This window comes from Ochotona curzoniae, unplaced genomic scaffold (assembly GCF_017591425.1).
Source record: "Ochotona curzoniae isolate NIBS_2020 unplaced genomic scaffold, NIBS_Ocur_1.0 scaffold_274, whole genome shotgun sequence".
In the NCBI taxonomy this organism is placed as follows: domain Eukaryota; kingdom Metazoa; phylum Chordata; class Mammalia; order Lagomorpha; family Ochotonidae; genus Ochotona; species Ochotona curzoniae.
The window spans coordinates 10,634,641-10,876,555 of record NW_024467101.1 but is presented as its reverse complement, the minus strand read 5'-3'; the positions used below and the strand labels follow the sequence as shown (position 1 = coordinate 10,876,555).

General features: G+C 48.5%; 1 protein-coding gene across 1 annotated transcript; it reads left to right on the top strand.

The window, feature by feature from the left end:
* Positions 1-14,123: 14,123 nt before the first annotated feature.
* MYO18B (myosin XVIIIB) lies at positions 14,124-203,621 on the top strand. The gene is made up of 43 exons (XM_041003594.1): positions 14,124-14,162; positions 15,590-15,748; positions 19,362-19,844; positions 21,025-21,091; positions 22,044-22,156; positions 22,856-23,032; positions 25,347-25,551; positions 26,163-26,305; positions 26,442-26,542; positions 28,766-28,829; positions 37,075-37,219; positions 48,735-48,908; positions 51,698-51,788; positions 53,205-53,397; positions 56,353-56,433; positions 58,352-58,499; positions 61,844-62,003; positions 62,912-63,095; positions 64,230-64,452; positions 68,038-68,147; positions 80,790-80,855; positions 86,434-86,562; positions 87,995-88,138; positions 89,555-89,644; positions 104,271-104,390; positions 105,034-105,142; positions 108,333-108,454; positions 112,014-112,168; positions 116,038-116,161; positions 117,056-117,256; positions 122,690-122,800; positions 124,434-124,538; positions 129,904-130,056; positions 148,444-148,557; positions 149,849-149,965; positions 152,136-152,219; positions 153,552-153,689; positions 155,719-155,904; positions 177,870-178,000; positions 186,238-186,282; positions 187,289-187,426; positions 200,083-201,350; positions 203,381-203,621. Exons 1-42 carry the CDS (start codon positions 14,124-14,126, stop codon positions 201,335-201,337), a joined length of 6,897 nt encoding a protein of 2,298 aa, XP_040859528.1. The 3' UTR covers positions 201,338-201,350; positions 203,381-203,621.
* The last annotated feature ends 38,294 nt before the right edge of the window (positions 203,622-241,915 follow it).

Below are 241,915 nucleotides of genomic sequence, written 5' to 3'. Positions count from 1 at the left end.
CATGTTTCAAAACTATGACACGTCGAGGAGAAAAGAAACCTCTCAAAGATTCATCTCTTTGACAAGGTGTAATTCTGCAGTAAAACGTTAGAGTCACTGGTGTAAGATAAAACTTGCTTGGTATGATTTTATCCTCCATTTCTTCCCCCTCAGTTGGATTCTGGAAACTGTTTCTGTGTCATTCAAAGGTGCCTGATGAATTCAGTCCTGCCCATCCTGGCTTGAAGGATTAACCAGCCTGTGTAAGGGGTGAGGTGGGCAGAATGGGTGTGGCAAAGAAGAGCAGTTAGGGATGGGGCAAAGGAACAAAGGAATTAATTTGCTGGTAAAATATTTCCTTTAGGGCCCATAGCACCCAAGGAGGGAGATGGGTTGAAGTTCATGGATTTTTCCCTTGCTATCAGAGGTGGCTTTCCCTCTGCATGGGTTAAACATCCATGATCTTCAAAACCTAAAATGCTCTTAAAGTAGAAACTCAGAGAGCTAGCACCCACACAGTGATGCCACAAGTGCAAGAGTTCACCCCTGAGCTGTGCAAAGCCATGGAGAAAACCCGGACACAGTAACACTGCTGACTTAATGCACCATCCATGCGTGTAACACACGTAGGAAACCTCCGTGAATTCATCCTGTATCCTGAAAAGTGAAACGTTTCTGGACCTGTGTGTTTGTTGGGGTCAGGCAGCCAGCCACCTCAGGGTTGATGACCTACTTGTTGCACTATCTAGCTACCGAGCTCAGGCATACCCCATGGTGTTCACGCCATGGGTGTGTTCTCAACACACTGCAGGGAAAGCAAGGCAGAGGCTGTTGTCTAGGCACCTCCTTGCCCTGGTGTGTGTGCCCTGCAGACCTAGGAGGTGGGAGAGCAGCATGGGGGTCCTTAAAGGCATTTCCCCTTTGCTCAGCAGTAGACACAGTTGCGATTCCGTTGTAGCTGAAGGAAAGCTGCCAGCATTACAGGCTCCACATCATGACTAGGGCCCTTGCTGCTGCTTCCGTGGGCTCTAGGGGTTTCCGACGCTCCCAAAATTTGCTTCCCTAAAGATCTAGTAGGAATTTTCCTTCCCACGGAAGGTTTGCTTAGTCCACATTAATCACTCCACATTATGAATATTTGTACCCATGTCACAGGAAAAAAAAAAACTTGTTAGAATGACAGTGATGCAAACCTGAACACTAATATTACACCTGACGGTCTCCTTGAGTCATTGTAAATGTCAAGGTTTTCTGGGTCCTCAGAGACTGAGAGGGCCATTCAAGACCTTCCCAAGTGGCATGTTCTTGACCTGGCCGTGTTGATGTAGGCTGACAGCTGCCGAATCCCATCTTTTAAATAAAATTTACTTGCAAAAAAAATATATATATATATATATCTAGAAAGTGGGTTAGGCATGTATGCATTTTATCAAAATTCCTATAGGAAGTTTTAGAGTTAAATCACTCAAATTCATAGTGCTGGCACCCTTCAGTATCTAAGATTCTCAAAGTCTTTTCTGAAAGCACTTACAAGCTGTGTCCTAAATATCACATGTGTTGGATGTAAGGGTAGAGAATGGGGGAGTTTCTTACTGTATGTTCCTGTTACAAAGGACTTAAAATCCAATTTGTTCCTTAGTCAATTGATTATATTGCTTGATGTGTGAATCGTGCGGTTTATAAGCTAAACACTGGCCTTTTAAAAATTTCCTTTGTTAAATTGTACTTTTCTTCTATGTTTTATGAATGATAACAGATTTAGCTTTTTCTGGATAACTTAAGGATGGCTGAACTACTTCTAAATGTGAAACGAGAGTTCTCTATTTTAGCACAAAAAGCTTTTCTATTATTTATTGGTTTCCTGTTTGGTCTCATGAATACCTCTCCCATGGTTCCTGCTCCTGTTTCATTTGTACAGTGTGTTATTTAAGTCTCTTCTGTTGTTCATCCAATAAAATGGAGATAATGCGGGCAGCCACGTGGGGCAGACCTCTGCTCCCTGCCACGCACCATTCTCCGGCCACAATGTTGTAACTTTGGTCTGCACTGTGTATTTTCCTGTCCCACCTCACAGCAGACTTGCTGCAAAAATCTTGTTCCATCTTACCCGTTCAGAAGGTCGCTTGCCTGTCGAGCAGTACCCCCAAATGCCGTATCCTCTTCCGGCTGTATCCCTGGAGGGTCACCGTGAAGTAGTTAGGTGTAATTCTCTCCGTTTGTTTTTGAAGAGGAGTATTCCTTAGGGATCTTTGGATGGGGGGGGGGGTGGTTCTGTCCATGGAGTCATCCTTTTGGACTGGATGTGTGACCTCTCGACCTTCGTTCCTTACGTACACTGACCGTGCCACTTGCTCACCCACAATCAGTCTTGCCGTTGCCTCGGAGGTTTGATTGACAAGCTTCTCTTCTGCACCTGCACACACTGAGAAGTGTCCTTCACTCTTAGATGCTCTGAAGGTGAATGCCCTTCCCTTTGTATGGCTTAAAAAACATGGTGTGGGAAACAGGCTCACCAAAGCCCAGCCCTCACATCTGATACACACATTTGGAGGTGAGGAGGGGAGTCTTATTTTGCGACAGACCCTGGATGAAGTTCTTCCCGGTATTTATTAAATATCTCACTTATTTTAAAGAGGGAGAAGGGGAAAATTGTCTTTCATTTGCTGGTTAGCTACTCAAGTGCCTGCAATAGCTGATGCTGGGCCAGGCTGGAGCCAGGAGCCAGAAGCCAGGAACTTCATCTGACGTGGAATAGGACAAAGAACAGACACACCTTCCTCACTTGGGGCTATCTTTCTCCCCAACCCCTTTGGCTGAAATTATTCCAGCCTCAATATAGTAAGATTTCATTATATTCTCAGTAAAGGCATCCCTTCAAGAAATCAGTTTGTTTTCTTTCGTGTATTGCTGGTCACAGCAGTCAGCTAGATGTTGTAAATCTAGATACTGTACCCGGAAAAATGGTCACTTCTTTTCTCTCTGTGTATTTATTGTGCCAGTGAGGGCTTACAATCTCCTCTCATTACCAGCTTCCTAGTGCACGTTTTGAAATAGCATCCCACCGGGGAGCCATGGCTCCGTGTCCTCAGTCACTCGTCCCGAATAAGGGGCACGCCACCTTTCATCACTGTCACCATCTTTTTCGGTTATTTTTGAAACAGCTCTGCTGATTTTCAGTGTTGGTAAATTGTTTCTATAGATCTCAATAAAAAAAAAAAAAGACCTTCACAAAGATGCCGACTTCTATGGGCTGTTTTTTTTTTTTTCCTCTCCCCGGAAAGGGGAGTTCTCTGTATCCAGCTGCTGGGCTACCAGCCGGTGACTGCTTTGCCTTTGCGGGAGAAGTTTACACAGAGGCTGAGTTTTAGAAAGAGGAAGGGGATGGCAAGCAAGCGAGTGTTATCTGTAGAACTGGGAGACTGCCCCAACCAAACACAGCCCTTTTCATGTAAGGGTTTGACATCTGCTTCTGCTTTGCCTACAGCTCAGTGGCGTGTGCAAAGTCCAGCAGAGGGCACAGTGTGATGGCTCAATTGCTAATCCTTCCTCCTGCAAGTGCTGGAATCCTATACAAGTCCTGGTTCATGTCCTGGCTGCTCTGCTCCACTTCTGATCCAGCTCCCTGCTTATAGCCTGGAAAAGCAGTGGCGGATCATCCAAAACCTTGGGATCCTGCACCTGCGTGGGAACCTGGAAGAAGCTCCTGGCTCCTGACCTTGGATCATCTCAGCTCTGGCCGTTGCGGCTATTTGAGGAGTGAACCAGTGGATGAGAGATCTTTGTCTTCTCTCTGTAAATCTACCTTCCCAATTAAAAATTATATTTTTATATAAATATGTATACACACACACACACACATATATATATACAGAAAAATGCACAGCATTACTAGCGAATAGGAAGCTGCAAATGACTGATGCTCACTCCAGGAAAACCTCAAGTGATTAACTGTTTTTTCTTTGTTGTTTGTTTTGTTTCTTTTCTTAAAACTTGTGCATGTTCAGCCCCGTAGCCTGGGGATTCCATCTCTGGCTGTGTGGACTCACATGCCAGGAGATCCTTCCATGAACATTTGCTGTAGTGCCGGGAGCACCAGACAGTAGACGAAGCCACCTTTACAAGTCCCCAGGTCAGCATGGCAATTGCCATTTGCCTGCTGGAGTCATCGCTGCCTGGGTTCGATTCTGGCTTTCTACTGTCTTGGGCAAGTGTGTGTCATTCTTCACATTGCTTAGCCACAAAATGGGGATATGGGAACCACACCCTCGCTGATATCCTGGTTGGGACCACGCATGTGTTCAGTGTGTGCCACCGCCGCCATCCGTAGCCTGTTGGCATGGATTTTTTGAAGGAGCCTCAGCATTCATAGATACACACACACACACACACACACACACTGGGACTTCCCTCCTAGAGGCCTGAAGTAAGAAGCAGCAGCCTCCTGTCTTCCCCAGCCAATCCCTGCGACCTCAGATTAGAGGCAAAGGTGTACAGCCTGCGCCCTGGGGACAGAGATGACGGCCGGGAATGTGCTTGCGTCCGGAGCTGTCCCCTCCCTTGCTCCCTGCCACCAAATATGTCCATGCTCCCTGCCTGCCCGGTCAATGGCCACCCCAGGGCTGCCGTCTCCTGGCCAGACCTGGAGCTCACAGGCTAATTTTAGCCATGACTTGTCGACTCAGCTGCTGCTGTCACGTTGGCCGGGCGGAGCAGGCAGGGACGGGGATGTGTGTGTGAGTGTGCTGGGTGGGTGCTGTTGACACTTCTCCCACTGCCCCTGCCTCTCCCAGGCTTGCTGACGAGGGCTGCTCACTGCTACCTGGGGTGACCTGTTGGGCAGCACCAGGGATCTCTGGGACCCGTGGCCGAAAAAGGTATAGTCAGGGCTCGGTGTTCACAAGTGGGGATTTTCTGGAATGTGCTTCTGGGGGCTGTGGGGCAGGCCTCTGCCCTTCCTATCTATTTTGGGCTTTACTGGTGTTGAAAGCAGCCTGGGCCTCTTTCCCCTCCGCTGGCTGCCTGGGGGAACAGGAGCGTATTCCGCAAAAGTGTTTTAGAAAGAAACGTCAGGGCAAGCGTGGATTTTTGCCCTCCACCCTCATCTGGGCCCAGCCACCTGCTGATTCTTTAAATATATACATGTCTAGAGACACGAGCCACAAAACCCTTCGCTGTGGACGTGTCACCAGCAGGTAGTTCGGCTCAACATCCCAGCAGGTTCTGCTTCACTGGGTTCCGGTTGGTGAGTAGGAGCTGAGTGTATTCATGGTTTTAGCCCTATTGAAGATCCTCTTAAGGTTTTTCCGTGACTCCAAATAGAATATTCGTGAGCTGTGGGGTGGGTGGATGAGCTGTGGGGTGGGTGGGTGAGCTGTGGGGTGGGTGGGTGAGCTGTGGGGCGGGTGGGTGAGGACTTGGGGATCCTCGCCCTGGGGTTTCAGTATCATGCCAAAAGCTAATTTGAACTCCGAGAGGATTTATATGTTGGATCTGACACAGCCAGTACTAGTCGCTTCTTTGAATCGCAGGCCTCAGTGGCTGGGGCCGTGGGACAAGGGAAGGGGGCTTACCTGTTCCTGGGGCTGTCTCCTGGGAGTCAGAAGGCATCGCTTTCTGTTGGGAGAGTAAAGAGTAGTGGGCTCCAAGCTACCCAGTGTGGCCTGGATCTGCCTGGGCAGGCACCTGGGTTCCATGTCTCCCAAGGCATGGGGATTCTGGCTTGGGAATTTCTCTGTGTCCGAGAAGATGCTGGTCCCCATTCTGGCTTTTTTTTTGCTACTCATCTCAGCCGTGATCTGCCATGTTTGGGTGTTTGTGTGTGTGTGTGTGGGGGGGTGGTACACGCATGGGTGTGCGGGCACTGGGGGAGGAGGGAAGAGATTGGTTCCAGGTGTGGGATGAGTTAAAGTGAAAAAAAAAAAAAAACAAAGCCTTGGGTCAGGGAAGGAACGGAGAAGGGAGAAGGGAGTGGAAAGAGGAGAAAGAGGAAGAGAGGAGAGCGAATGCAGGTCTCTGGGCTTTGGGGGTGTCGCAGGCCAGCAGTGGGGACGTATTTGGTGTTACCTGGTCACTGTCAATTGCCTGCTTTGAACTCCCGTGACTTTGGACAAGGCCTGGCTACAGTAACAGTTCAGTTTGGAACACCTGAGGGCAGCCCTGAGAAGGTTTCCTCCTGGATTGGGGTACCAGGCAGCAGTGGTTCCCATCTCCTGCCCCCTCACCCCCGGAGCTGGAGTTGCGGGGAGGTGGAGTGCTTCTAAAATGCAGATTCCTGGACTTGGGGACCGAGGGGAAGAGGCCCAGGGACACACAGGTTGAAAACTTAATAGGTGGATCTGCCAAGTGCCCCACCTCCCTGCACCTCGCCCCAAGAAGACAGGGCGGTCTTTCCTCTGCTAAGTGCAGAGGCCAGCAGCTCAGCACCACCCTTTCTGCCCCTGTCAACAGTCACAGCCTCATCTCACACGCGTGGCTAACAAACACAGTGCTTTACTGAGGTCTGACCAAGTGCACAGCTTAGGGTGGGCCAGAGCGAAGAGCTGCGGGTTTACCCGGGCCTCTGGAGCAAAAACCCTCCAGCTGAGTGAGCTGTTGGTCATGCACGTACCACACTGTGAGTTGCTGTGGCACAAGGCTTCGTTTTCACATTCAGACCAGGCTGAGATTGCAAGAGGCAGGGGGAGAGACGAATCCAAGGGCCCCTCCAGGGGTACTGAATCCTGTCTCCTGGGTTTTCAGAGTGGGTAGCTGAGGCCCAGAGACGGGGAGACACTTGCTCAAGGACACACAGTTCTGCAGAAACAGGGTTGGCAGCAGCCTTGAGGGGTGTGGAGGGTCTCCCCTGGGACAAATAGTAGCCGGGTCCTCCCTGTGCAGTCCACGCTCAAGGCTTCTTCCATCCACCTCCTGTGAGCCTGAAAAAGTCTATTAAATTCCAGCTTTAGTTTGTATGGAGGTAATGAAAATGAATTTTACTATAATAACAAGGTGCCTAGACATCAAATCAGCTCCACTTTATTGTCATTTCCCTTTTCAGAACCGTCATTTTGGGCTACAGACAGAAATTCTCTTTCAGCAACAGGGGGCAAATAGAGTTTCCTAAACCCGCACTAGGAAGCTCCCAGCTGGTCAGGGCAGCAGGAATGTCAAACTCCAGGGCCACATGGACCTTCTTGTCCGGCCACAGGGAGACCAAGGTATTTTCAGCTGTTCCATGGGGGACCAACTGGGGTTGGAGTTTCAACCTTACGGAGGAGGGCAACTGGATTAGCCACCCGGCTGCAGGGAGACATGCGGTACTGTAGGATTCCTATGTCTTCTCTACTCTGCCTATCCCCATGTGTGCACCTGGGAGCGTGAGTGCTTCGGCCCATTTTATAGACCAGAAGTGAGATAGCAGGACTTTGGGCAGCTGAGGCCATGCAGGGTAGAGTGAAACCAGGCCTCATTGCTTTGGCAGGCACTGTGCGGTGAAAGCTTGAATGGATGGTCCGAGCAAATTAGCATGCTTTGCCCCCTCGCATCTGTTCAATGTCAAGGGCAAGACTGCCCCAGGGACCTGTGAGAGGAAACGTGGAGGGTCACTCACTCCCAGTTTCTCTTGGTCTTAAGTCCACAGTCTCACTTCTATAGGACACCCACTTGTGGTTCAAGGCAGACATTTTTAAGAGGATTTATTTTGTTTTTATTTGCAAGGCAGAATTACAGAGCATGAGAGAGAAACAGATAGATACACAGAGAGCTTCCATCTGTTGGTTACTCCCCCAGTGGCTACAATGGCTGGAGCTGAGCAGATCCAAAGCAGGGAGCCAGGAGATTCTGCTGGGTCTCTCATGTGGATGCAGGGACCCACACCCTGGACGACCCTCCGCTGCTTTCTCAGGCACATCAACAGGGAGCTGCATCAGAAATGGAGCAGCTGGAGCTCCAGCTGGTATTCTGATGTGGACGCTGGTGTCGCAAGCAGAGGCTTAACTTGCTGCATCTCTGTGCTGGCTCCATCTTACCCTCTTTCTCTTGTAATGTGTTTCCTCACTTGGGATGACTCTTTCAGACCAGCGTCAGCTTCAGCTTGGCTGAGACTTGGAGCTGCATGTTTATTGGCTGGGGATGGCTGTGTGCTTTGTAGGAGGCTGAGCACTGGCCCTGGCCTTGAACTCCTGGAGACCGGTAGCACTTCCTTCCCAGCAGTAGCCAAAACTCTCTCTCCTGGCACGGCCACATGTCCTGTAAAGGCGCCATTTCTGGCTGGTCTAGTGCCATTCCGTTCCATGGAATGTTCTTCAGTGAAATACACCATTGTGCTGCGTGATATGATAACCAGCAGCCGCATGTGGTCACTGAGCCCATGGGATGCAGCTCCTGCTAGCCGGAAGTTGGATTTTATTTTTTAAAGATTTATTTACTTTTATTGGAAAGGCAGTTTTTTTTTTTTTTTAACAGGAAGAAGGAAAGCCAGAAAGAAAGGAGAGGATAGGAGAAGATGAAGGAGAGCCGGAGGGAGGAGGGGAGAGGAAAGTCATGGAGACAGTGAGAAGATGGCAGGAGGACGTGTGTGGACGACCCTGGGTATCAACAGTGCAAGGAGCCTCTGAGGCCCAACCCCTTCCCAGGAATCTTGGGTTCCCGCTTGATCCTGCCTGTGGAAAGACATCTCACTCCTAAGTGAAACACCAGGGCAGGGGAGCTGTTTCTATTGGCTTTACCCATTGGCATCAGAGGATCACAAAACGTATCCCTTCCTATCCTGGCACCCCTGGCCCACGGAGAGGGAAGGACCCCCCCAACTCCCCGTCACTGCCCCACAGCTCCCGAGGATGGCAGAGCCCAAGGTCTGACCTCTCCCCTGCCTTGCTGGGATGGCCACCTGTTGGCCCTAGGCATGCCCTACAGAACAGTACTCTACAGAATTCCTTTGAGAGGAATCTGCCCCCAACTTTCTCACCTGCAGCCTTTGGCTGTTGCCCAAGTGACATGGTGGCTTCCAGCTCCTTCAGAACAGTCACTCTTCCCTCCTCGTCCCTAGCCACAACCTGGAGTTCCCCCACCCTGTCCTGCCCAGCAGAAGGCCACAGCACAGGGTACTGTCAGAGCTCAGGTGGATTATAAATACCTGCATGCCGCTGTGCATGTTGCTGGCCAACAAGCCAGCAAGGACCTCTTACCCCCCTTTTCCACCCCTCTACTTCCATTTCTACTTCCACAACAAAGTGTTGCACTGAGAAAGATTCCAAGCTAAGCTTGGATTGAATGCAAGCTGTGATCGACTAGCTGTGCCTGCCATGGACACAGGCGGACGCAGGCGTGGTCAGGGGTGGCGTCTGTATCAAGTGTCTGCCATTTGCAGTCTGTCTAGTGCTTCTCCTTGCACCTGGAAGCAAAGAGCTCCCCTGACTATTCTGGGGGCACAAGTGCCCCTCCTAGGCACTTTCTGCTCCCTACTCAATTGTTGCCAAGAGCTGTGTCACCTTTAATACAGCAGTCATCCAAGTTTGTGGGGCTAATGAGATCAAAATTAAAATCTAGCTTCTGGGGCCTGGCATGATGGCTTAATGACTAAATCGTTGTCTTGCACGTGCTGGGATCCCATAGAGGCGCTGGTTTGTACCCCAGCTGCTCCATTTCCCATCCAGCTTCCTCCTTGTGGCCTGGGAATGCAGTGGAGGAGAACTCAAAAGTCTTTGGACCCTGCACACCTATGTGGCCACCCCTGGAGGCAGCATGGCCCCCAGGTGCTAGGGTACCACCTCTTTTCCCTGCTCCTCTCCAAGGCAGCTCTCTGCTTCTCCTGGGGGCAGCACCCAGGTTTAGCAGCTCCCAGAGTCTTCTCTTCCGGGCCTGAAATGATAGCAGAGGGAGCCATGGTCAGAACAGTGGAGGGGAGAGTGGGAACGCTGCCAGAGGGCACGCTGGGGAGAGGGGCTGGCTGACCAGCCTGTGGCTGCCCAAGCTGAGATACACGGAAAGCCTTCAGTCAATTCAGTAATGCAGGGAATGTGCATTAAAAAGCTATGTGTGGATTCCCAATGCGGGCTTGCCCATTAGTAAGCCCCTCTCGGGCTGAGTATTCTGAGTATTCTGAAACATGCTCCTGAAGGCCCTCTGATGTCTCACCACAGCACGGGCAAGGACCAGAGGCTGAAGATGTCTGAGAGGACTTGAAAAAGAGTCTATGGAAAAGTGAAATAAGCAAGAATAAGTTTATTTGAGGGCAAATATTTTATGAAATTCATGTGTAGATTTTTCATGATCTGCATTTTTCATGAATTTTTGAAGACCCTTGTAGACATGAATTTTTAAAAATTCTTGATACTAAAATAAATTTGGCTTTATTTATTTATTTGTTTTGAAAGGTAGAGAGAGAGAGAGAGAGAAAAAAAAAGAGAGAGAGAGAAAGAGAAAGAGAGATCTCTACTCAGCCCAGACGCATTTAATAGCCACGGTTTGGCTAGGGTGAAGCTAGGATTTTGGAACTCCTTCATGGGGTAAAGGGGATTGGACCACTCAAGCCATCTCCTGCTGCTTCCCAGGGTTCACAATAGCAGGAAGCTGCCATGGATAACAGAGCCGGGACTTGGACCCAGGCACTCCAGGAAGAAACGACTTCACCATGGCATCCAATGCTCACCAGGGGGGCAGGCGCTTGTGGCACAATGGGTAAAGCAGCTGCCCGATCCCGTATGGGTACTGACTGATGTCCCAGCTGCTCCACTTCTGATTCAACTCTCTGTAATGGCCTAGGAAAAGCAAGGGCGCATGGTCCTTGCTACCCACATGGGAAACCGGATAAAGTTTCTGGTTCTTAGCTTCACTGTGGCCATCTGGGGAGGAAAACACCATATAAGAGATCTCTCTTTCTCTGTGTCTTGCTCTCCCTCTGTAACTCTGGCCTTCAAATAAATATTTTTTTAAAAAATGCTCACCCAAGAAACTTCTTTTAATTCAATGTTTGCATGAACTGTCTAAAATTCCCTTATGTCTGAAGAGGCAAATGGACAGCTCTAGTTTGGGGCTCTCAGGTGGTGTCCCCCCTGCTCCCCTACCATCCTCTGCTTCTATGTTCCTGGCCTCCCATGAGATAGCTCTCTTGGCTCCATGACCAAGTTCACTGTCTTTTTTTTTTTTTAATTTTTATTGGAAAGGTGGATATACAGAGAGGAGAGACAGAGAGGAAGATCTTCTGTCCAATGATTCACTCCCCCAGTGAGCGCAACGGCTGATGCTATGCCGATCCAAAGCCAGGAGCCTCTTCAGGTTCCTCATGCGGGTGCAGGGGTGCAGGGTCCCAAAGCCTTGGGCTGTCCTCAACTGCTTTTCTGGGCCACAGGCAGGGAGCTGGATGGGAAGCGGGGCTGCTGGGATCAGAACCGGCGCCCATATGGGATCCCAGGCGTGCAAGGCGAGGACCTTAACCACTGCGCCACCGCGCCGGGTCCCCAAGTTCACTGTAAACAACCCTTTCTGTCTGCCTCCAGGGACCTTATGGGCTCACTGGGGAACCAGCTCTGACACGCACAGGCCAAATCCCAGTGAAGACCAAAGTGACCAGAGCTCAAACAGTGACTGGAGCTGTGCATCCTGAGGGCAAAGGGCAGGCAGATTGGGGGCAGGGTGGTGTTTGGGTATTGGAGCTGGAGGCTATCAGGAAATCCTGGAGGGTGGTGCAGACCGACACCCTCAAACAGTGAGTGGTGGACGTAAGAGCTTAGCACAGGCAAGGAATTCAGCTTCTACCATGGGCATGGTTGAGATGTGGACATCAATGTTAATATCAGAGATTCCAGACCCTTTAGGAATTTCAGGGCGCTGAGGCCTTGGAGATGTAAAGCTCTGTCTCAACACTTAGCACGGAATCATTCTCTTTAAATGTTGGTGAATTAGCATGTGCTGTGTCCTGGGGTCTCCAGGCCAGCCTTAACCACAGAGTCAAGTGCTAATGAAAATATACTTTGGAGCAGTTACCAGTGACCAAGCACCTGTTCTTCCATTCTACAGTGAGGAAAACTGAGGCCCAGAGAGCTTTCTGGGATCTTACGGAACATGACAAATGTTCTAACCCAGGCTGTGTGGATGACAGCTCAGGTGACAAGAGAGCCGTGCAGGGTAACAGCTGTGCTAAGGCCCCGTGGTGGGAGTGTGCTCAGACCGGTGCCCCCAGGGAGCCCAGTGAACCAGACACGGAGGGTCAGAGGGGACATTTCATAGGGCAGGGGCCTGTGAAGTGTCATGCTGTGAAGAATTGGGTGTTTCTTTTCTGAGACAGGTGGCTGACTGCCGTGTTGGGGCTGGACGTGGAGGAGTGTGGAGTGATGCCCCCATGGGGTCACTCAGATCTTGCTTAAGTCAATGGAAAACTGTTCCCAGCCATGTCTGGCTTTTGGCCTTGGCCTGATTTTTGCCCGCCTGCCTGAGCCCTCAGTGGGAGGAGACTTGAAGCTCTGTGCCAAGCACTGGGAGCGTTGAAGGCTTTCTTGAGGCAGGTGCATGTTTCAGGCCTGTAAGGGAACATGCTGATAAGAAGGCTTGATTAACCTCCTCGGGCGGGTTGACTTCTGGCACCCGGGGTCAGTGGGGCGGGCCTGGAGCCTTAGACAGTGAGAAACTGCCATAGAGGGAGGCCTGTGGTGGGCTCGGACCCTCTGGGACAGGCCAGACCACCCCAACAGAGTGCCAGGATTCCCTCTGGAGGCTCAGAACTGAAGGCGAGCCCTGGCACATAGCCGTGGCTCTGGCCAGGTGGCAGGTCACGTCAGGCCTATTCATAACTACTCAGGGGCGTAGCCTGTGACTCATGCCAAGGCCTGGCCGAGAGGACGGGTAGGGAGGTGTCTCTTGTCCACTTCTTGTCCTCAGCCCCTCCCTCTGGGTCATTGTCCAGCATGTTTGATAATGACAGCAACCTGGTCTTCTTTAAGATTGAAGACTTGACTCTTTGCACTTGGACATGTATCGGGGGTCTCTCCTAGGGCACATGATGCCCCTCAGTCAGGCAGTGCCCATTCTTGGAATTTCCGATGTTAGATTTTTTTTTTCTTTGTAACCCTTCACCTGCTGGGTGTTTGTTTAAGATTTATTAATTTTTATTGGAAAGACAGATTTACAGAGAGAAGGAGAGACAGAAAGAAAGATCTTCCATCCATTGGTTCACTCCCCAAGTGGCAACAATAGTCAGTGTCAAGCCAACCCAAAGCCAGCAGCCAGGAGCTTCTTCCAGGTCCCCCATGCAAGTATAGGATCCCAAGACCTTGGACTGTCCTCTACTGCTTTCTCAAGCCACAAGCAGGGAGCTGAATGGAAAGTGGAGCAGCTGGGACATGGACCAGTGCCCATAAAGGATGCCAGTGCTTGGAGATGGATAAGCCAACACACTGGCCACATGCTCAAGAGCATTGTCCATTTTGATAGGCAGCTGGGTGAATTTCACTCATGATGCGCTTGCATGATTATCTCTGAGAGCATAATACAGGACCATTCCAATGCTCCATTCTCCTAAGCACCTACCCAGGGTTTGGGGTGGGAATTTGGTGCAGTGGCTCTGCTTCTGGTTGGGATGCAGGCATCCCGTGTTGGAGCACCTGGGTTCTGTGCCCACCCCTGCATCTGACTCCAACTTTCTGGAATGTGGAGTCCGGGAGGCAGCAAGGAGTTGGGCTCCTGTCACCCAGTGGGAGACTTGGCTGGAGTTTCCAGCTCCTGGCTTTGGGATTTGGCTTGTCTGTTCCTGACCTTCTGATCAATCAAGGCATCACTAATGATTTGAGAAGTATGCAAATTAGATTGGCGTGGTCCTTTCATGAGAACTGCTGAGCGAGGTGGATGTTTTTCTGATTGTGGCTGTGGTGTTGTGAGAAGTCAGCATGCAGGGCCGGGAGAAGGCGTCGGGACGCACTGTCCACCCTGGGTCAGCAGCCCCCTTGCTGGCCTTATCCTTGCAGGAACAGAGGGCCAAGCTCACTCCTGGCTGTTGGGGTGGGAGCTGCAGGATGCTTGTGGAATAACCCCTCTCTTCTCCTGCGCTGCTTTTGGGTGTCAATCTCGTATCTGTGCACCTTGGGTGCCACATGGGTCCCCACAGCCACACCCTGTGCTGTCTTGCAGAGAGCTGAACCTCGTCTCACCATCTGCGCCCGTGGCACTGCCTCGACATGGCCATCTCATCGCGCCTCGCCCTGTGGGAGCAGAAGGCAAGTGCTGCTCACTCGGGGCTGGGGCGGGGGCTGCAGCCACAGGAATGGATTCCCTCCCGGCGGCTTGGGTGGCCTTTCCCATGGGTGAGGGCAGGGGAGGCTTGGACACCCAACTCTCCCTTCCATTGTCCCTTGGCCATGGCCTTCTCCATGAAGCAGGACACAAGTGATCATGGCCATCATTCCTCCCCTGGATGCTGGGGCCTCCTCCTGTGGGGTCCTAGCTGATGGCAGGGGAGTGATGGGTAGACCAGTTCTCCCATCTCAATGTTCCCGGTGGCTTGAGGTTATTGAGGCAGGAGCCATATGTGGCCAGCACAGGGGTAGGGAGCAGAGACAGAGATATTAATTGCTGAGTATGTACTATGGACGGGGGTCTCCATGGTCCCTGCCCTCGGCCACCATGGTGAACTGTAAACGGGATGATGATTTCATGATAAGCAGGCCACCTCTTGGCCGCACCCCATCCCTCCCAGACCAACCTGGGGGGGATGGTGAGGGAAGAGGCAGCGACTGGCACTGTGTGCCTTTAAACTTCATTCTTGCCCAAGAAGTGGGTTTTCATCCCACACCAGGAGAGGGGAGAGAAGTGAGGGGCTGTAGGGAGGCCACCTGCCCTGGCCTGGCCCTACCCTTTAAGTTCCTGGGTTGTTGCCTACATGGGCCAGCCTCACCCTGTGGCTGTAGCAGCTGGTCCCCTGGCCTTGCTTATCTCTCTTGGATTCCGTCTCTATCAGCTAGGCCACAGGGAGCAAGCCTTGGCTGGCCACGCTCAGAGAAGCTAGATAAAGAGGTTATTTTCAACCGCATGCAGCTCGTCCGTATCAAGCCGTGCTGCTTTGCTTCTTTCTCTCACCAGCAGTCACTGATTTGCAGGTGAAGGATACATGCCAGGTGGTCCCAGTCAACCCCACCCCACTTCAGCTTCCAGGGCTAGCAACTGCCTCGGTCTAGCCAGTTCTGACCTGACCACGTTCCCAGGGCAGGGTGGGGGTGTCCATCATGTGTTGGGGAGCCCCTGGTGAACATGACCTTGATTCATGACCATGGAGTGGCCACAGCCATGGGCTATGGGCTGGTGATAGGGGTGCAACTTTCTCTAAACCCTGGCTGCAAGCCTTGCCCTACTTTTCCATGTTCCTGGGACCCAGGAAGAGATTAAATAATTGACATATTACATTGCCTACCAACTGCGAGGGGACTTGTGACCACCTTCTTCTGGAACCTGGGAAAGACCTGGTCCCTCCAGAGGTCCAACTTCACCTCATAAGGACACTGACCTGGCTGCAGTCCTGCGGGCTGGTGCGGCCCTTTCTTTCACATTCTGTTTTCCATCTGCCATCCTGGGACCTCCCAGCAGCTTTTCCTCCCACTTTCGGAACTCTCTCCCCCTCTGCAACCCCTTTGTGCTTCTGTAAAAACAGATCCGAGAAGAGGATAAGAGTCCCCCGCCCTCGTCGCCCCCGCCCCTCTTCTCCGTCATCCCAGGGGGCTTCATCAGGCAACTGGTCCGGGAGACGGAAAAGGAATCCAAAGAGGCTAGACGGAGGAAGCAGGCGGCGCTCGCTTCTCCAGAACGAGAGGTAAGGGGCCAGGGGCCTCCCACCATCCACCCTGGAGCCTCAGGTCACCCACCCTGCCTTGGTTCCCGCCATCGTGGCTTTGAAGTGTGGAATGCTTCTCCCCGACCTGTAGTGCTCTCCTATGCTTCCTTCAAAACCCAGCTCCTCTAGCAAACCAGCACCGTCCTTCCTCTGAGGGGCGGTGAGCCCACCCTGCATGTCCTAAGTGCTGTTGACTTGGTAGTTATGGGACCACTCCTCGTTCTCGTCCTCCTGCTCACGATGTGACCAGGGATTCCCCAAGAACAACCGCGTCTTTCATTCAAGTCTGTATCCTGAGTTGTTCTCACAGTGCTTGGCTTAGAGTCAGAACAAAACAAATGTCTGATGAATGATGGCAGTGTGTGGCCGGTGAGGGGGGTCAGCTTCCTCCGCATTTTACAGACAGGAAAACCTACCTATTGCTTGAGAGGTGTTATTGGGCCACCGCTGTGTAAATAAAAAAGCTATTCAGTTGGTACTTGTCTGTTTCAGTTTGAAAGACCCTTCCTGTCCCTGCTGTGTCTTCAAAGGTCCCAAGTACCCGGCGTCTTCCACGGCCACCCAGTCCCCTCTCCCGAGTGCCTTGGAAAGGTCACCCAATCCAGTAACTGAAGGACTTGGTTCATACCCGATGTCCTTTCAGGAGTGCGTGTTGTCTGCCAGAAACTGAACTGTTCTAAGTAGCATTGCTGGGTTGAAGCGATGCTTGAATGCAATGCAGCCCAAACTCATCCCTGCTGGAGGCCAGGGCTATCCACCCCGCCCTCGTTTCTCCTCCAGCTCCTTGGCTGAGGAATCTGGGCCGGGCCATGAGGTTGGAGTTCGCCAGAGACAGGCTTGGAGCCCAGTGCAGTTGTTAAGGCAGAACTGGCATTTCTGACTGTCTCTGCAGCGCCCCCTTGAGGCTACAGCGCTGGGGCTACGAAACCTGGTGCTCTCAGGACTTGGAGCTGGCCTGAGTCCGGGGACCTCCGGGCTCCTCCTCCCGGCCCCTTCTTCAATTTGGGTTTTGCTCAGCTGGTCCCAGCTGTGCCTGCACCTGTCCAATGGCAGGGACTGTTGCATCAGATAAGTCCTCCAGCAGCTGTTGGGAGGTTCTCTTTCTTCCCCCTCAATAGCTCTCACCCCCACTGCGGCAGGCCCTTGGTGTGGGAGGGTGCCAGAGGGGGCAGGCTCTGTCACTGTCCCTGCCCCTGCCAGACTGAAAGTGGAAGTCGGGGCCAAGACCCCAGCAGGACACAGCGAGATCAGGGGGATGTTGTTTGCTGTATATTGTTCAGTACCAGACAGCGCTCTCATAGCTGTTCAAGGGCCCACTTGGCTCCGAGGCCTCAAGGCAGGTGGGTGAGTGGGACTGTCCCCAGTTATGAGAGATAACTGGAGACTGAGGCCCAGGCAAGACAACTGACTTTGCCAAAGCTACAAGTCCCAGCCGAGACAGAGAAACCAAAGTGAGAGGGAGAGAGGTGGGTGTAGGGAGTGAGGTGGTGGGGCTACCCTGAGGCTGCAAGCTCTGTTGGCATCTCTGATGACAAGTGGCAGATCCAGGGAAGAGGACAAGAGTGAGCTGTGATGGCCAGACCTGGAGGGACACTCAGAGCCAAGATGCAGGGTGGAATGACCTCAGATGTAACAGGTGGCAGGACCATGGTGCCAAGACAATCCTGGGTCTGGGAGCTGGCTGGAGCCAGGGGGGCAGGCAGAGGGAGGAGATATCTTGGGGCACAAGCAGCCCTGGTCAGTCCCTGCTGATCTCATGCCATCTCCCAGTCTCAGCTCAAACATGTCCTCTGATCCTTACAATAATTCTTGCATGTAGCTAGTAGAAGTCATCCACATTTCACAGGGAGGTAAACTGAGGCACAGGGAAGTGACTTCCTTTTCCTAAAAGTCTCTGGGGGGAAGCTGTGAAGAACCCCAGGGTGGGTGTTTGGGGCAGCAGTAGGCCCATCTATTGAATGCCAAGAAGAGCTGGGTTCTAGCTCTGGCCCTTCTCTTGGCCTGCTTTTATGCATCTATGGAATGGAAGGGCCTTGAGTTTCTTCTTGGCCCAGGAGATCCTCCACCGGCTAGGAAGGGAGCAGAAGAGACTAAGGGCTTTGTTGATCAAAGAGCCTAAAGAGGAGAATTCCTGAGGGTGTGTGTGTGTGTGCGTGTATGTGTGCGTGTATGTGTGTGTGTGTGTGTGTGTGCTGGGCAGGGGCGGGAAGCTGGGCATGGTTCTCTTGCTTGTCTCTACCCTGGGTTACTTGTTAAAAATAAGACACTGACTCACTTTTCCGAACGGTGTAGATGGAGCACTGAGACAGAGATGGGTGGAGCATTGCAGGTTCCCGTTCTCAGGCTCTGTCCAGCCCGGCCCTAGAAGGTCAGACTGACACCACGGGAGCACCAGCGGTGCCTAGTCCCGGAGTCCTCGGCTCTCACCCAGAGCCCAGCCCAGGGTAGCTGCAGCCGAGGTTTTGGGAGGGCAAGATCGTCAAGGTGGTTATGCCTTCCCCTACACCCCAGGAGATTGCAGCAAGGCCCAAAGACAGGGATGAGTAACTTCCGCATGGCTGCAAGGGCACTAGCCTTCCAGTCCCTGGACTTGGCACCCTGGCTTTGTCTTTGAGGTCACCCGAGACCCAGGCCTTCCTGGTGGTGGTTGGGTGGCAGATGGTGTGACCATGAGGGCTGGGGCTGATGGTGACGCTGGCTGGCCTTTGGGATGGACAGCCCTTAGGTCTCTGTCTGCAGGTGCGGTGGCCGAGCAGAGCCTGGGAGGTGTTGAGGTCATGGGGGCAGGCAAGCTTCAGGAAGGAGGATTGAGCAGGGCTGAATCTGGGGGTGTGGAAAGGGGTCAGGGGACATGTCCAGGTCAGGTGGGAAATGGAGGAAGAACCCAGGGCCAGAGTCTGGACCCTGCTGATGGAGTGGGCAGTGGGCTGGGGCCGGGACAGGGCAGCAGCAACAGCATTGCAGTATAGTCTGACAACCCACACCTTTTCTTAGATAACACTTGGCCAGTCAGGTGATCCCGCCCTGTCCGAAGGGAAGACCAAAGCTGAGAGAGGACAGGTGACGTGGAAGGTGTTGGGGGACATGACAGGAATAGATGCTGGCCCTGAGTTCAGGGGGAACCGAGGCAGAAGGCATTCACAATACCAACCACCAGTCAGCACCAACCATACTTAATCATTGTCACATCTGCTGAGGGCTCCCTGTCTGCTTGGCTCAGTGTCTGGGCTCACCAGTCCCCAGTCCTCACAGCCACCCTGCCCCAACAGACCCTTACGGAATCAGATGAAAGCTATGAAAGCACGCAACTACACGAGTACAGCGAGTTGCATGTTCCTGACCAGGAAGCAGGTTCAGAGAAGGAATATGCCTGCCCCGAGGCCACACAACTGCAGAGTGGCACCGTCGGGCCCTGCACTTGCTTGTACTTGGCCTCCAAGTGCCCCACTCCTGCTGCGTCCTTTGGCCTTGAGCTTGGTGGTTTGGCCCGGCCTGGCGCTTTAAAAAGGACTTTAGGCTGGACGAGGGGGTGGGAGGTGAGGTAAGAGCAAGTCAGTAAGCAGTCATGCCTGACTGTCCCTTCTTCTCCCAGACCCCGGAAGTCCCTGCCAGCCAACCGAAGAGCAAGTCCAGCAGTGACAGCAAACCTGGAGGCCCCCAGCTCACCCAGGATGGGCAGCCAAAGTCTCCCCAGAGCACAGACATTCCGGCCACAGAGAGCCAGGGTGCCGGCAGCTCGGACCCCGCCCTGAGGACCAGCATGAATGGCGAGAAGCCACAGGAGTCTGGTCCTGGGGGGACCCCCACCAAAAGGACGCTGCCGGTCAGGAGGGGCGTGAGGAGGGGCGACGTGCTGCTGATGGTGGCCAAGCTGGACCCGGATGCAGCCAAGCAGGTGCAGCCACAGGATGCCCCACCTGCAGCCACAGACCCTGGAGGGGGAGCCAAGGGGGAAACCCCACGGACTAGCCCTGTGGCTTCGGCCCCGAAGACTGACAAGACCCAAGCTGGGGTTTCTGGGGACTCGGGTCAAGGGTCAAAAGGCGAGAGGGGTCCAGGACTCGGGGGCAAAGGGGTTGGAGCTCCCCAGGCTAAAGGGGGTGAACCCCATGGCACAGAGGGGCCGGGAGCCAAACCCCAAGCCCAAGAGTCAGGAGAGAGGGCACGATTAGTGACAGCACAGAAGGAAGGAGGAGGGGACCCTACCAGCAAGACTGCCAAGGGGACCCTTTCCAAAGGTGCAGGTGGCAAAGAGAAGCTCACGGGGCCCCCAGTCCAGGCAAGAAAGTGGGGAGGGTCCCTAGGCAGAAGGACCAGGGGGGACAGTGTGCAGGGTAAGAAGGACAGAGCAGGTGAGGCTCCAGAGAAGGTGGGCCAGGCGCAGGGGCAGGCTGGTGAAGTGCCCAGAGTGATGGAGAAGGAGGGGCAGGCAGGTGGGCCCCGGGAGGAGCTGGGAAAGGGGCCATGCGCCCCGAGCCAGGCAGGAGAAGCAGGGGCAGCCCAGAGTGACGCAGTGGCAGAAGGCCAGAAAGTCTCCAAGGACGGGGTGTCCAGGGGGGAGTCCCCAGGGGCAGCCAGGAGGGAGGGCCAGCCCCAGTGTCAAGGACAGGCTACAGAGGAGGCCTGCCCAGGAGTGGAGGAAGCGGCTGAGACCCAGCCAGCAGAGCAGCAGCCAGCAGCTCGGGAGGAGGCCACCCCAGGGCCTCTGGTGCAGATGCAGAGCCAGCAGGGGCCAGCCTTGCAGGGGGCGGACACAGGAGGCCAGAGTGGAGGAACTTCAGACCAGGTGAGCCGGCTATAGGTGCGGGAGGGCATGGCCGACTCTGCCCCTGGGGTGGGCCGCCCAGAGGTAGGGATAAGCAGGAGTGGGGCGGGGGGTGGTCTGCACCTGTCCACAGGGTGAGGGGAGGGTCCCCGAATGAGCTCTCCCCTCGCGGTGACACCACAGCACAAAATGGAAATGCTGATTTGTAGCCCCCCCCACCCCACTGCCATAGAGGAGGTTCCCTTCTAGAAGCCCTGCCGTCCAGTCCATCCCCCACCCCAGGAGAGGGCCTGTGAATCTGCATGTCACATCAACACACAGCTGTCCTCTCAGGAGCTGCTCCTGTGTGCTGGCCCCAGGCCACTAAGCAACTCCCAGTACCGGGGTGGGTGGTCGGCAGGCAGGCAGGCAGGCGGTCAGCCTGCAGCTGGGGTGGGGAGGTTGGGCGAGGGGGGCTGTACTCACTGACCTCCCTGGCTGCCTCCTCCAGATCCCGGAGGACAAGTGGTACGAGGCGGAGAAGGTGTGGCTGGTTCAGAAGGACGGGTTCACTCTCGGTAATGGAGGCAGGGCGTGGGCTCTGGAGTGGGGTGGGGGGCTAATCTCCTCGTCCTGTACCTGCTGTGGCTGCTGCTGCTGCTGCTGGGGCCCTGGCACTGGCTGGGAGGGGAGTGTGTGCTTGAAGGGCAGCTGAGGCCACCAGCCTGAGAAAGCTGATGGAAATCGGGCCTGTTAGTAAAGTGACTTTTGCAACTCCCGAGCGGCCAGGAGCTGGGGCTTGCGCAGCTAGGGGGTGCTAGGGGTACCTCGCAGCAGCCCATGCTAGTCGATGGGCGGCGGCCGTGATGACCGAGAGGTAAGTCTGAAAGATCTCACTCAGTGTCCATCCAGGGAATGTCGGTGGATTAGTGAGGTCTGTCACGGGCGCAGAAAGCGGAAGCATCAGCTCCCAGGTCCTTCCCTGGCGCTGCGGGTCTGGGTTAAGATGGCTCTGAGTGCCTGCACCCTCCAGGGGCCCGCTCTGGGCCTGGCACCGGGCATTTCTCTGGGGGCACGGGTCAGAACCTCCCGTGTGGGCAGTGGGTGAGTGTGTGGGGGCGTCACTGCTCCCGGACCTGCTTCCAGCCCGGCTGAGAGCCTCTCTGCTCAGCTCCTCTCCCTTCCTTCTTCTTCCCTGTCCCCTCTTCTCTCTCCCTCCCCCTCCCTTCCCTTCCTCCCTCTCTCTGCTCCCTCCCCCTCCCCTCTCTCTCCCCTCCCCTCTCCCTCCCCTCTCCCTCCCCTCTCCCTCCCCTCTCCCCCCCCTCCCCTCTCCCTCCCCTCTCCCTCCCCTCTCCTCCCCCTCCCCTCTCCCTCCCCCTCCCCCCTCCCTCCCCTCTCCCTCCCCTCTCCCTCCCCTCTCCCTCCCTCTCCCCTCTCCCTCCCCCCTGGTTTTCCTCCTCCCCTCTCTTCTCCAAACTCCTTCTGCCCTACCTTCTCTCCCTCATTTCTTTCTCTGGCCTGTCTGTCCAGCCACGGTGCTAAAGCCGGATGAGGGAACGGCAGATCCACCTGCTGGCAGAGTGAGACTTCGCATCGATGGGGACCACACCACCGTGGAGGTGGCCGAGGAGCAGGTGCACCCGGTGAGTGCCCGGCCAGCAGCCGTGCCCTGCAGGGGAGGTTTCGGGAAGGACTCCCTTGGAACCTGTTATCCCGCAGGGAAATTTGTTGCAGAATGTATTTTCCTTTTCACTCTGGCTGCCAGGGATCTTAACCCTGGGTTCCACTGTCCTGTTGTTTGGTGTTTTTAAGCCAGCATTTTGCCCTGCATTATATTTCCTGCCCTGCTCCTCCCCTGCTCCCCAGGTTACTAACTGAGACATCTCCTTTCTGGCTCATCTGCCTCACCAACCATCCTCTCTGCCCACCCCCCGCCCGCCCATCTTAGAGGTGCCGGCACTTTGTAGAAGCCCAGGGCCCTGGCAAGGAAGTCTGACTCTTAAGATGGCTTAAGCTGGCCCCAGACCCCAGGGCGACAGGCCCAGAACATTCCAGGGAGCTGGGCAGAATGATAGGATGCCTCTTAGCACAGGTGTCCCTGGCAGAGCGTGTGTGTGTGTCCCTGTGTATGTGTGTCTACAGATCTGTGTGTGTCTGTGTGTGTGAGCATGTGTGTGTGCAAATGGGCGAGATGCTATGCATATGTGTGTACATGTCTGTGCATGAATGGGAGAGCGTGCAGGAGACAGTGTGTCTGTGCATGTGTGCGGGGCTGTGTGTGAGGTGGTGGAGTGCCCCGGGGGAGGGCGCAGAGGCCCATGGAGTCCTGTGGTGGTTTGCAGGCCAACCCTCCTGAGCTGGACCAGGTGGAGGATCTGGCCTCTCTGGTCAGCATCAACGAGTCCAGCGTGCTGCACACACTCCTGCAGCGCCACCGTGCGCGCCTGCCGCACACCTGCTCGGGGCCCGACCTCATCGTTCTGCAGCCCCGGGGGCCCGCGTCACCCTCTGCAGGGAAGGTGAGGTGGGGCACTGGGGACGGGAGGGGATGGGTGGGGGTGGCGGGGAAGGGACTCTGCAGGTGGAGGGGAGTGGGAGCCACCCATAGTAGCGGGGGAGGGAACACTGAACACCGCCAGCCTTTCATCAGACTCTGTTTCAAGCACCTTTGTGTATGAACTCCATGCATTCTGCGTTCCACATCCACCTGAAAATGCAGGGGCTGTGGTGTCAGGTGGGTGTGATACTTAAGGCCCCGCGTTGATCTTTCCTGGGAAGTGCAGAAATACTTTAGGCTTTCTGCGCTCCCTGGTGGAAAGACTTGGAGCTGCATTTGAATCCCTGGAACCCTGCCCTTCATCCATCCATCCATCCATCCATTCATTCATTCTTTCTTTCTTTTGGATCTGGGATCTCCTTCAGGTCAGGTACAGGAAAGAAACAGTCGCAGGCCAACCCACAAGCCTTCACATACAGCCTCCGTTCCAAGGGTGTGAGGGGAAGCAGGTTGTAGACCACACAGACAGCACAGGTTACCATGGGTGCCTGGGATGGGGTTACACCAGGCTTTCCCACGCGGTGGAGGAGACGTGGAAAGGGGGCAGAATGGAGTCCAGGAGACCATCAGTGAGCAGATTCCCAGTTGTGCGTGGCTGTGAGAAAACCCAGAGAAATTGTGGTGCATTCCTGGCCTCCGTCACATCTAGACTCACCCACTCCTGGTCCCTAAGTTGTCCTAAATCCACCGAAGCGGAGACAGTGGTCCTGCACCCCCAAGACTGTTCTACCCCAGGCCAACCCAGCTTGTCCCTCCTGGCTGTCCCTGCTGAGGTCCTGGGAGGACCCCAGGAGCCCTGGTGGCTGGGATGTGACTGTGTCTTCTGGCCCTGCTGTAAGGGCCCCTCTGACTCCTTGGAGAACAGGTTTTTGCAGCCCCTGACCATGAGTGGGAGTCCTTACTGGCCATCCTGGATGGAATACAGGTGCAGGGTTTGAGGTAACCCCTGAAATCCCTGAATGCTCCCCTCAACCCCTGTGTTTCTCCATTCTCCCGATTCTTCTGCTGAGCCAACCTCCAATTCCTCTAAATGGCCACCAGGTGGCAGCACAGCCCTACACCCGAGGCCGGGACTGGCCCCACTTTGAAGATGGGTCCAGTGGCTTCAGGGCAGGGCCCAGGTGTGTGCCTGAGAGCCTGAAGGTGTTTGTGGGTATGGGCCTGGGTGGGCACACGTGTTCCTGAGAGCATCCATGCGTTCATGTGTGCAGTAACACATGCACACCTGTGGGTGTGGCCCTCAGGTACAGCCTCCATTCCAGGGGTGTAGGGGGAAGCAGGTTGTAGACCACGTGGACTTACGCCTCTCCTGCTGGGGTCCGGTGGCCGGACTGTACTGCGTGTCATCTTCTACACCACAGAGCCTTTAAGGCTGGCTGGCATCGCGGTGGCCAGCTGCTGTTTATTCCTTGATGGACACGCAGAGTCACTGAGCAGCTCTCAGGGTGACCAGTTGTCTCGGTTTTGTAGGGGGTGGGGGTGGCAGGGTGACCAGTTGTCTCGGTTTGCATGAGCTCAGTCTCACGTGGTTGTCCACTGGCTGAGAGATGTGAATTGGGTCATTTCTGGTGTCTGGTGATTTTGTGTGTATTTAGTATAACCGACGACACAGGGGTGGTTATTCTTATTTTTTAACGATCACGCACTTGCGGGGCTGCAGGGCCGTGCTGCGAGTGTGCGTCCCACACCTGCTTCAGGGACACACCCAGCCTTCCCACGAGTGTGGTCCGGGACTTGCAGAGGCTGCGTGGCTGACTGTGCCGACAAGAGGTCTCAGTCCATCCAGTGATGTCTCCATGGGGTCGGCAAGGGTTTCTTTCATGTCCTTTGGGGGAAGGTGGTACCTCCTGTCGGGGGAGTCCGCTCCATGCCACACATCCCTTGGATCTTCCTTCTGTGTGAGGAAGGATGAATGCAAGGGCTTCGGGTGTCACCTACGTCTGTCCTGGGACGTTCACAGCACACACGCCACTCACTCCTGGGCCCTGCCATTCCCTCTTTCCGTGACAGACATCACTAATCGATCCTGCCTGCCATCTCTCCCAGCTGTGGCTGCCCAGTGATTCAACAGGGCAGAGGTGGGACTCAGACGAGGCATGGGATGCCTGTGGGGCTAACAGGGACCTCTGGGCATGCCCTCCTCCCACCCCCGGCAGGCTGGACTCCTCCCAGCAGCCTGCTGAGATTTCTTTGATGAGCTAGCAATCAGATGGCAGCTGGGTCAGGGTGGGGTAGGGGAGGGTTGAAGGCTGAAGCTCCCCCCCTTCTTCCTGCAGGTGCCCATGTCCAGGGGCCGCTGGGGTCCCTCGCAGGCCCACGTGGCCTCCCTGGCCCAGCGGGCATACTGGGCGCTGCTGAGTCAACGGCGGGACCAGAGCATCGTGGCCTTGGGCAGGAGTGGCGCTGGGAAGACCACCTGCTGTGAGCAGGTGCTGCAGCACCTGCTGGAGCTGGCCGGCAGTGTGGACGGCAGGGTGTCAGGTGCGGTGGGAGAGAGGCAGAAAGCGGAGAATGGGGGGCTGCCCTTCCCGCGTCTGCTCAGTTGAGTCGTTGCTGAGCACCGGAGGTGTACAGACCCCTCTCTTGTGGCCAGTCAGGGCACCACGCCTCGTTGGGATCGGAGAAAGATGTTGTTTCCTCCAACCCTGGAGATCTGTCTGCGGAGTCATCGCCAGGGCAGACACATTGGGAGGTTGTCTGAGTCGAAGAGGGCGGATCTAAGACTGGGAGGAGATGGACCATGTGCCCCTGGGGCAAAGCGTGCTTGTGCAGTGTGCAACCTGCTGAACTGAACTGAACAGGGGCCGGAAGGGCAGGGCCAGCCCTCGTGGGGAGCTAGGGAGGGGGAGCCGAGCTGTGTGCACTAGGGGCCCTTTCAGACATTCCCTGGAAGATGGCAATCACGCAGAAAGCATACGTGAATTTCAGGTTGGTTTTGCACCTAAATCCGTGCCTCTAGTCAGTTTCCCACGAACTTTCCGAAACTCCCCTGGATATGTCACATGTGAGCATCCCGCACATGGTTAGGGCACGTCATGGGAGGGGCCAGGCTGGGGGTGACGTCTTGCCCTGTACCCCTCGCCCCTCCCCAGTGGAGAAGATCCAAGCCACCTTCACCGTCCTGCGGGCCTTCGGCTGTGTGGCCACGGGCCAGAGTCGCGCTGCCACCCGCTTCGCCATGGTGATGTCCCTGGACTTCAATGCCACTGGCCGAGTCACGGCTGCTCAGTTGCAGGTGAGACCCCGAGGGCATGGTGGTGGTCCTGGGGGCTGCCACACCCCAGGCGGGACCCACTGAGGACTCTGATAATTGAGATGGAAGAAAGGACTGCTAGGTTTTGAGCAGGGGACCCCATCTTCTCCCCCTGCAGACAATGCTCCTGGAAAAGAGCCGGGTGGTGAGGCAGCCGGAAGGGGAGGGGAACTTCGAAGTTTTCTCACAGATGCTGGCTGGGCTGGACCTGGACCTCAGGTGAGTGTGGGGTGGGAGTACGGGGGGTGGGGAGAGGCCGTGACGGTGGAGGGCTGGGAGAGACATGACACCTGTTTTCTGGGGGGGTTTGGGTCTGGCTTCTGCCACTCCCTGCTCCCACCATTACCCCAAGGTGAGGGGACGTAGAGCCCAGTGGTTAGGGACCTGGCCCGTTCCTGAGGATGCCTGGGAACACAGGGCTGTGGGCTGGGAGCCCTTGGCCACGTGCCGTCCGCTCTGAGCTTCAGGTTCAGGCTGTGTGAAGTGGGCATGAAAGTGTGAACAGACCACGCACACCTGGCCGTTTGTAAGCGCTGTGGTGCTTGGGTCTTGGTGGCCATGGTGGTGACACAGGGTCTGACCGACAGAGACAGTCGCCCCCACGTCTTTCAGAAATTTCTGAACTTTGTGGGAGCAGCAGGGGAGCAGTGAGCAGGGCGGTCAGGCGAGCCTCATCTCAAAGGGCTTCCCTGGGGGTGTGGCTTGGGGCGTCCATGCGGCATCCATGGGCAGGTGTGGCTTCCTGTCTTCCAGCCTCAGTTGCCATGTGGTCACTTGGGGTGCTCCTCTTTGTCCCCCCCATTGTAGCATTTGCATTCACTCCTTCCCCCCATCCCATACTGAGGCTGTGAGGCCCTCATGGCACGTGAGAGCAGACACTCCTGGTTTCCTCAGTGGGATCAACTCAGCTGTTCCTCTAAAAGAGTCTTCAGAACCTCGATGGAAGAACTTGACCTGGAGTTGTGCAGTGGCTGCAGCCACAGGCTCTGAGCCAGGCTGCCCTGCCTGGCTGGCTGTGTGGCTTCCGGCTGATGACACCGGTCAGCAAGCCTCACCATTGTCACCTGGGAAATAGTGGGACGTGGCATGACATGGGTACAGCACAGCTATGATATATATGTCATGGTTGTAACGGGTGCTACAGGGTTGTGACCTGGACATGACATGGAGTGACATATGTGTGTGCCACTGATGGTGACATGGATGAGACATGGTGTGACACAGGTATAACATGGGTGTGACACGATTGTGACCTGCTATGACATGGGAGAATGCCAATTTTACAGATGGGACAAAGTAAGTCTCAGGAGAAGGGAAACATGTTATCTGCTAGGAGGCAGGGCTGGAGATGGACCAGAAACCTCCCTGGTAAAGGTCATTCCAGGACAGGAGGCAGAGGCGAGGGGGGATGTGAGCTTTTTTTTTTTTAAGATTTATTTTATTTATTTTTATTGGAAAGTTAGTTATACAGAGAGGAGGAGAGACAGAGAGGAAGATTCTCTGTCCAATGATTTACTCCTCAAGTGACCACAATGGCCAGAGCTGAGCAGATCCAAAGCCAGGAGACAGAAGCCTCCTTTGGGTCTCCCACGTGGGTGCAGGGTCCCAAGGCTTTGGGCCGTCCTCGACTGCTTTCCCAGGCCACAAGCAGGGAACTGGATAGGAAGCAGGGCTGCTGGGATTAGAACCCGTGCCCGTATGAGATCCGGCATGTGCAAGGCAAGGACTTTAACTGCTAGGCTGTAGCGCTGGGCCCAGCTGTGAGCTTTAGAGAGAACCTAGGGAGCTGGGATACTGAGGGGTGGGTGGGAAGTAGTGCATAAGCCCTGCCTCCCAGGACCCTGGGTTTGCCTACAGTGTGGCTGTGGGTGGGCTCCAGGGTGCTGTAGTGAGGAACGTGTGCTGGGGGTGGGAGCAGGGGGCGGTCCTGCCTGCCTGCATCTCCTTGGAGTGGATGGGGAACCTGCAGACCCCACCCTTCGGGAACCTGCAGGGGAACACTTGGCAGGGCTACAGGTTGAGGCCAGAGAGGGTGTGAGTGACAGGGCAACAGCGAATGGACTGTGGGGAGGGGCGGGGCATAAGGATTGTTAGTTGGGAAGGCTTGGGCAAGGCCTTGGTACTTGGCGTCCTGCAGGTTGCTGTCAGGAGCACTCCTGGAAAAGAACGCACAGTGGAGGCTCAGGGCTCCTTCTAAGTCCCTCCCCCGGCAAGGTCCACCTGCCAATCCGGACAAGCCAGAGCCTGTTCCCTCCATCTGGTCTGGGGTGTCCCGTCTCTGCCCAGGGTCAGGAAGGGCTGGCAGTATTTATGGGAAGGTCAGGGCAGGTAGAGCAGGTGCAATGCCTGAGTATCAGCGGGTGGGGGGTCCTGCAGTGTGAAAACCATGTCGGGGGGATGTCTCTCCGTCTCTGACCTCTGACCCCTTCTCTGCTCTCCCAGGACGGAGCTGAACCTGCACCAGCTGGCAGCCAGCAGCTCTTTTGGCATGGGCGTGTGGGCCAAGGTAAGGAGAAGGGGGCAAGGCTGGCCGGGTAGGGGAGGCATGGGGGTGGTGGGATCTGGGCTTGCGGGAGATACGACACTCGGGCGCCCACACACAGACCCGAGGCCCTGGGCCCTGGGGTCGAGCCTCGGCCGGGACACTCATTAGATGCATGATCTCCGGTTGCTCGCGGAGAGCGTCTGTATCCTCTTCCACTCTGCTCGCTCACGCCGGGGCAGCTGGGAGGGCTCGCTGATCACTGTGCACGGCGCGCTGAGCCCTGGGCCTGGCGTGGATCCAGCCTCGGGACTTTTGCGGAAGTCCCACTGGGTGTGCGTGTGGAGCGACGCGGCTAGTGACAGCTCCCTGAGTGGGGCCCAGGCGAGGCCTTGAGAGATGGCTCTGAACTCACTACAGAAAGCACCATCGGCCCTCCTGTTGGCTGTCTAGTTCACCAGTGTCTATTTCAGCCATTGGCTTCTGAGCCCATTTTCCAGTTGCCTCCCCCTGGTGCTGGGCCTGTAGTCCTGACCCTTGGCACTCAGATGTGGCGATGAATGTGATCATGTGATGGACATGGCACCAGAGGCTGTATGGGATGCTCAGGCACCAGAAGGAGCAGAAAGAGCCATTAGACTTTAGCTGCAGAGGGTTTCTTAGCCAAGGGGCTATTTGGCCTGGGTTTTGAAGGATGAATAAGAGTTCACCAGGTGGGAGAAGAAGTGGATAGTTTCCGTTCCAAGGGCTCTTTCCTAATAGACACATCCAGGGAACAAATAGCGCTGAGCTAATTGGATACCTCCATGCAAACAAGCAATGAATTTCAGCTTGCATTTCGTCTCATTTGCAAAAAATGAACAGCAGCATAAAGGTTTAAAAACCACAACATTGCTCAGAACAGATAGTAGAAAAACAATCCCCGGGTTGGGCAGTGATGCCCCAGTGACAAGGCCAACATCACAGTGCACACACAGGATGTGTGCTGAGAGAGACGAGCCACTGGAGGCCAGGAGAGAAGTCACGGCAAACGCACATCTGCGGAGGAATCTGCAGGCAGCATGTCCAAACGACTGTCCAAACTCCTGCTTAAAACATGCTAACAGAAAAGGCGGGGTCGAAGGCGCACTTCGTCAAAGACGCCATGCGGCCAGCTGGGACGCTCCAGCACATGCACAGTAGCACCGGTAGCCGTGAGCCACGAGGGTGGCGGGTTCCACAGCTCAGCCCCGGCCACATGGGGTACAACGGCCCACGCAGGACTCCCCGCGGTCTGTGGCGCCTGTCCTCTGCGGGGTGAAGGGGGGTGGTGGTGTCTCGGCAGGGATCCTACCAGGGACAGAGGAGAGGCTGTGTCGCATGTTGGAACATGCTGGCGTGGACGCGGGGAAGCCGAGTGGTTTATCCTTGGCCAGTGAGGCTTAGGGTGGTTACATGTGTGTGAGTGTACACACACACGCACAGGGACACATTGCTGTGTGCTGTCCCCTCCCCTGCATCACACTTGAGGCCGCTACACACACGCACCCTGCTGTTGCTATCCCTTGGATCACGGTGGAAGCTGCTACACACACACACACACACACACACACCCTGCTGTGTGCTAATGGAGCCTGAAGCAGCAGGTGCGGGGAGGGACCGGAGAACCCGTGTGTTTCGCACATTACCGGGTGTGTTGCTGTGATGGTGAGGGGAGTATTTTCCGGGGCTGGTGGAAGGTAGTAAGTTCTGGGGCTGCTATTGTCTGGGGTCACCTTCCTGCTTCTCCCCATTTTCCTGGATGAGTTAGTGGGTGGTGGACCTGGCCAGGGTCTTCTTCCCCGACTCATTGAAGGAGTGGGGCCCACGTGCATGGATGTGTGTGTTCCAGCCAGCCTGAGGCAGGCGGTTTGCTTCCCAGGCTGTGAGGAGGGGGCAGGGTCCCAGGCTGGCACCTGTGGGCCTTCCCCGGCTGCCCTGTTGGCTGGCTGGTGTCGTGTCGGCATTGTTCACAGCGTGACTCCGTGTTGAGGAGGCATTTGAAGTGGTTTGCTTGCTTTGCTTCTCCATGGTGGTTTTTTTTTTTTTTCCAGACCAATCGATTTGCGGCCCTTGTAGGGTTTGCTTTTGTTCTTCCTCTGCTACCTGGTTGGATCGGAACATGCTTTCTTTCCCAGAAAGAAACACAAAGTCAGGACATCCGGTCATATCCGTTAGAAGCTGGGGCGGTTTCCCAGGGATGGGCTGCCTGGCTGCCAGCTCATGAAGACCATGTGGCCAGCAGAGGAGGCCCCCAAGATCCAGAGTGGTTAAGAACATGTCCCCAAGGTTGTGGGGTTACATTTGAATTTCAGATGTAGGAGGGTTTTTTTTTTTAAGTATAAATATGTCCTAGGCGTATCCAAGAAGGCTGCCTGGAGAGGGTGACCCTGGGTGGATGGGGAATCGTGGAATGAGAGTGGATTTTAACAGGTGCAGCAGAGGCAACAGTTCCTTGCTTTACCAAGCAGTGCATGGAGACAGGATTCTATGCTAAGAGAACATCCTTGTTCATCTGCAGCGTGGCTGTGTGGCCTCTGCTTTATCTGGGAGCTGGACAGCCCAGCTTCCTTGCTGGCTGAGCCCTGGTCTGCTCCTCCCAGCCACTCCCCTGCCTCTTACCGGCTCCGCTTCCAGTCCTTCCACGGCCGTGTCGGCTCTGTTGTCCACCGCAGTCACAGCCGTGAGGCGTGACCTCGGCATTCCCGCCTGGCGAGGTGACTTCATCTCTCTGGGTCTCAGTATTCTCATTTACGATGCTGAGCTCGTAATAAAAACAGAGAGCGCACAGGGACCTGCACAGGGCCTGCCCCTTGCCCAGCACAAGCTTCTGTTATTATTGGTATTGCTACAATCATGCACAGTAGTGCTAAATCGATGTGTGAAGTTGTGGCATCCCTCCCCATTCCACACCTAGGGAAAGTCCGAAGCCAGGAGCCAGGAGCCTCTTCTTGGTCTCCTGTGTGTGGGTGCAAGGATCTGAGCACTTGGGCCATCCTCCACTGCTTCCCCAGGTATAGCAGTGGAGTGCTGGATTGGAAGCGGAGCAGTTGGCTCTCCAACCGGCTGACATCAGAGGCTTTCCATGCTGTGCCACAACACCAGTCTCCTGCACTGATTGGCTCATTTCCCAAATACCCACAACCACCTGGGGGCATCCAGCGGGGGGTATAGCTTGCAGTTGGGTACTTGATCCAGCTCTGCCATGAGTTTGCCAGGGACTTGATTGACATGAGTGGTGACCCGCTGCCTCCCAGGGTGCTCCCCTGGCAGGAGACTGGGTTGGGATGGTACCTGGGCACTCAGCTCTGGGAAGTGGGCGTCTTGGCTGCCTTGCCAAGCTCCTGCCTCCAGGCATGGCTCCCTGAGCCATTCCCCTGACGTTTTCCAATCGCACAGTCCTGCTCATTGCTCACAGTAATGAGGTGATGACTACCCTGGTGCACCTGTCCCGAGGCCTCTGTGACGGTTGCTGCCTCCCGCTACTGTCTTTCCTACTGTCTCCTTGGTAACAGCATCTCCCGAGCATCACCTTGCTTGCTTACTACTGCTCTGTCTCCCGCCAGCTCTGCATTCCCTGATGGGATGAGTAGGTGGTGGGGAGGTTTCCATGTGCCTTGTTTATTGTAAAATCCTCAAAGCTTTCCTGCCAGCTGATCTCGTGACAAAGGGTCTGAGCAGGAAGACACGAGTGGGCGAGCCCCAGCTTGGGCCGATGTTTTCTCCTCCTCGCATCTCCGTTCCCTCCTTGGTCAGTAAGTGAGGGTCCTGGCCTGCTTCCTGGGGTAGCAGCAGCAGCAGCCACTCCAGCCCAGTAGCTGCTCTGTGAAGGCTTGCTCTCTACCCTCTGTTCCACATTAGGAATATCCCACACCAGGGGAACATGATGGATGGCTGAGAGATCCAGACAGGGCAGGACCTTGCAGGTCCCAGCTCCGGACCCGTGCCTGTGCTGCCCTTCCCATAGGCTCTGTGAAGTTCATGTGGTCCTGCTGTCTCTTTCAGTTGCTCCAGGTCAGCCCTCCAGGTTCAGGCAGTAGAGGGGCGGGAATCCCTCTGGGTTGAGGTTGTACAGACATGGCGAGACAGGCTCTGGGGGAGTGTGGGTTAGTGTATTCCCATGAACTAGAGTTGGACTGCCTGCCCGCGTTGTGCTTCTAACCAGAGGGGAGCCACACACACTCCATCAGGGCGCAGCTCCCAGCTGCAAACCGGGCACAGCTCCCCATTGCTCCCAGTCCTGTCCTCAGAGCCCAGACGCTCCATGCTCCCTAAACCCTCTCCCCTCTTCCTTCTTTGTGTTTCTGCATACCATTTTGCACGTGGTGACTTCTTTTATACACCACTTCTTCCAGCAAGACTACCACCCTTCCAGTCTGTGCCTTTGTCCTTGCTCAGTCACCCATCCCCCAGTCCTCGCTCTGTGCATCGCTGGCTGTTTGCACTGTGTCCCTGACAGTCAGTGGGCTAGGAGTCCTTTGTGGGTGGGGCAGGGCAGGCTGGTGAGGGCTTGAACAGGAGTGGAGAGAGGAACGGGGAGAGGAGAGGAAGGGAGAGAGAGAGAGAGAGAAGGGGGAGAGAAAGAGGAGGGAGAAGAGAGGAAAGGAGAGATCTTTCACCTGTCGGATCCCTCCTTAAATTCCCACAACAACTAAAGCTGACCTCTAAGGCTGAAAACAGAAAAGCCTGGAACTTGATTTTGATTTCCTGCTCTCCGCCAAGTACCTGGGCTGTCATTTGCTCTCTGACTTCCGGTGTGGGCATAAGCAGAGAGTTAGAACCGAGAGGCAGAGCTGAGACTCCCACAGGGTCTCATGTTTTCTTCCACGTTGAAGAAGCAGACGTGAACCCACACACACCATGCCATGTCACGCTGTGGGGAATTCAGGGTTGAAAGTGTGTCCAGCTCGGTCTGGCCCCAGACCTGACTCCCTCGTCCGCCTTGCAGGAGTCTCCTGGGTGCTGTCCACACGGCTGCTTGCTTTAACCTGGAAAGAACACTGTGGATGCTGTTTTTGTCATTCAATGACTTGCAGTCTCTGCTTGACCTTGTGGCTGTCACGGCATCCGACATAAGCCTGGGGCATCTTGTGCTTTTGGTGTTTTCTCCTTGAAATGATTTCTTCTCTCCAGAATTGGAGTAAAACGCGCAGTGAAGTATATGGAGCCTGCTACTCCATTCTGGCAACCGCCGCCCCCCCCCCCCCAAGATTCAGTTACAGAACATTCCTTTCCTCCACCTGGAAAGCTCTTGGAAGATCCCTCCCCCAATCAGAGGTGTCCCCCTGTCCCCAAGGCCATCAGCTAGTCATTGGCTGTTCGTCCATTTGTCCCCCATGTCTTTGACCTTCACATGCATGGAGCCACAGTGTACGGTCCTTGAGTTTTGAGTGTGACACCCCCAAAACTCATGTGCTAGAAACTTCACTCCTGAATTTGTAGGGTAGAGAGGTTTGGAGGTGGTGGGGGGTCAGATGGGATCATGAAGGCAGGGCCCCTGTGACGACGGCCTCTGTGACTTCCTAAGAAGGGGAAGAGAGACTCAAGATGCTGACAACAAACTCTTACATTTTCTGGCCATCCCAACCATGAGCTACACACACTTCTGTTCCCTGCAAGTCCCTGGGGCTTGAGTACTCTGTTATACCCACAGAAAAAGGCAGAGATTTTGTCTCTCACTTCTGTGATGTCATGTTGGCTCTGTGAGATTCCTATATGCGGCAGGCTGGGTCACTGGTGGGCATGTTTTCTTAGCTGTGTGGTACTCCATGACCGTGCCCTGGGCCTCTCCCTCCCTCCCTTGGTTTGTCTGTTCTCCTCTTGGTAGATGCTTGATTGTGAGTGGATGTGTTCCTTTTGTTTGCTCTTTATTTATTTTTAAAAGATTTTATTTATTTTTGTTGGAAAGTGATATATAGAGAGGAGGAGAGACAGAGAGGAAGGTCCTCCATCTACTGATTCACTCCCCAAGAGACCGCAATGGAAAGAGCTGAGCCAATCCGAAGCCAGGAGTCACCCCCGGGCCTCTCATGTGGGTGCAGGCTCCCAGGACCTTGGGCTGCCCTCAAGTGCCCTTCCAGGCCACAAGCAGGGAGCTGGATGAGAACCGAGGCTGCTGGGATTAGAACCAGTGCCATATGGGATCCTGGCATGCATAAAGTGAGGACTCTAACTGCTAGGCCACCATGCCGGGCTCTGTTTGCTCAATTCTCTGATAAGATTTTTGATCCCAGGAGTGGCGTTGGTCAGGGTATCCTAGATTTTGAAGATCTGCTTCAGTAGAAATTGAGAATGTACCATGACCTTGGTCATTTTGGATTGAGTGTTTGGACCCTGGTGTTTGGTTCCAAGAGACATGGGGGTGTGGTGGAGTAAGAGAGAGAAAGAGCGAGCAGATATACTTCTGCAGAAGTTTTCTCCTTCTCTCCACATGTGCCAAGTGGCGGAGGACAGATTCTGCCTGTAATTTTAAGTCAAATGCTCCGAGCTGGTAGCAGGAGCCATAATAAATGCGTTGCCACTGTCCTTTCAGCGTCCTTCCTCTGCTACTTTGAAATCTCATAAATAACCGAGAGCGTGTGGGTAAGACGCCGTCCTTCCCTCGGTGGGCTCCAGCGGAGCGGCTGTGGCTGTTGCCAGGCTGAGCTTCTGGTTGCTAGGGATTTGGCCGCCCTGCGGTGGCCCGGAAATACGATACAGCGGTAGAACACGCTTCTGCTATTAATTGAAATGTTTCCACGGCTAATCTCTCAATGCCACTGCATGCCTTCACGTCGCCCCCACCGCTCCACCAGACTTGCACATTGCCCGGTCCAAAGAAGTGGCTTCAAGGCAGTAGACAAGGAATGTGGGGTGGGAGGCAGGAGCACCTGTTCTCAAATTTGCTGTGCAACGTCCGTCCGTGTCATGTCACCCCCACCCCTCTCCCTCTCTCTGGGCACCGGCCTTTACAAAATCCCACAACCTTTTAGCTGGAACGCCTGGCAGTTCATCACCCAAGTTCTCCAAGCCAGGCCAAGCACTGAATCACCACCATCCTTTTCAGCTGGTCAACGATTGACAAAAGCATGTCCATGCCCAGCTCCCTTCCTCCCTGCTCATCAGGCTTCTGGGCTGAGTCCCCTGGCCAGATGGTGTGTGCCTAAGAATCTCAGGCTCATTTTAATATTCAATCCAAAATAATTGGGCTTATAAATCTGGAAAAGGAAAAAAAAATTAACCAACTGAAACCCCTATGACCCATATACAACTGAGTGTGTATAGTATTCTCTTTGGCTCCTGCTTAGAAACTTTCAGCAGTTTCCTATCATAGCAATATGTATAGCAAAAAAAAAAAAAAAGCCTCAATTCAGTGGATGATGACAGATGAGTTGGTGGTGGAAGCTGCAAGAGGTGACTGCTCGACTGGCCGCGAGACTGTGATCCATTAGCGATGTCTCGACTGGCCGCGAGACTGTGATCCATTAACGATGTCTGCTGTGGATCCAGGAAGGCAAGAGGCAGATACAGAGCAGTATCTGCCAATCACGGCTGAAGTTGGAAGCCCACACCCATTTTACAATTATATTCTCAACGTTCAAGTTCACCTTCTGCCAGCTCCTCGTGATTTATCTTCTCCCACCTGCAGAAGAAATTACTTCTGTGTCCATAGTCAATTGACCACCTGTTGGTCTCCCCCCCATCTCTCCTCTCTGTCCCCTGTGCTTGGTGAGACTTTCACAGCGCTGAAGGGGTCAACTTTTTGTCTCTTTATATCTCTGTCTTTAATCACAGCTCTGTCTCACCCCATTTGGGTTTTCTTGGCTGGGATCTGTCAGCCATTCCTTCTTCCACAACCCATAGTCCTCTGTTTAGACTGAAGTTGGCCATGTAACTTGTCTCACACGTCACTGTTTTTATGTCTCTTTGCATTTGTGCCCGGAGAGTGCTTCAAAGTCAAGATCTAGGTTTTGCTCCTCCTTGCACTCCCAGACCAGAGCCGAACATGGAGTGCAGCCTTAGTAAATCTGTCTTGGATGCAGACAAGAATAAAAATCACACTGCATCCTGGAGCCAGACAGAAATGAGGTTTTATAACTTTCCCAGCAGCCTGCATTGGTATATCAATACACCTTGGCTTAATTGTGGATACTTTACTGTGGTTGTCGGCTGACCACACGTTCTTCCGAGTCCGCCCTTGGCTTTGAGCCTTCACTGTGAAAATATTCTGCCCCGTGACTGTCTCTCTTCCTCTCCCCTCTGACCCCCACAGCCAGAAGAAAAGCAGAAGGCGGCGGCTGCCTTTACCCAGCTCCAGGGCGCCATGGAGATGCTGGGCATCTTGGCAAGCGAGCAGCAGGCCATTTGGCGGGTGCTGGCAGCCATCTATCACCTGGGTGCTGCAGGAGCTTGCAAAGGTATGTCCCTCCTCCGAACTCACCTCATCTGGGCGGCCAGCTATCTCCTTCAGCAGGTGCCCTACAAGGCCCTTCTCTCCATGAGGAGGGGATAAGGCCAGTCTGTGTGATCTTCTTTTCTTTTCTTTTCTTTTCTTTTCTTTTCTTTTCTTTTCTTTTCTTTTCTTTTCTTTTCTTTTCTTTTCTTTTCTTTTCTTTTCTCTTCTCTTCTCTTCTCTTCTCTTCTCTTCTCTTCTTTTCTTTTCTCTTCTCTTCTCTTCCCTTCTCTCCTTTTCTTTTCTTTTCTTTTCTTTTCTTTGCTTTGCTTTGCTTTGCTTTGCTTTGCTTTGCTTTGCTTTGCTTTGCTTTGCTTTGCTTTCTTTGCTTTCACGAAGCTACTACACTGGCATTGTTGGAAAGAACACCATCTATGCAGTCCAGTAGAGCAGCCACCCATTACATGTGCCTGTGGAACACTTTGATATTTTGTCTCCTTTCTATGGATTCGAATGGGATGTAGGTAACTCGTGATGACCCTGGAATGAATGTGGGAAAAGGGTGGGTTTAAGTGATGCAGGGGGTGTGCCTTCTGGCTTCAAGGCTGGAGTAGTTCCCCACCACGGGAGCTGAACTGGATCCTGCCAGCCTCCTCCTCAAGCATTTGAGAGTTGATCATCCCTATTTCCACTTGCTCTCCCAAGTGCTTCCCATCATCCTCTTTGCTCTGGTTATCTCTCTATTCAGCCACTAAGTTTATACTTGATGACATCAATCCTACCTTGGTTTCTCTCTCTTAGCTGTTATTTTATTGATTGATCAATGGATTGATTGGGCCCCCTTGCAGCTTTATTCAGTCTTTTCTGCTCTTTCTTTTGTTCCTGCGCAGAGTAGGGATCACAGCTGTGAGTCCTGGCACACAGGGCTTATGCTGCCTTGTCTTGTAATCGTGCCCTTGTCTGTCTCTTCCCAATAGGGAGTGAATTAGTAGAAGTAGTCACTCATTTATTTCATGAACTGATGTCCATATACGGATTTTGGCTGATGCTGTAAGCTACTCTCTTGTGGACAGCAGATACCTCAAGAAGCTTCCAATCCAGGCACTTCTCATGGGGAAGGAGAGTGGTCACATCATAGCAATCAGATCAGAAGTTCTTAACAGAGGGTCTGTGTATTGCCACCTATCACCCACCAAACCAAGACAAATCACATTTCTTACTACCCATGGTCCTGTCCCCACTGGGGACTTTGGACAATCCTATCCCCATTAAACCTCACAACAGGGGCCTGCTTCCTCTCCGAGATGAGCTAGCATTGGTGTTAGGCCCAGCCCTGGGCTGATCAGAGAGAGAGAGAGCAGGAAAGACCCACTATGGATCAGCCTTGGGGCACTGGCACCCATGGGGGCAGGAATCGAACCTGTTTCCTAGAAGGGAGAGCAGAAGTGCCAGTAGACAAAGAATGTGAACCCTTGAAGGGGGATGATTTGAATTTAAAGCACAAGTTGGCAGAACTTCAGCATCTTCCTCCTCCCATAGGCAAAGAGGAGGGTTGGTGTCAGGATGCATGGATGGCAGTGAAGTTTAGGCTGGGTGTCCCCAGGAGCAGGTCTTGAGATGAGGGTTCGGCAGGCTGTAGCTTATTTGGGTGAGGACCCCAAAAAGCATCTGTGAGGGTCATGTGGAGGTGAGACAGGCAATTGGGGGTGCTCTAAGGACTCTAAGATCAGCTTTGAGGTGTAGCTCTCTGAGAAGTCGGGGAGAATCTTCTAGTTTTTTAAGACTTATTTTTAGTGGAAAGTCAGAATTATATAGAGAGAAGGAAGGAGGGAGGGGGAGAGAGAGAGAGAGAGAGAGAGAGAGAGAGAGAGAGAGAAAGCTCTTCCATTTACTGGTTCACACCCCAAATGGCCACAATGGCCAGAGCTGAGCTGATCCACAGCCAGCAGCCAGGAGCTTCTTCCAGGTTTCCTACATGGGTACATGGTCTCAAGGCTTTGGGCCAGCCTCTGTGCTGCTTTCCCAGGCCACAAGCAGGAAGCTGGATAGAAGTGGAGCAGCCGGGACACGAACTGGCACCCATATGAGATGCTGCAGGTGGAGGATTAGTGTGCTATGCCATGGCTCTGGCCTGAGTCTTCTAGTTTTACTACCCAGGAGTGGAGGCAGCCTGGATTGATCCAACCCTCCTGTTGCTGCCTGGCTGTAGGTTCTCCTGGGAGGCATTCACTTCCTGTCCTCAGAGGCTACCCTCGGTATGGGCCGAGCAGGTTCCTGTGAGCAGAGAGAGCAGAGCAGAGCCACTGCTCCATAGAGAGAGCCCAGGGACACTCAGGGAGTGGGGGTTGGTGGTGGGAGCATCGGTCAGGGGCTCAATCATCCTTCAGTCACTCCTAACACAGGCCACACCTTCTGTAGGAAACAGCTCTGTAGGGTGGCACTGTTGACTTTGTATGAGGGGACTTCTTAAGGTGACACAACACTTTGCCTTGAGACTGCACCCAACTTGAAAGGGACAGCGCCTACCAGGGCTAGGGATTGGGAGTATTCAGCAGATGGCAACAGCCTCCCTGCCAGTGTTCACGGGCCCCCTTGCCTCCCATGCGACAGAGCACTGCCTAGGTGCGTGCCCTGGCCAACTGACCTGTCCCCAGGCAGGTGAGGGGACCCAGTATGACTCCTCGTCTCCAACTTCCCGTAGGGCAGGTTGGTACCTCCTGTGACGTGGGCTCAGGGATCCGACCTGTATATGTAGGTGTCCATGAGGCTCAGAGAGAAAGTCACATTTATAAATATTTTATTAATACATGATTACGGCAATAATTTCTGCCAGCCCTCAGTCCCTCGACTCCACCTTATAAATTATTTTAAGAAAAGCTACTGTCAGTCGGCCTGGGAGCACTGCCTGATGATTTACTCACTATATATTCTGCTTTGGAAGATTTCATAATAAGTTGCTCTAAAATCAGCTATTAAGAATTTCACAGCCATATATAAATGTCTTTGCTTTATGTCATAACAGATCATTTTGAAATATATTAAGAATCATTTTCATTAATCAGGAGTTTTTTTCCCCCCCTCATTCAAATCATACTCTGTTCCCTGAGTCTGATTTGTTTTTTTTTTCTCACTTATTTTGAGAGTTCCAATCCAATGTCAGTTCCCCAGGGAGAGATCTGAGGTCTTGTGACCCAGACTCAGGGAGTCTGGTCTCTTAAGAAGAACAACCGCCATCTCTAATAACACTCGAGTGTTGGATGGTTTGAGAAACGCTTAGGTCTCCGTTATGTTTTTGGTCTGATTCGACTCATGCAGCCCATGCGGTGAAGAAGAAAGTCATGCGACAGACTGCACTGGGAGTCAGCCAGCGAGTCTCACGATGCTTCGCTGGCTCTTGGCTTCTTCCTCCATAAATTGGGGCCACTGCTAGTCCCCCCATTTTGTGAACTTGTTGACAAGGATTAATGAGTTGAAACCAAGAGAGGAGAAGACTTGGCCCTTCTCATGGGTTTGGGCTGGGGGCTTTATAAGGGTTCATGTTTAACCTTCTGCATTTTTTTATTTATTGGAGAGGTAGAGTTACAAATAGAGGGAGAGAAAGAGAGAGAGAGGAGAGAGAGAGGAGAAAGGAGAGAGAGAGGGGGAGAGATTCTACTCTCTAAATGGCCATAATGATCAGGGCTGAGCTGGGCCAAATCAGGAGCCAAGAGCTTCAACTAGATGTCCCATGCAGGTGCAAGAACCCAAGGATTTGGGCCCAATTACTGCTGCCTTTCCAGGTGCATGAGCAGGGAACTGGCTTGGAAGTAGAGCACTTGGGACTTGAACTGGCACCCCTATGGGAGGCTGGTGTGGCAAGCAGCAGCTTAGCCTTATGTGCCACAACACTGCTTCAGCCATCTCCAGTTTATAAATAAACCTTTAAAGCTCCTGTTACATTGACTTTGAATGTAGAAGCTCTGCCTGGCTCTCATGAAGATGGTAATCTGAGTTGCTGTCCCGTAGCTCTGCAGACACCAGAGATGATGCTGGCTCTCCCCCGAGAGTTAGGCTCTGATATGTTGCTCTGCGCATGGTTCCTCCATCATGGCATACATAGGCAGCAACGATGAGTGAAGCTTGTGTTGATGGCTGCTTTGCTTGGTCTGCTTTTCCTCTGCAGGCTGACGTGGTGTGTAGTATATTTAACTTTCACTGTATTTGTCAGCTTGCTTGCTGTTGACCCATCGCTTAATGTAGAGCACGTGAGGCCCATGAAATCCTAGGTGGAGCAGGGTCAGGAAAATGGAACTTGTGCTGGTAAAAGGAGGTAGACAGGTCACTGCTCAGTGTGATAAAGATGTGTATCCCCCTATGAGTAGCCCTATAATTCTGTAACGCAGGGGGTCCCAGAGATGCCCACTGCAAGGAGAGACAATAACCCTGATGTTGACAGCACCTCCTTACTCTGGGATGCTTCAGGATCTTCAGCAAGGGCAGTTCACCAAAGGGATAGGGAGGAAGGGAGGGAGAGAGAGAAAATATATATTGATCTACCAACTGCTGACTTACTTCCCAAGTGCCCACAACAGGCCAGGGCCAGGCTAGACCAAAGCCAAGAGCCTGGAACTCAGTCTGCATCTCCCACATGGGTGATAGAGACGCAAGCAGTTAAGCCATCGCTTGCTACACCCCTGGTGCCCGCAACCTCCCCTGGCCAGGAACATTAATAGGGAGCTGGATCCAAAGCAGAGAAGCCAGGATGTGAATCAGTGTTTCAGTATGGGATGTTGATGTCTTATGGGGCAACTAAGCCCACTGCTCCACAGCCCACTAAATTATTTTCGCTGAAGTCTGTAGCTTAGCTGGATATTCTACTTCGTGTATGTCTATGTTCTGACAAGTGTATCCTTGGCTGTGGTATCACAAGGGACCACTTAGCCAGCTGAGAGCTGCTTTGTTATTTTCTTAAACTTTTGATTACAGATAACTCTAGACTCCCAGGAAGTTGCAACATTTTTAGTCTTATGCTGCCCTCCTCCATCCTGCCCAACCAGTGCCACCAAATTTCCACCCCCCTCCAACTGTGGCATCCTTTGTGGATGCAGTACACAGCCAAAACACCAGGGTGCATTCCTGTAACCGGAACAACAGTCTTTATCTTTGGGTCTTAGAAAATTCTGCTTTTGGAAAAAATGAAATGAAAGGAAGGAAGAAAGGGGGGGTTGCTGGGGTGGAGATGTAGGGAGGGGCGTAAGATTATCTTTTTAGATTTTATGGGGTTTGTTCTCTGGATGTTAATAAAAGTTAAAGAAGAAGCACCTGTCATATCTTGCCACATCTGCTCACCTGACAAGTGGAGAGGTGGCGGTTCTTCACGTTGCCGGTACACATCAGCTCCGTTTCTCTGCCCTTTGAGTTTTGTGGGCTGTGTCGTTGCCACTCTCCGCTTTCTTTCCGTGCCTGCTTACGGGGATGCCAGTGATTGTCTGCTGACTGCGTGGACCTCAGTTTCCCTAAGCGTGCTCCTCTTGAGCATTTGGGTCATTCCCTTCTTTCCCGGAGTCAGGAGTGTCACTGCACAGACTGTCCTGGCAGTGTCACCAGCTCAGAGAGCAGCATCCCCCTCTGGATTTTTTTTTTTTTCCCAAGAGGGTTAATATCAGGGCCCTACTGCCGTCTGGGGTCAGTCAGCTCATTCCTCCAAGCTCCAAAACCAGGGACATCAAGAGTTGCAGAATTGGGAGGTGCAAGGCAGCTGTGGGCCAGGCTGTGATGAGTTTTCCAGCTTTGGTTTGCCCTGGCAGCCCTGGCAGCCCTGGCAGCCCCAGAGGTCTACCTGCTTATTTGGAAAAGGTTCCATTGCTCCTGGGGGTGCACGAGCATTTCTGATTGGGTGAGGGACCCGAGAGCTGGAGAGGGGCTCACCCTTGGGCAAGCCCAAGTCCTTCCTCATGCAGGCAAGGGAGCGAGGCCTGAGAGGGGAAACTAATGGTTCAGGGACGCACAGCAGGACGATGCGGCAGGGGTCCTGCCCCCTGAGTTGGTGGTTCATCCTGACAGCTTCATCCCTTCCTTCTCATCCGTCCATCTTCCTTTCTCTGTCCTTCCCATTCTCTTTGTCTCCTCCCCTTCCCCTTTCTTCCCCTCTCTCTTTTTCTGTCCTTCTTTTCCCCTCTGTATCTATTGATGAGAAGTTGTGTTTTGAATACCCCTCTCACCTTCCAAGACACCATATCTGATGAGAGACCCAGCCAAGTGCACTGAGGCTGCAAGCATCATTCTAAGGAGGTGCTATCCAAGATTGAGAGAGAGCAGCTGCATTCCGGGGGTCCTAGAGGCAGACACCTCTGAGCTGGACTTTGAAAACAGTAGACAAAGGGGAGGGTGAGGCAGGCAGGGATGCCCAGGTGAGCAGAGGCAAGGTGAACTGAGCCAGCTTAGAAATCCCAAGGCATTTCTTGCTGTGGGTCCCAAGGTCCCTGTGCTCCCATGTGTAAGGCTTTCCCCTGGGGATTCCACTGATGTGTCCTTGGACCCGCTTCCTCCATGGCCTGTACCCTCTGGGGCCCTGCTCCTCCCACATGCTTTCCCACATAGCCACGGGCTGCGCATTCTCCGCCAAGCCCAGCTGCTGGCCTGGCACCCTGCCCGACAGCTGGTACAGCACAGCCTATTTTGGGCCACAGGCGAGGATTTATTCTGCAGTTTCTGAGCAGATTGAATTCATTCATTAAGTTGCAATGGCTGCTCTGGGATGTAAACAATTACATTTAAAAAATGCATGCTCTAAAGTGGCCAATGCTGGAAGTCAGGGTTTGCCGGCGGCCCTGTGCCTTAGGAAGGTGAGGAGCGGCAGCTGGAATGCCCAGGGCTTCTGGGTTTCTTCTCTTTTAAGATTTATTTTGTTAATCTGAAAGGCAGAGTGACAGAGAGGAGACAGACACAGACCTTCCATCCCCTGGTTCACTCCCCAAATGGGCACATTTGGTCTAGTGATAAAGATACCTATTGGGACACCTGTGTCCCCTATGAGAGAGCCTTGTTGGAGTCCAGCTCTGGCTCCACTCCCGGTTCCAGCTTCTTGCTAAAGTGCATGCAGGAGGCAGCGAGTATCAGCTAAAGAAGCCTGAGTTGTTCCCACCAGGGTGGGAGACTCAAACTGAGTTCCTGGATTCTGGTTTGGGCCTGGCCCAGCTCTGGGCCCTTGTGGGTTCATCTGGGGGAGTGACCCAGCAGATGGGAGTTCTCTGTCTATGAAATAGAATTAAAAAAATTAAGAAATTGAAATCCAGGTCTATAAAAGGTGTCCACCAAGCACATGGGAGATACATGTTATATATAAAAAAAAATCTACATGAATTTCAAAAACTTTTGCACCAGAAGAAATTTATCCTTTCATTCTATTTCCTCATGAACGTTTTGAAGCACTTTCATGCGACCTCACTGATTTCCATGGAATTGCGAGAGGGAGATTCCATTCATCATTCCCATTTTACCAAAGAGGAGACGGGGGTTCTGAGAGCTCAGGGGACTCCCTCTGCTTCCTCCCACCCTCCCACAGCATGAAGTGGCAGAGGTGGCATTTGAACTCTGGCCTGTCTCCAGAATGATGGCTTTGCTTCCAGTCACTCTAGCTTTTGGGGTTATTGCCTCCCTGCCGGTGGCCTCCTTCTTCCCAGGCCTCCAGACTACCACGTCTGTGGGAGGAACAGATGCACACAGCCTTATAAGTGAGTCATGTGATGTTGAGAAATTCAGCAGCAGCACAGCTTTTGTTGGAAGGAGAAACAACTTGGTTATTAATATGTGCAGGAGGCCACAGTAAGTGTTAGCAATTGAATTCGTGGTGCATAGGGGAAAGTATGTTATTTTCTCTCTCTTTCACAGTATCAAGTACAAAGAGGAAAACCTGCGTTGGCAGGTGAATTTGAACATTGCAACTCTATTCCATTAATTTCTCTTGCTCCTTCCTTCCTTCCTTCTTTTTTAAAATGTTCTTTTTAAAAGATTCATTCATTTATTTGAAAGAGTGTCAGAAAGGGAGAGATCTTTTATCAGTTGGTTCTCTCCCTAAATGGCTGTAACAACCAGGGCTGGGCCAGGTGGAAGCCGGAAGTCAGGGACTGCATCCAGGTCTCCCCTGGGGGGTGGGGGCTGTGGCCCAAGAACTTGCTGCCTTCTTAGGTGCATTAGCAAGGAGTTGGATTGGAAGCAGAGCAGCCGGGACTGAAGCCAGCACTCCAGTATGGGATGCCGACTTTGAAAGCGGTGGTCTAACGCCCCTGTGCCATAATGCTGGGATCCATTTCTGTTTTCTAACCCCAGCTGGCTTCTTTCTAAAAGTGACAGCTGACTAGAAGTACTAGAAGTGACAGGTGAGTGACTGAGTTTCTTAGGGTCACCTGGGTAGGAGAGGGTTCTAAAGACTAATCCAGTGTTTCCTAAACTAGTGTCTTCTGGGAACTTAGTCCTGCAAGTTCCCAAGTGGGGCAGCAACCTTGGCCCAAACTTCTTCCCTCTCAAAGACTTACAAGATACACCCTTTGGGTTCTCAGAAGTCCAAATAGTTAAGAAACTCACCAGACCCAATTTCACGATGCATGATTCACTTTGCTCCTAGTGGCAATGATGGGCATTAAGTCATCACTTGGAGCCGCTCTGCTTCCCATCTATGAGACCTTGCTCTGCACCCTGCTTGCCCGCCACTCAGCAGCCCAGCTTTTGGTAGGAGATTGCCGGGAGCCAGGCCTCGTCTCAGCCATGAGGATGGGGTCTGAGGAACAGACCAGGAGCAGCCCACCCTGACTTCGGCTCTTTTCGGGGACCCTCCCCGCTAGAGAATCTGCTTCTGCAGCTGAGCTAGGACCAAAAGCAAACTTACTGAGTTTGGCCACGACCCAGATGTGAGCAAAGACAGCGAAATTACAAGGTTGGATTTTGTGTGTGTGAAGGGCAAGTTTCAGGGCCTTCTGGGAGTAAAAATGTCATTTTTCTGGTCCAGTTCCTCAAGGGCATCCTGGGATTCTCCAGTTGAGGTGTGTCTCAGCTGCACCCAGAACTTCCCCACTCAGCCAGGCAGGGTGTACAAAATGCATGGAGCCAAGCACCGACCCTCTTGGTGGAGATAGCAATTACTGGATCCTTCCATGACTGCTCCCAGCTCCCCAAGGCTGGCAAAGTCCTTGGGTTTGCATTGTGAGGGCCTCTTTCACAAAGCAGCGGCTGGAGAGGGGGTTGAAGTAGGGGATGTACAGGGCATATCTACCAAGGAAGTTTCCCGTACTGAGTTCACCTTCAGTTGCCAGAAGGGAAGAGAAAGTTGGCTTCTGTGTAAATAGTCTTTAACACCTCATTCTGTTTTGGCTCATCTCTTTAACACACACACACACACACACACACACACGCAGGGAGATAAAGCAAAAGCATTGGGCCCACAGGTAATGGCATCCAATTAGGACCTAATGGCATCTGGTGCTCATATTGTATTTATTTCTACTTTCTATTGTGACAGGTGATAATGGATTCTCACTGGAGATAATGGAATCCTGTGTCCTTTAAGTAAAGAAAGATAAGTGAGTTCATTTAAAAGGGAACCTGGCCAGGGTCATAAGGATAGGATAGATTTCCCAGAGAAGGCATTTAAAGGACTGATTTTGTTGGAAGACTGGTTCTTCCCCTTAGCGGTGGCGTGTTTGCCGATGTCTTCTCGGAATCCGTTGTTTTATCTGCGACATGGGGGTGATAGTGTACATTTTTAATGACTCTTGTGCAGATCTAATAACAGTAGCAATGATAAACAGTCATAACCAGCATACGGTCCACTTTCCCATTTGCTGTACCTGGTGCTCTCACACAGGCTAACTTCAAAAGCCATGAGCTGAATAAAGAAGGCATTGAATAAAAAGTGGTGGATAAAGTGTGATTGTTGTCGCCACAATGGTCACAGTAGCCATCATCATCACTACCATGGTCATCGCCATCCCCACCTTACGGTCACCAATACAATTATCATCGTAAGCATCTGTGTCTTATCATCATTACTGCCACCGTCACCATTCCTATCCTCACCTTACCATCACCCTCATCATCCTCGTCATAATCTTTGAGTAGAGGACATTATTATCTGTTTTGTCTGTCTCCATTTTCTCACCTGTACAGCAGGAATGATCTGAATACGCTTAGGATGATCCCTGGGGAAAAAAGATTCCCGCTTCCCCGCTGCCAAAGCGGTCACTCTTTGTGATAACCTCAGGGACTGGGACCAGGGCTTTTCCTCCTTGGCTGGCACTGAAACCCCAGAGCAAATCCTTGTTCAAATTTCTCATTTTGTCACCAGGCAGAGACTGATTCTTCAAGTGTCTGCTTGAAGGCCTGGGCCCTTACAGTCTCCTGGGGCTGCAGAATCTCTATTGGCAACCGTGATTCTCAGTTCAAAAAAGGAAAACACATTTATGGGATGATAAAAAGATGGGTGAAAATGTCCTGAGCATGGCACAGTTACTTGTTTTGAACAAATCATTTAGTTCTGTTCAATTCCAAAGTGAGCACATAACCATGGCAGAAGATTTGGGGAAAATTAAACTTCCCTGCGCAGCTGGGATTGTTAATAGTTGGCTGAATTTCCTTTTTTTTTTTTATTGTTTTAATGTCACTGTAGAATGATTGACGTTGTGTGCTATGGTACAGTTTTCTGGTCTCTTGGTTTTCATTGAGCATTCAATTGTAAGCATTTTTTCAGGTTGCATAGAGACTTTCCTGCCATTTCTAAGTGGTTTTACAGCTGCCCATGGAGTGACTCCCTGTTGAGTCTTGGGCATCTTCTGGTCACCCCCTTCCCATACCAGCGTTCCTGGCATCTAACACATGGTGCTTCAGGGTGTATACAGCACTCCCTTCCCTCCACCCCTGCTACCTATAAAACTCTTCCCTGGTTCTTTATGTCTGCATGTAGCCAGCTCCTTCTCACCTTCCTATCACCTGAAATGATCTTATTGATCTCTGTATTGACTTGCTGATTGCTTCACTCCTTCTTCAGTGGACCGTAAAAGCCAGGAGGACGGGCACCTTGTCGGTCCTGCCCATCCTTGGTTTCCTAGTGGTTGGCCCCCATGTCTCCCGTTTATGGAGTGGCACTCAATAAATAGATATTGAGCAGATGGGTGACTGGGAAGATGGTTGCCTGTGTGGGCGGCCTGGTGAGCAGCTGCATGGGTGAGTGGGTGGGCGGCGGGGAGAGTGGCTGGGTAGAGAGATGGACCCAAAGAAGAATGAATCACACTTTTGCAAAGAGTCTTCCAATTCCCCACTTTGAAAAAAGTGCACAATAGCCAGAGGAAGCAGGAATGTGTCTCTTGTAAAACGTAGTTCCTACTGCATAGGCCATCCCCAAAGGCTCTGCTGGCCTGGGCAGCTCTTCCAGCTCTCTACCTAGATGTGAGTGGCCTGGAACTGGCGAGGGGTGAGGGGTGGGGAAGGGAGCCCAGACTCATTTGGGCTCTCCGTCTGTCCCTTGCCCAGGGCTCTCACAGCCACACACCTCTGCTTTGTCCTTGGCACAGTGGGCCGGAAGCAGTTCATGAGGTTTGAGTGGGCCAATCATGCAGCCGAGGCCCTGGGCTGTGAGTATGAGGAGCTCAACACAGCTACCTTCAAGCACCACCTGCGGCAGATCATCGAACAGGTGACATCTGGGCCGAGCCGGCGAGGCCTTCAGGAAGAGGAGACCAGCTCAGGTAACCCACTACTGCCTCTGTCAGTTGGCCAGGTTCTCTTCTCGGCTGGATGGCAGTAGTCCAACAATGCTCTTTCGTTAAGTCGTTAGGACCTTCTTGGGGGAAGAGTCTGTGTAGTATCCCTGTGTACGTGCAGGGGGAGCTACCACGGGAAGAAATGCTACAGTCGTATAAGCATGATGCTTATTGTCACATCATCAGCTTTGTCCAGCGGTCATGGAGGCTGCCGGCATCTGTATTGGGGAGAAGACACATGGTGGGCAGTACTGAAGGACTGATATGTTCCCATAGGGTTTCATGTTAGTGCAGCCCCTGCTGTGTGTGGGGGACACTTCCCTTTCTGTTGGAATGATTTGAGTGGGGTGTGGGGATGGCTGGTGTGATTTGAGTGAGCCGTGGGGGTGGCTGGAGACGAGTTTGGAGTGCAAGGTGGGGCTCAGCTCATGGAAGTGTGTGAATGAGAGGTTTGCCTTCTTAGGCTCATAGGAAGCTGGAGAGTGGCTTAAGCAGGGGAAGGAAGTGATGTGAGTTATTCTTGGTGCAACTCAGCCTAGATGGAGGTTGGGGATGTGTGGGAGATGAGAGGCCCCATTGGGAACCTGTCAATGTCCCCAGGTGAGTCGGGGGACTGAGAGGACTGGATCAGGGAAGTGATGGTAGACATGGGGGTGGAAGCAGGGGCTCTCCAGAGAAGAGAGGGTCCAGGGTTGGCCTCTAGGGCTGAGCTAGCAGGAGAAGCAAGAGGGCACCCAACACAGTGAACAAGCAGGGGGATTTCACCCTGCACCTGCTGGGGTGGGAGTTAGGCATCCCAGGTCTACAGCCTCTGTGGACCAAATGCCTGGCCTGTAGGAGTGAGGGTGAAGGCATATTGTCACCTCTGAGAGCTCGCTGAATAGCCCTCTTTGTGACTGCAGAGTTTGGGGTGATTGACTGCAGAGTTTGGGGTGGTTGCTCTGAGCTGTGGCTTTTGAGGCTCCTCTCCACATTTCCCTGCCCTTGCCCCCACCCTACTCTTTGAGCTCCCTTGGATTCTGACAGTTGTGACTCCCTTCCTGGGGCGGTAGCTTGACAGCTGATGTCACTTAGAGGCCTCTGCCCTGTATGTTTCTTTACGGGTCTGCAGTGTGCTGTGAGCTATGATTTGTTCAAAAGTTACATCCCTGACACACGCACACACACGCAGGCACAGACACATTCACAGAGGACAAGCAGCACACTTGTGCATTAACACATGTACATAGCATTCATGTACACAGATATACAGAACACACGTGCACCTGCCCACATCCCGCAAACCATTGAATCCTGTGTGCGTGCACATAGCTCCCATATACAGATGCATATCATGAACGTGTGTGCACCCCCCACACACAACCACACATACATGCACGCATCCACACCACGCAATCAAGCCCATGTGCAGATGGTGCATGTAGGCACAGATGCATAACTTACACAGGTTAATGCAAGCCAGGACACATCCACACAGCGCACACACACACACACCTGGCATGTGGACAGACCTGTGTACAGATGCATGAACATAGAGCACGCACACACACGCACATACTGTGTGAGTCTGTATCAGCCTTTCAGGCCAAGACCTCAAGGGTCGGCATTCAGCAGGCAGAGTACCAGCAGCCGACTTAGGAGAGATTCTGAGAGGCTGTGGGTTGCCTAGCAACTGGCTAGGCTGTGGGTGGAGTTAAAGGAGGGCTGGGAAATGCTGTGGTGATTGCGGGGAGAAGGTTGCCTAGAATTTAGGAGCTGAAACTTAGTTTCTGCAGACACTAAGGGGTACAGATTTGGAAACAAACTGTGTTTCTAATTCTGTGGTTGGATTTCAAACTTCAGGGTCAGGACCTGTGATCTGAATCCTGCTTGCTGCTCCCTGTGCTGGGTTCAACAGTGTGTGTGTGTGTGTGTGTGTGTGTGTGTGTGTGTGTGTGTGTGTGTACTCACATGTACATCTGTGTCTTTCAACAAAATTGAGACCACGACTGCCATTATGGCTTGATAAGCCTTGTCATTTGCATTCACATCACAGGTAGGCAGAAAATGTTCCTCTGCACCCAACTTCAAGCATCTTTTGTGAGAATCGCCTGCAAATTATCCAACCCATTTGCTGGGGTCGGACATTCAGGCTGTCTCCAAAAAAAAAAAAAGAATTTCTTTTTGCCAGTGAAATCAACGACGGGAAGAAGCGGGCACCCAGATCTCTTTGTTTCTTTTGGTTATTTCTTGAGACATTTAAAACTCCAGGAGTGAGATTATTCAGTCCCAGGATCTGAACATTTTTGTGACTTTGGCTGTCAAAATTGGCAGGTCCTTCTTCAGATAAAGGGAGACCAACCCTTTATTGGAATTGTCACTTTAAGTCACTTCCCATCACTGACACACCCCGAAGCCTCATTGGGGAGGCCCAAGCTAATGAAATCATCACCCAGTAAGGCCATGCCACTGTGATGGGTGCTATAAAAACAGGCTAGGGGTACAAATGGGACTCATGGTGGTGGGGCGATAGTCAAGGAAGGCTTCCTGGGGGAGGTGACCTCTCTGGGCTGAGCCCTGAGGGATGAGCAGTCTGAAGGGAAAGGGAGGTTAGGTTCTGTAGAAAGCGTCCTAAGAAGATGGGTGTAGTGGCCGCTGCAGAGGGCAATGGAGGGAGCAGGGCGGGTTCCCAGGGGCCCCTGCGGCTGTATTGTCCATCCAAGGCTGCCTAGCAAGGATGGGGTCCTGAACGCAGGAGGCCAGCTCAGCACCTTTTCCTCTTTCTGGACCCCCAGGGCTCAAGATGACAGGCACAGAGTGTGTGGAGGGCATGGCCTTGGGCCTGTATCAAGAGCTCTTCGCTGCCGTGGTCTCACTCATCAACAGGTAATGGTGGCCACTGTCCACCTCTGATGGAGACAAGGAGGAGTGCGAGCACAGGGTGCTGTAGCAGCATGGTGTGTTTTGAGTGGAGGAGAGGGGTTCCTAGTAGGCATAGCTGAGTTTCAGTCCCACCGTGACCACCCCTCTCCCCCGACTGTGCGACTAAGGCGAGTCTGTTCACTTGTCTGACTTCCCTTGCTGCATTGGTAAAAACTCCACCCCACCCAGGGTCGACAGCAAGGATAAAAGGAAATAAGGAATTTACACAACTCTTCCTAAGGGTGCTGATAAAGATACTGTTAATAGTCACCAATGCCTTTTCAACAAGGATTTGGGGCCAGGGGTTGTACCATGTGTTCAACTTTCTTGGGATCCTTTAACTCTAAGAGATTTTCCATCTGCTGGTTCACTCTCCAAGTAGCTGCCACAGCCAGGTCCGGGCCAGCCAAAGTCAGGAATCAGGAGCTTCGTCTGGGTCTCCTCTACAAGTGTAGGTGTCCAAGCACTTGAGCTATCTCCTGCTGCTTTCCCAGGCACCTCAGCAGGGAGCTATACTGGAAGTGAAGCAGCCAGTTCTTGAACCAGTTCCTGTGCGGTTGATGGTGTTATAGGCTTTATGTGCTATACCAGAATTCTGCCACCCCCGCCCCCGCCGTTTGTGAGCCTGCAACAGGCTGTAGGTCTGGGTCGAGGAAAATTTCAGCAAGAACAAACAGCTAACAGATGTCCATGTCACCCTTGGAAGCTGGTCATGCCAATGGCAACAACAACCAAGAACACTTGCTGAGTATACTTCCTGGTGATGGATACCTGCCACGTCCCACCCTTCCCAGCACTCTCCAACCAGGCTTAACCATTAAGCTTTTCCCAGCCAAGGTCTCTGGTGCTCCAGGAGTCACAGCCTCTCCTCTACAGAGTGAGGGAACAGGCCCAGCTGCATCCAGCTCCAAAGCATCTTGGCTGATGCATTTTGATGAGAATAATCCTTGCCCTGTCCACTCGGGCAGGTGCTGCTGGAAGATCCCAGGCAATGATGACTCGAAGGAATGGCATAAACTGGCACAGCGCTGTGCAAAATGGCATTTCTCGCTCAGTGTGTCCCTGGGAGTAGGAACCGAGGCTCGGGCTGTAACTTCACCTCCTTTGATCCTTCTTGCAGTTTTGAGCTCCCTCCGTGACCCCCATTGTTGTTCAGGAAACCCAGGCAGGTTGACCAGCTCACCCAAGCTCATACAGTCAGTCCATGAGGGAGCTTGGTTCTGAGACAGGATTTGCAGGATCCTTGAACACACTGGCATGCTGCCTTAGTTTCTTCATCCCTGTGGGTGTGGGGTAGGCAGCAAAGGAAGAGGAGGAGACTTGGACCAGTGGGTTCTCAGGACCTCGGTCATCCCAGGCTCTGCCTTTCCTCCTGCCCAGGTCCTTCTCATCCCAACACCTCTCCATGGCCTCCATTATGGTGGTGGACTATCCGGGCTTCCAAAGTCCGCGGCATCAGGGCAAGGAGCGGGCTGCCACCTTTGAGGAACTATGCCACAATTACGCTCATGAGCGCCTGCAGCTGCTCTTCCACCAGCGGACCTTTGTCTCCACGTTGGAGCGACACCGGGAGGTACATCTGGCTTGGGGCTGGGAGCTGGGTGGAGCAGGTGGGTTTGCATGGAATGGGTGGGCTCTCTGGTCTCCAGTCCCAGTCTTCACTCTGTGGTCCTCTCTGGGACAAAGCCCCTTCTCCCCAGGTTGCTTCTGCTCCTTGCCTGCCTCAACAGCCCACTACATACTGCCTCCTATACACCCTGGCCCTCAAAGGCCGGGACCTACATGCTTCTTTGGAGCCTGGCTTGTGCATCTGTCCCTACTCCTTCTCCACTTCCTTTTTACCCAAGCTAAAGCCATTCCCAAGGGTCACTCCCCCTCCCCCCCAAAGACATTTTATGGTTTAATGCAGATTTACTTTATGTATCTGAAAGGCAGAGTGATCAGGAGGCAGTGGGTAAGAGAAACAGAAAGCTATTACATCTTCTGGGTCACTCCCTAAATGGCAATAAGAGCCAGAGAGAGAGAGAGAGAGAGAGAGTACTGGTTCACTTCCCAAATGGCTACAACAGCCAGGGCTGGGTCAGGTTGAAGCCAGGCACCTGGAACTCCAACTAGGATTCCTACCTAGGGTAGCAGGTGCCCAAGTACTTTATCCATCTTCTGCTTTTCCAATCACCTTTCCAGGAGGCTGGAAGGGAAGCAGAGTAGCCATTTCTCAGCCTGACACTCTCACATGAGAGAATAACTATAAGTGGTGTTCGTCCCATCACGCCACAATGCCAGTCCCCACCACTAAATTCCAGTGCTTGAATTTTGGAGGGGACACTCTCGAACCACAACAAGAGAGAAAAGTCCACCTACCACAGGGACACAGCTCAATGACTATGCAAGGAAACACACATGCCCATCTGTCAGCCAGGTGGCACTGGGAACACGGCCTGTCCCGTATCTACTCCCTTCTCCTTTGAAGATGGCCACGTTGACTCCAGCAAGTGAAAATAACAAATACTAGGCGTGGCCACATTGTTTATCAACAGGATGACAGGTGTTGAAATTATAGTGACTTCCTTGCAGTGGAATGAAAACATCCACACAGATCAGTTTCCATCAGCCTCATTGGAAAGTCACTCGCCTCCTCTGACCCTTCCTTGGTTTTTGTCACATGGGTGATGGGGACAGTAATGCTCGTGTATCAGTTAGGATCTGCCACAATGGTGTTACATAGGGTGGCATCAAAGTAAGAGCCTCGGTGGATGCTGGGAGCCCCTTGGGTCTGGGCAGGACCACTATGAGCCTATGGTCAGGTTAGGTAGGTGGGCACCTCTGATGATCTTGGCTGGACTCTCTTGGGTCATTCCAGGCATATCACACCGACAGACACTTCCCCAGGGAAGAGATACAGATGTTCACTAAGCATGTGGAAAGGTGTGTGCGTGTGTATGTGTGTGTGTGTGTAGGGGAGTTGTTGGTGTTGAGCTGTTGCAGGCCGGCTGTGGCTAGAATCAGCTTGTTTCTGCTCGACCTCAATGAACATCTTTGTGCAAAGCACTGTCTGGAAACTTGTAGTTCTTTTTAGTAGCACCTGTGATTATCTCTAGTTTTTACTGATTCCTCCCCAGCAGTGAGCACTTAGCTCAACACTCACTACGTTCTCAGAAAATGTTTTTAAAGTTTGCCCTGAATTACTGGAATGATGGACAACAGCAAGTTGTTATCAGAACCTAGCCATGTAATCTTTCTTTCCATCCGAGATCGAAGAGGTAGTGAATGCAGGGCAATTCAATTAAAATCTGAGCCAATGAAGAGATTCCCCCCCCCCACCCAAGGATATATAAATGGCCAGGAGGCGCATGAATAGATGCTCCACCTCAGAAATTCTGGGAGTCAGGTGACAGTGGGAGATCATCGCACACCCACTAACATGGCTACCTTGAAAACAGAATGTTACAAAGCCACATCCAGGCCAGAAAACAGCAAGCATTGGGGGTGGAGGGGCACATGGAAACCTGTTCACTGTGGGGAGGAGAATAGGGCGGCCATCAAGGTGCACAGACGTAGCCATTCCTCAGAAAGGTAAAAGCAGAATTCCTGCACGATTCAGCAGTTTCACCTCTGAGGATTGATCTCAAAGAATGAATGCAGGGTCTTGACAAGACATGTGCACACGTACGCCTGTCGCAGCACCATTCTTCACGGTGGCTGGAAGGTGAGAGCAGTCCAAATGCTGTCTCAGCAGACAGGTCCACAAACAGTGGTGGATACGCGATCTTCGGAAGGAAGGAAACGTGGACACCTGCACCAGTGATAAACAAGTACCCTAAGAGGGCATTATGCTAAGTGAAAAAAAGCCAGACTTGCTAACATGAGGTACTTTGAGTGGTCAGAGCCACAGACATGGGCGGCAAAACAGCAGGTAATAGAGCCACGGGAGGATGGGAAGCTCTTTGGTGGTCTTTGTAGGATTAAGTCGTGCTGGAGGTGGCTAGCCAGGTATGGTTGCCCAACAGGGTCAATGTACCCTTAACACTCACTGGTCCATGTGCTTGAAACCGATAAAGGAGATGAGGCTTACATTATGTGGGGTCTATCACAGCAAATGATTATTTTTAAGGCCTAATGGGGTAAGCATTGGGCCTGGGTGCTAAGAAGCTGCTTGGGATATTATCCTATTCTAGATACGAGGGTTCGAGTCCTGGTTCAGCCTCAGATTGCAGCTTTCTGGAATAGCTCAAACGGTTGGCTTCCTGCCTCCCAGTTGGGGGACCTGGGTTGAGTTCCTGGCTCCCAGCTTTGACTCGGCCCTGCCCTGGATGTTGTGAGCATTGGAGGAGGGGAGCATCTGATGCCAAGTGTCTCTCTCACTCTCAAAATCAGTCTAACAGGCAATCGATAAACATTCTGAAACAAAGGAGCTGAGTGGTGATGAGAGAACCCACTCCTCTTTCTTCCTGTTGTTCTACACCCCTCCCTTGCCGCTTGCTCATCAGCTCACTGCAGGTGCTAACTATTCAATCCTGTGACTTTCCAGGAAGGTGTTCCCATGCAGTTCGATCTCCCGGAATCCTCCCCAGCGACCTCAGTGGCTGTTGTGGACCAGAGTCCCTCCCAGGTAACCTGGAGCTCAGGGAAGCCAGGCTCCCATGTGCCATGTGGCTGTTTCATGGCAGTGCCAGCTGATGGAAAGCGTTAAGCCAGCAGGCACCTATACCTCCTGCATCTGGAATCATGCGGGGGTTGTCAGAAGCACTGTACCCCCAGATTCTGTAGTAAGTGGACTGGGGTGTGGCCTAAACTAGGGGAAACCCAATTGCTCTTAGCTTGGGCAGCATGACTGGGCTTGGGGTCTCAGTGGCTCTTACAAAGGCTCCAGGGGAGCCTGGAGTCAGAGCCACAGAAACTTAGGGTCCTTGTCCAATGGTCCTATAGCCACCCTTGCCTGGGAACCATCAGGGTTGAGACGCAGGTGTTGTATGCAGACTGAGGAACCTCAGGGAATGTGTAGCATCATGTTGGGCCCAGGCCCCTGAATAGCCTTGTGGCGGGGGAGAGGGGACATGGAAGCTCTCAACTGGGGGTATCAGAATCTTGCACTCTTTCCCTCACCCCTGGGGCCCACTTTCCTGACCCTACCTGCATCCTGTTCCCCCTTACTCTGAAACTGCCCTGGGTCCTTGGACTCATCTCCTCCCCACTCTCACATGTTGGTGAGGATGTGCTTGGGCTGTGTGATCTGCCAGGCTTGAATCCAATCCTGAAGACCTTGAGCGTGCTCATTCACCTCTCTGAGCCTCAGTTGTCTCATCTGCAGAAAGGGGACGATGCTCTCCCCTGGGTATAGGTGGGCTCACAGTCAATGAGATGTTGCTCACCAAGCAACACAAAGCAACACAAAGGAGTCCCACAACAGTCCTTCCTTTTGCTGTTTGGTGCTGCAGGCTGCCCTCCGCCTCGCTCCTTATCTCCCATGGCCACTATGTGATGGCTCCTGAGCGCTCTCAGGACTCATAGTGGGCCGTGCCTGTCACTGCAAACTCTCCCTGTTGCAAGTCCTGCTGGCTGCCCCACAGGTGTCTGTTTCTGGTGGACCTCTCTCAGCTAGCTTTGTTCTTCTTTCCCTCAGGACTCCTTTGCAAGGGCTGGGTGGCCTCTGCTAGGTAGGGTGCTGTAGTTCCCAGGGCCACAGCCTTTTCTGCAAATGACTGCTTATTGAGGGTGGACAGGCTGCTGGCTTTAACCCCAAGAGAGAAGGCCTGGGGTACCAGGGATCCAATTCTACCTCTGCCCCTATGACCTTCTGTGTCACCCTGGCCATATTCCTTCCTTTCTATCTCTGGGCCTCTGAGGGGTGCGCATTCACATTTCCCAGTTAGGTTGACCAGTTGGCTTGTGCAGGGCTCTCACTTTTCCTCCCTAGCATTGACACCCATGGGTCCACATTCTGGTGCAATGTGCTATCTTCTTGCAGGCCTTCGGAGAAGCTCCGTAAACTCCTGCAGGTCCTTCTCAGATTCTCACATGCAAAATGACAGGGTTGCCTTGGCAGCCTGGGGAGCTCATGGTCGGATTTAAAAATTCACGTCTGCTATCAAATCATGCTCAGCTTTTCCTCTGAGATGTCCTTTGAGTACACATTTCTCATTCTCCCTTTTCAAGATTTCGGTTAAAAAAAAAAAAGGCAGAGCCCTCTAAGAGGAAGTGGTGTAGCTGCAGCCAGGACTTTCATGTCTGGCTGTGCACAGGCCTGGGACTGGCCACTTAAGTGTCTCTTGATGTGTGTAGTTTGTAGAGGGCTTCCCCAAGGATGAGAACACAGGCAGAACTCAGATCCCGCAAAACCATAAGGTTAGCACAGCTTTGTGGCATCAATATTAAGAGCTTTGGGGGCCAATAAGAACTTGGTTTGCTGAGTGTTTGGGGGTCCTGATGACTGTGGCTCAGAGCACCCCCTGCCCTTTTGAAGAGAAGCCCAGGACTGACCTCTGGTGAGGGTGGTCAGACCTTCAGTGTGTGCTGGATCTTTCCTGCAGGTTCACTTGGCAGCTGGAGGAGGCACTGAGAATGCCAAGGGTCTCTTTTGGGTGTTGGATGAGGAGGTTCGGGTGCAGGGCTCCAGCGACAGCGTGGTGCTCGAGCGGCTGTGTGCAGCCTTTGAGAAGAAAGAAGCTGAGACTGAAGGTAAGTGGGTGGTATCCAGCCCTGATGTTGGTGGCTTCTGTCCTTGTCCGTAGCAGGCAAGGCGCTGACAAGGTCTGCACAGAGGTTCCCAGAAGAGAAATATGTGGGCTTGTTCCCATGTGTGTGTCTGTTCCTTGATGCTTTAATTCATCCCCGTGCTACTGTATGCTGGTGCTCTTTCATACAGTGGGGCACCAGCCTGCTTGAGTCATGTCCTCTCAATGGGGGACAGAGAGCAAGGTGCTCAGCCCACACATGGGACCTTGGCTGGTCATGCACTCTCTTTCTTTGGTCTTAACCCTAGAGCCATGAGATTACTAAATGGCGCTAGGCAGTGGGATGCATGGTCAGAGTCGTGAAAGGAAGGTGTCGAAATGTTCAATCCATGGAGTAGTGCTGAGAAGGTAGCCCGATCTGGCACCCCACTTTCCAATCCAGGAAAGCAGCCCGACCTGGCCCCCCAGTGAGGTGGGAAGCATTAGAAAGTATTTTACATAGAAAAATCCACAGCACGGGGGAGGGGGGTGTATTGGGATGCCAGGAGAGGAGGCAAAAAGGGAAATGGAAAAGATGAACTTGGATTGATGATTTCACGGAATTGGTTCAGCCCCAAGTTCAAGTCCAACCACTCTGACTTCCACCTGGGAGACACCAAGGAAGCTTCTTGACATGCATGGTTTTCATGGATGTGCTTGCAACATGGGGAAGGGAGGTAGCCCTGGACCTTCATGCTCTAGAGGTTCTATTGTGGAGCTCGGCTGAGATGGCTAACGGAGTTCTGAGCCTTGCTGTGGGCCGTGAGGTGTTACACAGGTCAGTTGATGAGGATGCTGAGAGTGAAGAATTCCTTCATCCCTGAGGGAGTGTGCCTGCAGGGTAGTGTCCTCCATGCTCGGAGGACTCAGTCAGACATTTGGAAGGAGATATATTCAGAGGGGGTAGGGATGCTTGTCCAAGGTCACCCAGAAGAGGAGTGCCAAAAAACAGAATCCAAACAAGGTTTGTCTGCTTTGGAGTCGCTGGGGACTCCTACACCACCAGGGCGCTTAGGGAGGCAAATACGCTGTGAGTTGAGCTCAGGAGGCCAGGATGTGGGCTTCCTCACTCACTGGTTCAGCAAATATTTACAGAACTCCCAGTCTGCGACAGCTGCCATCTCAAGAAGGGCAGCAGTGAACAAAACAAACATTTTCAGCCCCTGCGGGCCTCATGTTCCAGCACAGGAGATAGAGATCCCAGCACGCGCACCTGCAGGAGGTGGAGGACCATGGTGCTGGTTGAGGTCATTCAGGGAGTGGAGGCTGCCAGAGAAGAGCACAGGTCTGGGTCATTCCAGAGGTTGAGGGATTCAGGGACAGGGTGACCAACAGGTGTGGCAATGGCAGTAGCTGGGAAGCCAGTTAATGTGGTGCTTGGGAGGTTCGGATGTAGGGGCTCAGTCAAAAGTGGTGCTGCAGAGAGGTCGAGTGAGGAAGGGATTGTGGAGTGAACGTTAGGTCATAATCAGAGAGCTGGATTGGAAGTGGAGTAGCTGGGACATGAACTGGCACCTACATGGGATGCCTGCACTGCAGGCAGTAGCTTAACCTATTACTCAGGTAGTCCACTATTGTGCCATCATCATGGGGTACAGCTACACAAACCAAGAATGCTAGGATGTCACCAGGCAATAGACTCTTATGGGACCATTGTTGTGTATGTGGCTTGTCGCTGGCTAAATGCCATTGTTTTGCATGCAACCATATTTACATAAATATGGTCATAAAGTTTAAAATACAGAGGAAGAAATTCATGAAAACAAAAGGCTCCAGGTACCAGGCAAGCCACAATTCAGTCCTAGATTGTTCTCACATTGGAGGTCCTGACGTTGCGCTTGACCTTGGAAGTGATGAATTCTTTTCCACCAAGGCTCTGGGGTCTATTGTGTGTCACCGCTATGCAGGCAAGGGAGCATGGGTAGATGGAGGAAACTGCCAGTTGAGGAGCCCTTCTTCTGAGCCAGACACTGTGGGCCTCACTGCCTCTGTGTGCCCCGTGCGCTCAGGGAGTAAGGCCTCATAGGGTTCAACAGGCTACTGGTAAATCCAGGTGGCCTTGCTCTAAAAGCTAGGCAACAAGCCCTCTCCAAGCTGCAGAAATGACCTCTGTGTGCATGCTTGGTGGGCTTGGGGAGAGTGATGGGGCGGAGGGGGGAAGCAGGTGTTGCAGGAGAAGCCCCTGTCAGATCCAGAAGAAGCCAGGAGGCAGAACTTCCGGCAGGGACAGGCGGGAAGACCTGGACCGAATCCCTGCCCCACTGCTGAATGGGAATAGGTGGGGAATTCTGCTCCTGGGCAGCCCAGAGGCTGCTTGGAATAGCCTCTTCCAACTTCCAGGTGCCTGGCCTCAAATCCCAGCTCTGCTCCCCGTTCCAGCTGGGTATGTATGGAACAGAGTGTCTAAGATTTTTCCCAACCCCATCACAAGTCCATGAATGTCCCCAGCTTTGTTCCAAAAACCCAGAGTGTGCCTGCATCTCCCCAGACTGGACTTTGCAGTTATTTGATGAATGACATTGGAAATAATTTTAAGTGGCACTCAAATACATAGTTTATAAAATAATTGTGTATTTATCATCATACAATTCATAAAGTGAACATAATTCACATATCAAATCTGCAGTACTCCTTTTAAAATAAATGTCTTTGTAAAACCACAAATCAGTATCTTTACGCATGGATTTAAAGGGACCGAGTGCTGTAGGCAGGTATTTGACCTGGTGGCTAAGGCATCAGTTAATATGCCTGGGTCCCACTCAGAGTTCCTGGATCAGAATCCTGGCTTTGGCTTCTGATTCCTGCTTCTTACTCATGTGGATCCTTGGGGACAGTGGTGATGGTTGGCAGTTGGGTGTCAGCCACCCATCGGAGAGACCTGGACATGGATAGAGCTTGGACTCTTGGCTGTTGTGGACATTTGGAAAGTGGAAAAAGCAGATGGGAGCTATCTTCTTTCCACATATTTCTCTTTCTGTCTCTGCCTCTCAAATTACAAAATAATTGAGCTCCCAAAACACAATTTTTTACTTGTTGAAGTGCTCACACATATATTGACGTTCTTGAAGATACCATACGTGCACTGATGCCTGGGAAACGGATAGGCATTTGGCTTGAGTAAAGCAAGGGAGAATAAAATCCCCTTGGGAAAGTAATGCTCAACAATGCCGTAACACATGATAAATGCAGGTGCCTGTTGCTGGTAGCTCTAATCACCCGGAAACACAGTCACGCGGAGACACTGTGCCCTTGGCGATGCCCACTCCTTGCTGAGTGCCCCAGTGCTCAGACCACCATGTGTGATTTCAGGGACCTCTGCCCTGCGCCCCTGCGAGCAGCCCCTCCACTGTGAGATCTTCCACCAGCTGGGACAGGACCCTGTGCGCTACGACCTCACTGGCTGGCTGCACAGGGCCAAGCCCAACCTCGCAGCCCTGGATGCCCCCCAGCTCCTGCAACAGTCGAAAAGGTGAGTGGGGCAATGGTCAGGGATGGGTGTCGGGAGAGGGCTGTTTTTGTCCCCCACCTCCCAGGACCCCACAATCTCAAGCACACCCTGAGCGAAGGCTGGGCCAGGACCCATCTCCCCACATAAGAAGACAGAGAGCTTCCTCGTACTGGAGCTATGTGAGATCACCCCTAGGGCCAGGGTGACTCCAGCCGAGCCAAAGGAGCTGGCTACCTGGGGAAGTAGTGCAAAAGTTATGAAGCTGTCATTAAGTGTCTAGAAAGAGGTTGTGACTGCAACAACTTTTATGGACATGCTAGTACTCTGTGGGGTTGTAAAACCAAAATGATAGGTTTTGTAGCATTGAGAAAAGTTCATGCTGTTCCCTGGTGCTCAGCCTAGGAGTGCTGGCATGGAGCTGGGAAAGATGTCCCTTGCAATTCTGAGAGTTATTGGAAAATGCTTGTTTTTTGTGTGTGTGTGTGCACGCGTGCACACGCCTCCCAAAGGCAGTGCTAGAATCCTACAGGTGCAGAGCTTGGAGGCACTTCAAAAAGCTAATGGAAAATAGAATTATGAGATGCTTATTTTTTATGCAAGCAGCAAGCATTGCCCCCATGGACTTTTAGAACTTTCCTGTGGAAGCGGCAAGAGTATTGGCAAGGAGTAGGGATGATGGTCAGAGGAGGGAGAGAGGGCATTAGTAGGTAGGAAAGAGGCATCAGAGAGGTGATGGCATTTGCTGTGGAGGGAAGGCTCTGCTGGCAGTGGTGCCTGGGAAGGAAGGATGGCATCTGGGGCATGGGAACCAAAGGGAGGGCTCAGGAAGCAGACTCGCAAGGAGCAAGGCGGGCTCCTTCCCATTCCAGGCTAACCTTCCCCCAGAGTTCCCAACAGCCTGCTCCTGACTTTCCCCTGCTGCCCTCCAGGGAGGAGCTGAGGAGCCTGTTCCAGGCCCGGGCCAAGCTGCCCCCCGTGTGCCAGGCTGTGACTGGCCTGGAGGGCACCTCCCAGCAGGCCCTGCGGAGAAGCCGCGTGCTACGCAGGACGTTTGCCAGCAGTTTTGCTTCGGTGAAGAGGAAAGCACCGTGCTTCCAGATCAAGCTGCAGATGGTGAGTGGGGCACCCCAGTCCCATGGAGTCTTCATCTTCCCAGCTCTGTACCCTTCCTCTTCCCTCTTCCACCCCATTCCTTGCCCAGGATGGGGCATGGTCTCCAACATCCTCAGCAAGCACTATAGGACGGCAGGTGTCAATCCCATGCTCAAAAAGGCTGGATGTGGTAAGTCTGAGCAGCAGAGAAATGGGCCCTGGTCACACTGCTGGGAAGTGACTGGTCCAAGGCCAAGGTCAAAACCTTAGCTGGTTGTGATTGGGAGTCAGGCCCTCTGCACGTAGGTGATGGATACCAGACCAGCCCCATCTGCCTTTTTCACACAAGATACCCCCTTGTTGGGAGAGGGCAGCAGAATCCAGCACACCACAGGTGGCAGATACGTAACCCTATGCATAGGTGACATGAATCCATGAGCTAATGATAGACTTTGATTAAGTCCTGGGTGGTGTAAGACCAGACGAGAAGGGGCTGGAACACAGGGAGGAGGCATTTCAGAAAAATCCTCCATTTAGTGCCTGGGTTTCAGGCTCAGCTCTTCTGTTTGTGTTACCTAAAGCCACTCGCTTGCACTCTCTAAGCCTGTTTTCCCTCCGTGTTTCAATGGGGAATCATTATGAAATGCTCTTTGTTTTTCAATCAAGATGCATTTATTTTGAAAGTCAGAGTTATACTGAGAGAGGAAGGGAAGGCAGGAAGGAGGAAGAGAGAGTTCTTCTATTTGCTGGTTCATTTCCCAGATGACCACAATGACCGGCCCTGGCACCAGGCTAAAGCCAGGACCTTCTTCTGGGTCTCCAATGTAGGTGGCAGGGGACCAAGCGCCTGTTGGATCTATCTTCCACTGCTTTTCCCAGGCACATGAGCAGACAGCTGGATTGGAGTTAGAGCAGCCTGGTCTCAAACTGGCACCCACATGGGATACAGGGAGCACAGGCAGTGGTTTTTCCTGCTGTGCAATAAGGTTGATCCTATAGAGAGTATGTGAGATAAGTGGGATATAACCCCTCCCACCTCATCCCCAAAAGATGCCCAGGCCAAGTTGAATGTGTGTTTGGGGAGAGTTCAAGTACCTGTTTGCTTCCTCTTGACACTTCTGTTCTTGACACTTCTTCCTGACCTTGCTATTCTAGGATGCCCTGATCAGTGTGATCAGACCCTCTCACCTGCACTTCATCCACTGCCTGGTGCCGACCCCGCTGCTGGAGAGCAGGGGTGGGCAGGGGTTGCCAACGCCTTCCCAGTCGAGTGGAGATAAGCCTGGTGTAGGCGGACCTGTGACCCTGGACATCCCGGCACTGCGGGTCCAGCTTGCGGGGTCCCACATCCTGGAGGCACTGCGCTTGCATAGGGCAGGTGAGCGATTGATAGCAAGGGGAGAATGCCTTATATCCACCCCTAGAATGCACCAGGGGCAGTACAGGGACATCAACTTCCCAGTAACTTTGCAGATGTGTCCTGTTTGCTGTATGAGGGGGAGACGATAGTTCCCCCCATTTTACAGAGGAGACGTGAAAGTACTTGCTACCTGCTGGGATGTGGCTGAGTCCAGACTCGACCTCTGGTCTCCCAGCCTAAAGCCTGAAAATAAAATAAATACTTCCTGGCAGCTAGCAACAGCTACATTTTCCTCACCTTCCATCAACAACTTGTCTGTCCTGAGGGAGGGAGCGGCATGTCCATGAGGAAGCCTCATTGATTCATTGAGGTCACAGGGGATGATGAGCCCAGGGCTTTCACTGCCCAGGGCTGCAAGCGGTACCTGGAACTACAGCAAGGAGTCTCCCACTCTCCTCCCTGGTGGTGTGAAGTCCTGATGGTTTAGCCCAGGGGGTTGGGGGAGGGCAAGCAAGAGGGGACCTTGGGGAGAAGAATCAGCAGAGAGGCACAGAAGAGCCTGGGTTTCTTGTGAGAGAGAGAGAGAAAGAAAGAGAAAGAGAGAAAGAGCGAGTTCCTATTGACCATTTCACTCCCCAATATCTGCAACATTCAGGGTTGGGTCAGACCAAGTCCAGTAGCCAGGAGCTCCACTCAGGTATCCCATGTATGTGACAGGGACCCGACTGTATGAACCATTACCTGCTGCCTCTCAGGCTGCCCAGTAGCAGGCAACTGGACCTCGAAGGGGTGACCAGACTGGGCCTCAGGCACTCTGCCAGGAGATACAGGCATCCAATAACTACCCTAGATGTGCATTTTAGTGAGCAAGCTATTTCCTTCATTGAATCACCTTACAAGTCGGATTTAATCTCACTCCTTCCTTTTCTTCAATGTATCCCCATTGATTTCCACCCACCCTCAACTCTGGCCAGTTAGAAATGCATCAGAATAGCCCTTCTTCTTACAGAGGATGGGGTGACTGGGACTGGCTGGCTGGGGACTCCACAGCTGGGCACCCTATCTGGTCACTGATACCCCAGCTTGTGGTCACCACATTCCCCTCTCACCACATGGTTAGTTCTGAAGCCCCAGGCAGTGTTTCTGACAGCAAACCAGGAGGTACTGGGAACAAAGATGAGGCCCTCAGTCTCCTGAGGGCATCCCTGAATACCCTCCCTTCTCTGTCAGCCCGCCCTGCCAAGGGCAGATGTCATGGGAGATGAGCGAGACAGTCACAGCTGGTGGCCTGACCCCCACAGCCTACAGCTTCTGCCCAGGTCTCTGCAGATGTCCCAGAGCCCCCGCGTCCATGCCCCAGCTGCGGCATCCCCTTTCTCGGGTCCCAGCGCCTTGCTATAGTCTGCCCTGTCTGCTGTCAGCATGGGTAATGCGTTCCGTCTAAGCAGAGGTTTACTGTCTCCTGGTAGAACTTTCCAATCCTTCCCTCCCAGACCTGGTTTGTTTTCCCTTTTGTTTTTCCTATTCCAAGTTATTTCTGTCTCTATCACACCCACATGCAGATATATCTGCATATAGACATAAATATTTATGAATCTGAACTCATGCATATATTCTCTATGCTCATATAGAAATCCATACATGATAGGCACACATCTATGCTATCTATCATGTGCCTACTCTACACTAGGGCCTGTGCTGTTGCCTAAAGGACTTGGCACAGTGCCTGGCAAGCAGGTGTATCTTTGTATCCTGTGACTTCAACCAACCACAGGTCACAGTTTTGGTCTTGTCATTACTCCCTAAACACCACCGTGTAACAACTGTTTGCATAGCACTTCCATTGCATTAGGGATTGTAGACGGTCTACAGATGCTGAGAAGTGTGTAGGAGGATGTGCACAGGTCATTGGCAAATACTATGCTGCCTTCCTTAGGCGACTTGAGCATCCTTGGGTTTGGGTATCCTGTGTGGGAGGGGCCTGGCATCCATCCAAATGGGTACCGAGAGACAGCTGCTCAGACGCCATCACCTATTGCAGGCCACACATGCTTGCTGTAGATCATGTACTGAGCAATGACTGCATACTAATTGCTCACTAATCATTTCCTGTTGGACTGTATGTGGGTCACAGTGCAGATTCTGGAGCGAGAGAGCCCGGGCTTGTCTCTGGCTACTGCTTCTGGGTCAGAGCTATGTGACCCCAGAGCACTCCCCACTCCACTTTTCCGGAATAACTCATATCTCCAAGTCTCTGCAGGGATTAGGTGAGTTAATCATGAGAATCATGCTTTAGAGGAGTGGTGGGTTGGGGGATAATGCATGGCACATGTTAGTCATTTTTACTGCCACAGGCATCAGTTGTAATGCTCAGAGGGACTTTGTGAGATTACGTGTTGTTATCCTCACCTGCCAAGAGATGGAATCACAAAAAGGTGGCATTCTGTGTTCCCAGGGAGAGCTGGGATGGATGCACATCCAAGCAAGTCTGACTTAAAAGTGCATCCTGGAACCCTCGTGGATTCCCATTAGTGCTGTCTGTACCCTTCAGAGCTGGCTTGAGATCCTCCGCTTTCTCCAGGGAGGCCTCCTGGATTAACCATATACACTTTCTTGATTTATGCACCAGCCTTAGCATGGAACCAAGTCTTAACAGCAGATCGACATTTCCCCCAGACCATATCTGACCCAGCCCTGTTCAAGGAGTGTTTCTGAAGCAATTATCATGTCCTTTGGGACCAGGAAAAAGATCCAAACCTTGAGGTCTGGAGTCTGAGTTCAAGTTCCTTTCGGCCCAGTCCCTGTTCACCTGTGCTTGAATCTGAATCCCAGTTGGGACAGTTGCTCTCTGTACCCTCATTTTCACATATACAAGATGAGCATGAGAAGACAGACCCCGTAGGTGCCCACAACACACAGGAGATGTCAACCCAGTATCTGGCACACATGGGCCCTCAGTCAATATGGGCTGTTGCCCTGCCCATGGAGCAAGCCTCAGATCTCACTGCTCTGGGCCTTCCTCTGCTTCGACTTCCCTCTCAGACCAGGAAACTCTCATGGCTCCCTTCCCCTCCCAGACTGGATCCCTTATTGCTTTCCCTCCACCGCTTTGAAAGGTCCCTTCCTCTTCCATATTCTTCCAGGATAGATTCAGCTGTGTCCACCTAGAGATAAAGGAAGATCTTAGATAACTGTTGAACACAGCACCTGTATGTACAGTCTATGGGATGAAGATGTCACTGTTGGAATGCAAAGTCTGCAAGGTCAAACAGCTTCGGGGAACCACGAGGCTCATGGGACCTCTGCCCCATGGATGTTCTCAGAGCCTTGACCTCGGATGCTGACATGCACCCAAAGAGGCAGATTCTGAGCAGTGCAGTTCTCAGGGTTTGCATTCTGGGAAATGTGTTTTGGAAGAGCAGATCAAATTCAGTTTCTTAGATTAGCAAACAGGGACACTAAGGCCCCAAGACAGGAATCCACACAACGTGCTGGGGGCCAGGCTGGGTCCTGAACTTCCCTTGCCTGGGCACTGGGACCCCTGGGCTGGATCTTTTCATCTGAATTCTGTGTCTTCTCCTGCCCACTCCCCTAACCCCTCAGGCTATGCTGACCACATGGGGCTCGCTCAGTTCCGCCGGCGGTTCCAGGCGCTGGACCCTCCGCTCCTGAAGAAGATCTTGTTAGCTCCAGAGGGAGTAGATGAGAGGAAGGTACGTGCAGCTGAGCGCTGAGAGGGATTGAAACCCCAGAAACTTCAACTGAGATCTGATGAACTTGTGCTTCACTGGGGGATTATCCCAGGGTGTGTCTCATCCAGTGGGGTCTGAGAACAGGCCCGTAGTAGGGGTGGGGTCAAGGCTGAGGGTGGCATGCTCTAGACTGTGTCTCCCTTCCAATCCTGGAAATCAACAATGCCATATGGGACACTACCTGTCCCAGAATGGCTTATCTGGACTCATCATGGAATAGAGTGATGAGAGTAACTCAAAAGGGTGGCCAGCAAGGTGGAAGATGACCATTTTCCAAAGGGTGCTCTATTCAACACTCTGAACTCAAGTATGAAAAAGAAGGCTGCAGGGTCTAAAATGCTTAGGGGAGTATTTCCTACCGGGGTACCCCTCTTCATTTTAAGATTTATTTATTTTATTTGAAAGTCAGAGTTACACACATACACACCAGAGGGAGAGACTGAGAGAACCACCTGCTGGTTCACTCCCTAAATAGCCACAGCATCCAGAGCTGGGTTGGTCCAAATCCAGGAGCCAGGAACTTCTTCCAGGTCTCCCACATGGGTTCAGCGGTTCAAGCAATTGGGCCATCCTCCGCTACTTTCCCAGGCCATTACTGGGAGCTGTATCAGAAGTGGAGTGGCCAGGATTCGAACCAGCACCCGTATGCTGCAAGCAGAGGCTTAGCCTGAAATGCCGCCACACTGGCCTACCTCTCTGATGCTTTTAGTGACCTCCTGCCCTGTCCAGATCTTTGTGCCAGCTGCTCCCCCTGCCTGCAGCACGCCCTTTCTTCACTTTCTGTAGGCCTGGTGTCCTCTTGATTTTCACATCCCAGCTCAGATCCACTTCTTCATCACACAGATTCCCTAGGTAATTCCTGGCTCCTGGAAAGCACTCAGAAGTTGTTGAATGAATGAATGAATGAATGCCCATAATGAGCTCTGTGTGTTTCTCCCAGTGTGTCTGTTTTCTTCAGTTTTATTTATGGCATCTCATCTTTACTCCCAGTGCTAACCTTTCTAGGAACGTTTCCATTGAGGGTGACTGATCACTGATTACAGAGCTCATTAGTTTCAGCAAAGCTCTGTTGCATCATCCCAGCCCTGCTGAACAAAGGTTTCTGTGCCACTTTTGCCAACGAGATGCCCTTACAGATGAAGAGACTTTCCTGGTGTCACAAGGCCATGCATACATGGGCTTGCCCCTTGGGTGTGATTCCAGAGAAGGGTAGCTGCAGTGGACCTTGAGGTCAAGCAGAACCAAGTCTGACTTTCAAAGGGGGAGCTACAACTGCAGCAAGTCCCTTCAGCTTTCTCCCTTTTCTTCATCTGGAAAGTGGCAGTGATATGTATGCCTGCTTTCATGGGTAGGCATGAGCACTGGAGCTGATGGGCTGTATACTGGGCACCTGCCACTCTGTGAGAGGCCAACAGATGCTAACTGTGGTCATCCGTGTCATTGAGGTCAATGTCAGGACCAGCGTCCGCACACCTTTCAAATCCAGGGGCATGGCACCAGAGTTGTACAGATTTAATATTCAGCACCTTATTGAAACTTCACTTTCAGTTGGCTGTGCCTCTGTGTGTTTGAAAATGTCAACACTACCATTCTTGGTCATTGAGTCAGAAGGTCAGAAGCTGTCTTCTTGATTCCTGCTGGAAGTGGGTGCTGGAACCCCCAGCCAGCTGATGAAGCAGTGCCCTGAGCCAGGACTTCCTTGCTCATTCTGGCAGAGGATAAAGGATACAGGCATGGAGCCACCATTGCTCTGGACTTATCTTTTGGGATTCTTTATCTTCCTTATCCTTGGCCCCCTAAAACTTGACTTCCATTCAGAGCATCTGGATTAGAGTCCCTGAAAGGGTCCTGGGTGGTTGGTTATGGGACAGGAGTGGGGTAAGGGAAATTTTCTGTGGGAACAATGAGTGCAGCATATGGGAGGTATTTCTATTCTAGATGACTCAGCAGTTCTCTGTTGCAACCAAACCACCCCCATACACATCAGAGACCTCGGAAAACGGAAAATTACCAGTGGAATGGACTTGGTTGGGAGTTTCTGTTCCTTCTTTTCGATTTGGGCATAAATTTCATTTGCTGCAACCTAGAATTTTGGTAGCAACAAAAGGAAACACCCTCCTGCCTCTTATGAAAAAACTGATAAATATTCATCTGTCGGGCAACGTGATCGGCTATGAATTATACATGAACACGTGCTTGGCTGGGCAAGCCACTCGCCTCTGTGTGCAAAGCAGTTAAGACCTCAGGATTTAATAAGACAAGTCTGACAGCTAGAAAAGGTCAATATTGTCGTGAAACACTAGACGGCAGCAGAGGGAATTCATTGTCAGGGTCTGGGCGAAGTCCTCCGTGCGCCTAACATGTGGCTGGGAAACAGTAGCTTCCCTGCCAGGACTGTTTCTCAGTAAAGTGCTCTTGTTTTGTTGAAACCCTGCTGGATCGCTTGTGTTCCTGAAACAAACACATTAAAAAAATAATAACGATGTGTTTTTTTTTTTTTTACTGCAAGAAGCCCACTCTCACCCCCAAAATTAGATGAAATGCACAGAGGTTTGCAGCGCCACCACCAGAGATAGCGTTTGGAAAGAGGAAGCCTTCCCACTCAGAGTTAGCCCTGTCTCAGAGCCAAGGCAGCCAAAGCCAGGAGCACTCAGCTTGAGAAGTGGGGAGGGAAGTTACTTCTTAGATGCCTCACACAGGACTTTGTTGTCATGATTAAACACATATGGTGTAAACATCACCGCCTCCACTCCAAGTGCAGTCAGTTGCCACTGACTTCAGAATGTTTTTCAACTTGCACAGGGAAGGTCTAGACCCCTTCCACACCAACCCTCTGTGGCCTCTGTCCCTGACCTCCCAGCAACCCCCCATTCCACGTTCTGTCTCTGAAAATGACTGCTCTGTGGATTTGGCCTAAATGGAGTCAGACGATGCCTTATTTCACTTGGCTACCTCAGTTTGCAGCACCTGTCAGAATCCCCTTCCTTCTGGAGGCTGAGTAGTGCTCCGCTGTCTGTACATAACCTCAGTTGGCTTGTCCTTGTACCTGTTGGTGGATGCTTGGCTAGCTTCCGTATCTTAAACCGCTGTGAATTATGTTGCTGTCAACATGGATCTCTTTAAGGTCTACCTCCAGAAGGAGACTTGCCTTGCATGGCAATTCTACATTTAATCATTTGAGGAACTACTGTACCATTTTCCATAGTGGAAACTGGTACCATTCAGTTACTATTACACAATGCCTCTGATTTCTCTATATCCATGCTGACATTTGTAATTCTCTGGTTTTATTTGTCATAGTAGCCATCTTTTTAGACACGAGGTGGTGTCCCATTGTAGATGTCATCAATAACTAATATTTGTTGGCTACCCCGGGGCATTGAATATATGTATAGAATGTGTACTGATCAAATCAGATCATCAGCATTTCTTCTTTTATGATGTTTGTGTTTGGAGGTTTGGTATGCCTTTCTTCTACTTGTTTGTAAAATGTAAACAACTGTCAACTCCTCACTATGCCGTGTAACCCTCCTTCACGCTGAACTCTGACTTGATTCCCGTGATCTAAACTCCCTGTATTCCCCTTACCTTTCCCAGCCTGTGGTAATCACCATTTTGTTCAGGCTGGCTGTTCTCTCATCAGCTTCCACATGCCAAGGGAAACGTGCTGTATCTGTCTTTCTGTGTCTGTCTTCACGTGACATAAAGTCCTTTAGTTCTGTCATTTTTTTTTATCCTGCAAATAACAGAATTTATTCTTTTTTTGTTCCATCACTCCCTTTTCTTTTTCCATTCATTTCATGGTGGACACCTTAGCTGATTCTGTATCTTGGCGACTGTTGGGTAGAGCTGAAATAAACATGTGGGACGGGTACTGATGTGATACAATGATTTCATGACTTTTGATATATACCCAGGAATGGGATTGCTAGATCATATGGAATTTCTATTTCCAGTTTTAAAAGCATTCTCTGTGCTCCTTCCTACAGTAGCTATACTAATTTACATTCCCAGCACCGATGTGTAAGAGTTCCCCCTTCCCCACATCCTTGTCAGTGTTTGTTACTGTGTGTTTCTGATAATAGCTATTGTAACATGGGCAAGTTGACATCTCATTATGGGTAGAAGTTAGGACTTTGAGCATCTTTTCACACGGAGGATGCCTGGATGGAAATCCTTTGAAGCCAGGCAGTGTGCCTGGTGCAGTTACACATAGGCTATGCCATTCATAGATAGGTAGATGTCAACTTAAAATAATTATGATTCCAACCAACTTTAAACAAGCAGCTGCTTTTTCAATGGTTCTGATACTATGCCAGAAATACAGGGATGAACAAAACATGGCCTCCAGGGAGAAGATAGCCAGTTCATGCAATGCCCATACAAAGTTTGGCTTTGAGACACCATGGCCAATGCTGCTACAACTTTTGATGTTTTGAATGGAGGTGAGGGTGGGGTTCTCAGGATTATGCTTGAGTTGAGGGTTGTAGGACCATCTGGGTATGAGTATGTACAAAGATTTGGAGTCACAAGCCTAAACACTGCTGGTTTATTGTAGCTGGAGCATAAGGGATGATGGCAAGTTCAGGAGCAGCCACCCATTGCCATGATTGTTAGCTAAACTGGGGAGCCTGAACTTCATCTGGTGGTCAGGTATGGTCTACTGGAGGGTTTTCGATGAGGTTGTGCCATAGGAGACCTGATCTTTATTACTTGGTTGTGAAGCTCAACCTACCCACTCCAAGGTCCTTTCTAGGGAGCATCGTCACCTGGCTGATGTCTTGCTACCCGGAATGCTCTTGACTCCAGTAGACAGCACAATCAGATTCAGACCTGTAAAATGACCCTGTCTTCTCCCTCTGCTCATGCGGGGTCCCAATCCTCTCTTCTAGCTCACCCTGGCTGGTTAAGATCATGCCTTTATCTGCACTGAAGCTTCCCCAGCAGACTAATGGAGGAATCTCCACAAAGGAACTCTTTCGGCACACTCTGACTGTCCTGAGTCCCTGTCTCTCTACTTGGGAAGCAACAGCTGTCCGTCACATCTCTAATGGACGTGTCAAAACCCCTTAGGCTTGCCTTCTTCCACTCAGAGTGTCTAGGGAGTTGGTCAATGTTTTCTTTCCTGGGGGAAGTTGCTCAGAAGGACATGATTGAAGAGTGCCCATCTGTCTTCTCAGAGGCTCCCCCTCTTTCTTGAAGCCAGGTAGGCATTCCCACTTTCCCATGAAATCATCTCAAGGGTTTCTCCCCTGGGAAGAGGCCCCTGTGAACCCACATCTGGGAGAGAGCTGTCCATTGTCCTGGTGTGATAGCCTATCCGTTGATTAACATGTAAGGTGGTCTACAGCCCTTGTTTATTATTTGGTTTCTGTCTGCCACGTGTCTTTTTAGACTTCTCCTCTTTTGTTTCCCTCTTCTATTCAAATTATGTATTTTCCAGTGGACCGTTAGAATGCTCCCTTACATTGGTTGTTTCTGGGAGTACTGCATACATTATAATGAATAACAGTTTACTTCAACTTAACACGAGCTTAATTCTGAAAAATATAAAATCCTCACTCCAAAACAGCTCCATTTCTTCCTTCCATCTTAGTGATTTGACTGTCATATGTATATATCACATCTAGATATGTTAACAACCCAACTGTACAGCTTCATAATTTTCCTTTTTTGATCTACATCTTTGAAACTACTTAAGGGAGGACAAAGATGTCTCGCTATCATCTTTGGTATTTACCGACATATTTCTAAATTCTGCCAATCTTTAATTCTTTAAATATGGGAATTGCCTCTGATATTATTTTCTTCCATGTGAAGGTTTCCTTTTCCCATCAGGAAGGAAGAAAGGCAGAACGGCGAGCTCAGCGTTCTCCCAGTCTACGTTTACCTGAGCAAAGTCTTTATTTCACTTTCATTTTTAAAGAATTACTTTTGCAATTCTCAGAGTTTTGATTGACTTTTTTTTTCCCCATTCAGCACTTTCAATATTCAGTCCCACCGCATTCTGAACTGCATTGTCTCTAGTGATAAGTCATTAGCTGTTAAGTGACTAATTTTTTTTTTTGATGTTTCTCTGGAACATGATGAATTCATTTTTTTTTTTTGCCACTCTCATGATTTCTCATCTGTGTCTGGCTGGCAACAGTGGGGCAGTAATGACTCTTGGTATGGCTCAATTTGTGTTTATTCTTGGGGGAAGGTAGGTGGGAGGCTCATTGACCTTTTTGGATGCATGGATCAAGTTTTGGAGTGGTCAAGTGTGGGAATTTTAAAGCCATTGTTTCTCATGTTTTGCTCTCCCCCTTTCTTCTCAGAAGAGCCTCCCATTGCATGTATGTTGGCATGCTTGATGCGCAATGCATGTTGCTGAGGATCTATTTATATCTAATTTCATTTTTATTTGAAAGAGAAAGGGAGGGAAGGATGGAGAGAGAGAGGAGAGAGAATAAATCTTTGAGCTGTGGATTACTTTCACAGTTACCTCAACAGCTGGGATTGGGTCAGGTAAAAACTCTATCCAGATATTTCACATGCGTGGGTGGGAGGCAGAACCCCAGTATCTGGGCCATCTTCTGTTGCCTTCCCAGAAGCATTATTAGAGATTAGGATCAGAAGTGAAGGAGGCAGAACTCCAAGCAGTGCTCATGCGGGATGCTGGCGTGGCAGGCAGAGATTTTAACCCTCTATGTCTCTATTCACTTCCTAAGAATTTCAGCTTCTCTCTGTTTTTCACATTAAGCTATTTCTATTGATTTTTCTTTGTCAAGTTCGCTTACCCTTTCATCTGCTGTCTGCGTCGAGCCCTTTTTGTGAATTGCTCCTTTTATTCGTTATTTGACTTTTCAAATGAAGACTTCTCATTTGGAGCTTTAAAAAATCATTTCTGTCTTTGAATTGATAATTTTGTGTGATGTTATTATCTTTATACTGCCCTTTAACTCATGAGGCATAACTTACTTTAGTTTTTCTTTTTTCATTTGATTTGAAAGGGAGATAGAGGGACACACACACAGAGGGAGGGAGGGAGAGAGGGGGAGAGAGAGAGAGGGAGAGAAGAGTGCTCCCACTCACCGGTTCACTTCCCTTAATGCATGTGATAACCAGGGCTATACCAATCATAGCCAAAAGGCTAAAACCCTCCCACTCCAGTCTCTTGTGTGGGTGGCAGGGATCCAAGCACTCAAGCTATTACCTGCTCCCCCCACCCCCTCCGAGTAGGCATTAGCAGGAACCTGGACTCTGAAGCAAAGTTAGGACTCAAGGCAGGGCACTCTGGTATGAGCTGTGGGCCTCCTGAATAACATCTTCACCACCCAAACCCATCCTCCCTTCACAGCAGCCCTGAAGTCTTTGCTAAGTCCCAAATCTGAACTCACAAAGAAGGCTCTAGCAATCAGTTCCCTCCCCTGCATATAGATCCCGATTCCAGCCTTATGTGTGTCCTGTGGCTTTTGTTGAACACTGCACCCCGAGGTGTTCATTTTCTCCACTCCACTTGGGGAATCTGCCTCCCCCTCCCAGCCCCAATGGTGAGGCAGGGGGTTGGGGGGGCGGGTCACCACGGATGGCTGCACTCCCTTTGGCAAAGTTTTTGGCTGATTTCACAGCCTGGCTCTTCCTGCTTGCCCTGGCGTGCACAGCCCTAGTGGGCTAATGGGTTTCTCACATTCTCCTGATGGACCCAGATATGGGTTGAGGTCTAGACTCCACATTCAGGTCCTTCCTTTGTGGCTGCCCCATTCACATGTTTCCTGCCTGAGCATACAACCTCATGTTCAGGTGAAGATGTGTCGCTAGCTAGGTTCCTCTCCAGTGGCTCTTTGTGTGTGTGTGTGTGTGTTTAGCCTTGAGCCAGAAGTGAATGGGATTATATGAAGTCCCAATGGCTATTTCACTTTCTACATCTCCTTCTTATATGTTCATAGCCTATTACTTGCCTCCATCAGGAAATACCCCCAAACTTAGCTGTGTCCTTCTCTGTTTATCGGTCACCAGGATGCTGCTCTTCCCCACAGTGTTTCCCTCCCAGGCATGGGTTTTTCCCATGCATGGCTGTATAGGAGCGAGCCCTCTCTCTGCTAACAAAGTTGCCGGTTCCCATAGCTTGCCTCACCATGAGAGAACCAGACAGTGACACAGCTGGGGAGAGGGAGGTGCAGGCATGGGAGACCCTTGGTCAAGATGGCTACAAATTCCCACTGCTCCTCGCTTCTCTCGAGGAAATGATTTTCCAGTGGTTGCATCTCTTTGTTCAATCTTTATGGCTTTGAGCATGCTGTTTGGGGAAAATGTGTCTGCTTCTTATCCTTTAGGGGAAGGAGGAACAAAGATTCACTAGGGTCCTTCTCCTACCCTTTCTCTCTCATTCTTACAAGCTGCTTTTATGATCTCAGTAACATCCCCACCCCTTCTTGTTGTGTATCATTCCTAGAAAAGGAAATCAGACAGGATGGGCCTGCTCAGGGTTCACTCCTCACGGCTGATGAACCCGAGCTGCATGCCAGTGCTAGAGGGAAGAGAACAAGTTCAGAGGTCAATTCCCTGGATCTGGAGGTCTCAGTGTCCACTCCCTGGACACATGGACTTTGCTAAGTCTTTCCATTGAACCAGCCTCCGTTTTGCTTTCCATGAAATGGGGATGAAGGAGTAGCTGTTGCAGAGATTTCAGAGCAAGAGAAGTTATTCTGCACAAAGTCCTTGGCTCAGAGCTAACACTCAAAAACAGACTGAAGCCACATTAATGGCTAACTTTTTGTTCACAAAAAGTGGCAGCCACAGAGGGGCAGGGACCTTTTAAGATACCAACATCCCATGTCAGGATGCCAGGGTTCAAACCCCCCCCCCCCCGTTCTGTCTTTTGGTTCTAGCCACTTGCTACTACATACCCTGGGAGGCAGTAAGCAACAGCCCAAGCAGCCCAATTCCTGCCACTCCCTTGGGAGCTTTGCACTAAGATGGATACTGATTCCATTGTGGGCATTCAGGGAGGGGACCAGCAGATGGAAGCTATGTCTGTCTGTCTCTCCTTTTCAATAATAATAATGATGATCATCATCATCACCTCCAATTCACTAGGGCAAAGATGTGGAATCGGTCATCTGGATGATTAGATAAAGAAAATGTGGGAAAGCTACACAATGAAAAATGACTCACCCATGAAAAGAATAAAATTCTGGTGTTTGCCATAAAATGGGTAGAACTGGAGATCGTCGTGCTAAGTGAAATAAGCCAGACACAGAAAGACAATTATTACACTTTTTTCTCTAACTCACGAAAGTGAATATATATAAAGTCTAAAAAAATGAAATTTCTACTGAATGGTACCCCCTACCAGGTTTCTGTGCATTTAATGTAGCTTACAAAATTTTTCATATTATAGATTCCTAGTTTCGTTGCCTTGGAGTCAGAAGTAACTTTTAATATGATTTCCATTTTTATATTAAAAGGCAGCATTCCTAGATCAGGGAAATAATCCCTGATTACTTGGAAAGGTCTTAATCCTCAGAAAAGCCAAGTCAATAAAGAGTTGGTCAAGGATGCAATCTCATGTGGTCATTGCATTCTTGCTGGGGTTCCTTTCCTTAGCCGGCTGCTGAACAGTGATTATACTTTATTGAGGTAAATGAATCGTGGATGTTTGGCCCAAAGAAGCAGTGATTTCCTATGGTTCAATCTTTTCATCATGTTACTGAGGATAACCATACCTGTGGTTAAGAGTGACGTCATTGACAGAATTCTTTTCCTGGATGCTCACTCCTGCTTAGGGTGAACGGTCCAGGTAGCAGTCGTCAGCACCACTTGGCTGATGAGAAAGAGGGGCTCAGGACTTCTCTTCCTGGGAGTGAGAGTCTTCTCTGAAAAATGAGGCAAGCAGAATGGTGTCCGTGTCAGGGATTGCAGCCACAGCCTAGCACAGATAGCTGATAGGGGCTTACAAGCACAAGGAAGCAGAGGGGACGCCTCAGTTACTGTAGTGCTTTGGAGGTGTGCTTTTGCCAGAAACGGGAGCTTGCTTTCCAAGTTCTGTTGGCCTTCTACTAGGTTCAATTCAAACAGAGATGGCTATGGGGGTGGAACTGCTTCTAACATCCATGGAACTTGTACTGTTGATGAGGGATGGCACAAAGGCCTCCACCTGCTCTTTCTCCAAACGGCTTTGTCTCTCCGGTAGACTTGGAATCATTTCCCTGGCTGTAGATTTCATTTTTTTTTTTTTTAAATTCCATCTGTCTTATTTTCAGCTGATTTTTTTTATTGTGTTTTCATTTTGTGCAGAGAAAAAAAAAGACATTATATTTTGGGTATATATTGGCTTTGTGTGTTTCTGCCTCCTCCAGCTCCCTTGGAACATTTTTGGGCTGAATTATAATAAGTGAAGCCACTAGAATTTTGGAGAGATTCCATTCCAGGAGGTCAGAAAAGAATTTTTCCTCCCAGATTGCAGGCTTGGGCCAGACTTCCAATAAGCAATTTTTGGAGGGGGATAGTTGAGGTTTTTCAGTGATGCTGTTGACCCAACGAATGGAGTCTTATCTCTACCATGGACTCCAGGTTCATAATACGTTTTGCTTCTGAAGTGGTGCAATTACTTTTCTGACAGCTGATTCTGAAAACAGACGCTGTGATTCTTGGTGAATGGATAGATCAGTGGGGGCAGGGGTGGGGTGGGCTGTGTGGTCTCTGTTGAACTGAGGAATTAGGAATGGAATTTGTGCCTGCCTCACCCCCTACCCCTACTGGGTCACTCCTGCGTGGGTGGGCATTCATGCAGTCAGCTTATTCATTCATGCACTACAGAGTGCGTAGTGCAGTGGAGGAGAGAAGCAACACAGGAAAGACCTCTTAAATACAAGGGGTGCTCGTTGCTGTAAACTAGGTCAAGCCAGCGAGGTTAATGGCCATACCATTTATTTAGCAAATATTTGTGCTAGTGGAGCTGACGCTGGCAAACACGCCAAGCAGGGCACAGAAGGCTGACAAGGCTGTCACGGGCAGCTGAGTGACACACTGAGGAATTTCTCATGCCCTTGGGACCTGGGCACGGGCAAGTCATTGGAAACGCAGATGTCGCAGTGTGGCCAAACTAACTGCAATTAGGAGCTGCCTCTGTTCTGCATGTAGCCTTGGAGACAGGCTGTGCTCTAGGGCTGGCGGCATTTGTGTTCGGTGTATCTGGGTGTGTTAGAACAGCCTTGGCCACCTGGGCACCTTCACACTGTGGTGTAGCTGTCACTCACGGGCATCCTCACAAGGACCCCTCCCCTTGCTCCTGCCTCCGCTCTGTCCAAGCTGGAGCTGTACTCCTATGAGACACAAACTCCCCGTTTTCCCCCTGGCCACCACCACTCTACTTTCTGTGCCTGAGTTTATCACCCTGGGTACCTCACCTAAGTGGAATCAGTAATGCTTACCTTTTTGTGGCTGACTTGCTTCATTTAACATAACACCCTCCAAGTTCATTCATGTTGGAGCTGGATTTATAGTTACCTTCCCCTTTTAGGCTGACACATACTCATTTTAATTAAAAATATATTTTATTTGAAATGGGGTGGGGTGGGGGAGATCTTCCATCCACTGGCTCATCCCCCAAATGGCTCCAATGCTAGAGCTGGTCCAAGGGCAAAGCCTGAACCCCAGAGCTTCAGCTAAGTCTCCAAAACAGGTGGCAGAGGTTTAAGCACTTGAGCCGTCATCCACTACCTTCCCAGGCAGGGACTGATTGGAAGTGGAGCAGGTGTCAGGGATGGTGGCTTGGCTTGCTTTGCTTTAATGCCCAACCCCATGGCTCCTGCTGTCATGCACGGCTGGACCGCATGCTGTTTATACATTCCTCCAGTGATGCACATTGGTTTGTTAGCATTGCTTGGCTGTAGTGAACAGTGGCGCCATGGCCATAGGTGTCCACATACCTCCTTCAGACTCTGGTTTCAATTATAGCATGGGCAGTGTACCTGAAGTGGTATGGATGGATCGTTTGATCATTCCACATTTCATATTCTAAGCAACTGCCATGCTTTTTTACATTGCAAAACAGCTAAATTCTTCATATGGTTTTGAACCTGTGATGTTTCCCCCTCTATAAAATGGTGACCTAAGTACTTATGTCCCTGCTACTCATGGGAGAGACTGTGATGGGATTTCTGCCTCTTGGTTTCAGCCTGGTCCAGCCTCAGCTATTGCAGCCCTTTGGAGAATGAGCCAGCAGAAGGAAGAGCTCTCTCTCTCTCCCTATCCCTATTTCTCTGCCATTCAAATAAATAAGTACATCTTAAATTTTTTTTCTCACACAAAGATACTATGGGTAGGAAATAACTTGGTATCTGTGAGGGTCCCTATCAAGTGGATGGTACCCAGCAGGTGGATGGTACCCAGCAGGTGGATGGTACCCAGCAGGTGCTCAGCATAGGCTCAGCTTCTGCATTTGCCTGGGCTAGGTAGGGCCCTGTGGATCTAAGCTCTCAGGCTAGCACATGGGTCTTCTCTCTTCCCAGTGCCTCAGCCACACAAAGTGAGCCTGACCTTTTGCTTTAGGATCTTCCCACCTTCCCTCTGCCTGCTCCTCCAAGTGCTCTTTTCCCTCTTCTCTTCCTCCCCTGCCAGGTGGTCGAGGAGCTCCTGCAGAGTCTGGACCTGGAGAAGAAGGCCGTGGCCTTGGGACACAGCCAGGTGAGTCGCGCCCAGCAGGGACCCAGAGGGGCCTTGATTCTTGTCCTGTCGTGGTTGTCTGTGATTTCTGTGTGTCTCCCCCATCCATCTTAGATGACAGAAGCTTGCAGAATCCGGGAAGGGTTATCACTTGTTAGGCATTACAATTCCAAGAGCCCCAGTGGTTTGGAAGAATTAACCTTCTCAGTCTCAGAAAATGCTGCCCTCACCCCCTTCATTCAGAGCCTTGTGATTTCTGCTTTGTAATGAATGATGATGCAGCCACAATCAGTCCTAGCTGATTGACAGCAGCAACTGTAAGAAGGGGCTTCAGAGCATGGCCTGTGATTATTTGAGTGGAGGAAAATAGCTTTTGCAGAACTGGTGTTGAGCCAAAAACTCTTCCAAAGGTACTTGAATGTATAGAGAAGAATTTCCTGCTTTCCTCCTAGGAGGGTACTTTAAACGGCTCGAGCAAAATAGAATGAACTATGTTTATTTTGGTGCAAAAGATTCTGAAGTGCATACCTACAAGAGCTCAAATGTGGGTGGCAAGAACTCATCGACTTGAGCTATCACCACTTCCTCCCAGGGTCTGCATCAGAAGATGCATGGTGACTCAAAGGCTAATCCTCCACCTGCAAGCACCAGCATCCTACATACATAGGTTTGTGTTCCAGCTGCTCCAATTCCAATTAGCATCCTGCCAATGGCCTGAAAAGCATCAAAGGTTCTTGGGTCCCTATATCCATGTGGGAGACCTGAAAAAAGCTCTTGGCTTCTGGCTTCAAATCTGTCATGGCCATTTAGGGAGTGAATCTGTAGATGAAGGATCGGCATCTCCTTCTCTCCATAAACCTGCTTTTCCAGTAAAAATAAATATATATGGATTTTTAAGTAGGAAGTTGGAATCAGGAGCCAGAGTTGAAAGTCAAACCCAGATATTCTGTTGTGGAATGGCCAGTGGCCTTAACCACTATGTTGGACAGCTTCTCCCTAGCTTACTCTTTACACATAAGGTCTTGTGTCCTGGGTTGAGAAAGTTGTCCTCCAGTCCCAGGGACCTCATCCTTTTCATTGACTTAGCAGTTCCCAAGGTCAAGTCCCTGGACCACCCTTAGCCTTGCCCGAGAGCTTACCAGAAGTATGTCTTCTCAGACATGATAAGTCGGAAGCTCTAGGGTAGGCCCTACCAGCCAGTAAGGTCAGAGCCCTCTCTTTCCTCTATATGTGATTCCAGTGCAGTGCTTGAGTCTGAGATCCTCTGGCCTGGAAAATCACTCCATTAGTTCATGAATATAAAAATCAGTCCCTAGGAGCCCAGAAGCTGCTGCAAAGCCAGGAAGAAAACAAAATACATTTACTACCTAGTGATTTGCAGGGGCAGCAGCAAGGGATCTGTAAGCCTAAACATTCTGGTGAAAGGGAGATTTACAGAAAGAAGGAGAGACAGAGAGGAAGATCTTCCATGCCTTGGCTCACTCCCTAAGTGTTCACAATGGCCAGAGCTGAGCCTATCTGAAGCCAGGAGCTTCTATGTGTTACCACAGGTGCAGGGGCCCAAGACTTTGGGCCATCTTCTACTGCTTTCCCAGGCCACAAGCAGGGAGCTGGATGGAAAGTGGGGTCACAGGACACAAGCCAGCACCCATCTGGGATCCTGGCATGTGCAAGATGAGGACTTAGCTGCTGAGCCATCACCAGGCCCACAGCATCACTGTTATTGTGGAATTGTGGATTCTTACCAAGAAACTCTCACAAGGCAGTCGGGATCAGAGTATCCTTTTGGGGAGCTGGGCTCTAACCGGAGCAGATTTGATATGGTTAGGCACTGCAGGGTTTTGAAGTCAGTTAGACTGAAGGTCTTGGAAATGGGGGGAAGGAGTAGCTTCAGCTCTTGCTCATCACTGGGGCAGTTTCATCTCTCCACGCCTCACCGTCCTCACTTGCAGAATGGAGCCATTCCTCCCTAACCAGCCATGTTGGCTGTGGGAAGCTGTACCTTGTCATTGATCAGGGGGCCCTGGCATGACCGGGCTGAATGCTTTCATGAGTGGGGCAAGACGTTTATCAAATCGGATGACATTTTAAGGCAGAAGAAATCAAACTCCTCTTGCCGATAAAATTCACCGAGAAGAACTGATTTCTGTGAGTCCAGAAATGGGAGCGATCATCTTATCAGATTTATCAAAACAAACAAGCAAAAAAAGCCCTTGGCTTGTGGCATTGTTTTTTTTTTTTAGAGGAAAACCAGCATGCATAGTGGTGGCCCCTGTGGATTCTTTCAAGGCAGCAGTGTTAAGGGTACCATGTTCTGTTTGTGGCTGATAAGCAGCAGGCCCCATGGAAAGAGAATCATTTAGACTGTGTGATTTTTTTTTCAGCCTCCAGAGTTTTATCAATGCTTATGTTGGGGGAGGATGGAGGGTGTGAGGTGACATTTATGGAAAAGGTGTGATGCCCCAGATAGACTTAGAGTGGGCAATGTGCTCCTCAAAGGCGAAACAGACAAAAAAAAAAATTGAGATAAGATGTGGACTGACTCACAGCCTGCGTATGGCGGTTTCCAATTATCTTTTTTAATGAAAGCTTCATATTTAATCCATGCTCCTGTTGGCAGCTGCCGCCACCTATTGTAATAGACGAACTGGCGCTGTATCACTTTGATTATTGATTTTTTTTTAAAACAGCAGCTTTTGGGATTCACTAGCTTGTGAAATTAATACAGTCATTATTGAGGCAATGTGATAGGTCATGAGTCAATCGTGCCTTTATTTCAATCAGGCTAATTGTCTTTGGTGGCCTGGGCCGATAGGAAGTGTTTCATAAAGCCATGCAGGGTTGGAAACCGAGTTAGCACCGATCAGGAGACCTCATTTTCATTTCTTCACCCGCAAGAAGGTGACCATGGGATTGACCGAGTGGCCTCGGTGACTGCAAATGGGTTTAGGGTAATGGAGAATCGATTCAGACCCTTTGCTCCACCTGGAATCAAATTGCCTTGGAACCACACGCAGCGGGTGTTTGTGTTATAATGAACAAGGAGAGCAAGGCTCCCGCTGAGGCCAAGAACAGGTGCAGGAGCTGCAAACCTGGGGAGCTAGACTCCAGCTCTGGCTTCGCTGCTCCTTGGCCACATGGACCCAAATCCACAACACAACCTACCTGTGCCCAAAGATTCCTTAAAGGGGACGTTTTGAACACTAACGTGTCCGTGGAAGGAAAGATTTTGGACAATGCGAGAGTGTACTTGAAAAAGTTCTAGGATAATTTAAATTAAAGGAGAAGCTTGGGTGGGTGTTTGGTCCAGCAGCTGCCACACTGCTTTGGAAGTCTGCATGGCACATTAGAGTGCCTGGTTCCAGTCCTGGTTGCCCTGATTCTGATCCAGGGTCCTGTTGGTGTACACCCTGGAAGGTAGTAGGTAGTGGCTCAAGTACTTGGATCCCTACCACCCACATGGGGAACCCAGATGTGGTTTTGGGTTCCTGGTCTCAGCTTAGCGCAGTCCTGGATAATCTGGGCATTTGGGGAATGAATCAGCTGATGAAAGATCTCTCTTATTCTGTCTCTGCTTGTCAAATAAAATGAAAGAAAAAAATGAAAAAGGAAAGTTAGCATCTGTTGAGAAAAATTACTGAATTAACAAACTAATTGAGCTCGGTGTAAAGAGTTTGAAATTCACATCTACCAGGGGTTCTCAAAGAGTTCCTGGAAAATACATATTATGAAAGCATTATGCATGGAGTTTTAGAAATTGTCTTTTAATTCCCTGCTTTTCTCAGAGGTGCATTACAGCATCCTCATGGATGTGCTACAAATGTTCATGATGTTCAGCAGTAGCTGGGATCTTGTCTGGAGTCAAGTCAATTCTGGTGCCTTTTTTAGCCTTAATTTCTCAACCCATAAAATGGAAGGGTCATCTTCACTTCTCCAAAAAGATTGTGCAAATGGTACTATAAAGAAGATTGGTGTAAGAAAGCTTAAACATTCATTCTGTTTTTTTTTTAAATAAATTGCATTTTCATGACCATTTCGAGAACCTCTTATATATATGGATTTCAAAAACTTTTAACATCAAAATCAGTTTATCTTTTTTTTTTTAAAAGATTTATTTATTTTTATTGGAAAGGCAGCATTGACAGAAAGGGGAGACAGACCTGTCTCCTGGTTCACTCCCAAATGGTCACAAGCGTCAGATCTAAGCCGATCTGAAGCCAGGAACCAGGAGCTTTTCCTGGGTTTCCCACATGCATGTGGGGCCCTAGGACCTGGGCTGTCCTTTGTTGCTTTCGCAGGCTGTTAGCAGGGAGCTGGATTGGGAAGTAGAGTAGCCAGGACAAGAACTGGTGCCCATATGGAATGTTATTACTGCAGGCAGAGGCTTAGCTTCTTATGCCACAGTGCTGGCCCTGAATTTATCTTTGAATTTTCATTTCCATTAAGAGTTTTGAGCTACTCTATGCATGCAAAGGGCTTTACCTCTGTGTCCAGTGGTGGTTTCATCCAGTTGCAAAATGCAGTGAGAGTTTCCTACATATTAGCTAGCCCTTAATTGACAGCGTGTGACCAGTTGCCACAAAACTGTGGCATGGCTGCAGAGAAACTGACACCTCTGGGGTTAGAAACCACATCGACAAAGAAACAAAGCTGAGCTTACCAGTCAGCAGGAAGGCATCTTTGCAGCAACTTTGCTTCTTGGGTGGCCCCAAACTCATGGATGCCCCAGGATCTTGGTAGGAGCAGAACTGCTCCCCCACAATTTGAGGTTCTCTTAGACAATGCTTTACTACAAAACCCCAGGATTCTTGGTCTTTGTCTGTTGCTGACAGTCAGTCCTGAGTCTCACTTCCTTGTTGTCCCCTGTATCTGTTCCACAGCAGCTCTGTAGGGGGTTGAGGGGTGGAGCGAGGGCCGAGGAGGAATTGGTCATACCCTGCAGAGGCCATCGTCCATTATGGATGAACCATGCTGAGACATCATGTACCTTGGGCTGGGGCAGCAAGCCCGTGGCTGGCATGAGCCCAGCTCTGTTCTCTGCAGACCAAGGAGAGCTGCTCTCTGCCTCCCATGCTTGTTTCTGTTGCTGCTGCCCCTCCTGGTTACACTCCATCCAGGTCTTTCTCTGATGTCCACCAGTGCTTATTTTTCTAAACAGTTTGGAATGCATTTGCCCAAATTTGATCCCAAGCCGATTGATTTCGACCTCCCCTGGGGTGAGGCCTGGGAATCTGCATCAACTACCCTGTCTTAGAGATGCTAAGGCCAGTTTGTCCGAACGATGATTCTCAAACTGACCTGAACATGTGTCTACTGGGGGTTCGTGGTAATCTGCAGATACTATGCCACAGAATGCAAGATCCTGCATTTCTGCCTACACTGAAGGTGCACGAGCCAGGGTGAGGTGTCAGGAACTAGAGGAAAGGAGAGGAACCCTTGGGAGACATCAGACCTTGGTCCTGTAGACCCTCATTAAATGGCAGCCACCCACCAGCATTGCAGGTTGGGGGGATGGAGCTAGGGTGTGAATTGCAAGCCCTCCCCATTGCAGGCAATCTGATGGAGCAGAGGAGTCACCTATGGCTTTTCCCCTTACCAGGTATTCCTCAAGGCAGGGGTGATCTCCAGGCTGGAGAGGCAGCGGGAGAAGCTGGTGTCTCCGAGCATCATCCTCTTCCAGGCAGCATGCAAGGGCTTTCTGTCCCGCCAGGAGTTCAAGAAGTTGAAGGTACTGCTTGGGGCTCACCTGGGGGTTCTGAGCTAACAGGTCTGGGGCAGGCATGAAGGCTCATGTGTCTCCCGAGATGAGGTCAGTTGTGCCAGGCTGGGTGCCCGCCCCATGTAGCAAGACCCTTGGCCAGGGACTCTTTTCAAGCATTGTGATTTGTTCCAGCACTTGACTTTGAATGACCAATCTAGATTGGCCTCAATTTAGATCAGTCAAGGCTTTGTGGAGTGATTTGTGATGACAAACTGTCTCATCTCTGGAAGAATTTACCCTTGTGGGTAAGCAGATGGGGCAGGGGCAGATCTCAGCCCCTGTGGCCTTTAGGACAAATGAACAAGTGGTGTCCGCAGTCCTGAGCCACCCAGGTTACCATCTTCTGAAGTCTCCAGCGCCTGCATTTCCTGTATTGCAGAGAGAGACGTGCTCAGCTCTGGGCTAAACGATACAGATATTTGATTCCCCACTTTGGGCAGCTGGATGAAGGTGAAACGAGGGGGGAATAAAAGTGTGCTTAATAAAGTCCATTGTACAAAGTAACTACTCCATGAACCTTAGGTGTCCTGTGTCACTTTAGTATTGTCATTATCAATTGCTACGACCACCGGAGTAGTGTTTCTTTACATAGGCATTCCGCTTTCTGAGAACTGGTGAACTCAGGTGTGCCTGCTTGGCAACGCAGGAAAAGGTGTCAAGTAATTAGGTCATGAAAGCACTACGGGCAGACCTACTGGAGCACTGCACTTAGCTAACAGGCACCAGGGGTGACCCAGAGTGGAGGTGAAGAATAAGCCTAGAGCCAAGCCGAAAAGGTTCAAGTTGTGGCTCTACCAGGGAGAAACTGGGTGCCACTGGGCAGGTGACTTGACTTCTCTGTGCCCCCTGCCCCCTGTTTCTCCATCAGGCATTATAACCACACCCGTGACAGAAGCGGGTTTGGTCTGTGCTTCTCTAACTGTGGTCCCTGGACCAGCAGCCTCAGCATCCCCTGGACATGGGTTAGAAATGTGGGTGCTCGGGTCATGCATCCCAGGTGGGCTGTAATCCGGGCCTGCTGGGGAGGAGGCTCCTCAGTAGAAGCTAACAGGGTTGTTCTGGATGTTTGCTTTCTGCAGGCAATGGCAGGAATTAGGTTTTGCCCGGCCAGTTCCTCACCTTATGATGTGTTCTTATATGACATTTTCTACACTTCCTCCCACTACTGGTGAGGCAAGACTCAAGAATGGCAGTGTACCTGGGACAGAGAGCCTGACTCTATAAAGAAGGCTTTGTTTTTTGGGGGAAGGGTTGGCAACTGGGAAGGTGAAAGGTCACTCAGAGCTTTCCCCTGGGATAGAAGCCTGCCTGCCCTACCCCTTCTGCCCCTCCCTGCCTCCCCTCCTTCCAGCCTCTGCTGGGACACTCATGTCTCATGTCTCCCTTCTCCTCCTGACAGATCCACCGACTGGCAGCCAGGTGCATCCAGAAGAATATGGCTGTGTTCCTGGCAGTCAAGGACTGGCCATGGTGGCAGCTCCTTGGCTCCCTCCGGCCCCTGCTGAGTGCCACCATTGGGCATGAACAGCTCCGAGCCAAGGAGGTCAGTGCACACTGCAGGCAGGGCCCAAAGTGGCAGCTCTCTCCCTTCCTCTTAATAACCCTCTCCTGCCTGTCCTTCATGCTTTTAGCATGGAACCACCCTCTCCCCCTCCCCGTACCCCCAGTGTGGATAATTCTAGATCTGGGGGTGCCTAACCCAACAGCCCTTGGTGCCCCTTCTGCATTTCCTCTTCTCCCATCAGCATGGGCCCTTGCCCGTCTGCAGCCTTGCTGCTCGCTGGGTGAGGAGTTCTGGCTAGGTGCGTGCTCGCCACCCGGGGTCTGGAACGCTTATGGCTCCAACCCCCAGGGACTCAATGCTGTGACCTTTGAGGCTTTGCTTTTCTTACCTCCCAGGTAAACATGCCCTTCCATCCTGCCGCCACTCACTTTCTGACGGGTTTCTTGTATATGCTTCCTCTTGGTTCGTTTTGTAAAAATTAGCAAATACACACATACTCTTCTTTCTTACATTAGAAACTAGGTTACCTTACAAATGGAGCACAACGAACCTGAAAACCTCACCCAGTAAAGTCTAGACGAATATTCCCAAATCCCCAAAACTCTGACAGCCAAAGCACCGCATTCTCCCAAGTGCTGCTTCATCAGCCACTTTTTTTTCATTCTATTTTAATGGGCACATAATAATTGTATATATTTTTTAAGGGTAGAATATTAGTATTTTGATACTTCAGGATCCTTCAAAAAGTTCATGGGAAAATGGAATTAAAAGATGAGTTTATTTTGGTGTAAAAGTATCTGAAATCCATGTATAATGGTGCTCATTGTCTATGAAACTTCTAAGGCTCCTTGTATATTTGCAGTGACTGAATCAGTTGAATTGACAAATCCATCACCTCAGGTGTTTGTGTGTGTGTGTGGCAAAAATGTCTGAAGTCACCTCTTTTAGCAGTACTGAAATATACAACACATTGTTGATTTACTCAGTCACCGTCCCATGTGACAGAAGCCTAAAGCATCTTGTTCCCAACTTGAACTTTTTATCCATGGTCACTCCTTTATTTTAATATTTATTTGAAAGTCAGAACTGCAGAGAGAGAGAAAGATCTCCTACTTGCTCGTTTACTCTCTTCTGCTGCCTCCATGACCACAATAGTTGGGGCTGGGCCAAAAAGCTTCTTGTAGGTCTTCCATATGGGTGGCAGGGGGCCAAGCAAGCACTTGGGCTATCCTCTGTTGCTTTTCCCAGGCTATTAGCAGGGAACTGGATTGGATACGGAACAGCTAAGACATGAATTGGCACTCATATGGCATGCTAGCATTGTAGGTGGCAGCTTTATCCACCATGGCAGGATGCTACTCTCTCTCCTCCACTTTAGATCATGCTTAACACAAGGGGACTACGTACCACTGGTTCATCCAGAATGGCCTCTGCTAAGGTGTCTCTTTTTTGTAGGAGGAGCTTAGAGCACTAAGGCAGAAGCTAGAAAAATCGGAGAAGCTGCGAAACGAATTCCGGCAGAGCACAGATCTGTTGGAGAGCAAGGTACTCCTGTCCCTCCTAGTGGGCCCTTGTGTCAGGGAGGTCTTTTCGGGGGAGGGCATGATGGCAGTGCTGCTGTACTAATTGTTCTGCAAGCATAGTTCACATTTCCTCTGGGGCACGATGCTGTTATCATACCCATTGACAGAGGGAGAAACGGAGATCCCAAGGCCACACGACCAACAATTATAGACCTGAGATCCAAACCCATGTCCTCTGGTCCCAAAGGGAAATTTTTCTCTTCTTTTGTTTTCAAATATTTGAAAGTCAGAGTTACAAGGCAGGGATGGAAAGAGGAGATCTTCCATTCGCTAATTCATTCTTTAGACAGTCACTATGGCCAAGGCTGAGTCAGAGCCAAAGTCAGGAGGGAGAAACTTCATCTCCCGTATGGGTGGCAAGGACCCATGGGCTTGGGCCATCTTCTCCTGTTGTGGAGCTGCTGAGACATGAATGGATAACCATCTGGGATGGCAGAGTCCCAGGCAGTGGCTTTATTCACTGTGCTACGATACTGGCCCCAAGTGAAAATTGTCTTGAGTCACAAAAATCCAATGATAAATTTGACTATACTGCAGTAGTAAACCTCTGTTGATCCAAGCATGAAATGAAGGCGCTGTGTACTTAGAACTGAAATATGTGATATATACATGTGGCAGAAAGCATTCAGAACATGTAAAGACCTTCCTTTAATCAACTGGGACACATACTCCCTAGAAAATAGGCATGGGCCAATTGAAATGAATAGGCACTTCCTAAGGGGAGGAGGGCTGGAACCAAGAGTCCAAATGCTCCTTAATTCACTTGGCCATTAAGCTCATGAAAGGAGGCCTAACTAGGCATGGATTCCAATTTTTTTTAACTGAAAAATAGTTACATTTAAATTTCATTTTGCATTAACCCTTTTAAAAATTTTACCTATGTATTTGAAAGTTAGAGTAACAGAGAAAACAAAGCAGAGAGAGAAAGAGTGAGTCTGTTCACTGGTTGACCCCCAAAATGGCTGTAATAGCCAGTGGTAGGCCAGGTCAAAGCCAGGAGCCAGGGAGTTTCTTCTGGGTTTCCCATGTGGATACTGAGGCCCAGGGACTTTACTGCTTTTCCAGGTGTGTTAACAAGAGACTGAATCATAAGTGGAGGACCAGGAATACCAACAGACACTCATATGGAATTCCAGCACCACTAAGCTACAGTACTGGCCCTCCACAAACCTTTAAAAGATTTTAAAAATCTATTTGAGGAAGAGAGAAAGAAAGAGGAAGAATTGAAGAGAGAGAGAGAGAAAACAAACAGATATAGAAAACTCCCACCTGGTAGTGCCCACCATGGCTGGGCTGGGCAGGACCAAAGGAAGGAACTGAAAACTGAGTGCAGGTCTCCCACACAGTAGGAACCTAGTTACTTGAGCCACCCCCTACTACCTCCATGGTCTGCATGAGCAGGAATACTAGAGTCAGGGGCTGGAAGAGAACACCGATGTGGGATGCAAGCAACTTAACTATTGGATAAATATTGCCCCTCTCTGAGCCTCTTGAAGCAGCCTTGTATACTGCAGAATCTTAGCCCTGTGTCTGTGAAGACAAGCACGTTGTAGCCACGTTTGTCACATGGGAGGAACAAAAAAAACCCCAAAGGACCAACCAACTGGCCGATCCAACCCAACCGACAGCTTCTGTCCACATGGTTTACTGGTATGCAGCCACACGTGTGGTCTGCTGCTGTTGGCCATTGCCATGGCAGGGCTGGTGGCTTCCACAGGAACCACTGAGCTCTGCCATTTTTACCTTACCTGTAAGGGCTGCCAGGTTGACCCCATGGGTCTTCACAGAACAGAGAGGCACCTGTGATAGCATGGAGCATCTTCATAAGCATTTGGTCAAAGCAAAGGGACTTCCAGTGGATTCCTAAAGTCACAGACAGGGCTGAACTCTGTGTTTGATTTCATTTCTCTCTCTCTCTCTCACACACACCTGAGACTGTAAAGCTTACATTATAAATTAGGCTCAGCAAGTGATGAACTATAAGCAATAATAAATGATGGTAAAGATAATAGTATACTGAAATAAAAGTTACATGACTGTGGTCTCTTGATCCTAATGTCTTGGTTCACCCTGCTTATGATGTGAGATGATGAGTGCCTATGTATTGAGAGGAGGTAATGAGTTGGAGGTGAAGATACAGGCATTGTGATCAAGCCCTAGTCTGCTCCGTAGGGTTACCTGAGTGTGACACCGCAATACTCCGTCTGATAACCATGATGGTTACCAACTGGTTGAAGGGTAGGTAGTGTCCACAGTGTGGATCCTCTGGACAAAGGGATGAGTCTTTCCCAGGCAGGACAGAGCAGGGGAGCAATGCTACTCAGGTTAGTGTTCAGTTGAAAAGTTACGAATCGTCCATGTCTGGCATTTTCAATGGATATTTTCAGATAACTATTGTCTTAAGAGCCAGACGTCTGAAGTCATGTAAAGTGAAACCATGCATCCAGAGAGGGACTGCTGCTTCTAAAATGTGATTCCATATGTAAAACGTTTTTAAATGTACAGAATATGTGGATTTGGGGCGCGTGTCACTATGGTCAGGGTGTTAATATATCTGTGGGGTAACTATCAAACTCAGAGTGCATGGAGAGGGACGACCAGCCAGAACAGATTCTGCTGGGGTTTGTGTGATGCTCTCGGGGCTGTGGGCGGCAGACGCCTTTTCTTTTGAATTCAGTGTCAAGTTCATGGCCGGTGATGAGGACAAGAACCAGATACTTCCTGCCCTCCCAAGCAAGGCTGCTGCCTATGCAGACAAAGTCCTAAACAAGTTCATACCCTCTAACATGACACATGATCTGTGAGCTCTGGTCCTAGGAGGAGCTGTTGGAGGAAACTGCTGCTGCTCCACGTAGAATTTTCAAGATTGGAGGTCCTTGATGAAAGCTCAACATGGAAAGGATTAACAACAAGTCGTGAGCAAGGTCACTGATATTTCAACCCAATTTTTAAAAAAGAGTGTAAATTAATATGAACAAATCTATGATGATCCTAATATAAACATTTTAAATTTCAAATAAATATAGGGTTTGTGGGTCAGGATTAGACAATCTGTGTGGTGGAATCCGATCTTGCTTTAGCAATCTGATCTTTTATACTTCATGAAATTTTTGCAATCATTGAGATTATTTTAAAAAGAAAAACATTATGTTGGAAGGTGTTGTTGATTTCTGATTCTGAGGTTTTTGGACCTCACCTCTCATTTTTTGCAGCCTTGGTAAAATTTAATCCCAGGTCTGTTTCTCCCTGAAACTCAAGGTGATCAGCAAAGTTGTTCTGAAGGGTAAATGAAATTTGTGTGTTCCCTGTTGGACAGATGTGTATCTGCATGTCTCAGACATTGGGAGTTCAGTGGAGCAACTTGGATATAGCTAGAGATAGGGTCACGTCCTGCCATCTCTGGTCTCTGGGCCAACAGAGGGAGACAGACCACAAGCAAACGGGTGCCTTGCTACAGAATACAAAGCAGAGAGAAGTCATAGGGATAGGGTGTCCAGTGGAGGCAGTTTTGCCTAAGTATTCCAGGAGGACTTCTCTCCAAGTTTAATGTCTGGTTCTGGACCTGCATAGTCTGAAGTCTGCGCAGGTCCATTAGAAGGAGCAGAGGCAGCTGGTCCATGATAAAGGTCCTGAAGCAATGCAGGGTGATATTTGTCAGCAAAGAGCAAGACTGGGGCTTGGTTGTTTTTCATCCAAGTACTGTTTGAGCTCTGGATGACCTGCTTCTGATCCAGCTCCCTGTGAGTGCACCTGAGACGGCAGAGTAAGAAGAACTTTGCTTCCTGTCACTCATACAGAAGACCCAAACCAAATCCCTAGCTCTTGGATTCAGCTTGCTCTAGCCCTGGCTGTGGCAGCCATCTGGAATCTGGGGAGTGAACCAGTGGATATAAGAACTCTTTCTCTTTTTTCTCCCTCTTTCTCTTTTGTCATTCTGCCTTGCAAATATTTTTTTTAAAGTAATGTATTGATGTGAAAGGCAGAGGGATAAATGGAAAGCCCCAATCAATTGGCTCACTTTCCAGATGCCTGCAACAGCCAGAGAACTGAAACTGGCAGCTAGGGATGCACTCGAGGTTTCCCACATGGATGTCTGGAATTCAGTCACTTGAGCTCTCATTGCTGCCTCCCACGGTACCCACTGGCAGGACACTGGAGTTAGGAACAGAGCTGAGCAACCAAGCCTGGTGACTCTGATATGGGACATGGATGTCCCAGCCAGCATGTTAATTGCTGGACCGAATACCTACCCCCAAACTAGAGCTTTCTATGGCTGGTATGATTAGTTATGGATGCTGTTGGTTTGTTGAGGGGTGCTGGTAAGTGTAACTGGTCTGATGAGGAAGCCAACAAAACACAACCTTCTTCGCATGTGGACAGTTAAAGGTGAGCCTGGCTGGCTCTTTTGGAGGGTTGAATGAAATTTGAGAAGGGTCTATGTCTGTTTCACGCCTTCTTTGTCATCCCAAAGGGACAGGGTCCATTCTCCACACCAAGAGGTTCTCTGTCTGCTCAACTCGTGCCCACTCCTGCAGGCACATTAAAGTGTCCGCCGTGGAGACTGCCAGGGCAGGGAAAGGAGAGGCTGATCTTGGTAGGAGTGGTCACTGCAGCGCAGCGTCTTCGGAGTTACGCTGAGAGGTTGTTTCGCAAGGCTGCGCCCTCTTGCGGTAAAGACCGGAAGGAGAGGAACTGGTACACAACCCATCTCTGGTTCTTGGAAGCAGCCATGGGTAGAGAGCCGGGAGTTGCTTGGGAATATCCCAGTAGAGAGTCTTCCCGCTGAGCTGACATTTGATGTCGTCATTCATCATAAGCTGTCAGATGAGACGCGGGGATTTGTGACGCTGGCGGCCCAGGTGGGAGATTTGCAGGCGTGAGATGAATACGGTTGTTAACATACATGGCTAATGACACTTGCTTGGGGACGGAGCACTTGTACAAGGAGGAGCAGCTGCTCAGGCTTCTAATACCTGAGCTAGGCAAATGAGTGCTGGCCCCTCTGTGAGACTCTGCCCAGGCTCTTGGCATCTGAGTTGGCATCACGTGTGGTTACAAAAGGAGGTCTGGGTGGGGCCTTGAAAAAAACCAAGAGTAAAAAAAAAATGATTTATTTATCTTTGCTGGAAAGTCAGATATACCAGAGAGGTGGAGAGACAGAGAGGAAGATAATCCGTTCATTGATTCACTCTCCAAACGGCCGCAACAGCCAGAGCTGAGCTGATCCGAAGCCAGGAGCCCTGAGTTTCTTCTAGGGTCTCCCACGCAGGTACAAGGTCCCAAGGCTTTGGGCCATGTCCGATTGCTTTCCCAGGCCACAAGTAGGGAGCTGGATGGGAAGCGGGGTCGCCGGGGTTAAAACCAGCACCCATATGGGATCCTGGCGCGTGCAAGACAAGACTGTAGGAGCTAGGCTACTGCGCCAGGTCCAAAACCAAGATTTTAAAAATAAAGAAATTCAAAGCAAAGGGAAATGAAAGTTGAAGAGAGTGGAAATCCACTTCTGGCTACAAACTCCACTGCCCCAGTGTGTGCTGACGCCTCTGCTGGGCGCCTATCTGCTCTGCTGCTCAATGGCCCTATATCCCCTCTCCTCCAGTTGAGGAAGCTCTTCTTGCAAGAGCTGAAAGTGTGTGACTCCAAGTCCCATGTTTGCTCTCATGGAATTGGCTGATGACTTTTAAATAATCATTTTTAAAAATGTTTTATTAGTGAAGCAATATAGGGAATATCTGCCACCCACTAATTCATTTCCCCAAGTGTCTGCCATTTTGGTGCGTGTCCTGTATAGTCTGTTATTTTTTTTTAAGGTAATATTTGAAAGGTAGAGTTAAAGGTCTTCGATCCAGTCACTGCTTCATTGTCCCAAATGGTCACAAAGCCTGGGGCAGGGCTAGGTTAGGACGAAGCCAGCAGCCAGGAGAGCTCCACCAGGGTTTCTTGTGTGAATGGCGGGGCCCAAACGCTTGGACCATCTTCAGCTGCTTTCCCAGATGCATTAGCAGGTAGCCAGGTTGCAAGTGGAGCAGCCAGGACTCAAATCAGTGCTAATGCTATTCTCCCAAGCTGTCATTTTAATTTGGGCTTTTCCACTGTGTGTGTGTGTGTGTGTGTGTGTGTGAATTAATGATACTGTTTGACAAAGCAGTCTTTCAGTTTCTTTTTCAATTATTTATTTGCGAAGGAGAGGACAGTTGGTTTCCACCTGTGGGTTCCCCCTCTGAGTCCCCACAATGACAGGAGCTGGACAGAGGCTGAAGAACTCAGAGCAGCTCTCCCATGTGGGTGGCTTGAGGCATCACCTCTGCCTCCCAGAGTCTGCACTGGGCAGGAAGCTGGAGTCAGGAACCAGAGATGGAATGTGGGAATCTGTACAGATGCTCTCAATGCTAGGTCAACTACTCATCCCTTCCAGGGCTTCTTAACAAGGCCTCCCCCCCCCCCTTCATCCCACTGGCGACCCAGATGCAGAGGGGTCCACCTGCTCTGGGATAATCCTTTTCATGCTGAAAACGGACTGGATCCCATACAGGATGTGTTAGGACACAGACCACTATTCTCGAGCCTCAGCTTCCGTCTGTAGGTTCTGTGTTCCCAACAGATTCTCAGATAACATTGCAGCTGCTGGTCCAGGGACCACACTTTGGACACCGCTAAGCCAGAGAAGGGGTAGAAGATGTCTCCTGCCCACGACTCTGCTTTCTGATGTGGCAGTTTGTGGCAATAGCTAGGGGATGGGATCTGCCTCAGGGCCATGCATCATGCTCTAAGATCCCTGCTCTGCTCACAGCCTCTGCACCCCACCCCTGTCTCGGCAGGAAGGAGAGCGTTGGTAGTAGCAGCATTGCTGGATCTTGTTGTGTCTCATCAAGCTCTGTGTGACTAGGCTTATTAAAAAGACAACATTATTGCGAAATGATTTAAGTGCTTCATTTGCAAGAGAGCCGTGGAGGAGACGAGGAACCTCCGAGAGGCTGGCTATAAATATCCTTCAAGCGTGCAAAATCTGCCTGGGCGCAAAGCAGGGTTTTTTTTTTTTTTAATTCTTCCAAGAAAGCAGTGCCCTGGCTGCTTACAGGAAATACCTGTAAAGCAACAGGAGCAGCTAGGGAGAGAAGACAGCGGGGAGTGTGGTATGTGGTGTCTCATTCCCTTTCTTGAGATGTGATCTGGGTCTCCTTCCTGTCCTTCCACTCTTCACTGCCACTTCCAGACATTATTTGTGGCTCAAAGCAGAAATCTGTGCGCTGGGGATCTCTGGCCTCACTCACCAGAAAGGTTTCTCTCTCATCGTGTCTCTGTACCTGTTAGCTCCGGTAGTCCAGTGAAGACCTGCAGACTGTACAAGGTAAAGGACGAGTCCAATGATTTGGACTTGTATGAAGACAATTCCCAAAGCTCCTGGAAAATGATTATTATAAAAAAGTGTGGATTTCAGGACAGAATTTTTTGCACCCAAAATAAGCAACTTTCCAAAAAAAGATAAACATTTTATTTTTTATTGGAAAGGCAGATTTACGGAAAATAGGAGAGAAAGAGATCTGAAAATGCTGCAAAAGCCCGAGCTGCATCAGTCTGAAGCCAGGAGCCAAGAGCTTCTTCTGGGTCTCCCACACAGGTGCAGGGTCTCATGGCTTTCAGCTATCCTTTACTGGTTTTCTAGACCAAAAGCAGGGATCTGGACCAGAAAAGGAGCAGCTGGGACATGAACTGGTGCCCATATGGAATGCTGGTGCTTGGAGACAGAGGATTAGCCAGTTGAGCCATTGTGGCAGCCCATAAATAAGCAACTTTCCATTTCATGAACTTACTAATTCTTAGAGAGGTAGTATGGCAGAGAATGAGGACAGAAAGAGTTTTCATCTGTTGATTAACTCTCCAAGTAACTGCAGTGGCCCAGGGTGGGTCAAACTACACTTGGGAGCTGGAAACTCAGCCTAGGTCTCCTGGCAGGGACCTAACTATGTAACCATCACTACAGTCATCTCCAGAAATGGGGAAGCTGGAGCTCAAACCCAGGCACTCCAATAGGTGGTAGACTTGACCACTCAGCCAAACACCTGCCTCTCCACAAACTTCTGTGTGTCCTGTATCTGGTGTGGAAGAAGAAAGTGGAGCAGGTCCAACCCAGCTGGTTTTGTGCCCACTGGCTACAGGGTGGGTAGCAAAAGTCTTTAAGTCTCTGGGCCGTTGACTCATATCAGCAAAGTAACAATCATGCCAGTTGTTTCTTCTTCCTACAACTGTGACAAGGAAGTGCAGGTCAAACAGTTACCATGGTACCTGTTCTATAACAAGCCACAGTACTATTATGGCACACACACACACACACACACACACTCACTCCCCCAACAGATGTAATTCTTCCAAGTGTATGGTGCATTTTAGTCCTTTCTTTACCCCTCAGCATCTAGTGCAAAACATGCAGTGAAAATGCAGGAGTAAATGCCCTCCTTATAAGTGCAAAAGTAACATTTCATGAGTGATGCTTCTGTGCCATCTGCCGGCAGAAGTCCTTGACCCACAGTACCTCATTCTACCTCTCAGTCCAACCATGGGGAAGAGTTTCTTATCCCAGACGTGGAAAGTGAAGCTTAAAGAGGCAAAGTGACTTGAACAAATCCAGGTCTGGCTGACTCCAGAGGCTGTGGTGGTGGAGGGACAATCCACTCAGACAGGGAGTGGGGTGCAAGCACTGGCGTGTGCTTCTTAGGAAATGTGTCATGAAGGACAAGTAGGGATAGCCAGGTGACAGGTGAGGAGGGGCACAGTAGGAGTGGAGTGGGTTGGGGAGGTGAAGCCTGGTCTGGTAGGTGTAGCCGTGGTGGTTAGAATGTCAGGTGTTGGGCAAGGGGGAGTGGCTATGGGGAAAAGATCAAGCCATGGGGTGGCACCAGGCCACGTGGCTGCATGAGAATCTCGTTGGTGGCCTAAACATCACATCAAGAGAAATACAGGACCAAAGATGTTCAGATTGAGGTTTGTGGGTGATGATGGGATTGGAAAGGTTATTTCCTTTAGTGGGTCAAGCATTTGGAGAGTGTTAGCAGTCCCTGAAGGGCCTTGCTCATGCTCCTGGAAGGTTCTAGTTGTCTCCGTTCTCTCTGGAAGCACTCTGATTCTGGGCAGTGAGGTGTACTCCCATGAGCCCTCTCCAATCTGTTCGGACACTGACTCCTTCTCTACACACAGGCCACAAGCTGTGCAGCTGAACTCATACTATTCCCTGATTCACTCATGTGTGTGTAAGTTTGCTCTATGTGGATTCTTTGAACCTGGAAGAAGCCATGGATGAAGGCTCTGTAGCTGGAGCCCTTGGTGAATGACTTCACCCTGAGCCACAGTTTCCTCATTTGCACCATGGAGACTGGGTCAGGAGCCACCTCCCATCCTTGCAGTGGGTGTTCTGTAGGTGAGCCTGTGCCTGGCACATGATAATTACTCTCCATCATTGTCATTGTTATAGTTCTCTCCATTTGTTATTACTTAGTAGGAGTGCCATGTACCTGGTTGAGGTTTTTCTCTAGCAAAGACATGCACAGGTCCATCACTGGGGAAGGTTGAAGTCCATCACTGAGAGATTTATTCTTGTGGCCAACGCAGCTTGGGGCAATCCCATGAGACTGAAGCCACAGCTTAACGTCTTTGACAAACAGATCATAGGCCAGCTGGTGCAGCAGCTGGGCCAGCCCTTCATCTAGTGATCTGTTTATTTTTCCGTTTCATTGCTCAGGTTGATGAGGATGAGAGTACAGAGTCCATGAACTCCACGCAGGCCTCCTTTGGCCAAAAAAGTTGAGTGAGGTCCAGATCGTCTCTGGCCTTGGATTTGTACTCTGCAGGCTGTTGACTCTCTGAGTCACTGCTCCTGTTTTATCCCACATGGACAATGGTTTCTGCCTTGCTGACGCCCCAGAGGCCCAGTGTGTTGGTCAGTGGGTAGGGGACATAGGACAGGGGTGGTTAAGGGCTGCAGGCTGGGAGATCAGGCTAACTCTTTAACTTGCTAATTATCATCTGTAGCCAATCATGTCATGTCTCTATGCCTCAGCTTCCTGTTGTGCCGAAGGGGGTAGGGATAGTAGACTTCCGTAGAAAGCTTCTGACGGGCTTAAATTATGATGCTGAGTGTCTAGTACAGCCTGTCCTGTGCACTTGATGGCTGTGAGTTCTACGAGGCTCACGGTGAGCTACCCTTTGTGGGATAAGTTGAAGAGGACCAGAGGAGCACTGCTGACCGTTGTCTACAAGTAGGATGGTTTTCAGGGTTGGGAATTTCCAAGGTTTTAAAAGTGTCTAATTGACTCAGCAGTGATACACGATCATGGTGTATGATGGAACAGTTCAATAATGTGTAGACAAAAGTAATGGTCAGGTCAGGGTAACTGGTGTATCTATTACCTCAGATATCGGTCACTTCTGTTGGGCTGGGAGCATCCAAGCTCTCGTCTATTGGCTATTTTGAGATTGACGATGAGTTGTTGTCCATTATAGTCATGCTTCTGTGCCATAGACCATTGGATGTCAACCCTACTCTCCACCTGCCTCCCCATACATGTTTACCCTTTTCTTCCTATCTCTCTCTCCCCCATTCCCTCCCCAGACTTTGGGATGCATTTGAGAGTTCCTGAATGTAAGAACTGAGGACAAGATCTAATCAAGGCATGGATATGCCCCTGTGGTATATTTATTTGCCCAAATCTTCCCTGGGATCCCCACGGGCAAGAGTCGGCCCACAGTGGTTGCTCATGCAGTGCTGTTGGAGCCGTAACTAATCAGCCAGAGTGACAGCCCTGGGGACTGTCTCTATGTGTTCTGTTTAACGTTCCTCAAATCCCAGTCACCCACGGAACTCCCAAGCTGCAAATGATGCCAGTGCACAAGGATCTATGATTTCCCTTCGACTCCAGACAGAGCCTGCCATGGGTTCATTCATTTCTGTTCCTGTCTTTTACAAGCAGGTCCTCAGAGTCATTGTCCCTAAGTAGAAAGAACATTTATGCTGATTTTGGTCAAAAGGTGCGTCCGAGGAGATATTTCAGAGTGATGTCTAGTTAATTGGTCCTTGAGTAATCTGTGACAACCCTTCTGGGTTTACCAATCCATCTTTCCCACTTCTTAAACTGGTTTTCATTTTGTATGACCTAAGAGCTCTGAGCAGGTGCCCATTCCTCATCTCTTGTACAAAGCCCCAGGCCACTGAGTGTGGGGAGGGAGAAGGATTTGTGGGGATGGGGGCAGGTCAAAGACTGCCTGCCTGTGGAAGAGTTTTCTGTCATTCCCACAATTTGGAAAGGTAGATTTGTCCTTTGGGCTCCAGACTCCGGGTTCTGTAAAACTTGAAAATAATACGTTCAATCAATTTTGTTCTCCCCTTGCTCAGGCCAATTAGCACAGATTAAATTTCACACTAATTGGCTGAGGCAGAGGGAACACGATCCTGGTGTTTGGGATTAATGCCGATTTCAGGGGATGGGTGTGACGGGGAGTGGAAGATTCCTAGATTGTGTTGTCTGTGCTTTGTGGCCCCCTACAAGTCGTTTAGCTCCATTGCCTTTGCATAAGCGACTCAGAGTGGCCAGAGCCAAGCAAGCAGGAGGCCAGTTTAGAGCAGACCCTGGAAGTCTCTCTCCTCATCATCCTTTAACCTCATCTTGTACAACATTGACCTGTAGGTTTCCTAGACTCATCTCAGAGTCTAGGATGTGATGTGGGAGAGCTGACTGGCAGTCCTGGGATTTGCAGTTCCATAAACCATCTCTTTGCCCTCCAAGCACATTCCCAGCGTACTTTAAGGACAATAGGACAAAGAACAGTCCAGGAATGCTGCATCCTAAAGGGGGCCAGGGATGCTCTTCCATGCAGAACTGGAGGCTGTTCCTTGGGTTGCATGGATCTGACTTCGAGTCTCAGCTGTGACATGGAACAATCCTGCAAACATCCTGGAGGCATGTTTACAGAGTTCCCAAAACTAGGTCTGCTCACTCGATTGGTAGAAAGCTGATCACTTGCAGGGGTGAAGAGATAGGGTCACTGCAGAGAACAGGGTGAGGTACTGGGTAGCTCAAACTAAAGCCCTGGGTTCCCCAAGGAGTTAAGAGTGATGGTGCTTGTTGGCTGAAGTTGGGGCTGATACATGCATGATCAGCTTGTCCAGTTTCTGGTTGCTCTGCAGAGCTGCTGGCTTTCCTTTGATTGGTCAGCAACATTTTGTTCTTTAGGGTGTTTAGATGATGGCAAAGTGGGCTCCAGTCAGTCTGGGGTGAGGACGCTTGCTTCTTGGCCATGGCCTCGCCTGGGATTCCTGGAAGAGAAACCCTTGGAGGCGAGAGACCTGTCAAGATGTTATCTGCTGGAGAAAGGAATGACCTCATGGGTCTGGCGATTAAGGACCTGGTAGGGTCAGCTGCTGCACTCCCACAACTCAGTGGGCTAAGTTTAGCAGCTACGTTCAAAGCAGGGGATGAGCGGGGGCTCACCATGTGTGAGGGGGCTGCTTCCCTCAAGCCTCCTCCTTGCTCTATTTCTGTTGAAAGTCGAATTTGGGGCTGAGCAGTTGGTGATGTGGTCATCCATAAGAGGCAGCTGGGCTGGAGGAGGGCAGAAGACAGTGAGTGTGGAAGGGACAAAGCAGCCTCCGATTTCACAGCACGACTATTTCTGTTTGGAAGATATATTTCTTTTTCCCTTCTGATGATGAACATGGATAAAAAAAAAATAGCAGTGCAGAAATGCATCCAAGGAAATGGGAGTCCCCTGTGAACCCACACTTCCAAGAAACACAAATCTCCAGTAGTGCTTTGGGAATGCTTTGTTCTGTGCCAGCACAAACACAGGGACCTGGCCCATCCCTCTGTTTGGCTAGTTGACTTTTTTTGCCTTAGAGAAATAGATCTTGGGTGTGTGTGTGTGTGTGTGTGTGTGTGTGGTGTGTCGGAACATTCAGATCTGTGTCTGTTTTATTTAAAATTTAATTTTATTTGAAAGATAGACGCATGCATGCTCACACGCACATCCACACACATGCAGGATCTTCTACCCATTGGTTCATTCCTCAAATGGCTGAAACATCCAGGTAGAATCAGCCAGCTAGGAATTCAATTGCACGTACCTGAGCTATTGCCCCCGCCTCCTAGGGTGCCCACCAGCAGGGCGCTGGGATGGAGAGCAGAGCCAGGGCTTGAACATTGGGCATGCAAAATGGCATACAGGTCTCCCAAGTGGCACTGAACCACTGTACCGAAACACCAGCCCCACACCTTTCTTCATATATCTCTAAAGCACAACCAAGTCATTTCCAATGCAGAACCCTAATCTTCTATGCCTAGTCTTTTTTTTTTCCCCTGCTTATTTCACTTATACCAGTGAAATGACAGGACTTTAAAAAGCAACTGACTTGTATTAATTCCTTCCTAGTTTTCCTGGAAACTCCTTGTCTAGTTGTATTTTGTGGGTTTTTATAATATCCTACTGAGTATACAATTACAGTAAAGATGCAACTGGTAAAAATAGGTTGGGACACACACACACATACACTCACACATGCACAGAATTAATATTGAATGTGTGTTGCTGTTGCCTGGGAGAGGCAGATAGGCTACCGGAAGCCTCTTACAGAGGAAGAGTTAAACGTTTTCTAACAGGAACTTCTGCTTGTTTTTATTATTTTATTATTTTAAAAATATTTTCATTGCAAAGTCAGACAGAGAAGAGAGAGGAAGATCTTCCATCTGATGATTCACTCCCCAAGTGGCCGCAATGGCCGGAACTGGGCTGACCTGAAGCCAGGAGCCAGGAACCTCTTCTGGGTTTCCCACATGGGTGCAGGTTTCCAAGGCTTTGGGCCGTCCTCAGCTGCTTTCCCAGGCCTCAAGCTGGGAGCTGGAAGGGAAGTAGGGCTGCCAGGATTAGAACCGACATCCATATGAAATCCTAATGAGTGCAAGATGAGGACTTAGCTGCTAGGCTACAGCACCAGACTCTATTTTATTTTGCTTTTAAAGACTTATTTTAACTGTGAAGGCATATCTGCAGAGAGAAGGAAATACACAGAGAAAGATCTTCTGTCTGACTGACTCCCCAAGTGGTTGTAATGGCCAGAGCTGACCCAATCCAAAGCCAGGAACCGATAGCTTCTTTCAGGTCTCCTACATGGGTGCAGGGTTCTAAGGCTTTGGGCCCATCTCAACTGCTTTTCCAGGCCACAAGCAAAGAGCTGGATGGGAAGTGGAGCAGCCAGGACATAAACTGGTACCCATGTGGGATCCCTGTACATGCAAAGCAAGGATTTAGCCATTGGGCCACTGTACTGGGCCTGGTCATTTATTTTTAATGGACCATTATTGGCCAGGCATTGTGCTCAGCCTTCCACATGTTTTTCTCCCTTAATCGTCAAGACTATTCTGTAAGTTGTGCCTCTCCGATTGAAGTTGAGGACCCTGAGATTGACAGATGTGCTGCTTCGCTGAAAGTCACATAGCAAGTGTCAGACCAAGAATTCTCTCACACTTGGTTGCACCTGAGGGTGGCTTCCCATGAGAAGGCCCTGTGAGTGACCCTTCTCTAATCACCCTACCCCCTATTCCTAGGTTGCCGACTTGACCACAGAACTTGCTGATGAGCGCTTCAAAGGTGACGTGGCCTGCCAGGTGCTGGAGAGTGAGCGGGCAGAGCGGCTGCAGGCCTTCCGGGAGGTCCAGGAGCTCAAGGTGAATAGGCAGGGATGGCCAGATAAAGTGGCTGGGCCTACACTCCATGTACTCACATCTGAGCTTAGTAGGCATAAGCAAGAAGCATAAATTGGAATGCATGAAGTCCTGGGGGGACAGGTAGGTCCTCTGAAGGCTTTGTTTTGGAGGTGCTATGAATGTATCATCCTTGACTATGGAATGGTGACGGTTGAAGACTGGGGCGGTGGATACTTACCTTGGTGGTACTTTTGGTCAGAACTCTTCAGGAGGTGGTCAATTCCTGCCCTTGCGGGCATGCATCATGGCTGTACCAAGATCAGGCAGCCTCTTTGGTTTGGTCTCTGGTTGAAGACCAATTGGCAAATGATGTCATGGCAAAAACGTGTATAGGAGAGAGATCACACTGTGATATAGGAAGCCAAAGCAAGGGAGCAGGCGTTTACTGTTTTGATAATAAGAAGCTTCTCACAAACACTAAGTCAGGAATTCCAGAAGAGCTGTCTTAATGCCCTCCAGAGACACAGCCTCAGGTGATGCAAAATGCCCCACCCCCTTAATGGCATCAGACTGAAGACCAAGCTCCTAACACATGAATGCTTGGGGGACTAATGCCACTTCTGCCCTCCACAGACTGTAGCAAACCTTGAGTCCTTTCTTTCAGAGCAAGTGTGAGCAAGTCCAGAAGAAGTTGGGAGAAGTGGAAAAGCAGCTGGAAGAAGCCCAGCAGAAAATCCAGCTGAATGACCTGGAAAGGAAGCATGCTGGAGGAGGTGAGCCGCCTGGGACTGCTGGGTGGCATATTCACGGACAGAGTTGCTGCTTCATCTCATTCCTACATTCAGACGTTGGTACATCCTGAGCACTTGCCACGTGCTGGGTGTTGCCTTAGGGGCTAGGGCTTTGGCAGAGCAAACATTTCACAGCCACTGCCTTCTGGAGCTTAACGTCTCATGGAACAGCCTGGAATGAAACAGGTGATCCAACAATGTCCCAAAAAAGAGGTTAATAATGGCAGGGGCCATCTAGCAATAATGCAAGGAATAAAACAAACAAACAAGTCTGTGATACGGCCCTTTCCTACTTGCACATTTTTAAGTGAAACTTTCACAAAGTCAGTTTTACAAAGTAAATCTGGGAAACTGGGACCAGTGAAATTGAGTTTTGGGATTTGAACCCATTCCGTGTTTGGATGACAGGCACAGCAATGGTTGTGTCTCAATTTCCTCGTCTTTCAGACAGAGGTAATCATCATAGAAGGTCAGTGAAAATTGCTTTGCCGTGTTGTGTGGGCACAGAGCACTAAACAGATATTAACTACTTTATTGTTATTCCTAATAATAGCAGAATCACTAGCCATCCTCTTAAAAGCCAATAGAACACAAACTACTGTGATTACAATCTAATAGATGATGAAGTTGTGCCAGGCACTCAGCAGGCATGGTGTGGTGAGGAGGTCAGAGAATGCTTATTTTCTGCTAGTAATGGACAGGCTCGGAAGTACCTGGAGTTTCTAGGAGTGCCTTTCTTCTACCATTGCCTGAGGACTCATCTCTTACGGTTGGATGATCTGGTGACACGGTTGTCAACTTACCACTGTGGCTTTTACTCTTCCCAGCCTCAGGGAGTCACACGAAAAGAAAGACCAGTGTGTGCCAGGTTCTCTAAGATGCCTTCCTTCAGCGTCCCCAGAGAATGGCTGCCCTTGAGAAGTAAGGGGGGCACTCAGGAAAAAAAAAAAATGCAAGTCGGGATTCTGGGTCTGAGATGAGGCCCCTTTCCCTGGTATTTTACTCATAGCTTTTCTTTCAACCCAGGCCAGGCATTGACCAGCAAGGTGACTGCAGAGGAGTTTGAGTTCCTTCAGTGGTGGGACACCTGACTTTGGAGGGGTAGGGAACATTTTGGTGGCGAATCAGCAGTTTGGGACAGTGTGATTTCGCCCGTATCTCAGTACTAGTCCCATCTGGCTGAGATGCGTGTCAAAAATCACACACTCTGGTTTCTTTTCCCATGGACTGACTAGGGAGTTGATGAAGGGAGGAAATGTGTTTATTCCATGGGGACGTTAGTCGCAATGCTAAACAGGCTCTCAAGCTCTGGCTGCTCCTTCCAGGAAGCCAACCCACAAAGACTCTGTTTTTCATGATGAAAGTAATACACGTATATTACAGAAACTCTCTGAAATATGGGAAAGAAGAAAGAAGCAATAAAACACTTTAATCATCTCTACCACAGTGGCACACCATCTCCTCAATGGATCAAGCTGGGGTATAAATTATAAAAAATTAAAAAAAAAACCCTATGTGTTGTATTTATGCAAGACTAAATGCTTAAAGAGCAGCTTGCACGGTAGGCACCCGGTGCTGAGCTGGACTTTGCGGGAGGTTACAGCTGAATTTTAGTTCTCAAGAAACCTGCAGTGCTAATGTAGAAATCACATGACTCCAGAAAAAAAAAAAAAGGGTGGCTGAATACAAAGGGGCAAGGCAGTTGGAGGTGGAGGATGGAGGACGGTTTCCTTACCTGCTTGTGTTGCCCACTTGCGTCACTTGCTACGAAGCACATCCTAGAATAGAGCTCAGAGGTACTTCATATTCCTGCTTCTTTTTTTGCAGGCTGGGATGCTTGCTGCTGTAAGGCACTTTTCTGATAGAACGGCAGGATTTTTTTTTTCACCTATGGTATTATTTATTTTGGTGGGAATTTGAATGAATGCTAAGTTAACTCCTTACAATTATATCATTTGTTGAGATTAGTAACATGGAAATCCCTACTGTGGTCACCTCTTCCAAGACTTTCATTTTATCATGCATCTAAGCTTCAGTTATTTGTCCAATTAGCAGTCCATTCATCTTTCTGCATCCATCCACCCACCCATCATTCCTTCTATCAATCCAATTATTCGTCCATTAATCTTCCACTGTGCCATCTATCCGATCACACATCTGTCCATTCACCCATCAACCTAGCCAATGAGAAGAATCAAGCACTTGCTATGTGGTAGGCATCGTAGTGTGTTCTGAAGGCATACTAATGAATGAAATGAACATGTTGCCTTGTGAGTTTGAATCCTCCTTTGGATTCTCTAATGAGATCTCTGATCATACTATATTCTACTTCTATTTTTAGAGTTTTTCCCTCACCACTAGATTTCGTAGAAGGTGGATGGAAAGGTTTTTGTCCTTCGTGGGTAGTTCAAAGTGGCATGTTCTATGAGTATTGAGCTGAATGGATAGATGGATGCAGAGATGAATAAACAAATGTTCTCTCTCTTCACCTGTGCACATGTGAAATATTCTCTACAGCTTCCTTAACTAAAGAGCACTATTTTATTATTTGTAGTAAAAAAAAAAAAAAGCAGTAAGCTAAACTAGCTCATTCTACTCAGCCAATTGATCTTAGTGAAACAAGTGATTTTTTTTAAAGTTCAATATTGTTATGCATATAGTAGACCCTTAAAATTGCTATTTCAACCACCAGTCATTTCTTGCGTGCTCTGTGCCCCATACAAGGCTGGTCCTTGGGATAATTCTTGTTGGTAGTTTATGTCTGTGGGTTCATGAGGCAATTGGTGAACTTGTAGCCACACCTACAGGGAATTGTTTTGTGAGGGGAAACTCTTGTAGTGGCTGTCACTGATGACTAAAATAGCTCCCAGGCCATTAGGGATTATGAAATTGCCTTGAGAAAAGGAAAGGTGTGAGAGTACAAATAGTATAAGGCCACAAATCGTAGAGCAGCAGGTGGTCAAGTACTGTAGACAGCTGGAGGTAGTTAGGATAGGACAGGCTGCCTGGAGGAGGTGTTTTTAAAAATTTGAACTGAATGCTCTTTTTGAATGTGACACCCGGGGGCTCCTGCATGCCAAGAGTCAAGGCAGGGGAGGGCAGCCACTTGCAGACCTAGTTTACACTCACTTGTTCTCACATTCTGGGCCTCCCCAACTCTATTCAACAGCAGACGAGTGGCAGATGCGTTTTGACTGTGCCCAGATGGAGAATGAATTTCTCAGGAAGCGTCTACAGCAATGTGAAGAGAGGCTGGACTCGGAGCTGACAGCCAAGAAAGAGCTGGAGCAGAAGGTAAGAGGGAGGGGATAGTCTGGACCATGGAGGAGCTGGGCAGCTGGCAGGTTCTCACCTCCAGTGTGAGTGTTCATGGTATGGGCCAGTTCTGGGGAGGTGGAAGGAGAGCACCAGCCAGTTTCACCTCTGCCGTAAATGACAAGTGCTGGCTATTGTAGGATATGTTGAAAATACCTTCTTCAACTGCGTGGTTCTGCGTACCAAGGACAGATGTTGCAGATGAGTGGACCTGCTAACTTTGGATGCCTGCATTCCAGTCCCATTTCTGCTTAGACATTGTAGAAGTCACTTTCCTGTTTGGGCGGAGAGTCTAATCTTTGTAAACATTGTCACTTGTTCCTACAATAATCACATTGTACCCATTTCTCATGCCTTTAATCTGCTCCCTTAATCTCACACCTGGGCCAGAGCCACTCCCTCTGGTCCTTGTTTCCAAACGCTTCCCTTAGCCACCTGCTGCACTGGAGCCAGTACCTCCTCTTCCTGGGACTCAGATGGTTCCAGCATCGAACACAGTGCTGCCTCTCGGGGTGGATAATTTTCCTTCTGTGTTTTGTCAGTTTTGATTCTGAGCTTGCTTGCCTTTGGCAGGATTTCCTCGTTGTGATGTTTCTTGTGGTAGATTTCCTCCTACAAGACCTAGAGGTTTCTCTGTCACACGTTTCTGTACGAATCAGCTAATTTCTATACCCACATGAGGTGTAGACCTGAGGTTTTTGCCCCTCAACCTAGACTGGGGGAAACTAAGCTTTCTTTCCTCTTCAAAGGGAATGGAGTGCTTATTGTTCTTTCTGATCATGGGGCTAGTTCTTTGAAGGGCCTGCCAGCGTGGAAGTTTCATTCCAACTCTGCACCTGCTATGGGCTATGGTCTATCTCCTATCTCCCACCCTAACTGTCATAGCTTACCCCTGAGCTTCTGGCTTTGTATCATCAGCATTTGTGACAATCAGTTTCTTTTTGGAAACTGAAGCTGTTACCCAAGCTGTATTACGAGTATAATATAATAATGTCAAAATAGAATTACGTTATAAAACATAAAATATGACATACATTATATATGAATTCCAAAATGTTGTGGAAGACATGGGAAAAAGAGCCATGTTTGGGCTGGCATTGTGCCACTGCAGGTTAAGCTGCCACTTGAGGCACCTGTATCTGTGTAAGTCATCCTCAGCTGCCCCATGGCTGGTCCATCTATGCATCTGGGTAAACGGCGAGAAACGACCTGAGTCCTTGGCTCTTATCACCCTTGTTGGAGACCCCAGGTAGAATTCCAGGCTCCTGAGTTGAGCCTGGAACATTCCTTGCTCTTGTTGCCATGTTGGGTGCTGAATTAATGGTTAGAAGATCTCTGTCACTCCACCTCCCTCTAACTCTGCCTATCAAATCTTCTGGAAAACAGATTAACTTCTCTTGATGCGAAATTTTTAAAATCAAAATACAATTTTGTCCTACCGTGAATTTCCCAAAAATATTATTTAAAATGAGCATGGAAAGCTCCCCTGATCAATTTTTCTAAATGTGGGTTGTGTATCATATTTTTACCTAGCCTTTCTAGATGAATATGGTGAGAGTGTGACCTCTTGTCCCATCTTCCATTGTCTCCAGTTGTCCCTAGTCTTCATCCTGACTTATCTATATATTGACTAAGTTGATTAATGATGTGTGAACACTTGTCTTTAGGGGGGCGAGTTGAAAGGAGGTGGAGCAGGGAAAAGCCATGATTTGTGGCATTGGCTCATTTTCCATGGTGCAAACACTTCTATCGTGACCAATTTCCGACTACCCCCATGATGTTATTGGACATAAAGTTCGCCCTTGTGAATCAGTGCAGCTGTTCCCACACCCCCTGGACTCTGCCTTCTCCCTCCTCCCGCCAATGCCTACTTCTTCCTCACCTGCAGGCCTTTGCATATGCGGTTACTCCTCCTTATAGCACCTCCTACCTCCTGCTGTAATATTGATATACAAAAGGAACAGATTTCGTGTAGTTCATAGGCACGAGTCTAAGAATATAGTGATATTTCCCTTCGAGGAATCTGCTTAAAGGTCGTTCTTCTTAGAATGTGTTTGCAGGACATGGGGCTGGGTTGGATGTCCTGAATTGCTTCTCCGAAACAGTAGCCTAATTAGGATATATTGTCATTGAACCACCTACCTCTCATCTCACGCCACATGATGAAGAACTGTAGGATGAGGGAAATGATGGGAGAAATGTATCCTAGACACAGATGAGTGAGGGCGAGACCACACTGGATTCTTTGCACAATGGAGTGAGACTCAAGTGTCCTGCGTGGCAGTCAAGACATTTTCCATTGGTTACTGGCAGGGTGGGCATCTGGTTGGGATCCCCCACAACCATCCTGCACCATAGGTCAACACAGGAGGGCAACCTTGAGGAAGCAGCCCTGATTCCTGTATAACAAATTGGAAAGGCAGGTCAGTCTCCCTAAGGAAGGGGAATATTCATGCTGCATTAAAAAGTAATAAAATGGCAACCTTTTCAGAGCGGCAGAATCTAAGAAAACATCCCATTTGCCTTCAAATACTGAATCTAGAATTACAGGCTTCATTAACCCAGAGTTTTGCTTATTTAAAGCAATTCTTTAATGAGGCCGTTTGTGCAAAGCCAGACTGCTGAGTTGCACTCTTCTCCACATGTAAACTAGGGCACCCAGGAGAGTGTTTTCCTGAAGGGGGCTGCCGGAGGCTCTGCGCCTGCTTGCCCGCCCATGCAGTGCACCCCAGGTGTCATTCATGGCTTGCACCCATCTCCGGGGTTTCCTGCTTAGATTTACTGGCTGCATCTTTCCGGAGGGGCTCTGTGGCTCTCTTTCTCCCTCACTTTGTCGGATTGATGTGGCCAAGGGAACATTAATTGTCTGGTGTCAAGTTGAGGCAGGGAAGACAAAAAGTCCGTGGGTTGCCAGGATATTTGTTGAGAAAAAGTTAACAGGTGGGTGAATTTGCCCTCATTTCACCTCTGTGCAAACTGAGGCTCTGAACAGCCCCTTCCTGGAAGTCATGCTGGTCAAAGTAGTTAAGACTAGATGACTGCGACTTCAGTGTCTTCTTCCCATTATATTTACCTTGGATGTGGCAACTTCCTGGGATTCGAGTGACTGTTCATATCCACGCATCTCACGGCCATGGATTCAACTAGCCATGTGCTAAAAATATTTGGACCAAAAAATAAGTTGTGCGTGTCCTGAGTGCATGCAGACAGCTTTGTTTTCAACATTACCCCCTGAACGACAGAGATTAGCTAAGTATTAGTGTATTAGCTGTGTATTAGTGAATACACAGCATTTGTATCACATTAGGTGCTGGCAGGCGTTTAGAGGGGGGATGTAATGTATTTGGGAGGATGGAGTTAGCTCTGGCTTGAAACTCTAAGGGACTTGAGCCTCCATGGAGTTTTGGTACCTGCTAAAGGTTACGGAAGGAACCCTCCTCCTCCTCTCCACCCATGGATTTCAGGTGATGACTCTTAGGGACTAACACACCTATTTGGTACCAGCGGAGCAGGACCATTCATTGTCTTATTCCTACAGCTCGGGGAACTGCAGGGTGCTTACGAAGGGGCCAAGATGACAGCCCAACAACTGAAGAGGAAATGCCACCGCCTGACCTGTGACCTGGAGGACACCCGAGTCCTGCTGGAGAACCAGCAGAGCCGAAACCATGAGCTGGAGAAGAAGCAGAAGAAGTGAGTTGCAACCCACATCCTTCCTGGGCTGCTTAGACTGGGCTTGCCTGGTGCTGGGATCTTGTGAGGTCTGCATGGTCTCCTGCTAAGCCCCCTTGCTTCTCTCCCTTTCTCTCCCATGGGGCTTAATTAACCCTTCTGATCTGCTCTGGATTTATTTTCCTCCTTACATCTTACTCCAGCCTGGTTCTCCCAAGAACCCAGAAAGACATAATTGTTTTATCTTACTTACTCAAACTTGGCAGTTATCCATAACCATGCAGCCTAGGGGGAACTTCTATATTCTTTTTTTTTTTTTTTGACAAGTAAGGGATTTGTTTCGAAAGATCTCATGGCATGGTGGTTAGGAGCCCAGGCACTGATATTAAGCCATCTTGGTTTGGGATGAGGACTGCATCTAAGAGTTAAGACATTCACCTTTCAAGGGGGAATGCCTAGGTTTGATTCCCAGTTCCAGCTCCTGACTCCAGCTTCCTACCAATGCAGATCTTGGGAGATGGCAAATGATGGCTCCTTCAATGGAGGTCTGGTCACCTGCTTGAGATACCTGTGCTGACTGCCTAGCTCCCAGCTCAGGTTCCAGCTCTGGCCAACCATTTGAGAAGCGAATCCAATCAATCTCTCTGTCTCTCAAATAAACCATTGTGGTTCAAGCCCCAGCAATGGCTTCTTTTAGTTGTGTGACCTTTATCAGGCAGGCCCTTCAGCTCTTTGGTAAATTGAGCAAAGGGCAAGGAGAATAACTGTCTTGTGGTGAGGACTCTGATTTTGGGTGGTAGAGATGAACAGACGAGATACTCGTTCTTACCACCATGATTGAAATTAAGGTAGGAAAAAAAAATGCAATTTCCTGCCCTTTTCATTTAAGACTTGGAGTAAGATCATGTGAACAATCCCAGCAAGGATTGAACCTTGTGCACAAGTGAGAGCCCAACCTTGAATCTGCACCCTGGTTCCTATACTTGATTTCCTTTAGAGGTGTTACCAGAGCCATATGGCAGGAGAACTTGAATTGGTGCCTAGGCCCACACTCATGGATTTCCCTGTGCAGACCCTTAGCACCCATGAGGCTTTTGTCCCTGAACTTGGCTGTGCCCACAGTCCTTCTGCTGTCTTGGTGTGGGCTAAGGTTTTCTGAGGTCCTGCTTTGAGCCAGGCCAGCCCTTGCAGAAAATTCATAGGTGAGAAATAGGTGAACACAATCTATCTTGGAAGATTCAGAGCAAACATAGAAAAATGTTCCTGCGTGAGCCAGGATGTGACTTTGCAGAGAGTACTAGCAGAATCGCATTTCCACAGTGGGGGAATGAATGGGGCGGGTGGGGTGGTGGTTTCGCCATTGTCTCTCTCACTTATCCTTCGGCTTTCCAAGGTTGGCTCTTTATCTGACTTTCAGGTCTTGCAAAGGCTGTTTGCCTACTCCTACAAAGAGGAGAAGTCTGCTCTCTTTTTACTGAGGTTGTATTGCATTTTATTTATCTTTTTTTTTTTTAACCTGCCTATGGATGATCTGGCTACATCTTACCATGGAAGTTGAGGCAACAGCTCAGTTTTTGTCTTGGCCACCTGCTGTGTGGCCTTGTCAAGTGACATCACCTCTCTGGGTCAGAGAGCAACTGGTGTTTCAGAGGTGTCCTTGGTCTTTACTGGTCACTCAATGACCGTGAATGGTTCCGACAGACCCTGTCTCTAATACACAGAGTTCTGGACACTCTGTCCTCCTCCAGGTTTGTCTTGGCTCTAGCTGTCTTGGTGCTCAGCATGGACTCCTCACTCTTGTTTTGTGAGACTCCAACTCTCTGACGGGTGGGGCACTCTCCAGAAAAGTTCTGTCTCTGCTTTCCCACACCCCCTTCCATGGAACCTGGGATTCATATTCCCTTCAGGAAAAGTCTCTGCTTCTTCCTCCTTTCGAAACAAATCTTGGGGTACCTTCTGCTCTGCTACCCTACCTGGGCAGAGGCGTGTTTTGATGTGAAATGCAAACTGCAGGTAGATGAGAATTTTAGCAGGGAACTTACAGGGCAGCAAAAGTGTCCATGTAGAGGTCAGAAATTCAGGAGAAGTCAAGATCCCAGAGTCAGCAAACCTCCATGGAGAGCCAGGTGGTAGAGACAGCCGCTTGCTCTGTAGTCCTGAGATGGACTGATAGCTTTGTGGTACCTGAGTTCCCTATCCCCCACCTTGCCTGCACAACATCCCTGAAAGCTTCCATTTGGGGTTGTCTTATTATTGCCATGGTTACCCTGCACATGTCACAAAGGTTGGAACTCTTGGGGTAAGCCCTGAAGGAGGTCCACTGACTCCAATGCTCAGGAGAAAGCTGGACCCCAGGTTTTCCCGGAAGTATATGTGTGTATTTGTCTGGCCCCAGGTGATTGGTTGATCATTGTGTTCTAGAAGTTGGGGGTCTATATCCATTCTTTAGGATCAGATGACTTGTCAGGTCAAGCGCTTCTCTGAAATACCTGTCATACCTGGCCCTTGCTGCTTCACTTCATCTCACCTGTCCACAGGCATGGACTGGTAGATGGGGCAGGGACTATCTAAGATGCTAGGGAAGCTGGATTCAAGTTCACTTCTACCATTTGGGAATTAAGGAATGAGCTGCTCCACCTCTCTGAACTTGAGCTTCCCTCTCTGTAAATGGAGATGACAGTTTCTCACTGTGTAGGCCAGAGACCTAGCATCTTGAGGCAGCTGGATCATCACCATCCTCAGCATGCTTTCATTCAGAAGCTACAAATACTACTTCTTGAATGATGTCACCAACAGCCCGTTAGAAAGATTCTGAGTTATGGGGTCTACCTGAGGACGTCTGTCACTGGTCTGCTTGGGAGTCTGGGACTTTGAATGACCATCAGGTATTAAGGGGCATTGCATCTGTTTTTAACAAAAGGGCCCTTTTTGCCACTAAGACCAAGAGCCATGCCCAGGTCTGCCACTTCCATTTCTCTGGGGCCCTGGAGGTGTCCTGTCTGAGCCATGGGATGCTTACTTCAAGCCTCACCTTGATGAAGTTTGCCAAAGGCTCCCGGGCTGGTTTGCTCACCTGTGACATGAATACAAGGCTGAGACAACTCGGAGGGGGTGATATTTGCTCCTGGGAGTGCTTACTGCTGCCATCATGGAGGTGCAAGAGGGTTTCTAACTAGGTGTTTCTTAGTTCCCTGCATGACTCCCCAAAAGGATTAGTGAATCTGTATGTTTCCTACCAGGGAAAAACATGGGGACAAGAGTGAAGGACTACATTCCCAGCATTTGGGCAACAATTAACATGCTTCAATGTGGCTTGTGGGTGCACCAGCCAGACAATAGATCAAGTAAGAAATGCAGGATCGCCTTGTCTGTGTGAAGACAGATAAATGACAACATGTATATACATGCTGACTGACCAGAGGGCATTGGCTGCCAAACGTGGGCCTGGGAGAGTCAATGGGTCTTTACAAATAAGTTTTCTGAGCTTTTTCTATCTACTTATGTGTTTGCAATTTTAATTTTATATCTACATATAATTTTATCTTACTTTTAATTTTCTTGTCTACACATTTTTATCATAGTTTTAATAAGCACCCAATATTTTTTGTGGAAATGAAAACTCCTCTGTGAATCATTATCTCACAACTATAACCTTATAGAAAAACATTGAACAACACTTGTATATTTCTGTCTCTATCTATCTATCTATCTATCTATCTATCTATCTATCTATCTATCTATCTTTCTATCTATGTGCATCCATCTATCTGTCCATCTATCCAGCTCTGTCTCTCTTGCCTATGGCACTAACTGCTTCTCTTTAGCTCCTCTCAACCCTCCATATCCATTTCCCCTTCATTGGTGCCATCATGTGTGTTTTGCCTAAACAGGTTTGACATGCAGCTGGCCCAGGCCCTGGGTGAGTTTGCATTTGAGAAGAGCCTCCGTGAGAAGGTGACTCAGGAGAATACCAGTGTCCGGTGGGAGCTGGGTCAGCTCCAGCAGCAGCTGCAGGTAAGCAGTGAGGTGAACCCTCTAGACTCTTGGATGCTGGATCATAGGAAATGCCATTGTGCACCTGCTACAAATGATGTTGTCAGGGAGAGAACCCTGGGCAGATGTCCTGGTCTGCCAGGTGGCTGGGGTCACAGGTCCCAGTGAATCTTAATGAAACAATGATTGGCTGATTCATCATTAGATATTCTTAGCTTAATGTCATGATCTTGCTCTAGTCACCTGCATAGGTTCCAAACTGCCTACCAGGGAGGTGTAAGAGGCTCAGCAGAGATGAAATCAGGTACCAGGAAGCAGTGTTCTTTGCCATGCCATCCCAACACTGAGGACTTTTATCCAAATATTGACACCTCACTTGGGTTCTTCTTACCCTTCCGTGGCTCCTTAATACCCCGAGGAAAATCATTAAATTCTAGTCTGGAATCCAGCAACTCCATGGTGCTACACACACACATGGCTTCTGTGACCCTGGACTTGACTTTCTAACTTGAGTCACCTCTGGATGCTTTGCTTGTTGGCTCCACTATCTTCACCCCAAGTTGGGCAGGCACATGGAGGTGTTTTAGCTTTGTACCCACCCTTCCCTTGCACATGGGGTCCTTGAGGTGCTCTGAGATCTAACTCAAGGGGTAAAATCCTTGCTTTTCCTTAGTCCCTGCACTTACACCTGTCTGCCTGCCCTAGGCAGCATCTCCTGCTGTCATCTATCCCACCCCCCCTTGGTGTGGGGATTTCTGGGGTTCTGGGAAGGAGGGGCTGGGAGGCAGAGATGTAAAAGCATTCATTGGAACATGGAAAGCACCACTCCAACAGCTCTTGGAGGTCTTCCTGGGGGAGGCAGAGTGACGAGGCTCCTGTGGAATCTGGGCTACGTTCCTCTTGGTGTCTCTGTAGAAAAAGGCGCAGGAGGCCTCTCAGCTGAAGCAGGAGGTAGAGAAGCTGCAGGACCAGAAACGGGAGCTGCTGGGGTCCACCTCTCTGCGGGAAAATTGTGTTGCTGGATTGAAGGAGAAGCTCTGGAAGCTAGAATCCAATGCCCTCGAGCAGCAGAAGATCCAGAGCCAGCAGGAAAGCACCATCAAGCAGCTGGAGCAGGTAGGCTCACTGCATATGGAACGGTCTGTCTGGTGTTGGCTCCAGGGCATCTTCTCAGTGTCTGATGTGGGCTGCTGCTCATCCTTCGAGGGCTGTCTAGGATCCAAGAAGACCTCTCCACTCTTCTTAACTCAGCCATTTAGATTCTCCATGATCTTCGCCTTCTCCTGCCCTTCTGCAAGGGTCAGTGTCACCTCCTCAGGGAAGCCTGACGGGATCCCTGTGTACATAGCCTAAACTTCTCTCTCATGTAATCTCCATGTCTTTAGCTGTTATGCTTTCCTTCATGGTATCATGATATCTACATATCAGGTAGCATATGTACGTATACACACACTATATATAGTATATATAAATCACATATATGCTATATAATATATATATGTATGTATGTATGCACATACAGACACACACATATATATCCTGATGTTTTTATCCTTTTTTTGAATATAAACTTCAGGAAACTAACTGTATATATTTTCGATCTTGCTTATCAGTGTATCCCCAAACAGGTTAAAGATATCACTGGTGCTCAACAATGAACTGTTGACCAGATGTCTAACCCTTAGTGAGCATTCTTTGTATTGGATTCAGCCCTAAGTTCTGCTCTTGTATCCTCTCAGGAATTGCAGCTGGGAAGTTCTTATTGGTATTAACTTTACTTTTTTTAAATTAAAAGTTTTATGTAGTTGAAAGTCAGAGTTACAGAGAGGAAAGAGAGAGAGAGAAACTTTCATCCACTGGTACACTTCCCAAATGGCCACAATGGCCAGAGCTGGATGAGGCTGACACCAAGAGCCAGGAGCTTCATCGGGGTCTCCCATGTGGGTGCAGCAACCCAAGCACATAGGTCATGATCTGCAAGCATAGTAACGGGAGGTAGATTCGAGGTGGAGCAACAGGAATTCAAAACTAGTGTCCATAGGGATAGCTGGCTTAGCCCACTATCCCACAGAGCTGTCCCTTTAATCTCACTTTATTTTTTTTTTAAAGATTTATTTTTATTATTTTTTATTGGAAAGGCAGATATACAGAGGAGAGACAGAGAGGAAGATCTTCCGTCCGATGATTCACTCCCCAAGTGAGCGCAACGGGCCGATACTACGCCGATCCGAAGCCAGGAGCCTCTTCCGGGTCTCCCACGCAGGTGCAGGTTCCCAAAGCTTTGGGCCGTCCTCGACTGCTTTCCCAGGCCACAGGCAGAGAGCTGGAAGGGAAGCGGGGCTGCTGGGATTAGAACCGGCGCCCATATGGAATCCCGGGCGTGCAAGGCGAGGACCTTTAACCACTTGCGCCACCGCGCCGGGCCCTTTAATCTCACTTTATAGATATAGAAGCTGAGGTTCTGAGACTGGGAGGAAGTGGCAGACATTAAGCGCTAGACCCTGCTTCGTTTGAACACCCACTATTATGTGCCTGTCCCCTGTACAGCCTAAAGCACAACTGGAGATCTGAAACAACGAAGGGATATGAAGCAAGAAGATAAAATATTCTGGTACCAGCACCTCTCATGAAATAATATATGAATATTTTATTTGCTTGTATCTATGTTCACTTCATCCCCAAAAGAATTCGATGCTGTTTATAAGATACATGCACAATAACATAATACAATTATAAGTAAAACAATCCGAGCCAGAAAAATACATTCTAAAATACACACAAAGGAGTGTGTAGGGACAGTGAATTAATATGCAGATATGCCAAGCGCAGGCTTTAAACACTTAATAGTTTTTGGCTGTATAATTTCTGGTGTCCAGAGGGAAAAAGGAATGATGAGTCATGTGCTTTTTGTTATTCTCAAGATAAAAATCAAAAACGTTTTCAAAAAGAAGTAAGAGCATTTTTAATGTTTAGCTTTAAAAAAATTTCTCCGGTAGTGTTTCAAATGAATGCTTTGTTTAAGTGTTTTTGCTTTGAGATTCATTTATTTATTTGAGAAGTTGATTTCACTTCCCAAATACCTACAACAAAGAAGTCTGGGCTGAGCTGGGCTGAAGCTAAGAGCCTGGAATTCCATCTAGGTCACCCCTCAGGGTCGCAGAAACCCAAAGACTTGGAGCATCACCTGATATCTCCTAGGATAATTATCAGGAAACTGAATCAGGAGCCTGGAGTAGCCAGGACTTGAAGCAGGCATCTGACATGGGATGCAGGAGCCCTGTGCAGCATCTTAGCAGGTGAACTCAGAGCATCTCTGTTGGCATGAAGATCAGGTAGGTGAGTTGGGATTCTGGCTTTGGCTTCTCTCTTAACCCTGCTGTAGGAAGAGAGATGGCAAGTGTGGCCGGACAGGATCTGGAGAGTCTTAGGTACTCAGCAGTGGGCTCTTTTCCTTGCTTGCTGAGTCAAATTTATGAAACATTGCTCCTGTGCTCAGTACCATGTGTGTGCTCCAGTTGCAACCTTAGACAATACACACACTCCTGAAGGTTATAGTCATGTTTAGCGTTATGGGAACATTTAGCTTGTAGTTATGGTCTAGTGGAAGGCAAAAGAAGTTCAGGGAAGGCTTCCTGAAGGGAGGAATATTTTCCAACGCTGAACACTGGAGAATGAGTGAACATCAATAGAACGAGACAGTTACAAGCAGAAGGAATGGTCAATGCAAAGGCCCAGAGTCTGGGAAGTCATGTGATGTTAAAGGAGTAACATGAGTTCTTAGAAATAGCTGATTGTCTACACAAGGAGCCCTGGGGAAGGTCTGTGCTGTAAAAGAATGATTCATGGGTTTCACAATGTCTTTGAGCCCAAATAAAGTTATTTAACTCCATTTTTTTTCTTTTCTCATGAACTTTTTGAAGCACTCTCATTTGACTTTAGGCAAACTCATGGCTTTTCTAAACTTCAGTCTCCTCCTCATCAGTGGGATGAGAAATGGAGACCTGTCCATCCTCTGGCTGCCCCGACTCCCACCTCCCCCAGCTCCAGCCAGTGGAGAAAGTAGCATTACCTGTAAAGGTCATTAAGAGACACAGGACAGGACACAATGTCCGGCGTTGTGTAAGGCAGGGGGGCTAAGGCTGTAAGTGAACACTGGTGAAAAATCACACCCGCTCTTTAAGACAATCACTGGGAGGACCACTTGGGGCTTGGAAGCAGGACTGTCTGGCTTCCTCAATTCCAGCCTCGGCTTACCCGGGAGATGAGGCTGACTCAACACATCACCAGCTGTCAACATCAGCCGGGGCCTCATGCTGAGTTGTGCCTTTGTAGGCATCCAGTAGATATTTATTTATTCGAATATAGCACTTTTCCCAGGGAATTTTATGTTAACTCGTATAAGCCTGACAGAAGTGGCATTGCAGATGTCAGGAGTGTCCAAGAGGCTAGGGGAAAAAATGAAAAAGAAATATTCTATTTACTTGCACAGGCTTTTCGTTTTGGATTATCTTCCCATAACCTCTGTCATTTTAAAGAAGAAAAGGAAGGAAGTTGACATTTAAAGTCGGTCTACTTTATGCCAGGAACTGCCACAGGGGCCCTGATATACACAATCCTTTTTTACTCTTCACAGTCCTACACAACAGGAAATATTTTCAGCATTTTAAAAGACCAAGATTGTTTTATTTTTTTTTCCAATTCAATTTCCATGTTGGAGATGTCAGTTGACAACTTGCAGAAGCTTGATGAAAGGGGAGGGAGAGTGATTCCTCTGCCTTGCCACTTTACTTGCAGTTTTACCCTTTATGGTTTCAGTCACTTGTGGGCAACTCGCATGCAGAAGTACAACATGGAAAATTCCAGAAGCAAGCAATCCATAATTTTAAATTATGTTCCATCCTTGAGTTGTGTTGATGAAATGCTCAACCATCCAACTGAGACTCACATGGGACCTGAATGAGCCCTCTCTCCAGTGTGTCCATGTTATGTATCTTGCCCTCCCATTTGCTACCTGGTAGCCTTCTTGCTTGTCAGATTGACTGTTCTTGTGTCATTGGGCTTGTTTTTAGAAACCCTTATTTTATGGCATAATATTGTCCAAGTGTAAGGATGGTGACGTGAAGTAAGCAACAGGGCATAAGACATGGAAGGATAGATTAATTCTGGTGCTAACTGAAAACACAGCAGAAATACAGGAAATTACATGTACAGGAATTATATATACATGTGTATATGTGCATATGTTTACATACACAGGCATAAAATTTGACATTACCTGTGCTTTCAGGCATGCACTGGGATCTTGGAAGGTATTCTGTACACATAAGGAGGGATTATTGTAGTGCATTTTCTACAATATTTTCCATTCACACTACTGGTCTCCCAATACTGCCTCCTGCAGCAATAGCATAAAAGAATAAGATCAGTAAAAACTTAATAGAGAATGGACTCCCAGTGAAACTGTCGGATGTGTCTTGACAATGGAATGCTGGACTCTCTGCCATTTGTCCAAGTTCACAATGACAGCTTTATGATTGTTTATGAGGAACTATAGTATTGTAATGATATAGGGGAACTCATGGGGGGGATTTAGGGAAGGGTTAGGGGAAGTCCCAGGGCCTGTGGAACTGTATCATAAAATGATGATGATGATGATAAAGCACCTAAAAAAGAAAGCTTAATAGTTTGGAATCTTTTGCTCTGTACTCTGGAGCATCTGATTCAACAGATTTAAAAGGAAGCCATGGGATTTGAAAGTTTTCAGAGTCACTGAGGTCATCATGAGGCGCTATGAAGTTTGACAAGCAAGGGCTTGGACCCTGCCCGTGTCTCAGTTATGCTGATCAGGAAAGAAAAGTCTTGAACTGTAACCCATGATGGCTACCTCCATTTCTAGAACATTTTGTATGACCTCACCCACATTTGAATGTCACACTTATCTGTCATGTGCTGAGGGTGTATTTAGGAGACTCTTGTCCACAGGACCCAGACCCTTCCTGGCACCACAGGCTGCTAGGCAGGGAGGGCACGGTCATTCAGGCACTTGACGACATGGGTCATCTTACTTAATTCTCATAGTAGCGTTCTGGGTATGGTTATTTTCTACAGAAAAAGGAACTTGATGCAGAGATCAAGTAAATGGTAAAGGTAGCATCTTGTTATGCCCCCCCCCTCCCCATGCCTTCGAATCTTTGTAAGCTTCTTCCAACTATCCATTCTCACCTGTCCACTCATCCATAAGTACAGTACTGACCCTGCTTCAGGAATGACAGACTTATTTTATCTAGGATGTTGGGGAGGATTCAGAGGCTGCATCCAAACTCAGTAGGCAAGGGTGACTGATTAGTGATGTCTACCTATAGACACAAGGAAGGAGGGGGCCGCATTCGGGCTAGGTGTCTATGACCTCCCGGGGTGTCCAGGAACATCAGCTGAGCCTTGCTCACACATTCAGCACATGAAAACTGCAATTGGAATGCTCAGGGTGCCATGGCAGACCAGGAGAGTTAGAGCGAGTCACACTCATTTACTGCCCTTGCTTCCCCCTAGCTCCGCCAGCAGTTTGAGCTGGAGATTGAGAGGATGAAGCAGATGCATCAGAAGGACCGCGAGGACAAAGAGGAGGAGCTGGAGGACGTCCGCCAGTCCTGCCAGAAGCGGGTATGTGAGCCAGCAGCACAGCTGTGCCCTTGGGTCATGAAACGTCCAATCCAGAAATGCCGTGTTCCTTAGAGTGAGGAGAGGGTCTGGGATCTGGGGGTTGGCTCTTTTCTGTGACCCTCTGAGATACTAGTGCAAAAACCCATATTCCAAATGTGTTTCTGGAACTATCTAGAAGTCTTTAGAACTGTCCAGCATAATAATCTCTAAGATCTTTACCAAAAGCCTATAGTGCTGTCTGACTGATGCTTTGGTTACAGACTTCCAAGTCCTAATCATGGGACTGGTTCCTTCTGACCATTTGCCTTCCAAAGTCAAATCGTTTAGTAAACTTTTTCCAAGTTGTTTGCAGACAACTCAGTGTAGAAGGAAGCAATAAACCCTTGAAAACTGAATGCCTAGATGCAATCATAATTATTATTTTAAGTGTTCTTGTAGGTCTCTTTATATATACCTAACTACCTCCACACACATTTGTAGAGATACTGTTTTTACTGAGTGGAATCATACTGTTTTGAAGTCCACTATTTTTTACTCAACAGTTGGTCCTGAACTGAATTTACATCTGTGATGCAGAACTAACTCATGCATTTACTGCATTATCAGTACTTCACCTTAAACATGCTTATTGCTGGGCATTTGGGTTGTTTTGGTTTTCTGTTGTTATAAATGATGCTGATATAAATGACCTTGAGGATGTAGGGACGGATGTGAATGCAAGACATATCCTTAAGGTGTAATTTCTAGAAAGCTTTTGGTTACTCCTCACTTAGCACAATGCTACACTTGCTGTCTGGGGACTACCCACACCCCCATCATGCCTGTGATCATGTAAAAATGTGTTCCATATTCCACTCAAGAAAGTGTAGCCTTTCCTGATAGGTAGTTTAGATGATCTGTATGTTTTTTCAAAACGAGATTTCTGGCCTCAGCTTTCAAAACAGATATGAGCAGATTGTCTTGCCTTTCTCACTCTTCAAGTTTTGAAGGGGACTTGCATTCTATGGACTTAGCCATCCATTTGTCAGGAGACATTTCAGCAACTCTTCTCAGAGCTTGATCCATCCTGGGAACCCCACCTTCATGACCTCACACAAAACCTTATTACCTCCCAAAGATTCCACTTGCAAAACACATGACACTGGTATTTTTTTTTTTTTTGGTAAGAGTTGGGGTGCGGGATGAGAGGAGTCCTTAGCAGCCTGTAATCTCTGATGCAACCTGCAGCATTTTGTATTTGCTAAGGAGATGGATGCAGAAGTTTAGGTTGGCCATGATGCTGTGCAGGGATTTGAAACACCAGAGTGCCGAGACTTGTGAATATTCAAGCAGTGGCTCTAGAAAGGAGAGATCCATTCTGCTGGACAAGCTCACAGTCCACAACAGGAGGCTCCCCATAACTATCCCAGCTCTCCCTGTCGTTGTCCAGCTCCTGAGCTCTTAGACTCCAAGTTCTTCCATCTGAGACAACCCCCGCCCACACGCTAAGCCAGGCTTCACAAAGCAGAGGCATAAGTGAGCTCCTTGTCCCTTCCTCTGCCTTTTGCGGGGCGGGGTGTCCTGCCAGCATCACAGAATCCATCCAGATGGAGTTCACGCTCTCTCCACATGCCTCTGTCCTCTGTCCCCACAGCTGCGTCAGCTGGAAATGCAGCTGGAGCAAGAGTATGAGGAGAAGCAGATAGCTCTCCACGAGAAGCAGGACTTGGAAGGCTTGATTGGAACCCTCTGTGAACAGGTAAGACGGAGGCATTGGCGGGCATTCAGGAGGATGCACTCCCTCCTATAACAGCAGCTGGAGCTCCAGGGAGGTTCACCTGGAGGGAACTCATCCTCTGGCACTCAAGGAAGGCCAAGAACCAGCCTTTCTGCTGCTTTCTCCCAAATGCCCTCTTATCTCCCCACTCTGCCTGTCCTTGCTGACTCCTCAGAAGAGAGCTGCAGGTGCCTGGAACCATCTAGGTTCTCAGAAGACTCCCATGGGAATGAACAGAGTGGGTCCAGCCAGGAGTTATCACTGAGACTTCTTTCAACAGCTGTTGGAGTAACATAGGGGATGGTCATTGCTTGAACAGAGCGGGCAGATGTGAGCACACTCATAACTGGATTCAGGAGGACAAGATTTTGCGAGAAGCAGTCAGTCTCAGTCAAACCGAAATGTAGCTTTAAGCCCTGACGGCCCACTCATGTCCCCCTGGCTTGGGGTGGCTAGAGCATGGCTTTGGGACCGGGGAGAACAGAGCCTGGTGTAACCCTAGCCATCAGTGTGTGCCGGGTTTCTTAACCTCAGGACTGTGGACATTGTTGTAAGCTGGCTCGTTCTTCATGGTGGAGACCATCCTGTGCATTATAGGACATCAAACTGCATTCCTGGCTTCTACTAGCTCAGGGACAGTCCCACTGCCTCCCAGTTTTACCAAACAAAATTGTCGATAGCTGCCTCCTTATAGAGGTGCATGCAAGGCAAGGACTCTAGCTGCTAGGTTACTGCACTGGGCCCTAAGCTAAGGTCTTAATTGTACTGATTTTCTAACATACTTGAACTTGGGCAGCCATGCTGTGGAATGGGTCTTACTCTTTCTTTCCTGGACATGGATACACTGAGGCTCAGCACCAGAAAGCGAGTTGCCATGGGTCATGGCACTAGTCCATGCTCTGGATGGATTGGGGAAGCAGTCAGTCTGCATCATTTGAATCTCTGCAATTTTAGAAATATGACACCATGACATCACAGATTGATAAGTCTGGTTAACCAGAACCTTACCTTCATGGACCACCCTTTTACTGCAGTGTTCTCAGGTGGTCTAGCTCTACCATGCATTTTCGTGTCATTTTCAGCAGCATATGTTCTCTCCCCTGCCCTCAGCATCTACGTCTGAACAGTGCCTTGGTCACTGCTGAAAGCATGTACAGGTCAGATTTTCACAGTACACAGAGAGTTCTTTGAACCACAGACATTTAACCATTGGCTCTGAACCATTCACCCTTATGATAAACGATGGAGCAATTGAGGTCTGAATACAGTTTCCCACAACAACACAAAACATCATTTAGATTTATTGGTTAATTATTCACTATCTTTATCCAAGTTGGCATCTTGGTGCTGCAAAATGCTAATTCACAGAACCACATTTATTTCCCATTAACCTAATGAGGTTTCTCTGTTGGCCTCCTCTCCTGGAGCCATCCACTAGGGAGCGTGTGTTTGTGTGTGTGTGTGTGTGTGTGTGTGGCAGGTGGGTATGCGATGCAGGATGCAATCTGGGATTTTGCTGTGACTTTTGAGTGTGGTGTCCCCTCTGCAGAAGACATGGTAACAGCACTCTCAGGGCACTTCCTGTTACGGTGGGCTGAAGAATCTGAGCCATTCTTGCTGCCTGGACAGCAGTGAATATCGCTGAGACCTGCTTGTCCCATGGGACAGTTGAAAGAACTTTGGGAACACACACAACACAACAGCTGAGGCAAAACTGGGAGTGGGGCAAAGCATGCTGCTCAGGTATTGTCAGAGTACAAAATCCAGGTTCTAGAGAAAGGAAACCTGGGTTGAGGTGGCAGCCCCACTGGGCATCCTAGTGCAGTGGTTAGAGATCCTAGGGATGGACTACCTGGGCTCAAGGCTTTGAATAGCCACTTAATGGCAGTATAACCATGGGCAGGTCATGTGTTCATCCATATCAGTGTTAGCAGCTGTTTGTTTCCCCCTTGATGGTACATACGAGAGCCCTTGGTCACATCTCTTCGTATTGCCTGCCTTTATTCAGGGCTTTAGAGCCTCATGTCAGTCACCTGGAGTTGCATATGCCAGCCTGTTTGCCACCTGTCTTGGCTCCTCTCTCTGATATCTTCCACTTAAAATATCCTTCCTGCCCTTCTCCTAGCTGAATGTAGTTAAATCCTACTTCCTAATCCCTTTCAAACCTAATTTTTTTTCCCAGTTCTCTTCCCACCCTGAAGTTGTTTGTTTGTTTGTTTTGTTTTGTTTTTGTTGTTGTTGTTAATGGCAAAAGCCAAACATCCCAGTCTCATGGCATATCTTACTAAAAGTCCTTCCTTCCAACCAGAAGTGTTGTGGGTTCCTCTCCTACTGCTGATCTTGGGATAAAAGATGTCACTTTCATCATCTGACACTAGAATCCTAATGATACACACTCCCATGAATTCATCATGACTAACATATTAACAAACCACGAAGTCTTCCAATAGTAAACGGCATTTAGAAGGCTGTCGATACATGAAAGCGATTACTACTTTCATGAAAGCAATAATAACAAATGTCTGCTTTTAAGAAATTGTCCCAGAAGTTAACGTAGTCATGGGACAAAGAACTTGGCATAGAGCCCAGCCCTCGGCTGTTCAGCGAGTTCAAAAGATGCATGTTTTAGACCAGCATTGCAAGATTACCAAAGCAATACATCTGAGAGAAAAGAGGCTATATTCTAAGAACCAAGTCATTTTTCAAAGAATTTGAAGCCTACAGGAGAGAAATAGTAATATGAAATCTCAAGGAACACATTCTAGGTCATCAGACAAAACTCATAATCCATTCTATTTGTAAAGCATTTGACAACACACAAAGTGCTAAGCAATCCATTATCATGTCTGATCCTTGTCTTATCTCAATATGGAGGATGGGATTTTCATGAATTCTCTTTTCTGTGGTGTGAGAAACTCTGGTTCAGATAGGTGATGTGATTCAGTTGAGATCAGAACCACATCAAATCATTGAATCTGGACTTAAAGATTGAGCCACCCCATTCTCAGTCTTGTGTTTATTCTAGAATATTCTGGAACATTCTGAGCATTCTTGAGCATATGGTATGAGCAAGGCACAGATTCCCAGGTGTGTGATAACTAAGCCTCAGTGTTGAGGCACTTGCACCCCAGTTTTAAAAATCTTTTCCTTTACATGGATGATGTTGTGTTCTTTTCTTTGGTCTTCTGAAGTGTCCAGTAAAGGGACAGTTGGTTTCTCTTGGACATGCTAATCCACTTAACTTCCACTAGTTCATTCCAGGATGCAATGGCGGGAGCTGGGTTGGTCCAAAGCCAGGGACCACGAGGAGCTTCCTTTGGGTATCCCATTTAGGTCTAGAGCCCATGGACTTGAGGTAGTCCTCATTGCCTTTCTAGGTCATTAGCAGGGAGCTGGATTAGAAGTGGAATATCTGTGACTCGATCCAACACCTATGTGGAATGTTGGCACCATAGGTGGAGGCTTTAACGTGTTATGCCATGGAGGTAGTTCCAAATCCACTATTTAAACTTTCTTTTTTTTTTTATTGTTGTTAACATTGTATTATGTGATACAGTTTTATAGGCACTGGGGATTCCCCCCACCCCTCCTATACCCCTCCCCCCATGGTGGATTCCTCCACCTTGATGCATAACCACAGTTCAAGTTCAGTTGAGATTCGTTCCTTGCAAACACATATCTAGCATAAAGTCTAGCGTCTTATTGTCCAGATAAGTTCAGTGGCCTCTTGGGGAGACCTTCTCTAGTCTGAAGATAGGGCTAACAGAGTAAAGATCCGGTCAGTTAAAAGCCCCAACAAAACCTCAGTATCAATATACAACATTATGGAATTAATTGACATAGTATTGGGTAAACAATATGTTAAAAATAATGCAAGTTCTTTAAAAAAAGATTTATTTATTTATTTGAAAGGCAAGATGACATAAACGGAGATATATAAAGAGATCTTCTAACTGCTGGTTCACTTCTCAAATGCCTGCAACCATTTGGGGGCTGCAACCAGGCCACCCACATGGGTGGCAGGGACCAGAGGACATGAGCCAAGTTCTACTCCCTTGTAGCTACATTAGCAGGGAACTGAAACAGCACTGAGGAGTAACCAAGTCTTGAACAAAGATTCTGCTGTGGGTGGGATGCAGGCTTCGAAAGCAGCTACTTCAGCCACCCCAGCCCTTTGTTTTTCCAATGTGTGGCTGTTGGTCTTGAGGCCCCTATGAACAACTGGATCATGTGTAGGAGCCCCAGTGTGTTGATTCTGCATTTCCTCTGCTTTGTCTCAACATGTATCGCTGGCTACTGGGGGGTTGCCAAGGAAACGTCATGTCACTCTGTGGTACCCTGTCCTGGATGTGGCTTCTTCAGGACTCAAATGACAGTGACTCCCTGAAAATTCAACTTTCTGGGTGTGGGAGTTGGGGGTGGGGCGGACAGGAATGTGCTCATCCCTGGGCAGTACTCCTCTGTAGAAAATGATCTCACCTTCCTGACCTCAAGGGACTTGAACTCCGTAAAGGTTGACTTAGGTCTTCCCAAGGAATTCAGTTACTATTCACGGAGGTGTAGAACAGTGAAACAAACTAAATCCTACTTGTACAGCTTGTAGATGGGTACTTCAGAACGTTTGCTGAAAGCCAGCTAAAAGATAAATTGACTTTTGGTGCCAAAATTTCAAAATTTATACATACTTGGGGGTCATCAGGAATTTTTTTTTTGAAAAAATTGTTTATTTGTACTGGAAAGGTTTACAGAGAGAAGGACAGACAGAAACAACTGTCTGCAGGTCTACTCCCCAAACGGCTGCAACAGCCAGAGCTGAGCTGATCTAAAGCCAGGAGATAGGAGCTTCTTCCAGGTCTCTCACACAGGTGCAGGGTCCTAAGGCTTTGGGCTATCCTCCACTGCCTTCCCAGGCCACAGGTAGGGAGCTAGATATGAAATGGAGCAGTCGGGACACGAACTGGTGCCCATATAGTCTATTGGCACTTACAAGGGAAGAATTCGCCAGTTGAGCTATTGTACCGGGCCCACCACAAAGTTTATGAAAGTGAACACTATGAGAACAGTCTTGTTGGCTCCATACAACAACACTCATGATTGACTCAAGGTTGCTGTGCACAGTCTGTGTCAGGCCTTTGAGCCTGAGTTTAATTTTCACATCAGCCCCCACAAAGCTGGTCCAGTTCCATTTTGCAAATGAGGAGACTGAGGCTGGGGAGGAGAAGGGTCTTATTCAAGGTTGCACAGTGTGAAAAGCAGGATGTGAATCCAGGGAGCTGGGATTTTGGAGAACTTGGAACCCTGGGCCACTGCTTTGTCATCTAAACTCTTGGGTCTCCCTGACTTCCAGATTGGCCATCGTGACTTTGACGTGGAGAAGCGTCTTCGGAGGGACCTCAAGAGGACACATGCGCTGCTGTCAGACGTGCAGCTCCTTCTGGGGACCATGGAGGAGAGCAAGACGTCAGTCAGCAAGGAGGAACTGGACAAAGTGCACAGCCAGGTATGTGTCCTCTGGAGGGGCTGGGAGGGAGAAGGATGCTGCAGCTGGGCAAGAATGGCTGTCTCTCCTTGGTGTGCTGGGACCATGACCCAGTCTCTAGACCTTTGCAGACCTGCAAGGGCCATGGCGAGGCTAGGAGATTCCCCCTAGAAGATGAGGAGGAATCCTGTTGCCATCTTCAATGCTGGCTTGACAGCTTGGCCAGGTCAGGCCTTGGGCCAGAATGGCTGAGTATAGCGCATGTGTACGTGTGTGATGTCTATGTGTGTATATGCATATGCATGTCTATGTTTGTGTATGTGTGTGCACACGTGTCTGTGTCTATATGTGGTATATGTGTTGATGTGTATAAGTTTGGTGAGCACGAGGGCTGGGTAGGAAACAAACATTGTCAAACATAGCATAACACAGTCAAAAAGGGACTGTAAATATTACTGTGGCCCCATAAGATGGTCTCAGAGATGACTTCCTGCTGATGTGTATCTACCCCAGTGTTGATATGCAGTGCATCATATTTTTGTGTTGATGCTGACATGCACAGACTTAACAGCACCGTTCGTCTTCTCAAACACACACAATTACAGATAGCACCTAATACTTGATCATAAACATTTGTGTGACTGGCTTCTCTATTATGCTATGCTTTTTATGTGTGTTTTGGAGTGTACACCTTCTACTTCTAAAAAATGACTGTAAAATTGTGTGCCCTGTTATGCTGGCAGCAGCCTCACATATCTCATGTTGACTGTGCCCCTTAATTAGTTCATTCTTGCACTAGATTTAGCCTCATGTTGTTTTCTTCTTAATGGCCCTTTGTGCACTAGGCTGTTATCACATAGCCTAGGTGTGCAGGGAGCTGGTGTAAGTCCACTGTACCCAACAACTCATTTCATAGAACAGTTGTAATCATAACCAACTGTGACCATTTGAGCGGTGAGTGGAAGGCCGTTGGTGCTGCCCAGGATATGAGCTTGGCCCCTCACCTGTTGCTTTCTGGAACCTCCCATGCACATTGTCACAGGATGGACTCAGGATAGCTCACTGGAGGAAGTGATTGAAGGGGAGGGAGCTGGGTGATTTACACAAAGCCACACAACTGGAAAGTGGCAGAACCTGGGTATGATGAACCCATAGGTCCCTACTAATGTGTTTGGTGGTATCAGGTGGTCCAAGTGTGTGAATCCCTGCCAACCACAGGGGAGATCCAAAGAAGTTATTGGTTCTTGGCTTCAGCCTGGTCCAGTTCAAGCCATTGTAGCCATTTGGGAATGAATCAGCATGTGGAAGCTCATTCTCTTTCTCCCTCCCTCTCTCTCTCTCCCATCACTTCTCCCAATGAAGAAACAAACAAATCTTAAGAAATTTAGGTTCTTTGGGGTTATATGGACATTCGGTACTGTGGTTTGGCGCTGTTTGAAATGGCCATCCCATGTTAGAGTACCTGAGTTCAATTCTCAGTTCAGCATCCAGTCCAGCTTTCTGCTAATGCACATATTGGAGGACAACAGGTAATGATTCAAGTGTTTTACCTGAACCCTTTCTGCCCTAATAGGAAAGCCAGATGCAGTTCTAGGCTCCTGGCTTGAACTTGGTCCAGTCCTGGTTATTGAGTGCATGTAGGGAGTGAATCAGATGACAAAGGAGATCTCTTTCTGTCTGTCTCTGTCCCTCTAGCTTTCAAATTAAAAAAACACTAAGTGGTTAGGAAAATGAAATTCAAAGAGATTTATTGTGATGCAGTGTTTTGTAAATCCATGTGGTTATTCATCATAGGTGTTTTCCATGGACTTTCTGAAGACCTTATCATACGCATGTATTTCAGAAGATTTTGTAACATAACCAACTCACCTTTATTTCATTATTCTATCAACGTTCTGAAGTTCCTTTGCATCTTTCTACTGAATTCAATTGACTCCATCTCTTTATTAAACAGTTGAGGAAGCAAAAGATTGGAGAGACTGAAGGCCTGGGACTCAGGCTGGTTGGTCTAGGAGACCTTTGGTGCTCTTTCTTTCTTCCTGGTGGTGGACAGATGCCCAGGACAGCAGAAGGCATACGTGGGCATCAGCAGAGTATAGCACCAGGTGTAGAAGCTTAGATATCAGAGTTGTCTCTGCTCCCAGTATCTGAGGTCAGGTTCTGACTGTACAGTACAATCTTCTAGGCAGAGCTTACGAGCTTAACCAGAAAACCTAAAAACAAGCAAACACCTAAATTCAGGTTTGATTCAGAGTTTACCCATCTAGGACCCATCCCAGGGTACCAGGCTGCATCAAGTGTTACACTTAATCTCCTCCTGCCTGAGGCTGTATCTCAGGACCTTGACTGTTTTGAAGAATCCTTATCCAGTGTCCTGCACAGGGGGACAGGTGGGGACCTTATATATACATCCCTCAGGTACTCTTCCTGAGACGCCCAAAGGAGGGAGGAGCAGCTGAGATGTGCTCATTTGACAGATTGGGAAATTTTGTCCATGTGTGGCGAGTGACATGCCCCAGATATCCCAGCAACATATAACAGAACTGGATTCCAGTCTGGAGCTTGTGCTTCCAAGCACAGATGCATGGATCCCTGTGCCTCCCATTGTGTCCTGCTGCCTGTTTGCTGATGGGACTGTGAGCTCTGAGGGTGGACAGAGGAGACCGTGAGCACTCAGCCAGTAGCCAGGCTCCTCAGATTCACACAATACCTTTGGAAAAGAACCATGTGTCCTACCTGTCCCCTATCATCAAAATATTGCTGATACCATGACACCCAAGCCTGTCTCCCCCACTACAGGTGAATGTTCCAGAACAGAAATTAAGAAGTTGGGGTTTTTTCCCTCCTTTGCTTTCTTTCTTTTTTTTTTTATGCATTCATGGGAAGCCTCCTTCTGCAGGGTTAAAATGTGTGTACTCGGGAAATGGTACTATCTAATGAAGGCGCCTCGCACAGAATCAAAGAGCCCCATTCTTCTAAAAGTCCTTCTTCCCCCAACCCCACATCCGGCATCCATCAAAGGGAATCCACAGCCCTGGCTCTCTCTCACTGTTGTCATGGAAATTGTTAGAAGGATGGGACCGGGCGCACCAGAGGTCAGGGTACACGTGATTGCTTTGGCTCTCAGCACACATGTCCCGGATGCTGGAGTCAGAACTCATCAAACAAAGTGGTGATGACACTGGGCACTGAGTCTCCCCTCTGATGGGTGGTATTTGTCCTTTGCCCAAAGGCTCTGGGGATGCAGGCAGGGTGAGCAGATGGGCGAGGGGAGGAAGAGAAAGAAAGCTAGCTTTACCACTGACTGCCTCCTCAGTACTGGCTGCAGGTAAGGAGTAAATGTCCTACATCTCGATTTAGGTGAGAAAGGAAATGAGCAGGCTTCTAGGATGGGGAACAGGGGTCTCTCTTAGTGTGGGAGGGTTCAGTTGGACCACTCTGGGGGAAAGAGAAACAGAAGCAGACATGGACCAGGATGTTCAAGTCCCGGAAGGCTCAGGTTTTGTTGCCAGGTGAATGAGAGCCACTGGGCTATTTGAATCCCCTTTTATATTTTAAGGGTGCAGAATGAATTGTGAAAGGGCTAAATGAAGACCCTTAGGAGGCTCACGTGACCTGCTACATCAGAGGAAATGGTCGCCTGTGTGAGCAGGTGCTGACAGAGCCTGATGAGAAAGGACAAACTGGGAAGCTGATTCGGAACTGACACCTGCAGATGAAGTGTGACCAGCAGCAATAATTGTGTTACTGTAGGCAATCCTCACCATAGCTCTGAGAGGTAGATATTCTTGTTTCTTAAAAAAAATTGCTTATTTTTTACTTGATCTGAAAGACAGAGACACAGAGACAAAAGTCTCCCATCTACTGGTTTTCTCCCTATAGGCCCATAAGATTCAGGGCTGGGCTGGACCAAAGCCAGGAGCCAGGAATTCCATCCGGGGCTCCCACCTGGGTGGCAGGGACCCAGGTATTTGAGCCCTTGCCAGCTACCTCCCAACGTTCATCGTTAGCTGGATTGGAAATGGAGCAGCCTGGACTCGAACCAGTCACTGTGATATGGGAAGCTGGTGTCCCAAGTCATGATGCAACCACTGGTGCCACATCCCCACCCCACTTATTTTAAAATTAATTTTGTGTCAAGGAACATGAGTCCAGAACTTGCTAATTTCATGACCGTTGATAAGTGACACGACCCAGCCCAAGTTCTTTTCCTAAAGTGGCCTGGGTCATGGCTCATGGGGGCCAAAGAGAAAGAGCCTGGATACCTCTGTGGCTTTTACTTCTCCTCCACTGTGTCTGTGGGCACACTGGGGGAAGCTTCACTCTGGAAATGGCATGGATGAGGAGGATGGTGAATAGAGAACCACACTCATCCCACAAATGCCGAAATGGTCTTTTTCCTGATAGGTGCCCGGGCTGGGTGGGTGACAGGGATGGAGAAATGACAAGGTCTTATTCCTGAAGGGACTCCTAGTCCGTGCAAGAGGTAGACGTGAAAGGAAACCAAGGCAGGGTGACAGGAAACCAAGGTTGGTTGACAAGGAGGCAGGCAATGGATGAACTTAGCGAAAGAGGAGTCCTTAACTGTTTGGGGGAAAGGAAGCTAGTGGTTTTGGTTCTTCAGGTAAAGAAAGAGAGTAGAGAACAAAGAGAGAAGTAGAGTTCCCATCTGCTGGTCACTCCCCAGATGCCTGCAAAAACTGGGCTGAAGTTGAGAGCTGAGAACTCGGTCTAGGTCTCCCATGTGGGTGGCAGGGATCCATCCCCTTGAGCCATCACCACTGTCTTCCCAACATTTCAAGTAGCAGAAAAATGGAGTCAGGAGCCGGAGCCAGAGCCGGAGCCAGAAATCCAACACAGATACTGCAATATGGACTGAGATTGTCTTGACTGTTAGGCCAAGTGCCCACTCCATCAGCTGTCTCTTTAAAGATGGAAACAAATGGCTGGATAGGTGGGCCTTTGGAGAGGAACCCAATGGGAATCACAGGACAGAGGGTCCTGCAGAAAGGAAGTGCAGTCAGTGTGACGTGGAGCTGAACTGCCCTGGAAGGACAGGGACAGAGGAAAGAGTTTGCCTCACGAGCAGGGTCTATCCTATGGGTAACAGGGAGCTACAAAAAGCCACTGACTGGAGGTGGGCACAGCTCCAGGGGATTGTGCAGAATGATTTGCTCCCAGCCCCAGTGGAAACACTGGATCTCTGCTTTGTAGAACATCAGGCTCAACCAGAAGCATGAGTCCGAGAGCATCTTCTCCCTGTGCAGGCACCATCGCTGCCCATTGGTCCCAGCCTCACACTGTCTGAAAATCGCTGGACTATTTCCACCCAGTTCCTTCTACTGGGCGCCTGGGTTATGCCTCCATTTATCACCTGAGGCTAAAGACTCTCCTGATAAAACATAGAGTTGCCTCTAGTGGGAGCAGTGGGAGCAGCACACCTCTGGGGTCCAGATCCTGCTTCTGCCACTTAACTACCAGGTTATCATGTACAGGTCTTGTGCCTGCTTCAGGACCTCTGTCTTCTCACCTCATAAGGAGCATGGTGATCCCAGCTGATGGAATTGCTATCAAAACCACATCATCATGGATTTACAAGCATTCTCTCAAGGGAAAACTCCAAGGGAATAGTTTAAAACCATAGTGCTACCCCACTAGTTGGTTCCCTCACCCCCTACCTGGGTGCTTGCTGTTAGAAGATTTTGAACACGAGCCTTTTCTAAGACTTTGCAGAACAGGTAGACAAGGCAAGATGTGAGGTTGATCTAATGACACCTGTTCTGTCTGAGTCAATTACTAATTAATTCCCACGGAATGTTTCCACTGGAAACAAACTAATCTGGAGACAGGAGCAATTCCAACAACCAAGATATATAATTGAGACAATCACTGTGCATAAATAACATCTGTGAGTAGCAGATGTTGGCACCTGGCTCCCAGGAGAAGGTGGGAAGTGATGGTGGTGCCAGGGAAGTGATTGCCTCCCCCACCGTCCACCATTTGATTCATGTCTTTGACTTTTGTCTCCCCCCCCAAAAGGAACTAGGTTACCTGCTTTTTGATAAAAAGGAATGTCTGCATCAAATTATTTAGCTGTTTTCTCTGATTCATATTGGGTCTGTGTTCATCTCTTCCTGCCAAGGTCAAAGCCATCACCAAGTCCCAGTCATTGTACCCTAGAAAGAGCTCTTATCTGCACCCTTCCTCTCTTTCCTTGCTCTTGTTGTGTGTCTCCTGTGTCTGATTTCTCTCCGGTCCACTGGCCACAAGTCTTGTCCAGGCACCTGATATTTGGAGGTAGATTTTCAAGAAAATTTAAATGCAATCTTGGCTTTGGATGCTCAGACTCTGAGGGGGGCTTTCCATCACCCTCAGCACACACAGTGCAGGTTCCTAAACTTGATCTGCCAGGAAGTGTTTGTCAGGATCCTACCTTCCCATCATTCTTCACTTAGTGTCTGCCTGATTCCACCTCTTTGCCTTTGTCTGGCTGTGACCTCCACTGGGCTTTGCATCTGCCCCTCACATCCTCCCCTGTCCAGTGAGCATCCTCTCTCTCTGTCCTTTGAATGTGAATTTAGCTTTCCTCTTCAGAGCCACCTCTGACCCACATGCACTGGGTGGGAGCACCGCTTTCCCTCCCTCTCAATCTCTCTTATGTACACTCACCATCTCATTTCCCTCCTTTTCTCCCAATCTTGCAAGGTGGGGACTGTAATGAATGCATTAAAAGATTCATCCAAAGTCACCTGCTGATAAGAGAGGGAGTCAGAGTTTGAGCCCATGGAGTCCAACTCCAGCACCTGAGTGGGTGTGGGAGGGATGGTTTGACTTCTGCCCCGGACCATCAACAAATTCCCTACAGACCTGCTGCTATCTTTGGACTGTCACATTCTACTTGTAGTCCCTGAGTGATACCTGCAGGCCCTTTCAATTGAAGGTTCTACCTCAGCCTCAGTGTTGGCCTAGCTGGGGTCCTGGTGTGCCTTGTATCCCATGAACTCCCAAAACAGGCTTGCTGATGGCCCAAGGGCCTCTGTTAGTGCTCACAAAACTGATGACCCAGGCTTCATTGCTGCTACTCTTAATTGGGACATTTGTCACTAGACATCACCACACTTCGGTGTGATGTTGGACATAGTGAGTAAGCACTGGGGAGATAACCCTGATGGGTATTGTGGATGTGAGTGGACAGTGTGATGTCCTTGGGGACACTTGTTCCAAGCTTGGACACACAAAACAAGAAGGCCTGACTTGATGTTATATTTGAAGACACTTTTTTTTTTTGGCACAAAGATTATGCCGGAATGAATTGATTCAATATTAACATAACCTCCTGTCAGAGGAGATAAAGAGCAAATTGTAATTGGTTAAAAACCATGGTGATCACAGGCCTGTTTGCCCCACAAATATTGACACTCTTCAGGCAGTGATGAATGAAGTGGGAAGGAGCTGGTTTCATTAGAGGCAAGGATGGGCGTATTCATCCCCCCAAAACACCTGGTGTGGCTTAGCTGAGGAGGGCAGGGCCCACAGGGCAGCCCCATGGCCCCTTGGAGTAATAAAGACCATCAAAACTACACTGCTCCTGCTGATTGCTTCTATTCCACTAGGTTCAGCTTCAGTTTTAAGTCATGAACTAATTTGACTCAACTTGTTTATGTGTGTGTGTGTGTATGTGTGTGTGCACGCATGTGCAAACATTGGTGCAGCAGTTAAACAACATACTACACCAAGAAAAAAAGCTCCCACCCCCATTGGGGTTCACTCTCCCAATGTCTACAGTAACTGAATCTGCGCTGGTTGGAAAGTGGTAATTAAATCCAGTTCTTCCGTGTAGATGGCAGGGCCTTAGCTGCTTGGGCCATCATCCCTGTCACCCAGAGTTTATGTTGAATTAGTAGGAAGCTGAAGCCAGAGACCAGAGCCAGCAATCTGATGCCAGGCCCTCAGAGGTGGGATGTGGCCTGCTTAATTGGACTCTTCATAGCTAGCCAGGCACCTGCCCTTCCTCTTCCTAAATAGGCACATGTAAAGTCCTCAAGCAGTGATCCACATTTGTACTTGCTTTTGCCTCTTGGCCTGCCAAACTTAAAATACATACTCTCTGGCCCTTGAAAAAGTTTGCAGGTCCCTGATATTATCTGCTGACTACTCAAATTCTGCCTGCTGTCCCACTTACATCCTTTATAACGCTTTTATTTTTTTTTTTTCTTCAAAGTTCAGGATCCAGCCCAGGATAAAAAACTGCTTCCATTAAGTTTTCATGATACAGTGTTTCTTCTGTCTTTCTTTGTCTTCTACCACGCTGACATTTTGAAGAGTTTAAGGCCAATTACATGTCAAACCTACTCTGATTTGGGTGAACTAGAATTTAAACCTCATCTTTTAACTTTCAGAGCCATTTGGATTTATGTAGGATGAGGTTCCAAAGGACACAGGCTTGCTATTTTAAAATCAGAAAAGTCCCAGGAGAACAGTTATCCTAGGGGCAGAGTCCAGGGCACTGAGTAATCCTAGGCCAGGGATAGCACCCCTACATCCCTCCTGCTTACTTTTCTGTAAGGTGAGATCTTAAAAATGCACCTGGTGGATCCGAGAAAGAGGGTGACGAAACAGGTGTCAGTTTAAGCGGTTGCCTGCACATGTTTCTTGTTCTGTGGATTCTATCTACCGTATATGCCAGCCTTGGATCTTGCATTTTTTTTTCTTTTGCTTCTCTTCTGCAATTACCTGTGAGATATATTGGCATTGCTGTATATAGCCACTGACTCATTCTTCTTGCTGTTTATATGACACTAAAACGTGTCCCTGTTGAAAGACAAGTAGGTTATGTCTAGAGCTTGGTGATTATGAATAGAGTCCTGGAAACTTTTGCATGCTAGTGTTACTTGGTCAGGGGAGGGACAAAGGGTGTCTGCATATCTGACGAGGGTATTCCTAGAAGGGTGGTATTTCTACACCATAATACACAGGTTTGCTGGGCTTTTGACGAGAGTACTGAGTGGTTACCCCTGGGGTTTGTATACTTTTGCACGGCCACTCCCTGGTTCCTAGGCCTTGTCGGCATGTGGTGATATCTGACTGGCATTTTTAGTCATTCTGCAGGAATGGAAATATTTGCAGTTCCAGTTTTGCCTTCCCTGGAGTCACAAGTTGGACAACTGTTTCAAAGGATATTGACCCTTTGGATACTGATTTTTTACCTAAACGAGGTGGATGTTTATTTTCCTACTGTGCTATCTATGTTTTCCTTAGAGATTTGTGGGATATTTGGGACATAAACCAGATGTATCTAAGGTGAGTGTTTTCTCCTCCTTTGTAGCTCATTGTTACAGTGTCATCTCATACAGAGAATACCTTGTTTTGGTTTGCTAGATGAGTCTTCAATGTCTTAGAGTGCACATTTTAAATCAGTGGATCGGGCAGATGGTTTTACGGCTGGCTGAATAGGTGTAGACATGGCCCTGTATGATAGGAACCCACCATTTTATATAGGGGCTGATAACAGATTTGGGAACCTTGTTGCCTTTTTATTCCTATGTTCAGTTAGTCTCCGTGAGATATTTAAGTGAGAGAGATTTGAACTATGTTAGTATGCGTGTGTGTGTATGCTCATTTTGATTTTTTTTTTTAATCATAAGAGGCACTTATTAAAGAGAAACTCTCAATAGAATGACTTCTGTCCTGACCTGTCCCAGACTAGGACTGTGTTGGGCTTTTGGTGCCCCAGGCTGTGGTCACCTACATCCAGACCATCGCGTCCTGCTCACACACCTCGCCCTCCTTCCTTTTGCACTGTCTGGCATCTGCATCAAATAACTGTGCATGGAGGAGCTTGCGAGCTTGTAGGGGTTGTAGGTGGTTTCCAGAGGGGCCACTGGGTAGGGAGGGGGTAATGTGCAGGCAGCATGGGGTCCGTGGTGATGTTCAGGCCACAGATTCAGGTAGCCCCTTAACGGAGTCACTGATACTGTTTGATAATAAAGATTTTTGTCACTCTGAATATAAGGTGAAAAAATATTTAGGAAGCATTTCAGCGCATCAATAAATGGTAGTTCCCTTGCTGAATGTGAAGGGAATTGTGCAATTTTTAGTGTATGTTTATGCAGAGTTTAAGCACACAGAGAGTAGCTGCCACACCATCTGGGGATGTTTCCTCTTAGGTCCGCTGTTGGCAAGCTTCTGAACCACACAGACCAAGGTGGCCCTAGTCTGACACTGGTGGCTCAACCACATCTAACGGTTTTGTTTGAAATAGTCAGGCCTGTTCATTGTGTGAGCTTGGAGTGATTCCCTTCAAGGACACTGCTTGTACTGAGGGTCAGCTCTCCCGAGAACTCTGATGCTGTCTTGTGGCCATGTGTTGGATTAGCCCACCATTTTGGTCCTGATTTTTAACTAATGAATTAATTTGAAAGGAAGAGTTCCGGGGTTGGGGGGGGGGGAGAGAGAGATAGAAACAGATATTTCATCTGCTAGCTCAGTCAGCCCTCAAATGGCTGTAACTGCCAGTGCTGGTCTAGGCTATTGCCAGGATCATGGCATGCCATACAGGTCTCCAACCTGGCTGGCAGAGGGCCAAGCAAACACTGGGACCATCCTCTGCTACTATTCCAGGTGTGTTAGCAGAGAGATGGATTGGAAACAGAGCAGCCACAGTATGAACTACATACCTGTGGGATGCTGGTATCTTTGGTGGTGGCTTACCATGCTGCACTACGAGGCCAGCCCCAAGAAGCATTTTTCAACAGAATCCTTTCCCATGGCATTTGCACTGCAGTATTTTTAAATCCCCTGAGTTGTTCAACCAGACTCGGAAATCCAGGCTCTAACCGCTCCACTGAAATACCGAGATTTGTCCTCTCCCCACCTCTTTCCATATGTCTAGCCAACTCATCTAGTCACTTAATAAGTCCAAAGCAAACATTTTACCCAGATATTTAAAGCAGGCAGATGGTTTCGCATAGGAAAGTAAAGCCATTCATCCGTTTGTAGTTGACGTATGTGTGATGGGAATCTCAATTGCCTTTCCACTGAATGAAAAGGAAGTGGGCGTTGGGGAGAGACTGCAGGAACAGTTGAGATCCCTGTGCAGAGGGAGCTGTGTGGGAGGCCTTGGAGCAGCATGAGTGTGGGGTCTTGGATCTGACCTTGGACAAGCCCCCCCCCCCATCCTCCTTTCTGGGCTTCCATGCCCTCTTTTGTTTAGATGTTTGGAGGACTGATCTCTGCCTGGTAGGGCTAGGGCACCTCATGTGGTCATCAGATACCTCCCCCCACTGGCCCTGTCGACTGGATCTGTTATAATGAGAACTAAAGAAATCTCCTTTCTTCAGTGATAGGATTATCACTGAGTCATCAGGCAGGTGGAACAGGGCACTTTCTCCATTGATTTTGCATTGCTGCAGCAAAATATCTGAAGCTGGATGTTTTATAAAAAGAGCTTTCTTTGGCTCCAAGTGGCAGAGGGCCAAGTGTGCAACACTGGCTTCAGTTTCTGAAAGGCTTTGTGGTGGGTGGTATCACAGTGGCGGGATCACATGCAAGATAGAGAGGGGGGAGGGAGAGGGGGGAGGGAGAGAGGTAGTCAGGGAGTGTGCAATTGCTATGTGATGAAGTGCCAGGCTCATGTGTAACAACACACTTGTAGGTGAGAGAGATAGAATAAAGGAAGGAAGGGAAGAAGGAAGGAAGAAAGGAAGGAAGGAAGGAAGGAAGGAAGGAAGGAAGGAAGGAAGGAAGGAAGGAAGGAAGGTAGGAAGGAAGGGAGGGAGGGAGGGAGGAAGGAAGGAAAGAAGCATAGTTAGGGAGTGAACAGTAGCTCTGGTAATTTGTAGGTAAGGCAGTGCCAAGCTCATGGGTAACCACACACTCATGTGAGCATGAACCTAACCCTCTGAGAGAACTCATACTCTCTCATGAGAAGGGAAGTCCCAGTGAGCTGGTTTTTTCTCACTGGGCCCCTATCTCTCTGGAAGGTTCCATCACTTGTCAATGTCACCACCCTGAGAACCAAGCTTCCAGAAGCAGAACCCTTTGCAGGACAAACCAAATCCAATGCAGGGCACCTCCCTACAGGTGTGGAACCTACACAGAACAGGTAAATCGTGAGTGGGTGTGATTCTCCCTTTGGCCTTGGGTAAAATTATTTTGGTTCAACTTGCAGGTATAACAGCACCAACAATACTGTTGCCAGTGGTTGACTCTGTGGCCAACACTGTGTGGGCCTTGCCATCTTTAAGTCACTCATCCTCTACGCAAGTCTTGTCTGATGGCAACCAAACTCAGGCCAATTTGAACAGAGATGGGAAATTATTGACCAAAGTATCTGAAAAGTTCTGCAACTAATAATCACCTTCAGGCTTGGCTGGAGCTAGGTGTCCCAATAATGTCATCAGCTTGCCTCTGCCACCGCTTGGCTCAGCTCCTTGAATGTCAGCTTATGTCTTATGCAGCTTCTTCTTCGTGGGTGGGAAGAGGACTCCAAGCGCTCCATGCTTTCATCTTCAGAAAGAGCAAACTTTTCCGCAGCCCCAGCAAAATCCCAGGGTCAGCTATGATACTACCCCAGGAACAACCACAACAAATTATGGCAGTGATGATGTTCTGATTGGGTGTCCTGGATCACGTTCCCTTGTGTGGGCTTTGGGCAAGGATTAGAACCTTCAGAAGCACATGGATGTTTGGGAGGGTGGGAAGTGAACCTATATCACAAAGAAGGAAGGAGAAGATGACAGGCAGGTGCCAACCAGCTCTCCACTGCTGAAAATCTGTGGTGGTCACTACTGCTTCAGGGTGGTGGGGGTGGGGGCAGGAGTGTCCAGGCTGCTTGGGGTCACATTCTAGTTATGCCATCTGGTCACCAGGCCTCTGCAATCCTGTTCACTTACTTGTAGCATCAGTAAGTGAATAGGAATAGGTGTTGACCATGTCGTGGAGCAAAGACTAAATGAGTCAAAGTGTGGAGGGAAACTATCTTCTCTCCTATTTTGTGAAGAAGGAAAATCAAAGCCTGGAACCCTCTCAAGGTCACAGACTTGGAGATGAAGGAGCAGAGACTGGAAGCTCATGGTGCCTGCCCACAGTGTGAGGCCGCATGATGTTAAATGTGGTAGTGGAGGAGGCCATGTTGTTAGACCTCCACCTCCCCATCCGTCCTGCCCTTTGAGAGTCCTTGTGTCCCCTGTGGAAACCAAGGCTTCAAGGGCCATCAGCATCCCTACTACAGTCAGAGAAGAGCCAGATTCTCACCACAGACCCCAGGGCAAAGCCTTGCCACCTTAACTCATGTGAAAATGGGTCTTTCTACCTGTAGCCAGTGTAAGAAGAGACCTAGAGCCTGATATCCACCCATTGCACTGGGATAAACAACAAAACCCTCCTGAAACACCTGCCTCTTGGAATTGGTGCAGATCTGGGGGAAAGTGGCTGATGGCATTTGTGAATCCCACAGTGACCCACTGTGTCCAGTGGGAAGAGTGTCCCAGGCATCAGAGAGGTTTTGGTGCTTTGTCTCCAGCTCCTGCCTCCATCCCCCCAACCCACTGTACCTTCATTGTATTGATTTGTAAGAAGCAAAGTTTGCATGAGAAACAGAAGCATGATGAGTCCCCTTTGCTGTGTTCCTGAAGCTCTCTCATGGGTCCAGGGAGAGATGGGAATTTTGTCTCACCCTAAACCTCACCAGCCTGTATTATGGATGCTCACTGTGAACCCAAGAGGCCTTGTGCATGATGGGGTGCTGGTGACTGGGAGCCCAAAGACGTAATGTGTCACCTGTCACCCTGGATCCTGGTTGTCATACTGTCTGGCAGGGCTGGAGATGATCTATGTCAGGGACCCTTCCCGTGGCGCTGGTAGACAAGGCAGTCGCAGCCACCCTTCTCACTGCCCTACCTGCAGCTCCTCCCAGGAGCAGTGTTTTCCAAACAGGTTTGGGTGGGCCTGACTCTCCACCACAGGAAAGTCCAATCTCAGCCCTACTACCGTGGCCTGCCGCTGGGCTTCATGAAAGCATCCGTCACACAGCCTCTGTATGAAAATAATGTGCCACGAGTGATTTTTAACACTGGGTCATCCATAATGGGAAATCAGCCCAAGATGGCCCTGTATTTCTTCCCACTCCCTAAAGTGTAATAAATTGAAACTCATACAGTTCAGCATTAAGGCAGCCTGTCAGCAGAGCCCAGAGCCTGTTCGGTGGAAGCTTGGGGCTGGGAAATTTCAGGTCACCCTCAGCCAAATCCTGTTAAAATCTTGACCTGCCTGATTTGTGTGCCTCTGGGGTCAGTGAGGTCCCTCTTCCTCTGCAGGCTGCTCATAGGAGGTTGTGTGCTTTGCCCTTGAGATGGTCAGCAGTCATTCTGACGAGGTGGCCTGAGTCCCATACATTGGCCTCTGCTCGATTTTCTTCCATCTCTAAGCTGAGGATTGAAATCCCCTTGTCTCGACTGTGCTCGGGGCAAAGGAGACATGACAACAACAACTGATGTTACCGTATCGTGTCCTGAGCTTGCTGTCACTCATTTATCCTCAAGTGTCACAGTCTCCATTTTACAGAGGAGGAAACTGAGGTATGGCAAGGCTGTTTGACTTACTGAGACAGGAAAATCTTCCGGGTCTGTGCCCAAGCTCTGACCCACATGGGCAATGAAAGCTGCCCCTTTGTAAGATTCAAAACATGTCTCTCTCTCAAGCCTTCTGGAATGAACTTCATGTCCACAGGGACCCACCCAGCATGACACTTGGTACCTTGGAGAATGATGTATCAGTGCCACCACATTCATTCCAACTCTGACTTTTGTACCTTGCAAACCGCAGTCTAGCCCAGACACTCTGCAATAGAGCTTTCCCTATAAAATGTAGTTTTGTTTCTTTTTCTTAAGGTTTATTTTATTTATTAGAAAGGCAGATTTGCAGAGAGAGAGAAGGAGAGGCAGACAGGAAGATCTTCCATTAATTGGTTCACTGCACTGGGGCCATCTTCTGTTGCTTTCTCAGGTGCATTAGCAGGGAGCTGGATTAGAAATGGAGCAGCTGGCACCTGAACCAGTTGCCCATATGGGATGTGGGATGCCTGAGTTGCAGGTGGTAGCTTTACCCACTATGCCAGCTTCTATTTTCATTCTTAATTGGGAGATGGAGAGGGAGAGAGGGATGGAGAGAGTGAGGGAAGGAGGAAGAGAGAAAGAGAGAGAGGAGGAGGGGAGACGAGAAGAGAGGAGAGAAGGGGACAAAGGGTGAGGTGATGAAACAGGAGAGGAGGTGATGAAAAGGGATGGGAGGAAAGGAGAGAAGAGAGGGGAGCAGAGAAGGGGGAAGAGGGCAAAGAAAAGCAGAAGATGGGGGAGAGAGAGGAGAAAGCGATCTTCCATCTGGCTCACTCCCCAGAGACCTACAATAGCTAGAGCTGGGTCCAGCCGTCCTTCCTAACCATGCAATCACATTTTCCTGTGGGTGCAGGCAGCAGAACTCAGGGATCAGGAGTTTGGACTCTGACGTCGGAGCAGCCAGGCTGATGTAAGAGAATAGCAGGATGAATCACCTCACCGAGCCTCTATTGCCTCCTTTGTGGAAGCGTCCGGCTGGCGGCACCTTTTCCTCAGTAGCGTCACAAGGCGGTTACCAGAGTCAGGGTCCCCGAAACCAGTCTCCAAGCAGCAGGAGCAGGTGGCATGTTGATGCTCCCAACCCCCAAGGCTGGGAGAACCCTGTCGCTAGCTGAGGATGATCTAGGAAGAAAGCCAGCAGTCATGCCCAGGGGGCTGGACCCTCTCCACCTAGGGATAAACTAAACCGCTTCCTGTTTGTGATGAGGTACGGAAGAGGCGTTTCTGACTGCTGTGCCACAAAACATCATCTATAAAATAGGGCTGTAAGTAGAACCTTCACTCCTGCATGGCTCTCAGGATGGGAGGGGCCTCACTCTTCTATAGGAGGACACAGCAAATGGGACCTGGTTTTGCCATGCTCCACCCTGCCATGTCAAGTCACTTACAGAGGCTCTCACTCACCCCCTGGCTCCAAGCCAAGCTCCTTGGCTGGCTACCAGGGCGCTGTGTGATGCTTCCTCCTCTACCATCACTTACCTGACATCATCTCCTGCCTGGGCCCATCTGCTGCTGCCTGTCCAGAGCCTTGGTTCTTTGCATGCCCTGTGATGGAGATCTCCCCCACTCCCAGACTCTCTCCATGCTTCCTTCCTGGAGGACCATGGCAGCATCCTTCCGGGATACCCCATGTCCGCTCCTGCCCCGGCAGAGTTGATCCTCTCCACAGCCACTCTTCCCACCTCCTTGGAAACCTCCTTGGCTCCCCGCAGACAGAAATACAATCTAAACTTTGCAGGCTGCCTCCCAATGTGACCTGTGTCTTCCTCTCTCGTATCATTTCCCTACGGCTGCCCTCTGTGCACTGGCAATCTTCCTATTCCTCAGCCGCCACCAGACTCATTTCTGACCCTGCCTTGAGCCCTTTGCACCCGCTATGTTCTCTGTCTCAGGTCCTCCTCCTCCTAAATCTGTATGTGGCTGTGAGCTTTGTATCTTTCTCATCTTGGCTTAAATGTTTCTCCTTGGCAAGGTTTCTGCCTTTTACTCAAATGAGGGACAGGCTTTGCATTGTCTGTCTGCCTGGCTACAGGGGAGTCCTCTGTCTTCACCTCCCAGTGCCACCAGAGGTCCTGGATTCACCTGCTGGAAGATAAAACTGTGCCTGACACTTCATTTCCTTTGCCGATTATGCACTAACAATGCTAATGACCTCTCCCTCGCTCTGCATCATTTTTCTCGGCATGTCTCCAGCCCTCCCTGTCTCTGCAGGAAATGAGCCACCAGGTTCTGCTTTGCTAGGCCCAATGTTGAGCACACCTGCATATGCATGTGGTTCTCAGGGGGTAGGGGCTCGAGAAGGGTGTCTGTGGATCCCAGCACTAGGGTGGAACTAAAGATTTTGGGGTGCAAAAACTGCAAGGGGTCAGGTTAGGGCCTCACACTAGGATGAGCATAGTCCTGCCCCACATACCAGGGACCTCATTGCTTCAGCCTCAATTTCCTCATCTGTAGAAGAAGATGAGCAGGGTGTGACTCACAGATTGAATGTCATGATTACAGAGGAAAAAATACTACTAAAGCCTTTCATGTTTGATGGAAAATGTTCTGTTACATGAATTCTCCATCTGCTATTATTATTATTATTAAATGAATTTGAGAGACACAGAAAAAGTGCTCCCGCACCCCCATCTGCTGGTTCACTCCCCAAATGCCCGTAACAGCCAGGGCTAAACTGGAGCCAACACTAGGAGTTAAGAATTCAAGCTAGCTATCCCACATGGGGCGGGGTGGAGGGAGAGCAGGCAGAGACCCAGTTACTTGAGCCATCTGTTACCAGCTGCCCGCAGGGGTCTACATGAGCAAGATGTTGGAGTCAGGGGTCACAAGCAGGTCCCAAACACCCGGATGTGGGACGTGGGCATCTTAACTAAGTATCAATCCCATCATCCTTACTGTGGTCCTGGAAAGTTGGAGAAAACATATTCTCTGCTCTGGTTGGAAGGAGATGAAGACGTGCATATGTGGGCTGGCGCCTTCCTGGCCAGTTGTCACTAGACAGCCTCTGCCTTGGCTTCCTTGGCTTCCTAGGGAACCCTGGGAATCAGCTGGCTGTTTGTAAATTGGATTTCGTGTTCATGGGTAGATCTGTCTGTCTGTCAGGGTCGTGTACATGTGTGACTTTACCATCTACATGGTCTCACTTGGCTTGGATAGGAGACCTGTTATTTGTGGAGGTAAAAGTGAAAGCTTTATTTAAGTGTGTGACTTTTAACCTTTGAGAATCGTATACAAGCTGGGGACCCAGAAGGATGCTCACCTGCAGAATATTTTGCCTGCCATTTTGAAAAAAGTTCACATACTCTCTCTTTAACCCTGAACCCCAGTAAAGAAACTTCTACCTGGTAGGTTCCCACTGACCTGCTAAGCACCTCTTTCAGGAAGTTCTCCTTGACTCCTGTTCTGTGTTCCCGTTGTCTGAGCACCACCCATTTCTCTTCGTTGTACCTGTCCTTACCTTAGTGGAACTCCTCTGTTCCACTAAAATGCAGAGGCCAGCTTGATGGCTCCCTGTAAGCCTCATTCTGGGCATCAAATGGTCATTCACTATGAATAAAGGAATAGGGGTGAACAGGTGACTTTGCAGAGTTATATTGTAGATGAATTAAGAGGCTGGCCACACACACAGAGATGCAACTGTTTCCCCCCTTGTGAGTTGATGAGTAGTCAGGAAGACTTAAATGCCACCTGTGAATGACTGGGGTGCCTGTCAGGGGCTAGGCAGGGGCTGAGCTGCAGGGCAAAGACCAGCAAGGTGGCTGCTTCACCTCTTCTCTTCTGTTCTGCCCTGATCCAGCTAGAACAGAGTGAAGCCAAATGTGAGGATGCCTTGAAGACACAGAAGTCGCTGACCACAGACCTGGAGAACATGCACAGTGAGCTGGAGAACATGACCCGCAACAAGAGCCTGGTACTCTCCCTTCCTTCCTGTAGCCATGGGGACTCGTGCAGGGCAGTCCCTCTTAGCATCAGCTGCTCTGTTCCTACATGTTCAGCATTATAAGAAGGGTGAAGGCATCTATTGGAGACCTACTGGTGCCACCTTAAAGCTACTGACATCTATTTGGGGACTCCTAGGTGCTTAGCTCTCTAAGAGGTACAAAAGTTCTTACTGTCAATACACCATGTGCTTTGCATTCTGTGCAAGCATCCTACTGAGAATATGAGGATCTCGTCTGCAAAGATAAGAAAGGACACTTGTTGTGGACCTAATGTGTGTTCACAACTCTGAGAGCACATCCATAAGAGGCAACTCTTTGTTCAGCACCATAAGCAGGAACTCAACTCTTAATTAGGTTCCTGTTGTGTATTTACAGCTGTTAAGCGGGTTTGGGCATCTGTTGTATACCTACTACATCATAAGAGGGCTTGGTCCTGATGTTGGGCTACTGCATATCTATTCCCTTAAATGGAAGCTAGGGCATCTTTCAGGGATCCACAAACGCTTCAAGCTATAAGAAGATCCAACTGTATATTCCAGAAGCACTGTGTATTCACCTGTAGATACAGAACAATCATGTATCATTGCCTGTCTTACTGGTGACAACTGAATGTTTCTAAGTTTCTTGTTGGTAACAAGTGTGGACTTACAATTTACACTCTTGGTGTGGAATCCTAGAGATTACTGACAACAGTTTTTCTCAGGATTTCTATTGACCCTCTGGTCCCATATTTTATTTGCACTAAATTAAAAACTTGTACCCTTCTCACACATACACGTGCCTAGGGATGAACAACTATACCCATACACAAAAGCAACAGCCCACACTTGCAAAATAACTGCCCTCATAGGTGAAATGTGCATTCAGATTTGTCTCTTCATCTGCCCCATTTGAATTTACTGAGCCTCTGCTGTGTACCAGGATATACCTGTGAACAGAACAAAGACCCTGTTCTAAGGCACAGTGCTGAAACGTGAACTCAAATATAGTAATATGTGCCATGCATGTTGAGAATGTGTGTACAAAGAGTCCCAGGTGTCATTGCACATAAAGGAATCCATTCACACACATAGACACACACACACATACACACCACATCACATTTGCGGATTTTATACACACATAATGTGTTGGCATCTATGGCCATATTTACTGGTGCCTCACACCTGCAAAGGCAAGCCCCTCTCTGCTCTTTAGCAAGCCTTCTGCAGCCCACCCTACCACTTCTACCTCACCCTACTGTTGTCTGCCTTCCAATAGGTGGATGAGCAACTATACAGACTGCAGTTTGAAAAGGCGGATCTCCTGAAGCGCATTGATGAGGACCAGGAGGACCTGAATGAACTCATGCAGAAGCACAAGGACCTCATTGCTCAGGTGAGGAACAGGCCCCGGAGGAAGGTGCTTATGGGCTTGCAGCAGGGTCAATACAGAATGCTGAGAGCGAGAGTTTGATTGCTCCTTGGCCTCGGGATCCTGGGGATATAAATATTCCCCAGGTAGATAGAAGCTATAAATTCCATGCATTTCTGAGGAAAAAGGTCACCTTTAGACAGTTTGTGCATCTCTGGAGAACATCACCAGGAACAATGTTGATTGTAGCTACTCATTCACCCATGTGTCTGCCATCCATCTACTCATCACTCCCTCACTTACTTTTCATCCACCTACCTACCCATACATCAATTCATTTGCTCTCCTTACCCACCCATGTACCTACTCATCCATCCAACCATCCATCCATCCATCCATCCATCCACTTACCTACCCAACCATTCGCCTGCCTACCCATCTATGTGTCCATTCACCCATTGTCCATCCATCTGCTTATCCACTCATCCATTCATCCATCCATCCATCCATCCACTGATCATCTAACATCTACTGAGCACTTGCTACACATTAGCACTGTAGTAAGCAAAGGCACGTCTCTGCCCCACACTCATGCAGTTCACAGCTTAAATGGGCCAGACGAATCTGTCACAGAATGGACACTTTCAAACTATGCTAACAGTCAAGAAAGGAATATGGTTTTGTGAATCCTGAGCTAACTGGAAGTCAGGGAAGGATTACCTGAAGAGATAATAGTAGTAGATACACAGTTGAATGAGGAGTGTGAGTTGATTATTCAGAGAGGAACAGTGGGAATTGGGAAGAGTCTTCCAGAGAGAGAGCAGAACATATGCTAATGTACCTATGGTTGTGCATACATAAGAAAGGCTACAAACAGGCCAGTGAGGTGAATGCAGCTTGGGAGCACAGAGAGGCCAGGTTGAGAAAACAGCTCTTAGAAACTAGGGTGAGTTTGGTTGTTATTTTATAGATGATGGGAATTATTGGAAAGTTAGCTAGGGGCAAGTGACATTGAGAGAGAACCATCCAGCATGTTACCCAAGAGTCTCAGCTGGGCAATGGCGAGGTTTTCCTGCCTCTTGTCCAGGGCTGTATCACAGCTGAGAGGAGTGACTGGCATAGAGCAGGTGCTCAGTTAGTAGTTGTTAAATGCATTAAAGCTGCAGGGGAAGGTTACTACAATGTCTTATTCCATGCAGGTAAAGTAGAGGTGAGGAGAAATGGATGGATGGAATCAGGAGATGAGCACGAGGCCTTGGTGGCAGCTTGGGGTACAATGGAAGCTTTGGGGGTGGCACTAAAGCATGTGAGGGGAATCTTCCAATGTCTGGTTTATACACTGGGAACAGAAGTGAGTGTCTCCGTCACCTTTTATCCTCTGCCTCCATTGGAAATCCAGAACATGCCTTCTAGACTTCGAATGTATTCAACAGCAATACAATAAGGAGGGATTTCTGCTCAACAAGGATTCCGGAGCACTAAAACCATCAACTATGTCATTGTAATCACTACAAAAATAACCTGGGCCCGCTGTCTGCAGTTGGGACCCACACTGAAAATGGGAGTTTATTTGTTCAATCGCAAGAGTGGTATACAGGCATCCCCCCTGCCATTGTAAAGATTAAACTCATGTGTAGAACAGAAAGTAAGGAAACTCGCACACTCTGGAATTCTGTCTTCAGAGACAATCAAATTTAACAGTGTTGGTTCTATCTTCTTAAGAACCATTCCTCTCCACTTCCTTATGTAATCTTAGCACAACTCTCATGCCAAGGGAGTGATCACAGAGCATGAGCCCATTTTTTTTTTTTTTTTCACAGATGGGAAGGCTGAGATGCAGGGCAGTTCTGTGGTTCACCCAAGCCATCATCCAGGTCTAGAATTCTAGGTATCTGACAACTCAGCACAGCACTTTTCCTTCAGAATTTGGTCTCAGTGCTCTGGCCAATGCATTTGTATAAGGGACTGTAAGAATGGGATGGCTAGTTGACCAAAGTCATGGGTTTATCTCTCTGAAGGGACTGGTGTCAACACTGAGCTGAAGAGGTGTGATGAGAAGTCACTTCCAGGAAACAGCTACTGCCATAGAGGCTCTGAGAGAGGCAGATAGCTGCAGGTGGGGGAGGATGGGTTGTCAGGCGTAGTCTTGCAGCACAGCCCATGGTTTGTTTGTTTGTTTGTTTGGTCTCACTAGTCTGCTTCTGACATTGGACAAATCCAAGAACTGCAGCAGCAGCTGGAGGAAGCCAAGAAGGAGAAGCACACACTGCAAGGGCAAGTATGTACTCAGAGCTGTCACACTGTGGGCAGGAAAAAGGAAAGGGTTCTGTCTGGGCTGCTACCCTTTGATTCTTGGAAACTGTCAGAGCTTTCCTGAAACATTTGCTGAAATCCACGTGTGAGCGAGCTGAATTGGGAATAATCCCAACACAGAGATAACATCTGTGTATCTTAATGTACCTGTTTGGCATTCAGAGATGCCCTATGCGATGATCCCCGTTGGTTATTTAGGACCACAGTTTTCCCCTTTGAGAAATGACTCCCAGAGAAAGGGGATGGTCGTGCAAGAGAGCCATGAGACTTTGCGAAATCTTCCAATGAAGCCATGGCCCTTCTCAACCTCTCTGGCTTCCCATCCCTATCTAGTGGGTTGCTGCTATCCATGAAATTTTTAAAAAGAATATTTATTTATTATTTGAAAGGCAGATTTACAGTCAGAGGAGAGAGAGAACTTCCATCTGCTGGTTCACTCCCCAGATGGTTGGAGCTGAGCCAGTCTGAAGCCAGGAGCTGCTTCTAGGCCAGGTACCCAAAGACTTGGGCTATCCTTTGCTGCCTTCCCAGGCCACAAGCAGGAATCTGGATCAGATATGGAGCAGCCGGGATATGAAGCAACACCCATATCAGATCACAGCACTGCAAAGTGGAAGCTTAGCCAGGCTCAGGCAATTGGAAGATTGGTGATGCTGTGTTTTGTGCCTGGCTCCTACACCCACCTTTATCTGGGCCTTGACGCTGAAGCTGGATGCCCTCAGAATAGCCGTACTTCTACAACATAGCAAGGAAGAGAGTAAGAGAAATGGTGATTGAGTGTTTTTGAATTCCCAAGGCAGTGGAAGCATTTGCTCCCACTATACAAGACCCAGCCCAGGAGCAGGCCCTGGTATGAGGTTCCAGCATTGTAGCATAGCAGGTAAAGCTGCCACCTGTGACAATGGCATTCCATGTCAGTGTCAATTTGCGTCTTGGCTGATCCACTTATAAATTAGCTCCCTGCTAATGGCCTGGGAAAAGTAGTGAAAATGGTGCAAGTCTTCGGGCACTTGTACCCACATGGGAGAGGAAGATCTTGGCTGCTGGCTTCATCCTGACCCAGTGCTGACCATTATGGCTTTCTCTCTTTCTGTCTCACTCTCCCTCTGTCTCTCTCTCTGTAACACTGATTTCCAAATAAACAATTTAAAAATTGGGACCTGGGAGTGGTGGCCTGTGTAGACTTTCAACATGTAGTAGCACCTGGGCAGGGAGGAGGCAGTGTGAATATGTCCTGGCAATGCGGTCTGCCAGTGTTTCTGTCTGGGACTCATAGACCTCCATCCCATGCTCTCAGCTGCAGGTGGCTCAGATGCGCATTGAGTACCTGGAGCAGTCTACTGTGGACAGAGCCATCGTCAGCAGGCAGGAAGCCGTTATCTGTGACCTGGAAAACAAGACAGAGTTCCAGAAAGTTCAGATCAAGAGATTTGAGGTATGTAGTGATGTGAAAGCACTGTTTGGCCCAAAAGCATTGAGAACTTGGATCTTCTCACCATCCAGTTGTATACTTATATTTCCATACACCTTATTTACGCATATTCCATCCTGATTTCCCCTCTCCATCCTTCCTTCCTTTCCTCTTTCTTATATCATGCTAAGCTGAAGCCACCTGTCCATCTCTTTCCACCATCATTGGCCCACCTGTACGTTCTCTTTCCATTTGTTCTTCCTCCTCACCCCTTACTTCTCTTTAGCTATTCTTTGTTTCTTTCAGACTTCACACCCCTTATCCTCCCATGCTCTTATTCACCAATCTGATTCTGCCATCCATCTACTCATTACCCACTTGGGTAGCCAACACTCAGTTGAATAGAGATTTCTTTCTCATGAACTGTGTGCTAGGCCCTGTTTTAGGGGCACAGAGGACAAATGCATAACACAGATTCTGCTTTTTTGGAAGCCTAGAGCTTTGTGGGTGATGCAGGTATCTAAAGATCAATGCTGTGGAAAGCCGTAAGCTTTGGAAAGAAGAGATCCGTTCGGACTGGAGCTTATGGGGGGGGGGGCTTTCAGGAGGAGGCATTGATGCTGGACCTTGGAACACTGGCATGATCCTTAGAGGGCTTGGACTGAAGTTCACGGATGTGCTCAAATTGCCTATGAAGTAGAGTGCAGGTGTTCACTTCTTCAGCGCTGTAAACTAACAGCCATGACCATTTTCAAAGGGCACCCTCATTGTCAAAATCTCTTTCCATCTACCTGATATGAGAGTCAGCTCTGTGAGTCAGGTGGGTGAGATCTCCTAGAATGAATGAGAACATGACCCAAAAGAGGTCAGGTGACTGGCTCGTGCCGAGGAGGTGTCAGGGATGGTGGAGAGACACCTGACCCTGATCCTACCTTGGGCCAAGATTCCAAAGTCTCTGTAAGCCAGCTGGCTTCTCTGCAGTGTGACAGCATGTCTAGACCACAGGGAAGCTGCCTTCATCTTTCTGAAACACGCTCTTTGCATCTCCCAAGGGTGGGGGCCTGTGGTCCCCAGGAAGGCTGAGATAGACAAAGAACAGAGAGAAATCCTCTTCTGCTTGGTGACCCTCAGCCCTGCTCTGGGAATTGCTTGGGGGAATCCCTGCAGGCATGACAGCCTTGGAGCATCACCACAGGGCTTTGATCTGCTGGGTTGTAAATGATTATGCCACAGTGGGCTGCATCTTGTGTCATTTTTAATTCGCTCCCAGCACAGTCAGGTGACAGTAAGAGAAGGAAAGATGAAGGCAGTCAAATGTCAACTTGGAGGGGTCCAAAACTCACTCCCCTCTTCTGCATTTAGTATGGAATATTGGAGATCCTTGTGGTAAAGAGATGATGGGGGCATGGGGTGCTTCCGGGATAGAGCTTGAGGAATGTTCCTCTCATGCTCTTCTGGCTAATGTTTAGAATTCCCGTTAAGCTCCTCTCAAAGACTTTCCTTGGAGACAACCTCTTAGTGTCTGATTGGAAGCCTGGTTTTCGTATGTCTGTGGCTGTGGGGTTCAGAGTGCCCAGGGTCTTTGTTGCATGAACCCTGTCTTATGTTACCGCTGCAGCAGATGCCCGCGAGGATCAGTGGGTTCCAGGCTTGTTGGCTGATAATGAATTCCACAGGGCAGCCCCTGGGCTTGTTTTCTGTAGCGCTTTCCTCTTGTTTCATCAAATCCCTGCAGATTCTCCCCCTGCTAGCTGATCAATGGCCCATGTTTTATAAGCCAGGAAGCCAAAAACCCACCCTGGGGAAGAAATGGGACCACTATAAATACTCAGAATTCCCAACCCTTGTCCAGCATTTCTCACATGCCAGGATAGGGAGCTGGCATTAGATTCTGGCAACTTTCTCAGCAAAGTCACCTGTCCCAGGGTCACAAAGTCAGGAAAGAAGCAGAGGTGGGATTTGAACTCAGATTGTCTCAGGATTCAAGAATGCGCATCAGGACGTTTTCCACCACCTCTCAAACTAGCAGGCTTCCTTTCCCATGCTTTCTCAGGTCCTTGTGGTCCGGCTCCGTGACAGCTTGATCAAGATGGGTGAGGAACTGTCGCAGGCAGTGGCAGCGGAGGCACAGCAGCGGGAGAGCAGCCAGTATTACCAGCGGCGCCTGGAGGAGTTGAAGGTTGATATGGAAGAGCTGGTGCAGCGGGAGGCGGAGGCCAGTCGTCGCTGCATGGAGCTGGTGAGTCCGGTGTGCTGGCTCTGGGCTGGCCCAAGGCAATCCTTCTGCCCTTCCAAGGTGGGACTTCTGAATGTACCAGCCTGGATGCTTGGGCCTGTGTTGGACAGGCAGCAGGGAGACACCTGAATGGAGAGGGGCTATGGATGACACTGGCATTGATTCCAAATACTGGGGGCAGGCCCAGAGTGGACGAATGGCATGCATAGCTGCTGGATGGCTATCAACCACGTGCATCTGGGATTCCAGACTTTGCTTGTTTGTTTGCTTGTCTCTGACATGCCACTTCCAATGGCAGGGCAGCCTACTGCATGAAAGAGGTAGTGTGGAATTTGTGAAGTAGCTTTCTTCCACTGGCTCCCTAACAGCCATCCTATCACAGACTTCTCTGAGAAAAACCCTGGGAAGTCAGAATCACAATTGTCATGATGCAGGCTCTCACAATGTGAGGTCCTCGGTCTCAGGTCAAGCTTCCCTGGGTCATTAGCTGCCACCACAAAGACAATAGATAAGAATAGTAAGGACAGCAGCTATTGTGTAATATAAACATATCAGGTGCCGGGTTCTGGATGATACAATTAGCCCCCCTGCCAGAACTGTTAGGTAGGTACTATCACCAAGGCCTTATAAAGGGGAGACTGAGGCACAGCAATCAGCCAGCCAAACAGAGGCTCAGTGTGGCGCCTTCATTGGCCCAAGGTCTGCCTGTGGGTGAGAATTTTGAACCTAACCAAGCTTCTGGCTTTTTTTTTTTTTTTTTTGCTATTAAGTCATACTTTGCTATGATGGGGTTCAGGGAACATCGCAAAATTTTCCTCCTCATTTGGCTGCTCTGTTGCTCCATGTGCTGTCTTCAGAATGGTTTTCTATGGGAACCTCAGAGCATCTGATAGTTCCGTAGTTCCCTCTCCATCTTTTCCTCATGGGGCCAAACATCCCTAAGGCTACAGTGTTTTGAATTTGTAATCCTGAGTGTAGATGGGGCGTATGCTCTTTGCCCACAACCCCCAGTGTGAGGAGCGGGGTACCGAAGCCGCTCCCAGGAATAAGAAAGGCCGTCACAGGATGGCAGCTGGCCCTGGGCCATGGGGCAGGGTTGGTTGTTTGCAGGTAAACAGGAAGTCACAGGGATAGGCTGATGCCCTCACTGTGATTATGTCATTGCCTATCAGGTAGTGTCAAGTGGACCCAATGGGAGAAGTGATTGGGGACTCCTATATGAGTAGCAGGTCTCCCATGTGGGTAGCAGGTGTAAGGAGTTATTCAACTCTTTCACCCTGGACCCGGCACCATTTCCTCTTCCTCACAGCTCACCAGCATCTCACCGGAAAATCTCACCCTCAATCTCCCAACCCCTTCCCCAACTCTGCCCACTTACCAATCATTCTTAGGTAATAACCTGTGACAGTCTCAGGAACCAATCCCCTGGGGCCTGCCCTCAATCCCTCCCAATCCCTGCCTGCCCTCCCCCCCACCACTTTGAGTGAATGGCATAAAAGAGCCCCTCCCCCACCCATGTGGCTCTGCTCTCTCTTCTCCTTGTCCCTCTCCTCTTCCCCTTTTCTCATCGCCCTCCTACCACCTCAATCCTGCTCCTGCCCTGATGGAATAAGTGTCCCAAAGTACCTCTGGTGTTTTCAGCTCACGGATGAGAGAACTAGGCTGAGGAAATTAGCTGTACGTAATAAAGTAAGAACTTTAAGTGTGTTAAATAACTAACAGCAGGAACCCAGGTGCTCCAGCCCATCACTTGCTTCCTCCCAAGGTTTGCATTAGTAGGGAGCTGGGCACTCCACTATAGCATATAGGATTCCTACAAGGTGTCTCAGCTACCGCACCAAATGTCTGCCCCATGAACTTAACTTTTCATTCCATTTTCCGTGAGCTTTGTGAAGTACCGTCTTGCGTGGTATTGATCTCTATACACAGAAGTATCCCCACCACGTCTATGGGTGACAGGCCAGCTGCCTGGCTCTTCATTGTGTGTGTGTGTGTTGAGAGTTGGGGAGTAGGCGAGGCAGCCCACAGACAGAAGTTTCCACACAAGATCCAGTTGTCCTGATTGGCAGTTCCTCCACCCTCATGGCCTTGAGAAAGAGGAGAGAGAGAGATTGACTCTTCCCTCCAACTGACAGTATAAACTCATTAACCAGCCCTGCTTCTCATGCAGCCTGGGTTTTCTCCGGCTGGGAGAAGGGAACATCCCAAAGCCTTCTGCTCTGATGTCTTCTTTAACGGGCCAGACACTTGGGCATACTCGCCAGATGTAACAGGGGTTTTCTTCCTGTCTCTCACTCACTCTTTTGCTCTGGCGTTTTCCTCTCGTTGCCCCCACCCCCTTTTTTTACTCTCCTCTCCCCATCTCCATGTCTGGGGGCATATTCAGATCTTTAGAGATCCTGAAATACTGACACACCACGGCTTTCATGCATGCTGAGCTCTGACCTGCATCAGTCTGTCTGTGCTGCACTGGTTCATCAGGACTGAACTTTCCTCTTTACTGCTGCTGAGGTCATGTTTGGGAGATATGTCCATTTCTTATGGGTGACACCACGAATGACCACAAACTAGGGGGCGTAAATGGGCATGTTTCTGTCTGTCCTCCAATGGTGAGGCAAGAAGGGAGAAACAAAACATCAGCAGAGCGAGGCTCCCTCCACAGGCTCAGAGAGGATTCATCTCTTGCCTCTTCCTCTAGCTTCTCATGGCTGTAGGAATTCTTTGGCTCATGTCTTCTGCTTCTATTTTTTGTTTGGCTTTCACCTTCTCTCTCTCTCTCTCTCTCTCTCTCTCTCAGGCTCAGAGAGATTAACTGATTCTTGCAGGAATCACAGAGCATCTGATAGCTCCATATTACCCTTTGCACTTCCCCATGAGGCCAACCATCCCATAGTCTCTAAATTTTGTAATCCATCACTCTATGTGGGATTGGGGCATGAGGAAGGCATCTCATTGCCTTTGTCTTATAAACACAGCTGTTAATGGCACGTCAGGCCCACCCTAAATTCATCTTGAGATCCTTGCCTGATCTTCATTCAAATCAAGTCACATTCTTAGATCCCCAGGGTATCAGGAACTCAGTTCACCCCAGGAGAGGAGGGAGTGTTCTCAGGGTGGGCGTCTGGGGCTGCTGCTTTGATGTCATCCAGCAGGGCAGGTGTGTCCTCCAGCAGCTAAGACACTAGGTGGCGTCTCTACGTCCCTTTTCAGAGATGCTGGGTTCAAGTCCCTGCTATATGCCCTAGCCCAGGCCCTAAGGTGCTGTGGTAAAGGGTCAGGTGCCCGAGTTCCTATGAGCCCAGTAGGAGACCTGGATTGAATTCTTCAGTCAAATCAAGGATGTACAACTGAGGTCATGGTCACGTGTCTCTTACACAGCTGGGGTTTCCTCATGAATGAAAACTCGGAGCTTCTACAGACAAGACAAGGCACTGTGCCCTGTAATTTGAGGAATTCTTTTGAAGACAGCTGACCTCAAATCTCTTTCTTTTGTCCACTATCACCACCACAAATCCAGACAGTTGGGTAAAGGGAAGTGTCTAAGCACTCGGCCACGATCCACTGCCTTCCCGGGTGCATTAACAGGGACCTGCATCAGAAGCAGAGCAGCCAGGGTTCAAATGGGCACTCTGTTATGGAATGGCACAATGCCAACCCCTCAACCTCAAACTCAGCTGGTAGACCATGTGGAGGAGTATAGAGCTGCCGCGTTGGCGAGCGCAGAGCTGGGGGCAGTGCCCACATGTGCCCAGTGGTAAAGCTCTCTCTCAATGACACCCTGCTGCCCTTTTAACCCAAACTTGCTGAAAAATGGCTCCATTGTGAGGGGGAAAAAAAAGGAGCCAGCATTCTGGGCTCTGGCGAGATGCAAGAAGGATGTTGATGGATCTCCTGTCTGCATTGCTTTCCGCCTGTCGCCAGCCTGTACCATCCGTCACTGTTGGTGTTGGTTTAAAAGGCTTCAAGTTGTTGCATGTGAATGATTTATACCTCCAGCTTGCTCACTGGCACATCCAGATCAGGATCAATTACCCCACCGATGGAACGAGAGCTCTCTTTCCAGAAAAAAAGAAAAATGAGGGTTTGCCATTAATTTTAGTAAATGTACTATTCCTGGTGACTCCAGGAGCCATTACGGAGGAAAGAATATTCTGGCTCTAAATCATTCAAGTCCCTTTGTCATTGGTGCGATGAGATGGCTCATCCATGGATTTATATCTCATTGTTTTTCAATAGTTACAGAGACGAGGCAACTCCTCCCACACTGGTCCTAGGATGGTGTATCCAAGGGAGGTGTTCAGGGAAGGCAGGAAGTTCTTGCACCCAGATGCACCTGTTTCAGAGACTGCACCTGTTTTGGCTTCTGCTCTATCACCTTGATTTGACTCTGGTTTCAGCTTTCCATGGAGCTGAGCATCCTTATCACAAGTTTCTCAGCGCTTAGAAACTTGGCAGGTGCTTTTGCTCACTGTTAGTGCATCTGCCCAGTGACCCAAGCTGGAAATCATAGGTTCTCTCTGTCCTTGTTCAAACAACCTAATGGCAGGGCCTGGTTTTATATGTACCTGTATTTAGATAATTTTAATTGTTTTCCAAAAAGATTTATTTGAAAGAGTGTAAAAGAGAGGGGAGAGGGAGGAGGAGGCAGAGAGGGGGAAAGAAAAAGAGAGATTGCTTGATTGACAGATATTTTTTTTTAATCTGCTGGTTCACTTTTCAAATGGCCACAGGCTAGAAGCCAAGAGATTCATCTTGTCTCCCATTTGTGTGGCAGAGATCCAACTACTTGGGCCATCTTCCAGTGTCTTCCCTGGAGCATTGGTAGGACTGGAGGTAGGGTAGCCAGGTCTTGAATTGGGCCTCTGAAATGGGATGCTGCACCACAGCACACACACACCTCAGTTAGGTAGTTCTAAATTCACCTGTCCTGGGCCAGCTCATTTAACTCATGCCCCCCTCTGTTTGGCCTGCAGTAGTCACTTCTGACTTGACTTCTCACTCTCCTTGCTGCCAGCTGTGGAGGATCTTTTCAGAAGGAATATACCTAACTACATTATTCCTCTGCTAAGGAACCTTCCACAGCTCCCCTTTGCCTACAGAACAAGCCCGCTGTCTTCCCCATGACCTATGAGAGCCTCTGTGGACTCGTACACCTGTGGTTGTCTGCCTCTTGGCATCATGTTCTTCTGAAGCAGGGAGGCAGCTATTGAGGACCAATGCCCTGTTGTTCTGTGAGCCACCACTGATGTTCTCATGCATACCTTCCTCTGCCTTCCCTCTTAGCCTCTACAATTCAGGTCGCATATTACGCTAAGGATTGTCTTCATGATCTCACATCTCCCTCTCCTCTCAGCCACCTGTGTGTCACCCTGTGTGTCTTTTTACTTTCTTAGACAGAGAGGGCTTGGGCCTTAGTGGATGCTAGGTCTCACAACTCCAAGTTCAAGACTAGGCATAAAGCAAAATCCAGCATCACTTAAAAATATTGCTTAAAAATGGGAACTTGCAGACCAATACATGTCTGTTTGCATTTTACTGATGTTACATGAGGTAGACGTGATCAGAGCAGGGATATTGCCTTTGTAATTGCTTGCAACCTAGAAGGGAAAACAAATTTGTCCGTGAATAACTGAGGTGTCATATGGGATGGTGTGGGCAAAGCAGGAAAGGATTAGTACAACATGGAGGTTGGGGGGAGGCCAGTGAATCAAGCGGGCATCATTTGAATTTTAGGAATTGATCAATACATATTGATTATACTCAAATCAAATAGGGTGGTCAAAGATTCTTATTGCTATAGGAAACACACTATCACCATAGCTCAACCAGTCTGGTTTTTTTTTTTTTTTTTTTTGGTCACAACTTTACCTGAAATGAATTTGCTAAACTTAAACCTTCCACAACACCTTAAAACAAATATTGATCATCGTGTGAAGAGGAAAAAAAATTGTTTTCTTCCCAAACCCTCGAAAAAAAAACAATGCTGTAAAGTCATGGTTTCATGGGGAGGGAGCCGAAACATACACAGCTAATGTGCAAAAGTGTATTAGAGAAATGTCTAAAATGGTGAAGAAAATATCAACAGCTTTGAGGCATCCACTGTATGATCATGTTCACCATTTCCTCCTGCTGTGGCCTGAATGGGTCTTCCAAGGTTCATATTCTTCTGGTTTCCACCATTCTGCTGTCAACTTCCATTTGAAATCCAGTCAGATGTTTTATCTATGAGAGAGAGGGGGAGAGAGTCCCCAGCTGCTGGCTTATTTCCCAAATGCAACAACCAGGGCTGGGTCAGGAGCCCAACCCATGTTTCCCACGTGACTGCATGGACCCAGGTGTTTGTGCCATCACCTGCTGTCTTTCAGTTCAGAGTTCATTCTATCAGGAAACTGGATGGAAGGCAGAGCAGGGTCTTGAACCCAGGCACGCTGAAATGGGAATTGATAGGTTGTATCCCAAGATACCAGACAGCTGGAGTGGGTGGAGGCAGCACATCTGGAACGGAAGGAGGAAGAGGCCCAACCTTCCATAGCGGAAGAAAAAAGACAGTAGCAGTTCCAGCAGAACCAAGTGTTGACCTTACCGAACCCCCGTGGTGGCTTCACAGCAGAATCTAATTCCGAATGGAATTGAAAGCCTCGCTGCAGACTGTGTACTTTTAATAATGTTTAAATAAAACATGGGCACACGGGTGTGATCTCCTCACTGAGCCTGGCTTGTCAGCTGCCCGGGCAAGAACATAAATAGTTAATAGACAACCACTTACGGCTCTACTTCTGTTAAATCCAACATCAATTATATATGGACCCATGAATTAGTTATTGGATGTTACTTTGGGGTATATTTTCCACCTTTGGTAGGGTGGTGGGGTGGGAAAGAAATGGGAGGAGTGTGAGGTCCAAAGAAGATGAGGGGGCCAGCTATGAAACCCTCTATCCATCTTGTGTACTGGTCAATGTCCCTGGAAGGAGAAAGCCTTCCACCACTATCACAGAGAAGTGACCATCATGAAGAGAGCATGGCGCAGTGGTGTGCTGGAAAATGCCCAAGAACTGACTCTCAGGGCCAAGTGGCCTCCCGGCTTGCAGCATTGGCCAGTCTCTCAGGCCTGTGCTCCCACCGGGGTCCAGCTGAATGAAGCTCATAACAAGATACCACTGAATGCAAAATTGGGAAGCCATGCCCAGTAGCATATGATTCTGTCACTATCACCATACATCAGACACAAGCAACTCCAAAACCAGACGTCATAGTGCAAGCTAATAAAATAGACATGATGCGATTTTGAGAATGCACTACCTTTTGCTTTCAAATCGCTTACTTGACAGTTTATATATTCTGATTTTTTAGAATTTATTTTATCAGCTGAGAGGCAGGAAGAGATACAGAATAGACAAAGAGAATGGATATCCCCATCTGCTGGTAAAATACCCCAAATGCCTGAGACAGCTGAGTCTGGACCAGACCAAAGTCAGGGTTTAGGAATTCAATGCAGGTCTCCTATAGGAGTGGCAAGGACCCAGCTACTGGAGCCATCACCTACTGTTTCCCAGGATGTGCATCAGCAGGAAGCTAGAGTTGGGAGCAGCTCTGGGACTCAAACTCAGGAGCTGCATTATGGAATGTGAATGTCTCAAATGGCATCTTAACCATGATATCAAGTGTCTGCCCCTACATCATTCAAATTTTAATAATTTTAATAGTAACCGCTTTATAACTGGCTCACAAAAGTGCTGAAGGTTTAACAGCCAGCTCTCTTTGAGGTCAGTATGAGCACTTGTGGCTTGGAGTCTCCTTGGGATAGAGTCCCCGTGCCCTGGTGAGAAGGCTCTTGGAGGAAAGCAAGGAGCATGCGTTTGGAGTCAGAGGGCTCTTCAGCCAAATTGCATCAGCTACTGATTGTCCATTTATTTTAAAGCAAGGTTTCTGCCCCATCCTAAATACCTAGTGTTGAGCAAGATCTTTTTCTTCATGCAATAAGTGGGTACAGTGTCATCTCCTGGGACCGTGGGAAGATGCAAGTGATGGCCCTAGTGGCTGAGGTCTTGCCACTTTCATGGGAAACCTGGATTGAGTTGACTGCAATCTTTGGCCAGGCCTGGCCCATCTGAAGCGATTTCAGGCACTTGGGGAGTGAATTGGTGGGAGAGATATTCTTTTTTTTTTTTTCACATTGTATTATTAGTATTATCATTTTATGATATAGCTCTATATTCCCTTATCCCCTCCCCATTACCCTGCCCCCCACCTAGTTCCTCTATATCATTACTTTCTCTCTCTCTCTCTCTCTCTCTCCTCCCTCTCTCTCTCTCCTCCCTTCCTCCTTATCTCATCCCCTCCCCCACCTCACCTTAACCTCTCCATCTGCCTCTTGAATTAAAATAAAGGACTCCAAGTTACTCTGTGAGTCCTGGGGAGGAAAGTGACTGAAAAGAAATGAGGGGTTGGGGCAGGTGCTCTTGTGGATTCCAGTTTTTAAACACTCAGCAAAATAGTAGTTCAAACACAACTCAGGCTTATGTCACATCTGTAAGTAAGGAATTCCAGGAACGTTGACAAGGCATCTTTGTCAAAGCTCTATTGAAATGGGGGATTGATAAGCAGCCCTGTCTGTCCTAGGTTAGCTGACTAGACAGAGCAGAGATGTTCACCTTTCGTTAAGGAGAGCATGAAAACAAGGACTCTTTGAGGGCAACACGCATGCTGGGCAAGGGGTCCTTAGTCTCCTCTTTCTGGAGTCTCTGCTCAACAGGTTCCCAGCCTTGCATCTGTCACCCCTCAGCTTATCTTGCTGGATGCATTCTGGCAAAGTACCACAACATTCGTTTCATGCTCCTGGCTCTGCTGCCTGTCATGGAACCATTTCTGGTCACTAGCTCTTTCATCTTTCCTCCTGTTTTCTAAAAGTCTGGCAATATCTGATAAGAGCCCCCCCCCCCCCCCAGGAATCCCCAAACCAGATTCTGTTTGGCTCTTTCATTTGCTTTAATTAGTTTCTTGGCTGCCCAGCCTCTATGGTCAGAACCCTCTCCCCCTCCCCTCCCCATCCCGATTGCAGTCTTAAAGGGTTTGTTTTCTAAAGTTCCCCCTGCACACATCTGTGAACTTGAGCACACAATGATGAATGATGTTGGCTGGGAACCCGAAGTATTTAAGGACCCAAGCCAGATGTAAATCATACCTTTTCTAGTTCTAGCAGGGAAGGAGGGCTCCTGAGTGTTCACAGGCTGTTGTGCTCAAAGGCTCAGAAAAACAGTGGGGACAGAGTGGTAGAATGTGGTTGTTTCTTTCATTTCCTTCTGCCAGGTACCCTCAACCTTCTCTTTTCTCATTCCCGAAGGCTTTCTCTCCAACAGAAGCCTGGTCCCAAAGGAACATAAGACCCAGGGCCACAGGCCCCCTCAAGCTCAGGCTTTTCTTCCCATTGTCTTCATCAACTCCAAACTCCTCTCAATTCGAGAGGCAGTTCCACCTAATAAAAGCACTTCTCTGTCTGCCTCACAGATGAGATATCTTGATAATAAAAATCTATTACCACAAGCCTACCTAGGAGTAATTGGGTCTATTACTCCCCGACTTGTAGCCCAGCATCTGCATCCGAGACAGGCTCTCCGGTAATTAATCAGAATTTAAAGTTGCTAATACCAATTACAAATAATGACACCAAGTCTTGAGACACCAAACAGAGGAGCAGATACTGATCTTGTCCCCTGAGACGCCATCAATTGAACTTTTGTCACTTCTGACTCACTGGAAATTAGAGTAACTTAACTCCTCCATGTTAATTACTTAGAAGAGAAAGGAAGAGTGTGTGTATTCGTGTACAATATTGATTGAATGCCGCAAGAGTACATTAAGTTATTCAAATAAATCCAATTCGAGTTGTTTAGATGAGATTATGCTTCCCTTAATTGCATGTCAGGGAGGCCTAAGAAGGTTAATCTTCACCAGACAAGGCATGATTATTGGTATAATTCAACATATTTAAGTTTATTTAGTCAGTCAGTTGAAAGGCAGAGCGACAGGCAGCGATCTCCCGGTCATCGCTTCACCTCTCAAATCCGTGTAACCCACTCCAGCTGAAAGAGGGAGCATGGAGCTCAATTTAGGTCTCACACATGGATGGCAGGGACCTAACTCCTTGAACCCGTTACCTCCCAGGGTGTGCATGACTGCAAAGCCAGAAGTGGGAGAACAGCCTGGATTTGAACTCAAGGATTCTGATATGGGATACAGGCATCTCACACGGTGCCTTTAAAAATGTTTAAGTTTCATTCTGTTTGAACAGCAGAGAGAGTGAGAGAGATCTTCCATCTATCCATTTACTTTTAATGACTACAATGGCCAGGACTGGGCCACGCCAAAGCCAGATCCTGGAACTGCAGCTAGGTCTTCTGCATAGATAGGAAGTGACCTGACCACTGTATTATATTGCTTTCCCAGGCACCTTAACAGGGCGCTGGTTCAGAAATGGAATAGCTGAGACTCAAACTAGTGCTCATCCCGGTTGTTGGAGTGACAGTCTGTGGCTTAACCCACTTTACAAAATAATTACCATCCCACCCACCAGACTAGATCCTCCTCTTCCCAACTCCTGGGTATTGGTTATCATTCTTGAATATCACTTCCCATCCTAGTGACAGCAAACTAAGGCTGATAAATAACCCACCAGCTAGCCTCAATTAGCATAGAGACCCCTCGTCTCAACAGCACCATCACAGGTTCAGAAATGGAATCACATTGCTTCCCATTGGCCTGACTTGGGTTCCAGGTCCAAGCTGGTATCTGTGATACCTGTTCAACCCTGAATCCAGGAACAGGTCAGCTCCATCCTAGCCGCATTCACTGAGAAAAGAGGAAAGGGGAAGATTCATGCCAGAAGCAGGGGAAAGAGCTCCAGGAAAGTGAACCCCCTTCCCCCAGGTTCTCTCTGCTGGAGTCATGTCTGTGTGTGTAGACTCTTGCTGAGAGTTCTCTGGTTATGCTCGGGGCCCCATCCAGTGAAAATCCTCTGGCTGCACTAACCTATGACATAGAAAGAGTTCTCTAGAGATAACTGTTCCTTTTTATTTATTTTTTTTTAAAAGAATTGACCTACTTGAAAGGTACAGTGTGAGGGAGAGAGGGAGAGAGATAGTATGAGAAATCACCCACTCACTTACGCTCCTAGTTGCCCACTACAGGAGCCCGGTCAAAGTCAGGAGCCAAGAACTCCATCTGGGTCTCACATGTGCATGGCAGGGGCTCAAGTACTTGACTTAACAACTGATGCTCCCATCGCAGGCACACATCCCAGCGTGCTGCCAGGCACTCCTGATGCAAGGTGGGGGCATCTCAAGTGGCAGCTTAATGTGCTGTGCCTGCCCCTGTTTGTTAAGTAGCCAACCTTCTTTTAAATACATAGCTGATACTAGTCTGTAATAAAGAGAGGTAGAACACATCACCAGATCCTACCCATGGAGTCTGCTACCATGTCCCTCTGAGGCAGCTTTGTAACACACAGTGAGATCTAGCTGACCTCTTTCCATAAAGGAAGGGTTCCTGGAACACAGTTGCAGACATTCCTGTGTTGTCTATGGCTGCTTTCCTGCTACAATGGCAGCGAAGAATGTCTGTGACAAAGAGACCATTTGACACATAAAATCTAAAATATTTACTGTCTGGCCCTTAACCAAAACAAATGCTTGCCTTCACCCTGGCACGTTGCTGAGCTTAGAGCACACATAAAAATGCATGTTGAGAGAAGAAAGAGCTGGAGAGGCACAGAACTGGGGTGTTGGGACAGCTGGGTGCATATCCCTACTGCGGAATAGTATTTGTCTTTTCTGTCTACTGTCTTGTGAAATGGGGGTGGGGCGCACATTTCTTCAGTGTGTGAAATGATTGGTTTAAATGCTCGTCTACAGAGCCTGGCACAAAGTAAATCCGTTATCATCATCATCTTCACTGATAATACCACCTCCTCCTCATCATCACTATTAGCATCATCATAATTACCACCTCCGTAATTATCATCACTCCTATCACCATCGTCATCATCACCATTTCTCTATTATTATCATCAATCCCATGACTACCATCATCATCATCATCATCATTATTATCATCATCATCCTGACAAAAGTGAAACCAAAGCCAGAGAACCCTGAAGAGTAAGTGAGCTGTGTTCTTCCAGGCCAGTGGTTGGGTCATTTCCAGTTTGAGAATTCTGGGATTCACATCTCCCCGTGCTGCTCTGCACCCAGCCTGCGTGGTGGTGGGCTCAATGAGGCCTCCTCCTGTGTGCTCTGTGTCCAGAGCGTCAGCCTCATTGGAATTCCACCCTGTCCCCTTGCCTTGCCTTGGCTGCATTCCAGGTAAATGATTCGGAGCCCATTCTGCCACATGTCACCTCTGCCGCCTGCTTGGATAATTAGAATCAACACATTCATTTCCCTAACAGCATTCTCATCTCCTCCCCGCCCCCCAGCCCCCCTGCGCAAAATTTTCAAATGAGAAAAGAAAGGGGAGGAAAAGAATACAAGCTACATCCGTCCTTGTGGAGGCAATTTGCAGCTGTCCGCAGCTGACATCCACCCAGCTAGGCTTCCTGTTTGCTTTGGGTGGGAGATGACGTGGCCGATGCTTTATTAAAGTCTGACTGTGGCTTGGAGACAAAGCCTTGTGCTGGAGAGCGACTAACAACAAACACGCAGGGGGAACCCTTCAGGCTCCTGCCTTGATGAGCTAATTGCCTAGGGGAAAAGAAGAAGAGCAAAAGAAGCCTGATGTCTTGTCTCAGTAAATAAAGGGAAAGGAAATCAGATGCTTTTCACTTATTCCAGGGAGAGCATGCTGAGGGTGGGCCCTGGTACACAATGGGAAACTCTCTTCCCAGAACCAGCTAGCTCTTTCTCTCAAAGGGCCAGGTAGTGAATATTCTAGACATTATGGGCCCGTACCATCTGGCACCAGTACTCATCTCTGCTGGTGTAGTGTGAAAGCTCCCCTGGATGTGAAATGAATGGGGGTGGTTATGTTTCCAATGGAAATGTGCTTACAGTATTCTTATACAGAAAGAGAGAGAGAGAAGACTGGATTTGACTCACAGCCTGGGGGCTGCCAACCTATGTTCTATTAGAAGGGGAAGTTGAGTGGGAGATGGACTGCAGAGCTGGATTTAAACCTGGGCTCCTGTCTTCTCTGAGTCTTATTTTCCCCATATGTGAAATGGGGTCTCAAGGTAGTCAGGGGCGGGGTTAAAGGAGTGAGTATCTGACACACGTGACGTGACTAAGAGATGACAGTTTCCCCTACTACCTAGGCCCTCAACCCTGGAAATAGACAAACAACCAACCAATAACAAAATAAAAACCACGAGGGCATAAAACAATGGCTGTCTCTTTCTATAGTTCAGTGATGCAGCAGCTGCAAGTTTCCCATGATCCCTCTATTGTCCTTGTCTCCTTCCCAGGGCCTGGGTTCTCTGCTTTAGCTTACTCTGTCTTCATCTCAAAGGCATAGCTTCATTTAAGACCCTCCTGCTACATAAATGGAGAACCTATCCACGTCCTCATGTTGGGTGAACATGTGGTTTATGCTGTAGTTGAATGTTGGTACAGCACTGAAGGCTTTGAGGCGAAGGCACTACCCATCCCATCTAATAATTAGATTTGTGTTTTAACCAGTACAGCTTTCAGAAAGAGTCATGGTGTGTGTGGGGGCGGGTGGCAATTCAGACATGTGACAATGCTAATAGTTAAGATTCCCTTAACTAGAGTTAGGAAGAAATTGCACTCTGTGAAAATAGTCTGAACAGAATCTTGCCCTAGGAGTCTGCTTGGTTTGTTTCTCTTATGTATGCCTGGATTTCGAGTTATGCTGATATTAACTTACTGTTGTTGCTGTCACTGATACAATAGTTTATCATAATGCCAGACTGAAGGATGATCCATTGTTCCATGCGATTGAAAGGTCCCCTAATTTCGTGTGGCTTCTGAGTTTTGTTTTTCCAAATGAACTCTCACACCAGCAGCCTGGGGGTGCAGAAATGCAAACTGCCAGTCCCTGTCTGTTGAGCCACTACTGGCATTCCAACAAGGACACATAAATGACTCAGAGTGAACTCTCATGCAGATATTGTATCATGGGCTGTGTTACAGACAAAAAGGCCAAGGTTTGGAGGAGTCACAAGATCTCCTCCTCTCCAGGTCTTATACCCATGGTCGGCTACACAGCTTAGTTCACGAAGCCTCCCTCTGTCCTGTCCATTGGGCTATTTTGCTTCTATATCTCCTTCCTCAATCGTACTATCTACCTCCTCTGGTTAGGGGTTATTTTCTTCTTGACTCTCGCCAGTATAGGGTCCACAGGTGAACCACACACCCAATAGGTGTTTATAAGTTTGCTGCCTGTCAAATGATTTTATGAAATATTTGCATATGAAAAACCCCCTTATTCTTAAAAAAGGGGAGGTAGGGACCCAGCATGATAGCTCAGTGGCTAAATCCTTGCCTTGTGTGCACTGGGATCCCATATGGGCCTCGGTTCGTATCCTGGCTACTCCGTTTCCTATTCATCTCCCTGCTTGTGGCCCGGGAAAGCAGTGAAGGATGACCAAAGGTCTTGGGACCCTGTACTTATGTGGGAGGCCTGGAAGAAGTTCCTGGCTTCAAATCAGAGCTCAGCTCTGGCCATTGCAGTCACTGGGGGAGTGAACCAGTGGATGGAACACCTTTCTCTCTGTCTCTCCTTCTCTTTGTAAATCTGCCTTTCCAATAAAACTAAATCTTTTTTTAAAAAGGGGGTGGGTGGGTGGGTAGGTGGTGGTTATCAGAATCTATCAGCAGGGTTTCCTTGGTACCGCTTATCTGCAGGGTTTCAGTCTTTACAACAAAGAAGCTTAGATGCCCCAACCATTAGAATGTTGCTGCCATGGGAAATTAGACCAAGAAATCCAGAATCAATGTCTCTTAGCTTAGAGTCCCTCCAATTTTCACCGCTGGAATGATGTTTCCGGCAGATAGTACAGGTAAAACAGAGTGACTCTCCAGATATCTGCTTTCTTTGCCACCTCCCAAAGCAATATATGAACATTCTAACAGGTATTGTCCAACAGCCAACCAGCCCCATAAGACCACTTCTATGTAAGTTAATTAAAATGAAAGAAAAGTTATTCTGTCCTAAGTGGCACTGGCCACATATCAAGTACCGAACATACAGCTACTGGACAGGAGACAGAATCTCCAGCAGGCATAATTCTCTTGAATATCATCCCAAATTCTTTCCTATTTGTTCTCAGCTCATTTTCCAATCCCAGCCAGACTTCTCCCAAGGGTGGTGCTAGCTAGGCCACATATCATTTACCATTTCTTTTGCATTCACATATGGATTTTCTTGCCACCACAACACTGTCTTAAGGAGAGAGAGGGTTCAGGAGGAAGTGAGAGTAATCCTTGCTCAACTGAGCCTCACTTGGTCCCTCGGCTTCTTTGGGTCAAATTCTAGTTGTACCTAAGGCCATCCGTGTCTTGGGGCAGAAGGCTGCATACACTGTTGTCATGTCCTAGTTCATCCATGTCCCCATAACATATCATTGCATTCATTTTAAAAAAGTTAATTCACTGACTGAACTCTTTCATGTGTTACCATTTACTCTCAATCCTACCCACCCCCAAGACAGTAGTGTCTCCTAATTATCCACATGGCTGCCCAATGATCAGACCCACAGAATCTTAGCATTTGGAGTAAAAGCATCCTTACACTCTGCAAGCCAGAAAATCTGAGGGATTGGAGAAGGTTGAATTATGCTACACAGAGATTATTAGTCTTATTAAGCTGAGTTGTATGGGCTTGACATTTGCAATAGGTCTAATATGGTGAGACATCGTTGATTTCATGTGGGACAACCTAATAGAAGTAGGAAATTTTGAAAATACAGATTATTTTAGGATTGTTAGCTCCCATCCCTGCAGAATTTTAGAACTGCAGGATTTTATAACCAAAAGTAGAGAGCCTTTCCTGGAAAGAGCCAGGGAGTGTCTTCCACCTTACAGCCCAGAATGTCTCTATGTCAACCCATGAACTCTGTCCTGAGAGATAGAAGGCAGAGTACATGAATAGCTGTGTCCCAACTTAACATGTCTGACACAGAGGGCAGGCCAATTCCTTGGATTTGCATGAGAAGTTTATAAGCCTGTCTGCCATGACTCCACAGGGTCCCATTAAAAGGTAGAGTTACTCTAAGATCAGCTTTGCTTAGTTCAGATCTTTGTATCTCTCAGGATAGCATCTGGGACTCAGACAGGGAGTGAGATGGAGAAGGGGCCTTTGAAAGCTGTGGTTACTATGTTTGCTGTCACTGGAAAAGACTGAAAGAGCCTTGTTGTAGAGATGAAAAGAAAAAAAAAAGTAGCATGTAACTCTTGAAATCAGTGTCTGGCTTTGGAAGAGATGGTCAACGCTGTGAACAAAACCCCCTCCTTCAGGAACCAAGAGAGGTTCCTAAGTGCTTGGGAGAGTAGAACTGATGGACCTGCAGGAGTCAGGAGGCCCCCCGCTGCGAGGTGAATTTGATGTGGCTGTTCATCCAAAAGACACGCACAACTGGACCATAACCTTGAGATGTGGAGGGAAGGGAGAGCACAGGCACACCACTTAGTGGTTGTTGTGCCTTCCTGCTGAGTCAATAAATGAATCAATGGGCCGTGAGTGGCTAAGTGGCTGAGATAATTTTAGACTCCATCAAAAGGAAGATCACAAAAGAGTACAGAGGTAGTTTCCATATCTTTATGTCCCGCTGATGTGCGCTCCGGGTTGCTAGTGTCTTATGCTAGGTTGCGGGGATTGGGGGTGGGATGGCAGAGGGAGCCACCTGCCAGCTCATGCTTATGGCTTTCCATGTCTACTGTGGGACAGCCTCTGTGAACGTCCTTGTAATGCACTGCTGAATCCAATCTCAGCCTGTGTTGTGAGATCCTATTTTTTATCTCTGTTTTATACATTCAGCAACGAAGCTTACAAGAAGGCGAAATGATTTGCTCAAGCAAAGTAGGAAAAACTGGCACCGGTACTGGCATGACCAGTCTCTTCAACTCGAACTCTGTGCTGGCATTTCTCAAATGCCACGTGCACATACCTGACCTGGGCATATTGTCAAGGGTTGATTCTGATTCAGTAAGTTGAGGCCCAGCCTGAGACTCTGAGTTCGAACCAGCAACTAAGTGACACCTGGTCATGTCTGGAGTACTTGGCTCTATATTATCCATACACTTTCTCTCTGAAGCCACTGAAGGGGGGGGAGGCTTATGATTTTAAGATGAGGTCATACAGCAGGAAGCATTTTATCCAGGTTCACATCTGTCTGAGTCCTAACCCTGTTACCTCCCTGGCACTCTGCCATCAACTACATTCATACTTCTAGGTTGGCTTTCAATGTGGGGTGGTTGAGGGATCTGTATTGCAGTCTGGACCCTAGGGAAGACATGATGGGATTTGGAAACTTTGACGAAATGTTATTTCATGTGAAAGAGAGAGAGAGAGAGAGAGAGAGAGGAATCTTCTGTCATCTGGTTTACCCTCCAAAATTCAGCAACAGCCAGTAGGGTTCAGCTAGAATGGAACCAGAAGCAACTCAGTCCAGGCCATCCACATGGTGGCAGGAACCTACGTACTTGAGCCACCACCTCCTGCCTTCCAGAGTGCACAATAGTAGGAAGCGGATTCAAAAGTAGAACAGTGGAGTAACAGGCTAAGCCTCCTCTTGCTAGTTCCAGCATTCTCATAAGGGCATCAGTTCATGTCCTGGCTGCTCCACTTGTCATCCAGCTGGAAACGCAGTATAGGATGATTCGTGTCTTTGGGTCCCTGCACCCATGTGGGAGACCTGGAAGAAGCTCCTGGCTGCCAGTCTCTGACTGATCTAGCTCTGGCCATTGCAACCACTTGGAAAATGAGCCAGCAAATAGGAGATTTCTGTGTCTCTGTTCTCTAACTCTGCCTTTCAAGTACAACTAAATATTGTTTTAAAGGAGTGACATCAGACTTGAACCAGGCACTCTGATACAGCATTCAGGCAAGCGTCCACCACTGGGTGCATTTGTTGTTGACACTCCTTGGAGTAGAGAAGGAGGAGATGCTGCTGGTATATAATAGGAAAAAAAAAACCCCTAGGATGCTTCTGAACATCCTGGGACACACAGGGACGGCTCCTGTCACCCTTACAGCATGAAGTATTGCCAAATGTTCTTGACACAGAGGTTTAAAGTCCTCACTTCCCCAGCCCAGTGTCCTCTGGTCCCCCTGTAATAAATCAATCTTCTATCCCGGTCATTTCACACTGCTCCAGTCTTCTGTAGGTTCCAAGACTTCAGAGAGAATTAACCACGGAGAGACCCCAATGCACACCTGCCCTCCAAACGCAATCCCTTTTGCAAGGGGCTGTCCTGAGCCCATCCTGGGCACCCCTGGTCAGGTGTAGTCTTGCTTCTGGTCCATTCACTTCTTGTTCTTCAAAGAGTACACAAGATCTGATGCCCAACAGGTCTGAGAGAAGGGGTCTCTCTTGTGTGCTCCCCTTTTGTCCCAGTGGGTCTCTGGCTGGGTCCTAGCTTGTTTCTGTCTCTGGCAGACTGTTTTGGGGGGAAGCATCATTCAACTTCAGATCCAGGCCTCTGCCACTAGCAGCACCAAACTCTGGTTTTCAGGTTGATGTGGGAAGGATTTGCTGCTTGCAGATCACAGAGCAGCTAAATTTCCCAGATGACTCTGCCAGATGGGGCTTCCTGCCTGCTGAAATGTGGGATGGACACAACGGGCAAAGGGAGCCCGGTGGAAGGTGATAGGTGGTCCGGGGCTTTCTTGCTGTCAGCTTGTCCCTGTCCACCTAGCTAATTCATCCTCTCCACAGACCCCATGTTCCGTTCCTACCTTCCCTCTGAGAAGTCGTGAGTCATACATTCCAGTCCCCTTATTCTCCTCCATGTGGCCCAGTCAGGTTTCCCTAGGGCCTTGGGGATGCTGCTGTTCTTTCTGTTCTGCAATCCCTTCTAAGAGTGAGTGCATTGCCGCCCCTGGTTGAGGCTTTCTGCTCTGCTAAGCACATATACCACTGAGACAGTGCTATCCCTGCCCCTGTGTTGCCCACGAGACAGCTGATGGTCAGCGAGGTTAGGTGATTCACTAAAGATCACATGACAGGAAAGCAGCAGAATCCCCACTTTCACCCTTCATGAGATTATGAATCCCTGTGAACTCTCTCCAATTGTTTGGTCTCAACCCAGACCTGCCTCCAACCTTTTCCTCTACACACTAGGAAGCCCCCTGATACGTGAGATTCTTACTGATCCTGCAGGGCCCTGTCTTGAGCAAGGTGCCCCCAGGCAGAGCTGAGTGCGGACTGCTGAGCTTTGTTCTCATATCCCTGCACATGTCACCTAAAGGGTTCTTACCAAGAACAACTCAGACCCAATGACTCCCCACCCCCAGCTTTGTGGTCTCTCAGCTATGTGACCTCAGACAGGCAATTTAATGCTCTGATCCTCAAATGTTCTTATCTATAAAATAGACAACCTGTTCCCTAGTGTCTGGAATCCCATGGTCACAACACCCGAGACACATATACATCTGATGGGCTGCATGACAGAGAAACCAGGGACAAGGGCAATCTCCTGGGAGAAGGGGACCGACTCCTGAACAGCATCAGAGGGGCCACTCGGTAGACAAGCTTGGGTAAATGTCCTTGCGAGCTCTCAGGACCACAGGGTGCCCATCATTCTCCTTGGTGTATTTATAAGCTGACATGGTGATGGCCAGTGGGGAGCACCTTGGCTGTGGTGGCGGTGTGTCCCTTATTTCCTTTGACAGAACACTGGCCTCGAGCCTGGAGCTCCCTGCCTCAGGCTGTCTTCACCTGTCAGGCCCGAGACAGGGATTTCACAGCTGGCAGCACCCATCAGCTACAATACGCCTCTGGCCGCTGCACACATCGGCTGCTGCTTCACCCTCTGTGGCTCTGGCTCTCCTCCCCACTGGGTCACCCTTGGGCTTGCTCAATTTCTGCTCGCTGCCTCACTCTCCTTAAGAAAAAGGACTGCAAATCACTGGAAAGGCAGATTTAAAATAACATGAACAAACAAGCTGATGTGCCCAAGAGAACCGAGCATGTCCCTCTCGTGGAGAGCAGCCCTGGTCTATACTTCGGACTTGGGGCCAGGAGGATCAGCTTTCCAATTCATAAAAAGAAAGAAAGAAAGAAAGAAAACAAAACAAAAACAAAAATAAAAACAACAGCAATAAAAACAAAACTTGCTCAGTTTACTTGAAGGGTAGCATTACAGAGGGATAAACAGAATCACAGAAAGAAAGAGAGAGAGAGAGAGAGAACCTTCCATCTGCTGGTTTATTTCCCAGATGGCTGTCATGGCCAGAGCTGGGCCGGGGGAAGCCAGGATCCAGGGTGGCAGGAACCCAAGCATGTGGGTAGTTTTCTGCCAGCAGTGCCAACGTCCCATTTGGGTACCTGTTTGTGTCCTGGCTGCTCCACTTCCCACCCAGCTCTCTGCTAATGCTCCTGAGAAGGTAGCAGAAAAGAACCCTCATGCCATCTCCTAAATCCTCACATCCACCCTCCATCCATCAGTCAGTGTGTATGTGTGTGCTCCTTCAGAAAACATCCCACTCCCTCCACATCATTACAGCAGTGTAATGGAAAAATCCCATCCATGAGCCCAATCGGCCCCGTTTGTAAATATCCCATGCTCTTCAAGTGGATTCTGCAAGCATGGCTGTGCCTATTACCTGCATAGATTTGGGTGCAAAATGGATCTCTGCTTCCTTCTGCTTGCCATCACCCTTCCATCTGACATTCTAACAGCATCAAGAGAATATGCCTTGTTTTTAAACCTTGCCAGTTGCTGGGTACAGCTTTCAGCTTCTCTGTCGGTCAGTAGTTCTGCTCCACCCATCTTCACATGCAGGGCTGTGCTTTGCTGTTTGGTTTATCAGCCTGAGAAGGACTGGATTCTTGGTGTCGCCTAGGGCTTCAGGCTCAGCGCTATTGACATTTGGTCACATAGTATGTGGGGTAGCTTGTACTGTGCCTTGTAGAGTGTTGACCAGCATCTCTGGCCTTTGCCCCAACCCCAGCCCTGAGTGGAGACAACCAGAGACGTGTCTAGACATTGCCGGTTGACTCCAGGGGTGACAACTCACTTTCTGTTAACAGTTCTCATGCTAAAGGAGCGGGGTGAGGCGGGGAGTGAAATGGATGGGCCAATAGAAACCAAAAGCTTTTCCTAACAGCCCTGGACAATGAGAATGAACACTGAGAATGAGTCGGGGCCACAATACTCGCGTGCCAGTATGCCCTTTATGATTCTGCTTGTCCTACATCTGTGAAATGGGAACAGTGATTGTAACTCACCTGTCAGGACTGTCATGGCATGAACCTGTATAGTAACCCACATGTTTACTGGCTCCAGAAAACATTCCATCAATTCCCATCATGTGTGTATGTGTGTCATCTTTGTCTTTGCTGCCCTCTGAGGATGGAAACGTAGAGGCATCTGGGTGACCAAATTGGAAGAAGCTTGTCTTTGTTCTGCTCTCTTGCCAACCTGCCACCCCAGATCCAGTCCCTGGGCTCAGATTCAGAAATCATCCTCTGGGATTATTCTCCATATGGACATTCCCTAATCCATTCCATGTTTATCCCGGCCACATGGCATTGCTGTTTCAGAGCCTAGCTCTGGGGTCTATACCCTGGATGCAGCAATTGCTGTATCCCTGCTCACAACCCAAGGGCTCCAAGGCAAAGCACCCACCCTATCCTATACAAAACGTGAATCCCCTAAGAGTCCAATAATTCCAGCTGCAGACCAAGCCCCTGAAGGAGAGTCCTGCAGGTGACAGGTGCTGGTGAACATGTACGAACGTGTGGGTGAGTTGAGCTCTTGCCTTAGTTGACTTCTGCTATGGCTCTCTGTATCCAGGAGAAGTATGTGGAGGAGCTGGCGGCCGTGAGGCAGACCCTGCAGACAGACCTGGAGACGTCCATCCGGAGGATTGCTGACCTCCAGGCAGCCTTGGAAGAAGTGGCTTCGAGCGACAGTGACACTGAGAGGTACCCTGCAAGGGACCAGCAGGGTTGGGCACAGCTTGGTGGAGCTATTGGGGATCCAAGGACACTGAGGAGCTGGAGGGTCACTGGCTTGCTTGGAATGTGGAATGCTACTGCACTGGTGCTGACACCTCATTACATGGAAACCCTCTGGCCTGGTTCGCCACACCCATGTGGCTGGGCAAGTTGCATATCTGATCCAGGTCTTATTCCCTTACCTGTAAAGCAGACAAAATCCTATTAGGAGAAACCACAGGAAATGGCCAAGAATCAACCACCTTTGATCTACAGATTGGAAGTTTTTAATGTGCAGCCTACTATTCACCTCTGGGGCTGTTAGATGTTCTGTGGATGAACATTACTTAGAACAGAGCTAGACTGTAGAAGTGCGAATACATGTAAGCTTCCACCAAACAATGAACATTGCGTTAGAAACAAGGATGCAAGGTGGTTAGAAGACTGATAGTCAATTGCCACAGGCCTTGGGAAGGCTGCTCACCTGCAGGAAGCTCAACGTGTCCTAGATGGGCACATGGGTCCATGAGATTGTCGCTTGAAGATGTCCCTTGCACAGTCTGCGAGGCTGTCCCTTGCAGATGATCAAAGCATCACGTTCCCAAGAGACAGCTCTTTCATCTCCTGGTTCACTTGCCAGTTGGCCTCAATGGCCAGGACTGGACCAGGCCAATATCAGGAGCCAGGCATTTCAACTGGGTCTCTTACTTGGGTGACAAACACCAGGGAACTGAATCAGAGGAAAGAAGCCAGGACGTGCACTGGCACTAATATGAGATCCCACTATGCCATAATGCCTGCCTCAAGGGCTTTAACTAAAAACGTTTTTTCTTTCCTTTGTTCATGCTCAAGTGGCTCCCATGCATGCTCTGAATATTTCTTCCCTTCCCTGTTCATTTGCTCAGCTGCCATACAGCTGGTAAAGTAGCAAATACTAATGGTGTAGCCACTTCCTAGCTCACGAATCTGCTTAGACACCCCCACCTCCTTTCTGCTGCCCTCTTCTCTTGTTCTTCTGGTGTCATGACAACTCACCCCAGTAATTAAAAACCCCTGTCCACACAACTGGTTTGTCCATTAATAGAACAAGGCAGCATTGGCTTCAGTCAAAATGAAAATGAACAGGGATCTACGTGATGGCTCAACAGGCCAATCTGCTGCCTGCAAGTTCTGGCATCTCATGTGGGCCCTGGTCATGTCCCTGCTGCTCCACTTCCCATCCAGCCCCCTGTGTATGGCCTGGGAAGGCAGTAGAGGATGGCCCAAAGCCTTGGGACACTGCACCCACATGGAAAACCCAGAAGTTCTTGGCTCCTGGCTTCTGGCTTCAGAATAGCTCAGTTCTGGTTGTTACAGATATTTCGGCAGTGAACCAGTAAAAAGAAGATCTCTCTCTTTGTCTCTCCTTCTCTTTGTAAATCTGCCTTTCCAATAAAAATAAGTATATCTAAAAAATGGAAATGTGTGACTGATGGATACTGGGATGCCTTGCCAAACAAGAAAAATTTTTGAACCATTTGTACTTGTGTCGCAAAAGATGGTTTTTCTAATAAACAATAGAAGATTAAAAAAAAAAACTTGGAAAGAGGTATAAGGATCATAGTTGGAGGTGCCAGTAGCAAGCAAGTGAAAATTTTGATAAGAGACCAGGTCAAGATTTCTTGTTAGATGTGTGGGGAAGTGAAATATGGTTTAGAGGCAGGATGATGGCTGGGTGGTGAGATCATCAATAGGACATCTCTCTAGTCTGCTCTGGTGGGGGGGAATCCTTTTCAGTCTTAATTGGGCTTTCCCCTCATCTTTTTGTAAAAATCTGTTATTGATAAAGAGAGACAGACAGAGAGAGAGAGAGAGAGAGAGAGAGAGAGAGAGAGAGAGAGAGAGAGAAAGGAGAGAGAACACAAACTTTTCCTGGATTACTACCCAAATGTTTGCAATAGCTAGGGCTAGGCCAAGCTGGATCCAGGGATCTGGAATTAAGTCTAGGTCCTTAGGTGGGTACCAGGACCCAAGTACTTGAATCACTACCTACCAGCCTTCCAGCATCTGACTTAGTATAAAGTTGGAATGGAACGCAAAGCCACAGTTCCAATGAGGCACTAAATGAGACATGGGTATCTCAACCAGCACTTTAACTCTTGCACAATTGCCCTATATCCCCAACATCTTCTTAAAATCTCAGGCTCTCTCTGCGTTCCTGGTGATAAAACACATTGTCTGTTTTGATCCCCCAGTCTCAGTTTTGTATATGCCAGCTTTGTGTCCATCTTTCCATGGTCCTGTCTCTAGTGCCTTACAGTTGGTCTCCCTCATGCCTTCTAATAACTTTTCCTGGACTGGACCACTGGTTTCCATGCAGCACCTGCCTCATCATTCCCAGTGTTGAAAGGGAGCTCACCTGTGTGTGGCACTGCTGTTGTGAGGGTATGAAGTGACTAGTTCATAAGGAATTAGTTAAGGAATGCCTCCTGTACCCAGCAATACACCATGCAAGGTGTAGGGTTACTGTGGTTGGCTATGGGGAAGACCATGAAGGGCATGGGGTCTCCATTTCAACCAAATTGATTTCCAGTTAGGAATCCCATGGCAAATTTCTGCATGCTCTTGACCGAGTTGATTCACCTCTCTGAGTGTTAGTCATTTCATTGCTAAGAGGGGTTAGACATTACTAAATGAAACAACAGGATGACCTAGAACCATGGCTTATAAATCACAGGTATTCAACAATTATCTACTGCATTCATTCATTCATTCATTCATTCATTTGATAAAGTCTTTCCTGGCCCTTGTTCCATGCCAGACACTATGTTAGGTACTTGTATCTTTCCATTCACTCCTCATTGTCATTCTTCATTACCAGTAAAGAGATTGCTTACCCAAAGTCAGGCAGAAGTCAACATTCAGGCCTGCACTGCTGTGTGTGTACAATTGCTGGGAACAGGGAGAGGTGTCAGCAGGGCTTCTGCTCGCATGGAAGTTGCATTCTGATAGAAGCATGTGTGTGTATGTGTGTGTATGTGTGTGTGTACATGCACATTCAAGTGTATATCCATGTCCATAAAGAAAATGAACACTAAGAAAATGCAAGAGTTATAGAGGCAGAGAACACAGTGACATAATGAACAGTAGGTAGGTAGACATACCCTCTTTCAGACTAAGTGGAAAGAGGACTCGAATGAGAAGGAAGATGTGGGGAAACATGAGTTAAGGCAGAAAGAGGTATGTTCTAGAAAGTGAGAGAAGACTAGGATCTCCAAGGCAGGCCAATGAGGGAACAGTGGCTCTCTCTTCACCCCACCCTCCCATCTTTCTTGTCCTCTGGAAATGGCCCACAAAACTGCCCACAGACACACCCAACCTCAATCTGTTAAAGTGAACAAAGAACCCCAGACAGGAGTGGTTGCCTTCTTGGTAGACTCCAGGGAGGACAGGAAAAGGAAGAGCTCTTTGGTCAGAAATGAAAGATTTCAAGGCAGTGGCAATAGGGCGATCACCTAACTGTGGGATCTTCTCAGTAACGGTCCATGACCCCTGGGATGGTTCTTAGCATGTCCTAAGTCTCAGCAGAGCAGGGTCGTGTGTGTGCCTCCTTGCAACTTGGAGTTAACACCCAGCACAGACCTTCATAACATCACAAGTCTGAGAAAACAGGGAACAAATTAACCACCAAGATATCTTAACTCATTTCAAAGAATTGCCATGGTACAAAGCATGTTAGATCATGCCATGATCAACTTGGTCATCACCAATTAAAAAGTAGACACATGGGTCTGGCGCAATGGCTCAGTGGCTAAATCCTCACTTTGTATGCACTGAAATCCCATATGGGCACCAGTTCATGTCCTAGCTGCTCCACTCCCCATCCAGCTCCCTGATTATTGCCTGGGAAAGCAGTAGAAGATGGCCTAAAACCTTGGGACCCTGCACACACATGGGAGACCCAGAAGAGACTCCTGATTTGGGCTCAGCTCAGCTCCAGCTATTGCAGCCACTTGGGAGTAAAGACAGAAGATCTTTCTCTCTGTATCTCCTACTCTCTGTAAATCTGCTTTCCCAATAAAAACAAGTAAATCTTTCTTTAAAAAACAAAGTAGACATGTATTGTTAAGTTTTAAGTCCACTGTCAAGAGCATATTTTCCACCTCCAATCCCAATGCCACATTGGTTTCTTCCTTGTGCTGGCAGCTCCACACTACACTTTTCTTGTAATTATTTCATTACTAGGAGTGAGAAGTTTGGATTGGAGCCTGAGGGATTGGTCTGGGGTGCTTCTTCAAACTGAGTTCTCAATTAGGATTCAAACCCACCCCAGGTGGGGAGGAGAGAGAGAAGAAGAGGGAGAGAGATGCTATAACTGCAGGTGAGGTTCTGGGAGAGACTTGTTCAAATTATAAAAAGTCACATTTTCCCATGTTGGGAATTAGATCTGAGCGTAACAGGCCTTCCAGGCTCGAAACAGTGGCTACGTGCTCAGAAAGACAGGTGGCCTGTGAGGTAGCATTTAGACACGTGCCCTCCTGCAGTAAGGCCCTGTATTGTAACTCAGACTCTGGCGGCAGCCTTCTTAGATTAATGGAGAAATGCCTGAAGCTGGTCCCTGGGGCTTGAAGCATACTCATTACTCACAGGGGAGGGAGGGAGGCGTTAGCTGACAGACGATCCCCATCTATTCCCGGCTCAGGGTGTGCAGCTGCTCTGTCTGTCGCTTTGGCTGGAGGGGGATTTTGGTGGGCTGCAGAGAGGTCAGTGGATGACCTCTGACTCTTGGGTATGCTGAGAGTACATCAATTCCTCCTCAGCTGGCCCCAATCTGAAACAAATGTTCTGGCAGAGTGCTGTGTCGCCTAGTCAAGTGTTAAGTTGGACACTTTCCAATATGCATCCTGACTAAAATGAGGCTGCAATAGGACAAGTAGGACACATAGAAAGATCTGGGCCCAGATTTTTCAGGCTGGCCCCAATCAGCCAGGATTCTAGGACCCAAGATCTGCCGTCATGTCAAAGCTCCCTGATCTCTGCCCAGTAACGGGCATGTTCTGAGGCTGAACTTGGAGTCTGTTGTGATGAACAGGGGCCAAGGAGTTTGGGTGCTTTTTTTTTTCCAGGTCATATTTGCATTTAGACTGGAGTTGTCTGGCAGAGACTCTCCTTAAAGAAATACACCTGAAGACATCTAATCAATTATCATGCTCACCATCTACCCCCCCTGTTTAAAAATCACTGCCAAAAGTTCTTTTAAAGAAAAAAAAAAAGCAACTACATGCACCAAGGTGAGAGAAGAGACTATTGTTGAATGTCTGTTTGCTACTCTAGTTCTGGCTGATTTTCTTCTGATCTTTCTTCCTGCTAATCTACCCACGAAGGCAGTAGATTGTGGCCCAAAGACTTGGACTTCTGCCGGTAATTTGGAAATGACCCCAAGGGAATTCTGGGCTGTTTGCTCCAGCCTGGCACAACCCTAGACATTGTGTCCATTTGCGGGATGGACCAGTGAATGGAAAGTCTCCCTCTCTCTTTGTCTTCCTTTCAAATCAATTATTCTTTTTTAAAAGTGCAGGTTGTAGTTCTTAGACATTCTCAATCCATTCTCTTTATTGTAAACGTACTCTGTTTTGCTGAGCCTCCCCTCCATCAACACACACACATGGCAGGGAATATGTGGCCCACGCTGGTCATCACCCTTGGTCTAGACAGTATTTTGTCATCAGACAAAATGACCAACCACCTGGCTGATATTGACTTCTGACTCAGGAGTCCTGCCTCAAATTCAAGTCTATAGGCAGAAGCAGTCAGTGCACAGGTGCTTTAAAATGTGGGATTAATTAGCATGCATGCCCACATATTTTTATTTGTTCTCATGCCTGGTTCTTTCTCACAGTGATTTGCTTAAGAGGAGCTTATCATGACTACATGTAAGCTTTTGTTCTTGCAAGACTTATTCTTCAGATTCTTCACCATTTCTGATGGGTCAGGCCTGCTGCTGCTGCACTGATGATGATGATGATGATCATGATGATCGTAATGATGTGTCATACATTGGCTTGGAAAACTCTGGTCTTCCGATGTAGGTGGAAACCCACACTGAGATTGGTTGGATGACCTGGAAAGCAAGCTTCAGATGAAGACAGTTTAAAAGGGGGAGATTGGAAGTGAAGGTGTGGGTGAGGTGTAAAGAAGCCCCGATGAGTGGTACAGCAACAAGAAGCTAGGAACAACTGAGAGTAATAACTGTCCTGCAACTTAGAAGGTAGAAGGAGAAGGAATTATCACCAGAACCCAGGGAGAGAGGCTGGCATAAGGAATGAGAGAGGAAAAGGGAGAGTGGGCAGGGAGATATGGAAGAAGAGAGAGGGAGAAAAGGGAGACAAAGATGAAAGGACTGAGTAGAGAGGGTTGTCTGGCACAAAGAGCTGTGGCCTTTGCGGGACAGTCCCAGCACAAGGAGATGCACAGAGAGGAATTCACAGTGAATACTCTTGCTCCTGCTTGGCCTGTATCCTGCAACTGTCAACTGAGTTCTGCTTTGGCTGGACACAAGGGGAAGCCGTGAGGGGCAGAGAGTCCATTGGTATGGGCCTTGTACATCAGAGTCCAAATGGGCAACGGGATGGAGAATGAGCATGAAGCAAAGTGGAAGTGTAATGGGAAGATGTCCAGTGCACAAGGTCACCATGAAGTGAATGGGTTCCCAGTGATGCAAGCAGAAGCCCTTTCAGAAGGCACGGATCTGAATGTTGCATCCACTCATGGGGATTCACACTTACAGAGTCTGTAGGATATACAACAGATAAGAATTAACAGATGAAGTGGCCACTATGGTGCAGCAGGTTAATCCACTTTGTGAGATGCCTTCTTCCTATATTATTGCCTCAGTTCAAGTCCCAGGCTTGATCCAGCTTCCTACTAATGTGAGTGCATGTTGGGAAGCAGCAAATGATAGTTCAAGTACTTGGGTCCCTGCAGCGTGCATGAGGGAACTGGATTGAATCCCACACTCCTGGCTTTGGTCTGACCCAGCTCGGACATGTAGGCATTTGGATAGTGGAATAACAAATGCTATCTATCTATCTATCTATCTATCTATCATTGATCTCTCTCAAATAAAATAAAAATAAACTTTAAAAAACAGAGTTAGCAGCAAGCTGTACATTGATTAGTTGTGGGGTGATAAAGACTTTCTTGACTCAAGGTTTGAATAAATATTGGTGTTTAGTCAGACACAGTGTGAGAGGAACTATTCCAAATGTAAATGAATGAGTGTAACTATGTTTCTATAAATCTTGTGCCATTTAAGAAAAAAAAATTGCATATCCTTGGAATTAGATATCAGGACATGGGCATCTTTAGGGGCCATTATTCTGCCCACCACAGGGTCATTTATAAGAGGTAGTTTTGTTTCTGTTGTGAAGACATTGTGTGTGTGTGTGTGTGTGTGTGTGTGTGTGTGTGTGTGTGTGTGCCATATTTGTTGAAGGAAAGAACGTTCCCTGAAGAATAGCTACTGCTGTAATTAATTTTCGAGTTCCCCACAATGCTGTGGGAAGCCACCCTGCCCCATTCCTACATTGCTAGGCTCACAAAGGACATAAAGCACAGGCCTTGTATGTGGACGATAATGATGCTGTTAATAACAGGTAGTACAAGTTGTACTAGAGTAACTATAATGTTTGCTGCTGTCTAATTAGCAGTATCTGTTGGCTTGGGAACCATGCTGAACGATTCACAAAGGTCATCTCATGGGCCAGGTTCAATGGCTCAGTGGCTAAATCCTTGCCTTACATGTGCTGGGATCCCATATGGGCACTGTTTTGTGTCCTAGCTGTTCCGCTCTCCATCCAGCTCCGTCTTTATGACCTGTGAAAGCAGTGGAGGATGGCCCAAAGTCTTGGGAAGACCCCAAGGAAGCTGCTGCCTCCTGGCTTCAGATCAACTCAGCTCTGGCCGTTGTGGCTACTTGTGGAGCAAACCAGTGGGCAGATCTCTCTCTCTGTCTCTCCTTCTTTCTCTAAATCTGACTTTCCAATAAAAACAAAAGGTTATCCCATAAATCTGGAGGCAGACATCCAGTTTTAAAAAAGGGAGGCAGGGCTCAGAGGAAGCAAGCAACTTCCCCTATAGCACACAGCAGCAAAGGTAGAAGGTGGGGCACAAACCCAAGTCTGTCTGCCATCAGTTAACCTGTTTCCCAGGCCATGTAACAGACTCTAACCTGTGATTCCCTTTAGTGTCCAGACGGCGGTGGATTGTGGCCCTGGCGGCAGAAAAGAGATGTAAGTTAACCTCGAGTGGAACTGAGCAGCTTCCAGGGGTGAGCCCCAGGGTCTGAGCGGCTTCCAGAGGGAGCACCCACACTCACTTGAGGAACTTTCAGCAAATCCCACAAATGCTCCAGCTATTCCTCCAGCCTACCCAGTCATTGTACAGAACCTAGGGGACATACAGTTGAGCTAATCTCTTTCAGACAAAGGAATCCATGCTTTACCATGTGGCTGCCCCCTTCACTGGCTCCACAGGACTCCAGAATAGACTTTTTAGACTGACATTTAGGCCTTGTGTATTCTGTCCCTTCCTTTCTTCTCTGCATGTGGTTCCTATTTCCATATGGTCTGTGTCCTGGTCTTTTATAACCTCCCTACCTGAAATTTCTTTCTTGAGTTGCCACATGGCAAAGTCCAGTCCTGGAAAGGAAATCTCAACTTTATTTTTCAAGGCCTTCTTTTATGTCTCCAGGAAGTAAATCCCTGTCACACTTAAGACTCATTCACTGTCCTCAGAGTCTTCAGAACAGGGTCAACGTGAAGTCCATGTGTTCAACTCCCCGACCCATGATATCTCATATCAAATTATATGTATATAATTACATAATTTGATAACTAATTATACTTATCATACTTTTATGATGCATAAAATTCAATGCCAGGCTTCATCCCCCTCACTGGGAAAGCTTTGATGTCTGCACTGGAATGTTTGTCTTCTCAAGGAGGAACACAGCAGTTGGTGGCATGGGCATTGGAGCAAAAAGGAACAGGATTTGTGCCCCCAACTTCATCACTGACTGGCTGAGACACCTTGGGCAAGACCTAGTTTGGCCTCTCCAGATCCAAGCACTTCTACCTGTTACAAGGGCACCGTTAGTGATTCCCACTCTGTAGGATGGGGGTGATGTTATATATATATGCGCCCAGTGGCTGGCTTAGGTCAGGGGCTAAATGTCTAGTGATTGCTGTGACTACGATTGTTATCATTAAGATGGTGTATCTTGCTTTCTGATTCTAGGGATAGCATCTCCATCATCAGTTCCCAGCCCGAGGGCAGTTTGCAGTCCTGGTCGAGCTGTACCCTCTCGTTGGCTGCAGACTCAGCGAGGAGCCCCTCTCGACAGTCAACTGTCAGCAGCCACTTCCACAGCCCCAGGTAAGGGTATCTCCGTGCCACCTTCTCGTGGCTCACAGCTCCTAGCACCTCTCAGACTTTGCATGTGTGAAATTCCCACTTTCCAGCTGTGGACTTTAGTCAGGTTGCCATGGAAGTCTCTGCCTTTTTACCTGTAAAACATGGACCATAACTGTATTTATTAACATAGATGCTTGGAACATTGTAGCTTTAATGGGATCTTCCCCCAAACGTGGTTTTCCATATGATTTGAAATAGCACAGAATAAGCATTTAAAAATAACAAGGAAGTTGTTGCTCCTCTGTAAGGCAAATCAGACTAGCATTCCATTTTTGAATTAAAAAAAAAACTTTCATTATCATCACTTGAGTGTTTTTTAAAAATGGAATGTCATTATAAAGGAAGTGGAGCTGAGTTAATCCCATTTGGGGGTCTGAGCTTTATTGAAGGTCAGTGTTTTCGAATTTCCCTACCACGGCGGGAGATGAATTTGATTGTGACATGTGATGGGCCCTTGACCAGTCTGGGATTTCCAACAGGCAGGCTGCCCTGGCAGATGGGTCCTGGAATTCATGGAACCTCAGCTGTTTGACTGACATCCATCTTCCCTCTCGCTTTTCAGCTCCATTGCTCCGAGTCCTACCTGGTTTTCCTTTTCAAGGGCGGCCCTCTTGTAATTAGGAGCTAATGGCCATAAATCAGAAATTAGGGATTCTCCAGGTGTGTAATGAAGATGAAATGTATCCCACTTCTGTGATAACAGAAAGATAAGATAAGATAGAAAAAAATGTGATAAGATAGAAAAAAATTCACAAAACTACTGGAGCCAGTGAGCCTGGCCACCCCTTGTTGATTTGAAATGTGTTTGTCCTGTAGCAGGGGACGGCAGTTCATGCTGACCTTTTGGGCACATTTGGCAAGTGTTGACTGCCTGGCAGATCATCTTAGGCTAAAAGATTCAATGTCGAATATATCAAAAGGAGGATTCTATGCATAGCAGTACATCTAGGGAGTTAATTAAAGCAAGATTATCCGATTACTGCTCTTAATTAGAAACATGGGTCTATGGGAGAAAGAAGTGTAAGTCTGAAAGGAATGAGAGCTTTTCTCTCTTGATTACTAAATACTTTTGTTCTTTTCCATGTGCCTGTGCAAGGAGTAGAAGCAGAACTAGAAACAGCCAGAGCATAGTGCACCTGCTGATTAACATTCAAGCTTTTTTTGTTTTAAGTTTAATTTATTTGAGAATCTTGTCCCTTAGCTCACTCCTCAGATGCCCGCAACAGCCAAGGCTAAGAACTCAATCCAGGTCTCCAACACAGAGTAGCAAGGATGCAGTTATTTGAGCCATCACCTGCTGCCTCCCAGGGTCTGCAAGTTTTGAAAATACCCTCCTATACTGAAGAGCTGTTTCCTTGGGTGTACACGCTTGTCCAGCTCATCCTTTTACATTCCTTTAAAAGTTTAAATCAGGAGCCTGTGCGGACTTATTGATTGTAGCCTTGTTTCAGTTCTAGGCTCCCTCTAGATAGTAGCTATGAACCTGTCAAGCTTCAGACAAACACGCATCCTCGTACCCGTAAGCAAATGATTCTTCTGCTCACTAGACATTTATTTGCCTTTTAAATTTGTGTCACTGTCACCCAGTTGCCTCCACATCCTTTCTGCTGGGAGACTCTCTAACAGCAGAGAACAGGACTCCTGTACAGCTGTTCTCGTCTTACCGGCCCCGTATTAGGGCTCTTGTTCACCTGCTCTCCTGTCTTAGTGGCATATAGTAGGACCAGTAAATGGACGTTTTTGATTTGACTGAGAAAGAAGGTCGTTGAAAAAAACAGAGCAGGGAAAGAGAGCAGTTCTTTGCCAAGAAAATAAAAGCATTCCCGTGTTATTTATAAGGGAATGTCAACGCTGAAGAAATACACCTAAGGGCTCGTGATTTACAGCCCAGAATCATGCAGCTGCTGCTGATAAATGCACACGATACTGGAGACAGAGACACTAAATTACCTCTGTGGCCCCGGGAGAGGGAGTTTATGGGCTTGACGGTGGCAGTTGCACTTTGTCGGGGAGTCTCTCTCAACATCTGGCCACAGGTGGTGCCAAGGCCGATTGGGGGCTGGCAGGCTCTCCCTGGTCCCTGCTGCATGCTCAGCCTCTCCTCCCAGGGTCATTGCCCTATGGGAGTAGTGATTTAGCTATATAGATCAGCCCTAGTTCTTTCTTGGCTTCACAGCACAACTGGAGTTCCTTGGGGAGCCCAGGTGCAAATAGACACTGCTTCGTTTAGCTGAGCAGCCTGCTCATGTCTCACCATAGGGCAGTCACTGCTGCCACCATTGCACTGAGTGGCTATCCCAAACCACTCTGACTTCTCCAGCACCTCTCCCTCACACCCAGGAGACCTCTCCCAGTCTCATTCCCTTCAAAGAAAAATCATACTGTCTTTGGCTTTCTACTATGATGTCGTCTGTACATTCAAAGCACATCAGCCTCCCTCCTCCCTGTGGTCCTCAAAGGAAAACTCAGTCCTGCCCTGTACAAGGTTAGCTCCTATTTGTTCTTCCCTCCACACAATACCCCAATCCTTCCAGGGTGCCCTTCCCCTCCTGTATCTTCATCGTCTCTCATTCCAGTTGTGTTCAAGGCCTCAGGGGCCTCCCCAGTATCACCCTATCCTTGCCCATCATTCTTCAGACTTAGTTACTTCTTTCCCTGCCCTTGAGATCCAAGCTTTGCAACAAACAGGTCGGCAAGCACTACATTCCTTTTCTCCACTCTCCTGAACTAGTCTTCTACATGCTGTAGCCCGTTCCCACTTCTGCCCTGCGCCTGTTCTCAACATGTCACTGGATTCTAAAGAAACAGACCAGGGGACATTCTCCAGCCTTCATGTTGCCCTAGATTTCTCTCCTGCATTGCAAACTGTGGAGTCTTGCATGTGATTCTGTTTGCTTGGCCTTCGACTTCTCTTTTCTGGTTCCTTCTCTACCCTATCGCCATCGCATCCCTCAGTTGTGGGAGTGCCCAGGAGGCTGCCACTCTCACCTGGTTTGCTTGCTTGCTCTCCACATGAGTAACGGGTGGTTCTCCTCTTGTGCTGTCTTACTCCCCAGCTGTAAAAATGTGACTCTTGGACCAAGAACAAAACTCTAAGGTTCTATTAGGCTCTAAACATTTGAATCACAGCCAAATGTCAATACTGGTCACCAACGGCTGTCTGCCCTTAACCATGCCTAACAGCAGGCTCAACCCTCCTCACCCACCTCTACTATCAATATCCTTGGGTGGTTCTGTCACTCACGAAGCCAACCAACCCATCTTGGGCTGTCGCCACCACCACACCCAAACCCATGTCTGGCTAAACCCTAAATCTTGCCTATCTTGTCTATTGAAACAGATACTCTTGATTGTACCTTTATTACATTACCAATATCTTTTATAGAGTAATTAGTTTGCTTTTATTAAAAAGGCAGAAAGAGAGAACAAGAGACTATACTCTGGTACACTTCCCCAAAACCCACAATGGCCGTGGTTGGGTCAGGCCGAAGCAGGGAGCCAGGAGGTTCATCTTGGATCTCCCTCTAGGGTAGCAGGGACCCGATTACTTGAGCCATCATCTGCTCCCGCCCAAGATGCTGGGGATGTTGGGGGAACTGGAAGAGCCTCTTACCTTGCAGTTAAATCAGTGTCTTTTACCTGGCTTTGGAAAATAGGATCATTCTAAACCATGGGAATAAAGGATCCTGCAGCAGAATGTATCGTGTAGATACAACGATCAGAATAGCGAGTATTCTCTACCAGGAGAAGGAGGAAATGAGGTGATAACAATAGAATGGAAGTGGTTAAGGAGTGTTTGGGGTTCCCTCTTGGTAGATTTGGGACATGCAAGTAAAAAATGGTATTCCACTCAGAGACTTGATGTATCCCTCAGTTTCAGTGACCAATCACCACTGGATTGGTGATGCTGTGGTTTTAATTTAGTGCCAAGCCCAGCTCCCTACTGTGGCTGTTGGACTTGTACCACATTGCAATGTGAGCCGTGGAGATTATTGTATAAATTATTCTCACTCGCATAATCATCGTGATTTTAATTACTGTGTAATCTTCGCTAATTACTGTTGTATGTATCATTTGCTTTGGTGCCGATTTAACACAACTGCTTTTCGTTTTGGCTAAAAAGATGGCATTACAACTTTTCCTTTTTTTTTCCTGGGAGGAAATTTGCTTTCCGTAAACACTTTACAGCCCCATACTCTTGGCTTACAGTTCTTAGTTAAAAAGAAAATGATTTAGACAGCACCACCACCCCCGTTTGTTTTCATCTGGTATAAAGCTGGCTCGAATTAGCAGAAAGGTCTAAATGATAGGGTGATTTTTTTTTTTTAAATAAAGTCGTATTACTTTCAAGGAAATGCAATTATACTAGCACAAACATGAAGCCAAGGATGGGTCACGTGAGGGCTGCTTAAATGATTAGATAAGACTCGTTTGTAATTAGTTCATTAATTATGTATATGGGAATGAATGGGGCTTAGCATTAAAAGCAGCATGTTCTCAAAGTAGGTTAAGCATCCGCCACTAATCTTATTTCCACAGCACACGTATTTCCTGGCCTCTGAATTCTGAGAACCCGAGTGCAGGATAAGTTTAATCCATCCTGAACATGACTTAATAAATAGGTCTTTTATGAATACAGTTTTACATCTTCCTGGAACTTAGGGGTTCTCCTCTGGTTTATGAGTATTAGGAAGATCCGTGGAAAAGATGTTGAGCTAGGAAGTACCAGATTGTTTGAAGGCAATGTCCTGAGATCTTGAGAGACCCGATTGTAAATCCAGGAGACATCCATAAGGGGCATATCACTCTGGACAGATTTCCACGGAAGAAGGGCTGATTCCTGACCACAAACCCATCCAGGTCTTATAAAATTTGACACTCCCCAGAATTACCTGCAGGCTTGTAGAGAACCATTTGAATGTATCATTGATGGCTCATAATGTTCTCTTTGCATCTGCGGCTCTTTCTGTCTGAGCTAAAGTTTCACTTGAAAGAAAAACATGGGCCTGGCATGATGGATGTCTCAATTGGCTGATCCTCTGACGTCAAGCATGAACATCACATGTGGGCATTGATTTATGTCCTGGCTGCTCCACTCGCCATCCGGCTCCTTCCTTGTGGCCTGGCAAAACAGTACAGGATGGCCCAAATCCTTGGGGCCTTGCACCCATGTGGGAGATGCTGAAGAAGCTTCTGGCTCCTGGCTTTGTACTTGTTCCACTCCAGCCATTGTGTCCACTTGGGGAGTGGACCAGTGGATGAAAAATCTTTCTCCTAGTCTCTGCTTCTTTCTCTTTCCCCAAAGTGACTGCCATCCTGGTGTCTAACACCCCAGAGCAGGTCTGTTTTGGAACTCTGTAGAAACAGAGGTGTCCAACCTGTGTCCTTTGAAGGCTAGCATCCTGCTTTCAATATTAAGTTTGTGAGATTCTCCCACATAGGTTCACTATAGTAGAAACTCCCTTTTTCTCTTTGTTCTGTAGTTTCTAATGGTGCTTTTCTGCAGGTAATTTTGTACCTCCTCACTGCCACCCTTGCCCAGGGCATATTCTGCAAAGTCTGGAGACATTTCTACATAGCATCTGGAAAGTCTGGAAATTCTACATAGCATCTAGTTGGAAGAGGTCCGGGATGCTGCCCAACCTCCAATACATGAACAAGACAGGTAGACCACATAGAAGCATCTGGCCCAAAATTTCAATTATGCCACCACTGGGAAACCCTAGCCTAAAGTACTCCATTGTGTGCGTATGAAAGAATGACTTCTTTGTTGAGGTATTGGTGGACACTGGGGTGTTTCCACTTTGGCACTATTATGAATAGCACAACGCCGAACATTTTTGTACACACCTCTCATCAAATGAATGATTAGATTTCTGCTGGGTATATACCCAGGAGTAGAATTGCTGGGTGAAAAAAAAGAATCTGGTTCCAGGTTTAATAAACACTATCAAAATAGTTATTCCAATTTATCGTCCCACTTGCAATGAGTAAATATCTCAGTTATTCTACATCCTTGCCAATACGTTTGTTGTTGTTTTTTTTAGTTTTAAAGCTATTCTTGGTGAATATAAATGTTATGTTTTTGTTTGAGCTTCCATTTCCCTGATAAACACAGCTTTTCATGCACCTGTGTCTGCACTTGGCTATCTTCTTTGGTGAAACATCTGATAAAGTCTTAGACTCATTATTATTTTTTCTCTTTGGTGGTCCTTTTGGATTAGTGGGAGTTCTTTATCTACTGTAGATAAAACTGTTTTCTAGGGTATGTTGGATACACTGTATCTTTTTCATTCTCCTTAGGTTTCTTTTGATAAACAGAGCTCTCGATTTTACTCTTTCCTGATTTATTCTTTACTGTTTAGCACTTTTCACATCCTGTTGAAGATTTATTTGCCTGTTTTCATGGAAGAATTCCCCTGTGTTTTTTGCAGACACTGGATTGACTTACTATTCATGTCTAGATAATACATGGGGAATTGCTACTTATTTATGAGATGAGCGGAGTTTAAGATTCATGGTTTCCCATCTAAGTATCTAGTTGGCCCAGCATGTGTACTTAGAGAAATAGTATTTTTCGCATTTGGTTCCAAATGGAGTGATCTTATACACATACATGTGTATCTTTTTTCGGATTCTGTCTTGCTCTGTGTATTGATTCACATACTGCCTTCCTTGCCGTAACTCTACGGGGCAAGCCTTGCTTTCTGCAAGTGCACGTCCTCTAAGTCAGCTCTCCTTCAAGACCCACTCATGACTGCTGGGCAGTGCGCCACGCAGCCCTGTGCTTGCTGTCAGTGTGTTCTCCTCCTTCCACAATCTGCTCCGGCTGCCTTGGTTGACTCTCTGATGTCTTTGCCTTTAGATTCTGTTTTTCTACTTTTTCTCAACATGTGGGGAACAGGGACGAGTTTGCTCTGGTACAAACCAGTCATTCATACCTAGATGCCAAATGCTGAGCAGGACTTTCATTCCCTTCAATAAACATTTTTTCCCCTTAGTTTCCTAGCCCGAGAAGGCATGAAGTTTCACTAATGTTTCTATACAGTCACAACTTGGTGAAGCCATCTCTCCCTCTAGACTGAAAGTCCCTAGAAGGTCGTGTTACTGACCATTCCCCCCTCGCCGTCCCCAAGAGCACCTAACATCACGACTCAATGTGTGACTCTGGAAGAAGATAAAGCATTGTTTCCCTTTGCTTAAAACTGCATTTTCATGGGAGCCTGAGTACTTGGATGAGAAAGTCTGGGGTTTTATGGATCTGTTGCTGTAATACTAAACTCACTGAAATCAATGTCTTTACATTGGGGCGGAGGGAAATGAGCTTAAAGCATGCGAGTGCAAGTTGAAACTACCACACAAGTGGGGTTCTTAATGACTGCACCCATCCAGAGACATGTTCTTTCAAAGCATTGTGGTTAATGTATTAGAAGGTAAATGAGCCGAATGTTAGGACTGTGTGTGCGCTGTCTCAACTGAATGTGTCTTGGGAAATTTGTCTTACTTTTTCTGATTCCAGTGAGATGGGGTTCCAGCTCCTTCTTGGACACTCCATAAACAGCTCTGGAAGCTGATGCCATCCCGTTGAAGTGAAGCCAACCAGGTCTTTGGTTAGAGTGTAGAAGTAGAATTCCTCTGAATTCTTTTTTGGAAGCCAGTATCACATCTACTTCTTTTAAGTCCAGACAAGTCGCTTTAAGCGATGGTTAAATAGGGCAACTGGAGTTTGAATAAATTAACCCAGGTTGGGCCAAGGTCGAAACCAAGAGCCTGGAAATGTGGCTGGGCCCGTGAGTACTTGAGCCATCACCTGCATCTGGGAACATGGATCAGCAGGAAGATAGATCAAAAGTAGCAGTGCCAGGACTTGAACATTCCAATCTGATATGGAATGTGGAGATGTGGGCATCACAAGCTGTACCTTAAGCCGTTTGTACCCAAAACCACCCCTTGATGTACTCTTCTTGATGCTACAGTTCATAAAAGGAAGATCAGATCTGGTCTAGTTCTGAAACTGCTTGTCTTATTCAGAGACACAATAAACAAACAGTAATTGTAGGACAAGTGAGGGGGAACCTGGTGTTTCGGGGTGAGGTGGAATGGTGCTTTGGGAGCGAGAAGAGGCAAAGGATTTCTAGGGGAGATTCCAGTTGGGCTGAATATTGAAGGGCAAATAAAAACTGTCACCTGTTTTTGTTTTTAATATAGAGCAGGGGCATCCCTGGAGACAATAGTGATGTCTCCTCATGGGTGGGGCAAGGGATGCCTCCATTGGGGGAGACTGGATTGCCTTGGCAGGCAGTTGGGGAGTGAACCAGAATCGTGTGTGAAGTGCCACTTTCTTCTCCCATTCTTTCTTCTCATTTTCCTTCCTCCCCTGCTTTTTCTTCCACTTCTTCCTTTACTTCCTCCCCACCCCCGGCTAATAAAAATGATATCTGGACACTGTGAACTCTGTTCTTCTATACCTTAATTTAATAATTAGTCACACTTTCTACAGTGACTTCATAATTCTGATTCTGAAAGATTTATTTATATGGAAGCAGGAGAGCCCTAGGCTTGTACTCCCAGCACAGCTCCTGGCTTTCAGTAGATGCTCAGCCAGGGCAGTTGTGGTGGTGACTTCGTCCTGTCAGTTATGGGCTCAGGCCCAGCAGCTCTCTTTCAGATGCTCATCGTATGGCCCTGGCTCCTTACTGTGGAAGGGGAGACCCAAGGCTCTTCCTCTTTGGGTAGATGCCACATCAGGAGTTCCCAAGATGTTTCTGAGAGGAGCCTCCCCTAAGAGAGTGGCTCTTCCCCCACTCATCATTTGTCTATCCTTGTCCTCAAGCCATCCGGAGTCCTCTATACATCACCTCCATCCTTGGCCAAAATTCCTGGAGGCAGGCACGGTAGCATCTTAACTATCCTCCACACATCCCTCACACAGCACCAACAGAAGGAGTTCTGTCTGAGGGTGCTGGAAAGCATGAGTCCTCCCCAGTCCCCTGGCTGGGGACACGCAGGAGGGCCACTGATGTGTCCAAATCCAGGTGAGGAGCGAGAGGATCACCTAACTTCAGACAGTGCACTTTGGGGAACTCACCTCAAAGCCTACAAAAGGGTGTCTGAATTTAGATTCAATTCAATTCTAGACACCATCTACACAGAAAGGAGTGGGCGCAAGCAGCTTCTCACCTTAAGAGGTGATACAGACAGGAAACAGGAAAGAAGTCATAGTCGATGCAGGTAGATTTCTGCATGGTGCAAGCAAGAAGGAGCACTCGGTCGGGGGCACCTGCCTGCCTTCCCTCTTCCTCTCCCCTCTCCCTCTCTCCTGCCTCCTCTCTCCTGTGCACGCTTCTCTTTTTCTGCTTCTCCTTTTGCCATCTTCCTATCTTCTCCTTTCCACATCTTTCAGATTGATTGATTGATTTGGAGTGACAGAGAGAGAGACAACTCTTCCATCTGCTGGCCCACTCCCCCCAAATTTCCACAGCAACCCAGGGCTGGGTTGGTTCTTTCAAGCTTTCTGCCTTGATGGAATCCAGCACTAATGACTGAACACCTCCTACAGGCCACATTCAATGCTAACCCAGCAGACACAGGAAATGAGCCCCTGTAAGGTCCTGCCAGTTCCGACTCATGATCTAAGATTCCCCATCTGCTTTCCTACACCCCTTTATTCCTGTGTCCTGGGCTCATCCTAATGACTACCTCCTCCTCTCTCTCTCTCTCTCTCTCTCTGTGACTTCTATTTCCTCTGCTTCCTCCTGTCCTGGTGGGAGCAGGATCTGGGGGTGGACAGGACAGCAGAGGGCCAGGGGATCTGGTGACAGGTGCCCTTGATGCTGCCATCACCACCCGGCGGTAGGAGAGACCAAGTGCCCAAGGCACATCCATCACAGCCACCTTTTTTCAGGGCCAGGACAGAAGAGAAATGACTTTTGTCAGTTTTGTGACAAGCCCTTGTCCTAGGCATCTTCCATGCTGTTTATTAAAACTGAAAAGGAAAGAAAAACATCCAGGTGTGTGAATGCCATCTTGCCATGTATTTAAGGGAGCAATTCAAAAGCCGTGATCTTGACAAACACTCCTCCAGGTCATCTCCAAAAAGCCCTCCATCTCCTTCCTCAGTTCGTGTCCAGCTGTGACAGGCACAAAAGGTGACAGGCAAGAAAAGGCCAGGGAGACAGATTCTCCAGGAAAATGCTGTGTAGCTCTCTTCTTAACACTTGGGGACCAAGGCTTCTCCTCACACACATGACAAGGTCACAGTCCCTATCTGTCCATTCTTGCGTTAATCCCTGAGCTTTCCATGGGGTCCAGGGGCAGGTGAGGCATGGGAGAGTCAGAGATTAGTTGTGATAATGATCATCATTAATTGTTAATGCTCAGTGATGAATAGCCATTAATGGTTGGTTATTAATGATTCATCTGAGCTGTTAACTGTGGTTTGAGGAATTGTGGTATATTCCATGTGAGGTGAATACTGTGACCAGGAAAGAAGGGACATGGAAAGGGGCTGAGTTAGGCCAAGGGAATAGCAGTCATTCTCAGAGAACTCTTTAATAGGCCATCATGGCCATGGCCACCGCCCTCAGGCCCCAAGGAGAGAGTTTGCAGGAAGGGGGCTTGGTAGTGGTGATGGTTCTGGGTGGTGGTGGTCAGGGATTAGCTGTACTCTGTTCAAACTGCTAAAATGATAGTGTCACTGACAATGGTTCTAGAGGCTAAGAAACCTAACATGAAGGTGCTGATGGATTCCCTGTCTGCCTTCTTACAATGGATTCAGGTGGCAGAAGGGGTGAGGGACGGGCTCCTGTTTAGTCCAGCAGGTAAGTGTCTGTCCACAACCCATGTCAGAGAGCCTGGGCTTCCACACCTGTCTCCAACTCCTGCCGCAGCTCCCTAGCTTCCCACCTTTGCAGACACTGGGAGAGGGGGCCGGCAGTGACACCCACACAACAATGGGTTTCTAACACCTGAGTTTGTGTTCCCAGATTCTGGCTTTGACCTGACCCAGCCTTGTGTTGATGTGGAGATTTGGGGGCAGTGGGCCAGTGGATGGAAGAGCTGTCTCTGTCACTCCAAATCAATCAATCAATCTGAAAAACCAGGAGGGAATAAGGGAGTTCTCATTGGTAAGGGTGCTGATCTCTCTTGTGAGGGCCTATCTCCTCCTACACACCTCCCACAGCATTTTCTGGGTGGTTGGACTTCAACATAAATCCAGGGTGGGGTGGGGAAGTCAACAATCCATCTATTGCAATCCTGCTTAGCTGCTGAAGCCTCACCATCCTCGCCCTTCCTCTCTTGCCTGCCTTTACCCAGAGGGTCGCCTCTGACAGAAGCCCACTGGGTCCTTGCAGGTGGACAGCCTCAATGCAGCATGAAGACAGCTGGAGGTAGCAGCAGTGGCACCCACCTGTGTGAGCCAGCAGCCTCCTCACAGCCTTGCCCCAGAACCCCAGCTGCCGTTTGCATCTGGTGGGGGAGTGGAGGAAGCTGATAACTGTCCTCTGGTGTTAAAGCAGTGGGAGCCTGGGGCCCTGAGTATGGGAAATACGAGTGTGTGTACCCTCAGCCACAACATAGAGGCTCCCTTCCTGCTTCTCTTTGCTTTCTACTGCATGCGGACTTTGCTGGTGGGTAGGCAGGCAAGCAGAGGCTGACTGTTCTGGTGAGAAGGTAGGGGCAGGGCAAATAAATTCCACTCAGTACAGGGGATGCTGTTTGAACCACAGCCTCTCCCCACCCTTTCTCTCTTCCATAGTTGACAGTTCCACCCCACTGCAAGTCCCCCATTCTTCTCAGAGGCCACATAGCGTGGCTGGTATGTGGAACCTTCAAGTTAATTCCAGAGGATATTCCCCATGACCACCCCACCCCCAGCACCTGCTCTGACTTGGAAGCTCCCAAGGCACCCAACCAAAATGCCTATGCTTGGGGTTCAGGAAAAAAAAAGAAGAAGAAGAAAAAGAAAAACTGGAATGAAAAAATAAAAGTATTTGAATACAAAGAAATTTTGAAATCGACAGAGTTTTCATGATGGGCATTTTCAATCACTTACATACACTCGGATTTCCTTTTGGATCCGCATAAACCTAGATCTCCTTCCATTTCTCCAGGGACTTTTGAAGTGCCCTTGTTTGGGAGGTCATGGTGTCTCTGAAGCCCTCCCCACCCCCTCACTTGCTGGGATCATCCTGGCGGCTTGGTTCTCCCTAAATAAGGAAGCCCCCACCCGCTCCTTCCCTGCTGGCCCCCTCCAGTGTTGAATAGGCAAGTGCCTCACTTCGCTGTCGGCTTGGGAATGATGGGTCATGTCATGTCAGTTACGATGGACCATACATCTCAGTCATTCATCCCAAGCTACAATTTTAATCTACTCAAACGTACTTAGCTGGGTTTAATTATAGACAGAAATTGCATTTCAGGAAGCAACAAGAAACCATTTACATGGCTTGAATTCACACATTAAATCATGCAGTTCATTTGAAAGTGCAGCAGGGACGGCCTTTCCCCAAGAAAAATCATATTAGTGCCCGCACTCAGCGGCTCTCGCACGCCAATTGCACCGATGCCATGAATTGTACAGTTTCTAGCTGTCTGTGTTTGTCTTCTCGGCACAGGAGGACTGTGGAGCGTGGAGATGCATCGGCAATGGCTCTGGGCAGAGCCTGGGAGAGCAAGACCCCGGGAGAAAGGGGGACTGTGTCTCCCCGCTCTATCCCCCAGCAGAGGTCGTGCCACTCTGGAGACAGCGAAGGACTGGGTTTCCAGAGGAAGCCAGTGGCCGAGAGATCAGGAGCTCTGTTTGCCTCCCCATCCCATCGGAGTCCAGACACATCCCCGTCGCCCAGGGAAAAGCTGCCCAGCCCCTCAGCTGCCCTCTCGGAGTTCGTGGAAGGACTTCGGAGGAGGAGAGCCCAGAAGGGGCCAGGGACCAGGCTGGGCCTTGAGGACTGGCCCACTCTGCCCATCTATCAGACCACTGGGGCATCCACGCTTAGGAGGGGCAGCAGGGCTGGCAGCGATGAGGGCGACCTCTCGTTGAGAGCCGGGGCTAGGTCGTCCCAGGAAACCAGCGACCTGGCCTCCTCCGGTACCTCAGCAGGTCTCCTGCGCTCCACCAGCCTCAAATGCATCTCTTGGGATGACACCCAGGGTGCGGGCGCGCTCCCGGAGAAGCGGAAGACTCGGTTCAGCTCCTGCGAAGCCCTGCTAGAGTCAGGCTCTGGCTCTGGGAGACAACTGGGCTCCTCCGAGATACTTGGAGACAGGCTCTTGTCGCCCACGCTGCGGCCCCGGAGGCGGTGTCTGGAGGCCTCCGTGGATGACTCAGGCTGTCCAGAACTGGGGAGCGAGCCGCTGGTCTTCCAAAACCGCCAGTTTGCGCACCTGATGGACGATACTTCCCCAGACAGTGACCCTTGTGCCTGGAAGGTCCCGGGCCTCCACTACCAGCGTAAGGCCAAAGTGGACTTCGATGACTTCCTGCCAGCCATCCGGAAGCCGGGGACACCCACGGCCTCACTCAGAGCTGTCCGAGAGGGAGCAGGCAGCCCACGGTCCCCCAGCGTCCATTTTGAGATGGAAGATGCCGACCGTAGCTTTGTTTCGGGGCTTAAGACCATCCTGAAGAAGAGCCCGGAGCTCAAGGAAGACCCTGGGCACCTGTCGGACTCATCCTCCTCGTCCAGCTCCATTGTGTCCTACAAGAGCGCCGACAGTATCAAGAGCCGCCCTGGACTTCCACGGCTCCAGGGTGATGGTGGGGAGGACCAGGCATCCCCAGAGAACAGGGGAGAACAGGCTCCAGGGAGAAGAGACAACAACAATGACAACGACGTGGAGAGCATCATGAAGAAATATCTCCAAAAATAGGAGAAAGAGCCAGGTAAAGAGCTTTGGGCCAGGACTCATTTTTCTGAGGGGAAGAATGGGGACGGGGAAGTCCACCCTGGTCCAGGAGCCTGGGAGAGGGGGAAGCAGGGATGACATTTATTAGTTTTCGCTGAAATGATGAGTCAGGTGCAAAGCTGACGAGAGAGCCACTGGGGCAGGTGCACTTGTTTGTTCACCCTTTAAAATGCAGGCAAGAAGAGCCTGCAGCGTGGTGTTCATGGAGGGGCTGGCCTTTGGATTGAGGGGCTCACCAAACTGGCCACATTTGCCTAACCCTGTTCCATCACTGCTAGAGGGGCCTGGATGCCCTTGTCCCCACGTAATGATGAAAGATCCTTAGTGGTGGCCCAGACCCACGGAATCCCATGGGGTGGAGTAGCACAGTGCAACTCTTGGGCTGCAGGTGGGGGTGGGCAGGGGGATTTCAGTGGCTGCACGCTTTAGCTGCACGTATACAAAAAATTCCCACAAAGTGCATGTCACAGAAAATAGAGATTTCCAAAGGCCATTTTTCTTTTTAAAATTTTGGTCCCCCAGTTGTGTGTTCCTTTGGATCTTTTGATTTGGTTGGCCACAAACTTGTTGAAGCGCCCTCTGATGGAGAGAAATGATGGCCCCATATTGGTGTGGGGTAGAGGGAAGAGGGCAGGGACAAGAGGATCAGATGCAAAACCTCATAGCAAATGTGTGGACAAGGACTTGCCTCCCTCTTCCTTCCCTCGTGTCCCAACTCTCACCCCGACACGTCTCAGGACAGAGGTAGGACACAGAGTTTGTTGCCAAGTGCATAAGAGCACTTCAAAAAGATCATTGGAAAAGCAATGGGATGAGAAGGTAAGCGTGTGTTGGCACCAGATGACTTGGACATTTACACGTAGATTTTGTTATTTCCTCCCACCTCATAATACACATTTCTTTTCAGAAAGATTTTCTGGTGTCGGGCAGTGGTGTGATACCCATGCTGAACGTGGCTTGGTGTTACTTATTTCCATCAAGCAGATGGACAAATGGAGGGTCAATGAAGTGAAGCCTTCCAGGGCAGCACCTGACTCCCCACTTCAATGTGCCATCCACCTCTTCAGGTGCACTTCAGTCCCAGGGGGCTTCCTGAGAGAGGTCACAACCACTCAAAAGCCCTGGTCCCTGTGCAAGGCTTCCCACCCCCTGCCCAGGTGATGATTCTCATGGGGCAAGGTTCAGGCCTCAGGTGGCTGAGCTACGGCAAGGAGGCAGCCCAGCATACACCTTGACCCCTGTGAGCCACATGTCCTTTATATCCAGGCAGCGGTTGCCCCTTTAGCCCATCAAAAGCCACTGCCCCTTCCGCAGAGATGGGCTCAGACCACATCAGAGCAAATTAATTTGACTTAACACAGCCTTCCCTCTGCTCTCAATTACCGAGCCAAGATCGGATATTCATTTACATTATTATGCTCTTGGGGACACACGATGAGCAGTTTCAAAGGCCAAGAAAAGGGCACGTGCCCATCAGGGACACTGTCCTTAGCAGAAGTCCTCACAGAACATCTTGTCCCTGCCACTTTTTTTTTTTTAATAAACTTGAGCTCTCTCCTCCTCTACTGTTTCCTCCTCCCCCACGCAAGAATCTTTGCCCGGGATGCTCTCCCTACACCAATACAGCCCCTGCCTAAGAAATCTCCAGCTTTGGAGTTCATGTCTGAGCTTTGCATGGAACCAGACAGGTGGGTTCTCGCTGATCAGAGCTCTGGGAGCAGGTCCCCCAGCCTTCCCAAGTGTGTGTACCCCCAGCCAGAAGGGGGAGTAAGGACACTAGCCACCTACATTCAATAACACGATGGGTTGAATGAGAACATGGACGGTTGCCAAAAGAGCTTAGTGCCTGTTGGATGCCAAGCTCCCTTGCCACCTATTCTTGGTGATTCCTGTTGGGGGGAGTCTGACCAGAAATACACCTACATCTATGGGCCTCTGGCCCGTTGACTCCAATTTGTTCTCCATCCTTGGGCCCATTCATCAATTCTGACCTGTGTTTCCTTCCAGCTTCTTCTGATGCACCTGACCTCAAAGACTTGTAGCTCTGCAACTGTTGGGGGAGACAGAGAGAGAGAAAGACTGGCCAGGCCTTTCTCAAGGAGGCACCAGTCCTCAGCCAGCCAGCCAGCCAGCCAGCCAGCACGGCCACCCTGAAGACATGCTGAGCTCCAGAGGCAGCATCAGCAGCAGGGGGCACAGAGCACCCAGTGGGTGGGCTTAGTCTGTACAAAATAAAGTGTGCGTGCCTTGGCCTCTGCATCTGCTCTCTGCTCTGCAATCAGACAATGAGGGATTCTAGCAGCAGGTGGATGAGGTACAGCTGGTTGTGCCAGGATTCCCAAGGAAGGGAACCTGACCCAGCTGTCTGGAGATTGGGGTGTGTACTGTCAATTCTCCCCCTCCCACCCCACCATGGTTTTGCATGCAATGGCCTCCCTTCTCTGCATTCAGCAAGTTTCAGCTTACATATTAATCTCCTCCAGGAAGTCTTGCTGGGTACATCCAACTGAACTGATGCTCATTCTCCAGGCTCCCTGGATTACCCTAATTGGTTCCATCATGCCCCTCTCATCCCCCACTTGTCTGTTTACTACACATCGGATACAAATAGGGAGCCCCACGTGAATTCCCATATGAGCTCACACACCCGAGAGTATACAATGCCCAGATGCATTCCTACTAACATGTGCTCATGCCAATATTTGGGAATCTTGCCTTTATTCTCTTTTCACCAAGGCAGAGCTGGCATGGTCATTTTCTGTTACTGTAACACAAAGACCCTACTCAAGGCTGGGGCCATGTGTCAAGAATGCACGATTGGTTTGGTTCACAGTTCTGGGGACAGGGGAATCTAAGAACATGACCCAGGCATCGAGCTGGCATCTGGTGAGTGATTTCCTGTTGCATCATGACCTGACGGAGGGCACCACATGACAACGCAGCTCAAGCTGGCCTCACAAGGCTTACTCTCAGAGCAAAGTCACTTCTGTGGTGACCAGTGCCTCTGTTAACGCACAGGTGAATTCATCTGCCCCTGGATGTGGGCCTCTCAGGACCCAATCACCTCTTACTCAAGTTGGTGACACACCTACATCCCATCTTGAGGTGCCTGGGGTTGAGCCCCTGCCTTGCTCCCATTTCCAGCATTCCTGCTATTGCACACCCTGGGAAGCAGGAAGCAATAGCTCAAGCAGCTTTGGCCCTGCCACCCAAGTGGGAGAGTTGGATTGGGTTCCTGACTATTAATGAGATATTTGGGGGGACAGAAGTGAATGAATAGATGGGAGCTCCCTGTTTTTCTTCTACCTCTCAACTGGATAAATAGATAGAAGTAGATATAGATAGAAATAGAAACAGATTCAGATAGATAGTTGCAAAAATTAAGACCCCACCTCTTCAAGACTGCCACAGTGCTAGTTGCATTTGGCATCTGAATTTCAGAGTGCCAACTGTATCCAAACCATACCAGCATTTGTGCCCACACTTAGGAAGTCTGAGCTGATCCTATCTAAGTACCCAGTGACAGACTCCTTACCCTCTGTGTCTCTATCCAAGGACCCCTCTGACACTGCCAGTCACCGCTCCCACCAGTGAGAAGGGGTTCCTGTTTGACTCTCTGTTGCAGGGGCCATTGCTATTGTGTAGTAGAATAAGCTTCCACTTGTGATGCCAGCATCCCACATCAATTCATGTCCTGGCTGCTTTCCTTCCTGATCCAGCTCCATGCTTATGGCCTGGAAAGGCAGTAGAGGATGTCCCAAGTCCTTGGGTCTCTGCGCCTGTGGGAGACCTGAAGCAAGCTCCTTACTTCTGTCTTCGGATTGGCTCAGCTCCAGCCATTGCAACTGATGGAAAATGTGTGTGTGTGTGTGTGTGTGTGTGTGTGTGTGTGTGTGTGCGCGCGCGCTGTGTATGTGTGTGCGCTGTGTATGTGTGTGTGTGGCCTCTGGGCAATTCTTTCAAATAAAAACAATTAAAATGAACCCATGGTGCATTCATTTGCTGGGTCTACCCATGCTGAGGGTCCAGTAGAAGCAGACATAACCACCTGACACTCGGCAGGAAACATCCTCACCGGGTAGACAAGACAGTAAGCAAGAAAATAAATGTACTGTCAGAGAGCGTGCTGCACTGCAAAGAAAAATAAAGATGAAATTACTGTGTGAGTTCCGTGTTAAAAATTTATAGGACGTTTATTTTATGAAATACATTTCTGTAAAGGAAGACTCTGTCATTATTCTTCAATGATGTACAAGCAATGTAACCCAAGATGCAGTCCAAGCAAGAACAACGAAGCATCCCTCATGGTTCAACAGGAGGTGGAGATCCTGAAGACACTCATTAAAAGTGAAGCCAGGCATCCTGGAAGAGGCCAGTGGTCCCTCTGCCTCTCAAATCCCTCATCAGATCAGCTCAGCAATGGTCATAGTGGCTGGTCACTTGCTGAGCAAACCATTGGATGGAAGATCTGTAAAACTGACTTTCCAATAAAAATAAATCTTTTTTAAAAGGAGGAAAGAAAAGATTCTCTCTCTCTCTCTCTGTGTGTGTGTGTGTGTGTGTGTGTGTTTCTTTGCTTTCACATAATTTTATTGACAAGTGACACCTGGCCACATTGGTGGGAAGTACTGTGGTATTTCCATCCATGCATACCATGTGTTGTGAATAGATGGAGGTAATTAGCATACATAGTATCACAAACATTGCTCATTTCTTTATTTCAGAGATATTCATGAAATAGGCAGTTGATGGTATCAGCCATCAATCACCTCGGCCACCAGTGACTGTGTTCCTTCCTCACCAACCCCCCCCCCCCCAGCCAGGCAAAGAGCAACATACCTGGAGACAGACCAGAGCTGAGCACCTGCTGGGATCACCTTAGGAACTTTGATCTTTCCTGCCTCCATTTCCTTCTCCCTCCAACTCACTGACCTGAGACTATACCATCTAATAGCACAGAAACACTTCAACCTTGCCTCAGGTTGTATTTCTCAGGGGGCCTGCACTAAGACTAAGGCCGAAGCAACGAGTGACGTGGTGATTATTCGAATTGATGCATGAAAAACACTTTGAATCACTCTGTCACTCCATGGATACAAGCTGCTATGATTAACACTAACAAATGTATTTACTTACTTATTTCCAAAGGCAGAGTGACAAGATGGGGTGTGGAGAGAGAAAAGAGAGAGGAAATGGAGAGAGGGAAGAGAAGAGAGAGAGAGAGATCTTCCATCTGCTGGTTTATGTCATGGGTCTTTGTGAAATTTACTTTCTAGTTGGGTATAGGTAGATCAGGGAAATAAGTGAGGTATGTGAAGGACTGGGCAGTGAGAAGTCTGGGGGTGAAGAAGGAAGTGGGAAGAAAGTTTTCTTGGCACAGAAACCTTACCCCTTTTTTAGATCTTTAGTTAGAGGTTTCTGTGCCAAGAAAACTTTCTCCTGCCTACTTAAATGTCCTCTGCACCATTCCCAGAGTTTCCTGGGCCCTCTATTCCTACTTCCTTCTTCACCCCCAGACTTCTCGCTGCCCATCACAATGCCAACCCAAAGATGCAAAGAAAGAAAGCATCAGACCCTGGCCAATGCAGTAAGTATGCATCAGAACCAGGGCTAGGTTCACAGTTCCTACCAGGGGTCAAAGAGGCCTGGGTTTCCATGTCCCAGGGACAACTTACTCTTGTGCCGCACTTGTCTGTGAAATGGACGTCATGGTCCCCACTGGCTGCTTTCTGAGGGGTAGGGGAGGCAATGCACATGCAAGTACTTGGCTCACACCTGACACGACACACAGGAGGCTCTCGATCATGTCAATTTCCCTTTCTTTCCCTGGACCCGTCGCCAACCTCCCCCCCTTACAAATCTTTCCAGAGTGAGTTAAGGGATGTTCTTAAGGGCTGTTTGCAGGCACCCAGTGGAGCCATTCTGTCCAGCCGAGTGGGGAATATTTACATCTTCTCTACCGAAAGGCAAATGGTTTCCTAGAGATGCTGAATTAGTTCCCAGCCAGCCTCCAGGCTGTCTTGTAAATACGCAAGTCTGCGTGTTCACGGTGCCCCCATTTGTCCAGCAAACCAGAACCGTGGTGCCGGAAGCTTGTAAATATCAGGACTGAATCTCTTCCAGCGCTCCTCTGTTTCAGAGCTGCTTTCTCCCCCTCCCAGTATTTACTCCGTTCTTCCTTCCTGCTTTTCAATTGCTGTGTTAGGCAACACGGGCCCAGCAGGATCAAGAGAGACCTTGGCACTGCCCTTGTGGCATTTAGATTCCAAAGACTACAAGACAAGAAGACCATGGTGCCCAGTGCACAGAGAAGAAATACACAAGAGGACACTTCAGGGAGCTCTTCAAAGGGGCTGGTGGTGTGGTGCCTCAGATGAAGCCATGGTCTGCAATGCCAGCATCCCCTGTGGGCACTGGTTTGAGTCCTGGCTCCTCCATATCGTTTTGCTAATGAGGCTGGGAAAGCAGGAAAAGATGGCTCAAGGTCTTGGGCCCTTGAATCCCTATGGGAGAGTCAAATGGAATTCTAGACTGCTGGCTGTGGCACCCAGCCCCAATTGTGGTGGCCATTTGGGGAGTGACCCAACAGATGGAAAATCTCTCTCTCTCTCTCTCTCTCTCTCTCTCTGTCTTTGGATTTAAAATAAGTAAATAAATTTTTGTTTTTAAGCTCATGAAAAAAATGGAGTTAAAAGTTTATTTTGGTGCCAAGACTATTGAAAATCCACATACAGGTTTTTCATAACATGCATTTTGAATGAACTTTTAGAATTACTGACTTCATATGTATGGACTTCAATTTTTTATCTTTATCTTTTAATGACATTTTAACAAGCTTTTTTAAAAATATCCTCATATTAATAACAATCACTCATGTTTTTATGGAGATCTACTTTACATATAATGAGACACTGACACCCTTGATGGGCTTGCAAGCTGTCTCCTCTCTTTTTAATGTAGGAACAATCTAATCCACGGATTCCTTCCCAAAATATCCGCAATGGGCAGGAACTCAATTTCTGCAGCTTTCTCAGCTGCCTCCTGACTTGTGCATTAGCAGGAAGGTGAAGTTAAGAGCTGGACCTGGGAGTCAAACACAGGCTGTCCAGTACGGAAGAAGGCAGCCTTACTGGTATCTCAAGCACTAGGGACCACACTTAACCTGCAACAGAACCATCTTCCTCACTGCAAGAAGCTCCCTTACCTTCCTTCTCCACCATCCTTCTCCCACCCTCTGCCAATCGACCACTAGAGCCCCTTGGCCACCCCAGAATCTTATACACATGAAATCATGCCAAACATACTTCTTCTGGGGCAAACTTCTTCCGCTCAGGAAACCATTTTGAGATCCACCCTTGTTCTTGGAGGATTCTGTAGTTCTATTGTGTTTGGTATTGTGGTGGAGTGATATTCCGTGGTCTAAATATTCCCGAGTATTTTTATGTGTTTTCCTGGATTTGAGTATTCAGGCTGTTTCCATTCAGGGGTTGCTACAAAGCAGGTTGCCAGGAACTTTTATTTACATTTAAGGCTTTTGACGGACAACTGTTTCCATTTCTCTTGGAAAAAGACCTAGGAGAAAGATTGCTAGGTCTTAGTGGGGAATTGCTGATCTGTTTTCCAGCATGTATGTACAAGCTTCCATTCCCATGAATATTTTAGCAGAATCCTAACTCCGCCATCTTCTTACCCGTGTTTGGTGGTGTTGCTCTCTTAATTTTAGCCCATGAGCAGCTGTAATGCATCGTGTTTAATTGGTACTTCTCTAATGACAGATAAGGTTGAGCACTTTTTCAAGTGTTTATTAACCATTTGCATATTTTCTTGCTTCGAGTGTCTGCTCAAGCTCTATCGGATCACCTCTGCTTTGATTATCCAGTTGCAAAGCTTGTTTATATGGTTTAGAGGCAAGTCCTGTGTCAGATACATGTTTTGCAATATTTTCTCCCTGTCTACGGCTTGACTGCTTATTTCCTGCAAGATGCGCTTTGATGAGCAGATGTCTTTGTTTTCAGCGCAGCCCAGTTTACTGTTTTTCCCTTTATGACTCAGGCTTTCTGGAACCTTTTAGAGAAATCTTAGCCTATTCGAAAGGTCATCAGGATCTTTTCCTACCTGTTTTCTCCTCGCAACTTCTGTCTCAGCTTTTAAGTTGAGGTCTCTGATCACATATTATATACCAGAGATACATCAAATATTTTACACACACCATCCCACTTCATCCTGCTCAATTGTCTGGGAAGGAGGTGAGAACATTATGTCCATTTTCACGCAGGAAGACAGAGCGGGTTGCATGCCATTCACTCATTTATCTCTTTGACTCAAACTCACTTCAGAGCTAGACAGGACTGTATTTGACCTACCTGGGGAGGACTCTCAATTTTAGCATCTATGGACATGAACTTTCTGGAGACCCACAGGAGGTTGGGTAAGATGCCCATCTTTCAGGATAGGAAGGAAATGCCACAAGGGAGAAGGAACTGAGAAAATGTCAGAGACTAGCATGTCTGCCCTGGGGATGGTTGGGCCAAAGGCACTCTGGATGGCAAATCTTAATTATGGCCTCAATAACCCAGCTCTTCCTGTAGCTTTGATTGCCAGGTGACCATGGGGTTTCCTTTCTGTGAGACGTTAGTTGAACCAATCCATTGAAGCAGAACAGGTGCTAGTTCCAATCCTACAATTCAAGGTGGCTTGTACATTGTTGCTCACTTGTGACCCTGTCGTCTGCATCAGAACACACCCAGGCCAACCTGCTGGTTCATGACAATCGTATGCAGCACACCAGATTCATCCTAGGCATTGTAGTCACCACCACCAACACCAACCAGCCACCTGCCAACCACCAGCCAGCCACCAGCCAACCAAACCCTTCCCTGCCATGTGTCAGTTGAGTTTTCTGGAAAATAGATGTACCAATGAAGTCAAAAGAGCAAGGTATTTCTGGAGGGATAACTCCTATAAAAAGATTGAAAGGGAGAAAGAGTCATAGTTGTGTAGGGAAACTGTTTAGACAGTAAGTATATCTGGAAATAGGAGGAAGAGGATGGGGAAGAGCGTTGCCAGTCAGACCAAATGGGTTGAATCCTGACTTTGCTCCACTTCCAGCTCCCTGCTAATACAGACTCTGGGAATTGAGGATTATATTTTGGACTATTAGGTTCAGCCTGACCAGGCCTGGCTGTTGCACAGATTTTGGGGAAAGAGAATCAGCAGGTGGAAGGTCTCTCTCTGCTATCTCTGTCTTTATTTCTCTGTGTATCTTTATCTTCCAAATAAATCCAAATGGAAAAAGAAAGCAAGCTGAAAGGGAATGCACACATGTATAGCAGGAGAATCACTTACATTCTAGAGAGAGAGATGGACAGCTCAGGGGCTGTCCACTGTCAAACAGCACCCTGTGGGTCTCCAAGGTGACGGCCCATCACCAGCATTGGATAGGCGCATGTTTATCTGGTATACCAGAGCAATGACTAACACAACTGACCTATCTGGAGATCCAAGGAATATTTTTTAAAACCAGCAGAAAACAGAGAGCAAAGTGAATGAAAAGGGGACAGTAATTTCATCTAAATGCAATTGCTTCGTGTGCAGGCAGTAAACAGAAGCCTCTGGTTATGGGAAGATGGAGTGGGAGAAGGATGCATTTTCTCTAACAGGCTGCTCCCTGAGTCACAGGTCTCGTTCTGCCTTTTAGTTCAGCATCAAACAGCGCAGTGAATTTCTTCAAAATGAGATAATGGGTGTGAATGCATTTGGTAAACTTTCAAGTCCTTGGCAAATAAAAGGTGACAATTATTTTGCAAACAAAATGTGCTCCTTGAAACAGAGCAGCTCTCAAGATCCTCCCAGTACAGAGGTGTGGCTGTGTGGTCCACTGCTGAATTCTCAGGTCTTGGCACTGACAAATGAGTGAAGGCATGAAGAAGTGAATGCTCACGGGGTTGGGATTCGAAACACCTGAGTATGTGTTGTGACCATGCCTCTGAGTGGTCCTGGACCTGAGTTCATCCAATCCAGGTGGGTTTTACTGAGCAGTGGGGGAAAACATAGAATAAAAGGACAATACTCAGAGGACAATTCACAGACCACAAGTGAGTTTAATTTTTTTTCTCTACAAATTATTTTTTAACTTCCTTATAAAATAAGACTTCCCTATATAAAAAGAAACCACGAAAGACACATGGTGACAAGCATTCCCTTCCTACCTGTCCCCCACTCCCCAGTTCCATTCCTATTTCTTGTTCATCTTTCCTGATACATTTCCATGCATGGATAAGCATAACTGTGAAAGAATCAGATTTGAACTGCAATAAAACAAACTTAAAAACACAAATTCTAGCATATTAAATAAATATTTCTGTACATTTCTTCTTTTGTGCACTGGAAAAATGGGCCTAAAAAATGGGTCTTGGAGATTTTCCCTCTATCGGCACCTGACACTGCATGAATGTGTCTTGGTTTTAACCACTACTCCCTACTTTGTGAACATAGCTGGTGCCCAAGCCTACTCCAAGGCTTTTCATTTGCAGTGTGGCAAGAAATCTCCTTGCATCCATATCTTTGGAAACTTGTATGAAATTGTTTATAGGATGCATGGTTAAAGGTAAGTGCTAAATAAGAAGTGCATTTTTTTGTTGTTGTTCTAATTCTAAACTGTGAAGCTGGTGTAGTTTCTTGCTATGTGAGAGTTCTCCATTGTCATGTTTGGCAGTGCTGTAGGATAGCTTCTAGGAAAAGTGCAGGTCTAGGGGATAGGGCTCTGCCCAAATGTGATCTTTTGAGATGGTGTCAACGATTTCACATACTGTTGTCTTGTATAAGACACAAGATCATTGCAAGTTCATTATCAGGTTGCCAAAGACCTAAGTGACCACTGACCAACTCATTGTTGCTGTTTCATAGATTTTCTTGAGACAAAGAGAACGCTCTCGTCCATTGGTCCTCTGCCCAGATGCCCACAACGGCTAGGGCAAGGTCAAGGCTCAGTACAAAACTGAGCACAACGTCTGGCAGAGACCTGAGCACTTAGGCCATTGCTGCAGCATCCCCGGGTCTGAATCAGCAGCAAGCTGGAATCAGGAACTGGAGCCAGATGACGAATCTCCCCCCACCGCCCAATATAAAAGGAAGAGGGGGAAGATTTGGAAACAATGGTCTCACCATTGTCCTTGACCCTTCCCACCCTGGTCAATTATGTAAACATCATCAAAAATTAAAAAGAAAATTATTTTAAAAGAAAGAAAGAAAGAGCTCGTTCAGAGGCATGGAGGTGAGGAAGTCTCTTGGTACTCAGAAAAGGTGAATTCAAGTGTGAAGAGATGAGCCTACAACATTAGACAGGGGCCCACTGTGAAAGCATTTGAATGTCACCTGATGGAATTTTGGTTTCCTGATGAAGATGTGAGAGAGGGAGTTTGATAGATTTCCCTTTTAAAACCATCACTTCACCTGATGAATCACAAAAGGGCACTCAGAGGCATTGGAGGACCAGGGAACACAACTGAGCCAGCCTAGGGAGGAGATGGTCCTAGGTGAATTTAGAGAGAGAGAGGGGAGGTGATAAATGGGTCAATTCTTCAGTGCTAGGAGACAGTTCTGTTGTATCACCAGCTTTCTGCAGGGTGGGGGGAGAGGGGTCTGCTATCTTGAAGATCCTGTACCCCAAACTATGTGGCACTTGCATCACTATCCCTTTGCCACTCCCTTGTCCTGGTCTTAAGAAAGGCAACTGACAATTCCTCACCAGGATTTGACAGAACAATCTGTGAGCCCATACCTCATTACGATCCCCTGTGATCGCTAATACATTATATATATATATATATTATATCATATATATATATATATATATTTATATACAAGATTGCACGGGCTGCAAGCCTGGAGGTATCTTGTGTGGAGAGGGGGCGGGGATCAAAACAAGGAGACAGAGTCCCTGGATTACAAAGCAGCCAGGATGCTTCAAGTTGCTTTTGAGGGGGATCTTCATGCCATGTGAACTTCTTCAGAGCTGGCAGGTCAACAGGGCAAAGAGCACTTGCTCTAGTCCTCCTGGAGCTCAGTAGAAGTGTTGCACTTAATGGAGACGGTTTAGTTTAATAGAGTAGTCCTAAGTGTTGGCATGGACACAATCTGCGTGGAGGCCAGAGCCTGCCTCTGTCATCAGCTCCAAAGGTTTGATCCATAAGAGAATTCATGTCGGATTTGGCTGCTTCTCCCCTTTGGGGCAAAGAAGAATGATGCTATTTATCTCTTCCAGACTCCTGAGGTCCCCAAGAGGTCATGTCCCACATAGGCTGCCATTTGAGATTTCTTGGAAAATGAGTGTTGTGAAGAGTTGATGCATGCCTTTCAATCTCATTTTATTTTGTTTTTGATGCTGATTACATAGTTGAGAAGGGTGCATGCCCATGTGGACCACTGATTTCAATCTCTTTTTTGCACCAGGATAAATGTATCTTTACACTCAAACTTTCCCCAAGTATTTTTTTTAATTACTCCATGGACAGTGTGTGCATTTTTATTTATTGGGAAGGTAGAGTGACAAGGGAAAGAGATGGTAAGCGGGGGAAAAGGTTGCAATAGCCAACACTGTGTCAAATGGAAGCTAGAATCCTAAAACTCTATCTGCATATCCCATTTTGGTGGCAGGGACCCAAGTACTTAAACCATCATCCACTGCTTCCCAGCTGCCTCCACAGGAAACTGGACTAAAAGCACGGAAAAGCTTAAAACATGCACTCCATTATGGGAGGCAGATGTCCCAAGTAATGGCTTACTAAGCCACAATACAGCTGCCACTAAAATGCATTTTTAAAAAGATTTATTTAAAATTAGAGTGACACAAGTGGAAGGCAGGAAGGGAGGTTGAGAAAGAGAGAGAACGAGAGGTCTTTTATCTGCTGTTTTGCTCCCCAAGATCCAGGGCTGAGCCAAGTTGAAGCCAGGAGCCGGGAACTCCATGCAGGTCTCCTACATGGAGGGCATGGGCACAAGGCCACCATCTGCTGTGCGTGAACGATGAGTGGGATTAGTAGAAGTAAAGCTGGGTCTCCAACCTGGACTCTGATACCAAACACCAGCATTGCAAATGGCAGCTTTGCCCACGGCACCCCTAGGTCTACTCTTGATGTGTGTCTAAATCACCACTAGGTCTACCCTTAATGTGTGTCTAAACAGCCATGTCCCAGACAACGTGCTCAGCATCCATGCTGAACACGGCAGACTGGTCCCATCTCTGTCTTGTGGACCACAAGCTCTCCTTATCCTTCTGGTGCTTTTAATGATTACCATTGTGTATGCCAGTCTCCATGCTGGGAATTCTCATTTACTATCTGTGAGTCAAGGCCACAAGCCAAGACATACGCTACGCATCCCATTGAGCACTTTTTCTCTCTCAAACACCAAGTTAGTTCCTTTAAGGATAGGGGGATAGGGCCAGTGCCACACTCAATATAGCATGTGGCAGGCCTGGGCACAGGAAGGACCACCTACATGCCAGAGCAGCCTTCTTTTGCTACTTAGAAAGAAGCCTCTGTCAGTCACTGGCTTTTAAAAGACACCTCATTATGTTCTGTTTACTCATGTTGGGGAGAGTCGTGTTCTGGCTAAAGCTGGGATTTTTGCAACATGGAGCAGGGAAGGGGGACTTGTCACCTCTAATCCTAGAAGAGGGGGTTGCTAAGGAGACCACTGTCACACTCAATCAGCAAACATTGAGATGCCGATGGCACTCCTGGAAAGCAGGAGCTTGCTTGTTGGAGAAAGGAGATTCTCTCCATTCGGACTGCAGGAGATTGGTGTTGGGCAAAGGGGACTGAACCATTGGGTAATGTCTTCGCTGTGTCATGAGAACAGGGTGTGGATGGTGGGGAGATGAGAATTAGCTTTTACCAGATGAAGAGATCTGGACTTGGGAGTCTTCCTCTAGAAGCCTTGTGCGTGCCACTTTAGAGAAAGTGTTTCAGAAGAAAAGGAGAGGGTAATTCTTTAGCCTTGCTTGAGATGCTGGTTGGAATACCTTTGTCCCATGTCGGAGTGCTGGAGTCCAAGTCCCAGCTCTGCTGCTGATGCCAGCTTCCTGCTAACACACACTCTGGGAGTTCTCAAGTGATTGAGCATCTATTCCACTGTGGGAAACCTGGATTGAATTCTAAGCTCCTGATTTTGGCCCAAGCCCAGCCCTATCCATGATGGACATTTGAGAGGGTGGTGAGCCAGTAGATAATATTCTTGTTCTTACTCTTTCTGTCATAATAAAATTAAAAGAAGAAGGAGATATACACCAAACAATTTCTGGATGATCAACTCCAAAGAGTAAACAATTCAGTTAGTGAACAACAGGTACCTGGGGAGGCAGGAACTTTAGTCCTCAAACAAGCTTGAGGGTGCTGGAATGACTCCACGAGGCTGGCTGAACTAATCCTATGCCCAAGATGAATCCATTCTGTTTGCTAAGAGGAAAACAAAATAGAGTGCTAATCTGTTCTCTGATGGGCAGCAGAAATAGATGAATCAAAAGTGCCTGGGTATATGTTTTTGTAATAAAATATATGTCCCTGGGTTAGACAAGAAATCGTGATTGACCTGATGTGTAAATGGTGTTCCAAGATGTTGAGATGTTGAATTTTGCATTCAGGATGTGGATTGGTGGAAGGTGTGTCGAGACCCTTGGAGCCCTCATCTGTGGTCCATTGAGATTTTGTTCTATGTAGTTTGACTGGCTTTATTCCAAGCCAAAGCAGAAATTCACTCAAGAGCTCAAGCAGCCTTGATTCCTGGGATCACCCGTGCATGGAGTGTAAATGTTGTTTGGTGACACAGAGAAGACCTCACTCGGGAGTCTCAACTCAGGGAAGAAGGAGCAGGAGACCAGAAAGAACTGCTTACATACTTCAGAACAGAAAGACCTCCCACATTCCTAAACCTGTGGCTCAGTGGATGGACTCAGGTCTTGCCTTGGTGGCATCTCACCTCCCATAGACACAAGGTGTCTGGCTTGATGAATTAATCCCAGTTCTCGCTTTTGTTTTATTCTTTGCCCTTCCCTAGCCCTAAGCACCTGTGTTGCTGACAAGGTGGGCTTCTCAGTTCTCCTTTGCCTGTGACTTCAGTCTGTGCTGGGGATGGATGGGGGTTGGGATAGGAGGCAGACGGCTACCAGGGCAGAGGCTGTGATTGGGAGGCTGTCTGGTGACACACACACACAAAGGACCAGGAAAGAATGGCCTTTTCAGACAGCACAGACTAGAAAAGCAGCGGGCCTGAGAGCTCACCGGCACACAATGAACACACTCGCCTTTTGCTAACAGCATTTTAAGTCGGTAATTGGCCCAACAGGGGACACGAACCATGCACAGAGTCATACAGAAGAGGACAGAATATCTCAGAATGGTTCACCGCCCATCAAGGAGGCTGCCTGTGCACTGAGTCCTGCAGAGACGCATGGCTGGCATTTTCAGGCGTGTGCCGATGTGCAAAATAAGAGAGTGCTTTGCAGGACAGCCCTCCCTAGGGTCCACGGCTTTTCCCACATCAGAGGGGCCTTTGATATCTTCCCCCTCCTTCCTCTGGGTGTTGTGTTTTCAAAGATGTGGCCAGAAATTTAAACTGCTCTCATTGCCTTAAAAAAAAAAAAAAGAACGCTCTCCCACAGAATAACCACAAGCCTACACAACGAATGACCACTCTCTCAATAGGATGTCTCTCAAAGATAAATGATCTGTCTCATCTAAAACCACAATGAGATCCATCATAATGTGGTGTATGGGATCCTTGCTGGAGCTCGGGGGTGGGGGTTTACAAATCCAACTCCCCATCTTCCCAAGACTGACACACCATTGTCCTTGTTTTACTGTTTGGGAAAACCAAGGCAAGCAGAGGAACTCTGTAATTTGCCTAAACTTAGGTCGTCTGACCCCAGAGTCAGTTATCACCACCACATGCTTTAGTTTTTTTTTTTTTTATCATTTGTATTTTTGAAATGTAAAATCCTTTGAGGGGCAACCCCACTGATTTCTTCATAGACAATTTTGGGTTAAGTAATTTCTAGTACTAGTTTTGGTTTCAACTTTTTCATTATTGGTCGAGAAGACAGAGGCCTGGAAAGTGACAACCTAGCAATGTTGATTTTGGATCCTAATTTTGAGGCTGGCACTCTGGTGTAGCAGGTAAAGCAACATTGCCAGAATCCTATATAGGCACCTATGTGAATCCCAATTGTACAAATCAGCAGAAGATGGCCCAAATGTTTGGGCCCCTGTTACCCACATAGGAGACCTAGAAGAAGTTCTTGATTCCTGGATTCAGCTTGGCCCAGGCCTAATGGCCATCTGCGAAAGTGAACTAGTAAATGCAAAATGTCTCTTTGTCTCTCCCTCTTTCCCTGTTAACTCTCACTTTCAAATAAAATAAATACTGTTATTTCTCATTCTGAGGACTTAGAATCTTCATAGCCTACTAAGCTTCAGCAATAATTGAACACTTACCGAAGAGAGTGAAGATAAGTAATAAATGTGTCATCACTTTCCAAACCTATATCCCTGGCAGACATTGTTAATTAATCATGGAACTCTTTTCCGTGGAGCCTGGATGCGGTTCCTGGCAGGCATTCTCAATCAACTATAGTTGGCAAATGAGCTAAAAGTTACTTACTGTTGACATCATCCACCATGCTGCTTAAAACCCTCAAGAGGATACCAAACAAATATGAAGTGAAGTCTCTTTTCAAAACTTTTTGCTTTTAGAAAACTATTTCAATAGAAAGGAACTCATTTCAAAATACAGGTTTGGCATCTTTCATTTACAAATCCAGAATATTCTGAGGTTATAAACGTTCTTTAACTTCTCAAGTGTTGACATGATGCTCAAAATGTTCTGGATTTAAGAACATTTGAGATTTCAACTTGAGGCTGCTCAGTCCATGAATGTTCACGAAAAAATTCCACAATGCCAAAAACTGCAATATGCAAGACATTTGTGTTCAAGCATTTTGGATTAGGGAATCTCAATTTATATCAAGGAAAGCAAATTTACTTTAAGCAATTAAAAAAAAATGCTTCTTTGTAAACAACACCTTTACTTCCTGTGTGTGATTTTTTTTTTTTTTTTTGAAAGGCAGAGAGCCAGAGAAGGACAGATGGTTCACTCCCCAATTATCTTCAACAGCTGGGCTGGGATAGGCCTAAGCCAGGAGCCTGGATCTCTGCCCAGGTCTCCCATGAAGCAGCAGGAACCCAATTGCATAACCTGTTGCCTCCCAGGGAGTGCAATAGAAGGAAACTGGGACCAGGAGTGGAGTGGGGATTCAAACTCCAGGAATAGGAGGTGGGCATACCAACCAACACCTTCATTCCTATGCCAAGGGTCCTTCCTCAGATCAACTTCCAATGCAGGTGACTTGGAGAAGCAAATGGGCAATGTTGGGAGTTGATGTTCACAGCCTGCTCACAATGTTAAGATAAACTAAGATTTGGGGAGGAAGGTGGGGAACCCTGTTAGGGGGCTGCACATGAGTAACAGAAGGCAATTACTTGAGAGCCAGTTGATGAGAAGACACAAGTTTCACAGAGCATGAAGCTGAGGCAGAAGGCAACACAATATAACCAGGAGGGGAACCAAGATTGACAGCTGGGCAAGTGTTTGTAAAGCACTGGGCATCAGGACAATGCCACTTAGAGACAGATGGGGCAGGTGAAAAGCAGGCAGAGGTCACAATTGTATCCCATCCTTCTAGACTGGATAATTCTCCTTGCTCCCCTATCTCTTTATGAATTGCCATGGCTCAATGGTGGTTATGCAATAGGGAAATGAATGATAAGGCATAGTGGCTGCAAAGATTAAGCTGCCCTTGGGGATCCCTGCATCTCACCTCAAAGTATTGGGGTTATGTCCCGGCTATTCCACACTTCCCAACTGGCTTCTTGCTAGTGGGCTTAGCAGGTGGTTATTGACAACGTAACTACTGGGATTCTTGTTACCCACGGGTGAGAACCAAATTAAGTTCCTGGCAAGAGGTCTTCTTTCTGGTCAAGCCCTGTCTGTTGTGGTGTGTGTGTGTGTGTGTGTGTGTGTGTGTGTGTGTGTGTGTGTGTGTGTGAGAAAGAGAAAGAGAGAGAGAGAGAAAGAGAGAGAGAGAGAGATTTACTGCCCCCACCCCAGCCTCCAAAAAGGTATTTGGTTATACCAGTGAATACTGGTATAACGTTAACTGTCTCCAAACCTTCAGCAATGCTTCCTTCTCTGAAGTCAACTCAGACTATAGCATTTTCAGACTTCCAGAGGAGGCAGAGGCAGTTTCTGCTGAGGTCCTGTGGCCACCCATTCTGTGTCATCTTGGTTGTTGCCTAATTTCCAACAAGGTCATGGCTACTGGGAGTGTGGGTCTTGACAGCATTCACCAGAGATATAAGGAAAACAGGCCACACTGTAGAGTGAGAGTGATGAGGAGGGAGATGGGGGGTTATGTTGTAACAGCGTAGCTCCAGGCTAGGAAGACAAAGAATCCTAAGGTCAAGAGGGAGCTCTTTCTGTCCATCTGGAATTCTAAGCAGAGGGAGACTGTCCTGCAATGTTTGTCCTCAAGCAAGAAACTTTGCTTCTTGCAAGCAGAACTCAGGAGGATGTTGTCTGTGCCCCGAGCTAGGGATGCTATCTCCTTCAGGGTTGTCTGCATACCCTGGATCGGTTTTAAATTGCACAACATTTTCACTTGTCTTCCAAACTCCATCCCCAAGCTCCCCACACCACACACACCCCTTGATGGCATTTCAGAGAATTATTCTTTCAATTGCACAGAAAGAATTAGCATCTTCAATGCAAGAACAACCCTTGACTGGTGGTTCATTATGTACAATTCAAAATCAACCCCCTGTAGTTCAAGCTTCCCTGCTGCCTGGCGTTCTTGGAAAAAAAAAAAAAGAAGAAGAAGAAATGACATGTTGTAGGGAGAAGGTGGGTGACAGAGTGAGGGTCAAGGCTGCAACATGTTGGCACGCCTTCAAGACACAGGTAGTAACGATGTCGTGGATTGTTGTGACAGCTTAGGGTAGACATTGCAAGTCGCATTCCTAGGAGAAACAATCTGATGCATAACAATGTTTTCAATAGTTCCAGTGTTAGCCTTGTGAATGCCGCAACTCAAGATTCTGCTTCTATTGGCAGAAGGAAAGCCCTGAGCTGCCGAAAGTCAGGCCCAAGGTTGTCCCTGTCTCTCATGCCTCCTCAGGGTTGGAGGGTTGGCTCTAGCCTACCACTCATCTTCATGTTCTGGAAATGTTGTGGGCTAGGAATCTATGACACATTATGGGATATAATGAATTTTGACTTTTTTTTTTTTTACTGTCCAGCTTCTGCCCTTCCCTCATCCTCTTTTTCTGTGACAAGGGACCTTTTGCGGTTCAGAAATCTTTTGCATCCAAGAAAACTGACCCAGCAAGAAGATTGGGGCTCTGATCAGCCTCGTCCACAGTGATTGGCTAAAGATGAAAAGGCATCCAAATTGGACCAATTTGAGTCCTTGCTTGGAATCTTCCAAGAAAGGTTTCTGGAAAGACTTGCTCTTTCCACTGGAAATGTTGGATTCTAATGCCTTAGTAGGTCAGGCAGTCTAACAGCTACCAGGTGGAAAGAGCCTATGGCAGGACAAACCCACAGTGAGAGAGGCAGCAGAATTGAGATGGGGGAGAGAGAGCAAGAAAGAGAGAGAGAGAGAGAGAGAAAGACCCTGGTATTAATTCTGAGTTCCTGGTATGAGTTAAGCCTGCATCTGGCTTCGTTCCTTTAGTTTATTAATTACATGAGCTATTACAAATCTTTTTGCCTCTTTTTTCCATTTACTTTGGCTTCAACTAATTTCAGTTCTTCTGTTTCTCACAAATGAAATACACCCAACCAACTACTGGAGAAAATCCAGCCTCCTCTCTCTGAGAGTCCACAGCATCCCACCACGGGTTGAAATCCCTCCACCTCTGCCCCCTGCCACCTCTTTGCTGGCTCTTACTCCTTCAGATGTAAAGCGCAAGGTCAAACTCTATGGCTGGAGTTCTCTACTACCCCAAAAGGTCCCCCAAAAGGAGAAGGTGGCAAAAAAAAGTGAGGGACCAAAGAGGCATCCAGGACTAACTTATCCAGAAAGTAAGGCATGGCCACAGGGTAGCTCCTACCCATAATGCATCTTTTCAAAGCAAGTTGCATCAGTGGGAACTTAGGCACGTGGTCATCCAGCTCTGTGCCCTCACTGCTTGGGGTCACCCTTGACTGTACGTTGGTCCCAACTTCCTGTCCTCTCCATCTTGATGCTTTTCCCACACTAAGGCCATGGATTCTAGCGCCAGGGTGATTTACTCAGCACACCTAGGAAACAACATGTGTTGACTTGAATGATATTCAGATTAATAAACGAGAGACTCCAAGGCCTTCCAGCTGAGCGGCAGTTTTAATTTGGAGATTACTCATGTGGAATGGCAGCGGTGCCAAGAATACAGGTGTAAACAAGTGGCAGAAATGAGAGGAGCTCGATGCGTGAAGAGAACAATGAAAATCTCACTGTACGTGCTAAGAGCTTCCACATATAGGGTCTTGCTGACACTTAAGAGGTGAGGAGAATTAGTTCCATTTCTTAGAGGAGTTTGTTGAGGTGGCCAAGAACATGAAGCGGCCCAAGGTCAAGGTGACATAGCCAGAGGAGAGCAGATGCTGTATTTGATATGTCAGAGTCACAAAGTTAGCAGAAGGGACCCCTTGGCTGGTTCCCAATGCTGACCCACATGGGATACTCATTTCCCACAGCCTTAGCTACCTTAAGACCCTCAGCTCAACATCAAAAATTTGCTCCCCACAAGTACATACCACTTTGCTGGAGGGTCTATGCTGTCTTTTTCTTTAAAAAAAATTATTAATTTTCATTGGAAAGGCATATCAGATTTACAGAGAAAAGAAAAAACAGAAAGATCTTCCATCTGCTGGTTCACTCCACCAAATGGCTGCAATGGTCAGAGCTGACTGAACCTATCTGAAGACAGCAACCAGGAGCTTTTTCTGGGTCTCCCATGCAAGTATCAAGTTCCAAGGCTTTGGGCCATCCTTTGCTGTTTTCCCAGGTCACAAGTAGGGAGCTTGATGGGAAGTGGAACAGCTGGGGCACAAACCGGTATCCATTGGGGATGCTGGTGCTTGCAAAGCAAGAATTTAGCCACACCAGACCTGGGTCTGTGCTTTTCTTTCACCACTAGGCATTCCAGCAGTTCCTTTGAGGATGCCAAGACTGTAGATTTCAGGCCAAACAACAACAACAAAAACAAAAAGTCCAAGATGGGATGGTGATGAAAACCTTTCCTTTTCTCAATCATTTGTTTCATGGTCTATCATGGCATCTTAACAACTAGGCAGAATTGGGGGAAGGGAAAACTGTTCTAGAGAGGACCTTTGAAAATATCAAAGGCCAGAAGCAACTTGCATGGCTCTCAGGAAACTCACCCAACGGCATGCAAACGAGCTGACCATCCACAAAGAGGACAGTGGCCATCTGTTACATAGTCACCATTTCTGTGTTGTTTTCTCTTCCCAACTCACCTATAAGCCATGGGGGAAATGATACCCATGTTGTTCATTCAGATTCTTGCAGTCACGGTATAGTAAACACATAATAGCTTCTGAGATGAGAAAATAATAGAGTGATGGAATGAATGAGCAAACCATGGAGGCCAGATAGTCTAGTCCACATTAGCAAGAGTGCTTCATTTGTTGATCCTACCTTAGTCTCTGATGTGTACGGCCTGGCATGAGCATTTTGCTTATTTTTTGTACCTCACCGCATGCCAGCAAAGCAATTATCGACGGACAGCCACTTGAAATCTTTGTGGACCATGTCAAGGATGGAAACACAGAGACCAAAGCACAAAAGCAAACTTCCTCACACAGATCCACACAGACAAATATACATAAAATGCAACTTTGGAAAGGTGACCAATATCTACAGTGTAGCTGCATTGCAAATCCATGCAATTTTTATTTGTCAGTTTGGCATTTTAAAATACAGTTTTCACTTTTAAAATATCTGTATTTGTTTTCATCTACTTGAAATGCAGAAAGATAGATGATAGATAGATAGATAAATAGATAGATAGATAGATAGATGATAGATTTCCAACTATTGGTTCACTTTCCAAAATTTCTACAACAACCAGGGCTAGGCCAGGCTGAACCCGAGCCTGAAGCTCCATCTGCATCAGCCACCTGAGATTGTAGGGATCCAAGCACTCGAGCCACCATCTGCTGCCTCCCAGGATGTGCATGAGTCCGAAGCTGGATCAGAAGAAGAGGCAGCGTGTTAATACCAGACACTTGGATATGAGCTCTGGGTGTCCTCTGCGTGGCAGCTCACCCACTACACCATAAAACCTGGTTTGAACATGCAGCGGTTTTCTTTTTTGTTCTTGTGTTTGTCGTTAAACCTTGCTTTGATTCTCAACTAATGGAGATCTGCCTAGGGCTGGACTCCACTGTGTGCTCCCATCCACATCCACATTGACTTCCGCTCCATATGTCTCAGCATGAGATGGGGCTGCAGTTAAGCTACAGTGACAGGCCACGCCTTGGGTCGTCTTTGGGTGTGTGCCTGTTTGGGGCTCACAACCTTTCCGCACACGCACTTTCACTCTGTGCCCTGTTCTCTCAGCGCTCACACAGTGCCCCACCCAACCTTTCTCCTGGAACACTGGTCCTACTCTCCGTCTCAGATCCTCCCTGAGAGCTTGTCTCAGTCTTCTTGGGTCCTGTTGGACCCTGCATCCAGCCCAAAGCGGTGGGTCTTGTGATGTTCTCTGCTGATGGCTGACTTCCCAAGTTTTCCCAGTGCCTTGCTCAAAAGATGCCCCTGAGTCCCACAGATCAAGCCTGCTAGCTGGCACGTGAGCTGACCACAGCCAGCCCTGGCAGGCTCTGCCCGAGCAGCTTGAGCTCACTGTAAGCACCAGCATGTGGGCTGCCTCCCACAGGAGCTGAAACCCACTCTGATTTGCTTCATACTATTTGAATGAACAGATGGAGTCCCAGGGGGCTGCGCTGCTGACGCATGGCTGCTTGCTTTGCAGAAACACGCGTGAGGCGTCTTTAATTCTAAATGCTCCGAATAAGGCTTCTGAAGCACAGCAATGGGATGGGATCATTCTTCATGGACGGGGGCCGTCCTGGGTGTTGTAGGTAATTTAGCAGAACCTGCGGCCTGCACCCCGTGGAGAGCAGTAGCACTCCTAAGAGATAGCCTCATGTGTCTCTAGACATTCCCAAGTACACACATGGCGGGAGGCAAGGTAAAGAAATATCACCCCCAATGGAGAACCACGTCATTACCAAATGTACAATAGCCTCTGAGTTAAAAGCCAATTGTTAGAACACATCTCATTTCATGGGGAGAAAAAAGGTTGGTGAGTCACACAGATCCAGGGACAAAAGCCATCATCCACCACGGTGATGAGCTGCGAAGACGAACTCTGTTAGAGTGGACCCTGTGGCTTATGCACATGCAAGCTACGCTCCCCAAGTAGATCCGAACTGTCTTTGCTAAGATTTGGTCGTGGAATTTGGGTGCTGACACAGGGATGCCCTGAACAATGGCTTACATCAGTTCAGTGAGAGTCAGACCTGAGATGCTTGTGCTGAATGTGTAAGAAGAGGAACCTCTTTGGCCTGCCGAGCAAAGAAAGAAAGGATCAAATCCAGATGTGCCTGTGCCTCACCAGCTTGCAGGCTGCTGTGAGCGGGGTCCTGACACTGACTCTCCCTGTGAGAAAAAGAGAATGCGGATTAGCTGTGAGTGCCTGAAACGCATGCCCTTATGTAATGGCAGCCAATCTTCGGAGGGCTCATTTAGACTATTTTCAACAAGGTTTCCATCTTCTGTAACACATGACCTTCCATAATTTCATACAGAATGGAATGAAAGGAGAAGTTAATTTTGGTGCAAATGAAATCAGTGTGTAGTTTGTTCATCACCTTCATTTTCCATCCACTTGTTTTAAAAGATTTATTTATTTTTATTGCAAAGTCAGATATACAAAGAGGAGGAGAGACAGAGAGGAAGATCTTCCGTCCAGTGATTTACTCCCCAAGTGACCGCAATGGCTGCTGCTTCGCCGATCTGAAGCCAGGAGCCAGGAACTTCCTTCAGGTATCCCAATGCTTTGGCCATTTTGCTTCAGGTCTCCCAATGCTTCCTTCAGGGGGGTCCTAATGCTTTGGGCCATCCTTGACTGCTTTCCCAGGTCACAAGCAGAGAGCTGGATGGGAAGCAGGGTCACCTGGATTAGAACCAGCGCCCACATGGGATCCTGGTGCATTCAAGGCAAGGACATTAGCTGCTAGGCCATGGTGCCAGGCCCTCCATCAACTTTTTGAAGCCGTTTCATGTATCTTGGGTGAGAGCTTAAATGCAACGGGTGATCAATAGAAAGCAAATATTACCATTCATTATTGACTTGACAACTGTTTGAGTCACATGCTATGTGTCCAGCACAAAGCTGACCTTTTGATGCTGAGAATAGCCATGACATACTGAGGACTTGGGTCCTAATCCCAGCTCCATCACTGACATTGTTGCAAACAACACTCCAAACTGCTGGGAGGCATTGTTATAAAACGCCAAACTGGGTCTGCTTGCCTGATGCCCAATCACTGACTTGGCGGTAGTGGAAGAAAGCAGGTATGTATTGCAAAGTGCAGAGCAAAGATACGGCAGCTATTGCTTAATGCCTGGGCTCCCCAAGGAGTTAGGGGTGAGGGCTGTTATAGATTAAAACAGGGGCATGACAGATGCAGGATTAGCTCATGTCCAAGTTCCTGGGCAGTCATTGGAGTTTTGACCTTCCTTTGTAAGGTCAGCTAGGTCAGTCCTTTGAGTCAGTGAATTCCTTTGGATCAAAGACAGGCAAGGGCACCTTGGACTAAGGGAGAGAGGAGGTTGGGTTTCACTTTTACTGTGTGGGGGTTCAGTTTCAACATGGACCTCGGTAAAATCACGTCCTAACTGAGCTTCTGTTATGGGGGAATTTGACACGAACGATGACAGCCACCTTGCTTCTCTCACACAAAAGAATTTCCATGTGGACAATTTCAGTGTGGCAAAGCAAGATTTATTTAGGAGACAGTGAGAGAGGTCTCCTGCCGTGGTGACAGGAGAAGAAAGACCCAAGAAAATGGTGGTAGTGGTGTCTCTTAGACACCATCTTAGAGAGGGGGAGAGATGAGTCAATGGGGGGAGAAGGGAACTTACTCACTGTGAGCTGTCTAGTCCCTGGTCGGAAGGGAGTGACTGGCTGTTCCCGCCTCCCATTCTCATGATCAGCTGAAATCTCAGGTCCCATCTCTTCGCTTCCTCAGGATAAAAAAATCAGAGATGCAAGATCTTGGCCAAAGATCAACAGACCTTACTGACCCTTTTTAAGATTTCAGGTAAGATTGGGACTCTGGGATGTAGAATTCATATGCCAATGGGCACCTCCTAACAGCCCAGTCGCTATTCTTATGGTAGAACCAGAAGCCTGAAGGAATTCCTCTTTCTAAGGGTGGCAAAAATAAGGGGAAGGGGGGAGCAAGATTTAGTATTTTCAAAAAAATATCTTCACCTGGGCCTATCCCAGTAGCCTAGTGGCTAAAGTCCTCACTTCGCACGTTCCACGATCCCAGATGGGTGCCAGTTCGTGTCCCCATGGCCCTGCTTCCCATCCAGCTCTCTGCTTGTGGCCCGAGAAAGCAGTCAAGGATGGCCCAAAGCCTTGGGACCTTGCACCCTCGTGGGAGACCCAGAAGAGGCTCCTGTCTCTCCTGGCTTCTGATCGGTGCAGCACCAGCCATTGCGGTCACTTGGGGAGTGAATCATTGGATGGAAGATCTTCCTCTCTGTCTCTCCAGTAACCCCAATGGCCTATGGGCACATTGAACTCCTCACACCTCTGCTTTCGTCTACAAAGATGGCATTGAACCAAATCAAATTGCTCAGCCAGGGGTTGTACCCAAGCCTTCTTTCGGTGTTTCCATTGGCCTGATGGTATTGTATGGTAAAGAAAATGTCCCACAAAAAAAGAAGCTCCTTGAATGGCATGTCAGGCAACACTGAACCCTCCTAGAAGGGGTCCGTGCTTGCCCCTGACCCTGCGGCTCCTCCTTGTGTCACACTTGACAGTTTCTCTATGGCTGTTGACCCGCCGATCGCTCTGCTAGGAAGATTTCTGCTTTTCAAATGATTCTTTTCCAACACGGAGACTGAAAAGGCAAGAGGGTCCACAGTTCAAGAGACTGAACGCGAGCGGTCACACAGCAGCCCAGGCAGGCGGTCTGTTGTTCTAACCATCACTGGCGGGGCCTCAGGCCCAAGGGAAAGGAAGCAGACAGCGGGGGAGGGACAGCGACACAGAACACACAGATCGCCTTTCCAGCCACACAAAGGAAAATCCTTCTCCATGCACAACGCCCTTAGCAGGCTTTCATGTCCCCAAGAAGAGCGGGCAGCTCCACTTCAGACGAGAGGCAGGGGCAGAGAGCCCTGAGAACAAAACCACGACTCCTGGGCGGCTAATTATTCTCCTCCAGTGTAAATAATTAGCTGGAAGGTGCTAGAGAAAAGAGAGAGAGAGGAGAGAGAGAGAGAAGAAAAGCAGTCCCAGACTAAAGAACTGGAAAAGCACAAGAAAGATGAAAGGAGGCAGGGTTGGGTGGGGGGGTGAATCCCCCCAAGCTCTCCCCCTAAAACTACCCTTGAGGGGCAAACGAGGCACTGCAAAGCCATGTTCCCTTCCTGTGTTTTAAACATGAAGCCTGGGACTCACCAAGCCCCCGGTGGCGTCGGCGGCTCTGTAATTAAATCGTGGAGCTGGAAGCTGGCGTGGAGTTGATCCCTCCGTGTCTAAACCCTGGCTACTGCTAGACTCTGCGGGAGCGGAGGCTGGGAATGTGTAAAAATTCCAGCCTTGGAGTTGGCAGGGCCTGAGCTTGTGCCTGGTTCCAGTGCCTATTAGAAATGACAGCAGGGACAAGTTATTGCTCATAAAGGAGTTCAATTTGTCACCTCCCCTCCCCTGCCCAGGGCCTACCTGTACAGTGTCTGTCTCTGCCTGAATGCTTTCCCGAGTCCTTCTACTCCTTTTGTACTTGACGGTCGCTGTGGACACCCACATGGCCTCTTGCACATCCTCCCAGCTACCTGCTGCCAGCAGCCCTGTCCTTTGGTCCTGGGTGCCACCCATGGGCTTTGAACCCTCCGTGCCCTTGCCCCTGGCACATCAGCCGTGTTAGGTGACATTTTTTTTCAATGTCATACTTTATTTATTAGCTTTCTGAGCTAGAAATTTACATTATAATCAAGGCTTGATGGCTCCACTTAATAAAGTATTCAAGAAATAAGGCTGTAGTTGGGGGGAAAAAGAGGCTATACTCCAGTAGAAGCTATAAACCATAGTCACACGGAAAGAAGTTCAACTTCACTCATACAAAGTCAATTTTCAGATAGTCACAAACTCGTGAACACCATCAATTTGTTTGCCAAAGGTTTAAGACAAAACTTGACAAAACACTGTGTTTCCAGCAAAACTGATACACAGGGACGTTTCTTTCTCCTTTTTAATTTTACTTCCCCCATATAAGGGAGACCTTGTGCTATTTGTCTTTTTGTGTTCGGCTTATCTCACTCAGCAGTATGTCCTTTAGGCCCAACCAGCTTGCTGTAAATGATAAAATTTCATCTTTCTACTAGTAGCAATCTTCAACCAGCCACTGATGAGAGCTGGGGTGGGGCGGGGGAACAAACACCCCAACCCTCCCATCCTCCATGCCCACAGTCTGCAGTGCCTTCCAGAATTTCTAGTACATTCTTCAACAAAGAAACGAACAAAACATTTACTTATTTTTATTGGAAAGGCAGCTGTTTACAGAGAGGAGAAACAGCAAGATCTTCCATCTGCTGGTTTACTCACCAAACGGCTGTAACTCCCAGAGCTGGGGCAATCTGAGGCCAGGAAGCAGGAGCTTCTTCCAGGTCTCCCAAGGACTTGGGCCATCCTCTGCTGTTTTCCCAAGCCATAAAGCAGAGAGCTGGATGGGAAGCAGAGCAGCCAGGACACAGATAGGTGTTTATACGTGATGCTGTCACTACAGGGAGAAGGATTAACCCATGGGGCGACTGAGACAGCTGCTGCTGCCTGGACTGGCTCCAGGCTGGGTGAGACCCCCCTATCCCCTTGGGGTTCTTCTCCCTTCCTGTCTCTGCCATTTCCTGAGATCATTTCTCAAATCAGCTGCTTGCACTCCTCTTAGGGTCTGTTCCTGGGAAGTCCAATAAAGGCAGCCAGCCACCTGATTTCTTGGCTCAGACACTGGGACCTGAGAAGGACTTGGAGTTAGGCACACACACATACACACGCCCCTCAATATTTTACTCCTGCCAGTTGTAATTATGAATGCTTATGCGCCTTGGTTTCACCCATGGCCCATCTCTGGCTGAATCTAAATCGCAGTGAGGGAGGGAGGGGTGGCTTTTGTGCTCACTTGCCATATTCTAAGTTTCAGGTAAAGAGCAAAGTGCATCATCAGTGTTCAATAAAAACACAGGGAACTGAAGCTTTCTTTTTAGAAAACAGGAGCCCATAATCATGCCTATTATATGGGAAGGGTGTGAGGATTCAATAATATCGTCTAAGCAGAGTGGCTAGCATATGAAATGCAGAGGAGTATCCTACTAGCTAACCTTGTCTGCAAGCCTCCCGTGGTTGTCTCAGTCTCTACCAAGGATTGATGCTCCTACGAGTACTCACTCCTACAAGTGTGTGAGCTCAGATGGATGACTCCTGGGGTCACGATGAAGAGACTGAGTCACACATAGCATCCCAAGGAAAGGGCCGAGATTCCAAATCAGCTCTGTTTGATTCCAAACACTCCTGAGTCCCCCACTACTAGCTGCGCTCTAGGGGTTGAAAGCAGGGGAGAGGCTGGCCTTGGTGAGAGGATGTGGGGAGTTACAGGGTGGGCAGGGCAGTGGATAGACAAGATGACAAGTGCAGAACTGGGTTCAGGGTGGGAGTTAAATGGGGCTGGTGTTGTGGTACACTGGGTTAAGCCGCCACTCTTGGCAGCAACATGTTATATCACTGTACCTATTGTTTTCCTGGCTATTCTGTTTCCCCTCCAGCCCCCTGCTAGTGCACCTTAAGAGGTAGAAGATGGAGGGTCAAGTGCCTGGGTAGATCTGGATGGGACTCTTGGCTTCTGCCCTGGCTGCTGTAGTCATTTGGGAGGTGGGTCTGTGGATAGAAGGGGTGTGTGTGCATGTGTGTGTGTGTGTGTGTGTGTGTGTGTGTGTGTGTGTGTGTGTGTGTATCTTTCTCTCTTTATCATTCTACCTTTCAAAGAGTTAAGTCAATCCTGATTGTCTGTCCTGGAATGCCAAGAACTATTTGGATTTCTGCCTTGAGTCACAGGAAGGACAGGTGAGTGGGATGTGGGGGGTAGGGGGAGTCTCAGTTTGCAGGCCTGTAAAAGAAGCAAATGGAGTCCCTGGAATCACTGTACCCCTCCTCCACACCAAACAGTGGGGCCATTCATGAGCAGCGCCTTGTGAGGCCTCCATGGAGGACTGCAGAAGAAAGAATGAATGGGAAACAGGACACTGTCCACAGCCTAGCCATCCACAAAAGACTATGGAGCCAGGGTCATGTGTATCTGGCGGTCAAAGGAAGGAGAATTTGCATTGGACTGCTGGGACACTCCCAAGTAACACATCCAACTTAGTGTGACGCATTGATCGCCTTATCGAGGAGCCAGCCAAGCAAGTGCCTTCCTGTTCCGGAACCTCTAATCAGCTCCCCCATGTAACCAGAGCCTCTAGTGCAGTTAGAGGTAGGGGGATTTCCTGCCAGCTCACTAAGATCAAACAACAGACAGTACTTGTTGTGCAGTCCACTCTGGCCCTGCTGCCAACGTGGGATGGCTTTGGCATTGTGCTGTGGAGACTGGAGCTCTGAGTGCATGCAAGGGCTCTTCTGGCTGTGACAAGCCTTTGTGATCCCTGCCTCGCAAAGGCAGCAGGAGGTGAGAGGATGGATTTCCAGGGAACTGTGGGCTATGCAGCAAAGGTTATCAGAGGCCCTGTAGGATGAGCTTACGCTTGGATGAAACCAGAGGTGGGCAGCAGCCAGATTTGCCAAGGATGGGGAGGCTGACCTTTCCTCCAGATTAACAACAGCAACCAAAAAGTAATAAAAGTTTTAGCCAAGAATGTCTCATGCAATATCTGGGACACAGACACACCAATATCTTTTCTTTGTTGATCTGAAATTCACATGTACCCAGATGTCTTCTGTTTTGTTTGCTGACCTTGGTGACTCTAGCTGTTGGTGGGGAATGTTGGTGACCATTTAGCACTGAAATCTTGTAATCTGAAGCCTGGGATGCTTTGGTGTGGTGAGCATGGTGTTTCAAATCCAAGGAATTGGGGACTGGCATTGTGGCATAGAGGGTAAAGTCACTACTGCCAGTCGTGATGCTGGCATATATATATGACTCTGACTTCACACATAAATAAAAGTAAATATTTACAAACACAATAAAATGAAGGAAATAGCACATGAAATTCAGACCTTTACCGTCTCTAGAGATCTGGCCACTGCAAACTGATCAAAACTCACTTGGAGCTGAACAAGGCTTTTGGAAAAAGTCATCAGGGGTCTTAGAGAACAGGGATCTGGAAGGCTTGACATATCCTAAAAGCAAGAGTTCATTTCCTCTTGGGGAAAAAAAAAGACCAAGTTTTAGAGAACTTGTCTCCTCAAGTTCTCTAAAGTTGGGCCGTGAGTGACAGTCCCAACTACTCCTGCTGTGTGGATGCCTTTAGGAAGAGCACAAGAGAGAGAAAGAGTGAAAGGGAGAAAGAAGCATGCCCTTCATCCACTGATTACTCCCCCAAATGCTTATCACAGTCAAGGATGGGCCAGGAGCCCAGAATTCCACCTAGGTCTCTCGCATGGATGGTAGGAACCCACCTACTTGAGCCATTACCTGTCTGAGCCATCACCTGACTACCTGAACCATCCATTACCTGACTACCTGAACCATTACTGACTACGTGAGTCTTCATCTGCTGCCCTCCAGAGTCTTCACTGGCAGGAAGTTGAGATCAAGAATCGGAGCTGGGACTCAAACCGAGGTACTCTGATACATGATATGGACGTTTTAGAAATTCAGACTCTTAGCCAACAGAATGCCATTGGCTAGGCTTGTCCTATAAGAAAATGTTGGTGATCATCTGTGATTGGTAGCCCCTCCCTACCACCCTGCAACCTGCCATCTCCAGACACAGACAGATGGAGCCAACAGGTTCTGCACCAAGATGCCATTGTCACTATTTGAGGGATTTCCCTTTGTGCTTCTATTGCCACCTGGACTGTCAATGCTATGAGACTAGAACTTTCTCTTTTTTTAATATTGATTTTCTTTTATTGCAAAGGCAGATTTACAAAAAAAAAAAAAAAAAAAGGAAAGACAGAGAAAGATCTTTCATCCACTGGTTCACTTCCCAAATAGCTACAATTGTTGGAGCTGATTCAATCTGAAGCAAGGAGCCAGGAGCTTCCTATGGGTACAGGCCATCCTCTACTGCCTCTCCAGGCCACAAGTAGAGAACCGGATGGGAAGTGCAGCAGCCAGGACACGAACCAGCACCCATGTAAGATCCTAGTATATGCAATGTGAGGATTTAGTCACTGAACCACTACACTGGGCCAGGGAACTTGTCTTTCAATATGTTCCCACCAGACTCTGCCTGATAAGGCCCCTCCCTGTGTCTTGTGAACAAGTGAGTCTTGAATCTTGTGCTCAACTGAGAATCTACCCCCAAGCTACTCCCCGCCAAAAAATCTCCATCCTGAATCATGAATCATCAATGGACTACCCTGGGCATTCTGAATGGTGTAGATGTGGTGCTTTGCTACCAGAGAGGGTTGTGCACCTTTGAGACCCCACAGAACCTGGTTTCTGCAGACACCCGTGGCCTTTCCCTGACGGAGTGGATTGTGCACCCCGGTCATGCTGTTTAACCATGAAAACAACTGCACACTGGGCCTCGGGCTTGCTTTACTGAATCTGTGGATATGTAGATGGTCTTAAGAGCCCACCTCCAAGAAGTCTGTCCCCCTCCCAAATGGCAGTACTTAAAGGTTTGTGATTCACACGGCACTTGGCCCTTAATCATACCATATGAGAGGACATGATCTCAGAGCTGAGGACATGAAGGCTCAGGGAAATTCAGTAATGTGACCCAAAGGGACAAGGCTGATGCGTGGAAGGGTCAGGACGTGAACTTCTGTTGCCCTGTTCTGCAGTCACACCACAGCAGCTATCCCTGTCAAGAGGGGAGGCTCTGCCCACCTCAATAAACTCTCCTAAGTGCCAAGTACCCCTTTGCTCTGTGAGCCTAAAGTCTGGGCTCCTCCTTTCTCTTGTTTGCACCTGTGTCCATTTGACTCCAGGGCCCCAACTTCAGGGCCATGACACTCACTTGGTCTTGTTTCCTCTGAGGACTTCGTTGGTCCCCAGCAGGATGTCTCTGTTGGTAAAAATGAAAATCACGAGGCTTTGGGTGATTGGAGAAGGACACAGACGTGGTGTAGGGAGCAACCAGCAGGGAGTCACTTGGGAATGGCTTTCCTTCGCTTTCCCAGGCCACCTCTTAGCCACTCAATGAGCCTGCCCGCCCACCCATGTGCATCCAATCATTTCTATCCATCTGTTTCTCCATCTGTGAAATAAGGGGGCTGGTTTTTGATGCTTTTGGCAGTCTTCTGGGGCTGCCATTGTATATCAAAGTGAGAGTCTCCAAAGCGGTCTTTTAAAATTCTACCGGCTCAGATCCTAAGAGGCACATCAAACCCACCCTCTGCTCACTTGGAAACAAGGCTGTTTTTGCACAAAGAATGAGGAGAAAAGCATAACCTGGAGACCCTGGCCTGGAGACAGTCAGTGTTGGAAAGGACTTGGTTGAACTATGCCGTGAGACAGGACGAAAGGAATGGGAGAGGATTTATACTTGGGGTTGGATTTTCTGCAGCCTAGATCATCAGTTTAAATTCTTAAAGAGCCCAGTGAATTATTTTTTTTTTTATACAGCATGGTGGATAAGAGTTAAAAGGCCAAGACAGGATACAATAGGAAGGGGTGAGGACTGTGGGAAATGATAGATTATATGCTAGCCTTGGAGAGGCTTCCTCTCAGCCCTAAGCCCCTCCCACCCAAAATGGCCTCTTTCCTGAACAAGGCCGGAGACATGACAAGTTGCAGCCTCAGCCTCACTGCTCATTCTTATGAAAATGAGTTTTGACCTTAGTTAACTGTTGGGAAAGTGGGCACAGGCATCCCACTGTGATCAGAGAGAAGAATTAGCCCTGAAGATACACAGGACACATCTAAGTTAGGGAGATGTGTTACTGAATAATAAAGTGAGTGAGCAAGCATTAAAACTCTCCTCCGAGCTGCTATTTAATTTATTGCAAGGCTGCTAGTGGTCATGCTAGAATGAGTATTGGGGGAAACATTGCTATATGACTTAGGGGCTGAATAATCTAAGAATGCCAGTCACTGTCCAAAGGACCTGCCAGACTATTGCACACACAAGGACAATGTCCTAGGACCTGGGCTTAGACCAATGTCCTGACCTGAGACAAGGCTCATGCTGAAAGCCTAGAAGATGTGCACTGAGACTGGGAGCCCGTTGGTGATTCTAGCAATGCTGGCGTTTTCATCCATCTCTTGTTTCTAGCCCAGAGGGGAAGGTGATTATGCTTCCTAGTCCATGGAGATAGTAAACAGAATTCAACATTCTTACATGTATTTAGAAGCCTGTGTTTCCCTGAAACTGTGATGATGATGGATGGTGGTGATGACTACTGCACAAAACTTGTAATAATGTAGAGGTCTGTGTATCTGACACAGTGCTAACAGCTTTCCATGTATCAATTCACTTAATTGGTACACGCTTTCCTTTTAGGACTGCATGATGTAAGGATGCTCATTTCATATATAAAGGAAGTTACCCCACAAAAGGAGTTAGATCATTTTCTTTTTTTTCTTTCGGGCTCAAAGTTAATGGAGTAGGTGCCAAACACATATGTGGTGAAGGAGAGAATAGGTTGTGAACACAGATTCTATGGGGGTCCCTGCAGGTGCTCACGACTTTCCACTGCAAAGGGTTATTCTGAGGACTAAAATCATCGCTTGTTGGTACAATACTTCCCACACTGGCTGGCTCAGAGTGAACACTGTGTAAATGTTAAGTCTCATCATTAGTTTGGTCTAGTTGCTGATATTACAATTGTCATGATTATCATTATCTGGCAAAACTGTACAGAGAAGCAAGGAGACAATTAAAAACAAAACAAAATCCCAGCAGTGGTTTCTTTGAAGCACTTCTAAATTATTTATCATGTTCTGGATTATGAAGCAAGGGGCAGGCCCACTGCTAGGTGCGGTAGGGTGAATTCTTTCTCTGTATCTCTAGGTTTTGTATGGGTGAGATGCTGCACTAGACAATTTTTAACAGAATCCACGGAATTAATTATTGAAAAGGACTGGCACCGCTCTCCTGCTCCCAGTTGAAATCCAGACTTTGCTGCTGGCCCCTGGATGATGTATTTGCCTTCACCCAGGGCACCTCAACCTTCTGGAGAAGGGGTGATCTGTTCAGCAGGCTCCCTATCTATCATCCCTCCAAGCTGCGTATTTTACACCCATCTGCAGATGAAGATAAAAGCATGGTGCATTGCCCTCTATCAGATGGCTAGCAGGATAAGCATGAGGAGGAAGACTTTCATATTTTACCTTAGATTTTCCAGCCGTTGCCTTCCTCAGAATGCAAAGGGCTTGGCTTGCTTTTAAAATGATAGCAGAAAAAGCAGAATGCCTAGGAAAGGACAGAAGATTCTAACATGATATCTCCAGGTTAGATTTTATCACCAAGGACATGGCATGTCCCTGGAGCAGGGCTTTGCTCAGTTTGCCTGCTGCCTCTGATTGCATCGGGACTTGGAGCTCAAAAGCATGATAATAATACAACAATGGTGGTACCCACCATTGGCTCAGCAGTTAGGATGTTCATATCCCATTAGAGTGCTTGGGTTCGGGTCCTAGCTTCCCTTCCAATTCCATCTTCCTGCTGTTTGTGAGGCAGCAGGCGATGGTTCAGGTACTTGGGTCCCTACCACCCACCTGGAAAACCCAGACTGAGTTCTAGGCTTTTAACTTCAGCCTGGTCCAGCCCTGGTTGTTGCAGGCATATCAGGAGTCATGGAGCAAATGCAATCTCTCTCTTTCTCTTTTTCTCTTCCTCTCCTCTCCCTACCACCACTGTCTTTCAAGCAAGAGGAAAACGGATAAAAATAAAAAACAATGACAGTAATAGTCTTGAGCATTTGCCATGCACCAGGTTGTGAGCCAAGTATTTCAGATGCATGTTTCCTATAACCCTCCATCAGTCTTACAAAGTACTCACAGTGACCCCAATTTTGTAGCTGCACATAGGGTACCAAAGGTGACGACACTTCCCCAAATGAGATTCAGAGCCAGCACTCAAATAAAACACCACCTCCTTTGCACTCAGAAGCTCGTCCTATTACTCCATCATTCTGAAAGGGGGGGGGCCTCCTGACAGATGAATACACTAAGTCATGGACAGAGAGAATGCTACAGACCAAGTGGAATAGCTAAATCCCCTTTGAAAGGTTATACCACTCCACACCCTGCCTTCCTCCTCATTAACAAGAAAGATTATTCTCCTGAGAACAGGCACCCCTGGTCACACCACACTCAATATGGTCCATGAGGGAAGAACACCATCTTGCATGAGTTTGGGCGGAATTGGCCTCACCATCCTGGACTAGAGGAAGAATGACAGCAGAGTCGAGCGAGGAGATGAGACATTAAGAGTGTGAAATTGAGTCTGAAAGAGCAGTGAGCAGGCAGGTCCAGAAGTGGGAAAAAGACACAGGCATTTTTTGAGAACAATTTAATTGCTGGGGATGTGGTTAAGAGCTAGAGGTAACAAAGGGGCAGAAGCAAGCCTGGGTTATAGTGTTATTTATAAGGAATTCTGGAACAGATGTGACACTTAAGCATCCAAATGCTGGACATTCTACGGTCATCGTGGGTCCTCTTTTTCTTTCAGCCCTAGATTCCCCATCCCTCTATCCATTCATCCATCCATTCATACTTTCCTCATTCAATCTATTCATCTACCCATCACAACCCATCCAATCCATGCTTTCCATTTATCCACCTGCCACTCACTCATCCATCCACCCTGCCACACACCCATACATCTACTATCTGCACATTGATCTATCCATTTTCCCATCCCTCCCTCTCTCACTCATTCACTCAGTCCTAGCCTCTCTTGCATCCATCCATCTATCCACTTGCACACCTGCCCATCCCTCCCCTCGCTCCATCAGTTCCAGCACCCTCATCCTCCATTCCATCATCCATTACCCCCATCATCCATCCATCAGCCCATCTATCTACCCACTAATCCATCCCTCGAGTTCTTCATGAATAAAAACGTGGCCCATTTGGGTTGCCATGATTTCACCAACAGCCAGAAGATTTCACAGCACAGCTGAAGTGTTCAATAACTACTCACCAGATGATTGGATAAGGGTCTCCCTTAAGAAAACATTTGCTGAGTGCCCACCAGTGATCCTGGAAGGAGAGCCAGGTGCTTTCCCGAACTTACATTCTGGTGGAGACAGATAACGATAAGTCAAACAAATTGAAAACTGTACTGATGTCCTTGGAGGCCAATGAGTAAAATAGGATGACTCAGTACAGTTTTCCTCTAAAAGAAGTCTTAGAGTGGAAGGTTCAAGTGGAGGTCATTTATTTAGGGGGTGATTCTGGAAAGTACCATTAGAGGGGTGGGAAATAGAGACAAGGACGGGAAAAAAGCCAACCAAGGACAAGTAAATGTGTGGACTTTGCTGAAGGGGAAATTAGGCCCTAATTTTGCTAGGAACTTGGAAAGATTTTGAGAAATATATTTCCTATCTTTTTTTTCTTTCCTCAGGAGAGAGAGGAGTCGGATACTTTCCACTCATTTCTGCCTGTTGTGGCAGGGAATGCTTGTGGGGGTAGGTGAGTATAACATTTATATGCCAGTGCCCTCAAAGGACAGAGTGGACATGCATGAGCGGTAGGGTGGGTGCAGGTGTGGCATGGAGGCCCACTTCGGTGGGAGGCCTGTTGCAACATCCAAGTAGAAGATACTGAGCAGGACTGTGTAGGGGTGGAGCTCAAGGGAGAGACCAATAACCAATTCAAGTGGGAGTTTTCAGAGTAGAGCCTGTTATTCACGCTGGGATACTGGAGAGACCCGCCAAGGAAGTGGGAGTGGATATAGTGAAAGAGGACATTCAAGTGTCCATGGGTGGAAGACAGTGAGGAGAAGCAAAGGGAAGAGATAGGGAGGGAGCAGTCAGGTGGGGAGGAGAGAGGCAGGCAGCAGTTTTGCCCTGGAAGTCAGGTGAAGAAAGCATTTGGTGATGCACTAAAGCAAACCATTGTAATAGATAGCGCCACCAGTTCAAATAGCCTGCACAGAAGGGATGACTCATTGAATATGGCAAGATGACGACCACTGGTGATCAGCCAGCCATGGCCTCAGTGCAGCCTGACTGGAGTGGACTGAAGAAGGAACGAAAGAGGAAGAATTGGGGAAATCCTAAAAGGAACAGAGGGTGGTCGGAGTGGAGCGTAGGGGCAAGGGGAGTTATCAGGTACTTTTGTTGTTCGGCTTCTCTTCAGGAAGGAAGCTTCTGCTTCCTTGCTGGGGGCAATGACGCAGCAGAAAGAGACTTGCTGGTGATGCAGGGGAGAACGGATCCATGCTGGAGCCACATGCTTAAGGAGGTACAAGTGAATGAGCAGGGAATGCTGTGGGGCATCCGTGAAACAGGGAAGAAGCAGGTGCCTGGGCCCACCTGGGGAAAGCTGGCAGATGTGGGGGTTTCTCAGGGGAAGGACAGCGAGATGAATCACTAAGGCTGAACAAGCGAGTTTAGAGGGCTGAAGAGAGACTTGCAAAAGTTGCCTACCAGCTGGGATCACAGATGTGGCGAAGAATCTTCAGTATCCTCAGTGTGCATTTAAAATGACGTGAGTCGGGTCTGGCGCGGTAGCCTAGTTGTGAAAGTCCTCACTTTGCATGCACCGGTATCTCATACGAGTGCTGGTTCATATCCCAGCTGCTCCACTTCCCATCCAGCTCCCTGCCTGGGGCCTGGGAAAGCAGTCGAGGATGGCCTAGTGCCTTGGGACCCTGCCCCTGCCCCTGCATGGAAGACCCAGAAGAAACTCCTGACTCCTGGCTTCGGATCAGCTCAGCTCCAGGCACTGTGACCACTTGGGGGAGTGAATCAGTGGACAGAAGATCTTTCGCTCTGTCCCTCCTCTCAGTATATCTGCCTTTCTAATGAAAATAAATAAATATTTAGAAAAAAAATGATGTGGGTCGCCTTGATTAAATGTGTGTCCTCCATTCAGGTGGATCTGTGAATCCACAGGTGTGCCCAAGGCCAATGCTTGGATTTCACTTTGGTTGTTGAGATTTTTTTTGCCAGGTGAACTTGAAGGAGATAGAAGGACAAAAGTTGAAGGTTGAATGTAGAGGAGTGATGACAATGGTGAAATTTTAAGATTCTTTTGTTTCCCACAGTTGAAAGAGTAACAGAGAGAGGGGAGGAGAGAGGATGGGAGAAAGAGACCTTTCATCTGCTGGTATCTACTTGCATGTTTCAGAATCTTTCTCTCTCTCTCATACACACACACACACACACACACACACACACACACACACACAGAGTTGCATATCTATACACTATGAGAAGACACAGGGCCGGGAAATGCTTGTAAGTTTCAGAAATACAATAAGTCCGTCAGGTTCTGGACAGCTCCGTAATTGTGAAATGAACTGCCTGCATTTTGATCCTGAATTAACTTGAATTTATTCTGCATCTGTGTATCCCATTTTCTCCCATCAAACCAAAGAACAAAAACAAAGGGAAACTGTTGATGGTCTGGAAAGGAAGAAGAGGAAATGACAACCACAAAACTAGAAAGGTGCAAAATGCTTCATTCCCCCAACCCTGTGTGTTTTTAAGACAAAGCGTGCGGGTCCTCAGAGGGTCATCATTGATTGTCTCCTCCTATCAGCCCACAAACCCTTGAGCTTCTCCCCTCCTCTGGAGAGGCATCCATCTCGATGGGATCAATATGGAACAGACAGACCCTTATCAGCGTCTCATTCAGATGCAAGGGGATTGCAGGATACAGGCACAGGGCAAGGAGCCTTGTTGGGCTGGGAGTTGGGGATAGAGTGAAGGATGGTCACAGAGCCAACTGGGAGCACTCTGTCCTGTTGGGAAGGGCACGTCATTAGGTGATTCAGTTCCATTCTGAAGCTCAATAGCTTTTTCAGTAAAAGCTGTTCCTTTTCTCAGGCAGGGAGCCAGAGGACACAGGAAAAGATGTCTCCATGACCTAACCCACTGGGGGCCGGTGAGCTCAGCCAAGCATAGCAGCACCAGATTTCTGGACTTGCAACAACAGCCCAAGACAGAGAATTGGTGGAGGGACATAGCAAGGTGGGAGTGGTTGGGGCCGGGGAGTGGTTAGAGACAAGAAGGTGCTGCTCCTACCCCCCAGTCCAATCGGTTGTAAATGGCTTCCCAGAGTCCCTGTGCAAGGAAAGCTCAGTGGAGAAACTGCTAGAGGTTGACTGGGGATGTATGTCACTAGCACAGCAGTGGATGGTAATAGCCTGCATGCCATGTGTCAGCTGTTCGTGATCTGTAGGGATCCATTGTGGTCAATGTTTAGCAATGTCTGGCAGGAGTTTAGCATTGGAAAGCAGAAGTCATGTGTCATTTTGTCAGCCATTTGTGATCCAAGATGGTTTTTGTGGGAAGCAAAATAGCCACGTAGCAAGACTGTAGTTCTAAGACTGCAGGACACAGGGAGAAGTCCTTAGACACGGGTGAGAAATGAAATCTTAACCCTGCCATTCTCTTATGGACTAGAGGCAAATGATCACATCTCATAAAAGTTGCTTATTTATTCGAGACAAGTATAGGAGTTGGGGAGAGAGAACTGAGAAAAAGAGAGAGAATCCAGCAGCTGATTCACTCTCCCAAATGCTTGCAACAGTTGGATGTAACGCCAACAACGTCACCAGGTTTCCTGCTTGGTGTTTTCATGCATGTTAACTTATTAGTTTCATCCCTGTGAGTTAGGTGCTATTCATCCTGCTCTCCATTTGACAGAGTGGGACACAGTTCCACAGGTGGTGGGTGACACCCGTTGGGACAGAGTGGAGATGGAGAAAGTTACAAAGCTTTTATTCTCTACCCTGTTGCTCTCTCAGCAACACCCACTAAGGCACCGAGCTCCCTGGCTCCAAATCCCAGATCCAAAGGGGATGACAACTCTGTCTTGAGGCAAGTCTCCTCCACACCTATA

Excerpts from the sequence above, each read along its gene's own strand:
- MYO18B (XM_041003594.1), top strand. The coding sequence starts at position 14,124 with ATGGCCATCTCATCGCGCCTCGCCCTGTGGGAGCAGAAG. Across the intron at positions 37,220-48,734 it reads TGCTGCAGGAGCTTGCAAAG|TGGGCCGGAAGCAGTTCATG; the intron begins GTATGTCCCTCC and ends TCCTTGGCACAG. Across the intron at positions 58,500-61,843 it reads GAAAGAAGCTGAGACTGAAG|GGACCTCTGCCCTGCGCCCC; the intron begins GTAAGTGGGTGG and ends GTGTGATTTCAG.